Source organism: Rhinolophus sinicus, linkage group LG01 (genome assembly GCF_036562045.2).
Source record: "Rhinolophus sinicus isolate RSC01 linkage group LG01, ASM3656204v1, whole genome shotgun sequence".
NCBI lineage: Eukaryota > Metazoa > Chordata > Mammalia > Chiroptera > Rhinolophidae > Rhinolophus > Rhinolophus sinicus.
The window spans coordinates 110,891,548-111,179,905 of NC_133751.1; the positions used below are offsets into that span (position 1 = coordinate 110,891,548).

Sequence of the window (288,358 nt, forward strand, 5' to 3'; positions counted from 1 at the left end):
ATCGACAAAATAAAGAGGCAACCAACTGAATGGGAGAAGATATTTGTAAACAACCCCTCCGATAAAGGGCTAATATTCAAAATATATGAGGAACTCATACAACTCACCAACAAAAAACAAACAATCCAATTTAAAAATGGACAGAGACCTGAATAGACATTTCTCCAAAGAGGATATACAGATGGCCAATAGACATATGAAAAGATGCTCAACATCACTAATCATCAGAGAAATACAAATAAAATCCACAATGAGATATCACCTTACAATGATTAGAATGGCTTTCATCAACAAGACAAATAGCAACAAGTGTTGGAAAGATTGTGGAGAAAAAGGAACCCTCATACACTGTTGGTGGGAATGCAGACTGATGCAGCTGCTATGGAAGGCAGTGTGGAGGTTCCTCAAAAAATTAGGAATAGAATTACCACATGACCCAGCAATCCCTGGGTATCTACCTAAAAAATCTGAAAACATTTATCTGTAAAGAAATATGTGCTCCGATGTTCATTACAACTTTACGGTGGCCAAGACATGGAAATAACCAAGATGTCCTTTGATAGATGATTGGATAAAGAAAATGAAAAATATTTTCAAAACTGTATTTGATAAGGGGCTAATATCCAAAATACATAAAGAAAAGATAGAACTCATTAGGTAAAACCCCAAACAATCTCATTTAAAAATGGGCAGATGACCTGAAAAGAAAATTTTCCAAAGAAGACATACAGATGGCTAACAGGTACATGGAAAGTTACTCAACATCACTAATCATCAGGGAAATTCCATTTCTGGATATTTATCTGAAGTAAATTAAATTACAATTGCAAAAAGATATATGCACCACCATGGTCATTGCAACATTATTTACAATAGCCAAGAAATAGAGACAACCTGAATGCCCATCAATGGATGAATGGATAAAAAAAATGTTAAACACACACACACACACACACACACACACACAGAGAAATATTATTCAGTCATAAAAAGAACAAATTTCTGCCATTTACAACAACATGGATGAACTTTGAGAAGATTATGTTAAATGAAATGTCAGACACAAGAAGACAAATAAGTGTATGATCTCACTTATATGTGGAATCTAAAAACAAAAACAAACACAACTGAATTCATAGCTACAGAGAAGAGATTGGTGGTTGCTGAAGGCCCAGGGTGGGGTCAGTTGGGGTAGGGTAGGGCGGGTGAAAGGAATAGGTAAAGATGACCAAAGGTACAATATTCTAGTAATAAAATACACAAGTTCTGGGAATGTGATGTACAGCATGATGACAGTAGTTAACAATACTATGTTGTATATTTGAAAGTTACTAATAAAGAAGATTTTAAAAGTTCTCATAAGAAAAACAATTTGGCACTATTTCATCTTTTCTTATGGCAGTGTTCCATTGTGTATATATACCACATCTTCTTTATCTAATCATCTATCGAAGGACACTTTGGTTTTTTCCATGTCTTGCCACTGTAAATAAAGCTAAAATGAACATTAGAGCATATATATCTTTATGGATAAATGTTTTCATGTTTTTTGGGTAGATACCCAGGAGAGGGATTGCTGGGTCATATGGTAATTCTATTCCTAATTAAAAAAATAATAATACTAATTGGGGAAGGGGAACAGGATTTTATTGGGGAATAGTGTGTATTTCCAGGACTTTTTCCAAGTCCAGTTGTTGTTCTTTCAATCTTAGTTGTGGAGGGTGCAGCTCAGCTCCAGGTCCAGTTCCCATTGTTAGTTGCAGGGGGTGCAACCCATCACCCTTTGCGGGAGTCGATCGGACAACCTTGTGGTTGAGAGGCCACTGGCCCATGTGGGAATCGAACCAGCAGGCAGCCCTTGGTGTTAGGAGCATGGAGCTCCAACTACCTGAGTCACCGGTCCGGCCCCTATTCCTAATTTTTTGAGGAACCTTCACACTGCCTTCTGTAGTGGCAGCACCAGTCTGCATTCCCACCAACAGTGGATGAGGGTTCTTTTTCTCCACAGCCTCTCCAACACTTATTATTAGTCTTGTTGATGATAGCCATTCTAACCAGTGTGAGGTGATTTGCAACAACATGGATGGATCTTGAGATTATAATGCTAAACAAAATAAGTCAGACAGAAAAAGTCAAGAACCATGGGATTTCACTGATATGTGGGATATAAAACTGAAAGCAACAAAGGAACAACACAAACAAACAAAGAAACAAAAACTCAGGCAATAGTTCAGAATATATGGTGATAGAAGGAGAACTGACTCTTGGTGGTGAACACATAATGTGGTATATAGATGATGTATTACAGAGTTGTACACTTGAAATCCACGTAATTTTACTAACCATTGTCACCCCAATAATTTTTGAAAATTAAAATTTGTTGGGGTAATAATGGTTAGCTAAGTTACATAGGTTTCAGGTGTACTAGTTTTAGGTGTACAACTAAGTATAAATGAGCATACAAGAATGGAATGCGTTTCTATTTATCAACTGAAAACAATTAGAAAATGAAAATTTAAAAAAATGCTGTATGCATTTAGCAACACAAAACAAAATAATTAAGTATTAAAATGTACAAGAAATATGCAAACTGTAGAACAAGAAAATTACGAAATTATGAAACATAAGTTCATGTCATTTATGAGAACCTAAACAAACAGACATTACGTGTCTAGATAGAAAACTCAATATTTAAAGCTGTTATCTTTCTTCCCATTAATGTGCAGAACATAACAATATCTCTGCCTATTTTTTGTGGAAATTCAAATGGAAGAAAAAGTACACAATAATCAAGGGAATGTTTTACATAGAAGATTAACAAATAATACAAGGTCTACTATTAATCTAATAAATTATTGAAACCTTATAATACATGCACAAGGCTCATCCAACAGATTAATTGAACAGAATAATGTTTTACAATAGATTCAAAGATTCTGAATCTATACTTGTATCTGTAATTAAAGTAGCATCTTGAATCATATGGCATTTTTATAAACACTGTTGAAACACTGTTGAAAAAATTGACTACACATTGGAAAAACAAAATAAGGCATCTAACTCATACCATTTAAAAAAAAAATCAGCTATACTAAAGAACCCTTAAAAAATACAAGTATTAGGCAAAAAAAATTATGTATATGTTAGGAAGTGCAAATAATCTAGACAACTTTTATAAAATATTTATAGAGATTTTAATAAAAAACTAAACATAACTTCTAAAAGAGAAAAAACTCATTAATAAATTAAATGACAAATGGGAAACTTCTGGAAAATAATATTTAGCAGGTTAGGGATTACTATTTATAAATATATGAAGAGCTTCTATAAATCAATAAAGAAAATGTAAATAATTGAAAAGAAAAATGAGCAAAGGATATTAACAGGAAACTCACAGATTGAGAACAACATATGAAAAGATGTTCAACTTCAAGGAGATTGTTAATTTAAGCCTTAATACTATATGTATTTTTTGTTTTTGTGGTTTGCAAAATTTTAAATGACTGATAATATTCACTGTTGTCAAGAATATGGAAAAACAGGCATGCTTGTATGCAGCGGGTGAAAGAGTAAGTTGGTGAAGTATATCAGGAATGAAGTTGCCAATCTGTTCAAATGTAAAATTGAATAGGAAATTTCACCTCTAAGAATTTAGCAAAACAAACAAACAAACAAACAAACAAAATCCTTTTATATGTGTGCATAAAGGTATATGCACAAGGATGCTTATTCCAGAATTTTTATAAAGGGAAAACTTGAAGCAATATAGCATTTACTCTGGAATTTGATGCAACCATTAAATAGAATGATGTAGACTTGTGTGGACTGATGAAGGTTTCCAAAATATTAACCAAGGAAGAGAAAACTGTATAATGTAGTTCTGTTGTTTAAATTTTTTAAAATGACATTTAAAATGATAAGTATACATACAAATAGGTGTAAGTGAGCATAGAAAAGGGTCTGGGAGTTGCATCCTGTCTAGCTGACAGTGGTGAGCCCAGAGGTTGGGGGAGGGGCAGTAAAACATTCTACACCCAATTTCGACATGGGGATTGTTGTGGGTTTTCTTCCCCCACCACAAAGCAATTCTCAGACAACTGTTAGGTTTCCTACAATTCAACTCAATTCCACTTAGAAATAGCATCGGATTCCATAGGTTCAGGGCTCAGTCCTACAAGATGGCCCCCTCAACACACACACACACAAACACACACACACACAAACACACACACAATTCAGATGCTAACCACAAGGCTGGGTTGTTATGTGCTTCTGACTCACTGGCTATAAATTAGAGTATCCCAAGACCTCTCTCTGGGTTTTGTTAACTTGCTAGAGCACCTCACAAAACTCAGGAAACACATTTACTCGCTAGATTACTAGTTATTATGTGGACCCTGAAAAGAAACGTACATCTAATATGAATTCTGAGAAGGAATTTATCTGCCAAGATGGACACCCTTTTGTCAACCAAGGGCCCACATTTTACAAATAATAAGAGCCTAGTGGCCATTTGCTGACAGGGGCTCCTCCCATACTTTACACCAGGTAGAAGCTCAGACTGAACCTGGGCTTCCCACACTATGCCCTGCTTGTTTATGCCGCCTGGCCAACCACTGCAGGGAAACCCTGGTTTCATCTTTCTATCAACGGACTGAGACCTGTCCCCTCCAATCAGAACTGCACAACGTGATGCCTCATTTACATGAGACAGACCTAATTGGGAACCTGGGTGGGAACTTTCACTATAAAAGGCGGCCTCCCCTTTGTCTCTGGGGAACACAATTTAGGCTGCTACCTGAATCTGTGTCTCCTCGGCTGCAGCTTTTTTTGCTCAAATAAATGCTTTGTATTCTTTATTACAGTCTAAAATTAATTTTGGTTTACAAAGGTATAGAACCAATCATAGAGCACATTATTATTGCAGAAGACAAGTTCTGTTTGAGTTTGAGGGTGAAGCTCAATGCTCATTATTAAGCCACACTCTTCAATTCATTAACCTTGAGCTCTATCAAATACATTATTTGAAAAACCTGTAAATTATTTCTACCCAGCAGCTAGAGGCCCAGGTCCAGGAATGGAGGCTGTGGGGTATAGAGTACTCGACCCCCATCAGTGTAGCTCTGAGCTCAGGTATCACAAGTTGATTCATGCTGACATTGGAACGTCACTTTCGCTGGGAAATCGCCTGGAGGGTGGGAAATTAAGATATTGTGGATTTTCCAGCCCTGTCACCTTTAGTAGGGCAGATTATTAATGTGTAAACTGTTCAACCATGTTGTATTAATTGTGTCTCCAGCCAGTGCCCAATGTGACAAGATTAACAGAGAGCACAAGTTATTCACCAGTGAGTTGTCATAGTTTAATTGTCCTTTACATGCTTCAGAATACAGCAGAGGTTAAAGAAGGCAGGACAGATCCCCTTAGCTTTTCTGAGAAGCAGCACATGTAGACATTGAGAAAATTAGGTACAGTTTCAAGCAAATAGTGAATCTCAAATGAGGGTGTATTCTTATGCATTGCCCTTCCGGTTTTTATCATGTCCTTCCTCTTACCCCTGACACCTACTTATTAATGATCACAGCAGTTTCCATCAGTTGAAAGCTAACAATATGCTGGACAGTTTAGAAACCACATCTCTTTTGAATTTTGAAATAATCCTGTTTAGTGTTTATTGTGTTACTGTGTAATGCCCATTTTACTGATGATGAAATTAAACTTCATAAAAATTAGACCGAGATCCTGTGGCAGATAAATATGAAAACTAGGAACAAAACAGTTCAAAACTGTGTGTGTGTGTGTGTGTGTGTGTGTGTGTGTGTGTGTAGGAGTATGCTGAAATATTCCCCCATGTCTGAAATTCTCTCCATCTTCTTGGACCTAATTTAAGTGTGGCTGTCGGACATGTCAGAACACTTTAGAGAAGCTAGCCCTTGTATCTGTATCCTAAAGGGGTTACTTTTATTATCTAAAATCCCAGTTTAGTAGAATTCACTCTTGTACTCAGCCTCCCATCTGTTTGCTGACACATGGGTTCAAAGCAGCCACCAAGTTATTCAAGGACAGAAAGCTCTGTTGTCCCCTCAAAATGGCAATCCTACCTGGAGACCTGTCCCTACTTCACCCTAAGCTTTCTGAGGTATGCTGCCTTCACAACCAGCCATTAGGAGAACCTTGCCCCCTTACCTGCATTAGGGTGTGCCCCAGCTTTCTTTATTTGAAGCCAAAATGTTTTTCTTGGTATATTTTGATTGCTCTTCTTTGTCCTAGCCTGGGGTCACTGCTTTGGGAATGCATCTCTATCTATTTTCCTGAACTAAAGAAATTGGTAGCTTCTTAAACTTTCTTAAGTAAAAATCTCTGCACTTTCCTTTCTTGAGTAAATATATTATGGAAGCATTGGGACTCCCTCTCAATTATAAAAGGTTTTACAAAAAGAGATGTGTAGTGATTGAAACTGACTGACTTGGGGAATTCAATGGCCAAAGTAAACAGAAATAGCTTACCAAACCATATTATGCTGGAACCAACTCCTCTCCCCTTTAGACATAAATTTTATTATGAGGCCTTTGCAGTTCCCACCAACTAAACAGGCCGAGTCTATTTCTCCACCATGACTGAATTTAACCTTGTTGGCCTCTTTTGGTCTGTGGGATATTATCAGATTGTTGCAAGTAGAGGCATGAAAAAGCACTCGTGTGATTAGGCTTTGTTATTCTGGCACTGTTAGCTATGTCGTGAACACATGCCTGAGCTGGGGCCCCTGAAGGTCGTGGGACACATGAAGCAGAGCCTCCCCAGTCACCCAGCCAGGCCACCCTCAGTGAGCTGACAGCCAGACCTGGGTCCTAAGCATGTGAACCAATTCCCACCAGACCACTTCAGATGCAGGAGAAGTAAGCGTTTCCTTTATCCATCAGGACAGTGGTAAACCTTTCCTGGGCAAAGTCTGGAAATCTATCTATCTATCTATCTATCTATCTATCTATCTATCTATCTATCTATCTATCTATCTATCTATCATCTATCTATCTATCTATCTATCTATCTATCTATCTATCTATCTATCTATCTATCTATCTATCTATCTATCTATCTATCATCTATCTATCTATCTATCTATCTAATAGGAAATTGTATCTTAATTTTTAAGCTTTGTATTTATTTTTTCAAATTGTATTAATTTGGTAAAAATGAAGCCTATTCATTATAAAGAATGGAAATAATACAGAAAAAGAAAGTTTTAAAACTGCCCCAGATCCAGCTGTTCTGCAATAGCCATCTTAGCCTCCAGCAGCCCTCACCTCAGATGCCTCTTTACCCATATGAACTATACTTTGTGCAAGTATAAATAAACAAAGAACTATTTGCGGGATTGGTGACACCTACTAGTTTCAATATGAAAGTATTTTATTAAATTTTACTTCAATTTAAGAGAAGAAAATAGGGGGATATTTAAATAAAGGAAACTGTGAATTTTCAAATAAATGTTGCCTTGCTACAGAAGATATCTGGAAAAAGAGCCATCTAAGACCAGGAACAAGACTATGAAAAAACATTAAGAGATTGGAGCCTTTATGTGTTTTACTTTGTTTCAATTTCAGAAAATTTTAATCACACTCTATCGAAAAAAGATGAGGAAATCAGCATTGTTATACTTTCTTCTACCACCTCTCTTGATTTTTGTTGGTGTTATTTGCAAGGTTAATAGCATTTGCATTCTATTATGTAACAATTATCCCAACTGTTATTTAGCATTTTTCTATATTTAAGTGGAGTTGATACTTACAAGTCCTTTCTATAATAGCTTTTACTCTCTTGACTGGGTTTTTATTTTGCTTCATTTGCTTGCTTGGCTGGGTTTTTATCATTAAGCAGTTTTCCCCGCCCCTCTCCTCTACCAAGTCCTCATAGATGCTGGATTCTTAAATTCCTGCCAGTCCAAGATTTCTGCGACCTTCATAATCAAAGAGAAACTTGGCTAGTTAAACAACTTTTTCTTTTCCTTAAAACTTTCAATCCTTTGTTTTTCCTTTCCTGACTTTTTTTTATATATATAATGTAAACTTTACCATTTTAACCATTTATCCACTTGTCCTCTGGTTTTAAGTGTGGCCCAGACCTATATGTCCCTTCTCTGTTCATGCTAATGGGCTGACATTTTTTTTTTTTTTCAATCTCATGAAAACAGTCTGTTTTTGCTGTTTACCTATGACTGTTATTCCTGGTGGCCAGCATGACCAGGTATTGTCGACAGAAGGAATCTAAAAAGGACATACAGATGGCAAACAAACATATGAAGAAATGCTCAACCTCACTAACCATCAGAGAAATGCAAATAAAAACCACAATGAGATACCACCTCACCCCAGTCAAAATGGCTATCATCAATAAATCAACAAACAACAAGTGCTGATGCGGATGTGGAGAACAGGGAACCTTTGTGCACTGTTGGTGGGATTGTAGATTGGTGCAGCCACTATGGAAAACAGTATTGAGGTATCTCAAAAATCTGAAAATAGAACTACCTTGTGATCCAGCAATCCCACTCCTAGGTATCTATCTGGAGAAATCCAAAACTCAAATTCAAAAATCTTTATACACTCCTATGTTTATTGCAGCACCATACACAATATCCAAGACATGGAAACAACCGAAATGCCCATCGGTAGACGACTGGATTAAGAAATTGTGGTACATTTATATAATGGAGTACTATGCAGCCATAAAGAAGAAAGAAATCTTACCATTTGCAACAACATGGATGGACCTAGAGAACATTATGTTAAGTGAAATAAGTCAGACAGAGAAAGACAAATACCATATGATCTCACTTATATGCGGAATCTAAAGAAAAGAATAAGTGAATGAACTAATCAGAAACAGTTTTGGAGACATAGAGGAAAAACTGAAGGTTGCTAGATGGGGGGGTGGGGATAAGGGGGAAGGTGAGGGGATTAGAAAACAGTCGGTAACCACAAGATGGCCACGGGGTTTTGAAAATTAATTTGGGGAACGTAATCAATAATGTAAAGATTTTGTAGGGTATCTGATGGACACTTGTCTCATTAGGGAGACCACCTCAGGGATGATGTAGATGCCTGATCTCTGCACTGTACACCTGAAGCTGAACAATAATGAATGCCAACTATAATTTTATATATATATATATATGTATATATACATATACATATATATATATACATATATATGTATATATATATATACATATATATGTATATATATATGTATATGTATATATACATATATATAACTATATGTAACTATATATATAACTATATATATGTATATATGTAACTATATATATATATATATATATATAGTTACAAGAAGTGGAGTACAGCATTAGGAATAGAGACAGTGGAAATGTAATGGCTGTGTGTGATGTCAGAGGGATAGTGGATAGGGGGAGGGGGGTTCACACAGTGTGAGGGATATAAATGATAAACGTCTAAGTATTGCTTTGTCTTGTGCACCTGAAACTAATTAAAAAAAAGAATTAAATAAATTAGGATACAAAAGAAAAAAAAAGGAATTCTAAAACTAAAGAAAGACTTAAAGAGTTTATTTTGAACCAAGGCTTAGGGGCTAGTCCCTGAAGTAAAACCTCAAAGGATTGAGAAAATGCTCCAAGGAATAACAGTTTTACAGTTTATTTTATACACTTAGAATCAAAGAAGACATAAGGGAGGTGACATGAAATTCATTGGTAGCAGATTAAGGAGGTGGGAAAAAGTAAAGTGGGGAAATCTCTAGGATTGACTAAAAAGTGAAATGGAGATATGCATACTTCTTTTATACTGGTGGGTGCAGGATGGTTGACATTTAACATACATAGTTTCCAGAAGTATGTGGGTATAAGATAACAATAAGGAATATTGAGTTATCTCAGCCTGAACTGGGGTATTTATCTTTGGAAGTCTGGAGAAGAGATCATTCTGACATTTTAAGTGGGTTACTGCAGATACACAAAAAGAATAGAGAGGGCTTGCTCAAGGTAAAGATTAATCTATCAGATAGGCTTGAGGACGTGACTTCCCATTATAACTTACTGAGTTAGGAATTATTTTTATGATCAAAACAGCCCATGTGGTTACTTTCAGTTCTTGAGCTTGTCAGGCTTGCCAAGGAGCCCCTTTTGTTCATTACAATATTCTTGGGTAATATTTTGTTGCTTTCAGAATTTTCTCTAAATGCTCTTTTCTTCTAACACTGAAGGCTGCTGTGCAGCTGTCTGAGTCCTATTTGATGATCTGGCCTCTGTCGCTGGTTCTCTCTCTTCCTTGCTTTATATGCCTGAATGCTTAAAACAAGAGTTGTCCTTAACGTTTACTTCAATGGTATTTGCTTTGTATCAATGTTTCCTGGAATATGGTTCACCTTTCAGATAGGTTTCAGTCCATGTTCCTTTGTTCATGAAAATTTTCCTCTATTTTTTTTTTAAATTAAAGTTTATTGGGGTGATATATTACTGACTTGAAACTTATTTTTTTAATTAACATTTATTGGGGTGACATTGGTTAGTAGGTTTCAAGTGTACAATTCTGTAATACATCATATATATATATAAATCAAATTGTGTGTTCATCACCTAGAGTCAGTTCTTCCATCACCACATATTTATTCTATTTTATTTTTTAGAAGATACTCTGTCCTGTTTCATGGGTTTTCCACTTCGGAGAACCACTTAGCCATCTCCCCATTTCTATTGTCTTTTCCATGATTGTTTTAATCTCTAGTTCTTTTCTTTTGCATTCATAGCTGTTACCTAAAACCTGTCTTCCTCTATGGCAGTAACTGATTGTTTATCCTGTTCCTTGCTGTTTTTGTTAATTTATTAGTTCTGTTAATAATGTTGGTGTGACACTCAACTTTTTAAAGTTCTATTTTAAACCTATTCTCTGCATTTTTAATCTCACCTTTTAACTCATTTATATTTTTATATAGTGTTTCTCTGGTGTGAAGGACTCCCAGGAATATCATTTTATCAGGTTATATTTTTACTTAGACTACATTCTTCATCAGCCCTTTGAATGTTATGACTTTCCTCCTTTTTCACCATTTTCTTTGAAATATGTTTGTTTAGTCACTAGGTCATTTCTGTCTATATGCTTCACCCTTAACTCCATTTGCTTATCGCTGGGCAAATTTTCCTTGACAGACCTCCTGTCTTCTCTGATATTAATTGCCTTTTTCTGAGTCTCAATTTCAGTGCTGGAATACTGTGTTTTATACACTTTTGTCCCTTTACCCTATTCCCGTAGGGAATATTCTTGGGGTATTTTGTGAAGCCCTCAATAACAAGAACCTCAGAGTTCTTCTGTCCCTCTAAGAATAAGAGGAAGCCAGGTAGGCTTCCTTCCCCTCTTTAGAATTGATCTTTATATTTTCCATGTTGGATATTTATGCCATAATCACCTTCTCTCTGCATTTGAGGGCATTGGGAAAACTCTTCGAATATTTCTTTTTAACTTTATTGTTCAGTTTGGCCTCTGCTTGTGGAGCAGAGGATGTGCCTTGCTGAGCTAGAATACTCTCATTTTAACTTGTCTTCCCTTTTTCAAGCTATATATCTATTTTCTTGTTTGGAAGCAGTTGGTAACGATTTTGCTGATTTTTGACCTTCTGTTGGAGAGAAGAAGATCTGTGATCTGGCTTCATTCTCCCATCATTATTCCACTTTCCTTGACATAAAATCCTGCAGCAGTCAGACCTGGGCCACACGCAGTGTATATTCAGAAGCACCTGACAGCCTCCTAAGGACTGCATCCTCCTGCATGGACATAGCAGTCAGAGTCACACTCCCCACACAGGGCAGAAACTGGGGTGTTGTTTATTTTTTGCAAGGTCAGAGATACAGCATCTTCATTTTGTACTATATATAATCACAGTTAAGAAAGTAAATTTGACGAGGAACGATAATGCGGCTGCTTTTGATCACATGAAAATGCAGCAGATGTTCAAAATGAGAGACAGCTAAAAGGAGGGGGACTGGACTCACACCTCATTCAGGGCAAGTCCTGAACCAGCAGCAGCCACAGGTTTACGCCTGACCCTAGTCGTCCAGGGAGAGATGGGTTATCAGGCCCCAAACAGAACCAAAGCCCTGTGTGTGCTGAGTGGTGAAGGAGACTGTCTGCTTATAAGAATGGGCTTTTTGTCATCAGTGTAAGCTGCTACATTAAAGAAAACTGACTGTGGTGGTGAAGCATAAATTCACTGTAAGTATTCATTGCTAGTGTTCATTGCCTTTATACTAACTCTATGCCCCACCTTTCTTCCAGACACGTGCCTAGGGAGGTACAGGATACTGCAGAATGTCCAAAGGAAGAGCTCAGCCCCTCCTCTGGTTGGAAGTGTACCTGCACAGAAGGCAAGTCCACAGGTAGCAAGTAAAGATGGTCCCCAACTTAAAATGGTTCAACTTAAAAAATTTTGACTTTATGATAGTGTGAAAGTGATACACATTCAGTAGAAACTGTACTTTGAATTTTGATCCTTCCCTGGGCTACTCATATGCCATATGATGCTCTCATCATGCTGAGTGCTGCACCGAGCTGCAGCTTCCTGTCAGCCATGCAATCACGAGGGTACACAATCTATCCTCTACCATATACTGTATCCCCAGCATTTTGGGATATTCTGTTCTAACCATATTTAAGGTAGGCTAGGCTAAGGTATGATATTCAGTAGGTTAGGTGTACTAAACGCATTTTCAACTTACAATATTTTTAACTGACCATCGATTTATCAGGACATAACCTCATCCTAAGTTGAGGAGCATATGCATTAGCAACATCAACAATGACACCATGTTACCCACATCAATTATTGGTTGTCCACTAGGAGTCAGGAACCATTTTATGTATTTTACAGACATTATTTCATATGAATTGACCCCGTTATACAGATAAGGATATGGGGGAAAATGTTAGGCTACTTATACAAAATCATATAAAAAATGCCTAAGTCTGTCTCTGAAATCTAACATATATTAACTTTTCTTTCATTCAATCTGACCCCCAAAAGATATGAAAAGGAACTAGAACTTTTTGAGAGCCACCAAATCAACCTCCAGTACCAGATAAACATAGAGCCCCCAAGGCCCTCTGAGATTGAATAAATAGATAAATTCACTTGAAATAGGAAAAGACCTCCCATCATTCAAAATACAAGTTTCAATTTAAAGAGTTCAGGAAAATGTTCTTCTAAGATGCCAAGGCACTGTTTCCTCCCCAAAACAAAAGAATAAGCAGGAGAACATGTTAGAAATCCCAAGTGGAGAACACTGCACTATGAAAATACAACAACTTTTAGGTGAAAATTCATGAGGTACTCCAGTTGGGTGAGGCAAGGTCTCAGAGAGTTGCCATGGTAGAAAAAGTGATGTTCACCATGTTAATGTAGAGTCTGGTTTGATGCCAGTGCTGAGTTTGGAGCTACTCAGCAAAAGCCTCAGAGCACATGAAGGCCAGCTGCTTTCTGCCTGGAGCTGGCAAGCCCCTAAGAGTTGTCTAAGAAAGAGTGCAATGAGGATAGAACCGGTTGCTCACTGAGAAATTGCTACCAGGATTTCATGAGTTGGGTGGGGCAGGATCCTTGGCAGTCATCAAGGTGGAAGGAGTGGAGTCCACTAGTTCACTGCAGATTCAGATTTGGCCATTTGGGGGACAGCCCAACACAGGAAAGATGGCACTTGCCTGCCAGTTGCATAGGAGAAGGACTATACACAGGGAAAATGGCAACTGTCCCTCCAGTCCTCGTCCTGAACCACACAACCCAGTCTCTCCTTGTATGTCTCTGATGCCTTCTGAGTCATTGTCCTTCTGCTGGAGACCAGGGTGAGTGTGTATGAGTGGTAAGTCTGCCTTTTAAGAGAATGTCTGTGTTTTCTGCAGCCTTCTGTCCCACTCAGATGGTTGAAATCCCCACTCATTTTCACAGTCAGATGTTGTGGGGCTCCTCTTCCTTGCACCAGTACTCCAGGCTGGGATGCCCAGAGCGGGTTTGGGGTCCTTTGCTGCTCCAGGGGGTCCTCTGTGGACAAGGTATTTCTCTTGAGTCTCAACTGCCACACACAGGTGTGGGGCTGGCCGTTCTGCATCTCTGCTCTTCTCACCAGTCTCAATGTGACTTCTTCTTTATATCCTTAGTTATAAAACTTCTGTTCAGCTAGACTTCAGATGGCTCTCCATGTTGATTGTTTTATAATTTAGTTGTAATTTTAATGTGATCACAGGAAGAGGCAAGCCAGGATTTATCTGCTCTGCCATCTTGAATCTCCCCTCATGTTTGGGTATTTTTTAAAGGTGGCTATAAATTTCCTTTTGAGCACTGCTTTAGCTGTATCCCATACATTTTGGTATGTGTATTTCTATTTTAATTCATATCAAATTATTTTTAATTCCATTTGTGATTTCTTCTTCGATTCACCAACTATGAAGAGTTTGTTTAATTTTCATGTACTTATTTCCCAAATTTCCTTTTCTTATTAATCTCTAATTTAATTCCATTGTGGTTGGACAACACATTTGGTAGATTTTAATTTTTTTAAATTTGTTGAGATTTGTTCTATGGTTTAACATATGGTCTCTCTTGGAAAATGTTCCATGTGCATCTGAAAAGAAAGTGTGTTCTCGTGTTGTTGAGTGGAATGTTTTATAAATGTCTCTTAGGTCTGCTTGGTAAATAGTATTATTCAAGGTTTTTATTTCTTTGCTGATCTATTGCTTAGTTGTTGTATCTGTTGTTAAAAGTGGGATATAAACGATTTCTGAATTACTTTTCCCTTTACTCTGTCAGTTTTGCTTCATATGTTTTGGGGCTCTGATGGATATTGGGGCATGTTATCACTTTGATGATTTACAACTTTGCCTTACTCTGCACAGCCTGCTTATGCCAGTGCGCAAGTGTAGCCAGAGGTGACAGATTAGGGAATTTTCAATTTTTTCTCCAGTATGCATATTTTCCTGTATATGTGGCTGCCTTTCCAAAGCCCCCATACACATCTTATTTCCACGATCATACTTTTAAGTTTTCAGCCAGACTCTTAATTGCCTCAACAGTTGTCACTGCCTTAGTGATAATGTTAAACAAATGCCACTAATTGTTTTCAACAAATGCCCTGGAGTTAGAGCTCTTTGCACAGAGTGAGCTCTGAGTCAGGTCAAATAATGATAGGCCCTGTGAATGAGTCTTCTCCAAGGAGCTAATGAATAGGTCATGGTGATAATTCTCTACAGGTAGGGCTTTTTGAGGCTCCTTAAACCCTGTCTGTCCCACTCTTTAATTGCTAACAAAATGTTGATTTTTACAGATTGTTATTGCAGGACTGCTAGTTTTCCAGATGAATGTGTAGCTGGAGACAAGTGGATGGGAGTAGGACAAGTTAAAACATCACAAAGTTTGTTGTTCTTACTGAGATTCAAACATTTTTCTTGATTAAGCACTTCTTGGATTGTTGTAAGCCTTTGGTTAATTTTCAGAGTTCTAAAAAAGTTGACATTGTCAGTATTCTTATTGCTCATAAGCAGCGAATTTTGTGGTGCCCTTCTCTGCAATTCTGGAAGTTCCCTATACCATTTTTTAATAAATAGTCTTAGGCATCAAGACTTATTGTAGGAAATTATTTCAGATATCTGAATTTAAACATCTACTCCTGCTGAAGAAAGTTCAGGCTTCCATCTCTTTCTGCTCCAAGAGTCAGATGATTGGTTGCCTAAACATAGGGGTCTTAACTATTCAAATTGAACCCTCCCTCAAGGATCTTTACACCCAAATCCTTTAGTGGAAGGTAATTTTTCATTTTGAAGTCCTGGATAGACTTTCTGACTTTCAGATTTACTGTTAAAGGCAAAGTAGTAGGGTAAGGAAGAGAGGATCTGGACTTAAAGAAAAAAAGTAGAACAACTAGGAAGAAAAGGAGGAGAAGGGGTAAGTGGAGGAAGAGAAAAAGGAAAAAAACAAAAACCCTCATGTACCTGTATTCAATTCTGGAAATTATTTATGGATGGTTAGTTATGGAAGAATTAGATAACATGAAATGAAAAAATGAGTCTTGAAATCATTGTGTCCTGTATAAGTAAAATGACTTATATTATTGTTATGGTGAGACTTAATAAAAAGTCCAGGACTCCTTAGTCAAGAATTTGTGGGGACTCTGGAGGAGGAAGTCATCCTGAACAAGCCCTCCTGAAAATTATTCTCTACCTAGAGAGAGTTTTAGGAGAAATTAAGTAGGAATAATTATCAAAGTAACAGACTTAGAATACATATCCATGTGACAAAGAAAGCCTGTAGCATCTTTAGGTCTCACGTTTGTTTGATTTTTAAAATTTATTTAGAAGCTTCTAGACTCCATGATACCTGATGATCAGAGTCGGAAGCAGGCATACTAAAGTAGGCCCAACAAAGATGTGGTCATCAAAACTATAGTGTGGGCAGGATCAGAGCAGAAGAGTGCACTAGGGGAGTGTGGGCAGGGTGCTGGGTCTGAGGTAGGGAACATGCTACAGAGAAGCTTTGTAGTAAAACATGAAGGCTGGGCAGTAGCTCCTGAGATGGAGCTGGGTGGAGTGGGGAGAGATGATGGTGAGCACACTGAAACCAGGGTGCAGTGTTTTCTTGGACTGTCTGAGACATGCAAAGTCTGCAGAGTGCCTGGGCATAGGCTTAGATGATGTTTCTGGAAGACACACTGCAAAGACACAGGGTGCCATGCTGGGGAGTCTGGGCAGAGGAGCACCACAGCCAGTGTGCATTTACGGATTGTCATTCCAGAGTCAGTGCAAAGTAAAGATTGGAGGGGTGTAGATGAGAGCAAAGGCATCCTGGGAGGATGTCATTATAATAGTCTAGGTGATCAATGACACAGTTTTGGCCCAGGTAGTGTTTGTGGGATGGTGAGAGTGTGTTGAAAGGTTGGTGTTAAAGAAGGGATCAGGGGACAATGGCAGCAAAGGGAGGAATGTATCTTGATGTCTAGAATTATAGCTTGGATGTCTGGGTGGCCGTGGTACCAATTATTAAGACCAGGAATGAGAGGTGATGTGTGTGAGGCCTTTAGGTGTGCTCTGTTTTCTGCCTCCACATCATCCCTCTGCACACATTTCCCACTCACGATAGCCTTGGATACCCTTTAACACCCAGTGCGAGAAGCTCAGCTTCCAGGGGGACAAGGGGCTCCTCTTTCAGGCCTCATTACAAGAATGCAGAACCTTCCTCCTTCTCATGCCATAGCTGTCTGTCTACTTCAGGAGGCCTGAAGAGATCATGACCTATCTGCTGGCAGGGCCGTCTAGGGCTGGGCCTGTCTAGTAGGTGACCGGGGAATGTGTGAGTTGGGCATTTGCCACCTACAGCATTTGAAACACATAAGCTGTCAAACACACTTTTCCTTTCTTTCACAACTCCATTGCAGAATTCATTCTAAATGAATGGATGCAAGTTATATTTTCAATAAAGTGATGAAGAGAGTGAGAAGGGACACTTGTGGAGTACCTACCATGATGTAGGCATTGTTTTTGGTACTTGTCTTAATGGCTTCATCCAGGACCCGCTACATGATTTGCAGGGCCCAGTGAAAAATGACCAGCAGTCTCTTGCTCAGAAATTATCAATAATTTCAAAATGGAGACAGCAAAGCATTAAACCACTTGAGGGCCCTTCTTAGCATCAGGCCTGTGTGAAAGCACAGGTTGCAGGCCCATAAAGCTGGTTCTAGTTTAATTCTACAGCAACCCTAAAACAGAACATAGGTATCTTTTCTTTTTTCTTTATTTTTAGTTTCTGGTGTACAAAACAATGTAATTGTTAGACATTTACACCCCTCACAAAGTGATAACCCCCCAATCTACTATCCCTCTCTGACATTGATTATAGCTGTTACAATACTATTGACTATATTACCTATGTTGTACTCCACATCCCATGGAGGGGAAATATATATATTTAAACATAGTTGACATTCAATATTATTCAGCTGCAGGTGTACAGTGCACTGGTCAGACATCTACACAGTCTATGGAGTATTCTCCCTAGTAGGTCAAGTGCCCATCTGGTACCTTACATAATCTTTGCAACATTATTTATTATATTCCCCAAACTGTATTTCATATACCCATGGCTATATTGTGACTACTAATTTGTACTTTCTAATCACCTTACATTCTCAACCTTCCCCACATCCTTCCCATCTAGAAAACATCAGTGTTTTTTTTCCTATGTCTCTGAGTCTATTTCTGTTTTGTTCATTTATTCTGTTCTTTAGATTCCACATATGTGTGAGATCATATGGTATTGTCTTTTTCCGTCTGACTTATTTCACTTATCATAATATATTCAAATTAGTGTTTTGGAATGCTTTGGATGATACCGAGGAGTGGAATTGCTGGGTCGTAAGATAGTCCATTTTAAATTTTTTGAGATACCTTCATATTGTTTCCATAGTGGCTGCACCAATCTGCAATCCCACCAGCAGTGCACAAGGATTCCCTCTTCTCCACATCCTCGCCAGCACTTGTTGTTTGTTGATTTATTGATGATAGCCACTGTGACCGGAATAAGGTAATATCTCATTGTGGTTTTTATTTGCATTTCTCTAATGATTAGTGATGTTGAGCATTTTTTCATAGGCCTGTTGGCCATCTGTATATCCTCTTTAGAGAAATGTCTCTTCTTGTCTTCTGCCCATTTTTTAATTGTTTTTTGTGTGTGTTGAGTTATATGAGTTTTTTAAATAAATTTTGGATATTAACCCCTTATCGGTTGTATCATGGGCAAATATCTTATCCCATTCAGTAGGATGCCTTTTTGTTTTATTGATGGTTTCCTTTGCTGTGAAAAATACTTTTTAGTTTAATGTAATCCCACATGTTAATTTTTTCTTTTGTTTCCCTTGCCCAAGAGGATATATCAGTAAAAACATTACTGAAGGTAATGTGTGCAACTTACTTCCTAAAGTTTCTTCTAGGAATTTTATGGTTTTGGGTCTTACATTTAAGTCTTTAATGCATTTTGAATTTATTCTTGTATATGACATAAGAAGGTGGTCCAGCTTTATTTTATTTGTGTGTGCCTGTCCAATTTTCCCAGCACCATTTATTAAATGGATTGTCTTTACCCTAATGTAAATTCTTGTTTCCATTGTCATACATTAAATGACCATATAGGCATGGATTTATTCCTGGGCTCTCTATTCTGTTCCATTGATCTGTGTGTCTGTTTTCATGCCAGTACCATGCTTTGATTACTGTAGCCTTGTAGTATAATTTGATGTCAGGTAGTATACTTCCCACTTTGCTCTTATTCCTCAAGAAAGTCATGGCTATTTGGGGTATTTTATGGTTCCATATAAATTTTTAGGATTATATTTTCTAGTTCTGTGAAAAATGTCATTGGTAATTTGATAGGGATTGTGTTGAAACTATATATTGCCTTACGCAGTATGGACATTTTAACTATATTTAATTTTTCCCATCCATGACCATGGTATATGTTTCCATTTATTTGTATCTTCTTTAATGTTTTATATTTTTGTGAGTACAGTTTTTTTACTTCCTTGGTTAAATTTATTCCTGAGTATTTTATTCTTTTTGAAGCAATTGTAAATGGGATTGTTTTCTTAATTTCTTCTTCTGATAGTTTATTATTGGTGTATACAAATGCAACTGATTTCTGAATATTAATTTTGTATGCTGCTAGTTTACCAAATTCATTTATCAGTTCTAATACTTTTTTGGTGGAGTCTTTGAGATTCTATCTATATAGTATCATATCATCTGCACACAAGCTCAGACAATTAAGTTCACAAACTCATCCTAGGAAAAGTGCTACATACTTAATTGCTGAATATCACTACGGTCACCTTCAAATACTCCCCTTGGGAAGCTATGCCCTGATGCCAGTGCCTAGTTTGCCTTTCAAAGCAATTTTGGACTCTTTTTCTGGAATGACCATCAGAGCTCTCTTCATATTAACCTTGATGTCTTGAATGTCATCAAAATGTCTTACTTTCAATATTTCCTTTATCTTAAGGTAAAAAATGAAGTCACTGGGGGGCAGATCCGGTGAGTAAGAAGGGTATTCCAAATATCCAATATAGTTATTTGTGTACTGGCTAAGAACGCCCTCACAGACAGTGCCATGTGAGCTGGTATATTGTTTTGATGCAAGAGCCATGAATTGTTGGCAAAAAGTTCAGGTCGTTTTTGTCTTTTTTACGCAGCTTTTTCAGGACTTCCAAATAGTAAATTTGGTTAACTGTTTGTCCAGTTGGTACAAATTCATAATGAATAATCCCTCTGATATCAAAAAAGGTTAGCAATATTGTTGCAACAAAGTTCGCGAACTTAATTGTCAGACTTCATACAATGACAATATTACTTCCTCGTTTCCAATTTGGATGCCCTTTATTTGTTGTTCTTGTCTGACTGCTGTGGCTAGAACTTCCAGAACTATGTAGAATTAAAGTGGTGAAAGTGCGCAACCTTGTCTTGTTCCTGATCTTGGGCAGAATGCTTTTAGCTTTTCACCATCGAGTACAATGCTAGCTGTGGGTTTATCATATATGGCTTTTATTATGTTGAGATATGATCCCTCTATTCCCATTTAGCTAAGAGTTTGTATCATAAATGGGTGCTGTATTTTGTCAAATGCTTTTTCTGCATCTATTGATATGACTATATGATTTTTATTTTTCATTTTGTTAATGTGGTGTATCATGTTAATTGATTTGCAGATATAGAACCAACTTTGCATACCATGAATGAATACCACTTGGTTTTGGTGTATGATATTTTTAATGTAATACTGAATTCGGTTTGCTAATATTTGTTGAGGATTTTGCACCTATGTTCATTAGGGATTTCAGCCTATAATTTCCCTTTTTTGTAATTTGTTTGTCTGGTTTTGGGATCAAGGTGATAGTGGACTCATAAGATGAATTTGGGAGACTTCCCTCCTTCTGGATTTTTGGGAATAGTTTGAGGAGAATAGATGATAATTCTTTTTTCAATGTTTGATAAAATTCACTTGTGAAGCCATCCGGTCCAGGGCTTTTGTTCATTGGGAGGTTGCTGATTATTGATTCAATTTCATTGGTGATAATTGGTCTGTTCAGATTTTCTGTTTCTTCTTGATTCAGCTTTGTAAGAGTGTATGCTTCCAGAAATTTATCCATTTCTTCCAGATTGTCTAATTTGTTGGTGTATAGTTGCTCGTAGTAATTTCTTAAAATGTTTTGTATTCCTGTGGTGTCTGTTGTCACTTCTCCTCTTTCATTTCTGATTTTAGTAATTTGGGTCCTCTTTTTTTCTTGATCAGTCTGGCTAAAGGTTTGTCAATTTTGTTTATCTTTTCGCACAACCAGTTCTTGGTTTCATTGATCATTTGCATTGTTCTTTTTTTTTTTTTGTCTCTGTTTCATTTATTTTCACGCTGCTCTTTATCAGTTCCTTCCCTGTACTCCCTTGGGCTTATTTTGCTGGTGTTTTTCCAGTCCTCTTAGATATAAAGATACGAGGTTTGACAATTAAGTTAGTGAACCTGTTGCAATGCTGTTGCTACTTTTTTTTTTATTTCAAAGGGATTATTCATAATGAATTTGTACCAACTGGGCAAACAGTTAACCAAGTTTGCTATTTGGAAGGACTGAAAAGGTTGCATGAAAAAGTTAGACAACCGAACTTTTCACCAACAGTTCATAGCTCTTGCATCACGACAAAGCACCAGCTCACACAGCACTGTCTATGAGGGAGTTTTATAGCCAGTAAACAAATAAATGTATTGGAACACCCTCCCTACTCACCTAATCTGGCCCGCAATGACTTCTTTCTTTACCTTAAGATAAAGGAAATATTGAAAGTAAGACATTTTGATGACATCAGGACATCAAGTTTAATATGACTAGATCTCTGAAGGCAAGTCCAGAAAAAGAACACCAAATAACTTTGAAGGGTGGACTAAATGTGGGCATCAGTACATAGATTCCCAAGGGGAGTACTTCAAAGATGACTGTAATGATATTCAGCAATGAGGTATGTAGCAAACACTTTTTTAGGATGAGTTCTTGAACTTTATTGTCTGACCTTCGTAGACTGCTGATTTGATGTTCTTCTTTGTTGAGGTAGGACTACATTGCTATGAATTTCCCTCTTAGCACTGGCTTCACTGCATCCCATAAATTTGAGCTTTGTGTTTTCATTTTCGTTTGTCTCAAGGTATCTTCTGATTTCTTCCTTGATCTCATTGTTGACCCATTTATTATTTAGTAACATGTTATTCAGCCTCCATGTGTTTATGTGTTTTCTGGTTTTCTTCTTGTAATTGATTTCTAGTTTCATAGCACTGTGGTCAGAGGAGACGTTTTATATGATTTCAATCTTCTTAAATTTCTTGAGACTTGTTTTGTGGCCTACCATGTGATCTATCTTGGAAAGTGTTCCATGAGCACTAGAGAAGAATGTATACTCTGCTGCTTAGGGATGAAGTGATAAAAAATGTCAATTAAATCCAACTGGTCTAATGTGTCATTTAAGGCCATTGTTTCTGTATTGATTTTCTGTCTGGAGGATCTGTTCCTTGGTGTCAGTGGTGTGTTGAAGTCCCCTACTATGATAGTGTTACTGTTGATCTCTGTCTTTATATCAATCAATGTCTGTTTTATATATTTAGGTGCTCCAATATTGGGTGCATAGATGTTTACTAGGATTATGTCAGCTTATTGGATTGATCCTTTTATTATTATGTAATGTCCTTCTTTGTCTCTTCTTATAGTCTTCATTTTAAAGTCCATTTTGTCAGATATAAGTATTGCTACTACAGCTTTTTTCTCATTTCCATTTGCATGAAATATCTTACTCCAACCCTTTACTTTCAGCCTGTGTATGCCATGTAATGTCATGTTTCTGTCATGTGATGTCACTTTCAACCTGTGTATGTCATGTTTCTCTTGTAAACAGCATATGCATGGGTCTTGTTTTCTTATCCATTCAGCTACCCTATGTCTTTTGATTGGAGCATTTAATCCATTTACATTAAAAGTGATTATTGGTAGGTACATTGTTATTGCCTTTTCATTATTCATATTTCTGGTCTTAGTTTATTTTCACCTTTCTTCTGCTTAAAGAAGTCCTTTTAACATTCCTTCAATACTGGCTTGGTGGTAATGAATTCCTTTAACTTTTTCTTGTCTGGAAAGTTGTTTAGTTCTCCTTCAATTTCAAATGATAGCTTTGCTGGGTAGAGCAATGTTGGTTGTTGGGCTTTGTTTTTCATCCCTTGGAATATTTCCTGCTACTTCCTTCTGGCTAGCAAGTTTCTGTAAAAAAATCAGCCAATAGTCTTATGGGAGTTCCCTTGTAAGTAACTAGCTGTCTTTCTCTTGCTGCTTTTAGGATTCTCTGTTTGTCTTTAACCTTTGCCATTTTAATTATGATGTGTCTTGTTGTGGGCCTGTTTGGATTCATCTTGTTTGGAACTTTCTGCACTCCCTGGCCTTGTATGTCATTTTCCTTCACTAGGTTAGGGAAGTTTTTGGTCATTATTTCTTCAAATAGGTTCTTGATCTGTTGCTCCCTCTCTTTTCCTTCTGGTGCACCTATGATGTGAATGTTGTCATGCTTGGTGTTATACCACAGGTCTCTTTAATTATTTTAATTGTTTTTTATTCATTTTTCTTTTTGTTGTTCTGATTGGGTGAATTCCCTGACTTTGTTTTCTAAATTGCTGATTCAATCCTCTGCTTCATTAATCTGCTGGTGATTCCATCTAGTGTATTCTTCACTTCAGTTATTATATTATTTATTTCTGACTGGTTATTTTTTATGGTTTCTATATCCTTCTTTATGCTTGCTATCTCTTTGTTGAAATCCTCACTAAGTTCCTTCATCATTCTTATCATCAGTCTTTTAAACTCTGTATCTGTTAGGTTGACTCCCTCTGTTTCATTTTGTTCCACTTCTGAAGATTTCTTCTGTTCTTTTATTTGGGACATGTTTCTTTGTTTCTTCATTCTGGCTTTGTGTTTGCTTCTGTGTTTGCCTCACTCTGTGGTTGCTCCTACGTATTAGGCAGATCACCTATGTGTCTCAGTCTTTACTGGGTGACCTTATATAATATGTGTCCTGTGTAGTAAAATTGCTCAGTCTCCCTAATCTCCTGTGCGTGTGTTCCAGGAGTGTTCCATGTGCTGTGAGTGTTCTCCTGTTGTACTTGAGCTTCTATTGCTTTTGGCATTTAGGTTCGTGGGATTGACTACCAGGCTGACTAAGTATGAGGACTGGCAATGCCCACAGTGTATGAGCTGCTGGGTGAGGGCGGACCACTCGGTGGAGGCTTTGCCCCTGCAGCCTATTGTGCCTGTAGAGAATTACCTTGAGGTGTGCCATTTGTAGGTCAAACCAGGGAGTGCTCTAGTTTGGTCTGAAGCTGGCCTCTGGGTGTATTGTTTCTGGTGTTTCTTGGGTGGGTTTCTCATGCAGGGAAGTTTCAGCCCTGCCTTTACCAGCCTATGGCTATATGGTAGGTGGCTCAAAGCTGTATCCAGTTGGCTGCTGCCTCTGCTGGACCTGGAAGCATGTGGAGGTGGCCTCTCTCTGAACTGACCCTGGCTGCCATAAATGTTAATCCTACAGCAGCTTAGCAAAAGGCCCAGGGCCCCCTGTGACTGCTGCCACCAGTCAGTTGCCCATAAGACCCAACTGTTGAAAGAGTCTCCTTAGGAGTGTGGGTCTGGCTGGTTGACCTGATGTTGAGTGTTCTCAGCGATGCAGCACTAGATGGGCAGGGTGGAGATCAAAGGAATCATGAAATGTGACTGGTGGTTTTTATACAATATTAATGCAGATTCAGATCTTACGCCTGTGACCACCTTGCATTGCACCCCAAGTATACTGCAGCAGTCTCCTCCACCAAAGGCTTGCAAATCCTGAGAGCAGCTCCCAAGTGGATGCAGTGCAGTTTTTGTGTCACTGTTCACCACCAAAATCTCACCAGGCCATTGTGGAATTTTTGCTGCTGTAGAACACCTTTTCTGTGGTTTTGTAGGGGAGGGACTGGTCAACCAGGCACCCACAGTGTCCCTGGCAACACAGCTATTGGTGGAAAGGATGGGGTTACAGTGAGCTAAAGGCTGTGTTCAGTGGTTTCTACAAATTCAGTGTAGTTTCAGCTCCTTGACTGGCACAGGGCCTGCAACCAACCCCAAAACAATACAAACCAACAACAAAAAAACAAATACACATACACTCAAAAACCACACGCAACGAGCAATCAAAACAAACAAAAATACATTAAAAAAACAATGAAACAAAACAAGAAAGCAAAAAGAAAACAAACATTGACGTCATCAAAATGGCACCGTGAGCCTCTGTAAAGCTCCCCTGGATTTTACAACTAGTTGAACAACAATAACTCCACAAAGGACTCCCTGCACAGCAGACAGGTAAGACGAAGAAGCCCACTACTGAATTCACCTAAAGGTGGGCGAATCGTGCAAGCAGGGGAGGAGGGAAAGGAAAAGTGCGGTGATGGAGCCGCACGGGTGCAGGACGCAGACCTAGATCAGTGCTCCAAGCTCACTGCATCCCGGAACTACCGCAGCTGCGGGAGAGGGAAGAACTTGGACTGCTAAGGCTCCGCTTATGGCCCACAGGGCTGAGGGGGCAGCATATAACATGGCTCAACCCAATGCTCACGGCAGAGATCTCGGAGAAAAGTCTGAGGGAAGAAGCCTGAAAACGGTGGTTTAAACCCTCACTGCCGAGCAGAGAAAGGAAGCCTTAGGCACTGAGAATAGCCACCTCTCTCTCCCCTCCCAGAGCTCACCCTGCCCCCACCAGCTGGGTACTAGAGCAGAACAGTAGCATTGTCAGATCAAAAGAACACAATATTTGCTGTTCTGAGAACTGTGGACTGCAGACATAGATTCGCAGTCCAGCTAGTACTGGCAAAGGGGAGGGAGCTGTGGAAGCAGGACCAGTTGTGGTGGTGGTCGCCACCATTGCTCTGGGACACCTCTCACAAATCACCCCGCCCCTGGCTCCACCTATCTGGGCAGATCACTGCAGGAGTAAACAGAACTGCTGAAATATGCAGGCTCTGAATCTGGTGCAGGAAGAGCTTTGGAACTTCAAAAGCTCTCCGCGTATCCACACGGACACTGCGCCCTGTGACTCAGGTGAACTAATAACAGAGAAGAAGCCCATTTCCCAGGGAATCCCCCCATATGTGAGAAGCTGGAATAGTGCAGAGAAAACATAGCACTACCATGTGATAGAGAGAAAATAAAACATTCTATCGACAAGGACTGGAAAAAAAAGAAAGATCTCTTCCTATTAACCTGTTGCAGAAGCCACTCCTGTAGATGTCTAGGAAGAGAAAAAATAAACCAGTAAATGCCATGAATAACCAAGGAAACAAGACAGCTCAGAAAGAAAGTGAAAAGTCTCCAGAAAAGGAACTTAAAAATATGGAAATATGTGACTTAAATGACAGAGAATTCAAGATTGCAGTTCTGAAAAAACTCAACGAGATGAAAGAAAACACAGAAAGGCAGTTTAATGAACTCAGAAACACAATCAAAGAACAACATGAGCATTTTACGAAAGAGATAGAAATTTTAAAAAAGAACCAAATAGAATTTCTGGAGATTAAGAACTCAATAGAAGAAATTAAGAATAAAATAACCAGCTTAGGTAGTAGAGTTGACCACATGGAGGAAAGAATCAGTGACATCGAAGATAGAAACCTGGAAATTACACAGATGGAAGAAGAAAGAGACTTGAAACTTAAAAGAAATGAGAGAACTCTACAAGAACTTGCTGACTCCATCAGAAAGAGCAATATAAGAATAATGGGCATACCAGAAAGAGAAGAAAGAGAGAAGGGAACAGAGAATACATTCAAACAAATTGTTGATGAGAACTCCCCAAACTTGTGGACAGAACTGGATCTTCGAATCCAAGAAGCAAATAGAACACCTAATTACCTCAATCCCAATGGGCCTTCTCCAAGGCACATTGTATTGAAGCTGTCTAAAATCAACGACAGAGAAAGAATCCTCAAGGCAGCCAGGGAAAAGTGATGGTAACCTACATAGGAAAGCCCATGAGATTATCATCAGATTTTACAACAGAAACTCTACAAGCCAGGAGAGAGTGGAAGCAAATATACAAACCATTGAAAGAGAGAAATTTTGAGCCAAGAATAATATATCCAGCAAAGATATCCTTTAGATATGAAGGAGGAATAAAGACCTTTCCAGACATACAGAAGCTGAGGGAATTTTCTAATACACGATGTGCACTACAAGAAATACTAAAGGAGGCTATTCGACCACCATCGACAGGGACAATTTGTGGCAACCAAAACATAAAAAGGGGGAGAGTAAAGGCCTGAACAGGAATATGGGAATGGAGAAAGTAAGTGTGCTGAAGAAAATGGAATACTCTAAATATCAAACTCTCATTTACGTAAACTTAAAGGTAACCACTCAAAAAAAATCCAGAACTGAAATATATACTGTAATAAAAGAAGAAACAGAGGGAAACATCATAGAATACCACCACACAGAAATAAATGACAACAACAAGATGGCAAAGAAACAATGGAGACACAGCCTTACCAGAAAACTAAAGATAGAATGACAGGAAATCCTCACATATCAATAATCACCCTAAATGTAAATGGACTGAACTCACCAATAAAAAGGCACAGAGTGGCAGATTGGATCAAAAAACTAAACCCACCATATGCTGTCTCCAAGAGACACATCTCAGCTACAAGGACAAGCATAGACTCAAAGTGAAAGGGTGGAAATTGACACTCCAAGCAAATGGTACCCAGAGAAAATCAGGTGTAGCCATAATGATATTAGATGAAAGAGACTTCAGGGTGAAAAAAATAACAAGAGACAAAGGTGGACATTTCATAATGGTAGAGAGGACTATACAACAAGAAGACATAATAGTCATCAATATTTATGCCCCCAATCAGGGAGCACCAATATATACCAAGAAACTACTAACAGAACTAAAGGGAGACATTGACCAAAACACAATTATACTAGGGGACTTAAATACATCATTGACAGCTATGGATAGATCATCCAAACAGAAAATAAATAACAAAACAGCAGTCCTAAATGACACATTAGATGAAATGAACATAGTTTACATGTATAGAGCACTTCATCCTAAAACTACACACTACACATTATTTTCTAGTGTACATGGAACATTCTCAAGGATAGACCATATATTGGGACATAAAATCAGCCTCAGCAAATTTAAGAAGATTGAAATCATACCAAGCATATTCTCTGATCACAGGGCTTTGAAATTGGATATCAACTGCAAAAAGAAAGCAGGAAAAGCACAAATACATGGAGATTAAACAACATACACTTACAGAATGACTGGGTCAAAGAGGAAATTAGAGGAGAGATCAAAAGATACATAGAAACAAATGACAATGAAAGTACATCCTACCAAAATTTTTGGAATGCAGCAAAAGCAGTTTTAAGAGGGAAATTTATACATTACAGGCCTATCTCAAGAAACAAATAAAAAGAAGCCAAATAAATAACCTCATGTTACACCTTAAAGAACTAGAGAAAGAAGAACAAGTGAAACCCAAGGTCAGCAGAAGAAACGAAATAACAAAAATCAGAGCAGAACTAAATGAAATAGAGAATAAAAAGAGAATAGAAAAAATTAATGTGACAAAGAGCTGGTTCTATGAAAAGATAAACAAAATTGACAAACCTTTGGCTAGACTTACTAAGATAAAAAGAGAGAAGACACTAATTAACAAAATCAGAAATGAAAAAGGGGAAGTTATCACGGATGCCACAGAAATACAAAGGATCATCCAAGAATACTATGAAGGACTATATGCCACCAAATTCAATAACCTAGAAGAAATGGACAAGTTCTTAGAAACATATAGCCTTCCAAGGCTGAACCATGAAGAACTGGAAAATCTAAACAGACCGATCACCAGTAACGAAATTGAATCAGTCATCCAAAACCTTCCCAAAAGCAAAAGTCCGGGACCAGATGGCTTCACTAGTGAATTCTACCAAACCTTCAAAGAGGATCTAATACCAATCCTGCTCAAACTCTTCCAAAAAATTGAAGAAGAGACAGTACTCCCTAACTCATTTTATGAGGCCAACATTACCCTGATACCAAAACCTGGTAAGGACAACACAAAAAAAAGAAAACTACAGACCAATATCTCTGATGAATACAGATGCAAAAATCCTAAACAAAATTCTAGCAAATCGAATACAACAATGCATTAAAAAGATTATTCATCACGACCAAGTGGGGTTCATCCCAGGGGCACAAGGATGGTTCAACATACGCAAATCCATCAATGTGATACATCACATAAACAAAATAAAGGACAAAAATCATATGATTATATCAATTGATGCAGAAAAAGCATTTGACAAGATACAACATCCATTTATGATTAAAACACTTAATAAAATAGGTATAGAAGGAAAATACCTTAACATAATAAAGGCCATATATGACAAGCCCTCAGCTAATCTCATAATTAATGGTGAAAAACTGAAGCCCTTTGCTCTACGTTCAGGAACATGACAGGGCTGTCCCCTATCACCTCTGCTTTTCAACATAGTGTTGGAAGTCCTTGCCAGAGCAATCAGGCAAGAGAAAGAAATAAAAGGCATCCAAATTGGGAATGAAGAAGTTAAATTATCACTCTTTGCAGATGACATGATGCTATATATAAAGACTCTACCAAAAAGCTATTAGAAACAATCAACAAATACATTAAAGTTGCTGACTACAAAATCAACATACAAAAGTCCATTGCCTTCCTATATACTAACAATGAAATCTCAGAAAAAGAAATGCAAAAAACAATTCCTTTTGCAATTGCAGCAAATAGAATAAAATACCTAGGAATAAACTTAACCAAGGATGTGATGGACCTATATGCTGAAAACTATAAGACATTTTTGAAAGAAATTGAAGAAGACACAAAGAAATGGAAAGACATTCTGTGCTCATGGATTGGAAGAATCAACATAGTTAAAATGGCCATATTACCCAAAGCAATATACAGATTTAATGCAATCCCCATCAAAATCCCAATGGCATTTTTTAAAGAAATAGAACAAAAATCATCAGATTTGTTTGGAACCACAAAAGACCCTGAATAACCAAAGCAATCTTAAGAAAAAAGAACAATACTGGAGGTATCACACTCCCGACTTTAGTTTGTACTACAGGGCTACAGTCATCAAAACAGCATGGTATTGGCAGAAAAAGAGACACATAGACAAATGGAATAGAATTGAGAACCCAGAAATAAAACCACATAAATATGGACAGATAATTTTTGACAAAGAAGCAAAAAACATACGATGGAGAACAGACAGCCTCTGCAATAAATTGTGCTGGGAGAATTGGATAGTCATGTGCAAAAGAATGAAACTGGACTGCTATCTGTCACCATGTACCAAAATTAATTCAAAATGGGTCAAAGACTTAAGCATAAGACCTGACACAATAAAGTGCATAGAAGAAAACATAGGTACTGAACTTATGGACCTTGGGTTCAAAGAACATTTTATGAATTTGACTCCAAAGGCAAGGGAAGTGAAAGCTAAAATAAACGAAGGAGACTATATGAAACTTAAAAGCTTCTGAACAGCAAAAGAAAACATCGACAAAATAAAGAGGCAACCAACTGAATGGGAGATTTTTTTCAACAGCGCCTCCGATAAGGGGCTAATATCCAAAATATACAAGGAACTCATGAAACTGAACAACACAAAAACAAACAACCCAATTGAAAAATGGGCAGAGGACCTGAAGAGACATTTCTCCAAAGAGGACATACAAATGGCAAATAGACATATGAAAAAATGCTCAACATCACTAATCATCAGAGAAATGCAAATCAAAACCACAATGAGATATCACCTCACCCCAGTCAGAATGGCTATCGTCAACAAGACAAATAGTAACAAGTGCTGGAGAGGCTGTGAAGAAAAAGGAACCCTCATACACTGTTGGTGGGAATGCAGACTGGTGCAGCCACTATGGAAGGCAGTGTGGAGGTTCCTCAAAGAATTACGAATAGAATTGCCATATGACCCAGCAATCCCTCTCCTAGGTATCTACCAAAAAAAAAATCTGAAAACATTTATCCCTAAAGACGCGTGTGCTCCAGTGTTCATTGCAGCTTTGTTTACGGTGGCCAAGACATGGAAACAACCAAAATGTCCTTCGAAAGATGAATGGATAAAGAAGTTGTGGTATATATACACCATGGAATACTATTCGGCGGTAAGAAAAGATGATATAGGAACATTTGTGACAACATGGATGGATCTCGAGATTATAATGCTAAGCGAAATAAGTCAGACATAAAAAGCAGAGAACCATATGATTTCACTGATATGTGGTATATAAACCAAAAACAACAAAAGAACAAGACAAACAAATGAGATACAAAAACTCATAGACACAGACAATAGTTTAGTGGTACCAGAGGGTAAGGGGGAGCGGGGTGGGAGATGAGGGTAAGGGGGATCAAATACATGGTGATGGAAGGAGAACTGACTCTGGGTGATGAACACACAATGGGATTTATAGATGATGTAATACAGAATTGTACACCTGAAATCGATGTAATTTTACTAACAATTTTCACCCCAATAAATTAAAAATAAATAAATAAATAAATAAATAAATAAATAAAACAAGCAAGCGAAAAACAGAAAAAACTGAAAAACACCAAAAAACAAAAGAAAAACAGAACAGCAAAAAGAAGAGAAAATAATGAGCAAAAAGAAAGAAAAGAAGAGAAAATAAAGAAAGCAAAGAAAAAGAGAGAGCTAGAACAAAAGAGAGAGAAAGAAAAAGAAAAAACAATCACGCTATGTCCAACAACTGCCAGTGTATGTTGCCTAGCAGGTCTTAGCGAACACCCTCTAGCAGTCTCTCCAGGCCGTTGAGGTTGTCCCAGGCCTTTGTGGATTGTCCTCTGGTGTATAAAAACCTCCTCCGTGCAGCTCGCAAAGCTGGGGCCGGCCACCAGGTGCCCAGAGTGTCCCTGGCAATGCAGCTTTATGTGGCGGTGGACAGGCTTCCAGTCTGCTATGGGGTGTGGTCAGTTGTTTCTATACAGTCAATGCAGTTTCTGCGTCAGCCCACAAAAACACACTGAGAACACCACTGAGAACACCAAGGCCAGAGCTTCTGAAATCCCAAAGCTTCCCTTGCAGCCTGATGCTGAGCCTGTGTGTCTCTGCTGCTCTGATTATCCCACAGGAATCTGCCCAGAAAGATGGGGGTGGGGTGGGATGTGGAAAGGTGGCTGGAGCTGGTGACTGCGACCAGCCTAGAGTTGTCTCGCCCCCCCCCCCAAACCAGCTCTTTCCCTGTTACCACAGTGCGGTTCTCAGAGTTGTAGATATTTTGTTCTTTAATCTGACACTGCTACCTGTTTCTTCCGGAGGCCACTTCTAATGATGGGAGGGTGAGGGTGGAGTAAGCTCTGGGAGGGTGGGGGACAGGCAGCCTGGCTCTCTGCTTTTGTTTTCTGATTCCTGCCTGGCTGTGCAGGCTTAAACCACCGATGTCACCTGAGGTCTCCACCTCAACACTGGTCAGCTTCCTTGCATGCTGACCCCTCAGGCAGAACTGGAAGTCACAAGGGTTGTGTCCGGAGCCTGTGTTTCCCCCTCCCAAGGCTGTGGCTCTGGTCTGTGCTGGGGCCCTGAAGCCTGCCCCTCAGGCCGCATCTTTGCGTTTCCCTCTGCCCTCCTCCCCTGCTGGCTCAATTTGCCCACCTTCAGTTGATTATCAGTGCAATTCTCTCAGGTGTACTTGTGCAGGGACTCCTTTGTTGAATTATAGCTGTTCAATTTGTTGTAACCTCCAGAAGAGATTTCAAGAAGCTCTCCTCATGCCATTATTTCTATGATGTCATCCCCATAGTTACCTTTTTTGTAGAGAACAGAACATAGTAATTTATTTTATAGATTCATAGAAAGTGAGTAATTTGACATAGCTGCTCAGCAAATGAAATACGTAGGTAGGAATCAATCCTAGGAATTCTAACTCCAAAGCCCTCTATTTTCCCAAAACTCTGTATGATGAATATTTTTTAAAATTGTATTAGTTAGCACCACGTGAAATTGCCATTTTTAGGATTACAAGTTGTGGATTATTAGTGATTTCTTATGTCCGATCTCAGGCATTCCCATTACTGGCACTCATCTTTATCCAGGTTAGTTATTTAACATGAAGCCCAAAGGTCACCAGCCTGACCTGTCTGTGGACTCTTCTTGTTCCAGTACATGACTGGTGGCAGTCTCTCAGCCATGGGTTGTGATCCTGGAATTAAGCGTGAATGTTGTGGGTACAGGAGACGGTGCCCCTATCACTGTCACATCCTCAAAGATGTCCAGGGTGGGTTGTGCTAATTTGTCCCACCTGGGCTCAGCTAAAGGCTCAACAGGGACCAGAACTGCTGCTTCTGGGAAGAATATGGTTCCAACAAAGGGTCTGGCATTTATTAAGTGCTCAAAAAATGTTTGCTGAACATTTCTGATCAGTGAATTAAAAGCCCTAGAGAAAGAATCAGGTGAAATGTCCCTTTTATATACTGGTGAGATACCTTTAAATTGGCAATATGAAAATTATAGAAAACAATCTGGCAATATATACTCATGGCCTTAAAATATTAAGCTTCTACCTGTTGACCCCAAGAAGAATATACCTGCCAAAAGGACTCCTCACTGTGAATTGGGCCCAAAGTCATAACCAGAGTCTAACAGGCATTGTTTACTGAGCTCTCTCACACATGCTGAATTTCAAGGAAAAGACAGACTGGTCTGTTAAGCATCCTGCACTGTGCTCCGGCTGTGGTAGTTGACCCTTATAAGAGAGCTTCTAGGATTGAAATTCAACAAATAGAACCGAGACTTTCTCTCTCCAACTGGAGCTGTGCAGCTATATCCTCATTTGCATATTCACTGACCAATCAGTACAGTTACATTCTGACCAATCAAGACAGTGCTTTTTGGACCAATCAAACTGTGAGGATTTGGAGTTTTTATTTGTGTAGAAATGGAGAAATCAGGAACCTTGGATGGGAACTTCTCTATATAAGTCAGCCTCCCCTCTTTCTGGGTGGAGTGCACTTTCAGTTTCCACAGAAGACTGTGTTTCCCTGGCTAGAGCTGCAGTATCAGCTGAGCTGCACCACCAGAGTGGAGCTGTCTCACTGGACTGGATCTGTAACACTAGAGCTGTAACATCAGAGCCATAACACTGGGGCTGCCTCCCTTGGGCCACCTCACAGTCATGCTATTCCACAGCTGTGCTGTATCATTATTGAGCTGTAGCACTGTTGAGCTGTCTCGTAGCTGTGCTGTTCCACAGCCAAGCTGTTTCACAATGGAGCTGTTTGCCTGAATACATTCTCTCTCCTCTCAGTGCACCCCAATTGAGAATTCCTGTTAGCCTTGAATTGGTGATGGTGACCTTAAGTTGACATACCCATTCATCAATTCTGAGAAGTTAATATGAAATAAGGGCAAAGTCTTAAGAATATTTGTGTGTCTTGGGATGCTATTTGTTCCCTACCGAAGAAACAAACCAGATGTACATTAACAGGTGATTAGTCAAGGGAATAAGGGCACATCATTTTGATGGCACATTTTGCAACCTACATTGTATGGCTACTACTAGCTATTTGATAAGATGGAAAAATGCTTATGCAATATTTTAAGAAAAAAGCTGAATGGAATAGTATGTGAAGAATTAACATTATTATAAGGTAAAATGAAATGTTAAAATTTTTGAGAGGTAGACAAAATAGGATTTATTAAAGATACACAGTACTAGTGACTTGGCATTGGGATTGTGGGTAATGTCCTACTTTCAGATTTTCTGATTTTCTAAATCACTACACAGAGGCAAAAATTCCATGTACTGGGGAAGGACATGGGCTGTTGGTCCTCCTCTCCTGAGCCTCCTCTGGTCCCACATACACCTCCCTTGGCTGACCCTCTGCTTGCCTGACCCTGAATCTTGAGGCCTAGACAGTGGTCTTGGAGTCTCCCTGGTCCTGAGCCCCATATGCCCAGCTGAGGACATGGCCTGGCATCCTTACCTAGGTGCTGGTTCTGACTTGCACATCTGGCTCCGACCCATAGCTGCACTGATTCCAGACCCTGGTCATCTATGTCCAGAGATTTCCTGGGATCTGGCCAACTTTTGAAAACTACCATGCTCCAAGTCTTCACTCCATAATCCTGCCAAATTCCAGTCAACCTGATTCCACAGCTCTGTCCTGCATTTGTGGGGATGGATGCAGCAGGAGTGCACTGCTGGAGAGAAGACATTAAGAGGAACCTGCTGATTTAAGGAGAAAACAAATGAGTTCAGATGAAAAATGTTGAGTTTGGCATGGTTTTGAAAAGAAAAAAAAGTTCTATCATCAGATTTTGATGATGAAAATAGAATGCAACCATACAGAGTAATGTAGAAAGCATGGACTTGCCAGCTATGTGACCTCAGGAGAATTACTGAACTCCTGTAAGACCCCGTTTCCTCACTTTTAAATAGTGGTAATCATTTCTAATGTGTAGTTTCTGTAATGAATAGAAAATAGTAGTGATGAGACACAAGCCAGTGGTCTTCTGGATGAACTAGTGGTTGTCCCTTAGGTAGGTTCCTAGGACCTCAATGACTCCTGTGCCAATACCTAAGTCCTGGAGGTCACGGGAACCTGGGAACAGGACATTTCTGTAACTCCACTGCCAGGCTCAGAGTCTTTCAAATCAGTTAGATGATCCCTGCTTCCTCCTGGTTTACCTGTCTCATTCTAAAAGTGTTCCCACTTGGACAATAAAGAATATGGTCACCCTGCCTCTAATTATGTGAGACAGCAGAGATCAGGGTCCCCTTCTGAAGCACAGCTGATGAATCCAGCCACACCTGCAACAAGCAACCATCGCTCTGGATTGGAGAGAGTGTGTGTGTATCCTGGGAGCCTGCCTCCATGCTTCCACTCTGATAGCACGCTGTGTGTCTCACCTTGCCCTTTGAATAATTGGTACCATGAGCAGGATTGAGGCTACCTTGGAAGGGGAGAACCATTCTGGGTGTTGCGGTTGAGTGGGGATTGTGGGAGGCATGATCTTCAGTGGTTATATTCACAGTCAGCTGTTGTTTTATCAGCAGGTCTGCCATGAAAGGAAATATGGGCTTAGCAGGCTGCTTACAGCCCTGGTGACCTATGCAGCATGGGGCCTCCCTGGTGGTCCTGTGAGACTGGAGCATGTCCTGTCAATGGAGGGAGAGTCACAGGGGGCTCAAGTCTCCATTCCAGATAGGAGGACAGAATCTATCTTTCTAGACACCTTGATAAGGTTCCTTAGGCAGGACCATTTATAGTTGTTAGAAAATGAGCTGGAAGAAATTGAGAGGCTGCTCAATCCTAAGTCATAGAAAAGATGTAGGGAAGGTGTTGGACTCACAAAACCAGAGACCTGTGGAGGGTGCAGAGAAAGGACCAATTTGGGAGCTAGTGAAGCTGCCACAGGTAGAGTGGCTGTGGGAATAAAGGTCAGTGGAAGACTGGCATAAAGGGCCTTGTGGAGGACATTTCTGTAGAGAGCTTGTGCTTTGGCCCCTGCTTTGCCCCTCACATAAGGACCAAAGGGACAGAGCCAAAGAGCATATGGACGCATCAGGGAAATGCTAAAATGGACTCTGTGTGAGAATTGCACAGCCCTTGGCAAACTCTGTGGGGGTGCCAGGGCATCCCTACATCCCGACCTGAGTACTTTTGAACGCAAGAAATGGGGGCTGTGTCCCCATTATATTTGTCCACACCGGGGACTTTGCAATCCATACGCTGTGGTGCGCGTGTGCTGAAAGTAGGGGGAGCTCTGTGGTTACCCCTGAAAGGGGCACCTGAACATTTCTGTGCTGCCAGGTCTTGTTGGAAACCTGAAAGAGGACCTATAATTAATGAGATGCTGCCAATGAGGGATCAGCCACCACTGACTGAGTTTGGTTCAGGAGATTTCCCAGTGAGGCGGGCACTACAGTTGAAAATCTTAACTTCTCCTGCATTGTGGGTGATGCTCACCCTTCCCTGTTGGAGACTGGGTGCCCCTCTTGGGGCACAGCTCACAGTGGTGTGTTGAGGAATGATGTCCCCTGCCAGGCTCATGTGGAGAGTCTATGCCTCTGCATGCATCCTATGTCACCTGGTTTATCCTCACCCTTGCCTGACATATGTGCTAAGCCTGGTGGGTGCACAGATAGAGCTCAGTTATGGTTCTAGGTTTATGGAGCGGTGAGCCATCGGAAAAGGAGAAAATCGATGGGAGTAAATATGGAGATAAATGTCCTCTTCTTCTCCTCACAAGAAGTACCATCCTCATCATGCTCTTACCTAAAAGAAGGTGATTTCCAGCTTAGGCCAGAGCGTGTGAGGGCCGGACTTGCCCCAGGGTCATGCTTCCTCTGACATGGCAGGGGGTCTCAAATGCACTGTGTCTGCTCAGGAACATGGCATCGCTAAGCCAATTAGAAGGTTGTGGTTTGACAACCCACCTCCCTCAGATCTGGGCCTCCTCCTGAGTTCCAGGCAGCTGAGCCATAACTGGAAGCACCCCTCCTTTCTGCACCCAATCTATCTGACCATGTCCCATCGTCCCCGTGCAAACATCAGCCTGCCGTGTCCACATCTCAGCCAGTGCTGCCGGTGGGCGTCCTCCGCATCCAGCACCGCCCGCTCCTACGGACACTTCTACCCTCATCCTCTCTATACATGGTTTCCAGAATGATCTTTACAAAACCTAAATCTGACCATGTTGCCACCCAGTTGAAGACCTTGGCAGGGCTCTCGTCTGGCTTGAGGGCGCAGCTACCAGTCTTCAGGGTGGGGCCCAGGCACCCACTCTGCACCCTAGCATCTGGCCCAGTGTTGGAGTCTGCATGGGGAGGCCCTGCAGATGTTTGCTGTGTGCACCACTGGGTGAGTTGGGTGGTTCTCTGTCGTGTCTGCAGGCACCCATAAATATACATCTATTCATACAAACACTCACTCCCTTTATGTTACTTCCATGCCAGCGTCTCTCCCAGTTAGCTTAATTGAGATGGCACCTTTGTGGCTGCTGACAGGTCTCAATTCTGCAGGGCTGGTTCCTGTGGGGCCATAGGGAGCCCCTGCTCTGAAGATGGTGGGAAAGCTTCCTAACAGGCTCTGGAAGAAAACATAGCACATCCTGGGGCTGCTTTGAAATTGCCCATGTGCCTGCTGAGCTGGCATCATGAAGACAGTGTCTCTTTAAGCTGAGCCGACAGGCAGCCAGGGCCAGTCCTCAAGGCTCATGTGCTCAGGCCCTCCTGGCCCTCCTCTGTGCTAAGTGCTTCCGGTATAGACACTTCCCCACCTCATCCTCAGGCCTGATGCTATGAATGCCTCATCTCTCTAACCTACAAATCCATCCTTCTTATATATCCAGCTAGGGCTTCATATCCTCTTGGAAGCCCCTCTCCTTCCTCTGAGATCCCATAGTTCATCTGATCTGTGTGTTTTGTTTTGTTTTAGCACCAGCCTTGGCTTTGATCTTCCCTACCTCCCTGTGTTTCCTCCTCCCTCCTCCATTTTGGCAAACTGAGCACTTACTCTGTGTTAGACACTGAAAACACAGATGTGAAGAAGGGCCCCTATGAAGCTATAGGGCGCTCCCTTCTCTGCAGACATGGGGGGGTGGTGAGGCGCCACACTTGCTTACAGTCTGTGGGAAGAAAGCACAGCGAAGTCCTGGGGTCACTTTGGGGTGGCCTATGTGCCCATTGTGTTGGAATCTGAAAATACAGATGTGAAGAAGGTATACCCACACTCCCACCCCTGCTAACTGAGAGCTATGGGAACACACAGGTGGGGTCCTCACCTGGGCCTACAACACGAGAATCCCTGGGTAGGCTTTGTGGAGGAGGAGAGGTTTGAGTGTCACACCTTGAAGGAAGAAGGGCACTGAGTAATCAAGAAAGGGAGTATATAGAAGAGCTTTGCTGTCAGTGGGCAAGATGAGCTCTGAAGTGCCACCTGCTCAGTGGGGTGGGGCCACGCTGACTGCTGCAGCTGAGGGAAAAGTTTCTGGTAGCACCGATGTCCGAACTCAGTGCTGTCACTGAAATGCCCTGATGAGCATCCATGTGTCACACACAGACGTTTCTCGGGGCACCATGCACATCACAGGTGTGCAGTGAAAAGTGCTGGAGGGACAGGAAGTCATGTTCTGGCAGTAGGGCTGATCCACACTTCCCTGAGGATGAACCATGTAGTTATGTGGCAACTTTTATGTTGCTTAAAATAATTTGTTTATTAAACCAGTCATATTTCACATTATAGGAAGTCTGAAAATACAGACGATAAGAGAAAATAAAAGAGGCCTAGCATATACAACTCCAAAATTGCTGATTTAGAAAGTATGTATGAATTTGTGGTGAAAAAATATCAATTGATTGTTGCTTTAATTAGCATTCCCTTGACTATTAGGGAGTTTAAGTTTTTTGTTCTTTTCCATTGCACATTTAAATTTGCTCTTTTATAAACTAAGAACTTGCTTCTTGTCTTTTTTTATTGATTTGTAAAAACTATACTCATTGAAAGATAGTAACAAATGAGAAACAAAAACTCATAGACACAGACAATAGTTTAGTGGTTACCAGAGGGTAAGGGGGAAAGGGGGTGGGAAATGAGGGTAAAGGGGGATCAAATATATGGTGATGGAAGGAGAACTGACTCTGGGTGGTGAACACACAATGGGATTTATAGAGGATGTAATACAGAATTGTACACCTGAAATCTATGTAATTTTACTAACAATTGTTACCCTAATAAACTTTAATTATAAAAAAATAGAAAGATGGTAACAATCTGATGAATATAGCCAATATTTCCCTAAATGATGTTTGTCTTTTTTTAAAAATAATTTGGTGTTTTCACTACTCAGAAATGTTTACTATCAATAAAGTTGAATCTATCATTTTCTTCTTTATGGTTTTGTCTTTTTTATCATGTTTAAAAATGTATCCCTCACTCCAATATTATATACATAGTTATCTATATGTGTGTATCAAGTAGTTCTATAGTTTCCCTTTTACATCTAATTATTTAGTTCCTCTGTAATTTGTTCAATGTGCGGCACAAGGGTGAGAGCTAACCTAATTTATCTTCTCAGATGATCAGTACCTAATTTATTTGAATGTCAACATTCTCATGAATTAATTAGTCTTATATATACTTGAGTTATTTTCATAATTTCTATTCTGTTCTAATGAGTTGATGATTTCCCCTCCATCAACACCAAAATGCTTTAATTATTTCAGTTTCTAGCTATGTTTGTTATCTGGCAGGACTTGTTCCCTCTGAATATTCTACTTTTTGTTATTTTCCCCATTCTTTGTTGATAGATAAAATTTAGAATTATTTTGTTGAGTTCTAAAACTCCTTATTGCTAGTTGCCTATCTAATTTCTATTATTTTCTCCTATGTAACTATTCTTACCAATGAGATATGAGTAATATTTTTCCTGCTGGTGGAGGTCCCAGACAAAAAAACCTTTTTTTTCCTGATTAAAAGGGACTCCCTCATCTGATATGCATCATTTCCCCTTTTATCCTGCCTGGACTGTGGCTGAGGTGTCTGGAGCTGCAATAGCTACATTGTGCCAATTGTACAGTTGACATAACAGAAACGATAGAAAACAACAAGAAGATAAAGAAGCACGGGGCTCCTTTTGCCATCATGCAGCTGCCCTGAAGATTTCTACTTAGCTTTCTTTTCTTTCTGTCTGAGACCTAGGTGACCTGCGTCCTGGTTGTGCTTCTGACTCCAATTGACCTTGTGAACTTTGACAACCAACCAGAACTTTCTGAAGCTCAGCGCAGCTCATAAAATGATGTTCTGGGTTGTTTAATGACCATGGACTCCAAGTACAGCAGCAACAACAAAGGCATCTCTCTCTACACAAATATACGAGGACGTAATTGTTGCAAGAAGCTGGAGTTGCCATTCCCAAAGGACATGTGGCTAAGTCACTAGATGAAGCTTACACAATTGCCAAAAAATTAGATTTAAAAGATGTGATAAAGGCACAGATTTTAGCTGGTGGTAAAGGAAAGGAGACTTTGAAAGGAGGAATGAAGATAGTTTTCTCTCCAGAAGAAGCAAAAGCTGTTTTCCTCACAAATGATTGGGAAAGACTTGTTTACCAAGAAAACAGCAGAAAAGGGCAGAATTTGCAATCAATTGGTTTGTGAATGAAGACATCCCAGGAGAGAATACTACTTTGCAACAACAATGGAGATCTCATTTCAAGGTCCTGTGTTAACAGGAAGTTCTCAAGGTGGTGCCAACACTGAAGCTGTTACTGAGGAGACTCCTGAGGCCTCAGTTGAAGAATCTATTGATACTGCAGAATGCATGGAAAAGGAACATGCTGTCTGGCTTGCACAGAAGATGGGTTTTCCATCTAATGTGGAAAAGCTTTACCACCTTTTTCTGAAACATGATGCAACCATGGTAGAAATAAATCCAATGATAGGGGATTCAGATGGAGCTGTGCTGTGTATGGATGCAAAAATCAGTTTTGATTCTAATTCAGCTTATTTGTATCACCAGAAGAAAATCTTTGACCTGCAGGACTGGACCCAGGAAGATGAGCAGGATGGATGCAGCTAAGACAGAACTCAACTACACTGGCCTCGATGGGAGTACAGGCTGCCTAGTGAATGGTGCTGTTCAGCTATGGCCACAGTGGGTATAAACAGAACTTCTCGGAGAGACTCCGGCCAGCTTTGTTGATATTGGTGGTGGTGTCACAGGCCATCCATTAACAGCAGCATTTAAGCAAGGGGTGTCCAAACTTTTTTCAACATTTTTTACCAAGGGCCATATGTGGTAAAATACACAAACAACCGGGCCACTCACTCAAGGTGAAGTACATATTGCCTCACCTGGTTTATTTAAATAAACTAAATATATTTTTCGAATTTGCTGTGGGCCAATTAACAATGGAATCTGGACTGCAGTTGGCCCGCAGGCTGCAGTTTTGACACCTCTGATTTAAGCTTATCACTTCAGATAAAAAGTACTGGGCATTCTGGTCAATGATTTTGGAGGAATCATGGAGTGTGACATTAATGCATAGGGTATAGTCAAGGCAGTAAGCAAAGAATTTGGAAATTAAAATACATGCTATGGTACAGTTATGAGTTGATGATGCTAAGGTACTGATAATGGACAGTGGACTTAAACAGTTTGCTTGTGATGAGTTGGATGAAGCTGCTAAAATGGTTGTAAAACTCGCTAAAATGGTGACCTCAGCCAAGCAAGCCCAGGTGGATGTGAAATTTCAGTTGCCAATTCTGATCTGAGAATCCAGAGGATGGCTGAAGACATTAAATGTGCTGTAATCATTAAAAAATACTGTATTCTGTATTATCATTATTCCTTTTCTCTTTGGTGTGCGCAGATTGTAATTACCATCCAGGCATAAAAACTTCTAAAAGCATTTGGTCTGCATTTAATTTTAATGTTGAGAGTAGGCTGTTTGTGCTAATATAGTTATCTAGTTTCTTTTGTTGCAGCCTTATTTTTCACTTCTACAGAATGTCACTTGCAACATGATAGTTTATTATTGTTGGGTACAGCACTCTTCATTGATATGTCCTATGAATAAACAAATGTGAAGATAAAGCTTTATTCTTTTTAGTATTAAAAATATAGCTAGGGTCGGCCTGGTGGCAGAGTACAGAAAGGTGGGCCTGGGGCTGGGAGTCAGTTGGGTGCAGAACATTGGAACACCGCCAGTGTCTGTCTATCTTGTAGCTATGTCCTCCAGCAGCATCCTGTCCACCTTCCCATCTTTCATCTCCTAGTTACATTCCAGAAGAGTGAAACTGTCCTGATTTCTACTTCTGGGAACCCAGAAAATTTGCTGACCATCCCTGGCCCAGAATAAACCATATGTGTGGACATGGGACATGACACAGTGGGGTCTATTCTGAGACAGAGCTGGCCAACCATTCCAAGGTCAAGACTGCTTTACTACAGGTCACAGAGTGTACAAGAAGGGAGTACATCACTTTTTTAGTAGTTTCTAGGTCAGAAAGGACACTGCAGGGCTGGGGCAAGGACACAGAGCTGAGGTGAGTGCCCCCTCCCCGCCACCCCCCCCCCCACTCAGTCCCTGCCTCTTGCTGCCATTTCTCTACAGGTGTGATGGAAAAATATGATGAATGTTTAAATGAAAAAAATTTGTTACAATAAGAGACACACTGCCATTAATCCCCCTCAAAATACTCTCCCTCATTTCAAACACACTTATCCCATCGTTCTTGCTACTTTCTGAAGCAGTTCTGGAAGTCCTCTTTCGTGAGTGTCTTTACTTCATCCTCCCATCATGACAATGCTCCATGTCACACATCGCTTCTGGCACGGAAATTTCTGTCAAATAAAGACATCAAGGTGTGGCCTCATCCACCTCATTCATGGGATCTGGTACCATGCAACTTCTGGCTCTTCACCAAAGTCAAAATGATTCAAGATATTGAAGCAGCCACTATGGCACAACTAAAGACACTCATGAAAGAGGACTTCCAGAACTGCTTCCGAAAGTGGCAAGAACATGGGATACGTGTGTTTGAAGCAAGGGAAGTATTTATTTAGAGGGATTAATGGCAATGTGTCTTTTACTGTAATGATTTTTTTAAAACATTCACCGTATAGTTTGATCACACCTCATACCTCTCTGCAGGTCCCTGGAAAGCAGCTGACCCACTGGATTATAACTGTGCTGAGTGGGAAGGAGTTGCAGGAGCTCTGGTCACTGGTGGCAGCACTGGCGAGAGGCAGACCTGAAGGGTTATAGTCCTCTTTCCTGCCTGCTAGCCATAAAGACATCACATCTGTGCGGGTGCCCCTGAGAAGGTCAGGGGACTTGAAGTGTGCTGGGTATTCTCAATGCACCTCTCCTCGCTGGGCTCCCAAATCCTCCCTCAGCTGCACGCCTTCCGCACAGACCATCACAGTTTCCTGCACAGCACTGTCATCTCTCCTGTCCAGCTTGGCACCAGGACCCTTACTGGGTTGAGAGGGGAAGACTGGAAGACTGCGGTGATGCCTTCCCTCTAACTACTCCAAACCTCCCCATGATGGAGGTCTTTAACTCGAGGACTATGTGCATGGGTGATGCCCGATGAAGATGAAGCCAGCGGCTGGGACATGGGAATTATTAGGCTGGAAACCAAAGCTGCATTAGTGACTTGCAAAATTTTTAAGCACACCCTTAGAAATATGTTTTCATTGTGACCCAGTTATGACCCAGTGCCTGAATATTTGATACACACACACACACACACACACACACACACACACACTCATTCACAGGTTATACAGAAACATGCATGTGTATGTATGTATTCTATTCTCTCATAAAAATCCCACCTGTTATCTACTAAACCACTAAACCACCTTTTAGACTGGATCTGGACATGATTTTGATCTTTAGCTCATGTCAGTGGAAGAAACATAAGTATTGCCAGAGGCAACTAGACTGGGACTCCCCAGCATATTGTGTTTTGTCTTTTAATTGAAATGTTTGAGATAAATCTATATTCACATGCATCTATAAGATATAATACATAGAGATCCCCCTGTACACTTTGCCCCATCTTTCCAATAGTAACATTTTGCAAAACTATAGAAAAATATCAAACCAGAACACCAACACTGATACAATCCTCCTGTCTTATTCAGATTTCCCCAGTTTTACTTCTACTAATTTATGTGCATGCGTGTGTATTAAGCTCTGCAAAATGTTATCACCTGTAGGGGTTTGTATATCCATGACCACAATGAAGAAACAAAATATTCTAACACTGCAAGAATCAACTGTGTTATCTCTTTATAAACACACACACACCCCTTCCCTGCCCCACTTCCTTTAACTACCAGTCTGTCCTCAATTTCTAAAATTTCTCATGTGTTTATTTCCATCTATATATCCTCTTAATATCTGTTTCTATATTTTGCTCATGTTTCAATTGGATTTTTTGTTGTCATTTTTTTTTACAGTTCAATTTTGAGAGTTTGTTATATATTCTAGGTGGTAATCCTTTGTTGAATATCTGGTTTGCAAATTATTTCTCCCATTCTGTTTAGTCTTTTCATCCTTTTAATAGGGCTTAATAGAGCAGAAGTGTTTATTTTTAATTTTAATAATGTACAATTTATTTTTTTCCCTTTTATGAATAGTACTCTTGATATGAAGTCTAAGAATTCTTTGTCTATCCATAAATCCCAAAGATTTTCCCTTATTTTTTTTTCTCAAAAGATTTATAGTTTCACATTTTCCATTTAAGTATTTGGTCTGTCTTGAGTAATATTTAGTAAAAGGTGGGAGATTTAGGTTGAAGATAACTTTTTTCATTCTTATTTTTTCTCCTTCTTTTTTTTTGGTCCTTTTTATTTATTTATTTATTTTGTTGTTTTTACCTATGGATATTCAATTTATCCAGCATTATTTATTGAAAAGGCTATCATTTTTCCATTAAATTGGTTTTGAACCTTTGCCAAAAATCGGTTGAGGATTTTGTGTATGTCTACTTTTGGGTCTTTTAATGTGTTTCATTGATCTATGTGTCTTCCCTTCTGCCAAAACCACACTGTCTTGATTTCTATAGCTATATATTAAAACTTAATATCTGGTAGAGAGATTCCTCCCATTTTATTTATTTTCAAGACTGTTTAAGTTATTTTAGGGACTGTCCATATAAATTTTAGAATAAGAAAGACTACACGTATGCCTACAAAAATTCTTGATGCAAGTTTGATAGAAATTTCCATTAAACTACATATTAATTTGTGCAGAATTGATACATTCACTATGTTGCATCTTCCCATGAGCACTGTATGTCTCCTTATTTATTTGTCTTTGATTTCTTTCTTCAGAGTTGAATAATGTTCGGCATACAGATGCTATACCAGTATTTTACTTCCTTTGGAGTGATTCTAATACTGTGTTTTTAATTTTGATTTGTGTATCTCATTGTTACTGTATAGGAATGTGACTGATTTTTTTTATTAGATTCAGGTGTGCAAAAAAAACATAATTCGACATTTACACACCTCACAAAGTGATAACCCAAACAAGTCTACTATCCATCTGACACTGTACATAGCTATTACAATAACATTGACTATATTTCCTATGCTGTACTTTACATGCCATGACATTTCATTTTTTTGCACGTGTCTGTCCATGTTTTTCCAGCACCATTTATTAAATAGATTGTCCTTACCCCAACGTAAATTCTTGCTTCCATTGTCGTAGATTAAATGAGCATACAGGCATGGATTTATTTCTGAGCTCTCTATTCTGTTCCATTGATCTATGTGTCTGGTTTGATGCCAATACCATGCTGTTTGATTACTATAGCCTTATAGTATAATTTGCTATCAGGTAGCATGATACCTCTATCTTTGTTCTTCATTCTCAGGATGTCCATGGCTATTCGGGGTCTTTTATGGTTCCATATAAATTTTAGGATTAATTGTTCTAGTTTTGTGAAAAATGCATTGGTATTTGGATAGGGATTGCACTGAATTTGTAGATTGCTTTGGGGAGTATGAACATTTTAACTATATAAATTCTTCCTATCCATGAGCATGGTATATGTTTCCATTTATTTGTATCTTCTTGAATTTCTGTTTTCAATGTCTTATAATTTTCTGAGTCTTTCACAGGTCTTTCACTACTTTAGTTAAATTTATCCCTAAGTGTTTTTTGATGCAATTGTAAATGGGATTTCTTCTTAATTTATTTATCTGATAGTGCATTAATGGTGTATAAAAATGCAACTGACTTCTGAATATTAATTTTGTGTCCTGCTATTTTACTAAATACATTTATCAGTTTTAATAATTTTTTGGTGGAAACTTAGGTTCTCTATATATAGCATCATGACATTTGCAAATAATGAAAATTTTACTTCTTCCTTTCCCGTTTGGATGCCTTTTATTTGTCTGATTGCTGTGGCTACGACTTCCAATAGTATGTTGAATAAAAGTGGTGAATGTGGGCATTCTGTCTTTTTCCTGATCTTAAGGGGAATGCTTTTAGCTTTTCCCCATTGAGTATGATATTAGCTGTGGGTTTGTCATATATGACCTTTGTTATGTTGAGGTATGTTCCCTCTATTCCCACTTTGAAAGTTTTTATCATAAAGGGATACTGGATTTGTCAAATGCTTTTTCTACATCTGTTGATATGACCACATTATTTTTCATTTTGTTTATGTTGTGTATCATGTTAATTGATTTGCAGATTTTGGGCCCACCTTGCATACCAGGAATGAATCCCACTTGATCCTGCCTGGTGTAGGATCTTTTTTAATATATTGCTGAATTCAGTTTGCTAATATTTTGTTGAGGATTTTTGCTTCTATGTTCATTAGGGATATCGGCCTATAGTTTTGGGTTTTTTTTATAATGTCTTTGCCTGGTTTCAAAATCAGGGTAATGGTGAACTTGTAAAATGATCTTGGAGCATTCCCTTGTCTTGGATTTTTTCAAATAGTTTGAAGAGAATAGGTGTTTATTCTTTTTTGAATGTTTGGTGAAATTCACCTGTGAAGCCACCTTGTCCAGGACTTTTGTCTTGGGGAGCTTGTTGATTACTGATTCAATTATCAGAAAGCAGCACTGACTAGTTATTAAAAGCATCATTGGTTTTCCATTGTCAGGATGGGTCATTTGCAGTATGTTTTCCCATTGTTGGTCCCACGTCACCAGACAAGCTTGTTTCTGGTATGTCACCACCCACGTAGAAGGACAAGTGGTTTTCTTAGGAGACATAGGCCATATTTGAGCAACAACAGTGTTAGAACAGAAGACGTCTTTACCATCATGTTTCTTTAAAGACAAATATCATCTGTAGTTTTTTGAAGTTTCTCATATGATGTATTATAGGTTTTAGTGATCATCTCAAAATATTGAACAACCATTATCAGAGTGGTGTCTTTATAATATTGAGCTATAAAAATAAATAAACATTTATAACAGCAAAATTTTCTATAATAAAAAATAAAATTCTAAACTCACTTTGAAGAATGTGTCTAAACCAGGAGACAATACCTAAGGGCAGTCAGCTGAAGATATTAAAGAAGCATGAGATGTCAGTGGGCACTTTATTTAATTATTTAGTTCGTGCCCAGATTTTATCTAGTTCTATTTCTGTTTTACCAGAGGTGCTTTATCCAAGTACACCAAGATGTATTAACAACAACCCCACCTTGCTTAATTAAGATATGGTCAAGAGCAATCCTATTTTCTAATATAACTCATGTAAGGGAATTTAAAGATTTTTCCTGTTTGGCTATTGCAATAACTACCAAAGGAAAATGTATTCTTCCAAATCTGGTCCCTTTATTAGGGCTGACATTGTCAGGCATTAAACATCATTGACTATGTATGTAACACGTTGTATATTTTGACCTGTGAAGTAGGTTTACATATGATGTCTAATATTAAATATTCTTCCCAGACAGAAATTAAGGGGAAAAGGAAACAATAATTATTATAGTGAGGTCTTGGACTCAGATTTTTTTGTGAGATAGGAATGAACTAAAGTAAGGAAAGATAGGAAAAAACAAAGGTGTAGATTATACAGCTCTGATCCAAAATCTTGGGGTAGTTATCCACAACAGATGTTGTCTGCTTTATTCCTTACTAATTTTAAAATTCCAAATTTTCTGTTTGTTGAATAGTCCAGTTAGGTAGAAGAGCTTTCTTTAAATTAGCAAACATGATTTCAAGAGTCAATACCTTTAAATTCAGTCATGCAAGGATTAGTTATGAAAATCTGAATTTTGAAGGGACAAAGGAGAAAGGAAAAGATAAATGTTTTAATTTTGTGCACAAAGGTATAATTTACCAAATTGCTATAGGTCATAAGTGGCTCAGGAGAAAAATTGTTCTTGTACCTGAAAAAGCAAGGATCAAAACCCAGTAATATTTTATATAAAAAGTTATAAAAATTAAAATCATCCTTATTAGTTTATTTAGTCCCATGTTATTAATTCTTGATCGTGATCTTTTTATTAGCAGTTTTTTTAATCCAATTTTTCCTTTGAGTTCTGTAAATCTTTATCCAGTTCAGTGTTATGTATAGAATTATAATCTCTTCAAAGATGAACACTTATTTTTTTGTTCTTATTTCATTTTTAAGAGATTTTTATTAAAAATATAACTAACAGACAATATTATATTAGTTTCAGGGGTGCACCGTATTTGTTCAACATTCATATACCTAAAGAAGTGGATACCATGATAAGTGCAGCAACCATTTATACCACACCACGCTATCACAATATTATTGACTATATTCCCTATGCTGTATATTACATCCCATGACTTATTTGTTTTATGCCTGGAAATTTGGACATCTTATTACCCTTCCCCTTTCCCCCCTTTTATTTTATTTTAATTTTAAGTTTCTATTAGTTTCAGGTGTACAAAACCATGTAATAGTTATACATTTACACCCCTCACAAAGTGATAAACCCCCTCCCCAATCTACTACCCATCTGACATCATATATAGCTGTTACAATTCTATTGACTCTATTCCCTATGCTGTGCTCCATATCCCGTGACTATATATATATATATATATATATATATATTACACTCAATATTGTTCAGCTTCAGCATCACGTGTACAGCACAGTGGTCAGGCATCTACATCAACTGTGAAGTGGTCTCCCTAATAAGACAAGTGCCCATCTGACACCCTACACAATCTTCACAATGTCATTAAATATACACATCCCTATGTTTATTGCAGCACTACTCACAGTAGCCAAGACATGGAAACAACTGAAATGCCCATCGATAGGTGACTGGATTAAGAAACTGTGGTACATTTATACAATGGAGTATTAAAGAAGAATGAAATAAAGAAGAATGAAATCTTACCATTTGCAATGATATGGATGGACCTAGAGAACATTATGCTAAGTGAAATAAGTCAGACAGAGGAAGACAAATACCGTATGATCTCACTTACGTGTGGTGATCTCACTTACAGAATAAACAAGGAAACTAAACAGAAATAGTCTGAGATATAGAGAAAAAACTGATGATTGCTAGATGGGAGGGGAGGTGGAGATGAGGGAGAAGATGGGGGGATTAGAAAGCACAGATTTGTAGCCACAATATTGACACGGGGATATGAAACACAGTTTGGGGAATATAATCAATAACTTCCACCCTTTGAAATTTATCAATTACAGTTGACATTCAATATTATTTTATATTAATTTCAAGTGTACAGCATAGTGGTTAGACATTTGTATAATTTAAGAAGTATAACCCCTGACTAGTCTAGTACCCATCTAGTACTATATATAGTTATTACGATATCATTGACTATATTCCCTATGATTTACTTTACGTCCAATTAACTATTTTGTAATTACCAATTTGTACTTTTTAATCCCTTCACTTTTTTCACTGTGCCTCCAACCACCCCCCATCTATCACCCCAACAAATCTAGTATCCCTCTGACACCATACGTAATTATTACAATATTATTAACTATATTCCTTATGCTATACCCTGCATCCCCATAACTGTTTTGTAACAACCAATTTGTTCTTCTTAATCCCTTCCCCTAGTTTCACTCACACATCCAACACCCCTCCTACCTGGCAACCATCCAAATTTCTTTCTGTATCTATGAGTTTGTTTCTGTTTTGTTTAATTTTGTTCTTATTCCACAATAAGTGAAATCACACTGCATCTGTCTTTCTCTGCCTGATATACTCCGCTCAACACCACACCCATTGATGCTGCCACAGATGGTGAGAGCCCATTCCCTTCCCTGGCCAAGCAGTATTTCATTGCATGTATGTACCACCTCCTCTTTATTCATTCTTCCATCGACAGATACCCAGGCTGTCTCCACATTTTGGCCATTGGAAACAGTGCTGCAATGACCATATGGATGCACATGTGCCCTTGAAATAACGTTTTGGGTTTCTTCAGATAAATACCCTGAAGTGGGATTACCGAGTCCTTCATTATCTCTTCTTATAGCCTTTGTTTTAAAGTTTATTTTGTCTGGTGTAAGTATTGTTACTCCAGCTTTTTTGTTTGTTTGTTTCATTTCTGTTTTCATGAAATATCTTTTTCTATCCCTTTATTTTCTGTCTGTGTGTGTCTTTCAATCTGAAGTGATTCTCTTGTATGCAGCATATGTAAGGGTTTTGTTTTCTTATCCATTCAGCCCCCCTATGTTTTTTGATTGGAGCATTTAATGCATTTATATTGAAAGTGTTGATAGATATGTAGCTATTACCATTTTATTATTCATAATTTTGATCTTTATTCCATGTGAAAAAGTCCCTCTAACAGTCCTTGTAATACTGGTTTGGTGGCGATGAACCCCTTTTGCTTTTTCTTGTCTGGGAAGCTCTTTATCGGTCCTTCAATTTTAATATATAATCTTGGTCCTTGCTTTTTATCACTTTGAATTTTTCCTTCCAATCCCTTTTGGACCGCAAAATTTCTGTTGAGAAATCAGACAGTCTTATGCAAGCTCCCTTATAAGTTACTAGTTGCCTTTCTCTTGCCGCTTTTGGGATTCTTTTTTTGTCTTTAACCTTTTCCATTTAATTATAACGTGTCTAGGTATGGGCCTCTTTGGGTTCATCATGTTTGGGATTCTCTGCACTTTCTGGGCTTGTATGTCTATTTCCTTTGCCAGGTTAGGGAAGTTTTCCATCATTATTTCTTCAAATAGATTCTCAGTCCCTTGCTCTCTCTCTTCTCCTCCTGGTATCCCCATGATGCGAATGTTGTTATGCTTGATATTGTTCCAGAAGTCTCTTAAACTATCTTCATTCTTTTAAATTTTTTTTTCTTTTTGCTGTTCCTATTGGTTTTTCTTTTTTGCTAGTTTGTCTTCCACATTGCTGATTTGATCCTGTGCTTCAAGTTGTTTGCTGTTTATTCCTTCTAGTTTATTCTTCATTGCAGTTATTATATTCTTCACTTCTGACTGGTTTCTTTTATGGTTTATGTGTCCTTTTTCATACTTGCAATCTCTTTGTTGAAGTTCTCTCTAAGTACCTTGAGCATCCTTATAACCATTGTTTTGAACTCTATCTCTGGTAGGTTGCTTGCCTCTATTTCATTAAGTTATTTTTCTGGAGTTTTCTCCTATTCTTGCATTTGGAACACATTTCTTTGTTTCCTCATTTTGTTTGTCTCTCTTTGTTTCTATGTATTAAATAGGGCTGCTATGTCACCCAGTCTTGGCGGGTGGCCTTATGTAGTAGATGTTTTGTGGGGCCCAGTGGCAAAATCTCCCTGGTCATCTAAGCCAGGTGCTCCAGGAGTGTCCCTTGTGGTTCAGCCGCTGATAAAGCCTCATTCAGTATGCATGTTGGGTGAGGCAGGGTCTCCGGGAGTCACTAGAGTGGGAAGAGTTATGGTCACCAGGTTAATGTAGACTCTGGTTTGATGCCAGTGCTGAGCCTGGAGCTACTCAGCAAAAGTCTCAGAGCACACTGAGGCCAGTCACCACCTGCCTGGGACCTTCCAGACTTCAATTTTTTTCCAAGAGTACAATGAAGTATGGGCTGGCTGATCTCAGAGAGAGTGCCTCCAGAGGTATGTGAGTTGGGTGGGGCAAGGTCCCAGCTGAGTCAATAGGGCAGAGCAGCAGAGCCACCAGACCAATCAGATTCAAATTTGGCCTGTGGGAACAGGCTCAAATAGGAAAGATGGCGCCCACTTGCCAACTGCATGGGAAGAGGGTCCCTCAACCAAGAAAATGCTGACTGTCCTTCAGCCCATCTTCTGAAGCCACAATCCTCAATCTGGCCCCCATATGTCTCTGAGGCCCCCCGAGTCACTGTACCTCAGCTGGAGCCCAAGGTGATTGCCTGGGACTGAGTGAGTCTGTGTATGGGCCATTTAAGAGGACATCTGGGTTTCCTGCAGCCTTCTGTCCCACCTAAATGGTTGGAATCCCCTGATGTTGTGGTGGCTCCTCTTCCCAGCACCAGGCTGAGGTTCTTCATTACTCCTGGGGGAACCTCTGTAGCCAATGTATTCCTTCTGATTCTCAACTGCCACAGGGAAGTCTGAGGCTCATTCTGTATCTCCACCCCTCCTACCAGTCTCAATGTGGCTTCTTCTTCTAGTTTTAGTTATGGGACTTCTGTTTGGCTAGACTTCAGATGGTTCTCCAGGTTAATTGTTCTATAATTTAGTTGTAGTTTTAATGTCTTCATGGAAGGATGCAGGCACAGTGTTTATCTATGCTGCCATATTGGATCTCTCCCAAATTGCTCAAAGAACACTTTTAAAAGCATCAGAGTAAAACAATAATTGCCAGTAAATGATCAAAGACTTAAGAGGCCATGGTTAAAGAGCTGGTGAGTTTACACACATACATACATATAAATGCATGCATATAAATAATATATAATAACTGACTTAGTTATCTATACCAATTTTATTTAGTTTGACCATATAAAATCGTTTCTCAAGATCCCTCCTCCACGAACTTTCTGCAATATACACACATATTCTGCAACATAAACAAACTGTCTGCAACTTAATTATACCTTTCAGTTTTTATACTACCCTTTTCTTTAAACAATCATTTATTTTAGGACAAAATTACTTTCCTTTTTCTTTCTTTATCCAAAAGCCTCATGTCCTTTATATCCTTTATTTTCCAAAAACCATATTCTTTTTTCTTTTCCCTGAACAAAAGAGCATCTCCATGCCTCATAACTTTCACCACCAAAAACATACATTCTATTTTCTATGTACAGTCATTTTATTTTGTCCTTATTATTTTCTATAGTTTTTTAGAAAGAAAATAACTCTTACAAATCAATTTTATCAAGGAAACTTCTATAAAAATTTGTATTTTAAAAAGGCTACTTTTTTCCTTTTATCTCTGTGGGCATTTGTTTTATTAGTTCCTGGGTGTTTACATTTTAAAGACATGATAGGAGTCATAACTTTCAGAGACAAAAAAAGACTGTAAATTTGGGGCACTATATACTTGACAAAGTTTCCATTATAATTTAACACTAAATAGGCCTGATTAGTTTAATTTCCACCTTATATAAAAATAAAGCATAAATCTTTGATGTGTTTCAGGAATCCTTCTCAAAACCTCCGAAGTTCTTAAAAATTTCATTGGTCAAGGAAAAGACTCAATTCAATTTTTGAATCTTGGGAAGCTTGTCAAACATATTAAAAGTTTTCAAACATTTGGTCAAATAAAATTATATATCAGTGTGGAACAATACTTAAATTATTTATATAACAAAAGTGACAAAGACTTTGCAGACAAACACAAAAAGTTAACAGGTTGTAAGCAGAATTTTGCTCTTTTAATATTAAGAAGACTCAGTTTACTTAATCAATTAAAGACCTGTTGATAAAGAGCACAGGAAATAATTTTAATAAAACATAATATCTTTGCTTTCTCTTTATAATTTATTAAAAGCATACCAATAATAGAGGAAAAGTTCTGTTCTTTTAGCAGAGAAATAACATTAAATTTTAGCTCTGTATAAGCACACCATTGATATTCAAGCTTAATTTAAAAAATTATAATAATTTAACTTTAGTCAGTTTAATTACATAAGGTAAAATTCTGAAATAACTAGGACAAAATCATTTTCATTTTTCTTAGTGAAAACATATGTCTATACTTTATACTTTTTTAAAATCAAGTTTATTGGGGTGATACTTTATTATACTATCTTTAATTGCAAACTTATATTGATTTCTTCCATATTAATTAGCATTTTTAACCCTTAGAATCATTAGTTTTAGTGACAAAAGAAAGCAATTAGCATTCTTTAATACTGGCACATTTATGAATATATTTTATAACCTCTAGAAATACATATTCTTTGACTGGAAATATATTTCATAATTTTTATCTTTTAACTTAGTAAAAGTCTAAGGTTTTAAGTTCCTAAAAGATTTTGGAAAATTACTTTAAGTACATATAACATAAAATAACTACTGCTGAAAAATTTCTACAAAATTCATACACACACAGACACACACACATGCACACACACACACACACACACAGAGGGTGACAAAAATATATACACATTTTGAGAAAGGAAAAAACTATTAAAATTGTAATAGTCAATATGTACTGGTAACAAAAGATGGATACAAGTCATGTATATACTTTTTTTGGCACCCCTGGTATATAGATATAGATGTAGATATACTCATAGATAGATGATAGATAGATAGATAGATAGATAGATAGATAGATAGATAATAAAATGTCACCCCAATAAATTTTTAAAAATAAAAAAAGCTTTTAGTTGTGGGCTTTGTTTACATTTCTGGTTATCTGTGAGATCTTGAAAGTTACTGAAGCTTAGAAAAATCCTAATAGACTTCCAATTTTGCCAAATTTCTGAACATAGAATTATTAAATTTTTTGAAATTTCTTGTCAGGTTTCAGCAAGAGCGAACAGTAAGAAATTTTAAAGTACCTGCTCAGATTCTTTAGAAATTTTTAGGATTCTTTAGAAATCATTTTGTCTTTTAGAAACTTCTGTTTATCAATTAAATAATGCATTTTACAGGGATATAATTAAATGAGTACTTACCCATCAGGAAATGGCCTTCTGTCTCTCCTGATGCATCCCACAACATTCTGGTACCTGGAACAACCATCCTTTTTGAGGGAAAAAATCCTCCCTGAGGGAAAAGAGAAACCCTCCTGATCTCAGATAAAGACCTTTAACCTTTACCAAACAAGAAAGAAGGTCCCTGAACATAAGAGGGCTTCACAGTCAAGGAGACAGCAGTCCATGGAAGTGGTGAGCACAAAGGAGGCTCTGGAGGTACCATAACAAGTTCCAGACGATGCTGCACCATGAAAGACCATATTAGTTTCACATGTACAACATATGATTTATAGTCACCATTATGTTAACCTAAAAATACGAAGGCCTTTCAAAGTGAGAGGCAACAAGCGTTTATTGAGATCAATAAGAATAGCTACTGGGGACTTACTGATTCAGTCAGAAGCCCAATTAATGTACCAATTAGGAGTTAAAGGCAATGGGTATTTATGAGAAAGGGAAGGGGAATAGTTACATCAATAGAAGAAGTCATTTCTATTTCTATTGCTGCAGATACCATAACACAGTGATGTTAGTTCTAAACTATGTCTTTAACTTTCAGTCCAGTTGTCATCAGTCCAGTAGTCATGATAACTGCTTTCTTGTCATCTTTGCAAGGCCCAGTCCGGTTTATTTTGTCTTATTTTTAACGTTCCAAGGTTTGAGGTATAAGACATGCAAGGCAGTTCCTCTGGCATGGCAGCTCTGGCTCCATTTTAAAGTAGATCAGTTTATACATCACATAAACAAAATAAAGGACAAAAATCATATGATTATATCAATTGATGCAGAAAAAGCATTTGACAAGATACAACATCCATTTATGATTAAAACACTTAATAAAATGGGTATAGAAGGAAAATACCTTAACATAATAAAGGCCATATATGACAAGCCCTCTGCTAATCTCATAATTAATGGAGAAAAGCTGAAGCCCTTTGCTCTACGTTCAGGAACACGACAGGGATGTCCCCTATCACCTCTGCTTTTCAACATAGTGTTGGAAGTCCTTGCCAGAGCAATCAGGCAAGAGAAAGAAATAAAAGGCATCCAAATTGGGAATGAAGAAGTTAAATTATCACTCTTTGCAGATGACATGATGCTATATATAGAAAACCCTAAAGACTCCACCAAAAAGCTACTAGAAACAATCAACGAATACAGTAAAGTTGCGGCTACAAAATCAACGCACAAAAGTCCATTGCCTTCCTATATACTAACAATGAAATCTCAGAAAAGAAATACAAAAAACAATTCCTTTTGCAATTGCAGCAAAAGAATAAAATACCTAGGAATAAACTTAACCAAGGATGTGAAAGACCTATATGCTGAAAACTATAAGACATTTTTGAAAGAAATTGAAGAAGACACAAAGAAATGGAAAGACATTCCATGCTCATGGATTGGAAGAATCAACATAGTTAAAATGGCCATATTACCCAAAGCAATATACAGATTCAATGCAATCCCCATCAAAATCCCAATGGCATATTTTAAAGAAATAGAACAAAAATCATCAGATTTGTTTGGAACCACAAAAGACCCCGAATAGCCAAAGCAATCTTAAGAAAAAAGAACTATAATGGAGGTATCACACTTCCTGACTTTGGCCTGTACTACAGGGCCACAATAATCAAAACAGCATGGTATTGGCAGAAAAACAGACACATAGACCAATGGAATAGAATTGAGAACCCAGAAATAAAACCACATAAATATGGACAGACAATTTTTGACAAAGAAGCTAAAAACATACAATGGAGCAAAGACAGCCTCTTCAATAAATGGTGCTGGGAGAATTGGATAGCCACGTGCAAAAGAATGAAACTGGACTGCTATTTGTCACCATGTACCAAAGTTAATTCAAAATGGATCAAAGACTTAAGCATAAGACCTGACACAATAAACTGCATAGAAGAAAACATAGGTACTAAACTTATGGACCTTGGGTTCAAAGAGCATTTTATGAACTTGACTGCAAAGGCAATGGAAGTAAAAGCTAAAATAAACAAATGGGACTATATGAAACTTAAAAGCTTCTGCACAGCAAAAGAAACCATTGACAAAATAAAGAGGCCACCAACTGAATGGGAGAAGATTTTTGCAAACAGTGCCTCCGATAAGGGGCTAGTATCCAGAATATACAAGGAACTCATGCAACTCAACAACAAAAAAACAAACAACCCAATTGAAAAATGGGCAGAGGACTTGAAGAGACATTTCTCCAAAGAGGACATACAAATGGCAAATAAACATATGAAAAAATGCTCAACATCACTAATCATCAGAGAAATGCAAATCAAAACCACAATGAGATATCACCTCACCCCAGTCAGAATGGCTATCATCAACAAGACAAATAGTAACAAATGTTGGAGAGGTTGTGGAGAAAAGGAACCCTCATACACTGTTGGTGGGAATGCAGACTGGTGCAGCCGTTATGGAAGGCAGTGTGGAGGTTCCTCAAAGAATTACGAATAGAATTGCCATATGACCCAGCAATCCCTCTCCTGGGTATCTACCCAAAAAATCTGAAAACATTTAGAGATAAAGACACGTGTGCTCAATGTTCATTGCAGCTTTGTTTACGGTGGCCAAGACATGGAAACAACCAAAATGTCCTTCGATAGATGAATGGATAAAGAAGTTGTGGTACATATACACAATGGAATACTATTTGGCAGTGAGAAAAGATGATATAGGAACATTTGTGACAACATGGATGGATCTTGAGAGAGTAATGCTGAGCGAAACAAGTCAGACAGAAAAAGCAGAGAACCATGTGATTTCACTGATATGTGGTATATAAACCAAAAACAACAAAAGAACAAGACAAACAAATGAGAAACAGAAACTCATAGACACGGACAATAGTTTAGTGGTTGCCAGAGGGTAAGGGGGGCGGGGGGTGGGGGGGGAGGTGAGGGTAAGGGGGATCGAATATATGGTGATGGAAGAACTGACTCTGGGTGATGAACATACAATGGGATTTATAGATGATGTAATACAGAATTGTACACCTGAAATCTATGTAATTTTACTAACAATTGTCACCCCAATAAATTTAATTAAAAAAAAAAAAAAGTAGATCAGTTTATATTACTTTTTACAATAATCATTTTCCAATAAAAACCTGGGGCAAGTAATCTTTAGTGAGCTTCTCTGGTTTTCAACAGTTCACACATATTGTCACATCTAATTGTTGGAAAAATTAAAATCATCTTGTGTGACTCCACTAGGAGAGGACTCTTGGAAGCTTGCCCTGGTCTCCCTAGAACTTTGCTTATATGCCTTTTCTTTTTGCTGATTATTGCTTTATATTCTTTCACTGGAGAAATCTTAGGGGTGAATAAGACTATGCTGAATATTTCTAGTTGATCATGGAGCCTGGGGGTGATTTAGGGAACTGCCAATATATTTTTCTGTTTTCCTTTTCATTCATTTCTGCTGTCATTTGTTTATTTGTTTTTATGATTGTCTTCCATTCATTTTGTTCTTCTACTAGTTTTTTTAGATAGGAACTTAGGATATTAATTTCAAACCTTTGCTTCTTTCTAATGTCAGCATTATATGTATATAAATGTCATACATTTCTCTGTCCTCATTACTTTATCTGCACCCCAAATTTTGATATATTATTTCCTTTGAGACTTCCTACTTGATCCATGTATTATTTAGAATTGTGTTGTTTAATTTCCACAAGTAGAGATTTTTCTGTTATCATTTTGTTATTGCTTTCCAGTTTGTTTCCCTTGTGATCAGAACATATTCTGTATGATTATCAATTATTTTAGTTTTAAATTTATTTTTATTTTTTTCCCTAGAGGAGTAACCTTATGATTTATTTTATGTATTTTTCAAAAAATTAAAAATTTCATTACAATTGATTGACAATATTATATTAGTTTCACATGTACAACATATGATTAGACATTTATTAGTATATAACTTTGAAGTGATCAACCTGATAAGACTAGTAACCATCTAACACTATACATAGTTATTAAAATATTATTGACTATATTCCTTATGCTGTACTTTAACATCCTCATGACTGTAATTGGCAATTTGCACATCTCAATCCTTTCCCCTTTCTCATCCATTTCCCTACCCTCCTCCCATCTGGCAACAATCCAAATGTAAACTGTTTCTGTGAGTTTGTTTCTGTTTTGTTTGTTCATTTATTTTGTTTTTTAGATTCCACATATAAGTGAGATTATATGATATTTGTCTTCTCAGTCTGACTTATTGTACTTAGCATAATACCCTCGAGGTCCATCTATGTAGCTGTAAATGGCAAGATTTCATTCTTTTATAATGGCTGAGTATAGTCCATTGTATGTGTGTGCAACCTCTTTATGCATTCATTTAACAATGGACACCTACATTGCTTCCATAATGACTATTGTAAATAATGCAACAAAGGACATAGGGAATATATGTTTTTGAATTAATGTTTTGGATTTCTTTGGATAAATACCCAGAAGTGGAATTGCTGGGTCATATGGTAATTCTTTTTGTAATTTTCTGAGGACTGTCCATACTGTTTTCCACGGTGGCTGCAACAATTCACAATATGACTAACAGTGCATGAGTGTTTGGTTTTCTTTACATCCTCGCCAACACTGGCTGTTTGTTGATTTATTGATGCTAGCCATTCTGACAGTTGTGAGGTGATATTTCATTGTGATTTAAACTTGTATTTCTTTGATGATTAAGTTATATTGAGCATCTTTTCATATATCTGTTGTCCATCTGTATGTCCCTTTGGAGAAATTGTTATTCACATCTTCTGCTTTATTTGAATATGGCATTCTTTTTGGTGTTAAGTTGTATGAGTTCTTTATATATTTTGGATATTAATCTCTTATTGGATGTATCATTGGTGAATATATTCTTCCATTCATAGGTTGTCTTTTCGTTTTGTTGATTGTTTCCTTCACTGTGAAAAACTCTTTAGTTTGATGTAGTCCCATTTGTTCATTTTTTTCGTTTGTTTCCGTTACCCAACTAGACATAACCAAATATGTACATATATATATTACTAAGAACAACGTCAAAGAGTTTGCTGTTCATGTTTTCTCTAGTACTCTGTTTCCCAGAAAATAAGATCTAGCCAGACCATCAGCTCTAATGCGTCTTTTGGAGCAAAAATTAATGTAAGACCCAGTCTTATATTAAAAATATTAATGTAAGACCCGGACTTATATTAAAAATATTATATTATATTAAAATAAGACTGGGTCTTACATTAATTTTTGCTGTAAAAGACGCATTAGAGCTGATGTCTGGCTAGGTCTTATTTTCGGGGAAACACAGTAGTTTCATGATTTGGGGCCTTACATTTAAGTTTTTAACCTATTTTGAGTTTATTTTTGCATATGGTGTAAGAAAGTGATCCAGTTTCATTCTTTTATATTTGTCCAGTTTTCCCAACAACATTTACTGAAGAGACTTTCTTTACCCCGTTGTACATTCTTGCCTTCTTTGTGATAGATTAATTGACAACATGGGTGTGAATTTTTTTCTGGGTTCTCTATTCTGTTCCATTGATCCATTTGTTTGTTTTCATACCATTGCCATGCTGTTTTGATTGCTATAGGCTTGTAGTATAATATGATATCAGGTAATGTGATATGTCCAACTTAGCTCTTCTTTCTCAAGATTGTGGTGGCTCTTTGGGATATTTTGTAGTTCCATATACATTTTAGGATATTTGTTCTAGTTCTATGAAAAATGTCATTTATATTTTGATAGGTACTGCATTAGACCTATAGATTGCTTTAGGTAGTATGGAAATTCTAACAATTCTTCCCATCCTTGAGAATGGTATATACTTTCATTTATTTTTAACTTCTTCAGTTACTTCCTTTAATGTTTTATAGTTCTCTGAGTACACGTCCTTTACCTACTTCGTTAAACTTATTTTAAGGTATTTAATTTTTTGATGCAATTGTAAATGAGACTGTTTTTCAAATTTTTCTTTCGTGTTTTTTTCTAATTAAAGTTTATTGTGGTGACAATTGTTAGTAAAGTTACATAGATTTCAGGTGTACATTTCTGTATACATCACCTATAAATCACATTTTGTGCTCACCACCCAGAGTCAGTTCTCTTTCCATCACCATATATTTGATCCCCTTTACCCTCATCTACCACCCCCACCCCTTACCATCTGATAACCACTAAACTATTATCCGTGTCTATGAGTTTTTCTTTCTTCATTTGTTTGTCTTATTCTTTTGTTGTTTTCAGTTTTATATCCCACATATTAGTTAAATCATATGGTTCTCTGCTTTTTCTGTCTGACTTATTTCGCTTAGCTGTATAATCTCAAGATCCATCCATGTTGTGACAAATGGTCCTATTTCATCTTTTCTTACTGCTGAATAGTATTCCGTTGTGTATATATACCACAACTTCTTTATCCATTCATCTAGCAAAGGAAATTTTGGTTGTTTCCATGTCTTGACCACCGTAAATAAAACTGCAATGAACATTGGAGTACACTTGTCTTTACGTATAAATATTTTCAGATTTTCTGGGTAGATACCCGGGAGAGGGGTTGCTGGGTCATATGGTAATTCTGTTCATAATTTTTTGAGGAATCTCCACACTGCCTTCCATAGTGGCTGCACAAATCTGCATTCCCACCAACAGTGTATGAGGGTTCCTTTTTCTCCACAGCCTTTCCAACACTTGTTACTATTTGTCTTGTTGATGATAGCCGTTCTAACTGGGTTGAGGTACTATCTTATTGTGATTTTTATTTGCGTTTCTCTGTTGATTAGTGATGTTGAGCATTTTTTCATATGTCTATTTGCCATTTGTATGTCCTCTTTGGAGAAATGTCTCTTCAGGTCCTCTGCCCATTTTTCAATTGGGTTGTTTGTTTTTTTGTTGTTGAGTTGCATGAGTTCCTGGTATATTTTGGATATTAGCCCCTTATCGGAGGTGTTGTTTGGAAAAATCTTCTCCCATTCGATTGATAGCCTCTTTAATTTGTCGATGGTTTCTTTTGCTGTGCAGAAGCTTTTAAGTTTGATATAGTCCCATTCATTTATTTTAGCTTTTACTTCCCGTGCCTTTGGAGTCAAATTCATAAAATGCTCTTTGAACCCAAGGTCCATAGGTTTAGTACCTATGTTTTCTTCTATGCAGTTTATTGTGTCAGGTCTTATGCTTAAGTTTTTGATCCATTTTGAATTAATTTTGGTGCATGGTGACAGATAGCAATCCAGTTTCATTCTTTTGCACGTGGCTTTCCAATTCTGCCAGCACAATTTATTTAAGAGGCTGTCTGTTCTCCATCGTATGTTTTTTGCTTCTTTGTCAATAATTGTCTGTGCATATTTCTGTGGGTTTATTTCTGGGTTCTCAATTCTATTATTTTGTCTATGTATCTGCTTTTCTGCCAATACCATGTTGTTTTGATTATTGTTCCCTGTAGTACAAGCTAAAGTCAGGGAGTGTGATACCTCCAGCATTGTTCTTTTTTCTTGAGACTGCTTTGGCTATTCAGGATTTTTTGTGGTTCCACACAAATCTGATCTTTTGTTCTATTTCTTTAAAAAAATGCCATTGGGATTTTGATGGGGATTGCATTATTATCTGTATATTGCTTTGGGTAATATGGCCATTTTAACTATGTTGATTCTATCAATCGATGAGCACGGAATGTCTTTCCATTTCTTTGTGTCTTCTTCAATTTCTTTCAAAAATGTCTTATACTTTTTAGCATATAGGTCTTTCACATCCTTTGTTAAGTTTATTCCTAGGTATTTTATTCTTTTTGCTACAATTGCAAAACGAATTGTTCTTTTAACTTCTTTTTCTGGGATTTCATTGTTAGTATATAGGAATGCAATGGATTTTTGTACGTTGACTTTCTATCCAGCAACTTCATTGTATTCTTTGATTGTTTCTAATAGCTTTTTGGAGGAGTCTTTAAGGTTTTCTATATATAGCATCATGTCATCTGCAAAGAATGACAATTTAACCTCTTCATTCTGAATTTGGATGCCATTTATTTCTGACTCTTGCCTGATTGCTCTGGCGAGGATTTCCAACACTATGTTGAAAAGCAGAGGTGATACTGGACAGCTCTGTCGTGTTCCTAAATGTAGAGCAAAGGGCTTCAGTTTTTCACCGTTAATTATGAGATTAGCAGAGGGCTTGTCATATATGGCCTTTATTATGTTAAAGTATTTGCCTTCTGTACCAATTTTATTAAGTGTTTTAATTATAAATGGATGTTGTATCTTGTCAAATGCTTTTTCTGCATCAATTGATACAATCTTATGATTTTTGTCCTTTGTTATGTTTCTGTGATGTATCACATTGATGGATTTGCGTATGTTGAACCATCCTTGTGCCCCGGGGATGAACCCCACTTGGTCGTGATGAATAATCTTTTTAATGTATCGTTGCATTAGATTTGCTAGAATTTTACTTAGGATTTTTGCACCTGTACTCATCAGAGATATTGGTCTATAATTTTCTTTTTTTGTGTTATCCTTATCAGGTTTTGGTATCAAGATAATGTTGGCCTCATAAAGTGAGTTAGGGAGTACTGTCTCTTCTTCAATTTTTTGAAACAGTTTGAGAAGGACTGGTATTAGATCCTCTTTGAAGGTTTGGTACAATTCGCTAGTGAAGCCATCTGGTCCCGGACTTTTGCTTTTGGGAAGGTTTTGGATGACAGATTCAATTTTGTCACTGGTAATCAGTCTACTTAGATTTTCCAGTTTTTCATGGTTCAGCTAGGAAGGCTATGTGTTTCTAAGAACTTGTCCATTTCTTCTAGGTTATTGAATTTGGTGGCATATAGTCCTTCATAGTATTCTTAGATGATCCTTTGTATTTCTGTGGCATCCATGATAACTTCCCCTCTTTCATTTCTGGTTTTGTTTATTAGTGTCTTTTCTCTTTTGATCTTAGTGAGTTTAGCGAAGGGTTTGTCAATTTTGTTAATTGTTTTAAAGAACCAGCTCTTTGTCACATTAATTTTTTCTAATGTCTTTTTGTTCTCTATTTCATTTAGTTCTGCTCTGATTTTTGTTATTTCCTTTCTTCTGCTCACCTAGGGTTTCATTTGTTCTTCTTTTTCTCAAGGTGTAACATGAGGTTATTTCTTTGGGATTTTTCTTGTTTCTTGATATAGACCTGCAATGATATAAATTTCCCTCTTAAAACTGCTTTTGCTGCATCCCAAAAATTTTGGTAGGATGTATTTTCATTCTCATTTGTTTCTATGTATCTTTTGATCTCTCCTCTAATTTCTACTTTGACCCAGTCGTTCTTTAAAAGTGTTTTGTTTAATCTCCATGTATTTGTGGTCTTCCCTACTTTCTTTTTGCAGTTGATGTCCGATTTCCAAGCCTTGTGATCAGAGAATATGCTTGGTATGATTTCAATCTTCTTAAATTTGGTGAGGCTAGTTTTATGTCCCAATATATGGTCTATCCTTGAGAATGTTCTATGTACACTAGAAAAAAATGTATAGTCTGATGTTTTAGGATGAAGTGCTCTATAAATGTCAATTACGTCCATTTCATCTAATGTGTCATTTAGGGCTGCTATTTCTTTCTTTATTTTCTGTTAGGATGATCTATCCATAGCTGTCAATGATGTATTTAAGTCCCCTAGTATAATTGTGTTTTTGTCAATTTCTCCCTTTAGTTCTGTTAGTTGCTTGGTATATTTCGGTTCTCCCTAATTGGGGGAATAAATATTGATGACTGTTATGTGTTCTTGTTGTACACTCCCCTTTACCATTATGAAATGTCCATCTTTGTCTCATGTTACCTTTTATACCCTGAAGTCTGTTTCGTCTGATATCAGTACGGCTAAATCTGATTTTCTCTGAATACCATATGCTTGAAGTGTCAATTTCCACAGTTTTACTTTGAGTCTATATTTGTCTTTGTAGCTGTGGTGTGTCTCTTGGAGACAGCATATGGTTGACTTTAGTTTTTTGATCCAATCTGCCACTCTGTGCCTTTTTATTGGTGAGTTCAATCCATTGACCTTTAGGGTGATTATTGATATGTGAGGATTTCCTATCATTCTATCTTTAGTTTTCTGGTAAGACTGTGTTTCCATTGCTTCTTTGCCTTTTTTGTTTCTGTTATTTCTGTGTGGTGGTATTCTATAATTTTTTTCTTCCTTTTCTTTTTATTACAGTATATATTTCAATTATGGATTTTTTTGAGTGGTTACCATTTAGTTTATGTAAAAGAAAATTTGATATTTAGAGTATTCCATTTTCTTCTACATGCATACTTTCTCCATTCCCATATTCCCGTTCAGGCCTTTACTCTCCCCCTTTTTATGTTTTGATTGCCACAAATTGTCCCTGTTGATGGTGGTTGAATAGCCTCCTTTAGTATTTCTTGTAGTGAACGTTGTATGTTAGAAAATTCCCTCAGCTTCTGTATGTCAGGAAAGGTCTTTATTCCTCCTTCACATCTAAAGGATATCTTTGCTGGGTATATTATTCTTGGCTCATAATTTCTCTCTTTCAGTAGTTTGAATATTTGGTTCCACTCCCTCCTGGCTTGTAGAGTTTCTGCTGAAAAATCTGACGATATTCTAATGGGCTTTCCTTTATAGGTCACTGTTTTCTTTTCCCTGGCTGCCTTGAGGATTCTTTCTTTGTCATTGATTTTTGACAGCTTCAATACAATGAGCCTTGGAGAAGGCCTGTTCGGGTTGTGGTAATTAGATGTTCTATTTGCTTCTTGGATTTGAGGATCCAGTTCTTTCCACAAGTTTGGAAAGTTCTCATCAACTATTCATTTGAATATACTCTCTGTTCCTTTCTTTTTTTCTTCTCCTTCTGGTATGCCATGATTCTTATATTGCTCTTTTTGAAGGAGTCAGAACGTTCTTGTAGAGTCCTTTCATTTCTTTTAAATCTCAAGTCTCTTTCTTCTTCCAGCCGTGTCATTTCCAAGTTTCTATCTTTGATGTCACTGATTCTTTCCTCCGTCTGGTCAAGTCTAATACCTAAGTTGGCTATTTAATTCTTTATTTCTGCTGTTGAGTCCTTAATCTCCAGAAATTCTGTGTTGTTGTTTTTTTTAAATTTCAATCTCTTTGCTAAAATGTTCATTTTGTTCTTTGATTGTGTTTCTGAGTTCATCAAACTGCCTTTCTGTGTTTTCTTGCATCTTGTTGATTTTTTCAGATCTGCAATCTTGAATTCTTTGTCATTTAAGTCACATATTTCCATATCTTTAAGTTCATTTTTTTGAGACTTTTCAGTTTCTATCTGAGGTGTCTTGTTACATTGGTTATTCATGGTAATTAATGATTTATTATTTCTCTTCATAGACATCTACTGGAGTGGTTTCTGCAACAGTTTAATAGGAAGAGGTCTTTCTTTTGTTTTCCAGTAGGTGTTGGTAGAATGTTTTATTTTCCCTTCGACTGCGGCCTTTTATTCTCTCTCACTCTGTAGTGTTATGTTTTCTCTGCACTATTTCAGCTTCTCACACAAGGAGGATATTCCATTGAAGGCGGGCCTCTCTTTTGTGAACAGTTCGCCTGGGTCATAGGGCGCCGTGTCCCTGTGGGGATACAGAGAGCTTTTGAAGTTCCAAAGCTCTTTCTGTACCAGATCAGAGCCCATGTGTTTCAGCAGTTCTGTTAACTCCTGCAGGGATCTGCCCAGATAGGAGGGGGCAGCAGGAGCAAGGTTGGTTGTGAGAGGTGGCCCAGAGCAATGCCGGTGACCACCACCTCTGCTAGTCCTCCTTCCAATGCTCCCTCCCCTTTGCCATAACTAGTTGGACTGCGGATCTGTGTCTGCAGACCACATTTCTCAAAACTGCAAATATTGTGTTCTTTTGATCTGACCCTGCTACTGTTCCGCTTCTAGCACTGGGCAACTGGAGGCGGGGTGAGCTCTCGGAGGGTAGAGAGGGGGAAGCTAGTCTCAGTGCCTAAGGCTTCCGTTCTTTGTGGCAGTGAGGGCTTAAAGCACCGTTTTTAGCCTTCTTCCTTCAGTCTTTGCTCCACGGTCTCTGCTGTGAGCGTTGGGTTCAGCCATCTTCTATGCTTTCCCCTCAGCCCTGTGGGCCATAAACGGAGCCCTAGCAGTCTGATTTCTTCCCTTTCACTCAGCTGCGGTAGTTTTGGGATGCAGGGAGCTCAGACCACTGAGCTAGCTCTGCATCCTGCGCCCACATGGCCTCCTCTCCACACTTCTCCCTTCCCTCCCCCCCACTCGCACAATTTGCTCATTTTTAGGTTATTTCGGTAGTGAGCCTCTTCATCTTGCCTGTCTGCTGTGCAGGAAGTCCTTTGTGGATTTATAGTTGTTTCATTTGTTGTAAATTCTATGGGAGATTTCAAGAGGCTCACCTCATACCGTCATTTTTATAACGTCACTCTAATTTTTCTTTCTGATAGTTCATTATTGGTGTATAAAACTGCAAACTATTTCTGAATATTAATTATATATCCTCTTAATTTACTGAATTCACTTATTAGTTATCATAGTTTTTGTTGGATTCTTTAGGGTTCTCTCTATATAGTATATCCTCCACAAATGATGAGTTTTATTTCTTCCTTTCTAACTTGGAAACTTTTTATTTATTTTTCTTGTCTGATTGCTGTGGCTAGGATTTCCAATACTATGTTTAATAAAAGTGGTGAAAGTGGAAATTCTTTCCTTTTTCCTTGTCTAAGGAAAATGTTTTTAGCTTTTCCTCATTGAGTACAATGCTAGCTGTGGATTTGTCATACATGGCTTCTATTATGTTGAGGTATGTTCCCTCTATTCCTTCTTTGCTGAGAGCTCTTGTTATAAGTGCTTTTCCTTAATCTATTAATATAACCATATATTTTTTATTCTGCATTTTATTTTTGTGTGTTTATATTAATTGAACCAACCTTGCATCCCAGGAATAAATCCCTCTTGATCCTGATGTATGATATTTTTAAAATTCAGTTTGCTAACATATTGTTGAGGATTTTGAATCTATGATGTTTATCAGGAATATTGGCCTATAATTGTCTTTTTTTCTAGCGTCTTTGTCTGTTTTTAAAATCAGGATAATGTTGGCCTCGTAAAATGAATTTGGGAGACTGCTCTCCTCTTCAATATCTTTTGGAATAGTTTGAGAAAGATAGGTGTTCATTCTTATTTTAATATGTGGTAAAATACAACTGTGAAGCCATCTGTTCCAGGGATGTTTGTTGAGAGGTTTTTGTTTTTTGTTTATTATGATTCAATTTAGTTATTAGTATTAGTCTGTTTAGTTTTTCTGTTTCTTATTCAATCAATCTTGGAAGATTCTATATTTCTAAGAATTTATCTATTTCTTCTAGGTTGTCCAATTTGTTGGCACATAATTGTTCATAGTATTTTTTTTTTAATCCTATGTATTACTGTGGAGTCAATTGCCACTTCTGCTCTTTCATTTCTGATTTTATTTAGATGGATCCTCTTTTGTTTTTTTGTTGTTATATCTGGCTAAATGTTTATCAATCTCATTTATCTTTTTAAAGAATCAACTAGTGATTTCATTGATGGTTTCTATTGTTTTTTAGACTCTCATTTATCTTCACTTTTATCTTTATCATTTCCATCCTTCTACTTACTTTGTTTGTTCTTCTCTTTCTACTTCATTTAGGTGTAAGGTGAGAATGTTCATTTGAGAATTTTTTGTTTTTGAGGTAAGCCTGTATGAAATTCCCTCTTAGAAGTGCTTTGGCTGTGTCCTACAGATTTGTTTGTGTCATTATTATTATTTATCTCAGGATAGCTTTTGATTTCTTCCTTGATCTCACCGTTAATCCGTTCATTGATAGGCAGAATGTTATTTACCTCAATGTGGTTGTGTGCTTTCAGTTTTCTTTTTGTAATTGATTTCTAGTTTCATATCACTATCATCAGAGAAGATGCTTGTATGATTTCAATCTTTTTAAATTTATTGAGACTTGTTTGTGGCCTAACATGCGATCTAGCCTGGAAAATCTAGCATTGCCTTTGAAGATAATGTATGTTCAGCTTCTTTAGGGTGAAATGTTCTAAAAGTACCAATTAAATCCATGTGGTCTAATCTGTCATTTAAGACTGCTGTTTTTTTGTTGATTTTCTTTCTGGATGATCTATCCATTGGTGTCAATGGGGTGTTAAACTTCCCTACTATCACATTATTACTGTTGATCTTTCCATTTATGTTTATTAATATTTGTTTTATATATTAGGAGCTCCTTCATTGGGTTTGTAAATGTTCACAAGGGTCATATTCTCTTGTTGGATTCATCCCTTTATCATTATGAAGTGTCTTTCATGTTTCTTAGTATAGTTATGGTTGTAATGTGTATTGTGTCTGATTACTACCCCAGCTTTTTGTTTTGTTTGCATTTGCATGAAAAGCCTTTTCTATAGTTTTACTCTCAGTATTGATATTTCTTTCAATCTGAAGTGGGTTGAAACTTTGTAGACAGCATATGTATGAGTCTTTTTTTTTAATCCATTCAGCCTCCCTATGTCTTTTTATTGGAGCATTTTACATATTTATATTTAATTACTGATAGGTATGTAGTTATTGTCATTTTGTTATTATTTTTCATTTTTTTTTCCTCTTCTTAAAGTAAACACTTTAACATTTTTTATAATACTATGTATGGTGGAGATGATGCCTTTAACTTTTACTTGTCTGTGAAGCTCTTTATCTGTCCTTCAATTTTAAATTATAGTCTTGCTGGGTAGAATAATCTTGGTTGTAGGCCCTTGCTTTTCATCACTGAGTATTTCCTGCCATTCCCTTCTAGCCTACAAAGTCCCTGTTGAGAAATCTGCAGTCTTATGTGAGCTCCTTGTAGGTAACTAACTGCTTTTCTCTTGCTGCTTTTAAGATTCTCACTTTATCTTTAAACTTTGGCATTTTAATTATGATGTGTCTTGGAGTGAGCCTCTTTGGGTTCATCTTGTTTGGGACTCTCTGCACCTCCTGTACTTGTATATCTATGTTCTTCACCAGGTTAAGGAAGTTTTCCATTATTATTTTCTTAAACAAGTTTTCATCCCTGGGTGTTTTTCTTCTCCTTGTGGTACCCCAGTGTTGTGAATGTTGGTACACTTGATGTTATCCCAGAGGTCCCTAAAACTATCCTCATTTAATTTTTAAAATTTTTCTGCTGTTCTGCTTTGACATTTTCTGCTACCTTGTCTTTCAAATAGCTGATCCAGTCTTCTCCTTCTAATTTACTCTAGATTTCTTCATGTCAGTTTTTGTATTCTTCATTTCCAGCTGGTTCTTTTTTATGTTTTCTGGTTCCATTTTTATGTTTCTTATCTCTTTGTTGAAAATCTCTCTGAGTTTATCTTCTCTTTCTCTAAGTTCATTGAGCTTTCTTATAACCTCAAACCATTCAAAACAATGTTTTGAATTCTGCATCTGGTAAATTGTTTGTCTCCATATCATTTAGTTGTTTTTTTCTTTTTTTTTTTCCTGGAGTTTTTTCTTGTTCTTTCATTTTGGGATATATTTCTTTGTCTCCTTATTTTGGTTGCCTCCCTGTGTTTGTTTTTATGTACTAGATACATATGCTATACCTCCCATTCTTGGCACAGTGGCCTTATGTAGTAGGTTTTTTGCAGGACCGAGTGGCAGTCTTCCTGATCATCTGAGCTGGGTGCTTCAGGGGTGTCCCTTTTGTGGATTGTGTGTGCTTTTTGTTGTAGTTGAGCCTTTATTGATGTTGTGATTTCAGTGGGAGTGATTGACCCTCAGGTTGACTTGCTGTGACTATAGTGGATCAGCTGTTTTGCAGGGACTGACCCCATGGAGCCAGATTCATTTTAGCTGAGTTTTGTTGGCTGCCAGGTGTATCCTTTGGATGTATCATTTGTGGAGATTTTTGGGCAGTGGTATGGTGTGGTCTGTGTTGGTTCTGGAGCCTCTTGGGAAGGGGCTGTGGTGCAGGCCGATATCAGTTTGTGGGTGTGCCCAGAGAGGGGCCACCTGGTAAGAGCTACAAAGGAATCTTCAGATTGTTGTCATTTCTGTTGGTCTTGGAGGTTCCTTGGAGAGGCTAAGCTGTGACCCAAGACTAGCTGCCAATAGTGCGGGGCTTAGGGTTGCTTATCAAGAGGTATGGGACACACTGATGCCAGAGGTTTCTTGTTTAGGTTTTGGGAACTTTGAGATATTTTAGGAAATTCTACAACGTGAGCTGTGGTCAGCTGTTTGTGTGGAACCACTGATAAAAAAAGGTTTCCTGCCTTTTGGAATTTGGTGGGGCAAGGTCTCAGGGAATCACCTATGCAGTGCAAGTCATATTAGCCAAGTTGTAGAGCATTTAGATTTAACACCCACCTGTGCCTGCCAGCTGGGTAGGGAAAGGACCACCACTTCAGTCTGGAACAGAGCTGTCCCTCCAGCCCTCACAGTGAAGCTAGCAGATCCTCCTTGTATGACCCCAGCAGTTTTTGAGCTGCTGTCCCTCAGTAAGTGAGTTTGTGAGTGAGTGAGCCTGTGCACAGTCCCCATAAGATCTGCAGTGCCTAAGTCTCTAGCAGTCTACCATCTCACTTAGCCACAATTCCCACTGTGTTTCACAGCCAGGTGTTATAGGGACATCTCTTTTTATCACTGGAGCCCTGGGCTGGGGAACTTATGTAGGGCTGGGATCCCTTACTTCTCAGAGGGGACCTCTGCAGCAGAGATATCTCTCCTATTTCTAACCCATCACACCATGGGTGTGGGACCTGCCTGTTCAGAGTCTCTGCCTCTCCTCCTAGTCTTGAAGTGGCTTCTTCTTTATATCTTTAGCTATGGGAATTTTGTTCAGCTAGTCTTCAGGTAGTTCTCAATGAGGGTTGTTCTGTAACTTCGTTGTAATTTTGATGTTGTCATGGGAGGAGGTGTGCATAGCATTTACCTACTCCTCCATTTTAACTGGAAGAAGACAATATCAATTATTTTAAATTTGTTGATGTTTGTTTTATGTTTAAGGCTTGGTTTTTCTTGGTGAATGTTTCATGAGTACTTGAAAAAAAGAAATGTGTTTTCTGCTTTTCTTCGGTGTAATGCTCTATGTCAGTGGTATCTCTTTGCTTTTGATTTTGTTGTTCAGGTATTCTGTCTTTGATGATTTTCTGTCTAGCAGTTCTAGCAGTTGCTGAAAAGTGTTAAATTCTCCAAGTCTAGTAATATATTTGTATATTTCTCGTTTTATCTCTATCCATCAAACTATTTTGTGCTCTATACTAGTTTGCTCAGATTTAGGATTGTTATGTCTTCCTGGTAGACTGACCCTTTTATTACTATATATGGCTCCTCTTTGTTTCTAGAAAAAAAAACCAACAACTTTTTTTTGCTTTGAATTTGGCTTTAACCGATTAACATCATTATTTTTGCTCTGCTTTATTTTGATTAATTTTTCATGGCATATCATTTTCCATCGTTTTACTTTCAACTTACCTTTGTCATTGATGGTGAGTTTCTTTTTAGAAATATACTATTGGGTCATGTTTATCATCTATTCTGAAAATCTGTGTTTTTTTTGTTTTGTTTTGTTGTTGTTTTTTTTGGGTGTATTTAGAGTATTTACATTTAAGTTAATTATTAAGATGTTATAATTTACATCTCCCATTTTATTATTTGTTTTTTATTTGCCTCTTGTTTTCATTATTATTTCACTTTTCTAGCTTTACGGAGGGTTACTTGAAAATATTTTTAGGATTACATCTTGATTTATTTATAGTGTTTTTAAGAATACTTTTTTGTTCAATTTTCTTAGTGGCTTATTATTATAATTTACATATGACTTATAATGGTTTACTGGTATCAACATTTTACTATTTGGTGTAAAGTCCAAAAATCTCATTTCAATTTAGGTCTGCTTTCCTTCCTCAATTTTAAATGTAATTATCTTTTGTATCAGATATTGTTATAATTTTTGTTTGATCACCAAATTTTGTAAAACTTAGGAGAAAGTTTTGTAAAACTTAGGAGAAAATACAGTATATTATTTGTACAAATTGGTATGCTCTTTCTATTATTCCCTCTGCCTTTTTGATGCTCCAAATTCCTTCTTGTATAATTATCTTTCTGTTTGAAGAGTTAATTTTCGTCATTCTTTAAAGGTAGGTCTACTAGTAGTAAATTCTTTCAGTTTGCTTTCATCTGAGAATGTTTGTATTTCCTTCTCATTCCTGAAAGATGATTTCACCAGATACAGAATTTGTTGTTGAGAGATCTTTTGTTTCAGTACTCGAAAAATATTGTGCCATTTCTTTATGGCCTCCATGGTTTCAGATAAAAAATGTGCTGTCATTCAAATTGGTGTTCTCCCATATGTAATGCCTCATTTCTCTCTGACTGCTTTCAAGGTTTTTTCTTTCTCTTTAGGTTTCAAAAGTTGAATTATGATTTGTCTTGGCATGGATTTCTTTGTTTGTATATTATTTGGAGTTTGCTGCATTTATTAGGTCTCTAGGTTTGTGTTTTTCACCAAATTTAGAATGTTGTCGACTATAGGATTATATCTTAAAACATTTTCTCAGGACTTATCCTTCTCCTTCTCCTTCTCCTTCTCCTCCTCCTCCTCCTTCTCCTCCTCCTTCTCCTTCTTCTTCATGCTGCTGTGCTGTTCCTTTACTCCTAGGCCTTAAACCAGCTTGGCTTCCTCTTTCACCTTTTAGAGTTTGGCTTTAGTTGTTTTCTCTATAACTTCCATGGTTTATAGTTGTGATTGGTATGGAGGGGCAAGGAGAAACAGTCTATTCAGAGCCCTGTGTAGTGCCAACTATGCTTTTATGATACTGTATTACCCATGACCCCACCCCTGTCCCTATTCCATGCATGATTCTGTAACCTGGAGCCATGGGACCTGCAATCAAGAAACATAGATGCCTGGAGACTTCCCAAAGAGAGGCACACTCTCCAGTGTCCAGTTCCGTTGAGCCATGGAGAAGAGCAGATGAGGCAGACACTCCCAGAGAGTAGAACTGGGACCTAGGGACAGGGGGTCAACACTAATCCCCTGGCCAGCTAAGATATGTGCTATGCCACTGTGCATCACCCAGTTTCCCTTTCATCAATGAGGAGTTTTTACTTTAGTACCTTCTACTTTACTTTAGTATCTTCTACACCAATGCCTATTGGGTAGACATGAAGTCTTTTAGCTTGAGTTACCTGGACTAGGAGTCACAGCTAAACCTGATAAAGAGGAGTGCGTAAATCCCAATGACCTAAACTTTGAGCTGCATGCAGAAGCCAGATGGGCTTTGAGGACTCTTCATTTGGCAGTAAAGCACACAAATGGGAGAAGGAGAATGATGGTAGTCCATGTGGTGGAAGTACCTATTTGTTACCTGATGAAGAAGCTAGTCCTTTCTTAGTACCTGCCAGTAGAAACCAAATTCTCTCATGTGTCCATGTGCTCAGCCCAAAGGAATGATTTGAGACTGATCTAAGCCAATCACAGCAACCTTATTCCACTTTGTGAGTGGTGTTTGCCTACTCCACTATCTTGACTGAAAATCCAAACTTCTCTGCATAATTTTACTTTTGTACTTAACATTCTTCACTGGGCTGCTAGCCATGGAAGTGTGCTACTCAAATCTCCTTCAAGAGCACCTGTTTGAGGAGGTGCCATTAGCTGACAGCTTCCAGTTTTGGTACTTCCATTGCTGCCTCAGCTTGCTGGCTGGTGACTAAGAACCATGTGCTTCTGTTGTTCACCACTTCTGGCCAGAGCAGGATTCCTGTTTGGACTATCTTTATACTGTCCCTTTGAACTGGCCAGGATTTTCTCAGCGCTGCACTTCTGTGAGGGTCTTCTTTCCAGGTATCAGAATCACATCCTGTTGTGAAATGTTTCCCTGTCTACTCTTGCTTTCTTTCCCTTATAATCCAGGGGTATTATACCCAATAAATGGTTTACACATCTAACTCTGTCTAGTGCCTGCTTCCTAGAGCACACTGAGCAAACAAATCCCTCTTGATTGGTTTAGGATGTGCTTGTAGACCATCCGCCTAATATCTAGAAGGCTATGGTCTCATCCCTGAACTTCTCCATCTTCTGAGAGCCCTGTTTGTTTCTCTTTACCTCTGTAAACTTCTCTGCACTATGAACCTTCTTTTGGTCCTCAGAATTTAAGCCTTTATATTGGTCATTTCCTTCTGGGAAGCTCTGCCTATTTTCTAAACAACTGCACTGACTTTTCAATATTATCTCAAGTGTCACTTCTCAGATACCTTTTTCCTGACCTGATTAGATCAGATCAGATCAGGCTGTCTGCTTCTTATTACGCTGGCCCCTGTTTGTCTGTGTAATTACTTGATAATTGTCTGACTCTCCCATTGCACCAAAAGCCAAAACATTGCCTTAGCTGTTTTGTTAATGGTTGAATCCCCAGCAATCATCCCAGTGCTGATACATGGTTAGAACTTGGTGGAATTTTCAAATGGGTGGACAAACTGGGTTAACTGGAAGGGGAAGACACTGTTTTCTTTATCTGTACATTCTTAATTTCATAAATAATTTCAGGCAAGTTCTTTTATTTATAGAACTCAGGTGAACAAATATGGCATTGATAACTTTGCATTTTGTGTACTTATACATTTGTAAGGGTGTCTGTGCTATAAAAGTAGTCAACTCCAAAATACTTGAAGCACCTCTATAGTCCCTGGGGACCACTTACTATAATATTTTAAGTAAGAATATGATTTGCTAATCAAAGAGTTCACATCTTTTTCTAACCCCCTCATAAAATCAAAAGGGAAAGAAGGCCATTCCAACAACCTGGGTTCTCATCCTTAATAAACAATACTCATAAAATGCTAATTAAGTGATATATCTAGTGGACAATCTGTAAATGGCTGAGTTGTATTTTTTAAGTTAACAAGAGTTTGTAGTTACCTATACTGCAAGGGTCATCATGAATTCTCTGGTGTAATGTTTGACTGGTGGGTCCATAAACCTCATGACTCTGAGAGAGGTCATCGCTCAAACTCCATGAAACTAAATGTAGGGTTGGAGTCTCCATGAAGTGTTTTATTTTTTGAGGCTTCCAGGAACTAAAACTTGTGGAAGGTAATTAAAGACAAATAACACAGGCATGTAAAGGATAACATTGGGAAATATAGTCAATCATGTTGTAATAACTATGTACTAGATTTATCGAGTGATCACTTTGTAAATTATATAAATGTCTAACCACTCTGCTGTACACCTGAAACTAATGTAAAATATTATTGAATGTCAACTGTAATTGAAAAATAAAAAAACAAATAATACCTCATGAATACGTACACAAGCAAATTATACTATTAGTGTTTATGCAAAACAGAGGTCTAATGCATTCCAATGAATTCTAATCAATATTAATGAACATTAATTGAAATATTAGAATCTCAGTTTCATGTGTGAGAAAATCATAAGCATAACTGCATGACTTCCTGAGCCCCTCCATGGACCAGTGCGGTGGTGGTGCTTGCTCTCAGCTACTCCTCAGATTTTCCCTTTTGTTAGGCACTATATTTGATAGACAAGGATACAGAGGCTCTGCAAGGCTCCCGAACTTGTTCATAATTGCAACACAGTTAAACAGCAAAGATAGAAATCGTACACTGTTCTCTGGTACCACAGTTCAAACCTTTTCCAGGAGACCTACCCAGTCTACATAAACTTTCCTTTCTAGGTCTTGCCATCTTAGGTCCTTTTTCTTGCTGATCCTTCTGTCTGGAGCACCTCTTCCACCTGGTCCATCCCAGGGGCACTTGCCCTGTGTCCTCAGGAGCTCAATCAAAAGCCATGTCTGCTTGAAACATTTCCTCAGTCACCAGGCAACACAGCTGCCTCTGGACTCTATACCCATAATGGGACTTACCCTCTTTGGCGCCCACATGAGCTGTGAGCCCTCATCTCTGAACTCTATGGGCCATCATTGAGTAGATTCCCTGAGATCTTTATGACCCCCTCCACCTTCCAAGCCCACCTCTGTTCACTTTTCTCTCTCTGACATTCCCAGCATTGCCCTGAGCATGTGGCCACTTGAATGCTTCATCACTATTGAAGAGACTAGTAGTCTCTGGATTGTCCTATATTTGTGGTTTCACACTTTTTTCCCCAAAGAACTTGCTCTTCAAAATCAGTATTGCAGGGACCATTAAGTAAGTAGCTAAAAGTGGAGCTGCTCTGTTGGGCAGTGCAGACCTCTGGTTGTTTGTTCTCTCCATGCCAGTTTCGAGCCCCTAAAGGAGCAGCATATAATCCCCAAAGCTCCCACTGAGCAAAGAGTGAAACATTCCAGGACCAAGTGATTGTTTAGATTCCTTAAGTCTTCATTATTCTAAATATCCAAGAGTTTGGATGTTGTAGGATTTCCAGAGTTCTGAGATCATAAGTCTATTACTTATTTGTCTAGAGGGACTTTCTCCATCCTTTCAAATGCAATTCAGCAAAACTGGGGACCACTAGGAAAAGATAACTCAGACATTCAGAGTTCAGTGACAACTGTAATTGGGATCCACCCAGATCAGAAGTTTTCTGGAGTTTGCTCATACCTCAGGCTCATATTTGAAAATAGATATTAATAGAGATAAAAAGTAAAAGGTTCAAAAGGATACAAAACTGAGTAGTTATGTGAAGAGGGAGGGTAGGTGACAAATCCTACCTCTTGACAATCCTTCCTTGTAGAGTAAAATGACTACAGCCTCTTCCTTCTTGGTAGTCAAGATAGAAGAACACACTTAAATAATTTTTGAAAAGCTGGACATTCCGGATTTAAAATCTATCAGAGTTTTCAAAGCATTCAGAAGAAAATAAGCATCCAAAAACATGTAACCAGGAGGGAAGTAAGTTATCGGGAATGTTTCATCAGCCCATGAAGGATGTTCTCGTAAGGAACATGTGTGTCTCATGGTGAGGCCAATTAAGAAAATTTCCCAGGTATTATTTACACTAGGAAAACAAAGGACAAAGCATATCACCTGAAAAAGAACAGAGTAAATTAATTTCAATTTTTCAATGTTGGCTTGTTTTGGGATTTCAGGAATATGTCAATTATAATGATGCATGTTCTCTTTCCAGTAGCTTCTCTAGCCAAGCACCCATGCCTGGCTGGAACTGCTGCCATAGCTGCAGGTAGGCCCAGCAGAGAATCCCAGAGCAGGGAATCAACTGGTTCCTTCTGGCATCTTTGAAACATTTCTCCTCTCTGCCCTAATTTCTATGAGGGGAAAGTAAAGTAATTTTATCTTAAATATCTTTTTCTCTAAAAAATAAAAAATTTGGTTCACTTACAGAAAGTAAATTTATAGCCCCCAAAAGAGTGCTTGGCAGTAGTGGACAACCTGTAGCCTCTGGTTCACCCCCAGGCCAGACAGACATTGGCCTCTATGGTGGAGTCAAGATTGGTGCAAAATCTGTGCTGCTTCCCCCATGGAGGGACAGTGTCTTCCCCTGCATCTGAGCTGGGCTGAGATGATTTTCCTGACCCGTAGATTGCAGAAAAAGTGAAGTTTTGTGACTATCAAAGATACATCATTTGAAGCCTTCAAACTTCTATCTCAGGCTCTTAGAATGGTCTTTGGGAGCCTCGAGTCACTGTGTAAGGAGACTGACTATCATGAAACCATCATCTGAGAAGGGCACATATCTGCTTCTTGGTCTTCAGTCTCAATTGGGTCCATCCAGCCCACAGCTATCTCCACCAAAGCCCAAGACATAAGCAAGAATAAAGCTATCTTGGACCCTCCAGACCATCTCATCCACGACCTAAATATCACCAGTTACCTCTGTGGATGCCTCATCAAGGAGCAGAACATTCACTAGCCAGGCCCCACCTGAAAGTCTGACACATAAATCATGAGCAATAATAAAGTGGTGGTTGTTTCAAGCCACTAAGTTTTGAGGAAGTTTGTTACACAGACATAGATAACCAAATTACCTGAATAAGACAGTTAAATATAATTTCTTTGTAGGGTTGTCTGAAGAATGAGGAAAAATAAAATAAATCTTTCATGATAAATGATGAATAAAAGTGACTAACATTATTTTTGTTGCTTAAAGTGGTAATCATATCTGTGCCTTACAGAATTGCAATAGCTTTATCAAACAAGACAGTAATTATGAAAGCCCAGTATTTGGGGATGGGAGGGACTCATGGTGATAGGACAAAGGGCATGAGGCAAGTCCATTCCTATCAGTTCCATTTTCAGACCCCTATACTTTGAACTAAATTGAAATGTCTTCAAACTGTCTCCATCTTTAGTCATACTTTCATTAAGAAACATGCATCTGTACCTGCTCTGTGCCAGACACTGGACATTGGCCTGAGAATATAAGTGGAGCAGAGATGGTCCTTCCAATGATTTGGTTGGTGAGATGGTTGAATTAGGAGGAGAAGATAGTAATTCTCCAAAATGATTGCAGTTGACAAAAAAAAGAACACACCATGTTGAAAAAGCCAGGCCAATAAAAGTATGTAACCATGATTTAATTTATTGAAATGGGCCAGAGAAAACAAGCAGGAGACAGAAGACAGAGACTCATCTCTCAATGCATGGGGAAAAAAGCAAAGATCATGCTATCTGAAGAGCGACAGGAACCGCAGGCAAGTCTGAGGCATGGGAATAATGTGACCAGCTTAGGATGTGCATTAGAGGAGACCAGGAAGGGCATAGAAGGTCAGCAGAGCAGTATAGCCACCTGCAAGGATTCTGTCCCCTGCACAGTCAGGTCTCACAATAGTGAGTGGAGTATCTCTGCTCCTCCAGCCAGAACCGCTTCTGGGCCTTGCCAGGGATGCCTTTGTTTCATTAGGCACCTCTCAACATACACGCAAAGTAGCTTTAAAAACAGGTTGTTAGGTTCTTCCTACTAAGGGTGGATTGTGTTATGGTGGTGGCGGAAGGGCTGATGACAGTATGCACACCTTTTTGCTGTATTCAAATCCATCTCACACCTTTGTGGAAGGGGAGAAAACATTCATTGTTTTTTCCTTTTACTCCCATTTCTGTCAGGATGAACTTCCCATGATGCTACTAGGTGTCTCATGCAAATAGACATCTGAATAGCTCATCCACTTGGCCCCAGAGACATACTGGGCACATGTGAGCCCACTTTCTAATAATATATATTCACTCTCAGGATAGGCACATTTCATCAGGGTATAGAGCTTTAAATTAAAATGTATGCTCCAAGTACATTAGACTTGATATTATGGACTGTTCTCTCCTTATAACACATGTATGAATTATAATGAACAAAATTTTAAGCACTTTGCTTAGCTTCCAAGAATGCAAGGGAAGGCCCTAAAATACTTAACTTAAAAAGTGATTTGAAAATAGAGGGGAAAGAGAACTAAAGCTAAACTGCATGGAATACAATTTCTTATGCAAACTTTAAGCTCTGAGGAGTAATTGCCTGATCAGAGGAACTGAACACTGTTACTTGGGACCAATTATAGTGGGAGAGCTGAAGCCAAGACCTTTCTAGAAAGATGGGACACCTATATGGCTAAATCTTCAGTTAGAGAAGGAATCTCTGCCTACCGGCAAAGGCAACCATGAAGAAACAACTGGCTCCTGGTGGAAAAAAAATTGATAAAATAGTAATTGCCACCACCACCACCACCACAATCATCATCATCACCGTCATCATCATCATCACCGTCATCATCATCATATCCCTAAGCAGTATGTACCAGTAGGTCTGTCCTTTTTCAGTTTGAGTTTCAAATTTACTATATTCATGCAATAAGTCAATCTCAAAGCTGAGAACTTTAAGTGATCCTCAGTTGCCTATCTCCTGGAATTCTGCAGAAGCAAACACAAATCCTCACTTGAGAAAATACACCTTAATTCAGGCCCTTTTGTATTTCCAAATGTGAAGTTCAATTAAATGTTAGCTCATAAAAATTACCACAATTAGAGTAAACAAATCATCGCATGTGGAATTTAGCATCAAAATAACATCAATAATAAAATTGATTTAGACCAAAAGGATTCAGATATAGTTAAGGAATATTTTAACTGAATATGAAATACATATCTTAAATATAATATATTTGGTATTTTAAAATAACCACCAAAAAATGATGTCTAGCTTGTGGGGTGAAAAAAATGAGTTAAAACTAAATAACAGGCCAAAACCAACATTAAGACAGGAGAGGGTTGACAGGTTACAATTTTTTTAGGTGTTTGTATTATTAAGCAGGGAGATTAAAATATTTAGTAATTTTTTAAATGGTGAAGTATACATAACATAAAATCCTTGTTCATAAGTCCAAAGACTCAGTATTGTTAAGATGTCAACTCTCCTGAAAATGAAATCTCAGCAAGGCTTTCTTGTAGAAATTGAAAAGCTAAATCAAAATTTCACGTGGAAATTTTAAAGAACTAGACTAGCCAAACAATTCTGGAAAAAAAGTAATGAAGTTGAAGAATTTACTACCTGATTTCAAGAATTTTTATAAAATTAAAGTAATCAAAATAGCATAATATTGGCATAAAGATAAGACATATAGATTAATGGAAAAGAGTCCCAGAAATAAACCCATATATCATAATATCATATATATATATATATATATATATATATATATATATATATATATATATATATATATATATAGAGAGAGAGAGAGAGAGAGAGAGAGAGAGAGAGAGAGAGAGAGAGAGCCAAAGAATATATACAAACTTTAAGAAAAGAAAAAACTGTATTAAATTTGTAATAATATATACTGATAACAAAACATGGATACAAGTCACAGCTGACTTCTACAATTACAAGAGGTGCTCAAAGTGGTTATCATCAGCATAATTTTAATACATTTTTTCCTTTCATAAATGAGTATACATTTTTTTGGCACACTCTGTATATAAAACTGATTTTTGAGAAAGATTGAAAAGCAATGTAGTAGAGAAAGACAGCCCTTTAAACAAATTGTGATGAAGTAATTGCATATCCATGTACAAGGTATGACAATTAAGTTCATGAACTTGCCACCGTGCACTTACATTGGCAGCACTGTACAAACAGCTCGATAAAGTTTCATAACCTTGGTCTATCAGTGTCTCACAGCTGTGTTCATGTCGACATGTGGCAGTGTCTTGCTGAGTAGCGTTCATTATTGTTGTTGGTGTTTTTGTGTACTGTCGTGAGAATGTCTGAGCTTAAGTAGAGCAATGAACAAACATTAAATTTCTTGTTAAACTTGGCAAGAGTGGAAGTGAAACCAGGGACAATGTTAGTCCAAGTTTATGAGGATAATGCCATGAAGAAAACGGCAGTGTACAAATGGATTAAACGTTTTTCTGAGGGGAAAGAATGCGTCACTGATGAAGAGAGGTCAGGGTGGCCAGTAACGAGCAGAATTGATGAAAACACTGCAAAAATTCATTGAGTTGTGCATCAAAATCATGAGGTGACTGTGAGAAGGATAGCAGACCAAGTAAACATCGATAGAGAAACAGTTAGGAAAATCTTAACTGAAAATCTTGGCGTGAGAAAGGTGTGTGCAAAAACGGTACCAAAGGAGCTATTGCATCACAATGCACCAGCTCACATGGCACTGTCTGTGAGGGAGATTCTAGCCAGTAAACAAATAACTGTATTGGAACGCTTCCACCCCTCACCATTCACCTGATATGGCCTCCAATGACTTCTTTCTTTACCCAAAGATGAAGAAAATATTGAAAGGAAAACATTTTGATGACTTTCAAGACATCAAGGGACTATGATGACAACTCTGATGACCATTCCAGGAAAAGAATTCAAAATGCTTTGAAGTGTGGACTAGGCACTGGTGTCAGTGCATAGCTTCCCAAGGGGAGTACTTCGAAGGTGACCACTGTGATGTTCAGCAATTTTTCTAGAATAAGTTCATAAGCTTAATTTTCAGACCTCATAGACGAAAATGAATTTGGATCCATACCTTGCAATATATACAAAAATTAACTTAAAATGGATCATAGATATAAATGTAAAACCTAAAACTATAAAATTTCTAGAAACAAATAAAAAAAATCTCTGGATTTTGGATTATACCAGAGGTCAGCAAACTTTTTCTATAAAGGACCAGATAGTAAACATTTTAAGGTTTGGATGAAGAGGAAAAAATTGAGGATATTATATCGGTATTTACATAACTAGAAAAAAAACCCAAATAACATATATAACATAAAATTTACCATCTTGATCATTAAGTGTAAAGTTCAGTAGTCTTAAGTATGATCACATTTTGTACACCCAATCTACAGAACTCTTTTCATCTTATGAAATTGAAATTGTACACTTATTAAACAGCAGATCCCATTCTCCTTACCCTCAGGTCCTGCCAACACCTTATCTATGTTCTGTCTCCATCAGTTTGAGTACTCCAGGTACGTTATATAAATGGAATCATAGTTTGTGTATTTGTCTTTTTGTGACTGGCTTATTTTACTTATCTCATGTCCTCAGTGTTCATCTAAGTTACAGCATGTGTCAGAATTTCCTTCCATTTTAAGGCTGAATAATATTCCATTATATGTATATACCAGATTTTGTTTATACATTGTTCTGGCAATGGGCACGTGGATTGCTTTACTTCTTAGCTATTGTGAATAATACTGCTATGAACATGGGTGTACGATTATCTTGTCAAGATCCTGATTTCAATTCTTATGGATATATCATATAATAATTCTAAGTTTTTAAAGAACTGCCATATTGTTTTTTATAGTTGCAGCACCATTTTACATTCCCACCAACAGTTGCAAGGATTCCAATTTCTTTATGTTCTTACCAGCAGTTGTTATTATTTTAATTGCTACCCTAATGTTTCTGAGATTTCATATCATTGTGGTTTTGATTTGCATTTTTTTAATGATTAGTGATGTTGAGCATCTTTTCATGTAACTATTGACCATTTTGATATATTTTGGGGGAAGTGTCTATTTAAGTCTTTTGCCCATTTTTAAATTGAGGTTTTTGCTGTTGTAGAGTTGTATAAATTTTTTACGTATTCTGAATAGTTAGTAATTATCAGATATATAATTTGTAAATATTTTTTCCCATTCCAGAAGTTGTCTCTTGCCTTTGTTGATTGTGTCCTTGAATGCACAAAAGTTTAAGTTTTGATGTAGTACAATCTATTTTTTTCTTTTATTGACTGTACTTTTGGTGTTATATCCAACAAATTATTGCCAAGTTCAATATAATGAAGCTTTCCTTCTATATTTTTTGTTCCAATAATTTTATTGTTTTAGCTCTTACGTTTGGATCTTTGATTCACTTTGAGTTGCTTTTTGTACATGGTACAAGGTAAGGTTGTAATTTCATTATTTTATATATGGATATCCAGTTTCCCCAACATCACTTTGTGAAGCCTGTTCTTTCCCCACTGAGCAGTCTTGGAACTTTTGTAGAATATCATGTATAAAATATCACTTGACCACATACGTGAGAGTTTATTTCTGAGCTCTCTATTCTTTCACATAAGTCTATCTGTTTTTATACCAATACCAAGCTGTTTTGATTACTGTAGCTTTGTAATAAGTTTTGAAATCAAGAAATGTAAGACCATCAAATTTGTCCTACTTTTTCAAGATTGTTTTTACTATTCAAGGTATCTTCATATGCAACATGAATTCTAGAATGTACTTTTTTTATTATTTCTGCAAAAAAACCATTAAGATTTTGATAAAGATTGCATTAAATATGTACATAGCAGATGGTGTATTGGTAGTATTTGGTAGTATTGACAGCTTAACAATATTCTCTTCCAATTTGTGAACACAAGATGTTTTTCCATTTATGTGTGTATTGTTTAATTATTTTCAGCAACATTTTATTGTTTTTAGTGTATATCTTTAAATTCCTTGGTTAAGTTAATTACCTAAGTATTTTAGTCTTTTTGATTTTACTACAAATCAATTTTTTCTTAACTTGTTTTTTTAGATAGTTTATTGTTACTGTATAGAAATGCAATTGCTTTATGTGTGTTGATTTTGTATATTTCAATTTTGCTGAATTTGTTCATTAGTTATAATAGTTTTCTTAATATTTAACACACATACACAAACACATACGAGGTCTGACAATTAAGTTTGAGAACTCATCCTAGAAAACGTGCTATATACCTCATTGCTGAATATCACTATGGTCACTTTTGAAGTACTTCCCTTGAGAAGCTATGCACCCATGCCAGTGCCTAGTTCACCCTTCAAAGCAATTTTGGAATTCTTTTTCTGGAATGGCCAACACTGTCATCTTATTACCCTTGATGTCCTGAATGTCATTAAAATGTCTTCCTTTATCTTTGGGTAAAGAAAGAAGTCATTGGGGGCCAGATCACGTGAGTAGGAAGGGTGTTCCAATACAGTTATTTGTTTACTGGATAAAAACTCCCTCACAGACAGTGCCATGTGAGCTGGTGCATTGTCGTGATGCAAGAGCCATGAATTGTTGGTGAAAAGTTCAGGTCGTCTAACTTTTTCACACATCCTTTTCAGCACTTCCAAATAGAAAAATTTGGTTAACTGTTTGTCCAGTTGTTACAAATTCATAATGAACAATTTCTCTGATATCAGAAAAGGTTAGCAACATCGTTGCAACAAGTTTGCGAACTTAATTGTCATGCCTCATAAAAATATTGTAATTAAGATATTGTAATATTGTCATAAAAATATATGTATAAGTCAATAGCACAGTACAGATTCTAGAACTAAGTCCACTCATATATAGACAACTTATTTTCAGTAAAGCACCACAGCAATTCAGTAGAAAAAGTGTGGTCATTTCAATAAATACCATTGAAAAATTCTATATCCACATGCAAAAAAACAAAAATGAGCTTTGGTTCTTCCCGTGTACCATATACAAATTAACTCTTCCCATGTACCATATAAAATGAATCACAAACCTAAATGCACAACCTAAACTGTAAATCTTTAAAAGAAAATGTAAGAGAAAAACCCTATATTTTAGGCAACAATTGCTTAGGTATGACACTAAAAGTACTATCCATAAAATAACAAATGGATAAATAGGATTTCAGCAAAATGAAAAACATCTGCTTGTGAAAAGACACTATTGAGACAATAAAAAATTGAAGACACAAGCTGGGAAAACTATTTTGAAAGCTTATATCTAATAAGCAACATATATTCAGATTTATAAAGAACTCTCAAAACTCCATAAAAAAAGGTAACCTTAAAAAAAGATTGGCAAAAGACTTGAACAGAAATTGTAGTGAAGAAGGTATATGGATGGCACATAGGCAAATAAAACATCATTAGTCATTAGAGAAAGCCAAGTGAATCCACTTTAAATATCACCTAATATGCTGAGCGGTGGGATTTTTCTGAAGGCTTCCAGGTTCCATGCAAAAGTTTATGATAAATTGCAAGTAATTTCAGTCAATTTCAGCTTTAATGCAGTGTGGCTATCCATCTCTTACCCCACACCCCAAACGAGGCAGTCGTGGCCTCATTTGAGGAGCAGCTTGGGTTGATTTGCTGTAGCAAGCATGAGCAATAAGGACCTTTTTGTTCAAATATTGGTTATCTATGTACTGATCACTGATTACTGCTTCTGATTTTGGAGGTCCAGATACATAAGTGAGCTGCCACTGTTGCAACCCCTACTGGCTGGCTATTTAAATTGTCAGAACCTTCTTTTACCCATTTGTGCTTTTTTTTCCTTTTTGCTTTTTGGAAACCAGATATTTCAAGACTCTGACATTCAGAGGGAATTTCATGTATAGTGGAATTTAGAAAGTCATTTTACTTGAAGAGGGGAAAAAGCACATGATCAGAAAAGACCTCATAAAAATTGAAGTTTACATCTCAGGCTAATCCTTGGCATATAGACACTCTACAACACTTAAAAAACAAAACAACAATAGCAACAACAAAACAGAAAATGTAAAAAGGGGAGTATCTCATTTCAAAAGCCACCATATTATAAGATCCAAATATCCAGTTTTCAAAAAAATTACAAGATATACAAAGTAACAGAAAAATATCGTCCATTTAAAGGGAAAAAAGTCATAGATAAGGTATTACAGAATTTTACACCAGAAATCTATGTAACTTTACTAACAATTGTTACCCCAATAAACTTTAGTTAAAAAAAAAAAGAAAGAAAAATGTCAATAGAAATGTCCTTGAGAAAGACCAGGTGGTGGACTTACTAGACAAAGACTTTAAAACTATTGTCTTAATGATGCTCAAAGAGCTAATAGAAGATGTAGAGAAAGCCAAGAAAACAATTTATGAACAAAACGGAAACATCAATAAAGGGATAGAAAACACAAAAAGGAACCAAAAATAAATTCTGGAGATGAGAAGTACAGCAATTGAAATAAAAACGTCACTAGAGGTGCAGATCTCACCCACTATCCAAAATTAGAGCATTTCTATAAAGCCTTTCATGAGCCAAAATGATGTAAAATGAAGAAGCAATTACCATTAACTTAAAAGCAAAAATCCTGGGCCAGCCCGGTGGCTCAGGTGGTTGGAGCTCCGTGCTCCTAACTCCAAAGGCTGCCAGTTTGATTCCACATGGTCCAGTAGGCTCTCAACCACAAGGTTGTTGGTTCGACTCCTCGACTCCTGCAAGGGATGGTGGGCTCCATCCCTTTCAACTAAGATTGAACACGGAACCTTGAGCTGAGCTGCCGCTGAGATTCTGGATGGCTCAGTTTGTTGGAGCACGTCCTCTCAACAACAAAGTTGCTGGTTTGATTTCTGCAAGAGATTGTGGGCTGCACCCCCTGCAACTAACAACAGCAACTGGATCTGGAGCTGAACGGCACCCTCCAAAACTAAGATTGAAAAGACTTGGAAACAGTCCTGGAAGTGCACACTGTTCCCCAATAAAGTCCTGTTTGCATTTCCCAATAAAATCTTAAAAAAAAAAAAAAAAAAAAAAAGCCAAAATCCTTTTTTTATTTCTTTTGGTTAGAAGAAACAGGTACTAATGTAGGTCTTTCATTAAAATCAAAGTACGAGGTGTGATCAAACAATACAGTGAATATTTAAATAAAAAAATTTATTACAGTAAAAGACACATTGCCATTAATTCCCCTCAAAATAGTCCTACTTGCTTCGAACACACTTTTCCCATCATTCTTGCCAATTTCTGAAGCAGTCCTCTTTCGTGAGTTACTTTAGTTGTGCTTTTGTGGCTGCCTCAATGTCCTGAATGGATTCCAAACATTTACCTTTCATGATCCTTTTGACTTTGGGGAAGAGCCAGATGTTGCACAGTGCCAGATCCAGTGAATAAGTGGATGAGGACACACTATAATGTTTTTATTTGACAGAAATTGCTGTACCAGAAGCAATGTGTGCCTTTCCATTATGATTGAATAATATACTGAATGCTCCTGCTGAGTGCCATCCAATGGAAAGGCAGGATTTTCAATATGGGAAGCGGTGCATTGAACCTTAGTGACAGTATGTGACAAGTTTCAACTTGTTCAGTTCAATCAGTTGGGTGTGAGCTACAGTTGAGAGAAGGTGTGTTTTAAAGTGTGCCATAAATCATCCTCAATCATGACAATGCTGTGCCATACATCCCTTCTGGTACAGTAATTTCTTTCAAATAAAAACATTATGGTGTGTCCTCATCTCCCTTATTCACCCAATCTGGCACCACACAACTTCTGATTCTTCCCCAAAGTCAAAAGGACCATGAAAGGTAAACATTTTGAATCCATTCAGGACATCGAGGCAGCCACAACAGCACAACTAAAGACACTCATGAAACTCAGGACTTCCAGAACTGCTTCAGAAATTGGCAAGAATGATGGAAAAAGTGTGTTTGATTCATGGGAGAGTATTTTGAGAGGGATTAATGGCAATGTGTCTTTTACTGTAATAAATGTTTTTATTTAAACATTCACCATACTTTTGATCATACCTTGTACATATGTCAAGATTTATTCAATTGTACAACTTAATTATGTGTATTTTATTAAATGCCCATTATACTTCAATAACACAGATTGGAAAAGAACCATGATGAGGTATGAATATATACCTATGAGTACAGCTAAAATGTGGTCAATTAAACCCACTGAGTATTGCAGAGACTGTGAAGGAACTGCAACTCTCATGTACTGCTGGTGGACATGTAAAAGAATTTCACCACTCTGGAAAACTGTTTGGAAGGTTGTTAAAAATTTAAACATATGTCTATCATGTGATCCAGCCATTCAACTTTTAAAAATCTTTGAAGACAAATGAAGGAATATGTCCATAAAATCACTTGCAGACAAGTATTCATAGTAAATCTCCAGCAATAGGTGAAGGAAAAACACATTGTGAAATACTCATGCCATGGAATATTACTCAGCAACAAAAAGAATGAACCAAGACTAATCTGACAAAAACTGTAATCTCATTATAGAGGAAACTAAAATTTTTCAGACATCACAGTAAACACATATAAATGGGTAGATATACCACTTCTTCTAAATTTTATCCTTAGTTATTGAGGAACTGGATGAGCTGGCTGTAAAATGTATCAGAATGAAGAAGAGCCCTGTAATATCTAAGATACTCTCAAAGAAGAACAAGATAAGGAAACTTGCTGTATTAGATGCAAGACTCTTTAGTGAAGCTATACTTATTAAGGAAGCATAGTACTCTATCAGGGATAGAGTTTTAAGACAGAAACAGACCCACATATATACACAGACCTGATATGACATATCTGCCTCTCAGATGATGAGGAAAGTATACATTATTCAATTGGTGGTTATCTTGATGAAAAAACTGAAATTGTCTATATAGATAAAATTTAATTACAGTTGGTTTAAAGACTTCAATTAAAATGCAAACATTTTTAGGAGTGATGTCATAGGAATGGTGGCAGCAAGGTGAGTTCTCATCTAAAACTTAACCACAAATTGAATATCTATAACCCATCAAAGAACTCTCTGCTCATCACAGAGAACAGCTAAAAGACTCAAATGAGGATTACTTGAAGGTGGGCAAACAGGGTGAGCCGGGGAAGAGGGAAGGGAGCAGTGCAGAGATGCGGCCCGCATCTGTAGCTGCAGGGACACGGGGGCCTCAGGACGCAGACCAGAGATCACAAGAGCCATGAGGTGGGCTCTTTCCCTACGTCCAGGACTGATCTCTCCTGCCGAGAGAGCAGTGTTTCCAGCATTTGAGGCAGTAACCTCAACTGAGATTTCCAGTTGGGCCCTAGGTCAGACAAAAAGCAAACTCCATACCTGGGCCCCTCCCCCCACTGTCCCACAGCTCTCCCACCCCAGCCCTTCCAGAGTCTCAAGTTGCTCCTTGAACTGAAGAGTAGTGTCAGATTACAGAGGAGCCATAGAGCTCAGGATCAGGAAAAGCCAGTTTGTAGCTGTGACCTAGGGAAGAAGCTGGGCTGAGAGACAGAAGACTCCTCCTTCCCGAGCCCCCACCTTTTCTGACCTGCTTGCTGTAGGGAAATTTCAGGTGGAGACACACCCAGGGGTCAGCAACAGGTGGCAGAGGCAGCTCTGGGCTGTCAGCAGCTCAGAAATCTCGCATCCTCCACAACCCCCAATGGAAGAAATGCCCCAGGACTCAGGAAACCTGGGCACAGGGAATAAGCCCACCTCCCAGTGGCTGGATGTTGTGCTCTCAGCGTGTTTGTGCAGGCAAGACCAGAAACTGCACTGACTTTGTAAAAACTACCAACCACACCCCATAGCCCCGCTCCTCTAGAACTGCAGTCCCAGGGTCACTCTGGACGCCAGGTGGTGGCTCTCCTTCCACAAGATGCAGAGGAGTCTGTACAGCAGAGGACAAACTGGAGGCAGTTTGGTGGGCTCAAGCAAAGACTGGCACTGCTTTTGTTTAATCTTCCTTCATTTTTTGTTTTTTAAGTATTATCATTTTTAGTATATATGTGTATATATATATTCCCCATTCTCTCTCTCATCTTTCTTCTTTTTCTTGCCCTACTTTTCCTCCCTCTTTCCATTTTTCTGTGTTGATTTTTTTTTTTTTTTGTCTGTGTTGAGTGTTGGTTGTTGGTTGTTTTTACATGTCAGTATATTTGAGGATTTGTTGTTGTTGTTGTTGTTGTTGTTGTTGTGCTTGTTGATTTGTTTTGCTCTGAAATTGCCCTACACCAGGGCCCATACCATGAGGCAAAAGATTCAGCACACACAGAGGACAACTCCAGACAAAACCAGAGTATTACCCGGTTTGACCTACAAGTGACACACCCAGAGGGAATTCTCTACAGGCACAAGAGCCTATCAGGGCAAGCCTCATCTGAGAGGGTCAACCCTCACACAGCAGCTCATCCACTGTGGGCATAGACAATTCTCACAACTAGTCAACCTAGGAGTCAATCCCACCTACTGACAAGCCAAAAACAATTAAAGCTCAACTTTAACGGGAGAACACACAGAACACAAGGGTCACCTCTAGAGCACATGCACAGGAGAAGAGGGAAGCAGTGCAATTCAAATATAAAGGACACATACTACATAAGATAACCCAGCAAGAACTAAGAACTCTAGGGGATCTACCTAATACATCAAGCAAACACAGAGAGTCAGCCAGAATGGGGAAACAAATAAAAGAACAGAAGAAAACTCCAGAATTGGAACCAAATGAAATAGAGGTAACTAATCTACCAGAGACAGAGTTTACAACACTGATGATAAGAATCTTTAAGGAGCTTAGTGACGACATAAGGAAGGATGGAGAAATCATAAAGAACAACCAGTTAGAACTAAAGAACACCATAACTGAAATAAAGAACACACTTAAAGGAATTACTGGCAGGTTAGATGAGGCAGAGGATTGAATCAGTGACTTAGAACACAAGTGAGCAGAGATCACCCAAATGGAAAACAAAAAGAATAAAAGAATGAAAAATAATGAAAATTATTTAAGAGACCAATCGGATAACATCAAGTGCAACAACATGCGCATCATAGGAATACCAGAAGGTGAAGAGAGGGAGCAAGGGTTCGAGAACATACTTGAAGTAATAATGACCAAAAACTTCCTTAACCTGGTAAAGAAAATCAACATACAAGCCCAGGAAGTGCAGAGAGTTCCAACCAAGATGAACCCGAACAGGTCCACACTAAGACACATTATAGTTAAAATGGCAAATGTTAAAGACAAAGAGAGAATCCTAAAAGCAGCAAGAGAAATACAGCGGGTTACATACAAGGGAACTCCAGTAATGACTTTTCTACAGAAACTTTGCAGGCCAGAAGGGAGTGGCAGGATGTATTCAAAGTGATGAAAAACAAAGGCCTGCAACCTAGATTGCTTTATCTAGCAAGGCTATTATTTAAAATTGAAGGAGAGATAAAGAGCTTCCCAGAAAAGAATAAGCTAAAGGAATTCATTGCCACCAAGCCAGCAATACAGGAAATGTTAAAAGGGCTTCTGTAAACAGAAGAAAGATGAAAACAATCTAACTAATGAAGACCAAAAATACAAATAACAAAATGGCAATAACTGTGTACCTATCAATAATCACTTTAAATGTAAATGGATTAAATGCTCCAATTAAAAGACCTAGGGTGGCTGAGTGGATAAGAAAACAAGACCCTTGCATATACTGTATACGAGAAGCTCCCCTCAGATCAAAAGACACACACAGGCTGAAAGTGAAGGGTTGGAGTAAGATATTTCAGGCAAATGCAAATGAGAAAAAAGCTGGAGTTGCAATACTTATATCTGACAAAATAGGCTTTAAAATGAAGAATATATTAAAAGACAAAGATGGGCACTACATAATAATAAAAGGATCGATCCAACAAGAAGACATAATTCTAGTAAACATTATGCTTCCAAAATATATAAAACAGATATTGACTGACATAAAAACAGAGATCAGCAGTAACACTATCATAGTAGGGGACTTCAACACACCACTGACAACAAGGGACAGGTCCTCTGGGCAGAAAAATCAATATGGAAACAGCAGCCTTAAATGACACATTAGACCAGTTTGATTTAATCGATATTTTCAGAGCCTTTAACACCAAAGCTGCAGAATATACATTCTTTTCAAATGCACATAGAACAATTTCCAAGATAGACCACATGTTAGCCCACAAAACAAGTCTCAATAAATTTAACAAAATTGAGATAATATCTAGTGCCTTCTCTAACCAGAGAGCTATGAAATAGGAAATCAATTACAAGAAAAAAACTGGAAGACACACAAATAGGAGACTGAATAACATGTTGCTAAACAATGAATGGGTCAACAATGAGATCAAGGAAGAAATCAAAAGATATATCGAGACAAACAAAAATGAAAACAATGACCCAAAATCTATGAGATGCAGCAAAAGCAGTCCTAAGAGGGAAACTCATAGCAATGCAGGCCTACTTAAAGAAACAAGAAAAATCACAAACCAACAGTTTAACCTTACACTTAAAGGATCTGGAAAAAGAACAACAACATAAGCCCAAAGGGAGTACAAGGAAGGAGATAATAAAGATCAGAGCCAAAATAAGTAAAACAGAGAAAAAAAAAAAAGCAAAAGATCAATGAAAGCAAGAGCTGGTTTTTCAAGAAGATAAATACTTTAACTAGACTCAGCAAGAAAAAGAGAGAGGGACCCTAATTAATAAAATCAGAAATGGAAGAGGAGAAGTAATAACAGACACCACAGAAATAAAAAATAATTTAAGAAATTACTATGAGCAACTATACACCAACAAATTAGGTAATCTGGAAGAAATGGATAAATTTCTAGAAGCATACAACCTTCCAAGGCTAACTCGAAGAAACAAAAAACCTGAATAGACTGATTACTACTAGGGATATTGAATCAGTAATCAATAAGTTTCCAACAAGCAAAAGCCCTGGGTCAAATGTCTATACAGGTGAATTTTACAAAACATTCAAAAAAGAATTATCACCTATTCTCCTCAAACTATTCCAAAAAATTGAGAGGAAAGGAAGGCTCCCAACATATTTTACGAGGCGACTATCACCCTGATGCCCAAATCAGACAAAGACATTACAAAAAAAGAAACTGCAGGCCAATATCCCTAATAAAACATAGATGCAAAAATCCTCAACAAAATATTAGCAAACAGAATTCAACAATACATTAAAAAGATCATACACCATGATCAAGTGGGATTCATTCCTGGTATGCAAGGGTGGCTCAACATTCGAAAATCAATTAATGTGATACACCACATTAACAAAATGAAAAAAAAAATCATATGATCATATCAACAGATGCAGAAAAAGCATTTGACAAATCCAGCATTGATTTATGACAAAAACTCTTAAGAAAATGGGAATAGACTTCCGGAAAAATGGCGGCGTGAGGTGAGCCTCTGTAAAGCTCCTCTGGAATTTACAAAGAATCGAACAACAAAAACTCCATAAAGGACTCCCTGCACAGCAGACAGGCAACACGAAGAGGCCCACTACCGACTGAAATCACCTACAGGTGGGAGATTTGCGCAAGTGGAGGGAGGAGGAAAGGGAGAAGTGCGTGGAGACGGAGCCGCGAGGGCGCAGGACGCAGACCTAGCTCAGTGTGCCAAGCTCGCTTCTTCCCGAAACTACCGCAGCTGCGGGAGAGGTAAGAACTCGGACTGCTAGGGCTCTGCTTAGGGCCCACAGGGCTGAGGGGGCCGCATATAACACGGCTGAACCCAACGCTCACGGCAGAGACCTCGGAGAAAAGACTGAGGGAAAAAGGCTGAAAACGGTGGTTTAAGCCCACACTGCCGAGCAGAGAACGGAGCCTTAGGCACTGAGACTAGCCGCCCCCTCCCTCCCCTCCCAGAGCTCGCCCCGCCCCCACCTGCCTGGTGCTAGAAGCGAAACAGTAGCAGTGTCAGATCAAAACAACAAAATTTGCTGTTTTGAGAACTGCGGACAGCAAACACAAATTCACAGCCCAACTAGTTCCAGCAAAGGGGAGAGACCTGTGGAAGCAGGACCGGCTGCAGTGGTGGTCGCCGCCATTGCTCTGGGCCACCTCTCACAGCTCACCCCACCCCTGGCCCCTCCAATCTGGGCGGATCCCTGCAGGAGTAAACAGAAAAACTGAAATATACGGGCTCTGAATCAGGAGCTGGAAGAGCTTTGGAACATCAAAAGCTCTCCGCATACCCACCGGGACACTGCGCCCTGTGACCTAGACGAACTATTAACAGAGGAGAAGCCCGTCTCCCAGGGAATCCCCCCATTGTGTGACAAGTTGGAATAGTACAGAGAAAACATAGCACTACCGTGTGGGAGAAGAAAAATAAGTTGCAGTTGGAGAAATAATAAAACATTCTACCAACAAGTACTGGCAAACAAAAGAAAGACCACTTTCTATCAACCTGTTGCAGAAGTCACTCCTGTAGATGTCTAGGAAGAGAAATAGTAAACCAGTAATCGCCATGAATAACCAAGGCAACAAGATAGCTCAGAAAGAAAGTGAAAAATCTCCAGAGAAGGCACTTAAAGATACAGAAATATGTGACTTAAATGACAGAGAATTCAAGATTGCAGTTCTGAAAAAACTCAAAAAGATGCAAGAAAACAAAGGTAGGCAGTTAAATGAACTCTGAAACACAATCAAAGAACAGCATGAGCATTTTACGAAAGAGATTGAAATCTTAAAAAAGAATCAAATAGAATTTCTGGAGATTAAGAACTCAATAGAAGAAATTAAGAATGAAATAACCAGATTAAGCAGTAGAGTTGACCAGATGGAGGAAAGAATCAGTGACATCGAGGATAGAAAACTGAAAATGACACAGAAAGAAGAAGAAAGAGACTTGAGACTTAAAAGAAATGAAAGAACTCTACAAGAACTTTCTGACTCCATCAGAAAGAGCAATATAAGAATAATGGGCATACAAGAAGGAGAAGAAAGAGAGAAGGGAACAGAGAATATATTCAAACAAATTGTCGATGAGAACTTCCGAAATTTGTGGACAGAACTGGACCCTCGAATCCAAGAAGCAAATAGAACACCTAGTTACCTCAATCCCAACAGGCCTTCTCCAAGGCACATTGTATTGAAGCTGTCTAAAATCAACGACAAAGAAAGAATCCTCAAGCAGCCAGGGAAAAGAAGACGGTAACTTACAAAGGAAAGCCCATTAGATTATCATCAGATTTTTCAGCAGAAACTCTACAAGCCAGGAGGGAGTGGAACCAAATATTCAAAATACTGAAAGAGAGAAACCATGAGCCAAGAATAATATATCCAGCAAAGATATACTTTAGATATGAAGGAGGAATAAAGACCTTTCCAGACATACAGAAGCTGAGGGAATTTTCTAATACACGACCTGCACTACAAGAAAAACTAAAGGAGGCTATTCGACCACCATCAACAGGGACAATTTGTGGCAACCAAAACTCAAAAAGGGGAGAGTAAAGGCCTGAACCGAATATGGGAATGGAGAAAGTAAGCGTGCTGAAGAAAATGGAATACTCTAAATATCAAACTTTCTTTTACATAAACTTAAGGGTAACCACTCAAAATAAATCCAGAATTGAAATATATACTGAAATAAAAGAAGAAACAGAGGGAAACATCATAGAATACCACCACACAGAAATAATAGACAACAACAAAAGGCAAAGAAACAATGGAGACACAGCCTTACCAGAAAACTAAAGATAGAATGACAGGAAATCCTCACATATCAATAATCACCCTAAATGTAAATGGACTGAACTCACCAATAAAAAGGCACAGAGTAGCAGATTGGATCAAAAACTAAACCCAACCATATGCTGTCTCCAAGAGACACATCTCAGCTACAAGGACAAGCATAGACTCAAAGTGAAAGGGTGGAAATTGACACTCCAAGCAAATGGTACCCAGAGAAAATCAGGTGTAGCCATAATGATATCAGATGAAACAGACTTCAAGGTGAAAAAGATAACAAGAGACAAAGATGGACATTTCATAATGGTGAAGGGACTGTACAACAAGAAGACATAACAGTCATCAATATTTATGCCCCCAATCAGGGAGCACCGAAATACACCAAGCAACTACTAACAGAACTAAAGGGAGAAATTGACCAAAACACAATTATACTAGGGGACTTAAATACATCATTGACAGCTATGGATAGATCATCCAAACAGAAAATAAATAATGAAATAGTAGCCCTAAATGACACATTAGATGAAATGGACATAATTGACATTTATAGAGCACTTCATCCTAAAACATCAGACTATACATTCTTTTCTAGTGTACATGGAACATTCTCAAGGATAGACCATATATTGGGACATAAAATCAGTCTCAACAAATTTAAGAAGATTGAAATCATACCATGCATATTCTCTGATCACAAGGCTTTGAAATTGGATATCAACTGTAAAAAGAAAGCAGGAAAAAACACAAATACATGGAGATTAAATAACATACTTTTAAAGAAGGACTGGGTCAAAGAAGAAATTAGAGGAGAGATCAAAAGATACATAGAAACAAATGACAATGAAAATACATCCTACCAAAATTTTTGGGATGCAGCGAAAGCAGTTTTAAGAGGGAAATTTATCTCATTACAGGCCTATCTCAAGAAACAAGAAAACTCCCAAATAAATAACCTCATGTTACACCTTAAAGAACTAGAAAAAGAACAAGTAAAACCCAAGGTCAGCAGAAGAAAGGAAATAACAAAAATTAGAGCAGAACTAAATGAAATAGAGAACAAAAAGACAATAGAAAAAATTAATGTGACAAAGAGCTGGTTCTTTGAGAAGATTAACAAAATTGACAATCCCTTGGCTAGACTTACTAAGATAAAAAGAGAGAAGACACTGATTAACAAAATCAGAAACGTAAAAGGTGAAGTTATCACGGACACCACAGTAATACAAAGGATCATCCAAGAATACTATGAAGGACTATATGCCACCAAATTCAACAACCTAGAAGAAATGGACAAGTTCTTAGAAACATATAGCCTTCGAAGGCTGTACCATGAAGAACTGGAAAATCTAAACAGACCGATCACCAGTAACAAAATTGAATCAGTCATCCAAAACCTTCCCAAAAGCAAAAGTCCGGGACCAGATGGCTTCACTAGTGAATTCTACCAAACCTTCAAAGAGGATCTAATACAATTTTGCACAAACTCTTCCAAAAAATTGAAGAAGTGACAGTACTCCCTAACTTATTTAAGAGGCCAACATTACCCTGATACCAAAAACTGGTAAGGACAACACAAAAAAAAACACTACAGACCAATATCTCTAATGAATACCGATGCAAAAATCCTAAATAAAATGCTAGCAAATCAAATACAACAATGCATTAAAAAGATTATTCATCACGACCAAGTGGGGTTCATCCCCGGGGCACAAGGATGGTTCAACATACACAAATCCATCAATGTGATACATCACATAAACAAAATAAAGGACAAAAATCATATGATTATATCAATTGATGCAGAAAAAGCATTTGACAAGATACAACATCCATTTATGATTAAAACACTTAATAAAATGGGTATAGAAGGAAAATACCTTAACATAATAAAGGCCATATATGACAAGCCCTCTGCTAATCTCATAATTAATGGAGAAAAACTGAAGCCCTTTGCTCTACGTTCAGGAACACGACAGGGATGTCCCCTATCACCTCTGCTTTTCAACATAGTGTTGGAAGTCCTTGCCAGAGCAATCAGGCAAGAGAAAGAAATAAAAGGCATCCAAATTGGGAATGAAGAAGTTAAATTATCACTCTTTGCAGATGACATGATGCTATATATAGAAAACCCTAAAGACTCCACCAAAAAGCTATTAGAAACAATCAACGAATACAGTAAAGTTGCTGGCTACAAAATCAACGCACAAAAGTCCATTGCCTTCCTATATACTAACAATGAAATCTCAGAAAAGAAATACAAAAAACAATTCCTTTTGCAATTGCAGCAAAAAGAATAAAATACCTAGGAATAAACTTAACCAAGGATGTGAAAGACCTATATGCTGAAAACTATAAGACATTTTTGAAAGAAATTGAAGAAGACACAAAGAAATGGAAAGACATTCCGTGCTCATGGATTGGAAGAATCAACATAGTTAAAATGGCCATATTACCCAAAGCAATATACAGATTCAATGCAATCCCCATCAAAATCCCAATGGCATATTTTAAAGAAATAGAACAAAAATCATCAGATTTGTTTGGAACCACAAAAGACCCTGAATAGCCAAAGCAATCTTAAGAAAAAGAACAATAATGGAGGTATCACACTTCCTGACTTTGGCTTGTACTACAGGGCTACAATAATCAAAACAGCATGGTATTGGCAGAAAAACAGACACATAGACCAATGGAATAGAATTGAGAACCCAGAAATAAAACCACATAAATATGGACAGATAATTTTTGACAAAGAAGCTAAAACATACAATGGAGCAAAGACAGCCTCTTCAATAAATGGTGCTGGGAGAATTGGATAGCCACGTGCAAAAGAATGAAACTGGACTGCTATTTGTCACCATGTACCAAAGTTAATTCAAAATGGATCAAAGACTTAAGCATAAGACCTGACACAATAAACTGCATAGAAGAAAACATAGGTACTAAACTTATGGACCTTGGGTTCAAAGAGCATTTTATGAACTTGACTCCAAAGGCAATGGAAGTAAAAGCTAAAATAAACGAATGGGACTATATGAAACTTAAAAGCTTCTGCACAGCAAAAGAAACCATTGACAAAATAAAGAGGCCACCAACTGAATGGGAGAAGATTTTTGCAAACAGTGCCTCCGATAAGGGCTAGTATCCAGAATATACAAGGAACTCATGCAACTCAACAACAAAAAACAAACAACCCAATTGAAAAATGGGCAGAGGACTTGAAGAGACATTTCTCCAAAGAGGACATACAAATGGCAAATAGACATATGAAAAATGCTCAACATCACTAATCATCAGAGAAATGCAAATCAAAACCACAATGAGATATCACCTCACCCCAGTCAGAATGGCTATCATCAACAAGACAAATAATAACAAATGTTGGAGAGGCTGTGGAGAAAATGGAACCCTCATACACTGTTGGTGGGAATGCAGACTGGTGCAGCCGTTATGGAAGGCAGTGTGGAGGTTCCTCAAAGAATTACGAATAGAATTGCCATATGACCCAGCAATCCCTCTCCTGGGTATCTACCCAAAAATCTGAAAACATTTAGAGATAAAGACACGTGTGCTCCATTGTTCATTGCAGCTTTGTTTACGGTGGCCAAGACATGGAAACAACCAAAATGTCCTTCGATAGATGAATGGATAAAGAAGTTGTGGTATATATACACAATGGAATACTATTCGGCAGTAAGAAAAGATGATATAGGAACATTTGTGACAACATGGATGGATCTTGAGAGAGTAACGCTGAGCGAAACAAGTCAGACAGAAAAAGCAGAGAACCATGTGATTTCACTGATATGTGGTATATAAACCAAAAACAACAAAAGAACAAGACAAACAAATGAGAAACAGAAACTCATAGACACAGACAATAGTTTAGTGGTTGCCAGAGGGTAAGGGGGGCGGGGGTTGGGTGTGGGAGATGAGGGTAAGGGGGATCGAATATATGGTGATGGAAGGAGAACTGACTCTGGGTGATGAACACACAATGGGATTTATAGATGATGTAATACAGAATTGTACACCTGAAATCTATGTAATTTTACTAACAATTGTCACCCCAATAAATTTAATAAAATAAAATTTTAAAAAAAAAGAAGAAAAAAAAAGAAAATGGGAATAGAGGAACCATATCTCAACATAACAAAGTCACATATGATAAACCCACAGCTAACATCACACTGAATGGGGAAAAGCTAAAACCATTCCCCTTAAGATCAGGAACAAGGCTGTCCACTTTCTCCACTTCTATTCAACATAGTGCTGGAAGTTCTAGCCACAGCAATCAGACAAGAAAAAGAAGTAAAAGGCATCCAAACTGGTAAGGAGGAAGTAAAAGTGTAACTGTGTGTAGATGACATGATAGTACAGATAGAGAACCTCAAAAACTCCACCAAACAACTATTAGAACTGGTAAAGGAATTTAGTAAAGTAGCAGGACTCAATATTAATATTAGAAATCAGTTGCATTTGTATATACCAATAATAAACTATCAGAAGGAGAAATTTAAAAACAATCCCATTTACAGTTGCTTCAAAGACTATAAAATACCTGGGAATAAATTTAATTAAAGAAGTAAAAGATCTGTACTCAGAAAATTATAAGACACTGAAGAGAGAAATGAAAGAAGATACAAATAGATGGAACCACATACCATGTTCATGGATAGGAAGAATTAATAATAGTTAAAAGGTCCATACTCCCTAAGGCAATGTACAGATTCAATGCAATTCCTATCAAACCACCAAGGACATTTTTCAGAGATAGAACATATAATCCTAAAATTTATATGGAACCATAAAAAAAAAAAAAAAAAAAAAAGGAAAACCCTGCAAGCCTTGGCAACCTTGAGAAACAAGAACAAAGTGGAAGGTATAACGATACCTGACATCAAATTATACTACAAGGCTATAGTAATAGAAACAGCATGTTACTGCCATAAAAACAGACATTGATTAATGGAACAGAATAGAGAGCCCAGAAATAAATCCATACCTATATGGTCATTTAATCTATGACAGTGGAAGCAAGAGTTTACATTGGGGTACAGATACTGTATTCAATAAATGGTTCTGGGAAACCTGGATAGACACATACAAAAAAATGAAGCTGGACCACTTCCTTACACCATATACAAGAATAAATTCAAAATTGATTAAAGACTTAAATGTAAGATCTGAAACCATAAAACTCCTAGAAGAAAATATAGAGTATAGTTTGCAGACATTACCCTTAATAATATTTTCACTGATATATCTGCTCAGGCAAGGTAAGTAAGAGAAAAAATAAACATGGGATTACGTCAAACTGAAAAGTTTTTTCACAGCAAAGGAAACCATCAATAAAACAAAAAGGGATCCTACTGAATAGGAGAAGATATTTGTCAATGATATATCTGATAAGGGGTTAATATCCAAAATTCATTAAAAAACTCATTCAACTCAACACCAAAAAAACAAACAACTCAATTAAAAAATAGATTGAGGATATGAAGAGACATTTTTCTAAAGAGGACATACAGATGGCAAACAGACATATGAAAAAATACTCAACCTCACTAATTATTATGCACAGCCAGAGTAATGAGTCGCGGGAGAACAAAATTGGTCTAATAGAATTTATTTGGTGTGTTTGAGCTGCGGGAAGTCAGGCTAGAAAAGACCATAACCTCCCCAAGCAAACAGGGGTGTGGAGTTTTATAGGAGGGGATTACGAGGCTGTTCCGCCTTCAACGCTTCAGGGGGTTTTCATTGGAAAAGAGTTTCACGGCATGACAAAGCCCTGCAGCTCCACAATCTGGCCCCAGGTCTCTGTCCAGACCGCCCAGACCTCTCCAGGCCTGCTGATTACAGCTCCCTAGGAGATAGAGCAAGACACGATCAAGACAAGATTGCTTTTAAGATGAGGTTTGTGCTCCTGGCCTAAATATGGCTTAACACTAATCAATATACAAATGCAAATAAAATCCACAATGAGATACCACCTCACTCCAGTCAGAATGGTTATCATCAATAAATCAACAAACAACAAGTGCTGGCGAGGATGTGGAGAAAAGGGAACCCTTGTGCACTGTTGGTGGGATTGCAGATTGGTGCAGTCACTATGGAAATCAGTGTGGAGGTATCTCAAAAAACTGGAAATGGAACTACCTTTTGACCTAGCAATTCCACTCCTAGGTATCTATCCAAAGAAATCCAAAACACGCGTTCAAAAAAATGTATGCTCCGATATGTTTATTGCAGCGCTATTCACAGTAGCCAAGACATGGAAACAACCGAAATGCCCATCAGTAGATGACTGGATTAAGAAACTGTGGTACATTTATACAATGGAATATTACTCAGCCATAAATAAGAATGAAATCTTACCATTTGCAACAATATAGATGGACCTAGAGAACATTATGTTAAGTGAAATAAGTCAGACAGAGAAAGACAAATACCATATGATCTCACTTATATGTGGAATCCAAAGAATAGAATAAATGAACAGGCTAATCAGACATAGTCTCAGAGATATAGAAAAAACTGAGGAACTGAGGGCTGCTAGATGGGGGTGGAGAGGAGGGAGAGGGTGAGGGGGTTAGAAAGCCCAGTCAGTAACCACAAAATTGCCACGGGGTTACGAAAGACAGTTTGGGGAATGTAATCAGTAATGTTGTTAAGATTTTGTAGGGTATCAGATGGACACTTGTCTTATTAGGAAGAACACTTCAGTGATGGTGTAGATCCCTGATCATTGTGCTGTACACCTGAAGCTGAAGCTGAATAATAATGATTGTCAACTACAATTTTATATATATATATATATATATATATATATATATATATATATATATATATACACACACACACATATATATGTATATATATATGTGTATTATATATATATATATATATATATATATATATATATATATATATATATATAGTATAAATTATATATATAGTCACAAGAAGCGGAGTACAGCATTAGGAATAGAGACAGTGGAAATGTAATGGCTGCATGTGATGTCAGAGAGGTAGTAGATTGGGGGAGGGAGGTTATCACTTTGTGAGGAGTATAAATGTCTAACTATTACATTGTTTTGTACACCTGAAACCAATAATTAAAAAAATCAATTAATATTATCCAATATATTAACAGAATAAATAAAAAATTATCATCTCAATAGATGCAAAGTTTTGATAAAATACACCAACAATCCATAATGAAAATATAAACTCATAAGAAATAAAGGGAAATTTCCTAATTTATAAAGGCATGTTTAACAATCAAAAAAAGAAAAGCAAACATTTTTTAAAAATAAGAAAATCTGGAAAAGTTGTTATGGCTTTGAGGTAGAAAGAGTTTTCTCCAAAACCATTTAAGCAAAAACCATAATGAAAAAGACTGATACTCTTAAACACATTAAAATTAAAACAAAAACAAACCTCTGTTCACTAAAAACTAATGTTCACCACAAAAAAGAGGGAAAAAAAAGCAGCAAACTGAGAGAAGACATTTATATTAATAATATATAAAAGAGTAGCAATCTAGAATATATTAAAAACTAAATGTTTTTTAAGGACAGTCCTAACAGTACCATAGATATGATGGACAAAACACCCAAGTAGGCATTTCCTAGAGGAAACATGAAAGATCGAGGCATATATAAATGTGCTCAACCTTATTAGTAATCATGGAGATACAAATTAAAACAAGATCATGTAGCGTTTAGCATTAGATTGGCCAAAAATAGGACAACACTAAATTTTAGTGAAAATATGAAGCAAAAGACGCCCTTATCTGTTGCTGGTAGAAATGGGCACAATTCTCTTGGAAAACAAATGACACTATCTTGGAACATTGAACACATGCATCTCATTTTGAAGCAATTCTGTGCCTACCAGAAAACTCTGTCCTATAGAACATCCGACACATAAGCAGCAGGAACAGGCACAAAAGATTTATAGCATAAAGGTTTTTATAGCAAAACCTGGAAATGAGGCAAATGTCCATCCAAAGGCTATGCTTGTGCAGTGGAATACTCTGGAGCAGAGAAAAGGAAGGGACTGCTGCTACATACAGCAGCATGAACAGATCTCCAGAACTTACTGGTGGGTGAAAAGGCAGGTTAGAGGGCTAGACAAAATGGTGCTTAATTTACACAAAATTGTGAAGCGCTTGATATTTAACAATATATTATCTAGGGATACTTATATATGTTGCCCAGCTTAATGAAAAGAGAGGGAATGACAAACATTAACTTTAGCAAAGGGACAGGGATATATAATTGGGACTAGGCATCAAAAGAGCCTGGTGGTAAATACACAGGTGTTAATTTTATTTTTTATAACTGAAAGATGTTATATTCTTTTATAGATAGAAAATATTTCATCAATACCATCATCAGTGTCAAAATGAATGTTACTATTATTGTTATGAAAGGGTCTAGATCAAGGTACAAACTTCTAGCATTAGTCAGAGATAATACTAATATTTCCTTGAGTAACTGCTCCCTTTCAGACACCATGTTCAACACCACATTTTAAGGGTGAGTGGTAAGTCAAACTGACTTTTCAATAGCACTAGAACTTTCTTTTGTAGTTCGCTGGCCCCTTATGTTAGCCCTGGTAGGCACTCCTAAAGCTGAGGATTCTGAGTAAGGAGCTGCTCCACCAGAAATGTGGTGTCCATTAACTAGTCTCAAGTGTGTACTTAGAAAATGTCTCTTTCCAGGATCAGTATTTTTAATTGATTGGGTTAAGAAAAAACATGAACTGGGGGGAGCAGGGAGGAGGTGGTGGCCTTTTCAACCCTCTGCATGTACATGCATGTACTTGGGCACCTGAGTGTAGAATGACCTCATTCTCACTATTTATTTGGTATTGAGTGTCATAGGTGCTGCATAATTAAGAGGAGAGAAAGCATCTGTAAGGCTACAGCTGCTAAAGAAAGAGCCATACATTTACATCATTAAAAACCTCTTTGGTTAGTTTTCAACAACATCTGGAATGTGTGCAGTGGAGTTAGATCAGTGCTGCTCCTGTTGCAGCTGGGTGAGCAAGCTGAGAAAGGGACCCTGAGATTATACCTTCCCCATTTTCAGAAAAAGTGCACAGATGCAGTTTTTCCCATTGGAGGTTAATTTTCAATAATGTTTCTTAAGTTTTGGCTTATCTCCCTTTCTTTGGCTCGTCCATACTAGTATCTAGGGTAAGTTTCTATCTGGAGAAGTTAAAGTTGGCTATTTGGTTTTCAGTAGTTTCTAGATTTCCGGAAATAAGGGAAAACAGAAAGGACACAGCAGTGTCCACAGCCCATACTTATAAAGTCTGCCCACAAACAAGAGCATAGAGGGGTTCCCTTAGCACAGAGTACAGGACTGACCACCAGGCAGACTCAGGGACATTCCTCGATAGGAGCACGATGTATGAAGGCAGAGGCTATGCACATTTGTCTTCACATTCCCTGCTGATAGAACAGGGCCTGTGCCCATGGCGGTACCAGCAGCTGTCTCTCACAGCGAATTATAAATGGATCAATAAGCACAATGCTAAAAGAGGGCACTGAACCTGAGTGTGGACACCACTGTGCTGGTGGCAAGTTCAGAGAGGCTTGAGTGTGTTCTGCAGTCCATGCTGCTAGAACCAGTGAGCAGCCGAGGGCTCCTCTCATAGGAGGGCATTTCCTAGTGTGAAGTTCTTTCCTTGGGTTTTTTATTTAATTCTCTCAAGTACGTATTTTTATATTCAATTTATAGAGGAGAATATTGAGGCATAGTGACATGAAATGTCTCTCAGCCAGTTCATGGTGGAGCTGCATTTGGGGCAGGTTCATCCAATGCTAAAGCCTGCGATTTTTCAATTAAACCATACGGAACCATTTTCAGGCTGGCTGCTGTGTCTTTTGGATTTGGTCAACAGAGAACATATGGATGATTCTGGCTTTAAAATTTATTTGTCAGTAATAGCAGTTGGCTTTTTTTTTTTCTATTGCAGATCAGGTGGATAATGACCTTACTTTTCCAATCCATTTTGCTCTAAATATAAATAATAGCAGATAAGATTCAGACAGAGGAAGTGAAGCGCGTGTACACACACACACACAAACACACACACACACCTTTCCCCCTTGCGTTGGTTCTACATACTCTAAATGCTATAACTTGGACTTTGTCAGTATGTCCTGGCATTGGGCTTTTGTGGGGCGTGGGGATGGAGTGGGGTAAGGGGGTTGGGCTCTGACGTGCTGAATTTCCTTGATTCAGCATGTTAAATACGTCCACGCTAATGAAACATCCTGGGTTCAAAGAGCCCACAATTTTAGTCATATTTTTACTTTACCAGATTAAGGCAGAGGTATAACTCAGCAGTAGAGTGAAAGCTTGATTTACAGTATTAATACATAAAAAATACTATCATGTTTTATCAGTCCAATAGTTGAGTTGAGGCTGTATTGCCAATAATAGCCCTTCTCGCCTTAGTAACCTAACTGGCAATGGCACATGGGTTATATAAATGGGTTGGCATGGAACCAAATGTCTCTGGAAGTTTTGGACAGGACTAAATGCAAGGTATGACAATTAAGTTTGTGAACTCATCCTAGAAAAAGTACTACATGTCTCATGGCTGAATATCACTACGGTCACCTTTGAAGTGTTCCCCTTGGGAAGCTATGCACTGATGCCAGCGCCTAGTCCACCCTTCAAAGCAATTTTGGAACTCTTTTTCTGGAATGGCCATCACAGCTGTAGTCACATTACCCTTGATGTCCTGAATGTCATCAAAATGTCTTCCTTTCAATATTTCCTTTATCTTTGGGTAAAGAACGAAGTCATTGGGGGCCAGATAGGTGAGTAGGGAGGGTGTTCCAATGCAGTTATTTGTTTCCTGGCTAAAAACTCCCTCACACGCAGTGCCATGTAAGCTGGTGCATTGTCGTGATGCAAAGCCATGAACTGTTGGCAAAAAATTCAAGTAGTCTAACTTTTTCACCAGCCTTTTCAGCACTTCAGATAGAAAACTTGGTTAACTGTTTGTCTAGTTGGTACAAATTCATAATGAATAATCTCTCTGATATCAAAAAACGTTAGCAACAAGTTTGCGAACTTAATTGTCAGACCTTGGTATGTAGGATCTTTTGACGTGAACCAGATGTCTCCATGGATGTTCAGGACAGGCCAAATGTCCTGCCAGGGCAGACAGTTGTCCATCAGCTTCTTGGAAACCCTGAATGGTAGATATTCACCCGACATGCATCCTGGCCAGGCCTGAGATCCTCCTCCTTAGGTCGTAGAAGCAGTCTCACTTGTGGTGCCTCCTCAGGAATCCCAGAAACTTTGCCTTCAGTGGAAATTAAAGGTGAATCGAAAGAAAGCACACTGTGCACTGGGAATCTCTAAGGGCATGGGGAGAAGCTGTGCTGGGTGACAGGTTCATCCAGAAGGTTTAGGAAATGCAGAGGAGGCTACAGGAAGAGGCTGCTAGGCCGTGACAAGGGCAGAAGCAGGACTCGGGGCTTCATGGGGGCTGTGTGAGATTGCAGGAGGCATGGCTCTGAACTTGGGTGATAGACCTGAAAGACATTGGATTTTGTTTTAACCCTATATTTGTATATCATTCCACTTCATGCTTTTGTGTTTCCCAAAGTAAAAGTAATGAATATTCATTAGTTTTATAGTAAAAAATACTAAACAAGAGCATGATTGTATAGAGAGGACAAGGCAAAATTTCTAGGCACACATATGATTTGTAACAAAACAATGTGAATTTATTGATTGATTGAAAGTGTGAGGTGATTAATCTTGAAGGGTGCTTAGCAAGTAAAGTGCTGCAAATGCACTGCAGGGCCTCATGCAAATGTAAAGTGTGTGTGCTGCCCCTGATAGCCCATTGTAGGAAATTTCAGGAACCAGACCCAGCAGTGCAAACTGTGGAAACTCCTCTTAGGTCCTGGAGTCCCCTGGAGAAGGGAGGTCACAGTCTTCAGAGTTGATGGACAATTGGGACAAACCTGTGTCCTGAGGACACTTGAATCCAGATGACAAAACACTAAGCTGTAAGAAACCCGTGGTAGGATTTAAAGTAGAATAAGAGGCAGAGGAAAGTCTTTGTCTAGATTCACTAATTTTAGTGCCACTGAAATTGTTGAGAACCTGAAATCTATGTAACTATACTTACAATTGTCACCCCAATAAACTTTAATTAAAACAAAAAAAGAATCCTTTTTTCTTTTATGTCTTAAGTTTAAATGTTCTTAGGAATCCTGATTCACTTCAGTAAATGGGGAAAATCCACTTGTCATTGCTGAGCTGACATTGAATTTATTTCTCTTCCTTTCTCCATTATCCCAATCCATGGTCAGAAGTAGTTTCCCTCTGAGGTACAGAACTGACATGTAAAGCCCCACAGCTGAAGTGCACAGATGCCTACCCGGTGCCATCACTGCACCATCACCTCCTTCCTGGAGAATATTTCCAGTCTCAGACTCCCCACAGCTTAAGTGCTGCTATTTGGGGACAGAGTTGGCACCATCTCCCCAGACGATGGCCCAGTCAGCCTGGGAGCAGACATGCCTGTGGGTGAGGCAACTGGACACACAATCCTGGGAACTTTCGTTGACCTCGTGTGTGTCCTGTCAGTCTGGATCACTGTTCCTCTGCCACGATCGCTTGTGAGCTCCTGAGCACATCCTGGTGTCACACCTGATTCTGGGGACTTACCAGCTGCTTTGTTCCTCAGATACACTTTCTCCCACCGGATCTCATTTGTGAAATACATCTTGTTTCTCCTTCACAGCTCAGCTCGCAGTTGGCACCTCCCACTGGCTCAGATGGCTCTCCTGTCTACTCCCATGGGCCTTGAGCTCCTGTCTTAATCGTGGGTCCCTGTCTATTTGTCCTTTCTGCCACCCTCACCTTGCTGCACTGTCTGGGCATCCTTCCTGAATGTGCATCCTCTGAGCCTTTGGATAACAAAATCATGAAGTGCTGGCTTACATATTCTGGCCCATTGCTGTTGATGCCCTTGACCTTGAGTGCAGATAGCCTAGGTCAGAGCTAGACACCTTCTTCTAGGATGCACTTCTGCCAGCATTGACTCACTCAGGAATGGCAGCACCCAAGCTGAAGGCCTGAGCATGGGTTTGGCTTTTTCATTCCCCATTTTCTCCACATGCCATGACCAAGAGGCACATTTCCATCCTGCCTCCAGACCTATCTGGAATCTATGCCTACTTCTCTCCCTTACAGCCCACTCTGGTTCTGGTTACCTTCATCTCTCTCTGGATTAATGGAACAGGCCTCAGTGCTGTCCCTGCCCCTTCCATTCCTTCTCCACACTGGAGCCAGGTCCAGCAAATTAGATCTCTAAGTCTTCAGAGCCCCCTGTGTCTGCATCACAACTCTGCCCCTGGCAGGGCAGGGAGCCAAAGACCTCTGCCCAACAGATGAGCATGGCTCCTGAGGAAAAGGCAGAGTGTCATATGGTGGTATGTGGGCATGGCAGGGATGGCTCCACCATGGTGCCCTGGTGACCTACCACTGCCCTCATAAGTCATGTAGCCAAAAACTTGAACTCCAACTTCTCAGAATCTTGGCAGGAGACCTTGTGATCCTCTTGGAACAGAAGAGGATGGAGGGCTGTGAGGATGTGCTCAGAGGCCCTCTCCTACTTGTCCCGATGGGAGGCTGTCATGGCACTGTTTTTCATCACCTCCAGTTCTGATAACACAGGGGGCTTTTTGCTTGCCACCTCAAGGTATAGCTGCAGCCTATGAAAGCCCTTAGCTGGAGTCCAGACAGGCTGCTCAGGAACGGGTGCCCACTCACTCAGGCACCCAGCCCCTCCTGTTACGGTGTGAGAGAAGACATGAGAGCTGACACTTTGGCCACTCTTCCCTGTGCTGTGCATATCAGTAATAAACTGAATCTAAAAGCGTTTTGTTGTACCTTCACTGGCTGGATCAGCCGGCCTTGGTCTGTGTGCACACAGCAGGCCTCCCACTGTAGGGAAGTGGCACATCCATTTACCCACATGGGTGATGCTCAGGTGCAGGAGGGACTGGGGGAGGCCACTCCAGGCATATTTTCTTCCCTACACTGCGATAGCCAACTTACAGAGTCAGCTTGTTCAAAACACAGACTCTTCACAAGTTTCTGGATAGCCTGCATGAGCAGCAAGGCATTAGGGACACTGAGAAAAGGCCCCCCAAGATTAGAAAGAGAAGGAGGCCTACCCCTTGTCAGAATGCTAAGGGTTGGAGAGGAGCTGCTGGGCATCGGGAGGCATTGGTTTTTCCCCAAATTACTGCAGGCCTTGAGATCATGTGGGGGGAACTTCGAGTGGTCTTATATTTTAACTGTTGGGTAATATGAACTTTAACCAGACTTCATAGAATACTTTTTTGGTTACTTCTACCATACAGGAAGGAGGGAATTGGATACTTGTAGGTGTAGAAATATTTGGTATAAGCCTAAACAGATCCATGAACATACTTTGGTCCTGGCTGGTGGGCAGTGCCTTGGGATGGTGGTGTGACAATATCTATAGGGCCAGCAGTGCTCCCTGTCAGAGGTGGTAGTGAGCCCGCAGAGTATGGCCACTGCTGCATCACTGAGCACTTGTATATACCATGGACATTGTGAGCAGGCACAGACAGGAGCCAGGCTTCTCTGATGTGGAGGGTGGTGATAATACATTAAGCCAACCTTCAATCACATCCTAGCAAGGAGAGTTGCAATCCTCTGGGCATATGTATAAAATATTGATGCCTAAGTCCCATTACCAGAAATGTTGATTCAACTTGTCTACAATATGGTCTGTGAACCATGACTTTTAAAGTCCCCGCCACCCCGAGGTGATTCTACTGGCAGCCAAGGCTGAAAAAGATTGCTTCCAGAGTCATCAGCCTTGGGGATTGCCCCCCAACACTCCCTCATCTTAGTAACTTTTAGTTCCATTTGGGAGCTAGAAACCAGGGGTCATTTCCTCACATGCTGAGATGGAATGCCTGTACACGTCATTGATTTTCTCCTCCATCACTTCTAGTAAACTCTGACTCATCTTCTAAGACACACTCGCCAAAAAATCTTTTGACCAATCCAACCTTTTTGGTCATTTTGTTGTTGATGGGGCTGGTGTTTTCGGTAAAGTAGCCCACTGTGTCTGACATAGACCTTTTAGTACAGGACAGGAGACCAGAAATGAATGCATGAAAGTTAATGATTTGGCTAGAACTTGTGCTAAGTCTTATGCTGGAATATACTAAAACATCACCAACATTTCTAGAATATTAACACTCTTGTATTGAATTTTGTCTTCCATTTTCTTCACAAATGTTTATACACCTTTCCTATGACTAAAGGGTATAGTTTGCCACCATATTTTTGTTTCTAATTAAAAGTCAGCAGATGTCTTATGACAATAAGTAAAATACACATTTGTTTAGGAATATTCTTGTGTGTGTGTGTGTGTGTGTGTGTGTGTGTTACATTAAATTCTACAGTTCAGTTGACTCTGGGTGGTGAACACACAATGTGATAGATAGATGATGTATTACAGAATTGTACACTTGAAACATATGTAACTTTACTAACAGTTGTCACTCCAATAAACTTTAATTAAAAAATATTTGAAGAAAAATTCTACAGTTCAGCCACTGGAATAGCAGAAGGATTCTTCTGTCTTTATCTTGTTTTCATGGCATTCATGTTTTTTTTTACTATTTCAACATTATTATTAATAATTATTATCACTTACCAAAAGGCAAGCAGTGTGTATTTGCTTTTCCTTTAAGTTCAAAATATAAGGAAGAAATTGTTGCTTCCATTTTACAAATGAAAACTCGCAGGCTCAAAAAGTTAACCAAACATTACTCAGGATTGCAGGGGCAAGTCTGAAGTTCGAATACAGATATAGCTGGTTCCAAAGCCTTTTCTCTTTCTGCCAATTTATTTTGCCCTTGGATTTTTATTAATATTGATAATAACTAACCTTTATTGTGAGATACATACCACCATGTTAGATTCTAAAGACCACATGAGAAAAAAACCAAACCGTGCTTTGGAGTTTGTGTGAGGAATTGGTTGCACTAACACATCCCCAACAATTAGAAAACAGGCCAGAAAACATACAACAGAATATTAACAGTAATTATTTCTGAGTGACAGGGTTAGAGTGACTTTTATTTTCTTTTTTTACCTGTTTTTCTAAGTTCAAAAATATGTAATATGACTATATTGATTTAGTCTCAGAAACAAATATAATTCATTACAAAAATCTAATTAGAGACAAAATGGATATGAAATAGTTAAAAATGGCTGATATGGCAGGATAGAGTTGTCACTGCATGTGGTGTGTACCATAAACGTTATGAGAGGTCAAAGGGGAGACTGTGGAGCTGGAAAAGCCAGATGTAGTCAGAAGGTTGGGATTGACTTTGAAAAACTGATGGGCTTTTCGGACGCAACAGGGGTGGATGAAGAGAGCAACTGGAAAAAAACTGGGAAGTCTGTGAACAGACTATTTGAGGCCATTGGGGGGGGGTCCATCTGCCTGTGATGGCCATGGGAAAAGCCTCCTTTTGGGCAGCATCTTATCTAAATTTGCCATGTGTGTTCTTGCTGGACTTGGGTCGTCTCAAGTCATCATGGGCAGAGATATGCCCAGGTTTCCTCAGTTGGTGGGGTTAATCAAAAGAAGGGAGCCCAGAGACAGGAAGAAACACAAGAAGAGCCAGATTCTAGCTTGTTATTTGATACACTAGCTTTCAACAGATTTTTCTGGCATTACTACTTGCTTGGTTTACTTAATTTCATTGTCAACATTAGCATAGTCTTCTCTTGCCTTTATAATGAAACTTTGATTACCAGCTCTTTCCAGAATAAATATTTCTGTGTGTTGGCAGCAGACTTTCTGTTAGACGATAATAAAGTACTGGGTTTTGGTCAAGATGGTGGAATAGGTAAATGCTACGCTCATCTCTTCTTAAAACCACATCAATTACAACTAAACTACAGAAAAACTATTCTTGAGAATCTCCTGAAGTCTAGCTGAACTGAAGCCCTACAACTACAGACATACAGAAGTCACCTCAAGACTGGTAGGAGGGGTGGAGACTGGGAACGATCTTGTCCCACACCCATGTGTGACCATTAAAAATCAGGAGGCATATATTTTGGCTGCGGAGGAGCGAGGGGTCCCAGCCCCATACCAGCCTCCCCATACCAGGGTTCCAGTGCCAGGAAGAGAAGTAATTATAACTTCTAGCTGTGAAAGTCAGTAGACATTGTGGCAAAGTGAGCCAGAGGGTGGCTGTAGTCCCAGGTACTCCTCTTAAAGGGACCACTCACACGGAATTACTCACTGAAGGACTCACTCTGAGCTTCAGCACAGGGAGAGCTGCAGGAATGTCACCAGGGACATACGGGGAGGAACTAAACCATCTGGCCTCAGGGTGAGTACTGGAGGGGCAGCTTTCTGCCAGGGGAGAACTGGAAGAAGCCATTGTTTCTTTGTTGGGCCATCCTCATCCCTGCATGCAGACACAGGAAGATGCCATATCTGAGTCATCATCAAACTGCTATCACCTTTTGTCTATTCTGCCTTAGTGATTTCCTGAGACCTTGCTCCACCCAACTTTCAGGCACACCCAAACCTCTTCCAGTGGCTTTTCTGTACAGTCTCACTTAACTGATACATGGGCTTTCCTAAAATCTCTCAAAGGTTCACTGAACCCAAACAAGCATAATCTGGCTTCAGTATGTCCCAGGCACTGGCTGAGCAGCCCTACGCCTGGCACTAGTGACAGCTAGCCTCAGTTCACAGAATGGCTACTTCAGGCATCTCCAAGCCCACCATGGACAGTGGCCATCTGTATATTGCTTTGTGGATCATACCATGTGATCCACAGGCAGAGCAGAGGTGACTAAATTTGACCTGCAGTGGATCGCCTCCCAGGAGGTCCTAGGACTGACATGACTGGTGGCCAGTTTTGGAGCATCACTGAATTTCCTACAAGGAGAAAACACCCAAAGGGCACATTGGGCAAGTACCAGAACCCTGCTAAAATGAACCCTGTTCTGTAGGGTGAGTCCTTGCATCACAACTCTTCCACTGGAGTCACAGGCAATCTTCACAACCAATCAGTCTGAGGGTCAATCCCTCCCATTATGTGCAAACAGAAATCAAAACTCAGTTACAGTAGGAAGGAACAAACAACCCACACAAGGGACACACCTGGAAGACCCTGGAGGCATACCAGCCCTACCTAATACATAGAACAAACACAGGGAGACAGCCAAAATGGGGAAACAAACATGTCCAAAATAAAAGAACAGAATTAAGCTCCAGAAAATGAACTAAACAAAATGGAGACAAGCAATCTACCAGATGCAGAGTTCATAACATTAGTTATAAGGATGCTCAATGGTCTCAAGGAGAAATTCAACAAAGACATAGGAAATATAAAAATGGAGAAGGATAAAAGCAGCTTTATTTATGGTGGCCAAGACATGGAAACAAACAAAATATCCTTTGATAGATGATTGGATAAAGAAGATGTGGTATGTATACACAATGGAAATCTACTCTCCCATAAGAAAAGATGAAATACTGCCATTCACGACAAAATGGATTGATCTTGAGATTATTATGCTAAGTGAAATAAGTCACACAGAAAAAGTCGAAAATCATATGATTTCACTGATATGTGGTATACAAAACTGAAAGCAACAAAGGGGCAAGACAAACAAAAGAAGAAGAAAAAACAATAGGCACAGACAATTGTTTAGTGGTTACCAGAGGGTAAGCAGGGAGGAGGGTATATAGGGGAAATGGGATCAAATATATGGTGATGGAAGAAGAATTAACTCTGGGTAGTAAACACACAATGTGATATATAGATGATGTGTTACAGAATTGTACACTTGAAACCTATGTAATTTTACTAACCATTGTCACCCCAGTGAATGTTAATTAAAAAAAGAAAAGAAAGAAAGGGAATCAATAGTTGCTAAACAGGAAAACAAAAAAATGGCAATGGAAAACATAAAAGAACCAATCAGAAATAAAGAATAAAATAACTGAAATGAAGAATACATTAGAGGAAATCAACAATAGATTAGATGAAGCCAAGGATCAAGTCAGTGATTTAGAAGATAAGGTAATAGAAAACACCCAAGCAAAACAGCAAAACAATAAAGAATAAAACAAAAAAATAAGGGGAGTCTAAGGGGCCTCTGGGACAACATCAGTGTACCCACATTTGCATCATAGGGCTACCAGAAGAAGAAGAGAGACAGCAAGGAACTGAAAACCTATTTGATGAAATAATGACAGAAAACTTTCCTAACCTGGTGAAGGAAATAAATATGCAAGCGTAGGAAGCAAAGAGTCTCAAAGAAGATGACTCAAAAAGGCCCACACCAAGTCACATCACAATTAAAATGCCAAAGGTTAAAGACAAAGAGAACCTTAAAAGCAGCAAGAGAAAAGCAATTAGTTACCTACAAGGGAGCTCCCATAAAACTGTCAACTCATTTTTCAACAGAAACTTTGCAGGCCAAGGGATTGGCAGAAAATATTCAAGGTGATGAAAATGAAGGACTTACAACCAGGATTACTCTACCTAACAAAGCTATTATTTAGAATTGAAAAACAGATAAAGAGCTTCCCAGATAAGTGAAAGCTAAAGGAGTTCATCAACACCAAACCAGTATTACAAGGAATCTTAGAGGGACTTCTTTAAGATTAAGAGAATAAAAAAGATAAAAAATATGAATAATAAAATGGCAATAATTACATACCTATCAACAATTACTTTAAATGTAAACGAATTAAATGCTCCAGTCAAAAGATAGAGAGGCTGAATGGGTAAGAAAACGAGACCCTTACATATGCTGCCTGCAAGAGACTCACTTCAGATCAAAAGGCACACTTGAAATAAAGGGATGGGTAAAAGATATTACATGAAAATGGAAAAAATAGAAAAGTTGTGGAAACAATACTTATACCAGATACAAAGGCTATAACAAGAGACAAATAAGAATCCAGTAATCCCACCTCTGGATATTTATCCAAAGAAACCCAAATACTACTTTGAGGGGACGTGTGCATCCATATGTTCATTACAGCATTGTTTACAATGGCCAAGACATGGAGGCAGCCTGGGTGTCTGCAATAGAATGGATAATGAATAGGTGGTACATATATACAATGGAATATTGCTCAGCCATAGCAATATTCTTGGAATATGGAAATGGGTTCTTGCCACCTGCGGCAGCATGGATGGACCTTGAGGGTATTGTGCTGAGTGGAGTATGTTAGACAGAGAAAGAGAGATACAATGTAATTCAGCTTATATATGAAATTTAAGGAATAAAATAAATTAAACAAAAACGAATTCATAGATACAGAGAACATTTTGATGGCTGGCAGATGGGAGCTGGGTTGAGGGTTGGGTGAAAAAGGGAGGGATTAAGAAGTTGAGTAACTAATGGGTAATTAATGTGAAACAAATTGGTTGTTTCACATTAATTACTCATAGGAGGATGCAGGACATATAAGGAATATATCAATAACATTGTAATAACAATGTATGGTGTCAGATTAGTACTAGATTTATCGGGGTGATAGATGGGAGGGAGTTTGGGGGGCAGGGTAAAAAGGTGACGGCATTAAGAAGTACAAATTGATAGTTACACAACAGCTGTGGGGATGGAAAGTACAGCATAGAGAATACAGTCAATAATATGGTAATGACTATGTACAGTGCCAGGTGAGTTCTAGACTAGTCAGTGGGATCACTTCTTAAATTATATAAATGTCTAACCACTATGCTGCACACCTGAAATTAGTATAAAATAACATTGAATGTCAAAATAAATAAATAAAATGGAAAACGAGAGAGAGTGAATAAAGTACAAAATGGATCTCTTTTAACAAATGAGGAAAGTGAACCAAGGTGTTAAGTAGCTACCTGGTCCAAATTTGCATAATAATCAACACTTGGAATAAGGTCTGGCTGACTCCAGAGTCCTTGATTCTTTCATTGTATCACTCAACCTCTTGAGAAAGAGATCTGAAGCAAAACCTCTAATTTCCCAGACTCTTAAGAAAAGGAATCCCGTAACAGTGACTTAGCCAGGTATAAGGGCTTCCTGTGGGCCTCTAACCCCTTCATGGCTACATGGTGCCTGAGACGAAACTCACTCACTCTCATCAGGTAGTATGAAAGAGAATGGGCAGAATTCAAGACTCTTCTCTTTGATGAGAGATTCTAAGACCTTCTTGCTTGTCTAATGGGCAGTTTGGTTACTAGGCTCTGCCCCTTCCTCACTAAGCTGATTCTTTGGTACTTTGAGGTTCTTCTTTAGTCTGAACAACTTCTTTGGACTTAATAATTTTCTGGTCCTGACATCATGAGCCTACTTTCTCCTTCTTACTTATAGCAGACTACTGTTCTTGGGGCCTTTGGAGTAATGCTGATTGATTACTCTTCATGCCTCTGGATATCTTCAGAAAGAGCAGATTTACAGAGGAGCCAGGTTAGCAGTGAGGGAGTGGTGCTTTATGCTAGCTTTTAATGTGGTTATGGATATGGTAGGTAGAGAAAGGAGTCAGTGGTGGGGCTGCACAGAGCTTTTGCTCACTGGCTATCTCAGAGCTCTGGGCTTGGGAGTATTCTACCACTGAGCTTAACATTTTCAAATACTGATAATTAGTTATATTCTGAGAAGATAGGAAAGGACAGGGCCAACCTTCCAGTTCCTGATTCATTTATATACACCATTTCATTTTCATATCTTCCATAATTCCAGCAAGAAGCAATATCTATAGTGCATGGAAAGAAAGTAGGGCTGACACATCACAAGTGATGGGAAGACTCCACAGGAATAGCCCTGAGTGCTTACTTTTGGAAGTAGGCCTTGTAGGGGAGGAGGCCTTCTGGGGGATGGCAGCTAGCATCCATATTGTGCATTGTCAACGTTATTCTGTAGCTAAGTGATTATCCACTGATGAAGGAGTCAATAAATAAGACAAAGATGAAGTTACAAATTTAGATAGGAAACTGATTCAGTGGCATGACTCAGTGGAAATGAGAAGGCAGCTTTATGAGGACTTCTTCACATTATTATTATTTTTATTTTTTTTTTTAAATTAAATTTATTGGGGTGACAATTGTTAGTAAAATTACATAGATTTCAGGTGTACAATTCTGTATTACATCATCTATAAATCCCATTGTGTGTTCACCACCCAGAGTCAGTTCTCTTTCCATCACCATATATTCGATCCCCTTACCCTCATCTCCCCCCCCCCCACCCCCTTACCCTCTGGCAACCACTAAACTATTGTCTGTGTCTATGAGTTTCTGTTTCTCATTTGTTTGTCTTGTTCTTTTGTTGTTTTGGTTTATATACCACATATCAGTGAAATCACATGGTTCTCTGCTTTTTCTGTCTGACTTGTTTCGCTCAGCATTACTCTCTCAAGATCCATCCATGTTGTCACAAATGTTCCTATATCATCTTTTCTTACTGCCGAATAGTATTCCATTGTGTATATATACCACAACTTCTTTATCCATTCATCTATCGAAGGACATTTTGGTTGTTTCCATGTCTTGGCCACCGTAAACAAAGCTGCAATGAACATTGGAGCACACGTGTCTTTATCTCTAAATGTTTTCAGATTTTTTGGGTAGATACCCAGGAGAGAGATTGCTGGGTCATATGGTAATTTATTCGTAATTTTTTGAGGAACCTCCACACTGCCTTATATAACAGCTGCACCAGTCTGCATTCCCACCAACAGTGTATGAGGGTTCCTTTTTCTCCACAGCCTCTCCAACATTTGTTACTATTTGTCTTGTTGATGATAGCCATTCTGACTGGGGTGAGGTGATATCTAATTGTGGTTTTGATTTGCATTTCTCTGATGATTACTGATGTTGAGCATTTTTCACATGTCTATTTCCCATTTGTATGTCCTCTTTGGAGAAATGACGCTTCAAGTCCTCTGCCCATTTTTCAATTGGGTTGTTTGTATTCCTGTTGTTGATTTGCATGAGTTCCTTGTATATTCTGAATATTAGCCCCTTATCGGAGGCACTGTTTGCCAAATTCTTCTCCCATTCAGTTGGTGGCCTCTTTATTTTGTCGATGGTTTCTTCTGCTGTGCTGAAGCTTTTAAGTTTCATATAGTCCCATTCGTTTATTTTAGCTTCTACTTCCATTGCCTTTGGAATCAAATTCATAAAATGATCTTTGAACCCAAGGTCCATGAGTTTAGTACCTATGTTTTCTTCTATGCAGTTTATTGTGTCAGGTCTTATGCTTAAGTCTTTGATCCATTTTGAATTAACTTTGGTACATGGTGACAAATAGCAGTCCAGTTTCATTCTTTTGCACGTGGCTATCCAATTCTCCCAGCACCATTTATTGAAGAGGCTGTCTTTGCTCCATTGTATGTTTTTAGCTTCTTTGTCAAAAATTATCTGTCCATATTTATGTGGTTTTATTTCTGGGTTCTCAATTCTATTCCATTGGTCTATGTGTCTGTTTTTCTGCCAATACCATGCTGTTTTGATTATTGTAGCCCTGTAGTACAAGCCAAAGTCAGGAAGTGTGATACCTCCATTATTGTTCGTTTTTCTTAAGATTGCTTTGGCTATTCGGGGTCTTTTGTGGTTCCAAACAAATCTGATGATGTTTTGTTCTATTTCTTTAAAATATGCCATTGGGATTTTGATGGGGATTGCATTGAATCTGTATATTGCTTTGGGTAATATGGCCATTTTAACTATGTTGATTCTTCCAATCCATGAGCACGGAATGTCTTTCCATTTCTTTGTGTCTTCTTCAATTTCTTTCAAAAATGTCTTATAGTTTTCAGCATATAGGTCTTTCACATCCTTGGTTAAGTTTATTCCTATGTATTTTATTCTTTTTGCTGCAATTGCAAAAGGAATTGTTTTTTGTATTTCTTTTTCTGAGATTTCATTGTTAGTATATAGGAAGGCAATGGACTTTTTTGCGTTGATTTTGTAGCCAGCAACTTTACTGTATTCGTTGAGTGTTTCTAATAGCTTTTTGGTGGAGTCTTTAGGATTTTCTATATATAGCATCATGTCATCTGCAAAGAGTGATAATTTAACTTCCTCATTCCCAATTTGGATGCCTTTTATTTCTTTTTCTTGCCTGATTGCTCTGGCAAGGACTTCCAACACTATGTTGAAAAGCAGAGGTGATAGGGGACATCCCTGTCGTGTTCCTGAACGTAGAGCAAAGGGCTTCAGTTTTTCTCCATTAATTATGAGATTAGCAGAGGGCTTGTCATATATGGCCTTTATTATGTTAAGGTATTTTCCTTCTATACCCATTTTATTAAGTGTTTTAATCATAAATGGATGTTGTATCTTGTCAAATGCTTTTTCTGCATCAATTGATATAATCATATGATTTTTGTCCTTTATTTTGTTTATGTGATGTATCACATTGATGGATTTATGTTGAACCATCCTTGTGCCCCGGGATGAACCCCACTTGGTCGTGATGAATAATCTTTTAATGCATTGTTGTATTCGATTTGCTAGAATTTTATTTAGGATTTTTGCATCGGTATTCATTAGAGATATTGGTCTGTAGTTTTTTTTTTGTGCTGTCCTTACCAGGTTTTGGTATCAGGGTAATGTTGGCCTCATAAAATGAGTTAGGGAGTACTGTCTCTTCTTCAATTTTTGGAAGAGTTTGTGCAGAATTGGTATTAGATCCTCTTTGAAGGTTTGGTAGAATTCACTAGTGAAGCCATCTGGTCCCGGACTTTTGCTTTTGGGAAGGTTTTGGATGACTGATTCAATTTCACTGGTGATCGGTCTGTTTAGATTTTCCAGTTCTTCATGGTTCAGCCTTGAAGGCTATATGTTTCTAAGAACTTGTCCATTTCTTCTAGGTTGTTGAATTTGGTGGCATATAGTCCTTCATAGTATTCTTGGATGATCCTTTGTATTTCTGTGGTGTCCGTGATAACTTCCCTTTTACGCTTTCTGATTTTGTTAATCAGTGTCTTCTCTTTTATCTTAGTAAGTCTAGCCAAGGGTTTGTCAATTTTGTTAATCTTTTCAAAGAACCAGCTCTTTGTCACATTAATTTTTTCTATTGTCTTTTTGTTCTCTATTTCATTTAGTTCTGCTCTAATTTTTGTTATTTCCTTTCTTCTGCTGACCTTGGGTTTTACTTGTTCTTCTTTTTCTAGTTCTTTAAGGTGTAACATGAGGTTATTTATTTGGGAGTTTTCTTGTTTCTTGAGATAGGCCTGTAATGAGATAAATTTCCTCTTAAAACTGCTTTCGCTGCATCCCAAAAATTTTGGTAGGATGTATTTTCATTGTCATTTGTTTCTATGTATCTTTTGATCTCTCCTCTAATTTCTTCTTTGACCCAGTCCTTCTTTAAAAGTATGTTGTTTAATCTCCATGTATTTGTGTTTTTCCTGCTTTCTTTTTACAGTTGATATCCAATTTCAAAGCCTTGTGATCAGAGAATATGCATGGTATGATTTCAATCTTCTTAAATTTGTTGAGACTGATTTTATGTCCCAATATATGGTCTATCCTTGAGAATGTTCCATGTACACTAGAAAAGAATGTATAGTCTGATGTTTTAGGATGAAGTGCTCTATAAATGTCAATTATGTCCATTTCATCTAATGTGTCATTTAGGGCTACTATTTCGTTATTTATTTTCTGTTTGGATGATCTATCCATAGCTGTCAATGATGTATTTAAGTCCCCTAGTATAATTGTGTTTTGGTCAATTTCTCCCTTTAGTTCTGTTAGTAGTTGCTTGGTGTATTTCGGTGCTCCCTGATTGGGGGCATAAATATTGATGACTGTTATGTCTTCTTGTTGTACAGTCCCTTCACCATTATGAAATGTCCATCTTTGTCTCTTGTTATCTTTTTCACCTTGAAGTCTGTTTCATCTGATATCATTATGGCTACACCTGATTTTCTCTGGGTACCATTTGCTTGGAGTGTCAATTTCCACCCTTTCACTTTGAGTCTATGCTTGTCCTTGTAGCTGAGATGTGTCTCTTGGAGACAGCATATGGTTGGGTTTAGTTTTTTGATCCAATCTGCTACTCTGTGCCTTTTTATTGGTGAGTTCAGTCCATTTACATTTAGGGTGATTATTGATATGTGAGGATTTCCTGTCATTCTATCTTTAGTTTTCTGGTAAGGTTGTGTCTCCATTGTTTCTTTGCCTTTTTGTTGTCTATTATTTCTGTGTGGTGGTATTCTATGATGTTTACCTCTGTTTCTTTTTGTATTTCAGTATATATTTCAATTCTGGATTTATTTTGAGTGGTTACCCTTAAGTTTATGTAAAAGAAAGTTTGATATTTAGAGTATTCCATTTTCTTCAGCACGCTTACTTTCTCCATTCCCATATTCCGTTCAGGCCTTTACTCTCCCCTTTTTGAGTTTTGTTTGCCACAAATTGTCCCTGTTGATGGTGGTCGAATAGCCTCCTTTAGTATTTCTTGTAGTGCAGGTCGTGTATTAGAAAATTCCCTCAGCTTCTGTATGTCTGGAAAGGTCTTTATTCCTCCTTCATATCTAAAGGATATCTTTGCTGGATATATTATTCTTGGCTCATGGTTTCTCTCTTTCAATAGTTTGAATATTTGGTTCCACTCGCTCCTGGCTTGTAGAGTTTCTGCTGAAAAATCTGATGATAATCTAATGGGCTTTCCTTTGTAAGTTACCATCCTCTTTTCCCTGGCTGCCTTGAGGATTCTTTCTTTGTCATTGATTTTAGACAGCTTCAATACAATGTGCCATGGAGAAGGTCTGTTGGGATTGAGGTAACTAGGTGTTCTATTTGCTTCTTGGATTCGAGGGTCCAGTTCTGTCCACAAATTTGGGAAGTTCTCATCGACAATTTGTTTGAATATATTTTCTGTTCCCTTCTCTCTTTCTTCTCCTTCTGGTATGCCCATTATTCTTATATTGCTCTTTCTGATGGAGTCAGAAAGTTCTTGTAGAGTTCTTTCATTTCTTTTAAGTCTCAAGTCTCGTTCTTCTTCTATTTGTGTCATTTCCAGGTTTCTATCTTCGATGTCACTGATTCTTTGCTCCATCTGGTCAACTCTACTACCTAAGCTGGTTATTTCATTCTTAATTTCTTCTATTGAGTTCTTAATGTCCAGAAATTCTATTTGGTTCTTATTTAAGATTTCAATCTCTTTCGTAAAATGCTCATGCTGTTCTTTGATTGAGTTTCTGAGTTCCTTTAACTGCCTATCTGTGTTTTCTTGTATCTCGTTGAGTTTTTTCAGAACTGCAATCTTGAATTCTCTGTCATTTAAGTCACATATTTCTGTATCTTTAAGTGCCTTCTCTGGAGATTTTTCACTTTCTTTCTGAGCTATCTTGTTGCCTTGGTTATTCATGGCGATTACTGGTTTACTATTTCTCTTCCTAGACATCTACAGGAGTGACTTCTGCAACAGGTTGATAGAAAGCGGTCTTTCTTTTGTTTGCCAGTACTTGTTGGTAGAATGTTTTATTATTTCTCCAACTGCAACTTATTTTTCTTCTCCCACACAGTAGTGCTATGTTTTCTCTGCACTATTCCAACTTCTCACGCAATGGGGGGATTCCCTGGGAGACGGGCTTCTCCTCTGTTAATAGTTCGTCTAGGTCACAGGGTGCAGTGTCCCGGTGGGTATGCGGAGAGCTTTTGATGTTCGAAAGCTCTTCCAGCTGCTGATTCATTGCCCGTATATTTCAGCAGTTCTGTTTACTCCTGCAGGGATCCGCCCAGATAGGTGGAGTCAGGGGCGGGGTGAGTTGTGAGAGGTGGCCCAGAGCAATGGCGGCGACCACCACCACAACCGGTCCTGCTTCCACTGCTCTCTCCCCTTTGCTGGAACTAGTTGGGCTGTGAATTTGTATTTCGGTCCACAGATCTCAAAACAGCAAATTTTCTGTTGTTTTGATCTGACACTGCTACTGTTTCGCTTCTAGCACCGGGCAGGTGGGGCGGGCGAGCTCTGGGAGGGGAGGAGGCGGCTAGTCTCAGTGCCTAAGGCTCCGTTCTCTGCTCGGCAGTGCGGGCTTAAACCACTGTTTTCAGCCTTTTTCCTCAGTCTTTTCTCCGAGGTCTCTGCCGTGAGCGTTGGGTTCAGCCGTGTTATATGCTGCCCCCTCAGCCCTGTGGACCACAAGCGGAGCCCTAGCAGTCCGAGTTCTTCCCTCTCCCGCAGCTGCGGTAGTTCCGGGAAGCAGGGAGCTTGGCGCACTGAGCTAGGTCTGCGTCCTGCGCCCTCGCGGTTCCGTCTCCGCGCGCTTCTCCCTTTCCTCCTCCCTCCACTCGCACGAATCTCCCACCTGTAGGTGATTTCAGTCGGTAGTGGGCCTCTTCGTGTTGCTTGTCTGCTGTGCAGGGAGTCCTTTGTGGAGTTTTTGTTGTTCGATTCTTTGTAAATTCCAGGGGAGCTTTACAGAGGCTCACCTCACTCCGCCATTTTTCCGGAAGTTCTCCCTTCACATTATTATTATTTTCATTATTATCATCCTCATCACAACTAACAATTCATAATCCTTTGCTGTTTCTCAAGGGCTTTTCCTCACTTTTGGTGTCATTATGAGATGGTGGAAATAGCATGGTTTGGGGGTCCAGTGGGCTGTGTACATTACCACTCTGAACCTCAGCTTTCTTAATGGCAAAAAGAGATTAAGTGTGTGAAGTGCTTTGCAGAAGGTTTGGTGCATGTAAGTGCTCCATAAATACTAAATTTTAGACACCATTTCTTCATTCTGAAAATCTAGTTTTGTTTGCATTTTAGTACCCTTCCCCAGTAAGCCTTTTTGGGGATAAGTTTGCATTTAACCTTGAGGAACGTAGGAGACTATCCGCTCTAAAACCTTGGGTTAAAATTTTGGTTACTAGTTTTTTTTAACCAATTTTGGGGTGAAAATATACTTTTATATCAATAATATGGCCCAATCTGTTAGGGAAAAATCCAAAAACATCATTTGTAACTTGCACAGTCTTTTGTTTGCAAAGTTCTCATAAAATGTTAAATCTATTTAAAAAGACAACATTAAAATTTAAACATAAATCTATCCTATTAGAATGAAGAATGAGCAAGGGATTTAGAGTTGAATTTGATTCCATTCATTCAGTGTTCACTGAACTCTTACAGAAAAACAGTGTCAAAGAAAAGCAAACATGAGGTCTCACCCTCTGAAAGCTTCTGGTCAAGTTGGGGTATGAGGGGGCGTTTGAGGCAATACTTGGAGTTAATTCCAACCACTGCTGTAATTAATGGCACTGTCACTTTTCAGACCCCACATTTTTCAAAATATCACATGACGTGATTATCCTCATGATGCTGGCATAAAAGTATTATAATTTGGGAGATAACTAAATTACCCTATTTTCTAAATTACCCTCAACAGTCTCTGGGTCAATGACTAGTGTCTCCATACAGATTTTAATCAGCAAGAGTACCCACTCTTTGATATTCTGAGTGGATAGAGGAAATATGGGAAGCAAGGCATGTGTGATGTTCACTGAGACATCTCTTATTCAATGATCATTTATTGAATATGTACATTTTTTCCAGGCACTAGGAAATACAGTAGTGGACAAAACAAATCATTGCCTTCACAGAGTTTAGAGTTTACTAGGAAAGACACATAATAAATGAGTAAAATACATTATATTTTAGATAGTTGAAAATGCCAAAGGAAAACAGTAAAAATTCTAGCAGATATAGGAAGATATAATGTTTGAAGGGTATTAAGATTCTGGATAGGGTGCACAAGGACGCATAGGAGGCTGCATAATGCATCCCCCCAAAAAAAAACATAAAAGATGTCCACATCTTAATGCATGGAACCTGGGGATATGCTGCTTTCTTTGGCAAAGAGGACTCTGCAGACCTTGACATGGGGGAGATCATCCTTGATTACCTGAGTGGGCAATAAATGCAATCAAAAAGGTCCTTTTATAAGAGGGAGGTAAGAGGACGAATGGAGGAGAAGGTGGCAATGTGATGATGGGAGCAGAAAATGAAGACATGTATCCAGGGTCAAAGAACACTGAGAGCCTCTAGAAGCTGGAAGAGTCAAGGAGCAGATTCTCCCCTGGAGCCTCCAGAAGTAACCAGCACTGCTAACACCTTGACTTTATTTAGCCCCTTAAACTCATTTTGGATTTCTGACCTCCAGAACTGTAGAAGAATAAGTTTGTGATGTTTTTAAGCCACTAAGTGATTTTTTACAACATGAACAGGAAACATAGGAGGGCTCAAGGAGGAAGTAAAATATGAGTAAATGCCTGAAGGAAGCAAACATGTGAGTCATGTAGATGCAAAGGGCCTGAAGCAAAACTGTTCATGGTGAGTTGGAAAAATAGTATGAAGACTCGTGTGAAAGAGAAAGATGAACATGCCTCTGATAGCATTTTAACAGGTATGTGTGGGTATAATTGACGTGCAATAATCTGAACATACGTAAACTGTACAATTGGATTTCTTTTGACCAGTGCACACACTAAAAACACCACCTCACCATCAAGAGAATAAAGGTATTTATTACCTCCCAAAGTTTCCTGTTTTTCATGGTAAACTGTGTATCCCTCCATGCATCCTCTTCTCCAGACAACAACTTATCTGTTTTGTCACTATTCATTAACTTTACTTTCCATGTTTTTATATAAAAGGACTATTATTATATACATTCTCTTTTAGTCTGTCTTCTTTCACTTAGAATAATTATTTTGAGATTCATTCATGTTGTCGTATCATTATTTCATTCCTTTTTATTGCCAAGTAATATTGCACCATATGAAAATATCTCAATTTGCTTAACTAGTCACCTGTTTATGGGTTTTTGGATTATTTCGAATTTTTGGCTATTAAAAATAAAGCTGCTGTGAATATTTGTTTATAAAGATATATGCTGTTTTTTTTTAGGGGGGGAATGTAATAGCTGGATCAAATGGTAGATGTGTGGTTAGTTATTTTTAAAACTGTCAAACTATTTCCCAAAGTAGTAGTAACTATAAAATTGTGGAAGAATTCCAGTTGCTTCACTCCTTTTCTTTTTTTTTATTGTGGTAAAATATACATAACAAAATTTACCATTTTTACCATTTTTAAGTGTGCTGTTCAGTGTTCTATTAGTTTGTTTGGGATACTATAACTGAATGCCATAGACTAGGTAATTTAAACAACTGGAATTAATTTTTCACAGTTCTGGACACTGGAAAGTCCAACATCAAGGTGCCAGACACTTCAGTCCCTCAGGGAGAGAGCTCTTTCTGGCTTGCAGCCAGCTTCATGCTGTGTCCACACTTGTAGGGGTGGGAGGAGAGAGTGCTCTGGTATTTTTCTTTTACTTTTCTTATAAGGACACTACTTCCGTCATGGGAACTCAACCCTCATGACCTCATTTAAACCTAATTAACAGATTACCTACCGTCACATTGGGGATTAGAGTTTCAAGATATGAATTTGGGGAGGACACAATTTAGTCCATAGTGAGTGGTATTAAGTACATTCATTTTGTTGAACAACTAGAACCACTATCCATCTTCACAGTTTTCATATTCCCAAACTGAAATCTGTACTCACTAAACACTAACTTTTCATTTCCCTTGCCTTCAGCCCCTGGCAATCACTGTTCTAGTTTTGGTTACTAAGAATTAGACTACTCTAGATAACTTGTATAAGTGGAGTTATATTGTATGTGTATTGTCTTCTTGTGACTGGTTTATTTCACTTACCTTAATGTCTTGAAGACTTATCCATGTTATAACGTGTGTCAGAATCTCCTTCCTTTTAAGTCTGAATAATATTCTATTATATATATATATATATATACATACTACATTTTGTTTATCCAATCATCTGTATATGAACTTTTGAGGTGTTTCCAACTTGTGAGTATTGTGAATAATGCTGCTCTGATCACTGGTGTATAAATATCAGTTCAAGACATTGTTTTCCATTCTTTTTAAAAAAACTTACTACATTTATTGGGTTGGCATTAGTTAATAAAATTGTATAGGTTTCAAGTGTACAATTCTATAATATATCATCTATATATTACATTGTGTGTTCATCACCCAAAGTCTCCTTCCATCACCATATATTTGACAACTTTTAAACTTTTCTACTTCTCCCCACCCCACTTTCTATCTGATAAGCCCCATTCTGCTGTCTGTGTCTATGAGTTTTTGTTTATTTTCTTGTTTGTTCCTTCTTGCTTTCAGTTCTCTTATCCCACATGAGTTACTTTTTCTGTCTGACTTACTATGTTTAGCATGATATTCTCAAGATCCATTCACGCTGTTGCAAATGGCAGTATTTCACCTTTTCTTATGGAAGAGTAATATTCCATTGTATGTGTGTACCACATCTTCTTTGTCCATCATCTATCAAAGGATACTTTGGTTGTTTCCATGTCTTGGCCACCGTGAATAATGCTGCAATGAACATAGGGATACATATACATTTATGAATAAATTTTTCAAATTTTGGGGGTAGATACCCAGAAGGGGGATTGTTGAGTCATATGCTAAGTCTATTCTTAATATTTTGAGGAACTTTCATACAGTTTTCCATAGTGGCTGCACCAATTTACATTCCTACCAGCAGTGTATGAGAGTTCCTTTTTCTCTACAGTCTCTCAGACTTGTTATTACTTGTCTTGTTGATAATAGCCATTCTAACAGGTGTGAGGTGGTATCTAATTGTGGTTTTTATCTGCATTCCCCTAATAGCTAGTGAAGTTGAGCATCTTTTCATATATCTGTTGGATATTTGTTATGCCATTCTTTGAAAAGATTAATAAAATAGACAACCTCTGACTAGACTAAAAAAAGCAAAAAAGAGGAAAGATTCAAATAACAAAATCAGAAATGAAGTAAGAGAGGTTACAATGGACAATATGAAAGACTATATGCCATGAAATTCAATAACCTAGAAAAAATGGACAAGTTCTTAGAAATAAATAACCTTCCTAGACTGAATTGCAAAGAACTGAAAAATCTAAATAAACTAATCAACAGTAAGGAAATTGAAACAATTATCAAAAACTTCCCTGAAAGTAAAAGTCCAGGATCAGTTGACCTTACTAGTGAATTCTGCCAAACATTCAAATAAGATTTAAGATTTAATACCTATCATTCCCAAGTTCTTCCAAAAATTGAAGAAGAGGCAACACTTTCTAACTTATTTATGAGGCCAACATTACTCTGATACCAAAACCTGGCAAAGACAACAAACACAAAAAAGAAAACTACTAATCAATATCTCTGATGAATACAGATATAAAAATCCTAAACAAAATACTAACTAATTGAATACAACAACGCATTAAAAGGATAATACATCACAATCAAGTGGTGTTCATTCCAGGGATGCAAGGATGGTTTAACATACACAAATCAATCATTGTAATACACCACATTAATAAAGAAAACTATAAAAATCATGTGATCATACCAATAAATGCAGGAAAAGCATTCAAGAAAATACAACATCCATTTGTGATTATAACCCTCAATAAAACAGGTATACAACAAAAGAAACCTCAATATAAAAGTCATATATGACAAACCCTCAACTAATATACTCAATGGTGAACAACTCAAAGCTTTTTTTTCAAGATCAGCAATAGGACAAGGGTGTCCACTATCACTGCTGCTATTTAGCATAATACTGGAAGTCTTACAGAGCAGTCAGGCAAGAGAAAGATATAAAAGTCATCCGAATTGGGAATGAAGAAGTCAAATTATCACTTTTTTCAGATGACATGATTCTTTATATAGAAAACCCAGAAGACTCCACCAAAAAACTATTAGAAACAATAAACAAATACAATGAAGTTGCAGGATACAAAATCAATATACAACAATCCATTGTGTTCCTATAAACTAACAATGAAATTTCAGAAAAAGAAATGAAAAACATTCATTTTGCAATTATAATGGAAAGAATAAAACACTTAGGAATAAACTTAACCAAGGATGTGAAGGACCTAAACACTGAAAACTACAAGACATCATTAAAAGAAATTGAAGACAAAGATATTTTCCATTTTTATGAGTATATACTTACAAGTGCAGTTGCTGGGTCATATGGTAATTCTAACTTTTTGAAGAACTTCCAAACTGCCTTTCATAGTGGTTGCACTATTTCAGATTTCCTCCAGCAATGCACAAGGGTTTTCATTTCTCCACATCCTCACCAATACGTTATTGTTATTATTATTATTATTATTATATTAATTTCCATCTTAATTGGTATGAAGTGGTATGTTACTGCAGTTTGGATTTGCATTACCCTAATGACTGTTGAAGTTGAGCATCTTTTCATGTTCTTGTTGACCATTTGTATATCTTATTTGGAGAAAATTCTATTCAAGTCTTTGTCCATTTTTGAATAGTTTTGTTTTGTTATTGAATTTTTAAAGTTATTTATATATTCTGGGTAGTAATCCATTATCAGATATATGGTTTGTAAATATGTTCTCTTATACTGTGAGTTGCTTTTTCATTTTGTTGATAGTGTCCTTTAATGCACAAAAATTATCCATTTTGATGAAATACTATTTTTATATTTTGTTGTTGTTGTTGCCTGTGTTTTGGTGTCATATCCAAGAAGTCATTGATAAATCCAACGTCACAAATCTTCTCCCTCTGTTTCCTTTTTGAGTGAATTTTAATATAGGATGTGAGGTAAAAATGTAGTATTTTTTTTCCCACATGTAGATATCCAATTTTCCCACCATTTGTTGAAAGACTTCTTTCCCTAGTGAATGGTTTTGGATACTTGTCACCCTATGGTAAAGGATCAGTTGACTGTATGTATATGTGTGAATTTATTTGTGGACTCTCTATTCTATTCCATTTGTTTGTCTTTATTCTAGTACCACATGGTTTTAATTACTGTAGCTTTGTAGTCAGTTTTGAAACCAAGAAGCATGAGATATCTAACATTTTTCTTTTTCAAGATTGTTTTTTGTTATTCAGAATGCTTGATACGCCATATGAATTTTTGATTGTTTCTGTTTCTAAAAAAAAAAAAAATGTAATTGGAATTTTGATAGGGATTTCATTGAATGTGTAAATACTATCACTTTCCATAGTATTGAGCTGAACAATTTTAAGTCTTTTAATAGATGAATATAGGATCTTTCCATTATTTATGTCTTCTTTAATTTCTTTCAGCAATATTGTATAATATTTAGTATATAAGTTATTTACCTCCTTGGTCAAGTTTATTCCTAAGCATTTTATTCTTTTTGATTCTATTTTAAATGGAACTGTTTCTTAATTTTCTTTTCAGACTATTCATTGTTAGTGTATAGAAACATCACTGATCTTGTAGCCTGTAACTTTGCCATATTTATTTATTGTGTTTTACTGTGTGTGTGTGTGTGTGTGTGTGTGTGTGTGTGTATGATCTTTATGTGTTTTTCTTTCTTTCTTTCTCTCTCTCTTTCTTTCTTTTTTTTCATAAAAGGCCATGTCATCTGCAAATCAACATAGTTTATTTCTTCCTTTCTAATTTGGATGCATTTTATTTCTGTTCTTTTTTTCCTAATTGCTCCATCCTGAACTTCCAACACTGTATTAAATAGAAGTGGCAAAAGTGGACATCTTTGACTTATTCCTGATTTTAGGGGGAAAGCTTCCAGTCTTTACCATTGAGTATCATGGTAGCTGTGGGACATATATCCTTTAATATTTTTTGTAAATGTCCTTCTATTACAATTTTGTTACTTTTTATAATCATGAATGGTGTTAAATATACTCAAGTGCTTTTCTGTATCAATTGAGATAATCATGTGAGTTCTACCCCCTTCACTCTGTTAAAGTGTTGTACTATGTAAATTGATTTTCATATCTTGAACTATCCTTGCATTCCAGGAATAAATATCACTTGGCTATGACACAAAATCCTTTAATATGTCTTACAGCCTTTTAAATTTTTAACTACAATAGTAAATGTGTAGTGGTTTGCATTGTACTTTTAATTTGTATTTTCCTAATGACTTTTAAGGTGAACATGTTTTCTCATGTTTTTGGCCATCTGTGTTATGTTCTTGGTGAGCCATCTGTTAAGTTTTTTTGCCTATTTGAAACATTGAGTTTTATTGTCTCTTTATTATTGAACATTGTGTTCTTTATATTTTCTGGACACATGTTTTTTATTAGCTATATGCTTTGAAAACATGCACTCTACTCTTTGACTTATTTTTTTAAATTTTTAACAATATATTTAAGAGAGCGAGAGTTTCTAATTTTGATGACATGCAATTTATCAATTTGTGTTTTTTTATGGAATATTCTTTTGGTTTCATATCTAGAAATTATTTGCTTAACCCAAATTCATAAAACTGTTTCTCTTATGTTTATTTCTGGATGCTTTAGTTTTAGATTTTGAATTTAGTTCTGTAACTCCTCTTGAGTTAACTAGTAGATAGGGAGTGCCATAAATCAAAGCTTTATAGTTTATTAATTTATTAAATTTTTTATTTTGCATATGGATGTTCCGTTGTTCCAACAGCATTTTTTGAAGTCTATCATTATACTATATTTCCTTTGCACCTTTGTCAAATATAAGTTGTAGACATATGTGTGGTACTATTTCTGGATTATACTATTTTTTCCATTGATTTATTTGTGTATTTTTATGCCAATAGTACACTATGTTGATTATAATTACTGTAGCTCTGTATTAAATCTTTGTATCTGATAGTGTCACTTCTCCAACATTTTTCTTCTTCAGAGAAGTCTTGGCATTTCAAGACATGATACTTTTCCAAATGAACTTTAGAAGCAGTTTGTCCAGATTACATCACATAAATGGTGGCATGAGTCTCTTAAAATCTCCACTGGAATTTACAACAATAATTCTCCAAAAACCTCCCTGCACAGCAGACAGGCAAGACTAAGAGATATGCTGGAAATCATCTCAGTGTGGGAAAACTGGGTGGGGGGGAGGAATGGGGGAAGGGCAGAGACATGGGCTGCGTGGGGGCTATTGCAGGAGACAGACTGGAGCTCAGAGCTCCCTGAATGCCGGAACTACCACAGTCATGAGTGAGGGAAACTCTTGGACTGCTAGCACTCCTTTTATGGTGCACAGTCCCACCTGAGGAATAAGCATATAACACAGCTGAACCCAATGCTCACAGTAGAAACCTCAGAGCAAAAGCTGAAGGAAGAAGGATGAAAATGATGGTTTAAGCCCTCACTGCCAAGCAGAGGACAGAAGACATAGGCACAGAGCCTAGGTGACTCCACTGCAGCCTCCCAGAGCTCTCCCCAACTCACCCTCCCAATGCTAGAAGTGGAAGAGTAGCAGGTCACATCAAAAGAACATAATATTTGCAGTTCTGAGAACTGCAGCCCTGCAGCCATGGACTCTCAACCCAACTAGTACCAGTGAAGGGGAGGGAGTCCTGAGTGCAGGACAGGCTGTGCTGCTGGTCGCTGCCATTGCTCAGAGCCACCACTCACAACCCTACTTGATCCTGTTCCACCTATTTGGGCAGATCCCTGCAAGGGTAAACAGAGCTGTTGAAACACACAGGCTCTGAAACTGGTGCAGGAAGAGCTTTGAGACTTCAGAAGCTCTTCACATTCCCCCCACGCACCCATGGAGGTAGTGCCCTGTGATCCAGGTGACCTGCTCGCAGAAGAGAAGCCCACCTTATAGGGAACCCCCTCCCCCACTGTGTGAGAAGCCAGAACAGTGCAGAGAAAATATAACACTACAATGTGAGAGAGGACAAAAGACTGCAGTCAGAGAAAAAATAAAACATTCTACCAACACCTACTGGAAAACAAAAGAAAAACCTCTTCCTATCAAATTGTTGTGGAATCCACTCCTGTAGATGTCTAGGAAGAGAAATAATAATTCATTAATTACCATGAATAACCAAGGTGAGCAGCTCAGAACAAAAAAGCTCAGAAAGAAAATAAAGTCTCAAGAAAGTGAAATTAAAGACATGGAAATACGTGACTTAAATGACAGAGAATTCAAGATTGCATTTTTGAAACAACTCAACTAGATGAAAAAAAAAAGTGCAGACAAGCAGTATAATGAACTCAGAAACACAGTCAAAGAACAAAATGAGGGATGTCATCAAAATGGCAGTGTGAGGTGAGCCTCTGTAAATCTCCCCTGGAATTTGCAACTGGTCGAATGACAATAACTCCAAAAAGGACTCCCTGCACAGCAGACAGGCAAGAAGAAGAGGCCCATTACTGAATTCACCTAAAGGTGGGCAAATCGCATGAGCTGGGGAGAAGGGAAGGGAGAAGTGTGGAGACAGAGCCGCGCCAGTGCAGGATACATACCTAACTCAGTGCTCCGAGCTCACTGCATCCTGGAGCAGCTGCAACTATGGGAGAGGGAAGAACTAAGACTGCTGGGGCTCTGCTTATGGCCCACAGGGCTGAGGGGGAAGCATATAACATGGCTGAACCCAATGCTCATGGCAGAGACCTCGGGGAAAAGACTGAGGGAAGAAGGCTGAAAACAGTAGTTTAAGCCCTCACTGCCTATAAGAGAATGGAAGCCTTAGGTACTGAGACTAGCCGCCCCCTCCCTACCCTCCCGGAGCTGGCCCTGCCCCCACCTGCCCAGTGCTGGAGGTGGAGCAGTGGCAGTGTCGGATCTAAAGAACAGAATATTTGCTGTTCTGAGAACAGTGGACCACAAACACAGATTCACAGCCCAACTAATTCCGGCAAAAGGGAGGGAGCTGTGAAAGCAGGACTGGCTGTGGTGGTGGTCGTTGCCATTGCTCTGGGCCACCTCTCACAGCTCACCCCGCCCCTGACCCCACCTATCTGGGCAGATCCCTGCAGGAGTAAACAGAATGTCTGAAACATACGGGCTCTGAATCTTGTACAGGAAGAGCTTTGGAACATCAAAAGCTCTCTGCATACCCACACGGACACTGCGTCCTGTTACCCAGGCAAACTATTAACAGAGGAGAAGCCCGTCTCCCAGGGATCCCCCCATTGTGTGAGAAGCTGGAATAGTGCAGAGAAAACATAGCACTACAGTGTGAGAGAGAAAAAAAGGCTGCAGTCGGAGAGAAAATAAAGCATTCTACCAGCAAATACTAGAAAACAAAAGAAAGACCTGTTGCTATCAACCAGTTGCGAAAGCCACTCCAGTTGATGTCTAGGAAGAGAAATGATAAATCAGTAATTGCAATGAATAACCAAGGCAACAAGACAGCTAAGAAAGAAAGTGAAAATTCTCCAGAAAAGGAACTTAAATATATGGATATATGTGACTTAAATGACAGAGAATTCAAGATTGCTGTTCTGAAAAAACTCAACAAGATGCAAGAAAACACAGAAAGACAGTTTAATGAACTCAGAAACACAATCAAAGAACAACATGAGCATTTTACAAAAGAGATTGAAATTTTAAAAAAGAACCAAATAGAATTTCTGGAGATTAAGAACTCAATAGAAGAAATTAAAAATGAAATAACCAGCTTAGGTAGTAGAGTTGACCAGATGGAGGAAAGAATCAGTGACATCGAAGATAGAAACCTGGAAATTACACAGATGGAAGAAGAAAGAGACTTGAGACTTAAAAGAAATGAAAGAACTCTACAAGAACTTTCTGACTCCATCAGAAAGAGCAATATAAGAATAATGGGCATACCAGAAGGAGAAGAAAGAGAGAAGGGAACAGAGAATATATTCAAACAAATTGTCGATGAGAACTTCCCAAACTTGTGGACAGAACTGGATCCTTGAATCCAAGAAGCAAATAGAACACCTAATTACCTCAATCCCAACAGGCCTTCTCCAAGGCACATTGTATTGAAGCTGTCTAAAATCAACGACAAAGAAAGAATCCTCAAGGCAGCCAGGGAAAAGAAGACGGTAACTTACAAAGGAAAGCCCATTAGATTATCATCAGATTTTTCAGCAGAAACTCTACAAGCTAGGAGAGAGAGGAATCAAATATTCAAACTTTGAAAGAGAGAAATTTTGAGCCAAGAATAATATATCCAGCAAAGATATCCTTTAGATATGAAGGAGGAATAAGACCTTTCCAGACATACAGAAACTGAGAGAATTTTCTAATACACGACCTGCACTATAAGAAATACTAAAGAAGTCTATTTGAGCACCATCAACAGGGACAATTGGTGGCAACCAAACATAAAGAGGGAGAGAGGAAAGGCCTGAGCCGGAATATGGGAATGGAGAAAGTAAGCATGCTAAAAAAAAAAAATGGAATACTCTAAATATTGAACTTTCTTTTACATAATCTTAAGGGTAACCACTCAAAAAAAAAAAAAAAAAAATCCAGAACTGAAATATATACTGTAATAAAAGAAGAAACAGAGGGAAACATCATAGAATACCACCCCACAGAAATAATAGAAAACAACAACAAAAAGGCAAAGAAACAATGGAGATACAGCCTTACCAGAAAACTAAAGATAGAATGACAGGAAATCCTCACATATCAATAATCACCGTAAATGTAAATGGACTGAACTCACCAACAAACAGGCACAGAGTAGCAGATTGGATCAAAAAATTAAACCCAACCATATGCTGTCTCCAAGAGACACATCTCAGCTACAAGGACAAGCATAGACTCAAAGTGAAAGGGTGGAAATTGACACTCCAAGCAAATGGTACCCAGAGAAAATCAGGTGTAGCCATAATGATATCAGATGAAACAGACTTCAGGGTGAAAAAGATAACAAGAGACAAAGATGGACATTTCATAATGGTAAAGGGGACTATACAACAAGAAGACATAACAGTCATCAATATTTATGCCCCCAATCAGGGAGCACCGAAATATACCAAGCAACTACTAACAGAACTAAAGGGAGAAATTGACCAAAACACAATTATACTAGGGGACTTAAATACATCATTGACAGTTATGGATAGATCATCCAAGCAGAAAATAAATAACGAAATAGCAGCCTTAAATGACACATTAGATGAAATGGACATAATTGACATATGTAAGAGCACTTCACCCTAAATCATCAGACTGCATTCTTTTCCAGGGTACATGGAACATTCTCAAGGATAGACCATATATTGGGACAAAAAATCACCTCAGCAAATTTAAGAAGAAATAAATCATACCAAGCATATTCTCTGATCACAAGACTTTGAAATTGGATACCAACTGCAAAGAGAAAACAGGAAAAAACACAAATACACGGAGATTAAACAACATACTTTTAAATAACGACTGGGTCAAAGAAGAAATTAGAGGAGAGATCAAACGATACATAGAAACAAATGACAATGAAAATATATCCTACCAAAATTTTTGGGATGCAGCAAAAACACTCTTAAGAGGGAAATTTATACCATTGCAGGCCTATCTCAAGAAACAAGAAAAATCCCAAATAAATAACCACATATCACACCTTAAAGAACTAGAAGAAGAAGAACAAGTAAAACCCAAGGTCAGCAGAAGAAAGGAAATAACAAAAATCAGAGCAGAACTAACTGAAATAGAGAATAAAAAGAGGATAGAAAACATTAATGTGACAAAGAGCTGGTTCTTTGAAAATATTAACGAAATTGATAAACCCTTGGCTAGACTCACTAAGATAAAAAGAGAGAAGACACTAATTCACAAAATCAGAAATGAAAACCTGGAAGTTATCACGGACACCACAGTAATACAAAGGATCATCCAAAAATATTATGAAGGACTATATGCCACCAAATTCAATAACCTAGAAGAAATGGATAAGTTCTTAGAAATATATAGCCTTCAAAGGCTGAACCATGAAGAACTGCAAAATCGAAACAGACTGATCACCAGTAACGAAATTGAATCAGTCATCCAAAACCTTCCCAAAAGCAAACGTCCAGGACAGATGGCTTCACTAGTGAATTCCACCAAACCTCTAAAAAGGATCTAATACAAATTCTGCTATAACTCTTCCAAAAAATTGAAGATGAGACTGTACTCCCCAACTCATTTTATGAGGCCAACATTACCCTGATACCAAAACCTGGTTAGGACAACACAAAAACAGAAAGCTACAGACCAATATCTCTGATGAATACCGATGCAAAAATCCTAAATAACATTCTAACAAATCGAATGAAACAATGCATTAAAAAGATTATTCATCATGACCAAGTGGGGTTCATCCCCGGGGCACAAGGATGGTTCAACATATGCAAATCCATTAATGTGATATATCACATAAACAAAATAAAGGACAAGAATCATATGATTATATCAATTGATGCAGAAAAAGCATTTGACAAGATACAACATCCATTTATGATTAAAACACTTAATAAAATAGGTATAGAAGGAAAATACCTTAACATAATAAAGGCCATATATGACAAGCCCTCAGCTAAGCTCATAATTAATGGTGAAAAACTGAAGCCCTTTACTCTATGTTCAGGAACATGACAGAGCTGTCCCCTATCACCTCTGCTTTTCAACATAGTGTTGGAAGTCCTTGACAGAGCAATCAGGCAAGAGAAAGAAATAAAAGGCATCCAAATTGGGAATGAAGAAGTTAAATTATCATTCTTTGCAGATATAGAAAACCCTAAAGACTCCACCAAAAAGCTATTAGAAACAATAAACGAATATAGTAAAGTTGCTGGCTACAAAATCAACATACAAAAGTCCATTACTTTCCTAAATACTAACAATGAAATCTCAGAACAAGAAATGCAAAAAACAATTCCTTTTGCAATTGCAGCAAAAAGAATAAAATACCTAGGAATAAACTTAACCAAGGATTTGAAAGACATATGCTGAAAACTATAAGACATTTTTGAAAGAAATTGAAGAAGACACAAAGAAATGGAATGACATTCCATGATCATGGATTGGAAGAATCAACATAGTAAAAATGGCCGTATTACCCAAAGCAATATACAGATTTAATGCAATCCCCATCAAAATCCCAATGGCATTTTTTAAAGAAATAGAACAAAAAATCATCAGATTTGTTTGGAACCACAAAAGACCCCGAATAGCCAAAGCAATCTTAAGAAAAAAGAACAATACTGGAGGTATCACACTCCCTGACTTTAGCATGTACTACAGGGCTACAATCATCAAAACAGCATGGTATTGGCAGAAAAACAGACACATAGACCAATGGAATAGAATTGAGAACCTAGAAATAAAACCACATAAATATGGACAAATAATTTTTGACAAGGAAGCAAAAAACATACAATGGAGAAAGACAGCCTCTTCAATAAATGGTGCTGGGAGAATTGCATAGCCACGTGCAAAAGAATGAAACTGGACTGCTATCTGTCACAATGTACCAGAACTAATTCAAAATGGATTAAAGACTTAAGAATAAGACCTGACACAATAAGCTGCATAGAAGAAAACATAGGTACTGAACTTATGGACCTTTGGTTCAAAGAACATTTTATGAATTTGACTCCAAAGGCAATGGAAGTAAAAGCTAAAATAAACGAATGGGGCTATATGAAAATTAAAAGATTCTGCACAGCAAAAGACACCATGGACAAAATAAAGAGGCCATCAACTGAATGGGAGAAGATTTTTGCAAATAGTGCCTCCAATAAGGGGCTAATATCCAAAATATACAAGGAACTCTTGAAACTCAACAACAAAAAACAAAAAACCCAATTGAAAAATGGGCAGAGGACCTGAAGAGACATTTCTCCAAAGAGGACATACAAATGGCAAATAGACATATGAATAAATGCTCAACATCACTAATCATCAGAGAAATGCAAATCAAAACCACAATGAGATATCACCTCACCCCAGTCAGAATGGCTATCATCAACAAGACAAATAGTAACAAGTTTTGGAGAGGCTGTGGAGAAATAGGGACCCTCATACACTGTTGGTGGGAATGCAGACTGGTGCAGCCATTATGGAAGGCAGTGTGAAGGTTTCTCAAAAAATTACGAATAGAATTAACATATGACCCAGCAAACCCTCTCCTGTGTATGTACCCAAGAAATCTGAAAACATTTATACATAAAGACACGTGTGTTCCAATGTTCATTGTAGCTTTGTTTACAGTGACCAAGACATGGAAACAATCAAAATGTCCTTCGAAAGATGAATGGATAAAGAAGTTGTGGTATATATACACCATGGAATACTATTTGGTGGTAAGAAAAGATGATATAGGAACATTTGTGACAACATGGATGGATCTTGAGAGTGTAATGCTGAGCGAAATAAGTCAGACAGAAAAAGCAGAGAACCATATGATTTCACTGATATGTGGTATATAAACCAAAAACAACAACAAAAAACAAGAGAAACAAATGAGAAACAAAAACTCATAGACACAGACAATAGTTTAGTGGTTACCAGAGGGTAAGGGGTGTGGGGGGTGGGAGATGAGGGTAAATGGTATCAAATATATGGTGATGGAAGGAGAACTGACTCTGAGTGGTGAACACACAATGTGATTTATAGATGATGTAATAAAGAATTGTACATCTGAAATCTATGTAATGTTAGTAACAATTGTCAACCCAATAAATTAAAAAAAGAAAAAAATGAACATTTTACCAGAGAAATGAAATTTTTAAAAAGAACCAAGTAGAATTTCTGGAGAGTAAGAACTCAATAAAAGAAATGAAGAATGAACTTTTGAGATTGGTAAACAGAGCTGACTAGATGGAGGAAAGAATAAGTGACATCGAAGATAGAAATCTGGAAATAACACAGATGGAAGAAGAGAGAAGAGGGACCTGAGAATTAAAAGAAATAAAGGAACTCTAGAAGAACTTTCCCACTCCATCAGAAAGGGCAATATAAGAATAATGGGCATATCAGAAGGAGAAGAAAGGGAGAAGGGAAGAGAGAGTATATTCAAACAAATGCAGAGTTGATGAGAACTTCCCGAATTTGTGGAAAGAACTGGATCCTCGAATCCAAGAAGTAAAATAGAACATCTAATTACCTCAATCCCAACAGGCTTTCTCCAAGGCACATTGTATTGAAGCTGTCAAAAATTAACAACAAAGAAAGAATCCTCAAAGCAACCAGGGAAAAGAAGATGGTATCCTACAAAGGAAAGCCCATGAGATTATCATCAGATTTTCCAACAGATATTCTACAAGCCAGGAAGGAGTGAAATCAAATATTCAAACTATTGAAAGACAGAAGTTATGAGCCAAAGATAATATATCCAGCAAAGATATCCTTTAGATATGAAGGAGGAATAAAGGCCTTTCCAGACATATAGAAGCTGAGGGAATTTTCTAACACACTGCACTACAAGAAATACTGAATGAGGCTATTCAACCTGAAACAAAAAAGCAAAAGAATACAAAACCATGAGCAGTATTACGAACAGTCAGATAGAAGCAGGAAATGGCAACCCCCACATCATGTAGAACACTATATACTTTGTATCTTGCTAATTTACTGAATTCATTTATCAGTTCTAATTATTTATTGATGGAATCTTTAGTATTCTTTGTATATAGTATCATGTTATCTGAAAATAATGATTGTTTTACTTCTTGCTTTCCAATTTGGAAGTTTTTTATTTATTTTTCTTGTCTGATTGCTGTGGCTAGGACTTCCAGTACTGTGCTGAATGAAACTGATGAAGTGAACATTCTTGTCTTAAGGAAAACATACTTATTCCATCATTCTTGCCACTTTCTGAAGCAGATCTGGAAGTCCTCTTTTGTGAGTGTCTTTAGTTAAGCTGTCAATGCTGCCTCGATGTCCTGAATCAATTCAAAACGTTTACCTTTCATGGTCGTTTTTACTTTGGGGAAGAGCCAGAAGTCACACGGTGCCAGATCTGGTGAATAAGGTAGATGAGGACACACTGTAATGTTTTTATTTGACAGAAATGGCCATACCAGAAGCAATGTGTGACACAGAGCATTGCCATGATGGAGGATGAGGTAAAGACACTCAAGAAAGAGGTGAGTTTTGAATTACATTTTGCTGATAATTAGTGATGTTGAGCACCTTTCATTTATCTATTGGTCTATTATATGTCTTTCTTGGAAACAAGTTTATTCGAGTTCTTTGCCCATGTAACTTTTTAAAAAGTTTGTAATTAAGTTGTAAGAGTCCCTTATATTTTTTAATATGCATAGTTTGCAAATATTTTCTCCCATTCCATATACACAACAAAGAAAACAATCAACAAAATAAAAATGTTGTCTTTTTATTTTGTTGATCGTTTTCTTTGTTGTGCATAAGATTTTTGGTTTGACATAATCCCATTTGTCTATTTTTGCTTTAGTTGCCTGTATTTTGGATGTCATATCTAAAAATTTATTGCTAAGGCCAATGTCTAGAAGTGTTTTCCCTATGTTTTCTTCTAGGTCTTTTATTGTTTCACATTTCACAATTAGTTCTTCACTCCATTTTGAGTTGATTTTATTTATGGTATAATGTCAGGGTCCAATTTCATTCTTTTGCAGGTGTATATACATTTTTTCCCCAACACCACTTTTGAAGAGACTGTTTTTCTCAATTTTCTATTCTTGGAACCCTTGTCAAATATCAGTTGACCATGTATGTGTGAGTTTATTTTGGGGCTCTCTATTCTGTTCCATTGCTTTGTGTGTGCTGAACTGTATTTTTGCAATGTATTTTTATAGGAAGAGTGATGCCTCTAGCTTTGTTCTTCTTGCTCAAGTCGCTTTGGCTATTTGGTGTCTTTTGTGATCTCATATGAATTTTAGAGTACTTTTTTTCTATTTCTGTGGAAAAATCCCATTGAAATTTTGATATTACATTGATTCTGTAGATCACTTTGAATATGATGAACATTTTAACAATATTAATTCTTCCAATACATGAACATGGGCTGTCTTTCCAATCCTTTGTGCCTACTTTAATTTTATTAGTGTACAAATCTTTCATTTCCTTGGTTAAGTTTATTGCTAAGTATTTTCTTCCTTTTGGTGCTATCATAAATGGAATTGTTATCTTAATTACCGGTTTGGATTTGTTGTTAGTGTATAAAAATGCTACTGATTTTTGTAGGCTGATTTTGTATGTTGCAACTTTGCTGAATTCATTTGCAGGCTTTAACAGTTTTGGTGGACTTCAACTTTGTCTAATCTTAAAATTCTAGAAAACTGCCATTCTTAGAGCATGCACTGGACTTAAAATGAAATCTACTTTGAGGCTAAAGATTGTATGGTATGATGAGGGAAAATGAGGAATCTAAACTATCTCTCATGTTACCTGTTGATGAATAAGGATATAATAGACCTCAACAGTGAGGGAGAAATTACTGTTCATAGGACAATTCACACACCCACTCTTTTCTTTAGCAGCAGCAATCTTGTTGAGGTTATCAGGAAAGCATAGAAGATATTCACCTTTATTTACAACTGTTAATGGTGGGAAAATATGAGGAATGAAGGAAGGAGACATGGAAGAAATAGTTAAAGTGATAGGAGGAGAAGCAGGCGAAGATGGAGTCACACAAACCAATAGAAAAGATAGTTTCAAGCAAAATAATTACCAGTTGTGCCTGGCAGCATAGGGGCTTGCCAAAGATGTCCACATCCTAATCTCCAGAAACACTATAATGTGTTACCCTCTACCATGTAATGAGCTACTTTACAGAGTAAAGGGGACTTTGCTGATGTGATTAAATTAAGGGCTTTGATATACAGTGATTACCTGAATTATTCAGGTGGGTCTAGTGTAATCACAAGGTTCCTTAAAAGTGGGAGAAAGAGACAGAAGAGGGGGTCAAAATGATCTGAAAATATTGGTGGTGACAAAAATAACTCATACAACTGACTTGTAGTTATCTTTTGTTAGCGGTATATATCGAGTATTAAAATTTTAATATACTTTTTTTCTTTCTTAAAATGTGTATGCATTTTTTTGGCACCTCTGTAGAGTCATGATCAAGGAATGCAGACACCCTGTAGAATCTAGAAAAATCAAGGAAATGAATTCTTCCATTGCATTTCTATAAGGACTGCAGCTCTGATGACATTGATTTTATCCCAGTAAGAACCATGACAGACTTCTGACCTTTAGAACTGTGAGATAGTAAATTTCTGTTGTTTTAAGCCACTAAGTTATGGTAATTTGTTACAGCAACAAAAGAGAATAAATATACCAGTGGTCTCCAAGAAGGAAAAATTTGAAAAAAGTACTCTTTGGGGTGATGTCATGGGAATGGCAGCAGTGAGGTGGTCTTCTTGAGTTCTCCTCCAGAACTTACCACAAATTGAACATCTATAACCCATCAAAGGACTCTCTGCTCATCACACAGAACAGCTAAGAGATTCAGATGTGGATTACTTGAAGGTGGGCAAACTAGGCGAACAGTGGAAGAAGGAAGGGAGTGGAGTGGAGATGCGACCCGCACCCAGGGCTGCGGAGATGCAGGGGGCCCCAGGAAAGAACACAGACCACAAGAGCCAAGAGGTGGGCTCTTTCCCTGCATCCCACAGCTGATCTCTCCTTTGAGGCATCCCTGTTTTCACAAATGTTCCTTTGAGGCAGTAACCTCAGCTGAGACCTCCAGCTGGGCGCTAGGTTGGACAAAGGACATAAACACCATACCTGAGCCCCTCCCCAAACTCTCCCAATCCTACTCCCACCCTTCCAGAGACTCAAGAAAGCCCCTGAATTGAGGAGTAATGTCAGATTACAGAGGAGCAGTAGCCTCAGGCTCTGGGAGGACCTGGTTTGCAGCTGTGACCCAAGCAAGAAGCTGGGAAGAGTGTGACATGGCTGGGCTGGGAGAGAGAATACTCTTCCATCCCCAATCCCCACCCTTTCTGGCCAACCTAGGACAGGGCAATGAGAACTGCAGAGACACACCCAGGGGTCAACAGCAGGTAGCAGACACAGCTCGGGGCTTTCAGCAGCTCAGAAATCTCACGCCCTCCACACACACACACAAAAAAAAAACACACACACACACACAAAAACACACACACACGGAAGAAGTGCCCTAAGACTCAGGAGACCTGGTCACAGGGCTGGCTGTGTTACTCTCAGTGCGCATATGTACAGGCAAGAGCAGAAACTGCACTGACTTTGTAAAAACTACCATCCAGTTCCCATAGCCCCACTTATCTAGAACTCCAGTCCCAGGGTAATTCTGGGCACCAAGTGACCGGCTCTGCCTGCACAATACGCAGAGAACTCTATAATACAGCATAGGACAACCTGGTACTTACTTGCTGGGCTTAAGCCAAGACTGGTACTGCTTTTATTGTTTTGTTTTGTTTTTGTGTTTTTGATATTTTTGCCTGTGTTGAGTGGGGGTTGTCGGTTGTTTTTACGTGTGAGTGTATTTGTTTTTTCCTGTTGTTGTTGTTGTTGTGCTTGGTGATTTGCTTTGTTCTGAAATTACCCAACACCAGGGCCCAGCCCAAGAGGCACAAGATTCAATACACCCAGAGCCAAACTCCAGACCAAACCAGAGTATTATGGGGTCTGACCTATCAGTGACACACCCAGAGGGAATTCTTTGCAGGCACAAAACTCCATAAGGGCCAAGCCTCATTTGAGCGGTCAACCCTCACGCAACAGATCATCCACTGTGGGCAGAGCCAAGTCTCACACCCAGTCAGCCTAGGAGTCAATTCCACCTACTGACAAGCCAAAAGCAATTAAAGATCAACTTTAACAGGACAATATACACAACACAAGAGTCACCTTTGGAGCACAAGCACAGGAGAAGAAGGAAGTGGTGCAAGTCAAATACAAGGGACACATACTACATAGGATAACCTAGCAAAAACCAAGAACCCTAAGTGATCTACCTAATACATCGAAGCAAACACAGAGAGTCAGCCAAAATGGGGAAACAAAGAAACATGTTCCAAATAAAAGAACAGAAGAAACCTCCAGAATTGGAACCAAATGAAGTAGAGGTAACCAACCCATCAGATACAGAGTTAAGAATACCGATAATAAGTATGTTTAAGGAGCTTAGTGACGACATAAAGAAGGACAGAGAAATCATAATGAACAACCAGGTAGAACTAAAGAATACAATAACTGAAATAAAGAACACACTTGAAGGAATTACCAGAAGGTTAGATGAAGAAGAGGATCGAATCAGCAACTTAGAAGACAAGTTAGCAGAGATCACCCAAACAGAACAACAAATAGAAAAAAGAATAAAAACAATGAAGTTGGTTTAAGAGACCTCTGGGATCACATCAAGTGCAACAACATGCGCACCATAGGAATACCAGAAGGCGAAGAGAGGGAGCAAGGGATCGAGAACATATTTGAAGGAATAATGTCTAAAAACTTTCCTAACCTGGTGAAGGAAACCGACATACAAACCCAGGAAGTGCAGAGAGTTCCAACCAAGATAAAGTCAAACAGGTCCACACCAAGACACACTATAGTTAAAATGGCAAAGGTTAAAGACAAAGAGAGAATCCTAAAAGGAGCAAGAGAAACACGGTGGGTTACATACAAGGGAACTCCTATAAGACTATCAAACAAGTTTTTTACAGAAACATTGCTGGCCTGGAGAGAGTGGCAGGAGATACTCAAAGTGATGGAAAACAAAGGCCTACAACCTAAATTTCTTTATCCAACAAGGCTATCATTTAAAATTGAAGGAGAGATGAAGAGCTTCCCAGAAAAGAATAAGACAAAGGAATTTATTACTACCAAGCCAGCATTGCAGGAAATATTAAAAGCCCTTCTGTAAACAGAAGAAAGATAAAAACAATCTAACTACACATTTTAAAAATGGCAATAACTATGTACCTATTAATAATCACTTTAAATGTAAATGGATTAAATCCTCCAATCAAAAGACATGGGGTGGCTGAGTGGATAAGAAAGCAAGACCCTTCTATATGCTGTATACAAGAGATTCACCTCAGATCAAAAGACACACACAGGCAGAAAGCAAAGGTTGGAGTAAGATATTCCATGCAAATGGAAATGAGAAAAAAGCTGGAGTTGCAATACTTATATCTTGCAAAACAGACTTTAAAATGAAGACTACATTAAAAGAAAAAGATGGGCACTACATAATAATAAAGGCATCGATCTTACAAGAAGACATAACCCTAGTAAACATCTATGCATGCAAAATAGGTGCACCTAATTATATAAAACAGATGTTGACTGTCATAAAGATGGAGATCAACAGTAACACCATCATAGTAGGGGACTCCAACACACCTCTCTGACAACAAGGGACAGGTCTTCCAGACAGAAAATCAATATGGAAATAATGGCTTTAAATGACATATTGGAACAGTTGAATTTAATCAATAGTTTCAGAACATTTCACACCAAAGCAGCAGAATACACACATTCTTCTCAAGTGCACATGGAACATTTTCCAAAGTAGACCACATGTTAGGCCAGTAAACAAGTCTTGATAAATTTAAGAAAATTGAAATCATACCAATTGTCTTCTCTGACCACAGTGCTATGAAATTAGAAATGAACTACAAGAAAAAAAAACTGCAACACACACAAATACATGGAGGCTGAATACCATGTTACTAAATAATGAATAGGTCAACCATGAAATCAAGGAAGAAATCAAAAGATATCTTGACACAAATGAAAATGAAAATGTGATGACACAAAATCTATGGGATGCAGTGAAAGCAGTCTTAAGAGGGAAATTCACAGCAATGTAGACCTACCTAAAGAAACAAGAAAAATCACTAATCAACACTTTACCTTCACACTTAAAGGATCTGGAAAAAGAAAAACAAAACAAGCCCAAAGGGAGTGCAAGGAAGGAGCTAGTACAGATCAGAGCGGAAATAAATGCAATAAAGATAAAAAGAAAATTACAAAATACCAATGAATCCTAGAGCTGGTTTTCAGAGAAGATAAACAAAATTGACAAACCTTTAGCCAGATTCATCAAAAAGAGAGAGAGAGAGGATCCAAAATAATGAAATCAGAAATGAAAGTGGAGAAGTGACAACAGACATCACAGAAATACAAAAAAATTTAAGCAATTAGTATGAGAAACTATATGCCAACAAATTAGACAATCTGGAAGAAATGGACAATTTTCTAGAAGCATACAAACTTCCAATGCTAACTAAAGAAGAAACAGAAAACCTGAATAGACTGATTACCACCAGGGAAATTGAATCAGTAATCGATAAGCTCCCAACAAACAAAAGCCCTAGACCAGATGGCTTCACAGGTGAATTTTACAAAACATTCAAAAAAGAATTATCACCTGTTATCCTCAAACTATTCCAAATAATCCAGAAGGAGAAAAGGCTCCCAAACACTTCTTATGAGTCCACTATCACCCTGATTCAAAAATCAGACATTACTAAAAAAGACAACTAGAGGCCGATATCCCTAATGAAAATCGATGCAAAAACCCTCAACAAAATATTAGCGAATAGAATTCAGCAATACATTAAAAAGAACATACACCATGATCAAGTGGGATTCATTCCAGGCATGCGAGGGTGGCTCAACATCCGCAAATCAATGAATGTGATATACCACATTAACAAAATGAAAAATAAAAATCATATGATCGTATCAATAGATGCAGAAAAAGCATTTGACAAAATCCAGCATCGATTTATGACAAAAACTCTTAAGAAAGTGGGAATAGAGGGACCATATCTCAACATAATAAAGGTCACGTATGATAAACCCACAGCTAACATCAAACTCAATGGGGAAAAGATAAAACCATTCCCATTAAGATCAGGAACAAGGCAAGGTTGCCCACTTTCTCCACTTCTATTCAACATAGTGCTGGAAGTTCTAGCCACAGCAATCAGACAAGAAAAAGAAATAAAAGGCATCCAAACTGGTAAGGAGGAAGTAAAAGTGTAACTGTGTGCAGATGACATGATAGTACAGATAGAGAACCTCAAAGACTCCACTAAACAAATATTAGAACTGGTAAATGAATTTAGTAAAGTAGCAGGATACAAAATTAATATTCAGAAATCAGTTGCATTTATATATACCAATAATAAACAATCAGAAGGAGAGATAAAGAAAACAATCCCATTTACAATTGCTTCAAAAACTCTAAAATACCTGGGAATAAATTTAACCAAAATAGTAAAAGCTCCATACTCAGAAAATTATAAGACACTGAAGAGAGAAATTAAAAAGATACAAATAGATGAAAACACATGCCATGCTCATGGATACGAAAAATTAATATAGTTAAAAGGTCCATACTCCCTAAGGCAATATACAGATTCAATGCAATTCCTATCAAGCTACCAAGGACATTTTTCACAGAACTAGAACGTATAAACCTAAACTTATATGGACTCATACAAGACCCGATAGCCTTGGCAATCTTGAGAAACAAGAACAAAGTGGGAGGTATGTGATACCTGACATCAAATTATACTACAAGGCTACAGTAACCAAACAGCATGGTACTGGCATAAAAAACAGACACATAGATCAATGGAACAGAATAGAGAGCCCAGAAATAAATCCATGCCTATATGGTCATTTAATCAACCACAATGGAAGCAAGACTTCACGGTGGGTAAAGATAATTTATTCAATAAATGGTGCTGAGAAATCTTGCCAGACACATGCAAAAAATATGAAGATGGACCACCTGCTTACACCATATACAAGAATAAATTCAAAATGGATTAAGGACTTAAATATAAGATTTATAACTATAAAACTCCTAGAAGAAAATATAGGAAGAAACTTTACAGACTTTACCCAGAGTAAGATTTTTACTGATATATCCCCTCCGGTAAAGAAATAAGAGAAACAATAAACATGGGGGATTACATAAAACTAAAAAGTTTTTTCGCAGCAAAGGAAACCATCAATAAAACAAAAAGGGATCCTACTGAATGGGAGAAAATATTTGCCAATGATGTATCCGATAAGGGGTTAATATCCCAAATGTATAAAGTACTCTCTCAACTCAACTCCACAAAAACAAACAACCCAATTAAAAAATGGACACAGGACATGAAGGGACATTTTTCTTTCCTTTTTTTTTTTAAATTTATGGGGTGACAATTGTTAGTGAAATTACACAGATTTCAGGTGTACAATTCTGTATTACATCATCTATAAATCCCATTGTGTGTTCACCACCCAGAGTCAGTTCTCCTTCCATCACCATATATTTGATCCCTTTACCCTCATTTCCCACCCCCAACCCCCTTACCCTCTGGTAACCACTAAACTATTGTCTGTGTCTATGAGTTTTTGTTTCTCATTTGTTGGTCTTGTTCTATTGTTGTTTTTGGTTTACATACCATATATCAGTGAAATCATGTGGTTGTCTGCTTTTTCTGTCTGACTTATTTCGCTCAGCATTACTCTCTCAAGATCCATCCATGTTGTCACAAATGTTCCTATATCATCTTCTCTTACCACCGAATAGTATTCCATGGAGTATATATACAACTTCTTTATCCATTCATCTATCGAAGGACATTTTGGTTGTTTCCATGTCTTGGCCACCGTAAACAAAGCTGCAATGAACACTGGAGCACACGTGTCTTTATGCATAAATGTTTTCAGATTTTTTGGGTAGATACCCAGGAGAGGAATTGCTGGGTCATATGTTAATTCTATTCGTAATTTTTTGGGAACCTCCACACTGCCTTCCATAATGGCTGCACCAGTCTGCATTCCCACCAACAGTATATGAGGGCTACTTCTTCTCCACAGCATCTTCAAACTTGTTACTATTTGTCTTGTTGATGACAGCCATTCTAACTGGGGTGAGGTGATATCTCATTGTGGTTTTGATTTGCATTTTTCTGATGATTAGTGATGTTGAGCATTTATTCATATGTCTATTTGCCATTTGTATGTCCTCTTTGGAGAAATGTCTCTTCAGGTCCTCTGCCCATTTTTCAATTGGGTTGTTTGTTTTTTCGTTGTTGAGTTTCAAGAGTTCCTTGTATATTTTGGATATTAGCCCCTTATCGGAGGCACTGTTTGCAAAAATCTTCTCCCATTCTGTTGGTGGCCTCTTTATTTTGCCAATGGTTTCTTTTGCTGTGCAGAAGCTTTTAAGTTTCATATAGTCCCATTCATTTATTTTAGCTTTTACTTCCATTGCCTTTGGAGTCAAATTCATAAAATGCTCTTTGAACCCAAGGTCCATAAGTTTAGTACCTATGTTTTCTTCTATGCAGTTTATTGTGTCAGGTCTTATGCTTAAGTCTTTGATCCATTTTGAATTAATTTTGGTACATGGTGACAGATAGCAGTCCAGTTTCATTCTTTTGCACGTGGCTATCCAATTCTCCCAGCACCATTTATTGAAGAGGCTGTCTTTGCTCCATTGTATGTTTTTAGCTTCTTTGTCAAAAATTATCTGTCCATATTTATGTGGTTTTATTTCTGGGTTCTCAATTCTATTCCATTGGTCTATGTGTCTGATTTTCTGCCAATACCATGCTGTTTTGATGATTGTAGCCCTGTAGTACAAGCTAAAGTCAGGAAGTGTGATACCTCCAGTATTGTTCTTTTTTCTTAAGATTGCTTTGGCTATTCAGGGTCTTTTGTGGTTCCAAACAAATCCGATGATTTTTTGTTCTATTTCTTTAAAAAATGCCATTGGGATTTTGATGGGGATTGCATTAAATCTGTATACTGCTTTGGGTAATATGGCCATTTTTACTATGTTGATTCTTCCAATCCATGAGCATGGAATGTCTTTCCATTTCTTTGTGTCTTCTTCAATTTCTTTCAAAAATGTCATAGTTTTCAGCATATAAGTCTTTCACATCCTTGGTTAAGTTTATTCCTAGGTATTTTATTCTTTTTGCTGCAATTGCAAAAGGAATTGTTTTTTGTATTTCTTTTTCTGAGATTTCATTGTTAGTTATAGGAATGCAATGGACTTTTGTATGTTGATTTTGTAGCTGGCAACTTTACTGTCTTCGTTGATTGTTTCTAATAGCTTTTTGGTGGAGTCTTTAGGGTTTTCTATATATAGCATCATGTCATCTGCAAAGAGTGATAGATAATTTAACTTCTTCATTCCCAATTTGGATACCGTTTATTTCTTTCTCTTGACTGATTGCTCTGGCAAGGACTTCCAACACTATGTTGAAAAGCAGAGGTTATATGGGACATCCCTGTCATGTTCCTGAATGTAGAGCAAAGGGCTTCAGTTTTTCACCATTAATTATGAGCTTAGCTGGGGACTTATCATATATGGCCTTTATTATGTTTAGGTATTTTCCTTCTGTACTTATTTTATTAAGTGTTTTAATCATAAATGGATGCTGTATCTTGTCAAATGTTGTTTCTGCATCAATTGATATAATCATATGATTTTTGTCCTTTATTTTGTTTATGTGATGTATCCCATTGATGGATTTGCGGATGTTGAACCATCCTTGTGCCCCGGGGATGAACCCCACTGGTCATGATGAATAATCTTTTTAATGCATTGTTGTATACGATTTGCTAGAATTTTATTTAGGATTTTTGCATCTGTATTCATCAGAGATATTGGTCTGTAGTGTTCTTTTTTGTGTTGTCCTTACCAGGTTTTGGTATCAGGGTAATGTTGGCCTCATAAAATGAGTTAGGGAGTACTGTCTCTTCTTCAATTGTTTGGGAGAGTTTGAGCAGGATAGGTATTAGATTCTCTTTGAAGGTTTGGTAGAATTCACTAGTGAAGCCATCTGGTCCCGGACTTTTGCTTTTGGGAAGGTTTTGGAAGACTGATTCAATTTCGTTACTGGTGATCAGTCTGTTTAGATTTTCCAGTTCTTCATGGTTCAGCCTTGGATGGCTGTATATGTCTAAGAACTTGTCCATTTCTTCTAGGTTATTGAATTTGGGGGCATATAGTCCTTCATAGTATTCTTGGATGATCCTTTGTATTTCTGTGGCGTCTGTGATAACTTCCCCTTTTTCATTTCTGATTTTGTTAATTAGTGTCTTCTCTCTTTTTATCTCAGTGAGTCTAGCCAAAGGATTGTCAATTTTGTTAATGTTTTCAAAGAATCAGCTCTTTGTCACATTAATTTTTTCTATCCTCTTTTATTCTCTATTTCATTTAGTTCTGCTCTGATTTTTGTTATTTCCTTTCTTCTGCTGACCTTGGGTTTCACTTGTTCTTCTTTTTCTAGTTCTTTTAGGTGTAACATGCGGTTATTTATTTGGGATTTTTCTTGTTTCTTGATACAGGTCTGTAATGATATGAATTTCCCTCTTAAAACTGTTTTCGCTGCATCCCCCAAATTTTGGTAGGATGTATTTTCATTGTCTTTTGTTCCTATGTGTCTTTTGATCTCTCCTCTAATTTCTTTTTTGACTGAGTCGTTCTTTAAAAGTATTTTATTTAATCTCCATGTATTTGTGTTTTTTCCTGCTTTCTTTTTGCAGTTGCTATCCAATTTCAAAGCCTTGTGATCAGAGAATATGCTTGGTATGATTTCAATCTTCTTAAATTTGCTGAGGCTGATTTTATGTCCCAATATATGGTCTATCCTTGAGAATGTTCCATGTACACTAGAAAAGAATGTATAATCTGAAGTTTTAGGATGAAGTGATCTATACATGTCCATTATGTCCATTTCATCTAACGTGTCATTTAGGGCTGCTGTTTCATTATTTATTTTCTGTTTGGATGATCTATCCATAGTTGTCAATGATGTATTTAAGTCCCTTAGCATAATTGTGTTTTGGTCAATATCTCCCTTTAGTTCTGTTAGTAGTTGCTTGGTATGTTTCGGTGCTCCCTGATTGGGGGCATAAATATTGATGTCTGTTATTTCTACTTGTTGTATAGTCCCCTTTAACTTTATGAAATGTTCATCTTTGTCTCTTGTTATCTTTTTCACCCTGAGGTCTGTCATCTGATATTATTATAGCCACACCCGATTTTCTCTGGGTACCATTTGCTTGGAGTGTCAATTTCCACCCTTTCACTTTGAGTCTATGCTTGTCTTTGCATCTGAGATTTGTTTCTTGGAGACAGCATATGGTTGGGTTTTGTTTTTTAATCCAATCTGCTACTCTGTGCCTTTTTATTGGTGAGTTCAGTCCATTTACATTTAGGGTGATTATTGATATGTGAGGATTTTCTGTCATTCTATCTTTAGTTTTCTGGGAAGGCTGTGTTTCCTTCCATTGTTTCTTTGCCTTTTTATTGTTGTCTATTATTTTTGTGTGGTGGTATTCTATGATGTTTCCCTCTGTTTCTTCTTTTATTACAGTATATATTTCCATTCTGGATTTTTTTTGAGTGGTTACCCTTAAGTTTATGTAAGAGAAAGTTTGATATTTAGAGTATTCCATTTTCTTCAGCATGCTTACTTTCTCCATTCCCATATTCCAGTTAAGGCCTTTTCTCTCCCCCTTTTTATGTTTTGGTTGCCACAAATTGTCCCTGTTGATGGTGGTCGAATAGCCTCCTTTAGTATTTCTTGTAGTGCAGGTCGTGTATTAGAAAATTCCCTCATCTTCTGTATGTCTGGAAAGGTCTTTATTCCTCCTTCATATCTAAAGGATATCTTTGCTGGATATATTATTCTTGGCTCAAAATTTCTCTCTTTCAAAGTTTGAATATTTGGTTCCTCTCTCTCCTAGCTTGTAGAGTTTCTGCTGAAAAATCTGACAATAATCTAATGGGCTTTCCTTTGTAGGTTACCGTCTTCTTTTCCCTGGCTGCCTTGAGGATTCTTTCTTTGTCCTTGATTTTAGACAGCTTCAATACAATGCACCTTGGAGAAGGCCTGTTGGGATTGAGGTAACTAGGTGTTCTATTTGCTTCTTGGATTCGAGGATCCAGTTCTGTCCACAAGTTTGGGAAGTTCTCATCAACAATTTTTTGTGAATATATTCTCTGTTCTCTTCTCTCTTTCTTCTCCTTCTGGTATGCCCATTATTCTTATATTGCTCTTTCTGATGGAGTCAGAAAGTTCTTGTAGAGTTCTTTCATTTCTTTTAAGTCTCAAGTCTCTTTCTTCTTCTATCTGTGTCATTTCCAGGTTTCTATCTTCGATGTCACTGATTCTTTCCTCCATGTGGTCAACTCTACTACCTAAGCTGGTTATTTCATTCTTAATTTCTTCTATTGAGTTCTTAATCTCCAGAAATTCTATTTGGTTCTTTTTTTAAATTTCGATCTCTTTCGTAAAATGCTCATGTTGTTCTTTGGTTGTGTTTCTGAGTTTATTATACTGCTTTTCTGTGTTTTCTTGCATCTTGCTGAGTTATTTCAGCACTGCAATCTTAATCTCTGTCATTTAAGTCACACATTTCCATATCTTTAAGTTCCTTTTCTGGAGACTTTTCACTTTCTTTCTGAGCTGTCTTGTTGCCTTGGTTATTCATGGCAGTTACTGATTTATTATTTCTCTTCCTAGACATCTACAGGAGTGGCTTCTGCAATAGGTTGAAAGGAAGAGGTCTTTCTTTTGTTTTCTAGTACTTGTTGGTAGAATGTTTTATTTTCTCTCCGACTGCAGCCTTTTTTTTCTCTCAGACTGTAGTGCTATATTTTCTCTGCACTATTCCAGCTTCTCACACAATGGGGGTTTTCTTGGGAGATGGGCTTCTCTTCTGTTAATGGTTCACCTGGGTCACAGGGCACAGTGTCCCTGTGAGTATGTGGAGAGTTTTGAAGTTCCAAAGCTCTTCCTGCACCAGATTCATAGCCCATATGTTTCAGCAGTTCTCTTTACTCCTGTAGGGATCCACCCAGATAGGTGGGGCCAAGGCAGGGTGAGCTGTGAGAGGTGGCCCATAGCAATGGTGGCGACCAAAACCACAGCTGGTCCCGCCTTCACAGCTCCCTCCCCCCTGCCGGAACCATCTGGTCTGCGAATCTGTGTCTGTTGTCCACAGTTCTCAGAACAGTAAATATTCTGTTATTTTGATCTGACACTACTACTGTTCCGCCCCCAGTACCGGGCGTGTGGGGGCAGGACGAGCCCTGGGATGGTAGGGAGGGGGTGGCTAGTTTCAGTGCCCAAGGCTTCCATTCTGTGCTCAGCAGTTAGGGCTCAAACCACCATTTTCAGCCTTCTTCCCTAAGTCTTTGCTCCGATGTCTCTGCCGTGAGCGTTGGGTTCAGCCGTGCTACATGCTGCCCCCTCAGCCCCGTGGGCAATAAGCGGAGCCCTAGCAGTCCGAGTTCTTCCCTCTCCCACAGCTGCGGTAGTTCTGAGTTTCAGTGAGCTCGGAGCACCGAGCTAGGTCTTTGTCATGTGCCCGCGCGGCTCCGTCTCTGCACTTCTCTCTTCCCTCCTTCCCTGCTTGCACGATTCGCCCACCTCTAGGTGAATTCAGTCATGGGCCTCCTCGTCCTGCCTGTCTGCTGTGCAGGGAGTCCTTTGTGGAGCTATTGCTGTTCAATTAGTTGTAAATTCCAGGGGAGCTTTACAGAGGCTCTCCTCATGCCGCCATTTTGTGACGTAAAAATCGAAGTGACATTTTTCTAAAGAGGACATACAGATGGAAACAGACATATGAAAAAATGCTCAACCTCACTAATCATTAGAGAAATGTAAATAAAACCACAGTGAGATACCACCTCACCCCAGTCAAAAGGGCTATCATCAATAAATCAACAAACAACAACCGCTGGCGAGGATGTGGAGAAAAGCGAACCCTCATGCACTGTTGGTGGGATTGCAGATTGGTGCAGCTTCTATGGAAAACAGTATGGAATTATCTCAATAATCTGAAAATGGATCTACCTTATGACTCAGCAATTCACCCCTAGGTATCTATCCAGAGAAATCCAAATCTCTAATTTGAAAAAATTTATGCACCCCTATGTTTACTGCAGCACTATACACAATAACCAAGACATGGAAACAACTGAAATGCCCATCGGTAGATGACTGAATTAAGAAACTGTGGTATATTTATACAATGGAGTATTACACAGCCTTAAAGAAGAATGAAATCTTACCATTTGCAACAATATAGATGGGCCTAGAGAACATTATGCTAAGTGAAATAAGTCAGACAAATACCATATGATCTCACTTATATGTGGAATCTAAAGCAAAGAATAAATGAATGAACTAATCATAAACAGTCTCAAAGACATAGAGGAAAAACTGAGGGTTGCTAGATGGGAGGGGATGTGGGGATAAGGAGGAAGGTGAGGGGATTAGAAAGCACAATTAGTAACCACAAGATTGCCACGGGGATATGAAAGTCAATTTGTGGAATATAATCAATAATGTTGTAAAGATTTTGTACAGTATCCAATGGGCACTTGTCTCATTAGGGAGACCATCTCAGAGATGATGTAGATGCCTGATCACTGCACTGTACACCTGAAGCTGAAGCTGAACAATAAGGAATGTCAACTACAATTGTATATATATATATATATATATATATATATATATATATATATATATATATGTACAAGAAGTGGAGTACAGCATTAGGAATAGAGACAGTGGAAATGTAATGGCTGTATGTGATGTCAGAGTAGTAGTAGATGCAGGGATGGGGTTATCACTGTGTGAGGGATATAAATGATAATTGTCTAACTATTACCTTGTTTTGTACACCTGAAACTAATTTAAAAAAGAAAGAAAAACTTACTCTTTGTATTTTAACAGTAAGTATTAAATGGTGACCTTAATTAGAAGAATGTTATTAAAATGTTGGAGAAAGAAGCTGTATTTGTGGAACTTTAATATGGTCAGGAAGTAGAGAAATGCATGCGGGAAATGTTTGGATTAGAAAGGGAGGGAAGAGATTGAGGATTGGGCAGTAGTTAGAAGGAGACTCCAGGTCAAGGATAAAGAAATCTTAACAAATTACAAAAATAACACAAGAGTAGTCTCATTTTTACATACTTTGTGAATTTATGCAAGTCTGGAGTAAAAGAAACCTGTAATATAGTATCAGATGTTGAGAGCTAAAGTACTTCAATTAAATTAGAAAAGAGAGTAAGAAAAAAGTGGAATAACTAAAACTGTACCACTAGAACAGCTGCCAAGCATAAATTCCTCTGAGAACCTGTCCTGACTCTGCAGCTTAGTAGAGACCTTCCCAATATGTTCCAGATTCAACCTTATTACCACATTTGCTTCACAACTGTAGAATTAATTACCTGCTTATGGTTTTGGTTTCCCCCACTGGCCTGCACATTCTGGAGAATTAGGTTAAGCAGTGCTCACTGGTGTGTTCTTGCTAACGTAATGCCTGGCACACTGTACAAGCATTCCACATATCAATTTTTATAAAAATTTGTTCTATCAGTTACCATATAGATAAACGCCTATCATTTTGCTTCTTCTAGCATCTTCCCTCTCTTCTCTACCAGCTCTGATCTTGCCTGTGCTCTCAGCCTAACTTATGTGCCTGCTGCCAAAAATTATTTTCGGTAAAGTCCACTTCAGGTAGGCAAGGACCTATGTACTGATGGTCAGGTTTCTATGTATGTGTAGGCAAGTATACGTTCATCTTCACAGCTCACGCTGGCAAGTACAGGCATGCCATGCGCTGCCGCCTGAGGGGGTGAAAGGCACTCTGACATCAGCTGGACACTCTCAGAACCTCAGCTCTGCCTTCTATCAGCTGGATGGCTTAGACAGATTATGTGACCACAGGGAAGCTCTTTTTTCTCAGTAGATTTGATGCTTTGATCCAGGTCTGAGGGCTATAATAAAGATCAGAAATAATATATGTAAAGATTCCAGAATTACACCTGGCAGACAATAGGTACTCAATAAGTTAGGAATTTTTTACGCATAGATGGGATGTCCAGTAGTTTAAGGCCTTGGAGGTCATATAGAGTTCATTCAAATCTTGTCACGTATGGTCTATGACCTTAGTGTTTCACTTAATCTCACTGTGTCTCAGTTTCCTTAAATGCAAAGAAGGTTAATAAAATCTCTCCTGGAATATGTAATTTGTGAATTTACTATGCAATTCTGGAGTAAGAAAAAAAAGCCCTGCGATATAATGTTTTGCAGAGAAACTGGCTTCTGATAATTCCTTTCTCTTTTCCTTTTTTTCTCTTTTCTCTGAGGCAGGATCTGGACAGATATCTTTACCCTTTAGAGCTTGTCATCAACACAGCACATGTACACTTGGACTTCCTTGGTGCATGATGATGTGAACGCCGCCTCCTGGTTCATCCCGGACGTGCTCAACCATGGCCTGTGTGGCTCAGATGTATTTAGGGCCTTATTGAATTTAGCAAGTTAATTGTTCATTAAGAGATAGGGACATTGACAGAGATGGCCCAACATCCTGATAAAATACCAAATGACTTTCAGTGTTTGATTTATGGGTACAGCCTTGGCTCCTTGCTTGCTCATGTCGGGATGGGCTGGAATGATAAGCACACATTTCTCTTTGGGCTTTGATGAATGGCAGGGAATCTTGTGCCATAAAGGCAACCAAACCACCCTGTGGGAAGAGGACGGTCACAGAGTGCATTAGGAAAGCCCAATCAGCCTCCCATGGGAGGACAATTAGCAGAATTAACAGTTAGAATTTTAGTTGTCGTACAAATTAGAAGGAAATTAATCAGCTCATATTTTATCACTTGTCTTGGTGTGGAGCACTGCCGGTTAAGTTTTACGACAAATCTTTGATTAATTGAGACACAGAATGAAGATATATAATCCAGCCACATGTTAATGTTCTCCTTTCATCCTGTGCTGCCCCAAGGTTAAAAACTGGGTTGAAAGAGACGCGGATGCTGCTTGGGGACACAGGCCACATGTGCAAACGGAGGCTTGCCATTTGACTCTCCATAAGATGTTGGTCGGTTCACACTTTCTCAGTGTGGACAAGAATCTCCCACCCCACCCCCATTTTTTTCATTTGGTGTCCTTCAACTTCTGTTCTATAGGTGGGAGATTCCTGAGCACATCCCAGGACTGGAGGTCACTGCAGAGTCATCAGTCAGAACTCCATGTCCCCAAGTTGATCCTCCCATACTTTCCCAGGGCCTGGGACCAAATTAATATTTGACAACTGAAGGGTGGTTTTCCTGGGTTCACCCACTGAGTCTATGGTTCCATGCCTATCAAGGGCCAGGTCACTCAAGACAGAGCAAAGGGCTTCAGAGACAGAAATGGACAGCTGACCAGTAACAAAATGAGGTGTGTCACTTTGTTGCTCCAAACACACAGAGAAGTTAGTAGTTTGCAAGCAACTATTCCAGGTAGGGAACATGTGGAAAAGCTGAGAGGAAGCAGTATGAAGTCAAAAGTAAGTCTCAGATTGAATACATCCACTCACTAAATGCCTAATAACCATGTATAATGTAACATGTCTGGTTTTTGAGCTACTTATCTACCCTACCCCCACACTCCACCCCAAACCTGCCCCTCTCAGTCTTCTTCATTTTGGTGAATAGCAATTCAGTCTTTTCAGTCACTCAAGAAAATTTGGAGTCATCGAATCTTTCAGCAAATCTTGTAGGTTTTATTATAATAATGTGAAAGAACTACTTGCATTTAGACACACTGTGCTACCCACTGTTCCATCACCTGGGCCACCGGGTTACTGCACTAACTTCCTCCTAGCCCTGCATCTCCTATCCTCATCCACTTTGGTCTATTTCTACTTTGGTTCAATCTGCCAGAATGAACCTATTAAAATGTAAATTGAACCATGTTACCATACTGCTCAAAATCCTGATCCCTGCATCTCACTTAGAGAGAAAGTCAAAGTCCTTACCTGATCTGCAGGTAATGAAATCTGACTGGATGGCTTCTCTGGCCTCGTGACCCACTGTTGTCCCCTTTTACTCCAGCTGTCCTGGTGCCTTTTGCACTTTCTATGCCGTCTGCCAAAAATACTCTTCCCTATGATAGCTGTGTGGCTCAGCTCCCTGACTCACTTTAGCTTTTGCTCAAATGCTCCCTTCTCAGTGAGACTTTCTTTAGCTATTTTGTCTAACAGACGAGCGCTCCCTGCTCGGAGCTCACTGCAGTCCATGGTGCCTGGGTATTCTGATAAATGTTCAACAGCTGGCTTTTTGTCGGGGGACACAGAGGACCAATCACTCTGTAGTTCTCGGTGATGTTCATGATGCAAATACTTTCACAATGGCCAATTTTAAGCTACCAAAGTTATGAGAACTCCCTTGTAAAATTCCGGAAAATATAACAATTTGCTTTTGTAAGCCAGTATAGCTAGCTCTTGTGTACCCTGTTTAGAGTTCTTTTCTGTTCTGTCTTGTTGGTGTTGTTGTTAGTATTAATTCTTGAATATACATATTTCTAATTTATATATAATTCAAATTAACTGTCTCTTCCATTAAAATATAATTTTCATATAGGCAATATTTTTTGACTGCTTTGTTCAGTGCTGTGTTTCCTAGCTTCCAGTATAGTTCCTATCACATAGTAGGTACTCAAAAAAATTTCTGAATGACAGTATATTTTTTTTAATCTTGTAATTCTTTTTTCTTTTAGTTTCAGGTGTACAAAACAATGTAATAGATAAATATTTACACCTGTCACAAAATGATAACGCCCCCTCCCCAATCTACTATCCCTCTGACATCATTTATAGCTGTTACAATTCTACTGACTATTCCCTATGCTGTACTCCACATCCTGTGAAAATGTATGCATAAAATTATAGTTGACATTCAGTATTGCTTCAGCTTCATGTGTACACTGCAGTGGTCAGACATCTACACCATCCATGAAGTTATCACCCTAATAAGACAAGTGTCCATTGGATACCCTACAAAATCTTTAAAACATTATTGATTATATTACCCAAACTGTCTTCCAATTCCCCATGGCCATCTTGTGGTTACTAAAATTTATGCTTTCTGATCCCCTCACCTTCCCCCTTACCCTACACCATTCCCATCTAGCAACCATCAGTTTTTTCTCTATGTCTCTGAGACTGTTTCTGATTAGCTTGTCCATTTATTCTATTCTTTAGATTTCACATATAAGTGAGATTGTGTGGTATTTGTCTTTCTCCATCTGACTTATTTCACCAAGCATAATGTTCTCTAGGTCCATCCATATCATTGCTAATGGTAAGATTTCATTCTTCTCTATAGCTGAGTAATACTCCATTGTATAAATGTACCACAATTTCTTAATCCAGTCATCTACTGATGGGCATTTAGGTTGTTTCCATGTCTTAGCTACTGTGAATAGCACTGCAATAAACAGGTGCATACATTTTTTCAAATTATGGTTTTGGATTTCTTTGGATAGATTCCTAAGAATTGAATTGCTGGGTCATAAGGTAGTTCTATTTCCAGTTTTTTGAGATACCTCCATACTGTTTTCCGTAGAGGCTGCACCAATCTGCAGCCCCACCAACAGTGCACGAGCGATCCCTTTTCTCCACATCCACACCAGCACTTGTTGTTTGTTGATTTATTGATGATAGCCATTTTGACTGAGGTGAGGTGGTAGCTCTTTGTGGTTTTTATGTGCGTTTCTCTAATGATTCATGAGATTGAGCATTTTTTTCATATGTCTGTTTGCCATCGGTATGTCCTCTCTAGAAAAATGTCCCTTCATGTCCTCTGCCCATTTTTTAATTGGGTTGTTTGTTTTTTTGGTGTTGAGTTGAATGAGATTTTTATAAATTTTGGATATTAACCCCTGATCAGATGCATCATTGACAAATATCTTCTCCCATTCACTAGGATCACTTTTTGTTTTATTGATGATTTCCTTTGCTGTGAAAAAAAATTTTTAGTTTGATGTAATCCCATATGTTTATTTTTTCTCTTACTTCTCTTGCCTGAGGGGATATATCAGTAAAAATATTACTAAGGATAATGTCTGCAAATTTACTTTCTGTATTTTCTTCTAGGAGTTTTATGATTTCAGATCTTACATTTTGTCTTTAATCCATTTTGAGTTTATTCTTGTATATGGCATAAGGTTGTGGTCCAGTTTCATTTTTTTTTTTGCATGTGTCTGCCCAGATATCCCAACACTATTTATTGAATAGCGTGTCTTTACTCCAATGTAAATTTTCACTTTCATTGTCATAGATTAAATGACCATATAGGCGTGGATTTATTTCTGGGCTCTCTATTCTGTTCCATTGATCTACATGTCTGTTTTTATGCCAGTACCTGCTTTGATTGCTATAGACTTGTAGTGTGATTTGATGTAGGGTATCATGATACCTTCCACTTTATTCTTATTTGTCAAGGTTGCTGTGGCTACTCGGGGTCTTTTATGGTTCCATATAAATTTTAGGATTACATGTTCTATTTCCATGAAAAATGTCCTTGGTAGTTGATAGGAATTCCACTGAATCTATATATTGCCTTAGATAGAATGGATATTTTAACTATATTAATTCTTCCTATCCATGAGCATAGTATGTGTTTTCACTTATTTGTATCTTCTTTAATTTCTCTCTTCAATGTCTTATAATTTTCTGAGTATAGGTCTTTTACTTCCTTGCTTAAATTTATGCCTAAGTATTTCTTTTCTTTTCTTTTTTTGTTTGATGCAATTATAAATGGAATTGTTGTCTTAATTTATTTTTCTGATAGTTAGTCATTGATGTATAAAAATGCAACTGATATCTGAATATTAATTTTGTATCCTGCTACTTCACTAAATTTATTTATCAGTTCTAATAGTTTTTTGGTGGAATCTTTTGAGTTCTCTCTATATGGTATTATGTCATCTGCAAATAATGACAATTTTACTTTTTACTTGCCCATTTGGATGCCTTTTCTTTTTATTGTCTGGTTGCTGTGGCTAGGGCTTCCACAACTATGTTGAATAAAAGTGGTGAAAGTGGGCATCTTTGTCTTGTTCCTGATCTTAAGGAAAATGCTTTTCACTTCTCCCTGTTGAGTTTGTTGTGACTTTGTCATATATGGCCTTTATTATGTTGAGATATGTTCCCTCTATTTCCATTTTGCTAGAGTTTTTATTATAAATGGATGCTGGATTTTGTCAAATGCTTTTTCTGCATCTATTGATATGACGATACAATTTTTATTTTTCATTTTGTTTACGTGGTGTATCATGTTCATTGAATTGTAGGTATTGAACCAACCTTGTATACCAAAAATTAATTTCACTTGATTGTGGTGTATGATCTTTTTAATGTATTGCTGCATTCAGTTTGCTAATATTTTGTTGAGGATTTTTGCATCTATTTCATTAGGACTATCAGCCTATTGTTTTCTCTTTTTTTGTAATGTCTTTGGTTTTTGAATCAGGGTAAAGGTGACCTCATAAAATGAGCTTAGAAACCTTCCCTCCTTTTGGAATTTTTGGAATAGTTTGAGGAGAATAGGTGTAAATTCTTGTTTTGAATGTTTGATAAAATTCACCTGTGAAGCCATCTGGTCCAGGACTTTTATTTCTTGGAGGCTGTTGATTACTAATTTAATTTTATATTCTGCAGCTTTGGGATGAAATGCTCTAAAAATATTGATTAAATCCAACTGGTCTAATGTGTCATTTAAGGCCGATGCTTCCATATTGATTTTAGGAGAATCTGTCCCTTGTTGTCAGTGGCTTGAATGACAGTATTAATGAAAGAATGAGGACCTACTACTTAACAGACACTGATACATGTTGAAATACATGAATGAATAAGACAGGGTCCTTGACTTCTGTCTAGTGGTAAAGACAAGTCTTTGCAGTATAATGAAATGGGGACAAAAATAGGTTGTTCCTGGTAGGGATAATAACAAGACAATCATCAAAATCAGATTCAAATATCAGAGTTGATTGAATCTGATGTAAATGGGGATGTAATTTTCTAACTACTCATAATATTTGACCATAGGCCTCTGGAACATCTAACTCCTAATAGTCTTTCTTCATCAAATTCTAGGTACATATGCATGACATGATCGTGATTTAGTAATTTGTGGAGTGCCTCTAATCCTCATGATTGATATTAACTAGAATGAAGCACATAGCTTATGTCAAGTCCTACAGTGTCCAATTTTACCACCCAGCCAACTCAAGAGCCAGAAATAATAATAATAATAATAATAATAATAATAATAATAAGAAGAAGAAGAAGAAGAAGAAGAAGAAGAAGAAGCTTTAATGCTCCAGAATGAAGTAAAGTAAAAACAACTATCTTGTGCCTGCCTAGGCCATCCCCTGGCGCTCCGCTCAGTGGGGTGACAGAGACCTTCACACCCACTCCGTTCCTTTTAAAACAGAATCCTATTTGTTAGCAAATGTGGCCCCAAAACAACATGACTTCATTAGGTCAATGTTTCTTTCATTTTAAGGAAGAGTGAGGAGAGAATGAGGAGAATGGTGATGTCTTTTTTCTTCCCTCTATGGATTGTTAGTGATTTAAGTGCAATTTATCCCAGTGACAAATATGTTTTAAAGTATGATAGGATGAATGACAATGCCAAATTATTCTGTCAGACATTCTACATGGACATACATATATAGACCCAGAGATTTGTTGACATAATTCCTGAATTTCTTTAATATGTGCTCGTAGCCTATGTGGTAATTTAGACCAGAGCATAGCAATTCCTTGGATGAGAGATTTCAGCATTTTTTAAGCATTTGTGTGTGCTGATTACCTTATACTTGTCCCTCCAAATATACCTCCCTCTACTTTCCACCCTGATTAGTACCCTGAGAACTTGACCTAAATGGACTAAATAGATAGGTTCGCCATGGTTGGGCTTCTGATTGGATTGGGCTAGTGTAAAGCTTAAAAAATAAGAAAGATCAGAAGGAGGAGGATGAGACAGTCAGTGTATCCACTCTTCCAGCTCCCTCTGCAGAAACATTGATGCACCTGTCCACCATGTGTCAGACTGCTTCAGGTGGCCAACTTTATTGATGTGGAAAATGCTTCTCAATGCTTGATGTTGGTTTGTCTTGAAAAGTTTTGTAGAGATTTCCTGAAGACAAAGATATATGTGCCCCCTTTCAAAGAGTACTGTATTTGCTATTTCCAAATATGTGAGCATCACAGTTGGGGACAACCTCAGAACAAACATGCAGCCTGAAGCTTCTTGGCAGACTCAAGTCATGTTCTCCCAGAGTGAAAATGTGGAAATGCCAGAACATCTCAAGGACTTTTACTTTTCTTTTCTTTTTTTCTTCACATTTTCTTTTACTTTTTCTGCTCTGTTCTTCCCAAGGCAGTCTTTTCCATACTTCCCTGGGATAAAAGGGAGTGGGACGTGGGGAAGATTTGTTTTACAATTACCATGAAGGTTAAGCCAGTAGGTTTAAAATGTCATCTACCAGTATTTTCCAGCTTGAGTGAGTCCTGGGCCATAACTTCTGCGCTGATTTAAAGCCACTAAATATTAGCCCAAGTGTTTCAATATTGGCATGTTCCCACCGAATTTTAGAATTCCAGTTTTTGGCTTACTTATTTGGTTAAAGGCTTTATTTCTAAAATTATCTGGGCTTTTCTCCCATTTCAACTTTTTTAAAATTAAAATTTATTGGGTAAAAGGGATCAAATATATGGTGATGGAAGGAGAACTGACTCTGGGTGGTGAATGTACAATGTGATATATAGATGATGTAATACAGAATTGTACACCTGAAATCTATGTAACTTTACTAATAATTGTCATCCCAATAAACTTTAATAAAAAATTGTAACCTTGGATTAGGCAGTTATTTCTTAGATATAACAACAAAAATGCAACCAACGAAAGAAAAGAAAAATACACTACACATCATCAAAATAAAAACATTTGTACCTCAGAGGACAACATCAAAAAGATAAAAGACAACCCACAAAACAGTAGAAAATGTTTTCAAGTCATATACCTGAAATGAGACTTGTCCGCAGATCATACAAATAACTATTACAATTCAAAACTAAAGAGGAAAAATACAAATTTTAGGTTTTTTTAAAAGGGGAAATTTAGTTTTTTTATTTGTTTGTTTGTTTGTTTTTTAATGGACAGTTCTGCAAAGAAGATAAACAAATAGCCAATAAGCAGTAAAAAGATGCTCAACATCATTAGCCATTAGTGGAAAGCAAATCAAAAGCAAAATAAGATACCACTTCACACTCATTAGAATGGCTATAATCAAAAGCACAGAGAATTAACAAGTGTTTGTGAAGGTGTGGAGAAATTGGAACCTTCATAAATTGCTGGTGGGAATGTAAAATTGTGCAGATGCATTGGAAAATGGTCTGGCAGTTCGTCAATTAAACATAGAGTTACCATATGATCCAACAATACCACTCTTAGATATATAACCAAGAAAAATAAAAACATATGCACACATACACAAACACACAAATTATACACAAATGTTCATAGTAGCATTACTGATAATAGCCAAAAGTGTAAATAATCCACATGTCCATGACTTGATGAATAGATAAATAAAATGTAGCATATTCTTACAATGGAATATTATTTGTCAATAAAAATATACGAAGTACTGAGACATGTGACAACATGAATGAACCCTGAAAAAATGCTAACTGAAAGAAGTCAATCACAGAAGACTACATTTCTATGATTCAATTTATATAAGATGTCCAGAACAGGCAAATCTATAGAGACAGAAAGTGAGTAGTGGTTGCCTAGGGTTGGAAATGATGGGAAGTTGGAGAAGTAACAGCTAAAGGGAGTCGGGTTTCTTTTTGGGGTAATAAAAGAGGTGTATAATTTACTTTGATAATGTTTGCACAACTCTGTGAATGTAAACAAATCCACTGAATTGTAGTAAATGAATAAAAGTTATGGTATGTAAATTATATCTCATTAAATCGGTTAAAAAGAATAACATTTCTAGTCACATTATAACCAAACTTCTGAAAAATCAGAAATCTTTATGCATTTAGAAAAGTACCAAAATATTACTGTTGGGGAACAACAATTTTTATGAATGCAAATTTCTCATCAGAAACAATGGAAGCCAGAAGGCACTGTAACAGCATTTTCAAAGTACTAAAATAATAAAATTGCTAGCCCGGAATTCTATATCCAGTGAAATTACTCTTCAGAAATGAATGTAAAATAAAATCATTCTTAGATGAAAAGAAACTAAAAAAAAATTATCACAAGCAGACCTACTCTAAAATTAATGCTATAAGAAGTTCTTCAGGAAAAAGGAAAATCATACCAAGGGTCACTTGGACCTTTCACTGGGTTGAGACAGCTAAATGGAATTTAAACAGAAATGAAGGAGATCATAAATAGCAAATACTTGGTTAAGTGTAACAGACTATATTTCTGGGATGAATTATTTCATTTAGTATGTTTTCAAGATCCATTCATGCCATGGCATGTGCCAGTATGTATTTCTATTGCTAAATAAAAATTAATTATGTGAGTATACATTATATATTGTTTATTCACTTCTAATTTGATGGACACCAGAGTTGTTTTCTCTTTTTGGCTATTATGAATTATGCTGCTTTAAACATTAGTGTACATGTTTTTTATGGGAGTATGCTTTCATTTATCTTGAATTCAAGTATGTACAAAGTTACAGGTTTGCTGGGTAATATAGTAACAATATCTACATGTTTACATGTACTTATTTGGTATTTGCACATTTTCTCTGGATGAATGTACATTGAATTTCATTGCCTATTTAAAATATTGGGTTCTTTGTGTTTTTCATATTGAGTTGAAAAGAAATTGGATTTAAATCCCTTATTAGATATATTATAGAATTTGGAAATATATTTTCTATGCTGTACTTTGTTTTTCTTCCCTTTCTTGCTGGTATTATTTTCAGCACAAAAGTTTTTAAATTTTAGTGTACTCAAATATATATATATATATATATATATATATATATATATATATATATTTTTTTTTTTTTTTTTTTTTCTTTTTTTTTTCTGTTGTGCTTTCAGTGTCACATCTACAAAAAATTGCCTGAACCAAGATGGTAAATTTTACTCCTAAATTTTCTTCTTAGAATTTTATAATTTTAGAGCAAACATTTAGCTCTGTTACTTATTTTACGTCAATTTTTGTGTATAGTGCAAGTAATAGGCCTAATTAATTATTTTACAAATAGAAATCAAGTTGCTCTAGTATCATTCATGGAAAAGATTATTCTTTACTCAATTTACTTGTTTTGTCCACCTTGAGAAAAATTCAGTTGATCCTATATATATATATGAATTTAGTTCTGAAACCTCAATTGTATTCTGCTGATTGATATGTCTCTTCTTATGCTAGTACCACACCATCTTGATTAGTATAGTTTTATAACAAGTCTGAAATTAAAAAAATATGAATCTTTCATCTTTATTTATCCTATTTAATATTGTTGGCTATTTTTGGTCCCTTGTGTTTCCTTATGAATTTAAGGACCACATTGCAAATATAGCCCAAAAAAAGGCAGTATGGGTTTGTGAAGGCATTTTATTTAATCTGTACATCAATTTTGGAAGTATTTCCATTTTGATATTAATAGTTTTGACACGTGAACATGAGACTACTTTCCACTTATTTAGATCTTCTTACTTTCTTTCAAATATGCTTTGTAACTTTCAGCAAAGAGGCAACATATCTCAACATAAAAAAAGCCACATATGATAAACTGACAGCTAACATAATACTCAATGGGGAAAAGCTAAAAGCATTTCCCTTAAGGTCAAGAAACAGACAAAGATATCCACTTTCAGCACCTTTATTCAACGGAGTATTGGAAGTCCTAGCCACAGCTGTCAGACAAGGAAAAGAAATACAAGGCATCTAAATTGGAAAGGAAGAAGTAAAACTGTCATTATTTATAGATGACATGATACTATGTATAGAGAACCCCAAAGATACCTCCAGAAAATGATTAAAATTTATAAATAAATTTAGTAAAGTAGCAGGATACAAAATTAATATTCAGAAATCAGTCACATTTTGTACACCAATAACAAACAATAGGAGAAGGAAATTAAGAAAACAATTCCATTTACAATTGCATAAAAAAATCTACGAATGTTTTTCTCTTGCCTGATTGCTCTGGCTAGAACTTCCAATACTATGTTGAAAAGAAGTGGTGATGGGGGCAGTCCTGTCTTGTTCCTGAACATAGAGCAAAGGGCTTCAGTTTTTCACTGTTAATTATGATTTTAGCTGAGGGTTTGTCATATATGGCCTTTATTATTTAAGGTATTTTCCTTCTATCCTCTTTTTATTAAGTGTTGTAATCATAAATGGATGTTGTACTTTGTCAAAGGCTTTTTCTGCATCTATTGATATAGTCATATGATTTTTGTCCTTTATTTTGTTTATGTGGTATATCACATTGATCGATTTGCCTATGTTGAAATATCCTTGTGCCTCTGGGATGAACCCCACTTGGTCATAATTACAATGTTTTTAATGAATTATTGTATTTGATTTGCTAGGATTTTGTTTAGGAGTTTTTCTTCTGTATTCATCAGACATATTTATTTGTAATTTATTTTTTGTATGTTATCCTTACCAGAATTTAGTATCAGTGTAATGTTGACCTCACACAATGAGTTAGGGAGGTTTGCCTCTTCTTCAATTTTTTGGAAGAGATTGAGTAAGACGAGTATTACATCCTCTTTGAATGCTCAATAGAATTCACTAGTAAAGCCATCTAGTTCTGGACTTTTGCTTTTGGGAAAGTTTCAGATGATTAATTCAATTTCCTACCTGTTGATTAGTCCATTTAGATTTTCCAGTGAATTATGAAATTCAGCCTAGGAAGATTATATGTTTCTAAGAACTTGTCAATTTATTCTAGGACAGAGGACCTGAATAGACATTTCTCCAAGAGGACATACAGGTGACAAATAGATATATGAAAAGATGCTCAACATCACTAATCACCAGAGAAATGCAAATAAAAACCACAATGATAATCACATCAAACCAGTCAGAATGGCTATCACCAACAAGACAAATAATAACAAGTGTTGGAGAGGCTGTGGAGAAAAAGGAACCCTCATACACTGTTGGTGGGAATGCCAATTGCTGCAGCTGCTATGGAAGGCAGTATAGAGGTTTTTCAAAAAATTAAGAATAGAATTACCATATGACCCAGCAATCCCTCTCCTGGGCATCTACCCCAAAAATCTGAAAACATTTATCTGTAAAGATATATATGTGCTCTGATATTCATTGCAGCTTTATTTACAGTGACCAAGACATGGAAACAACCAAGTGTTTTTCGATAGCTGATTAGATAGAGAATATTTGGTATATACGCAAAATGGAATATTATTCTGCCATTAAAAAGATGAAATAGTGCCATTTGCAACAACATGGATGGATCTTGAGATTATTAGGCTAAGCAAAATGACTCAGACAAAAAAAGTCAAGAACCATATGATTTCACTGATATGTGGGATATAAAACTGAAAACAAGAAAGGAATGAGACAGACAAGTAAAGAAACAAAAATTCATAGATACAGACAATAGTTTAATGGTTACCAGAGGGTAGGGGGTGGTAGATCAGTGTAAATGGGATCAAACATATGGTGATGGGAGAAGAACTGACTCTGGGTGTTGAACACACAATGTGAAATATAGATGATATATTATAGAATTGTATAGAATTGTACACTTGAAACCTATGTAACTTTACTAACCATTGTCACCCCAATAAACTTTAATTGTAAAAAAAGGAAACTACAAATAAATTTAACCAAGGAAGTAAAAGACCTGTAGCCAGAAAATTATAAGACATTGAAGAGAGAAATTAAAGAAGATACAAATAAAGCATATACCATGCTTGTGGATAGGAAGAATTGATATAGTTAAAATGTCCATACTACCCAAAGCAGCATATCAATTCAATGCAATCCCTATCAAAATACCAATGGCATTTTCACAAAACAAGAACAAATAATCCTAACATTTATATGGAACCATAAAAGATCCCAAATAACCATGGCAATCTTAAGAAAGAAGAACAAAGCTGGAGGTATCATGCTATATAATATCAAACTATACTACAAAACCATAGTGATCAAAACAACATGATATTGGCATAAAAACAGACACATAGATCAATGGAATAGAATAGAGAAACCAGGAATAAATCCATGCCTATATGGTCATTTAATTTATGACAAAGGAAGCAAGAATATACATTTGGGTAAAGACAGTCTATTCAATAGACGGTGCTGGGAAAACTGGACAGACACATACAAAAAATGAAACCGGATCACCTTCTTACTCCATATACAAGAATAAACTCAAAATGTATTAAAGACTTAAATGTAAGACCCAAAATCATATAACTCCTGGAAGAAAACATAGACAGCAAACTCTCAGATATTACCCTTAGTAATATTTTTCTGATATATGTCCTCAGTCAAGGGAAACAAAAGAAAAAATAAATGAATGGGACTACATCAAATTAAAATGTTTTTGCACAGCAAAGGAAACCAACAAAATGAAAAGACATCCTACTGAAAGGGAGGCAATATTTGCCAGTGATATATCTGATAAGGGGTTAACATCCAGTATATGTATAAAAACTCATACAGCTCAATACCAAAAAAATACAAAAAATCCAATTAAAAAAATGGACAGAGGACCTGAATAGACATTTCTCCAAAGAGGACATACACATGGCCAATAGACATATGAAATGGTCCTCAATATTACTAATCATCAGAGAAATGCAAATTAAAACCACAATAAGCTATCACCTCACACCTGTCAGAATGGCCATCATCAATAAATGAACAATTATTGGCAAGTTTTTGGAGAAAAAGAACACTTGTGCACTGTTGGCTGGATTGCAAATTGGTGCAGCCACTATGGAAAACAGCATTCAGTTTCCTCAAAAAACTGAAAATAGAGCTACCTTATGACCCAGCAATTCTACTCCTGGGTACTTATCCAAAGAAATCCAAAACAGTAATTTGAAATGATATATACACCCCTATATTCACTACAGCACTATTTACAGTAGCCAAAACATGGAAACAATGAAAATGGTGATCAATAGATGATTGGATAAAGATCATGTAACAAATACATACAATGGAATATTACTCTGCATTAAAAAGAGTGAAATCTTACCCTTTGCAACAACATGGATGGACCTAGAGGGTATTATGCTTAGTGAAATAAATCAGACTGAGGAAGACAAATACTGTATTTTGCTGTGTATAATGCACTTTTTTGCCCAAATTGTGAGGGAAAACTAAGGATATACATTATACATGGGTAGTACTAATTCCATATCTATATAAATGTTTTTAATTGTTTTATTTATGCTTATGAGTTAAAAGTATAACTCTAGAAATCAGTAATGAAATCTGATATCCATATGGAAAATAATACCCTGGAATACGATAATCAGTTTTGTTGAATTTAGGATGAACTTGCAACGATCAAGAGTTCTTGGTCTTCTATGATGTGTAAATATCGTAAATTTTTTACTGGTACATAAAATTTTTTGTACCTTGTATCTGCTCTTGTGTTTGTAATTATTTGTTACATAAAACTTCTTGTACCGTAATATGTTAAAAAATAAATGCTAAAATTCCTTTATAATACAAAAAACAAATACCTAAATGTAAACAAATAAAAATTTGAATTAAAAAATTAAAACAAAGAATTTTTCCTTGAAAGTTTGGGCCAAAAATGTGGGTGCACATTACACATGGTAGTGCATTATACACAGCAAACTACGGTACTATGTGATCTCACTTATATGTGGAAATCTAAAGAACAAAATCAATGAACAAACAAAACAGAAACAGACCTATAGATACAGAGAACAAACTGATGGTTATTAGATTTATTAGATGGGAGGGGTCTGGGGGTTGGGTATGAAAGTTGAAGATGTTAAGAAGTACTAATTGACAGTTACAGGAGAGTCATGGGGCTGTAAAATACAGTACAGGGAATGGAGTCAATAGTATTGCAAAAACTACTATGTGTGAGTGGTCAGATGGGTGGTAGACTTATTGGGGGAATCACTTCATAAATTATGTAAATGTCTAACCACTATGCTGTACACATGAAGCTAATATAAAATAATATTGAATGTCAACTATAAATTTTTAAAAAATATAGTTAAAGGACAGGAATATAGTCAATAATGTTCTAATAACTATGTACAATGTCGGGTGGGTAGTAGACTTGCTGGGGTTATCACTTTGTGAGGGGTGTAAATCACTACCATTTCCCCCCAAAATAGATTGGGTCTTATATTAATTTTTGCTCCAAAAGACACATTAGGGCTTATGTTTAGGGGATGTCATCCTGAAAAAAATCATGCTAGGGCTTATTTTACAATTAGGTCTTATTTTCGGGGAAACAGTATGTTGTTCTGTATGTCTAAAACTAATAATAATAAGAAATAAAATATGTTCAGATAAAAGAAAACTGAATTTTTTGCAAGTGTAACTGTAGAACAAGAAATGTTAACGTCTTTTAGTGAAGAGAAATTATATCAGATGATGACTTGGATATTAAGGAAAGAAGAGTGTCAAATGTTAAATATGTAGATAAATGTGAAATAGATTCAGAAATGTTATAGGATAGTGACGTCATTACAAAAAACTAACCAGACACGCTGGAAATTAAAATTTTCATCTTAAAAAAACCAATCAAACAAACAAACAAAACTGAGTTAGCAGAATGTTCACAAGCAAAGGCTGAATTGATTACCTAAGAAAGTGAGCCAAGGATTTCTTCCAATATGAAGCACAAAAGTCTCAGAGTGTTAAAAGTTTTACAAAGAAGGAGGAGATAAACAGAATACTAAATACTGAAAGAAATAATTCAAAAATAATTTCCAGAACTAATGAAATGCTGAAATCCTTAGAAGCCAGATTAAAAACAGAAATTTGAGGATTGAAATGATATATATATTTTTCGGATTCTACACTTGGACCCATGATGATGTAATTTGAATACATTAAAAAAATAGGTACAGAAAAGAATCATAAACTTTCCAGAGTATAAATTTCTTAGAATGCAAACCCGATTGCCATCAGACTTCTTTTAAACAACACTGAATAAGGAAGATAATGAAACAATATGCTCAAAATACATAGAAACATTGTAGATTTCTACGCCCAGATAAGCCATTGTTTCAGTTTGATGTGAAATAAAGATATTTAGACATAAACAAACAAACAAACAGAACAAATATGCTTTTTACTTTTCAGCATACATCTTACATTTGTTTTGTAAATATTTTATTACTAAATATTTTATTCCCAAATGTTTTATTCTTTTTATGCTATTATAAATGGAATTTTTCTTAATTTCATTTTAAAATTATTTATTGTTTGTATATAGAAATACAAATGATTTTTGTATATAAATTTGTATGCTACAACATTGCTGAACCCAATTATTATTTCCATTAGTTTTTTCATAGATTCCTTAGTATTTCCTATAAATAAGATCATGCAGATGATATTTGCTTCTTTTTCTTATTTTATTGCCCTGATTAAAACATCCAGTGCAATAATGAATAGAAATGGTGAGAATAGGCATCCTTCCCAGCCCTTAAACTACAGAAAAAGTATTGAGTCTTTCACTATCAAATGTGATGCTAGCTGTGGGGCTTTTGTAGATGTCCTTTACCAGGTCCAAGAGTTCACTTCTCTTCCTACTTATTGAGTGTTTTTTTCATGTTTGATTGTTTAATCATGAAAGACTATGGATTTTAGCAAATGTTCTGTGTTCATTGAGATGATCTTATTTCTGTCTTTTATATTTTTAATTGATTTTCTTTTTTTTCTTTTTTTTTAAATTTATTGGGGTGACAATTGTTAGTAAAATTACATAGATTTCAGGTGTACAATTCTGTATTACATCATCTATAAATCCCATTGTGTGTTCATCACCCAGAGTCAGTTCTCCTTTCATCACCATATATTCGATCCCCCTTACCCTCATCTCCCACCCCCCATAAGCTAATCCACCTGCTCATGGTATATAATTATATGTGTTGCTCAATTTCATTGTCTAGTATACTGTAGAGAATTTTGTACCTATATTTCTAAGGGACATTGTTCTCTAGCTTATTTTTCTTATGATGTCTTTGCTTTTTATATTAGAATAATGGTTTCATAGAATGAGTTTGGAGGTATTCCCTCACCTTCTTCCTTTTTTAAAAGAGATTGTGAAGGATTAGTATTAATTATTCTTCAAATGTTTAGTAAAAACGACTATTGAAATCATCTGGGACTTGATTTTTCTTTGTGGGACATTTTAAAATTACTAATTAAATATCTTACAGGTTTTAGGGCTACTCAAATTTTTCATTTCTTCTTGAGACAGTTTTGGTAGTTTGTGTTTCTCTATGAATTAATTTATTTCATCTAAATTATCAAAATTGTTACTTTATGGTTATTCACAGTATTCAATTATTTTGGTAAAGTCAGTAGTTATATAGTCTCATTCTTGATTTTGGAAGGTTAGTTTCCTGTCTTTTTCTTTCTTTCTTTTTTTTTTTTTTTTTTTGTTATCATGTAGCCAAGTGTTTATCAATTGTGTTGATCTTAAAAACAAAACAGAGTGACGTTATAGGAATGGCGGCAGTGAGGTAGACTTCTTGAGTTCTCCTCTGGAACTTACCACAAATATAACATCCATAGCCCATCCAAGAACTCTCTGCTCATCACACAGAACAGCTAAGAGACTCATGGGAGGATTACTTGAAGGTGGGAAAGTTGGGCGAGCAGGGGAAGAGGGAAGGGAGCGGAGTGGAGATGCGGCCCTCATTCACGGTTGCGGAGATGCAGAGGGTCCCAGGAAAGAACATACCACAAAAGCCAGGAGGTGGGCTCTTTCCCTGTGTCCCACAGCTGATCTTTCCTGCCGAGAGAGCAGCATATCCAGTCTTTGAGGCAGTAACCTCAACTGAGACCTCCAGCTGGGCCCTAGGTCAGACAAAGGAGGAAAACTCCATACCTGGGCCCCTCCTCCCACTCTCCCAATCCTACACTCACCTTTCCAGAGACTCAAGCTGGACCATGAACTGAGGAGTAGTGTCAGATTACAGAGGAGCCATAGCACTCAGGATCTGGGAGACCTGGCTTGCAGCTCTGACCCAGGAAAGAGGCTGGGAAGAGTGTGACACTGCTGGGCTGGGAGAGAAAACACTCCTCCATCCGCAGCCCCCACTTTTTTGGCCAAACTAGGAAAGGGAAATTACAACCCTGGAGACACTCCCAGGGTTCAGCAGTAGGTTGCACAAGCAGCTCAGAAATCTTCCGCCCTCCACACACACACACACACACACACACACACACACACTCACACACACACACAAACACACACATGGAAGAAGTGCCCTAAGACTCAGGAGACCTGGGCACAAGGCTGGTTGTGTTACTCTCAGTGTGCATATGTGCAGGCAAGAGCAGAAACTGCACTGACTTTGTAAAATCTACCATCCAGACCCCATAGCCCCACTCATCCAAAACTGCAGTCCCAGGGTCACTCTGGGCACAACGTGACCAGCTCTGCCTGCACAATATGCAGAGGACTCTTTGGTACAGCAGAGGACAACCTGGAGATTACTTGGTGGGCTTAATCCAAGACTGGCACTGCTTTTTTTGTTTTGTTTTGTTTTTGTATTTTTGATATTTTTGCCAGTGTTGAGTGAGGGTTATCAGTTGTTTTTACATGTGAGTGTATTTGGTTTTCTTTGCTGTTGTTGTTGTGCTTGGTGATTTGCTTTGTTCTGAAATTTCCGTACACCAGGGCCCAGCACAAGAGGCACAGGATTCAATAAACCCAGAGACCAACTCCAGACCAAACCAGACTACTACCAGGTTTGACCTACAAGTGACACACCCAGAGGGAATTATCTACAGACACAAGAGCCCATAGTGTCCAAGCCTCATTTAAGTGGTCAACCCTCCCACAGCAGAACATCCATTGTGGGCAGAGCCAAGTCTCACACCCAGTCAGCCTGGGAGTCAATCCCACCTACTCACAAGCCAAAAGCAATTAAAGATCAACTTTAACAGGACAATATACACAACACAAGAGTCACCTTTGGAGCACAAGCACAGGAGAAGAAGGAAGTGGTGCAAGTCAAATATAAAGGACACATACTACATAAGATAACCTAGCAAAAATCAAGAACCCTAGGGGATCTACCTAATACATCGAAGCAAACACAGAGAGTCAGCCAGAATGGGGAAACAAAGAAACATGTCCCAAATGAAAGAACAGAAGAAACCTCCAGAATTGGAAAAAAATGAAGTAGAGGTAACCAAACTATCAGAGACAGAGTTCAGAATACTGACGATAAGAATGTTTAAGGAGCTTAGTGACGACATAAAGAAGGACAGAGAAATCATAATGAACAACCAGGTAGAACTAAAGAATACAATAACTGAAATAAAGAACACACTTGAAGGAATTACCATCAGGTTAGATGAAGCAGAGGATCGAATCAGCAACTTAGAAGACAAGTTAGCAGAGATCACCCAAACAGAACAACAAAAAGAAAAAAAGAATAAAAAAACAATGAAGATGGTTTAAGAGACCTCTGGGATCACATCAAGTGCAACAACATGTGCATCATAGGAAAACCAGAAGGTGAAGAGAGGAAGCAAGGGATCGAGAACATATTTGAAGTAATAATGTCTGAAAACTTCCCTAACCTGGTGAAGGAAACCGACATACAAACCCAGGAAGTGCAGAGAGTTCCAAACAGGATAAAGTCAAACAGGTCCACACCAAGACACACTATAGTTAAAATGGCAAAGGTTAAAGACAAAGAAGGAATCCTAAAAGCAGCAAGAGAAACACAGTGGGTTACATACAAGGGAACTCCTATAAGACTATCAAACAAGTTTTTTACAGAAACATTGCTGGCCCGGAGAGAGTGGCAGGAGATACTCAAAGTGATGGAAAACAAAGGCCTAAAACCTAAATTTCTTTATCCAACAAGGCTATCATTTAAAATTGAAGGAGAGATGAATAGCTTCCCAGAAAAGAATAAGACAAAGGAATTTATTACTACCAAGCCAGCATTGCAGGAAATATTAAAAGCCCTTCTGTAAACAGAAGAAAGATAAAAACAATCTAACTACACATTTTAAAAATGGCAATAACTATGTACCTATTAATAATCACTTTAAATGTAAATGGATTAAATCCTCCAATCAAAAGACATGGGGTGGCTGAGTGGATAAGAAAGCAAGACCCTTCTATATGCTGTATACAAGAGATTCACCTCAGATCAAAAGACACACACAGGCAGAAAGCAAAGGGTTGGAGTAAGATATTCCATGCAAATGGAAATGAGAAAAAAGCTGGAGTTGCAATACTTATATCTGACAAAATAGACTTTAAAATGAAGAATATAATAAGAGACAAAGATGGGCACCACAAAATAATAAAGGAATAGATCAGACAAGAGGACATAACCCTAGTAAACATCTATGCACCCAACATAGGAGCACCTAAATATATAAAACAGATATTGACTGACATAAAGACAGAGATCAACAGTAACTCTATCATAGTAGGGGACTTCAATACCCCTCTGATACAAGGGACAGGTCTTCCAGACAGAAAATCAATATGGAAACAATGGCCTTAAATGACTCATTGGACCACTTGGATTTAATCGATATTTTCAGAGCATTTCACCCCAAAGCTGCAGAATACACATTCTTCTGAAGCACACATGGAACATTTCCAAGGTAGACCACATGTTAAGCCACTAAACAAGTCTTGATAAATTTAAGAAAATTGAAATCATACCAATTGTCTTCTCTGACCACAGTGCTATGAATATAGAAATTAACTACAGGAAAAAAAATGAAAGACACACCAATTCATGGAGGCTGAATAATATGTTACTAAAAAATGAATAGATCAACCATGTGATCAAGGAAGAAATCAAAAGATATCTTGAGATTAATGAAAATGAAAACACGACGACCCAAAATCTATGGGATGCAGCAAAAGCAGTCCTAAGAGGGAAATTCATAGCATTGTAGGCCTACCTAAAGAAACAAGAAAAATCAATAATCAACAGTTTATCTTCACACTTAAGGGATCTGGAAAAAGAACAGCAAAATAAGCTGAAAGGGAGAACAAGGAAGGAGATAATAAAGACCAGAGAGGAAAAAAAATGGAATAGAAACCAGAAAAGCAATACAAAAGATCAATGAATCCAAGAGTTGGTTTTTAGAGAGATAACCAAAACTGAAAAACCTTTAGCTAGACTCATCAAAAAAAAAAAAAAAAAAAAAAAGGAGAGAGGACACAAATTAATAAAATCAGAAATGAAAGAGGAGAAATGACAACAGACACCACAGAAATACAAAAAAAAAAAGAAATTAAAATGAGCAATTGTATGCCAACAAATTAGACAATCTGGAAGAAATGGACATTTTCCAGAAATATACAACCTTCTAAGTCTAACTCAAGAAGAAACAGAAAACCTGAATAGACTGATTACCACCAGGGAAATTGAATCAGTAATCAACAAGCTCCCAACAAACAAATGCCCTGGAGCAGATGGCTTCACAGGTGAATTTTAAAAAACATTCAAAACAGAATTATCACCTTTCTCCTCAAGCTATTCCAAAAAATCCAGAAGGAGGGAAGGGTCCCAAACACATTTTATGAGGCCACTATCACCCTGATCCCAAAATCAGACAAAGACACTACAAAAAAAGAAAACTATAGGTTGATTACCACCAGGGAAATTGAATCAGTAATCAACAAGCTCCCAACAAACAAAAGCCCTGGACCAGATGGCTTCACAGGTGAATTTTACAAAGCATTAGAAAAGAATTATCACCTATTCTCCTCAAGCTATTCCAAAACATCCAGAAGGAGGGAAGATTCCCAGACACTTTTTACGAGGCCACTATCACCCGGATCCCAAAATCAGACAAAGACACTACAAAGAAAGAAAACTATAGGATAATATCTCTAATGAACATAGATGCAAAAATCCTCAACAAAATATTAGTGAACAGAATTCAGCAATACATTAAAAAGATAATACACCATGATCAAGTGGGATTCATCCCTGGTATGCAAGGGTGGCTCAACATCCGCAAATCAATGAATGTGATACACCACATTAACAAAATGAAAAATAAAAATCATATGATCATATCAATAGATGCAGAAAAAGCATTGGACAAAATCCAGCATCCAGTTATGATAAAAACCTTTAAGAAAGTGGGAATACAGGGAGCATATCTCAACATAATAAAGGCCATATATGATAAACCCACAGCTAATGTCATACTCAGTGGGAAAAGCTAAAGCCATTCCCCTTAAGATCAGGAACAAGGCAATGTTGTCCACTTTCTCGACTTTTATTCAACATAGTGCTGGAAGTTCTAGCCACAGCAATCAAACAGGAAAAATAAATAAAAGGCATCCAAATTAGTAAGGAGGAAATAAATTTTTCACTATAAGCAGATGACATGATACTATATAGAGAGAACCCTACAGACTCCACCAAAAAACTATTAGAACTGATAAATGAATTTAGTAAAGTAGCAGGATACAAAATTAATATTCAGAAATCAGTTGCATTTGTATATACCAATAACAAAATATCAGAAGGAGAAATTAAGAAAACAATCCCATTTCCAATTGCTTCAAAGACTATAAAATACCTGGAAATAAATTTAACCAAGGTAGTAAAAGATCTGTACTCAGAAAATTACAAGACACTGAAGAGAGAAATTAAAAAGATACAAATAGATGGAAACACATACCATGTTCATGGATAGGAAGAGTTAATATAGTTAAAATGTCCATACTGCCTAAGGCAATATACAGATTCAACGCAATTCCTATCAAACTACCAAGGACATTTTTCACAGAAACAGAACGTGTAATCCTAAAATTTATATGGAAACATAAAAGACCCCTATGGTTCTTTAAAGATTCTTAAAAGATTCTTAAAAGATTTTGCTGCTATTAAGATTCTGCTGCTATTAAGATTCTTTCTTTGTCTTGGCATGCTTGAGAAATAAGAACAAAGTGGGAGGTATAATGATACCTGACATCAAATTATACTACAAGTCTATGGTAATCAAAACAGCATGTTACTGGCATAAAAACAGACACACAGATCAATGGAACAGAATAGAGAGCCCAGATATATATCCATGCCTATGTGGTCATTTAATCTACAACAATGGAAGCGAGACTTTACGGTGGGGTAAAGACAGTCTATTCAGTAAATTGTGCGGGGGAAACCTGGACAGACACATGCAGAAAAAATGAAGCTGGACCACCTCCTTACACCATATACAAGAATAAAATCAAAATGGATTAGACTTAAATGTAAGATCTGAAACCACAAAACTCTTAGAAGAAAATATGGGAAAAGAGTTTACAGACATTATCCGGGAAAGGTTTTTACTGATATATGCCCTCGGGCATGGAAGTAAGATGAAAACTAAACATGTAGGATTACATCAAACTAAAATGTTTTTTCACAGCAAAGGAAACCATCAATAAAACAAAAAAGGATCCTACTGAATGGGAGAAGATATTTGCCAATGATATATCAGATAAGGGGTTAATATCCCAAATTTATAAAAACTCACACAACTCCAAAAAACAAACAACCCAATTGAAAAATGGGCAGAGGACATGAAGAGACATTTTTCTAAAGAGGACATACAGATGGCAAACAGACATATGAAAAAATGCTCAACCTCATGAATCATTAGAGAAACGCGAATAAAAACCACAATGAGCTACCACCTCACCTCAGTCAAAATGGCTATCATCAATAAATCAACAAACAACAAATGCTGGCGAGGATGTGGAGAAAAGGGAACCCTTGTGCACTGTTGGTGGGATTGCAGATTGGTGCAGCCTCTATAGAAAACAGTATGGAGATATCTCCAAAATCTGAAAATGGAACTAACTTATGATCCAGCAATTCCACTCCTAGGTATCTATCTGGAGAAATCCAAAACTCTAATTCGAAAAAAATTTATGCACCCCTATGTTTATTGCAGCATTATACTCAATAGCCAAGACCTGGAAACAACCGAAATGCCCATCGGTAGATGACTGGATTAAGAAACTGTGGTACATTTATACAATGGAGTATTACGCAGCCATAAAGAAGAAAGAAATTTTACCATTTGCAATAACATGGATGGACCTAGAGAACATTATGTTAAGTGAAATAAATCAGACAGAGAAAGACAAATACCATATGATCTCACTTATATGTGGAATCTAAAGAAAAGAATAAATGAATGAACTAACCAGAAATAGTCTCAGAGGCATAGAGGAAAAATTGAGGTTTGCTAGATGGGAGAAGGGGTGGGAATAAGGGAGAAGGTGAGAGGATTAGAAAGCACAGTCAGTAACCACAAGATTACCATGGGGTTACAAAAGTCAATTTGCGGAATGTAATCAATAATGTTGTAAAGACTTTGTAGGGTATCCGATGGATACTTGTCTCCTTAGGGAGACCACTTCAGGGATGGTGTAGTTGCTTGATCACTGCACTGTACACCTGAAGCTGAAGGTGGACAATAATGAATGTCAACTTCAATTATATATATGGTTACAAGAAGTGGAGTACAGCATTAGGAATAGAGACAGTGGAAATGTAACGGCTGTGTGCCATGTCAGAGGGGTAGTAGATGGGGGGACGGGGGTTATCACTGTGTGAGGGATATAAATGATAAATATCTAGCTATTACATTGTTTTGTGCACGTGAAACTAATAAAAAATGTTATAAAAAAGAAAAACGAGATATTAGAAATAAAAACAAAGAAAACAAAAACAGAAACTGTGTAACTTTACTAACAATTGTCACCCCGATTTAAAAAATATAAAAGCTTTTTAAAAAAGTTTTCCTTATTGTTTTTCTATTCTTTGTTTTATTTATTTTACTATAATGTTTATTATTTTCTTTGATCTGCTTGTTTAGGGCTTAGATTGCTGTTCTTTTCTAGTTTCTTAAGATGGAAGTTTAAGTCATTGATTTGAGATCTTTCTTCCTTTTTAATTTAAGCATTTACAGGTAGCTGCACCCCATACATGTTAATATGTCGTGTTTTCATTTTTATTCATCTCAAAATATATCCTAATTTCCACTGTGCATTCCTTGCAATTCATTGGTTATTTTTTTTTTTTTTAATTAGTTTCAGGTGCACAAGACAAAGCAAAACTTAGACATTTATCATTTATATCCCTCACACTGTGTGAACCCCCCTCCCCCCATCCACTATCCCTCTGTACGTTCCCAAAACCTCTCACCTTCCCCTTATCCCCACCCCCCCGCCCCTCTAGCAACCCTCTGTTTTTCCTCCATGTTTCCAAAACTGTTTCTGATTAGTTCATTCACTGATTATTTTCTTTAGATTCCGCATATAAGTGAGATCATATGGTATTTGTCTTTCTCTTTCTGACTTATTTCACTTAACATAATGTTCTCTAGGTCCATCCATGTTGTTGCAAATGGTAAGATTTCTTTCTTCTTTATGGCTGCGTAATACTCCATTGTATAAATGTACCACAGTTTCTTAATCCAGTCATCTACTGATGGGCATTTCGGTTGTTTCCAGGTCTTGGCTATTGTATATAGTGCTGCAATAAACATAGGAGTGCATAAAGATTTTTGAATTGGAGTTTTGGATTTCTCCGGATAGATACCTAGGAGTGGGATTGCTGGATCATAAGGTAGTTCCATTTTCAGATTTTTGAGATATCTCCAAACTGTTTTCCATAGTGGCTGCACCAATCTGCATTCCCACCAACAGTGCACCAGCGTTCCCTTTTCTCCGCATCCACGCCAGCACTTGTTGTTTGTTGATTTATTGATGATAGCCATCCTGACTGGGGTGAGGTGGTATCTCATTGTGGTTTTTATTTGCATTTCTCTAATGGTTAGTGAGGTTGAACATTTCTTCATATGTCTGTTTGCCATCTGTATGTCCTTTTTAGAAAAATGTCTCTTCATGTCCTCTGCCCATTTTTTAATTGGGTTGTTTGTTTTTTTGGAGTTGAGTTGAGTGAGTTTTTTATAAAATTGTGATATTAACCCCTTATCAGATATATCATTGGCAAATATCTTTTCCCAATCAGTAGGATCCCTTTTTGTTTTATTGATGGTTTCCTTTGCTGTGAAAAAGCTTTTTAGTTTGATGTAATCCCACATGTTTATTTTTTCTCTTACTTCCCTCGCGCGAGGGGATATATCAGTAAAAATCTTACTCCGGGTAATGTCTGTGAAGTTTCTTCCTATATTTTCTTCTAGGAATTTTATGGTTTCAGATCTTACATTTAAATCTTTAAGCCATTTTGAATTTATTTTTGTATGTGGTGTAAGGAGGTGATCCAGCTTCATCTTGCATGTGTCTGTCCAAGTTTCCCAGCACCATTTATTGAATAGACTGTCTTTACCCCACCGTACATTCTTGCTTCCATTGTCATAGATTAAATGGCCATATAGGCATGGATTTATTTCTGGACTCTCTATTCTGTTCCATTGATCTATGGGTCTGTTTTTATGCCAGTACCATGCTGTTTTGATTACTGTAGCCTTGTAGTATAATTTGAAGTCAGGTATTGTTATACCTCCCACTTTGTTCTTATTTCTCAAGATTGTTGAAGATATCCGGGGTCTTTTGTTATCCCATATAAATTTTAGGATTATATGTTCTATTTCTGTGAAAAATGTCGTTGGTAGTTTGATAGGAATTGCGTTGAATATATATATTGCCTTAGGCAGTATGGACATTTTAACTATATTAATTCTTCCTATCCATGAACATGGTATGTGTTTCCATCTATTTGTATCTTCTTTCATTTCTTTCTTCAGTGTCTTATAATTTTCTGAGTACAGATCTTTTACTTCTTTGGTTAAATTTATTCCCAGGTATTTTATAGTCTTTGGAGCAATTGTAAATGGAATTGCTTTTTTAATTTCTCCTTCTGATGTTTTATTATTGGTATATACAAATGCAACTGATTTCTGAATATTAATTTTGTATCCTGCTACTTTACTAAATTCATCTATCAGCTCTAATAGTTTCTTGGTGGAGTCTTTAGGGTTCTCTAAATATAGTATCATATCATCTGCATATAATGACAGTTTTACTTCCTCCTTACCGATTTGGATGCCTTTTATTTCTTTTTCTTGTCTGATTGCTGTGGCTAGAACTTCCAGCACTATGTTGAATAGAAGTGGAGAAAGTGGGCAGCCTTGCCTTGTTCCTGATTTTAAGGGAATGGTTTTAGTTTTTCCCCATTGAGTATGATGTTAGCTGTGGGTCTATCATATATGGCCTTTATTATGTTGAGATATGATCCTCTATTCCCACTTTCTTAAGGGTTTTTATCATGAATGGCTGCTGAATTTTATCAAATGCTTTTTCCAATTGATATGATCATATGATTTTTATTTTTCATTTTGTTAATGTGGTGTATCACATTAATTGATTTATGTTGAACCACCCTTGCATACCAGGGATGAATCCCACTTGATCATGGTGTATAATCTTTTTAATATATTGCTGAATTCTGTTTGCTAGTATTTTGTTGAGGATTTTTGCATCTATGTTCATTAGCGATATCGGCCTGTAGTTTTCTTTTTTGTGGTGTCTTTGTCTGATTTTGGGATCAGGGTGATAGTGGCTTCAAAAGTGTTTGGGAGTCTTCCTCCTCTGGATTTTTGGAAGAGTTTGAGGAGAATAGGTGACAATTCTTTTTGAACGCTCTGTAAAATTCACCTGTAAAGCCATCTGGTCCAGGGCTTTTGTTTGTTGGGAGATTGTTGATTACTGATTCAATTTCCTTGGTGGTAATCAGTCTATTCAGGTTTTCTGTCTCCTCTTGAGTTAGCCTTGGGAGGTTGTATGCATCTAGGAAATTGTCCATTTCTTCCAGGTTGTCAAATTTGTTGGCATACAGTTGCTCATAGAAATTTCTTAGGATTTTTGTATCTCGTGTCTGTTGTCACTTCTCCTCTTTCATTACTGATTTTATTAATTTGGGTCCTCTCTCTTTTTTTAATGAGTCTGGCTAAAGGTTTGTCAATTTTGTTTATCTTCTCTAAGAACCAACTCTTGGATTCATTGATCTTTTGTATTGTTTTTCTGGTTTCTATTTCATTTATTTCCGCTCTGATCTTTATTATCTCCTTCCTTGTACTCCCTTTGGGCTTATTTTGTTGTTCTTTTTCCAGATCCCTTAAGTGTGAAGATAAACTGTTGATTAGTGATGTTTCTTGTTTCTTTAGGTAGGCCTGCAGTGCTATGAACTTCCCTCTTAGGACTGCTTTCGCTGCATCCCATAGATTTTGGGTCGTTGTATTTTCATTTTCGTTTGTCTCGAGATATCTTTTGATTTCTTCCTTGATCTCCTGTTTGACCCATTCATTGTTTAGTAACATATTATTCAGCCTCCATGAATTTGTGTGTCTTCCAGTCTTTTTCCTGTAGTTCATTTCTAATTTCATAGCACTGTGGTCAGAGAAGACAATTGGTATGATTTCAATTTTCTTAAATTTATCCAGACTTGCTTTGTGGCCTAACATATGGTCTATCTTGGAGATATGCGCTTGAGAAGAACGTGTATTCTGCAGCATTGGGGTGGAATGCTCTGAAAATATCGGTTAAATCCAAGTGGTCCAATGTGTCATTTAAGGCTGTTGTTTCCGTATTGATTTTCTGTCTGGAAGACCTGTCCCTTGTTGTCAGAGGTGTGTTGAAGTCCCCTACTATGATAGTGTTACTGTTGATCTCCATCTTTATGTCAGTCAATATCTGTTTTATATATTTAGGTGCTCCTATGTTGGGTGCATAGATGTTTACTAGAGTTATATCCTCTTGTCGAATTGATCCCTTTATTATTATATAGTGTCCATCTTTGTCTTTTAATATTTTCTTCATTTTAAAGTCTATTTTGTCAGAGATAAGTATTGCAACTCCAGCTTTTTTCTCATTTCCATTTGCATGGAATATCTTACTCCAACCCTTCACTTTTAGCCTGTGTGTGTCTTTTGATCTGAGGTGAGTCTCTTGTATACAGCATATACAAGGGTCTTGCTTTCTTATCCATTCAGCCACCCTATGTCTCTTGATTGGAGCATTTAAACCATTTACATTTAAAGTGATTATTGATAAGTACATAGTTATTGCCATTTTTAAATTTGTGGATAAATTGTTTTCATCTTTCTTCTATTTACAGAAGTCCTTTTAGTATTTCTTGCAATGCTGGCTTGGTGGTAATGAATTCCTTTAGCTTATTCTTTTCTGGGAAGCTCTTTATCTCCCTGTCAATTTTAAATGATAGCCTTGCTGGATAAAGCAACCTAGGTTGTAGGCCTTTGTTTTCCATCACTTTGAGTATCTCCTGCCACTCCCTCCTGGCCTTCAATGTTTCTGCAGAAAAGTCATTTGATAGTCTTATGGGAGTTCCCTTGTATGTAACCCTCTGTCTTTCTCTTGCTGCTTTTAGGATTCTCTCTTTGTCTTTAATCTTTGCCATTTTAGCTATAATGTGTCTTGGAGTGGACCTGTTTGGGTTTATCCTGGTTGGAACTCTCTGCACTTCCTGGACTTGTATGTTGGTTTCCTTCATCAGGTTAGGGAAATTTTCAGACATTATTACTTCAAATATGTTCTCAATCCCTTGTTTCTTCTCTTCACCTTCTGGTATTCCTATGATATGTTGTTGCGCTTGATGTTATCCCATAGGTCTCTTAAACCATCTTCATTGTTTTTATTCTTTTTCTTTCTGTTGTTCTGTTTGGGTGATCTCTGCTAACTTGTCTTCTAAGTCGCTGATTCGATCCTCTGCTTCATCTAACCTGCTGTTAATTCCTTCAAGTGAGTTCTTTATTTCGGTAACTGTGTTCTTTAGTTCTAACTGGTTGTTCGTTATGATTTCTACATCCTTCTTGATGTCCTCTCTAAGTTCCTTAAACATTCTTATCATCAGTATTCTGAACTCTGTCTCTGACAGTTTGGTTACCTCTGCTTCATTTAGTTCCATTTCTGAAGGTTTCTTCTGTTCTTTTATTTGGGATATGTTTCTTTGTTTCCTCATTCTGGCTGACTCTCTGTGTTTGCTTGATGTATTAGATAGGTGCCCTGGAGTTCTTAGTTCTTGCTGGATTAGTATATAATAAATGTCCTTTATATTTGACTTGCTCCTCTAAAAGTGACTCTTGTGTTGTGTATATTGTCCTGTTAAAGAAGATCCTTAATTGCTTTTCGCTTGTGAGTAGGTGGAGTTAACTCCTAGGCTGACTAGTTGTGAGACTTGGCTTTGCCCACGCAGGGTATTCTGCTGCGTGAGGATTGACCGCTTAGATGTGGTTTGCCCTTTGGCCTCTATGTGCCTGTAAAGAATAAAAGTCAAATACATTCACATGTAAAAAACAATCGACAAGACACAGGCAAAGATGTCAAAATATAAAGACAAATCAACACAGAACAAACAAACAAACAAACGTTGTTCTCTGCTGTAGCACAGAATCCCGAAAAAGAAAAAAAAAAAAAAAAAAAAAAAGACAGCGCCAGTTGTGGCTTAAGCCCACCAAGTAATCCCCTGCGTATTGTGCAGGTAGAGCCGATCACCTGGTGCCCAGAGTGACGCTGAGGCTGCAGCTTTAGATCCGTGGGGCTACAGTAGGTTTTACAAAGTCAGTGCAGTTTCTGCCCTTGCCGGCACATATGCACACCGAGAATAGCACCACCAGCCCTGTGTCCAGCTCTCCTGAGTCTTAGGGCACCTCTTCCCTGTGTGTGTGTGTGGCCGGCAGGGAATTCCTCAGCTGCTGAAAGCTGAGTGCTGTATCTGCCACTTACTGCTGATCCCTGGGAGTGCCTCCGCCGATGTAATTGCCACGCCCTAGGCAGGCCAGAAAGGGTGGGGGCTGGGGATGGAAAGATTTCCCAGCCCAGCTGTGTCACACCCCACCCACAGGCCAGAAACGGTGGTATCTGGGGGTGGATGAGTCTTCTGTCTCCTAGTCCAGGGCAAACCACACTCTTCTCAGCCTCTTCCCTGGACCAAAGCCAGCGGCCAGTCTTCCCTTAGCCCAAACCTCTGTAATCTGACACTGCTCTTCAGATCAGGAGCCAGTTTAAGTCTCTGGAAGGGTGGGGTAGGATTGGAAGAGCGGGGAGGGGCCCAGGTATGGAGTTTAATAGTCTCAAATGGGAGAGGTCTGCTGTGGGACGCAAAGTAGAGTCCTTTGTCCTGGGAACCCCTGCGTCTCTGCAGCTGGGGATGTGTTTGCTCTAGGCTGGCTAGAAAGGGTGGGGGCTGGGGATGGAAGGAGGGGCGGAAGATTCCCAGCTCCTAGCCTCCTCCCTGGGCCCGCCTGTCTTGGGCTCCAAGGCGCCTCTGTAATCTGCCGCTGCTCCTTAGTGCAGGGGCTAGATCAAGTCTCTAGAAAGGCAATGCTGGATACCTGGGATATCCGCCCAATTTTTCCCCACCTGCAAGAAATCCCTGCGCGAGTCTCTTCGCTGTTCTGCGTGATGAGCAGAGAGTCCTTTGATGGGTTATAAGCTTCCCGTTTCTGATAAGATCCGACGGAGAACTCAAAAAGTGCGCCCCGCTGCCGCCATTGCTATCATTGGTTATTTTTAAGTGTTGTGGTTAATTTCTTTTTCTTGTTTTCTAATTTTATGCTTTGGTGATTGAAGAATAACTTTGTATGATTTCAGTTTTTTAATATTTTTTGAGACTTGTTTTATAACCTATCTGGGGTATCCTTGAGTGTGCAGACTCTCATATTTCTGCTAAAATTTATTACTTCTATTTTCATTATCTTTTACTTTGGTTATGTAGGGGCTTCCCCTTGGTCAGTCTGCCTCTTTTGGTCAGTGGTTGTGTTAAAGCCCCCTTGGTAGATTGATATTTTCATTTTATCATGGGATATACATATGATTTGCAGACTGCTATTACAGTTCCTTGAATTTATGCTTTTGCTCCATGTTCAGCAGGGACTAACAGGTTGGATTTTCTCTCCTGATTATTCCTGAGAGAGTCCAGCCTTGTGCATGCACACACAGTCTTCCAGACTGCAAGTGTGACTTTACTTTTTTTACTTTTTTACTTTTTTACTTTTTTAATTAAAGTTTATTGGGGTGATGATTGTTAGTTAAATTACATAGGTTTCAAGTGTACAATTTTGTAATACATCAGCTATAAATCACATTGTGTGTTCACCACCCAGAGTCAGTTCTTCTCCCATCTCCTCATAGACACAGACAATGGTTTACTGGTAACCAGCAGGTGAAGGGGGAGGAGGGTGGTAGATGAGGGTAAAAGCGATCAAATATATGGTGACTTTACTTTTATGGTTGGTATCTTAGGCATTACTTTTGGGTGAGAGTAGTTCACTGTTCAGTGTTTAGTCCGAAGTTGTGCCTAAGCCCCTAGTGCCTGTGAGAAGTACACCATTTGTTAATGCGTCTGTGTGCAGCTTAAGGAATGTTTTCAAGTCTGCCTCACACCTACTCTGATTGAAGTCTCGTACTTGCACACAGGAATCCTGAATGGCAAGTTTGAATGTGACTCTAGAAGAGCTCTTCCTGGCTTTCTTTTTTCTTTTTCTCTGTTTCTTTATGCTGAACTTCTGGTTGCACTGGTGGGGGTCATTTTTGTTTTGTTTCTTTGTATTTTGCTCTCCCCTCACCACTAGTATCTGGGAGCTATGTGTTCCCTGCCCTCTTAATTGGTCATCCAGGTTTCCATTTTAAGAATAACATCCTTAGGCTTTCTAAATGTTCTGTGGAAAGGCAAGCAAAAATAAATGAATGGGAGTATATCAAACTAAAAGGCTTCTGCACAGCAAAAGAAACCAACAAAACGAAGAGGCAGCCAACTGAATGGGAGAAAATATTTGCAAACACCTCTGATAAGGAACTCACATCCAAAATATATAAGGAACTCATAGAACTCAACAATATGAAAACAAACAATCTAATTAAAAATTGGGCAGAGGACCTGAAGAGACACTTCTCCCAAGAAGACATACAAATAAATGGTCAACAGATATTGAAAGATGATCAACTTCTCTAGCTATTAGGGAAATGCAAATAAAAACCACAATGAGATACCACCTCACACCAGTTAGAATGGCTATTATCAACAAGACAAGTAATAGCAAGTGTTGGAGCGGCTGTGGAGAAAAAGGAGCCCTCATACACTGTTGCTGGGATTGTAAATTGGTACAGCCGCTATGGACAACAGTACGGAGGCTACTCAAAACACTAAGAATAGAATATCCATGTGACCCAGCAATCCCTCTTCTAGGTGTCTACCCCAAAAATCTGAAAACATTAGCCAAAGAGATATATGTACCCCTATGTTCATTGCAGCATTATTCATGGTGGTCAAGACATGGTAACAACCAAAGTGTCCTTCAATAGATGACTGGGTAAAGAAGTTGTGGTACATATATACAATGGAATATTACTTGGCCATAAGAGAAGATGAAATACTACCATTTGCAACAACATGGATGGGTCTTGAGATGATTGTGCTAAGTGAAATAAGTCAGACAGAAGTAGTCAAGAACCATATGACTTCACTCATGTAGGATGTGAAACTGAAAGCAACAGCAACAAATGAACAAGAGAAACAAATAAGCAAAACCTCATAGACACAGACAACAGTTTAGTGGTTACCAGAGGGTAAGGGGGTGGTAGTAGAGGGTAAAGGGAGTCAAATATATGGTGATGGATGGAGAACTGACTCTGGGTGGTGAGCAGACTAAGTGATATACAGATGATGTATTATAGAAATGTACACTTGGGGTGGCCATATGGCTCAGTTAGTTAGAGCGCGGTGCTCATAACATCAACGTCACTGGTTCGATTCCCACATGGGCCAGTGAGCTGCTTTGTGGCTACATTTGTTGGTAAATTTAACTTTGCTTATAACAAATGCTGATTTTTAAATTATTTTATATTATTCTCTCTTTTTAAGCACATAACTTTTTTGTACTAATAATTAAATGAAATGGGTCATCCTGTGTCACTTATTAGTAGAGGAACCATAATGTTGGAGTATTTGAGGTCACTTTCCCCATTTCTCAACTTAAGTTCTGTCTGGAATTCTTCTTTTTTCTTTTTTTTTTTTTTTTTGTATGTAGCTGTCGCCTTAATTTTCCTGCACTTCTGTTATTATCTCAACTATTCCTTTTCTTTTGTTCTGCTCTATTGGTTCTCTAATATATCGTCATCATTTCCACACTGGGTAATATCTAACTGGAAGTGAACGTTAGCTGGTATTTTCTGGATACTGCCTTTTTGCATGTGTATTGTGGTAAATTACACATACTGGCCAGGGATGTGTAAGTTTACTTCCAGACTCTTGATTCCATTTAATTGGCCTATATCTATCTTTGTGCTAGTATCATACTTTATTGATTATTATAGCTTTTCAATAAGATTAAAATTGAGAAGTGTGAGTCATGCAACTTTGTTCTACTTTTTCTAAATTATTTTGTCTACTTGGAGTCCCTTGCAATTTCATATGAATTTTTAGTGTCAGCCTTTTCATTTATTCATAAAAGGCCATTTGAATTTTGACAAGGATTGCATTGGATCAGTAGGTTGCTTTGGGGAGTTTTCTATCTAAACACTATAAATTTATTTGATTTATGAACACAAAGTCTTTCCATTTATTTAGGTCTTTATTTTCTTTCAATAATGTTTGCAGTTTAAAGTCTTAGTCTTTTTGGTTAAATTTATTCCTAAGTATTTTATTCTTTTAAATGCTATTGTACATAATTTGTTTTCTTAATTTCCTTATTTAAGATTTTTTTTTACTGTTAGTTTGTAGAAATACAACTGATTTTCCCATGTTGATCTATTCTGACACTTTGCTGAATTTATTTATTAGTTCCAAAAGGTATTTTTGGTGTATTCTTTGGGATTTTCTATATAGAAGATTAGGTTATCTGCATATAAAGTTAGTTTTACTTCTTACTTTCCAGTTCAAATGCTAATTATTTCTTTTTCCTACCTGATTGCTCTGGCTAGATTTTCTTGGAAAGAAGCAGCCAAAGGAAATGTCCTTGTCATAATCCCAATTTTAAGACCAATCTTTAAGTCTTTCACTATTGAGTATTATGTTAGCTGTGAGTTTTTAATATATGCCCTTTTCATGTTGAGAAATTCTCTTCTTTCACTAGTTGGTTGAGTGTTTTTATTGTGAAAGCGTGTTGAATTTCTCCAATGCTCTTCCTGCATTAATTGAGATTATTATGTAGCTTTTGTCCTTCATTCTATTAATGTTGTGTATTACATTGGTTGATTTCCATATATTAGATCATCCTTGCATTCCTAAAATAACCCACTTTGTCGTTGTGTATAATGGTTTTAATGTTCTACTGTATTCATTTTACTAGCATTTCATCAAAGATATTGCATCTATTTTCATAGCAATGTAAGCCTGCAGTTTTCATGTGATATTTTTGTTTGTCTTTGGTATCAGGTTATGCTGACCTTATAGAATGAGTTAAGAAAGGTTATTTCCTCTTCTATATTTTAGAAAAGAAGTACTCACATTGTCTTATTTCTTTCTTTCTTTATTTATGATTATAATTTTATTTTTAAATAATATTTTATTTTTCAATTACAGTTGACATACAATATTAGTTTCAAGTGTACAACACAGTAATTAGACAGTGATATAACTTATGAGGTGATTACCCTGATAAATCTAGTACCCATTTGACACCATACATAGTTATTACATATTATTGACTATATTTTCTATGCTGTACTTTACATCCCTGTGACGGTTTTTATCATGGGCAATTTACACATCTTATCCCTTCTTTTTCACCCATTGCCCCAGGCCTTCTCTCATCTGGCAATGATCAGTTCTCTGTATCCATGAGTTTGTTTCTGCTTTGCTTGTTCATTTAATTTGTTCTTTAGATTCCACATATAAGTGAAATCATACGGTATTTGCCTTTCTCTGTGTGACCTATTTCACCTAGCATAATACCATCTAGGTTCATTCATGTTGTTGCAATTGGCAAGATTACACTCTTTTAGTAGCTGAGTAATATTCCACTGTATGTATGTATTACTTCATTATCCACTCATCTATTGATGGACACTTAGGTTACTTCCATATCTTGAATATTGTAAATGATGTTGTGGTGAACATAGGGATGCATAAGACTTTTCAAATTAGTGTTTTGGGCTACTTCAGATAAATACTGAGAGGTGGATTGGCTTGGCCCAATTTGTCTTTTGACATACACTTTGTTTTAAAATCTATTTTGTCCAATATAAATACTGCTACCTCAGCTTTTTTTTTTTTTTTTCATTTCCATTTGCATGAAACATCCCTTTCCAATCTATTTACTTTCAGTCAGTGTGTGTCTTTTAATCTGAAGAGGGGCTCTTGTAGGCAGCATGTGTATAGGTCTTATTTTCTTATCCATTCAGCCACCCTATGTTTTTGATTGGAACACTTAATTTATTTACATTTAAAGTAATTAATGGTATGTACTTATTGTCATTTTATTATTCATATTTTTGATCTTTTGGTTTTTCCATCTTAAAGAATTCTCTCTAAGATTCCTTGTAATACTGGTTTGGTGGTAATGAACTCTTTTAACATTCTTGTCTGGCAAGCTCTTTGTAGGTCATTTATTCTAAATGTTCCCCTGCTGAACAGAGTAATCTTGGTTGTAAGTCCTTGTTTTTCATTACTTTGAATACTTCGTGCCAATCACTTCTGGCCTATATAGATTTTGTTGAGAAATCAGCTAACAGTCTTATAGGAGCTCCCTTGTATGTAACTAACAGCTTTTCTCTTGTTGCTTTTAAGATTCTTTCTTTGTCTTTATCCTTTGCCATTTTACTTATGATGTGTCTTGGTGTGGGCCTCTTTGGGATTATCTTGTTTGGGACTCTCTGCTCTTCTGGGGCTTGTATGCCTATTTCCTTCACCAGCTTAGGGAACTTTTCAGTCATTGTTTCTTCAAATAGGTTCTCAATCCCCTGTTCTCTCTCTTCTCCTTCTGGTACCCATATGATGTGAATGTTGGTACACTTGATGTTGTCCCAGAGGTGTCCTCATTTTTTTAAATTCTTTTTTTCTTTTTGCTGCTCTGATTGGTTGTTTTCTGCTGTCTTGTCTTATGAGTGACTGATTTGATCCTCTGCTTCATCTAATCTATTGTTGATTTCCTCTAGTGTATTCTTCATTTCAGTTATTGTAGTCTTCATTTCTGACATGTTCTATTTTATGTTATCTATCTCCATTTTTATGCAAATTTTTGTGTAAGTTTTCACTGAGTTTCAATATAATTCATCTATTCCTCCCTTAAGTTTATTGAGTATAGTTATAACCAATGTTTTGAACTCTGCATCTGGTAGATTACTTGTCTCCATTTTGCTTAGCTATTTTATCTGGAGTTTCCCCCTGTTCTTTCATTTGGAACTTGTTTCTTCATCTCCTAATTTTGGCTGACTCCCTGTTTTTGTTTTTTTGTATTAGGTCGATCTTCATAGTGTGGACTTCGGTAGTGGGTGTTTTGTGTGACCTAGTGGTGCAGGCTCCATGGTCACCCATGCCAAGTGTTCCAGAGCTGACCCTCATGTGGGTTCTGTGTGCCCTCCTGTTGTAGTTTAAACTTGATGGCTGGTGCAACATCAGTGGGTGGAATTGACACTCAGGTTGATTGGCTGTGAGGAATGTCCATGACTCCAGCAGAGGAGCTCTTGTGTAGGGGCTAACCTCACAGAGCAGCATTTGCTTTAACATGTCTCTGGTGCATGCCAAGTCAATCTTTTGGGTTTGTTGTTTGTGGAGGTGATAGGTTGGTGTGCTGGTATTGTCTACAGCCAGCAACCATGTGTGTTGTTTCTGGAGCATCTTGGGAAAGGCTCTGGTGCAGGCCAGGTTCAGCTGTTGCCTGTGCCTGGCCTGGGTCCACCTGGTTTGAGGTGCAAAGTGATCTGAGGATGGTCACCACTTGTGCTGGGCTTGGAGAGGCTAAGCTATAAAGTGAGGCTGGCTGCTACTAGTGCTGGGCTTGGGGCTGATTAGCAAGTGGAATGGGGCACACTGAGGCCAGATGCTGTTGTTTAGGATTTGTGAACCTTGGGGAGGTTTTAGGAAATTTTACAGCATAAGCAGAGACAGGCCTTTTATATGGAAAAACCACAGGAAAAGGTTGGATGGGCCAACAAGTTGGGTGGGATGGGGTCTTAGTGTGGGGAAAATGGTGTTAGCCAGGTTGATGGATACTCAGACTAGGGGCCTGCCTGTAGGCTGGAGGGGTGAGGGAACACTCAACGAAGGAACAGTGGCACCTGCCAGGTCTTTCACCTTAGTCTGCCAGCTGTGTAGTGAAGGAGGGCTCAGCAAAGGAACAGTGACACCCTCCTGTAGGCTGTGTAGGGCAAGGCCTCAAAAAAGAAACAATGGCATCTGCCAGCACTTCATTTTGAGAGAAAGCTGCCCCTCCAGCCCTCGCTCTGAAACCAGACGATACAATTAGTTCTTCTTTGTATGTTGCTGTCACTTTTCAAGGTGCTGCCCCAGCACTGGCGCTCAACGCTAGCAAATCCATCAGGGAATAAATCCATGCACAGTCCCCTTAAGGAAAAGTCTGGGACTCCAGCAGCCCTCTGTCTCACTCAACAATATGCCCAAGGGTATTCACAGCCAGTATTTATGGGGACTTCTTTTCCCAGTATGAGAACCGTTGGCTGGATAGCTGAGGATAGGACTTGGGTCCCTAGCTCCTCATGGAGGGGGGGGTGTGGAACTTTACAGCCAAGATATCCCTCCTGTTTCTTACTTGCCACAGTGTGGGTGTGGGGCTTGTCCATTCCAACTCTGCCCCTACTCCCAATCTCAACATGGCTTCTTCTGTATGTCCTGAGTTACAGGATTTCTATTCAGCTCAACTTCAGTTTGTTTTCAATGATGGTTATTCTATAGTTTAGTTGTAATTTTGATGTGGCTGTGAGAGGAGGTGAGCACAGGACGTGACCAACTTGAGAAGAAATCATATTAAGTCATATTTAAATGTTTGGTAGAACTCACCAGTGCCTTCATCTGTTCCTAGCCTTTCATTTATTATAAAGTTTTTGATTACTGATTTAATCTGTTTACTTCTTATATGTCTATTCAGATATTCTCTGTTATCTTTAGTCAGTTTGAGTAGTTTTTTTAAGTAGCAAATAAAAATATTTATCTTTTGGTGACGTCATAGCAATGGCGGCAGCGGGGCGCACTTTTTGAGTTCTCCGTCGGATCTTATCAGAAACGGGAAGCTTATAACCCATCAAAGGACTCTCTGCTCATCACGCAGAACAGCGAAGAGACTCGCGCAGGGATTTCTTGCAGGTGGGGAAAAATTGGGCGAGCAGGGGAAGAAGGAAGGGAGCGGAGCGGAGACACGCCGCACCTGCGGCGGCGGTGGGGACGCGGGTTGGGATTGCGGTCCACACCTGTGGCGGTAGAAATTTGGCCCCCACCCTCGGGTTGTGGAAATCTGCTCCGCACCTGTGCCTGTGAAATTCCAGCCCACACCCACGGCTACAGATACGCAGGATATCCCAGGACGGAGGAGAGCCCGGAAGCCACGAGGTGGGCGTTTTGCCTGCCCCACAGCGGACCTCTCCGCTGCAGGGCAGCATATCCAGCATTAACTTCAGCTAATAACCTCAGTTGGTCCTTGGGCGGACAAGGAACACAGACTCCGTGCCTGGGCACCTTCCCCGCTCTTCTGACCCTACCCCGCCTTTCTAGAGACTTGATCTAGCCCCTGCACTAAGGAGCAGCGGCAGATTACAGAGGCGCCTTGGAGCCCGGCTCCGGGAAGACAGGCGGGCCCAGGGAGGAGGCTAGGAGCTGGGAATCTTCCGCCCCAGCCACCACCTTTTCTGGCCTGCGGGAAGAGTGTTAAGACAGCGGGGCTGGGAAAGAGAAGACCCTCCTTCCATCCCCAGCCCCCACCCTTTCTAGCCAGCCTAGAGCGGGCAAACACATCCCCAGCTGCAGAGACGCAGGGGTTCCCAGGACAAAAGAGAGAACACAAAAGCCAAGTGCGGACTCTACTTTGCGTCCCACAGCAGACCTCTCCCGCAGAGGGAGGATATCTAGCATTTGAGACTATTAAACTCCATACCTGGGCCCCTCCCCGCTCTTCCAATCCTACCCCACCCTTCCAGAGACTTAAACTGGCTCCTGATCTGAAGAGCAGTGTCAGATTACAGAGGAGCCTTGGGGTTTGGGCTAAGGGAAGACTGGCCGCTGGCTTTGGTCCAGGGAAGAGGCTGAGAAGAGTGTGGTTTGCCCTGGACTAGGAGACAGAAGACTCATCCACCCCAGATACCACCGTTTCTGGCCTGTGGGTGGGGTGTGACACAGCTGGGCTGGGAAAGAGAAGACCCCTCTTTCCATCCCCAGCCCCCACCCTTTCTGGCCTGCCTAGGGCGTGGCAATTACATCGGCGGAGGCACTCCCAGGGATCAGCAGTAAGTGGCATATACAGCACTCAGCTTTCAGCAGCTGAGGAATTCCCTGCCGGCCACACACACACACAGGGAAGAGGTGCCCTAAGACTCAGGAGAGTTGGACACAGGGCTGGTGGTGCTATTCTCGGTGTGCATATGTGCCGGCAAGGGCAGAAACTGCACTGACTTTGTAAAACCTACTGTCCAGACCCCTCAGCCCCACGCATCTAAAGCTGCAGCCTCAGAGTCACTCTGGGCATCAGGTGACCGGCTCTACCTGCACAATACGCAGGGGATTACTTGGTGGGCTTAAGCCACAACTGGCGCTGTCTTTTTTTTTTTTTTCTTTTCTTTCTGTTTTGATTTGTCTTTATATTTTTGACATCTTTGCCTGTGTCGAGTGGGGATTCTGTGCTACAGCAGAGAACAACTTGGAGATTACTTGGTGGGCTTAAGCCACAACTGGCGCTGTGTTTTTTGTTTGTTTGTTTGTTTTTTGTTTGTTTGTTTGTTTTTTGTTCTGTGCTGATTTGTCTTTATATTTTTGACATCTTTGCCTGTGTCGAGTGGGGACTCTATGCTATAGCAGAGAACAACCTGGAGATCACTTGGTGGGCTTAAGCCACAACTGGCGCTGTGGTTTTTGTTTGTTTGTTTGTTTGTTTGCTTGTTTTGTTCTGTTTTGATTTGTCTTTATATTTTTGACATCTTTGCCTGTGTCGAGTGGGGACTCTGTGCTATAGCAGAGAACAACCTGGAGATTACTTGGTGGGCTTAAGCCACAACTGGCGCTGTTTTTTTTTTGTTCTGTTTTGATTTGTCTTTATATTTCTGACATCTTTGCCTATGTCGAGTGGGGGTTGTCGATTGTTTTTTTACATGTGAATGTATTTGACTTTTTCCTTGTTGTTATTGTTGTGCTTGGTGATTTGCTTTGTTCTGTAATTGCCCTACCAGTGCCCAGCTTAAGAGGCACAAGATTCAACATACCCAGCAGCCAACTCCAGACCAAGCCAGAGTACTACCGGTTTGACCTACAAGTGACACACTCAGAGGGATTCTTTACAGGCACATAGAGGCCAAAGGGCAAACCACATCTAAGCGGTCAATCCTCACGCAGCAGAATACCCTGCGTGGGCAAAGCCAAGTCTCACAACTAGTCAGCCTAGGAGTTAACTCCACCTACTCACAAGCGAAAAGCAATTAAGGATCTTCTTTAACAGGACAATATACACAACACAAGAGTCACTTTTAGAGCACACGCAGGGGAGAAGAACGAAGTAGTGCAAGTCAAATATAAAGGACATTTATTATATACTAATCCAGCAAGAACTAAGAACTCCAGGGCACCTATCTAATACATCAAGCAAACACAGAGAGTCAGCCAGAATGAGGAAACAAAGAAACATATCCCAAATAAAAGAACAGAAGAAACCTTCAGAAATGGAACTAAATGAAGCAGAGGTAACCAAACTGTCAGAGACAGAGTTCAGAATACTGATGATAAGAATGTTTAAGGAACTTAGAGAGGACATCAAGAAGGATGTAGAAATCATAACGAACAACCAGTTAGAACTAAAGAACACAGTTACCGAAATAAAGAACTCACTTGAAGGAATTAACAGCAGGTTAGATGAAGCAGAGGATCGAATCAGCGACTTAGAAGACAAGTTAGCAGAGATCACCCAAACAGAACAACAGAAAGAAAAAGAATAAAAAACAATGAAGATGGTTTAAGAGACCTATGGGATAACATCAAGCGCAACAACATGCATCATAGGAATACCAGAAGGTGAAGAGAAGAAACAAGGGATTGAGAACATATTTGAAGTAATAATGTCTGAAAATTTCCCTAACCTGATGAAGGAAACCAACATACAAGTCCAGGAAGTGCAGAGAGTTCCAACCAGGATAAACCCAAACAGGTCCACTCCAAGACACATTATAGCTAAAATGGCAAAGATTAAAGACAAAGAGAGAATCCTAAAAGCAGCAAGAGAAAGACAGAGGGTTACATACAAGGAACTCCCATAAGACTATCAAATGACTTTTCTGCAGAAACATTGAAGGCCAGGAGGGAGTGGCAGGAGATACTCAAAGTGATGGAAAACAAAGGCCTACAACCTAGGTTGCTTTATCCAGCAAGGCTATCATTTAAAATTGACGGGAGATAAAGAGCTTCCCAGAAAAGAATAAGCTAAAGGAATTCATTACCACCAAGCCAGCATTGCAAGAAATACTAAAAGGACTTCTGTAAATAGAAGAAAGACGAAAACAATTTATCCACAAATTTAAAAATGGCAATAACTATGTACTTATCAATAATCACTTTAAATGTAAATGGTTTAAATGCTCCAATCAAGAGACATAGGGTGGCTGAATGGATAAGAAAGCAAGACCCTTGTATATGCTGTATACAAGAGACTCACCTCAGATCAAAAGACACACACAGGCTAAAAGTGAAGGGTTGGAGTAAGATATTCCATGCAAATGGAAATGAGAAAAAAGCTGGAGTTGCAATACTTATCTCTGACAAAATAGACTTTAAAATGAAGAAAATATTAAAAGACAAAGATGGACACTATATAATAATAAAGGGATCAATTCGACAAGAGGATATAACTCTAGTAAACATCTATGCACCCAACATAGGAGCACCTAAATATATAAAACAGATATTGACTGACATAAAGATGGAGATCAACAGTAACACTATCATAGTAGGGGACTTCAACACACCTCTGACAACAAGGGACAGGTCTTCCAGACAGAAAATCAATACGGAAACAACAGCCTTAAATGACACATTGGACCACTTGGATTTAACCGATATTTTCAGAGCATTCCACCCCAATGCTGCAGAATACACGTTCTTCTCAAGCGCACATGGAACATTCTCCAAGATAGACCATATGTTAGGCCACAAAGCAAGTCTGGATAAATTTAAGAAAATTGAAATCATACCAATTGTCTTCTCTGACCACAGTGCTATGAAATTAGAAATGAACTACAGGAAAAAGACTGGAAGACACACAAATTCATGGAGGCTGAATAATATGTTACTAAACAATGAATGGGTCAAACAGGAGATCAAGGAAGAAATCAAAAGATATCTCGAGACAAACGAAAATGAAAATACAACGACCCAAAATCTATGGGATGCAGCGAAAGCAGTCCTAAGAGGGAAGTTCATAGCACTGCAGGCCTACCTAAAGAAACAAGAAACATCACTAATCAACAGTTTATCTTCACACTTAAGGGATCTGGAAAAGAACAACAAAATAAGCCCAAAGGGAGTACAAGGAAGGAGATAATAAAGATCAGAGCGGAAATAAATGAAATAGAAACCAGAAAAACAATACAAAAGATCAATGAATCCAAGAGTTGGTTCTTAGAGAAGATAAACAAAATTGACAAACCTTTAGCCAGACTCATTAAAAAAAAGAGAGAGAGGACCCAAATTAATAAAATCAGTAATGAAAGAGGAGAAGTGACAACAGACACCACAGAGATACAAAAAATCCTAAGAAATTTCTATGAGCAACTGTATGCCAACAAATTTGACAACCTGGAAGAAATGGACAATTTCCTAGATGCATACAACCTCCCAAGGCTAACTCAAGAGGAGACAGAAAACCTGAATAGACTGATTACCACCAAGGAAATTGAATCAGTAATCAACAATCTCCCAACAAACAAAAGCCCTGGACCAGATGGCTTTACAGGTGAATTTTACAGAGCGTTCAAAAAGAATTGTCACCTATTCTCCTCAAACTCTTCCAAAAATCCAGAGGAGGAAGACTCCCAAACACTTTTTACGAAGCCACTATCACCCTGATCCCAAAATCAGACAAAGACACCACAAAATAATAAAACTACAGGCCGATATGGCTAATGAACATAGATGCATAAATCCTCAACAAAATACTAGCAAACAGAATTCAGCAATATATTAAAAAGATTATACACCATGATCAAGTGGGATTCATCCCTGGTATGCAAGGGTGGTTCAACATCCATAAATCAATTAATGTGATACACCACATTAACAAAATGAAAAATAAAAATCATATGATCATATCAATTGATGCAGAAAAAGCATTTGATAAAATTCAGCAGCCATTCATGATAAAAACCCTTAAGAAAGTGGGAATAGAGGATCATATCTCAACATAATAAAGGCCATATATGATAGACCCACAGCTAACATCATACTCAATGGGGAAAAACTAAAACCATTCCCCTTAAAATCAGGAACAAGGCAAGGCTGCCCACTTTCTCCACTTCTATTCAACATAGTGCTGGAAGTTCTAGCCACAGCAATCAGACAAGAAAAAGAAATAAAAGGCATCCAAATCGGTAAGGAGGAAGTAAAACTGTCATTATATGCAGATGATATGATACTATATTTAGAGAACCCTAAAGACTCCACCAAGAAACTATTAGAGCTGATAGATGAATTTAGTAAAGTAGCAGGATACAAAATTAATATTCAGAAATCAGTTGCATTTGTATATACCAATAATAAAACATCAGAAGGAGAAATTAAAAAAGCAATTCCGTTTACAATTGCTCCAAAGACTATAAAATACCTGGGAATAAATTTAACCAAAGAAGTAAAAGATCTGTACTCAGAAAATTATAAGACACTGAAGAAAGAAATGAAAGAAGATACAAATAGATGGAAACACATACCATGTTCATGGATAGGAAGAATTAATATAGTTAAAATGTCCATACTGCCTAAGGCAATATATATATTCAACGCAATTCCTATCAAACTACCAACGACATTTTTCACAGAAATAGAACATATAATCCTAAAATTTATATGGGATAACAAAAGACCCCGGATATCTTCAACAATCTTGAGAAATAAGAACAAAGTGGGAGGTATAACAATACCTGACTTCAAATTATACTACAAGGCTACAGTAATCAAAACAGCATGGTACTGGCATAAAAACAGACCCATAGATCAATGGAACAGAATAGAGAGTCCAGAAATAAATCCATGCCTATATGGCCACTTAATCTATGACAATGGAAGCAAGAATGTACGGTGGGGTAAAGACAGTCTATTCAATAAATGGTGCTGGGAAACTTGGACAGACACATGCAAAAAGATGAAGCTGGATCACCTCCTTACACCACATACAAAAATAAATTCAAAATGGCTTAAAGATTTAAATGTAAGATCTGAAACCATAAAATTCCTAGAAGAAAATATAGGAAGAAACTTCACAGACATTACCCGGAGTAAGATTTTTACTGATATATCCCCTCGCGCGCCTGAAGTAAGAGGAAAAATAAACATGTGGGATTACATCAAACTAAAAAGCTTTTTCACAGCAAAGGAAACCATCAATAAAACAAAAGGGGATCCTACTGATTGGGAAAAGATATTTGCCAATGATATATCTGATAAGGGGTTAATATCACAAATTTATAAAAAACTCACTCAACTCAACTCCAAAAAAACAAACAACCCAATTAAAAAATGGGCAGAGGACATGAAGAGACATTTTTCTAAAAAGGACACACAGATGGCAAACAGACATATGAAGAAATGTTCAACCTCACTAACCATTAGAGAAATGCAAATAAAAACCACAATGAGATACCACCTCACCCCAGTCAGGATGGCTATCATCAATAAATCAACAAACAACAAGTGCTGGCGTGGATGTGGAGAAAAGGGAACGCTGGTGCACTGTTGGTGGGAATGCAGATTGGTGCAGCCACTATGGAAAACAGTTTGGAGATATCTCAAAAATCTGAAAATGGAACTACCTTATGATCCAGCAATCCCACTCCTAGGTATCTATCCGGAGAAATCCAAAACTCCAATTCAAAAATCTTTATGCACTCCTATGTTTATTGCAGCACTATATACAATAGCCAAGACCTGGAAACAACCGAAATGCCCATCAGTAGATGACTGGATTAAGAAACTGTGGTACATTTATACAATGGAGTATTACGCAGCCATAAAGAAGAAAGAAATCTTACCATTTGCAACAACATGGATGGACCTAGAGAACATTATGTTAAGTGAAATAAGTCAGAAAGAGAAAGACAAATACCATATGATCTCACTTATATGCGGAATCTAAAGAAAAGAATAAGTGAATGAACTAATCAGAAACAGTTTTGGAAACATGGAGGAAAAACAGAGGGTTGCTAGAGGCGCGGCGGGCTGGGGATAAGGGGAAGGTGAGAGGTTTTGGGAACGTACAGAGGGATAGTGGATGGGGGGAGGGGGGTTCACACAGTGTGAGGGATATAAATGATAAATGTCTAAGTTTTGCTTTGTCTTGTGCACCTGAAACTAATTAAAAACAAAACAAAACAAAAAAAACCAAATATTTATCTTTTATAAAAAATTGTGGTAAACAACAATTCTATAAGGATACGATGGCCTTTGAAACATGATACATTTTTAAATTTAATTTTCTTGTTAGTTTCAGGTGTACAAAACAACATAATGATTAGACATTTAAACCCCTCACAAAGTGATAAACCCACCAAGTCTACGACTACTCCTCTGGCATTGTATATACCTATCCTAATACCATTGACTATATTCCCTATGCTGTGGAGTGCAAACAAAAAATAATGTGTATAAGTGGATACATTGCTCAAGCAGTATTCGCCAAAATCATAAGTGTCTGGATGCTGATCGTAACCACTATGTGCATCTCTTATAATTGCAGAAGTCAAACGTGACTTGTATTCATCTTTTGTTATTTGTATATATTGAGTATTAAAATTTTAATAGTTTTTTTTTCTTTCTTAAAATGTGTATACTTTTTTTGGCTCTCTCTCTCTCTGTCATATATATATGACAATTTAGAATGACAATTAAGTCCACGAACTCATCCTAGAAAAAAGTGCTACATACCTCATTGTTGAATATCACTACAGTCACCTTCAAAGTACTCCCCTTAGGAAGTTATGCACTGAAACCAGCACCTAGTCCAGTCTTCAAATCAATTTTGGAACTCCTTTTCTAGAATGGTCATCAGCGCTGTCATCTTATTACACTTGATGTCCTGAATGTCATCAAAATGTTTTCCTTTCAATATATCCTTTATATTTGGGTAAAGAAAGAAGTCATTGGGGGCCAGATCAGGTGAGCAGGGAGGGTGTTCCAATACAGTTATTTGTTTACTGGCTAAAAACTCCCTCACAGACAGTGTCGTGTAAGCTGGTGTATTGTCATGATGCAAGAGCCATGTATTGTTGGAGAAAAGTTCAGGTCATTTTTGTCTAACTTTTTATGCAGCCTTTAAAGAACTTCCAAATAATAAACTTGGTTAACTGTTTGCCCAGTTGGTACAAATTCATAATGAATAATCCTTCTGATATCAAAAAAAGGTTAGCAACATTGTTTTGACTCTTGATTTGGACTGGCGGAACATATTTAGTCATGGAGATTTGGCTGATTTCCACTGGGCTCTTTGACGCTTTTCTTCAGGGTCAGATTGATGTTTCATCACTAGTGATAACGTGACCCAAAACATCGTCTTGCCTCTCCAAAAGGTCTTGGCAAACTTTGCTTCATTTTTACTTGTGGTCATTGGTGAGCTCCTTTGGGACCATTTTTGCACACACCTTTCTCATGCCAAGGTTTTCCTAACTGTTTTTCTATCAATGTTTACTTGGTCTGCTATGCTTCTCACAATCAGCCAATGATTTTGACACACAATTCAACAAACTTTTGCAATGTTTTCTTCAGTTCTGCTCGTTCCTGGTCGCCCTGACTTTTTTTCATCAGTGACATGTTCTCTCCTTTCAGAAAAATGTTTAATCCATTTGTACACTGACCTTTTCTTCATGGCATTATCCCCATAAACTTGGACTAACATGTCCCTGATTTCACTTCCACTCTTGACAAGTTTAACAAGAAATGTAATGTTTGTTCATTGTTCTAATTCAAGCTCAGACATTCTCACAATGGCACACAGAAACATGCAACAACAATAATGAATGCCGCTCAGCAAGACACTGCCACACATCGACACGAACACAGCTGTGAGACACTGATATTCCAAGGTTATGAAACCTTATTGAGCTGTTTGTGCAGTGCTGCCAATGCTGCCAATGTAAGAACACAGTGGCAAATTAATTACAGCTGACATCCAGTATTGTTTTATATTAGTTTCAGATGCACAGCACAGTGGTTATGCATTTATATAATCTATGAAGTGTTCTCCTGATAACTCCAGTATCCATCTGACACCCTACAGTCTTTACATTATTGATTGTATTTCCAGTACTGTATTGCACATCCCTGTGACGATTTTGTAACTACCAATTTGTATTTTCTATTCCCTTCACCTTTTCACCTATCCCCCAAACACCCACTCATCTAGTAACCATCAGTTTTTTCCTCTGTATCTATGAGTGTATTTCTGTTTTGTTTGCTCGTTTACTTTATTCTTTAATTCAACATATAAGTGAGATCATATGGTATTTGTCTTTCTCAGTCTGACTTATTTCACTTAACATAATGCCCTCTAGGTCCATCCACATTGTTGGTAAGACCTGTTGGAAATGGTGAGATTGCATGCTTTTTTATGGCAGAGTAATGCTCCCTTGTATAAATGTACCACAATTTCTTTATCCGGTTTGGTAGTTTTGTGTTTCTAGCAATATGTCCTTTTCAACTAGGTTAGCTATTATTTAACCATACAATTGTTCATAGTATTCTCTTAATTTCTTTTATTTCTGTAAGGCATGTCGTAATAAACCTAATTATATTTTGGTTTTAGTAATTTAAGTTCTTCCTTTTTTTATTATCAGTCAAGATTAAGATTTGTCAACTTTGCTAATGTTTTCAAAGAACCACTTTTTTCCCTCTGGTTTTTGTATTCTCTGTTTTGTTATCTTTACTCTCCTTTTTCTCCTGAAAGTTTTGGATTTACTTTGTTCTTCTTCTTTTACTTTTTAAAGTGTAAAGTTAGAATTCTGATGTGATCTTTCTTTTTTTTAAGTGTAGACATTCACAGCAATACAGTTCCTTTATGCACTGCTTTTACTACTTTCCGTTAATTTCATATGTTGTATTTTCATTTTATTTGTCTTGAAGTACTTTATAATTTCCCTTGTGATTTCTTTATAGACCTCTTTGTTAAGAGTGTGTAAATTTTTACATATTTGTGAATTTTCAGTTTTCTTTTGCTATTGATTTCTAGTTCAATTTCATTGTGATTGGAAAGGTATGTTGCATGATTTTAGACTTTTTTAATTTATTAAGTTTTGTTTTGTGGCCTAATAGTATTCTGTCCTGGACAATGTTTCATGTGCATATGAAAGTAATGTATATTTTGTTTCTGTTATACGGAGTGTTCTGTACATGTCTTTAGGTCTAATTGGTTTATAATGTTTTCAAGTTCTCTATTTTCTTACATATTTGCCTAGTTGTTATATTCATTACTGCAAGTAGCGTATTGAAGTCTTCAACTGTCATTTCTGTCAATGTTTCAGATATGTTGAGACTGTTAAGTGTTTATATGTTTATAATAGTTATATTTTCTTCACTGGTTGAATCCATAATCAATATAAAGTCTTTCTCTATTTTCTTTAATTTTTGCATCAAAGTCTATTTTGTCTGATACTGTTGTCGCCACCCTCATTCTCATTTGGTCTCTATTTTCAAGGAATATATTTTTCATTTACTTTATTTTCAACCTATTTGCATTTTTAGATTTAAAGCGAGATTCTTGTAAACAATATTTCGATGAATTCTGTTATTTTATTCATACTGCCTATCTCTGCCTTTGAGTTGAAGGTTTTAATCCATTACATTTATATCTATTTATTTATGTATCTAGTTATTTAGTTAGCTATTTATTTGTTTATTTATTTATTAAAGAAGGGTGCATCTCACAGCAACCCATGTGGGGATCAAACCAGCAAACTTGGTGTTATTAGCACCACACTCTCATACTCTAACCAACTGAACTAGCCAACCACCTTAATCCATTACATTTAAAGTAATTACCGAGGACAAATTAATTTCTGATATTTTGCTATTTTTTTCTATATGTGCTATACATTTTTTATTCTTCTATTCCCCAATTCTGGCTTTCTTTGGTACTTTATTTATTTCTTTATTTTTATTTCTTTATTTATTTATCTATCTAAATTAAAGTTTATTGGGGGTGACAATTGCTAGTAAAGTTACATAGATTCCAGGTGTACAATTCTGTAATACATTATCTATAGCTCATATAATGTGTTCACCACCCAGAGTCAGTTATCTTTCCATCACCATATATTAGACCCTGTTTACCCTCTTCTAGAGCCCCCCACCCCATTTCTCTCTGGTAACCCCTAAACTATTGTCTATGTCTATGAGTTTTTGTTTCTTCATTTGTTTGTCTTGTTTTTTGTTGTTTTTGGTTTATATACCACATATCAGTGAAATCATATGGTTCTCTACTTTTTCTGTCTGACTTATTTCACTTAACATTAGAATCTCAAGATCCATCCATGTTGTCACAAATGTTCCTATATCATCTTTTCTTACTGCCAAATAGTATTCCATTGTGTATATATACCACAAATTCTTTATCCATTCATCTCTCGCAGGACATTTTGGTTGTTGCCATGTCTTGGCCACTGTAAATAAAGCTGCAATGAACATTGGAGCACACATGTCTTTATGGATAAATGTTTTCAGATTTTTTTTTTGGTAGATACCCAGGAGAGGGATTGCTGGGTCATATGGCAATTCTATTCGTAACTTTTTGAGGAACCTCCACACTGCCTTCCATAGTGGTTGCACCAGTCTGCATTCCCACCAACAGTGTATGAGGGTTCCTTTTTCTCCACAGCCTCTCCAACATTTGTTACTGTTTGTCTTGTTGATGATAGCCATTCTAACTGGGGTGAGGTGATATATCATTGTGGTTTTTATTTGCATTTCTCTGATGATTAGTGATGTTGAGCATTTTTTCATATGTCTATTTGCCATTTGTATGTCCTTTTTGGAGAAATGTCTCTTCGGGTCGTCTGCCCACTTTTCAATTGGGTTGTTTGTTTTTTGTTGTAGAGTTGTATGAGTTCCTTGTATATTTTGGATATTAGCCCCTTATTGGAGGCACTGTTTGCAAAAATCTTCTCCCATTCAGCTGGTTACCTCTTTATTTTGTCAATGGTTTCTTTTCCTGTGCAGAAGCTTTTAAGTTTGATACAGTACCATTAATTTATTTTAACTTTTGTTCTTTTGTTGTTTTTGGTTTATATACCACATATCAGTGAAATCACATGGTTCTCTGCTTTTTCTGTCTGACTTGTTTCGCTCAGCATTACTCTCTCAAGATCCATCCATGTTGTCACAAATGTTCCTATATCATCTTTTCTTACTGCCGAATAGTATTCCATTGTGTATATATACCACAACTTCTTTATCCATTCATCTATCGAAGGACATTTTGGTTGTTTCCATGTCTTGGCCACCATAAACAAAGCTGCAATGAACATTGGAGCACACGTGTCTTTATCTCTAAATGTTTTCAGATTTTTTGGGTAGTCACCTCACCCCAGTCAGAATGGCTATCATCAACAAGACAAACAATAACAAATGTTGGAGAGGCTGTGGAGAAAAAGGAACCCTCATACACTGTTGGTGGGAATGCAGACTGGTGCAGCCGTTATGGAAGGCAGTGTGGAGGTTTCTCAAAGAATTACGAATAGAATTGCCATATGACCCAGCAATCCCTCTTCTGGGTATCTACCCAAAATTTATTTTAACTTTTACTTCCCTTGCCTCTGGAGTCAAAGTCATAAAATGCTTTCTGAACCCAAGGTCCATAAGTTTAGTACCTATGTTTTCTTTTATGCAGTTTATTGTTTCAGGTCTTATGCTTAAGTCTTTGATCCATTTTGAATTAATTTTGTTACATGGTGACAAATAGCAGTCTAGTCTCATTCTTGTGCCTGTGGCTTTCCAATTCTCCCAGCACCATTTATTGAAGAGGCTGTCTTTTCTTTTCTCCATTGTATGTTTTTTGCTTCTTTGTCAAAAATTATCTGTCCATATTTATGTGGGTTTATTTCTAGGTTTTGAATTCTATTCCATTGGTCTATGTGTCTGTTTTTCTGCCAATACCATGCTGTTTTGATTATTGTAGCCCTGTAGTACAAGCTAAAGTCAGGGAGTGTGATACCTCCAGCATTGTTCATTTTTCTTTGGATTGCTTTGTCTAATTGGGGTCTTTTGTGGTTCCAAACAAATCTGATGATTTTTTTGTTCTATTTCTTTAAAAAATGCAATTGTGATTTTGATGGGCATTGCATTAATTCTGTATATTGCTTTGGTAATATGGCCATTTTAATTATGTTGATTCTTCCAATGCATGAGCACAGAATGTCTTTCCATTTCTTTGTGTCTTCTTCAATTTCTTTTAAAAATATCTTATAGTTTTCAGCATATAGGTCTTTCACATCCTAGATTAAGTTTATTCCTAGGTATTTTATTCTTTTTGTTGCAATTGTGAAATAAATTGATTTTTTGTTTTATTTCTTTTTCTGAGATTTCATTGTTAGTATATAGGAATGCAATGGACATTTGTTGTAGCCGGCAACTTTACTGTATTCTTTTATTGATTCTAGCAGCTTTTTGGTGGAGTCTTTAGGTTTTTCTATATACAGCATCATGTCATCTGCAACAAGTCACAATTTAACTTCTTCATTCCCAATTTGGATGCCTTTTATTTATTTCTCTTTCCTGATTGCTCTGGCAAGTACTTCCAACACTATGTTGAAGAGCTGAGGTGATAGGGGACAGCCCTGCCATGTCCTGAACATAGAGCATCAGGCTTCAGTTTTTACTGTTAATTATGATATTAGCTGAGGGTTTGTCATATATGACCTTTATTATGTTAAGGTATTTTCCTTCTATACCTACTTTATTAAGTGTTTTAATCATAAATGGATGTTGTACCTTGTCAAATGCTTTTTCTGCATCAATTGATCTAATCATAAGATTTTTGTCCTTTATTTTGTTTATGTGATGTATCACATTGATGGATTTGTGTATGTTGAACCATCCTTGGGCCCCAGGGATGAACCCCACTTGATCGTGATGAATAATCTTTTTACTGCATTGCTGCATTCAATTTGCTAGAATTTTGTTTAGGATTTTTACATCTGTATTCTTCAGAAATGTTGGTCTGCAATTTTCTTTTTTGTGTTATCCTTACCAGGTTTGGTATCAGGGTAATGTTGGCCTCATAAAATGAGTTAGGGAGTATTGTCTCTTCTTCAATTTTTGGGAAGAGTTTGAGTAGGACAGGTGTTAGATCCTCTTTGAATGTTTAGTAGAATTCACTAGTGAAGCCATATGGTCCTGGACTTTTGCTTTTGGGCATGATTTAAGTGATTGTTTCAATTTCCTTAATGTTGATTTATCTATTTAGATTTTCTGGTTCTTTGTGATTCAATCTAGGAAGGCTATGTATTTCTAAGAACTTGTCCATTTCTTCTAGGTTATTGAATTTAGTGGCATGTAGTCCTGCATAGCGTTTCTGTATGATATTTTGTATTTCTGTGGTATCCACTGTAACTTCTCCTGTTTCATTTCTGCTTTTGTTTATTTGTGGGGTTTTTTTTTCTCAGTGAGTCTAGCCAAGGGTTTGTTAATTTTATTAATCTTTTCAAAGAACCAGCTTTTTGTTGCATTAGTTTTCTTCTATTGTCTCTTTGTTCTCTATTTCATGTAGTTTTGCTCTTGTTTTTATTATTTCCTTACTTCTGGTGACTTTGAGTTTTATTTGTCCATCTTTTTTCTACTTCTTTAAGATGTAATGTTAGTTTGTTTATTTGGGATTTATGTTATTTGTTGAGAGGTCGTGTAATGATATAAATTTTCCTCTTAATATCACTTTTTCTGTATCCCAATGACTTTTTTTTAGTTAATTTTTTTAAAATTAAAGTTTAAGTCAGTTGTTAGTAAAGTTACATAGATTTCAGGTGTACAATTCTGCATTACATCATCTATAAATCCCATTGTGTGTTCACCACCCAGAGTCAGTTCTTCTTCCATCACCATATATTTGATCCCCTTTACCCTCATCTACCACCCCCTCCCCCCTTACCCTCTGGTAACCACTAAACTATTGTCTGTGTCTATGAGTTTTTGTTTCTCATTTGTTTGTCCTGTTCTTTTGTTGTTTTTGGTTCATATACCACATATCAGTGAAATCACATGGTTCTCTGCTTTTTCTGTCTGACTTATTTTGCTTGGCATTATAATCTCAAGATCCATTCATGTTGACACAAATGGTCCTATTTCATCTTTTCCTACTGCCGAATAGTATTTCATTGTGTATATATACCACATCTTCTTTTTCCACTATCAAAGGCCATTTTGGTTGTTTCCATGTCTTGGCTACTGTAATAAAGCTGCAATGAACATTGGAGCACACGTGTCTTTATGTATAAATATTTTCAGATAATTTGGGTAGATACCCAGGAGAGGGATTGCTGGGTCATATGGTAATTCTATTTGTAATTTTTTGAGGAACCTTCACACTGCCTTCCATAGTGGCTGCACCAGTCTGCATTCCCACCAGCAGTGTATGAGACCTTGGGTTCAAAGAGCATTTTATGAATTTGACTCCAAAGGCAAGGGAAGTAAAAGCTAAAATAAACGAATGGGACTATATGAAACTTAAAAGCTTCTGCACAGCAAAGAAACCATCGACAAAATAAAGAGGCAACCAACTGAATGGGAGAAGATTTTTGCAAACAGTGCCTCCGATAAGGGGCTAATATCCAAAATATATAAAGAACTCATGCAACCAATGTTAATGGCAAGGGGGATACCTTTGTAGATCAATTCTGTTTCCAAGAATATCTGTCTACCAAGCATAGAAATGATATTTGTTGGAATGTAAGCAGACACATCACCAGCTTGTGTTTCTATGACTGGTAAAGCAGTCAATGAGCCACCACCAAAAGAATCGTTCATTTTGGCTGCTCTCTCTAGCAGATCGGCATGTAGGTAGAACACATCACCAGCATAGGCCTCACGACCAGGGCTTCAGTGGAGCAGCAGAGACATTTGACAATAAGCAACAGCCTGTTTGTATAAGTTGTCAAAGATGATCAAAGCACGTTTGCCATTATCCCTAAAATATTCTGCCATAGAACAGCCAGAATAAGGAGCCAGGTACTGAAGTGGGGCAGCATCAGAAGCAGTAGCTGAAACCACATGGTTACTTCATGGCATCTGCATTTGTAAGTCTCTTCACCAACTGAACAACAGTGGATCTCTTCTGACCAATAGTGACATAGATACAGTACGGCTTCTTCTTTTCATCAGTTCCTTCATTGAAACGTTTCTGGTTAATGATTGTGTCAATAGAAATTGATGCTTTGACAGTGTGCCAGTCACCAATAATTAGCTCACGCTGAACATGACAATTGGCACCAAGCTATCCACAGCCTTGATGCCAGTCTGCATTGGTTCCCGCACAGAGATTCGAGAAATGATCCAAGGTGCTTTCAGTCCGGCTCGCCCACGTGTCTTGGAACCAATTGGACCGTTTCCATCAATGACATTTCCAAAGTCATCTACTACACGACCCGACAGTTCCTGTCAATTCTGGAAAGTCCACAATGGCAACTGTTCGCTTCACAATATCTCCTTCCTTAATTGGTTTATCGTTTACAAACACGACAACACCAACATTGTCGGGTTCCAAGTTTAGGGACATACCCTTTATGCCTGAAGAAAACTCTACCATTTCTTCTGCTTGAACATTCCTCAGCCCATGTACTGGGGCAATACCGTCACCAAAACTTAAGACGCGCTCAGTCTCTTCAAGGTCAACAGAGGTATCAGCTCCAAGAATGCGCTCCTCAAGAATAGAGGACGTCTTGGCAGTGCCAGTCCTCTGAAGACGAGTGTTGTTGGCTTGGAGGTTCCTTGCAGCAATGAAAGATGATTCCAAAACATTTTTGGAGACCAGCCCGGCTCGCTGAGATATGGTGCGGGCCACAGCGGCGGCGAAACGCACGGACAGCATCTTTGCAGCTTCTCTTAGGGTGATTCCTCTGCAGCGGCAGCCTCCCACTAAGTGGGACCGAAAGTTGTTTTTCAATTGTAGTTCCAGTCCATAAAAATGGCTTCCTTATTATTTAATCTCTGTGTGTGTGTGTGTGTGTGTGTTTTTAATCAATCTGACGTTTTCTGTCTTTTCTATGTGCCTGGAGCAGAGAAGCAGAGGGAATGATTAAAGTGTGAACTCACCATCCTGTATGACTAGGTTTGATTTGATTTTATGATTACTTTCTATTTATTATATTATTCCTTGGCTCCTTTAATTTATTTCTCCTCTTTCTTTTTCCATTGGTCATTATTTTTTTCATCAGAATTTTAAAAATCTTTACCCAATTTTGAACTCATGTCTACCTTTCCTATCTTCTGACCTGACTGCTTTTCTGCTTTATTGCCTTCCGTAGCAACTGCTGTGTTTTTAACATTCACATTTAACCTAAGAAATTCTATCATTAATTAATAATCTCCACAATTTCCTGAATAAAACAAGGACTTACCTGCAATACTTATTATCCTCTCCTGCCGTACATACATGTTTAGTATATTATTTTCATCTCTTTTATATCTCTAAAATTAGGAATTATTGTCGTTATTATTTATTCATAAATAATTAGTTGGATATCTAATTATTTGCCAATATTTTTACTCATCATTCTTTTTCCCATTACATTCTTTCTTTTGAGATAATTTTTTCCCCTAAATTTAGTTATTCTATAATTCTTTTGACTAGAGTTTATGAGTAGTAAACTCTCAAAAACTGTTTAAAGATGTCTTGATTTTGTCTATACGCTTGAATAATAGTTTAGGGGTATATGACTGCACATTAACCATTATGTTTTCTCTGTGCATTAAAGAAAGTAATCATGCTCTTTCAGATTTTGTTGCTATTGATGGCATGTCTGATGTCAATTTAATTATGATTCCATTGCTAATAATATTTTTTTTATTTGACAACTTTTAGGATCTCAGTGCCTTTGGTATTTTTAAATTTTACTATAATGTACCTATATATCATCTTCTTTTTATTAAGTTGACTTGTAAGCATTGCATTTCTTGAATATGAGAAAACGTGTTTTTAATCAACTTTGAGAAATTTAAGCGGTTTTCTCTTCAAATATTGCTACTCTTTTATTCTATATTTAAAGAATTCATATAAGAAATAAATTGGACCTTGTGTCTTCTAAGTCTCTTAACTTCTCTCTATACCTGTATATCTCTGCAATTGTTTAAATTTCTTTTTTTTTTAATTTCTGAAAGTAATTTTTATTATTGTTTTGTTCTTATGGTTTTGATTCATTGCATATGTTTAATCATTTTAAATATACTAATTTTATACTCTTGTATTATCTGAAATTCTGAGGGAGTCTTAATATTCTATTTATTTTGATCCTCACTGAAGACCATGTATGGTTATTTTTTCACGGACTTCATTACTTTGGATTGTGAGCTCATTTTTAAATGGTGCTTCATCTGTGGAAATTATTCATCACCTGCATTGAGGACATTCCTAGCAATGAGCTTTTGAATTGGCTCTGTAAGTCACTCTAGGAACATCACTGGCCTGAGACCAATTTTTATGGTAATATCTTGAGACCATGCATTATTCCAAATCCTCCAAAGAAACAGAACCAATAAGATATCTATCTATCTAGCTATCTATTTATCTATCATCGCCTATCTATCTACCTCTCTATCATCTATAAATAAATTTATTATAAGGAATTGATTAATGGAATTACAAATGCTGTCCAAAATTTGTAGAGCCAATGTTCTAGTTTAAGTCTGCAGCCAGAAGTCACTGTAGAAACAGAAAGAGCTGATATCCCAGTTTGAGTCCAAGCCATGGGGCTATTGTAGAACCAGGAACAGCTGATGTCATAGTTTGAAAGCCATCAGGTAGAAAAAAGCAAATATTCCAGTTTTAAAGTCATCAGGTAAGAGAATTCTTTCTTACTTGGGAGAAGGTCCACCTTTTACTTTATTCAGTCCTATAAATGATTGGATGAGGTCTATCTACATCATGGAAGGGAGTTGCTTCACTCCGTCTATTGATTTAAATGTTAATATTATCCAAAAACATACTCACAAAAATATTCAGAATGATGTTTTACCAAACATCTGGAAACCTGTGGCCCACTCAAATTCACATATAAAATTACCTATCACAGACCATGTTAATAGAGTAAATTAAAATCCCAATGTCAATGAAAAAAACATCCAGACTAAGAGAAAGCTTATGAGTTGATCTGAGCCAAACTGATGACAATTGCCAGGAAGCAAAGTCAACGAATTGAGAAAATGCTCCAGCAAATGGCCGTTTTGCAACTTATTTTATACATTAGAATCAAAGGAGGAGGGTTACATGAAATCCATTGGTTGTAGATTAAGGAATGGGAGAAAGCAAAAGGGGGAAATCTCTGGGATTGGATAAAAGTAAATTGGAGAGACAGATAATTATTTTACATTGGTGGGTACAGGATGGTTAACAGCATTTTACAGCATATAGAGATGGTATTTTGGGAACAAGATAACAATGAGGGATTTTGTAGTTTCCTGCTCTGGTGTGGTGGGTTGTGCCCCCTGGGGGGGGGTCTCCGGAAAAAGGGATTGCTCCGACATTCCAAGGGCATGTTACCTTAGATGCAAAAAGACAACAGATAGAGTCACTTAAGGTAAAGCTTGACCTTTGTCAAGGGAGCTACAGGTCAAGGATGTGACTTCCCACCATGGCCCACCTTAGTTAGGAATTTTATATTCACACCATCCTATGTGGTTATTTTCAGTCTCCTGAGTTTGTCAGGTTTAACATGTGGCCCCTTTTCCGTCCACACCAATCACAAGTGTGAAGAAGTTTATACTATGTATTCTTAGGAGGTAATACTTTTATCTTCTCCACTGAGCTCAAATGAAATGAACTAAGCTTTTTTTCTCTAATTTTATGCTGGTAGGTGAATTATTTCACTTGAAATACAGATACATTTATATAATGAACTTAGCTTATTATTTCCTAACTAATGCTCCTCCTAGATATAGTCTGTTATCTTCAAGAAGGCATTAAATTGCAGTTATTGGGTTGCAAAGACTGTCAACCTATCTTTCCACTAGGGTAGTTTCTGCATAAACTTTTATGTTTATTGGTCTTTGTTTCATTTCTCTTCTCTTGGAACCTGAGGATTTCTCCATTACTCACATTATTTTGTGTAAGCTATGTATGTTTATTAAATAGTTTTCTAGCATTTCGAGATATTTGTAGTAGGAAATTTTAAGTGTATTTAGTGTCTTATTATGCTAATATCCATAAGCAAAATCAATTATTTTTATTTTACAGTTTGGGAAACCAGTATACACAAATATAATGTCATTTTGTAATATTTCTGAATTCTGTTGTTCCAAACTTGAGTTTTTAGCACAGTTTAATTATTTAATTGTAAAATTGCACATGGGTAATTGGGAAAATATATGTTCCCTTCATTTATCTTTATATATAATCATGATTAAAAGAGGAGATAATTTTTCTTTATTTTATTCAAAAATAATATATGTTTAATGTTTTTATAGTATTTACTGGAAAACACAAGCTTTAATAAACTTCCCAGTACATGCTTATGTACAGCAGCCTGTGTTTTAGAAACTAACAGGATATGTGAGTTTTTATTCCCAAGGATAATATATTATTCTCTGTATGGTCACCCTAGACACTAGATGATAAAATACTCATTGCTTCAATTCATGCTGAGTCCCTTGTATGGGAACTTTTAATTAGATTTGGTGTTGGTTTGATTTTCCATGGAGAGAAAAGATTGCTGAATGTGGATATTCATTGCAAAGTTAGAGCTCAAAGCAGCTGGGAGATCCAAGTGGGAAATTGTAGAAATATGGATTCCAACATGGTATTTTCAGGAAAAGCAATTATCCCAGGCCTTAAAGGAATAGTCCAGAGTTACTTGGGATACTTGGGAAATTAAAAATAGGGCTACCATACATTTTTCACTTATAATATATATATATATAATAGATTATGATTTACAGAAAAAGTTGCAAGATATACATAGATTTTTCATATAATATAGATCCATTTTACCGTATTATTAATATTCACATTAGCATGGCAAAATTTCACAATTAATAAACTCTTCCAGATCCCATGAGGATAACACATTACACATAGTCATCAAGTCACTTAAGGTTCCTCTTCACTGTGATAGATTTTTAGACTGTCCTTTTTTTTTTTTTTTTTTTAAACTGTTGGTGGGAATGCAGACTGGTGCAGCCGTTATGGAAGGCAGTGTGGAGGTTCCTCAAAGAATTACGAATAGAATTGCCATATGACCCAGTAATCCCTCTCCTGGGTATCTACCCAAAAAATCTGAAAACATTTAGAGATAAAGACACATATGCTCCAATGTTCATTGCAGCTTTGTTTACAGTGGCCAAGACATGGAAACAACCAAAATGTCCTTCGATAGATGAATGGATAAAGAAGTTGTGGTATATATACACAATGGAATACTATTCGGCAGTAAGAAAAGATGATATAGGAACATTTGTGACAACATGGATGGATCTTGAGAGAGTAATGCTGAGCGAAACAAGTCAGACAGAAAAAGTAGACTGTCCTTCTTTGTGATGACTTGAGAATTATTAGGAGTACTTGCTATGTACCAGTCAATTGGGGTTTTTCAGGTGTTTTTCTCATAATGAAGTGGGAGATATGAAATTCTGAGAGGAAAACTATAGATGTAAAGTGTCATTTTTAACACATCATATCAACAGTATATACTATCAACATGATGTAACTGTTGAAATTAATTTTGATCGCCAGACTGAAGTAGGGTTGTAAAGTAACTATTTTCCCCCTTTCAATACCATACTCTTTGGAAGGAAGTCACTGTTTGTAGTTTGCACATAAAAGGTGGGGCGTTATGCTTTACTTACTTGAAGGCATTGATTGTATCGATGAGTATATAAATTATTTTGAATCCTTCTTCTTGAAAGATTTAGGTATATTCCCCCTTTTATTTATTAAATTATTTAATTATGTCAATATGGACTCATGGATATTTATGTTATGCTTAGGGTTATAATCCAAAACAACCTTATTTTATTTTATTTGCTCAATTTATTCCAGTTTTGACCATTGGGACCACTTCTGTTGGCTACTATGTCCTTTTGAGATATTCCTATCATTGTGGTTTGTTTGTTTGTTTGAGCATTTCCTTATTTTCTGATTTCTTCATACTCATCTTGTATATTTCCTTATCCCGTCCTAGAATCAGACATTTTTCCAAGGATCCTTAGTTCCTTTCAATAGAGAAACTAACATCTGGCGACTAGGTCTGTTCATCGCTTCTGAGGTATCATTGCTTCTGGACTGTTTCAGCTGACAGAGAAAGAAAACATGTGTGCTAACCTATGTGTACATACATATCAATAAATGATCTTTTTAAAAAATCTATATCTACATGACAATAAACATGAGTTCATACTGATGTTTCCAACTCCAGTTCATTATTATATGGGTTGTTCTAGCCTCCTCCCCCTGCTTATCAGTAACCTTCCACTCCAACAGTGAGAAACTTGCCTCTCGCTATCTGTTATATATTTATTTAATTTTTCAATTCCAGTACACAGGTATGGTGGTTACAAATTGTTTAATCCATAGCCATGTGAAGCTACTTTGTCAGTGCAGATCTTTTTATCTTTAGTTTATATACTCCACATTTCAAAAGTTACTTAGGTCAGTAAATTTTCTCATATTCCCTTCAGTAATAAAAGTTGGATTATTTTGTCACATTTTGCATTCCATCCAGGGGTCTGCTGACCTTTTAATTTTTTTAATTTGCATATATAATTATTAATGCTCCAGATATAGAATTTTATGGGGCTTACTGTCGTAGTCATCATTACAGCGCCGTACATAATAGTTTCACCATTCTAATAAAAATCTCCTGTGAATCTCCAATTGAATACTCTTCTCCCTAGAAACTGCTGATCAGTTCATCATCTCTGTAGTTTTATATTTTCCATAATGCCATATAAATAGAGTCATCCGCTATGCAGCCTTCTCAAACTAGCTTCTTTCACTAAGCAATATGCATTTAGATGTATCATGTCTTTGCATGACTCGATAGCTCATTTCTTTTCATTGCTGAATAGTATTCCTTTTTATGGATATACCCCATTTGTCTATGTACTCTCTCACTGAATATTGGGTGTTTCTAGTTATGAATGAGGTTACTATAAACATTAACTTGCGGATTTTGTGTGAGCAGTTTTCAAATCAATTGGGTAAATATGTAGGTGCACAATTACTGGATTCTATTGTGTGGTCAGCTGAATGATGGCCACCAAAGATATCCAGGTCCTAATCCTTACAACTTGTAAATGTTACTATATTTGGGGGGAAAGTGGACTTTTCAGATGTGATTAAGTTAATAATCTTGAATTCAAGAGATTATCCTAGATTATCTGGATGAACCATAAATGTAACTACAAATGTCTTAATAAGAGGCAGACTGAGAAAATTGACTACAGTGCAGATGATGTGAAAAAAGTAGAAAGAGATGAAGATGTTATCCTACTCACTTTGAAAATAGAAGAAGGGATCAAGAGCCAAGGAATGCGAGGACTGCAGATCTGGAAGCTGGAAACGGCAAAGAAATAAAATTTCCTCTAGAACCTCTGAAGGGAAGCCTGCCAACATCTTGACTTTAGCCCAGTTAAATTCATTGAATTTATGGTTTCCAGAAATGTAAGAGAAGAAAGTTGTGTTGTTTTAAGTCAGTAAATAATGAATTTGCATTGTTTTAAGTCACTAAATTTGTTATATCATCTATAATAAACATATGTTAAACCTATGTTTCAAGTTATCAGAATTTGTCAAATCCTCTTCCAACATGACTGTACCATTTTGTATTTCAGCCAGCAATAAATAGGTTTTGTTGTTCCTCATCATAGTCAGCAAATTAGTAATATCAGGTTTCTGTTTTCTTTTTCATTTAAAAAAATATTTAGACATTCTGTTAAGTGTATAGTGATAATTCATTATTGTTTTGCATTTCCATAATGACAAATAATGTTGATGACTTATTCACATGCTTATTTCCAATCTGTGTATCTTCTTTAGTGATGTGTCTGTTGAGATCTTCGGGAAATGTATTAATTATGTCATCTGTTTTCTTTTTTTATTTTATTTTATTTTATTAAATTTATTGGGGTGACAATTGTTAGTAAAATTACATAGATTTCAGGTGTACAATTCTGTATTACATCATCTATAAATCCCATTGTGTGTTCATCACCGAGTCATCTGTTTTCTTATTGGTGACTTTTAAGAGGTTTTTTTTTTTGTATATATTGGTACAAGTTCTTTATGATACGTGGATTTTGCAAATATTTTGTCACAGTTTATAATTTGTATGTTTATTATCTTATTTGAATCTTTCACAGACCAAAAGCTTTGTTTTTAATAAGTTACAACATCAATTTGTTCTTTCATGGACTGTGTTTTTGGTGTTACATCTAAAAAGTTATTATCAAACAAAAGTCACCTAGATTTTCTGGTATTTATTTTTCTATACATCTTATCACAATTAAATTTATTATACATTTTGAGTTAATTTTTGTATAAAGTATAAGATTTGTGCCTAAGATAATTTATATTGCATATTGTGGTAGAAGTCTTTAATTTAAGATTCAATACTATGCGTATGCCATTCAGTACTTTACATTTGATGAAATCAGGAAGGCATTGAATAGCCTAACTGCAAATTCTCGTCTGAATCTGCTCACATGTTTATGGTCCCACAGCCAAAAAAAGTTTCTGATGGGAAACAGGCATATCCCCAAGTAGTGGGCTTCAGTTCACTCCCAGCCAAAGGAATTATACAAATAAACCAATTATATGCTTCAGAGGTCACTAGTGGTTATCTTATACAGAACCTGCCTCCCACAGCCCTGCTTTTTTGAAAACTGCAACTCTTGTGGCACTGCGTAGTTCAGAGTCCTTTACTCCCAGTCTGTTTATATGTAACTAATAAATTGCTGTCAATCTCATCTGTCTAGTGTCAGATACATTGTGTTGGACCATACCAAAAGATGTATGGGAATCCCTCACTCAACAACAGAGTGAGAATGAGGTGATCAAACCCTTATGACATCACATTACTGCAGTACCATTTATTGTAAAAACTATCCTTTCTTCATTGAATTATATACATGCCCTATTAAAACATTAGTTGACTATATTGTTGTGGATCCATTTATAAATAATACTAATTCATTGATCTACATACCAATCTGCTTTCACTAATACCGCACTGTCTTGATTATTGTACCTTTACAACATATCTTGAAATTGTGTAGAGTGAGTTCTTCAGTTTTGTTTTTGGTCCCTCATATTTGTGTTTTTGGTCTTTTTCCTTTCTATATAAATTTTATAATCAGTTTATTAATATCTATAAAGTAACTTGCAAATATTTTGATTTATATTGCATAGAATCTATATGTCAGTTTGGGAAACACTGACATCTTGTAATCCATGAACTTGAAAAGTATCTTCAATTATTTAGATAGTTGATTTCTTCCCTTTGTGTTTGTAGCATTCTGCATTCAGACTCTGCATATTTTGTTAGATTTATAGCTAAATGCTTCATTTTTTTTAATGATATAATTGATACATTTTTAAAATTTCAAATTTCAATTGTTCTTTAATGGTGCATAGGAAAGCAATTGACTTTTAAAAATAATTTCTTGAGCGGAGCGGAGACACGCCGCACCTGCGGCGGTGGTGGGACATGGGTTGGAATCGCGGTCCACACCTGTGGCTGTAGAAATTCGGCCCCCACCCTTGGGTTGTGGAAATCTGCTCCGCACCTGTGCCTGTGAAAATCCAGCCCACACCCATGGCTACAGATACGCAGGATATCCCAGGACGGAGGAGAGGGCGGAAGCCAGGAGGTGGGCGCTTTGCCCTGCATCCCACAGTGGACCTCTCCCGCTGCAGGGGCAGCATATCCAGCATTTGAGGCAATAACTTCAGTTAATAACCTCAGTTGGGCCTTGGGCCGGACAAGGGACACAGACTCCGTGCCTGGGCGCCTCCCCCCGCTCTTCCGACCCTACCCCCTCCTTTCTAGAGACTTGATCTAGCCTCTGCACTAAGGAGCAGCGGCGGATTATGGAGGAGCCTTGGTGCCCGGGCTCCGGGAGGGCGGGCGGGCGGCTCTGGCCCAGGGAGGAGGCTGGGAGCTGGACTGGGAGAGGGGGGAGTCTTCCGTCCCCAGCCACTGCCTTTTCTGGCCTGCAGGAAGAGTGTAAGACAGCGGGGCTGGGAAAGAGAAGACCTCTCCTTCCATCCCCAGCCCCCACCCTTTCTGGCCGGCCTAGGGCGGGGCAACCACATCCCCAGCTGCAGAGACGCGGGGGTTCCCAGGACAAAAGAGAGAACGCAAAAGCCAGGTGGCGGACTCTTTGCTCTGCATCCCACAGCGGACCTCTCCCCCAGTGGAAGCAGCATATCTAGCATTTGAGGCAATTAGCCTCAGCTGATACCCCCAGTTGGGCCTTAGTCTGGACAAAGGACACAAACTCCACACCTGGGCCCCTCCCCCGGCTATTCCAGTCCTACCCCCACCCTTCCAGAGACTTGAACTGGCTCCTGATCTGAAGAGCAGTGTCAGATTACAGAGGAGCCTTGGTGTTTGGGCCCTGGGAAGACTGGCGGGCAGCTCGGGCCCAGGGAAGAGGCTGAGAAGAGTGTGGCTTGCGCTGGCCTAGGAGACGGGAGACTCCTCCATCCCCAGCCACCACCGTTTCTGGCCTGCGGGTGGGGTGTGACACAGCTGGGCTGGGAAAGAGAAGACCCCTCTTTCCATCCCCAGCCCCCACCGTTTCTGGCCTGCCTGGGGTGGGGCAATTACATCGGTGGAGGCACTCCCAGGGATCAGCAGTAAGTGGCACACGCAGCTCTCAGCTTTCAGCAGCTGAGGAATCTCCCTCCCGCCACACACACACACACAGGGAAGAGGTGCCCTAAGACTCAGGAGAACTGGACACAGGGCTGGTGGTGCTACTCTCAGTGTGCATATGTGCAGACAAGGGCAGAAACTGCACTGGCTTTGTAAAAACTACTGTCCAGACTCCTCAGCCCCACGCATCTAAAGCTGCAACCCCAACGTCACTCTGGGCACCAGGTGACCGGCTCTACTTGCACAATACTCAGGGGACTCTGTGCTACAGCAGAAAAAACCTGGAGATTACTTGGTGGGCTTAAGCCACAACTGGTGCTGTTTTTTGTTCTGTTTTGATTTGTCTTTATATCTTTGACATCTTTGCCTGTGTCGAGTGGGGGTTGTCCATTGTTTTTTACATGTGAATGTATTTGATTTTTTCTTTGTTGTTGTTGTTGTGCTTGGTTATTTGCTTTGTTCTGTAATTGCCCTACCAGTGCCCAGCTTAAGAGGCACATGATTCAACATACCCAGAGGCCAACTCCAGACCAAACCAGAGTACTACCGGGCTTGACCTACAAGTGACACACCCAGAGGGGATTCTTTACAGGCACAAGAGCCCATAGAGGCCAAACCACATTTAAGCGGTCAACCCTCACGCAGCAGAACATCCTGCGGTGGGCAGAGCCAAGTCTCACAACTATTCAGCCTAGGAGTTAACCCCACCTACTCACAAGCAAAAAGCAATTAAGGATCTTCTTTAATAGGACAATATACACAACACAAGAGTCACTTTTGGAACACACGCAGGGGAGAAGAACGAAGTAGTGCAAGTGAAATATAAAGGACATTTATTACATACTAATCCAGCAAGAACTAAGAGCTCCAGGGCATCTACCTAATACATCGAAGCAAACACAGAGAGTCAGCCAGAATGAGGAAACAAAGAAACATATCCCAAATAAAAGAACAGAAGAAACCTCCAGAAATGGAACTAAATGAAGCAGAGGTAACCAAACTATCAGAGACAGAGTTCAGAATACTGATGATAAGAATGTTTAAGGAGCTTAGAGAGGACATCAAGAAGGATGTAGAAATCATAACGAACAACCAGTTAGAACTAAAGAACACAGTTACCGAAATAAAGAACTCACTTGAAGGAATTAACAGCAGGTTAGATGAAGCAGAGGATCTAATCAGTGACTTACAAGACAAGTTAGCAGAGATCACCCAAACAGAGCAACAGAAAGAAAAAAGAATAAAAAACAATGAAGATGGTTTAAGAGACCTATGGGATAACATCAAGCGCAACAACATGTGCATCATAGGAATACCAGAAGGTGAAGAGAAGAAACAAGGGATTGAGAACATATTTGAAGTAATAATGTCTGAAAATTTCCCTAACCTGATGAAGGAAACCAACATACAAGCCCAGGAAGTGCAGAGAGTTCCAACCAGGATAAACCCAAACAGGTCCACTCCAAGACACATTATAGTTAAAATGGCAAAGATTAAAGACAAAGAGAGAATCCTAAAAGCAGCAAGAGAAAGACAGAGGGTTACATACAAGGAACTCCCATAAGACTATCAAATGACTTTTCTGCAGAAACATTGAAGGCCAGGAGGGAGTGGCAGGAGATACTCAAAGTGATGGAAAACAAAGGCCTACAACCTAGGTTGCTTTATCCAGCAAGGCTATCATTTAAAATTGACGGAGAGATAAAGAGCTTCCCAGAAAAGAATAAGCTAAAGGAATTCATTACCACCAGGCCAGCATTGCAAGAAATACTAAAAGGACTTCTGTAAATAGAAGAAAGATGAAAACAATCTAACCACAAATTTAAAAATGGCAATAACTATGTACTTATCAATAATCACTTTAAATGTAAATGGTTTAAATGCTCCAATCAAGAGACATAGGGTGGCTGAGTGGATAAGAAAGCAAGACCCTTGTATATGCTGTATACAAGAGACTCACCTCAGATCAAAAGACACACACAGGCTGAAAGTGAAGGGTTGGAGTAAGATATTCCATGCAAATGGAAATGAGAAAAAAGCTGGAGTTGCAATACTTATCTCTGACAAAATAGACTTTAAAATGAAGAAAATATTAAAAGACAAAGATGGGCACTATATAATAATAAAGGGATTGATCCGACAAGAGGACATAACCCTAGTAAACATCTATGCACCCAACATAGGAGCACCTAAATATATAAAACAGATATTGACTGACATAAAGACAGAGATCAACAGTAACACTATCATAGTAGGGGACTTCAACACACCTCTGACAACAAGGGACAGGTCTTCCAGACAGAAAATCAATACGGAAACAACAGCCTTAAATGACACATTGGACCACTTGGATTTAATCGATATTTTCAGAGCATTCCACCCCAATGCTGCAGAATACACGTTCTTCTCAAGTGCACATGGAACATTCTCCAAGATAGACCATATGTTAGGCCACAAATCAAGTCTGGATAAATTTAAGAAAATTGAAATCATACCAATTGTCTTCTCTGACCACAGTGCTATGAAATTAGAAATGAACTACAGGAAAAAAACTGGAAGACACACAAATTCATGGAGGCTGAATAATATGTTACTAAATAATGAATGGGTCAAGCAGGAGATCAAGGAAGAAATCAAAAGATATCTCGAGACAAACGAAAATGAAAATACAACGACCCAAAATCTATGGGATGCCGAAAGCAGTCCTAAGAGGGAAGTTCATAGCACTGCAGGCCTACCTAAAGAAACAAGAAACATCACTAATCAACAGTTTATCTTCACACTTAAGGGATCTGGAAAAAGAACAACAAAATAAGCCCAAAGGGAGTACAAGGAAGGAGATAATAAAGAGCAGAGCGGAAATAAATGAAGTAGAAACCAGAAAAACAATACAAAAGATCAATGAATCCAAGAGTTGGTTCTTAGAGAAGATAAACAAAATTGACAAACCTTTAGCCAGACTCATTAAAAAAAAGAGAGAGAGGACCCAAATTAATAAAATCAGTAATGAAAGAGGAGAAGTGACAACAGACACCACAGAGATACAAAAAATTTTAAGAAATTACTATGAGCAACTGTATGCCAACAAATTTGACAACCTGGAAGAAATGGACAATTTCCTAGATGCATACAACCTTCCAAGGCTAACTCAAGAAGAGACAGAAAACCTGAATAGACTGATTACCACCAAGGAAATTGAATCAGTAATCAACAATCTCCCAACAAACAAAAGCCCTGGACCAGATGGCTTTACAGGCGAATTTTACAGAACGTTCAAAAAAGAATTGTCACCTATTCTCCTCAAACTCTTCCAAAAAATCCAGAGGGAGGGAAGACTCCCAAACACTTTTTACGAAGCCACTATCACCCTGATCCCAAAATCAGACAAAGACACCACAAAAAAAGAAAACTATAGGCCGATATCGCTAATGAACATAGATGCAAAAATCCTCAACAAAATACTAGCGAACAGAATTCAGCAATACATTAAAAAGATCATACACCATGATCAAGTGGGATTCATCCCTGGTATGCAAGGGTGGTTCAACATCCGCAAATCAATTAATGTGATACACCACATTAACAAAATGAAAAATAAAAATCATATGATCATATCAATTGACGCAGGGAAAGCATTTGATAAAATTCAGCAGCCATTCATGATAAAAACCCTTAAGAAAGTGGGAATAGAGGATCATATCTCAACATAATAAAGGCCATATATGATAGACCCACAGCTAACATCATACTCAATGGGGAAAAGCTAAAACCATTCCCTTAAAATCAGGAACAAGGCAAGGTTGCCCACTTTCTCCACTTCTATTCAACATAGTGCTGGAAGTTCTAGCCACAGCAATCAGACAAGAAAAAGAAATAAAAGGCATCCAAATCGGTAAGGAGGAAGTAAAACTGTCATTATATGCAGATGATATGATACTATATTTAGAGAACCCTAAAGACTCCACCAAGAAACTATTAGAGCTGATAGATGAATTTAGTAAAGTAGCAGGATACAAAATTAATATTCAGAAATCAGTTGCATTTGTATATACCAATAATAAAACATCAGAAGGAGAAATTTAAAAAGCAATTCCATTTTCAATTGCTCCAAAGACTATAAAATACCTGGGAATAAATTTAACCAAAGACACTGAAATTATAAGACACTGAAGAAAGAAATGAAAGAAGATACAAATAGATGGAAACACATACCATGTTCATGTATAGGAAGAATTAATATAGTTAAAATGTCCATACTGCCTAAGGCAATATACATATTCAATGCAATTCCTATCAAACTACCAACGACATTTTTCACAGAAATAGAACATATAATCCTAAAATTTATATGGGATAACAAAAGACCCCGGATATCCTCAACAATCTTGAGAAATAAGAACAAAGTGGGAGGTATAACTATACCTGACTTCAAATTATACTACAAGGCTACAGTAATCCAAACAGCATGGTACTGGCATAAAAACAGACCCATAGATCAATGGAACAGAATAGAGAGTCCAGAAATAAACCCATGCTTATATGGCCATTTAATCTATGACAATTGAAGCAAGAATGTATGGTGGGATAAAGACAGTCTATTCAATAAATGGTGCTGGGAAAATTGGACAGACACATGCAAAAAGATGAAGCTGGATCACCTCCTTACACCACATACAAAAATAAATTCAAAATGGCTTAAAGATTTAAATGTAAGATCTGAAACCATAAAATTCCTAGAAGAGACTATAGGAAGAAACTTCACAGACATTACCTGGAGTAAGATTTTTACTGATATATCCCCTCGCGCGAGGGAAGTAAGAGAAAAAATAAACATGTGGGATTACATCAAACTAAAAAGCTTTTTCACAGCAAAGGAAACCATCAATAAAACAAAAAGGGATCCTACTGAATGGGAAAAGATATTTGCCAATGATATATCTGATAAGGGGTTAATATCACAAATTTATAAAAAACTCACTCAACTCAACTCCAAAAAAACAAACAACCCAATTAAAAAATGGGCAGAGGACATGAAGAGACATTTTTCTAAAAGGACATACAGATGGCAAACAGACATATGAAGAAATGTTCAACCTCACTAACCATCAGAGAAATGCAAATAAAAACCACAATGAGATACCACCTCACCCCAGTCAAGATGGCTATCATCAATAAATCAACAAACAACAAGTGCTGGCGTGGATGTGGAGAAAAGGGAACGCTTGTGCACTGTTGGTGGGAATGCAGATTGGTGCAGCCACTATGGAAAACAGTTTGGAGGTATCTCAAAAACCTGAAAATGGAACTACCTTATGATCCAGCAATCCCACTCCTAGGTATCTATCCGGAGAAATCCAAAACTCCAATTCAAAAATCTTTATGCACTCCTATGTTTATTGCAGCACTATACACAATAGCCAAGACCTGGAAACAACCGAAATGCCCATCAGTAGATGACTGGATTAAGAAACTGTGGTACATTTATACAATGGAGTATTACGCAGCCATAAAGAAGAAAGAAATCTTACCATTTGCAACAACATGGATGGACCTAGAGAACATTATGTTAAGTGAAATAAGTCAGAAAGAGAAAGACAAATACTATATGATCTCACTTATATGCGGAATCTAAAGAAAAGAATAAGTGAATGAACTAATCAGAGACAGTTTTGGAAACATGGAGGAAAAACAGAGGGTTGCTAGGGGGGCGGGGGTGGGGGGATAAGGGGAAGGTGAGAGGTTTTGAAAAATAGTCGGTAACCACAAAATGGTCATGGGGGTTTGAAAATTAATTTGGGGAACGTACAGAGGGATAGTGGATGGGGGGAAGGGGGTTCACACAGTGTGAGGGATATAAATGATAAACGTCTAAGTTTTGCTTTGTCTTGTGCACCTGAAACTAATAAAAAAAAAGAAATTTAAAAAAAATTCCTAATCTAAAGGAAATAATAATAATAATAATAATTTCTTTTCAATTACTGTTGGCATACAATGTTATATTAATTTTAGGTGTAAAACATAGTGCTTAGACACTTACAAAACTTATGAAATTATCATCACAATAAATCTTGTACCCATCTGACACAATATAGAGTTGTTACAATATTATTGACTATATTCCTTATGCTACACCTTACATCCCCATGACTATTTTGTAACTACAAATCTGTACTTCTTAATCCTTTCCCCTTTCTCACTCATCCCGAACCCCCCTCACATCTCTCAACCATCAAAATATTCTCTGTATCTATGAGTTTGTTTCTGTTCAGTTTATTTATTTTGTCTTTAGATTCCAAATATAAGTGAAATCATACGGCATTCGTCTTTCTCTGTCTGACCTACTCCACTCAGAACAATACCTTCTAAGGCCATCTTGTTATAGATGGCAAGATTTCATTCTTTCTAATGGCTGAGTAATATTCCATTATATATATGTACCACTTCTTCTTTATCCATTCATTCATTGATGGATACCCAGGCTGCCTCTATATCTTTGCTATTGAACATATGGGTGAACATATGGATGCACATGTCCCTTCAAAGTAGTATTCTGGTTTTCTTCAGATAAGTACCCAGAAGTGGGATTACTGGGTCCTTCTTTGTCTTTCTTTTTATAATCTTTGTTTTAAAGGCTATTTTATCTGGTATAAGTGTATTGCTACCCCAGCTTTTATTTGTTTGTTTCAATTTTCATGAAATATCTTTTTCCATCCCTTTACTTTCAATCTGTGTGTCTTTTGATCTGAAGTTACTCTCTTGTAGGTAGTATATGTAAGGGTCTTTTTTTCTCATCTATTCAGCTGTCCAATGTCTTTGATTGAAGCATTTATTCCATTTACAATGAAAGTAATTGTTTGGTAGATATGCAGTTACTGCCATTTCATTATTCACATTTAAAAAATATTTTTTCTTCTTCTTAAAGAAGTCCTTTTAACATTTCTTGTAATACTGGCTTGGTGGTAATATGTTCCTTTAGCTTTTTCTTGTCTGGGAAGTTCTTTATCTAGCCTTCAATTTTAAATGATAGCCTTTCTGGGTACAGTAGTCTTGGTTGTAGGCCCTTTTTTTTCATCATTTTGAATATTTCCTGACACTACCTTCTGGCCTGTAAAGTTTCTGTTGAGATATCAGCATACAGTCTTACGGGAGCTCCCTTGTAAGTAACTAGTTGTTTTTCTCTTGCTGCTTTGCCATTTTAATTATGATGTGTCTTGGTATGGTCCTGTTTGCACTCATCTTGTTTGGGACTCTCTGTGCTTCCTGGGCTTGTATGTCTATTTCCTTCACCAGGTTAGGGAAGTTTTCAGTCATTATTTCTTCAAATATTATAGATTCTCGATACGTTCCCTCTCTTCGCCTTCTGGTACTCCTATCCTGTGAATGTTTTTATGCTTGATTTTGTCCCAAAAATCCATTAAACTATCTTCAGGGTTTTTATTTTTAATTCTTTTTTTTCTTTTTGCTGTTCTGATTGGGTGGTTTCTACTACCTTGTCTTCTAAATCATCAGTTTGATCCTCTGCTTTATCTAATCTGCTGCTGATTTTTTTTCTAGTGTATTCTTCATTTCCATTATTGTATTCTTTGTTTCTGACTGGTTTTTATTTTATTTATTTTTTATGGTTTCTATGTCCTTCTTTATGTTTACTATCTTTTTGTTGAAATTATCATTTAATTCTTTAAGCATTCTTATAACCAGTGTATTAAACTCTGTCTCTGGTAGGTTGGTTACCTACATTTTGTTCAGTTCTATTTCTGGAGATTCCTTCTGTTCTTTTATTTGGGATATGTTTCTCTGTTTCTTTATTCTGTCTGCTGCTCCATGTTTGCTTCTATGTATTAGGCCAGTCTCCTATGTGTCTCAATTTTTGCTGGGTGCCTTATGTAGCTTGTATCCTGTGTGGTCCAATGCACAATATCCCTGATCACCTGTGTGTGTGTTCTGGGAGTGTCCCTTGTGTGTGTTGTGTATATTCTCCTGTTGTACTTGAGCCTAGATTGCATTTGGCACATCAGTGGGTGGGGTTGACTCACAGGCTGTAAAGATTGTGACTGTGAATGTTGGCTATGCCCACAGTGTATGTGTTGTGCTGTGGGGGTTGACCCTTCTGAGTGGGGTTTGCTCCCACAGGTTCTTATGCCTGTTTAGTCCACTCTTTGGTTGTGCTGCTTGTGGGGCTAACCAGGTAGTGCTCTGGTGTGGTCTGAAGCCAGGCTCTGGGTATGTTGTTTTTCGTGTCTCTTGGGAGGAGCTCCTGTGCAGACCTATTTCAGCTTTGCCTTTGATGGGCTGGGACTACCCAGTAGGAGCTACGTAGTTGGCTCCTGCCTATACTGGACCTATAGGCATGTGTGAGTGGCCTTTCTGTGAATGAAGGCCAGCTACCACCAGTATTAGGCTTGGGGCAGCTTAGCAAAAGGCCTAGGGCCCCCCCCTATGTCTGTCTGTTGATACCTGACAGCTGCCCGTAATGTTCAGCTGTTGAAAGAGTCTCCTTAGGTTCTTGGGGCCAGGCTGTTGGCCAGGTGTTGAGAGGGCCCCTGGCAGTGCAGCTTTAAGTGGGCATAACAGAGTTCCAGGGAGTTATGAGGCATGGGTGGTGGTTTTTACAAAGTTAATGCAGTTTAAGTTCTGGCATTGGTGCTGGGCTCAGGGCCACTTCACAAAAACACCTTGAGAATATCGTTGACATCCACTGCTTCCCTCAGGCTCACAGGTCTTCAAGAGCCACCCAAAAGAGGCTGCGGTGAAGGTTGTGGCTTGCTGCTCACAAACTGAAGTTGCCTGTGTCACTGAGGGCTGTCTGAGGCTCAGGGGGTGTGGCCAGCTGCTCAGTAGCCGAGAGTGCCCCCAGCGACGAAGCACCAGGTGTGTGGGGCTGGGGCCCAGGGTGTCACCAGTACGGTAGGCATGTGCAAATTTTACCAGACCAATGCGGTCTCAAATTTGGCCTTTAGGGGGCAATTCAATGCAGAAAAATGTCTACATGTGAGGCAGGCTCTACACAGGAACAATGGCTGGTCCTCCCACCCCTCGCCCCAAAACCACACAAGTCAGTCTTTCCCTGCATGTCTCTGGTGCCTCTTGAGTTGTTGTCCCTCCATCAGAAACCAGATGAGTGTTTGCAAGTCAGTAAGTCTGCATACAATCCCCTTTAGAGGGCATTTGGGTTTCCAACCATATTCTGTCTCACTGTGAGGGACAGAGTCCTTGCTAATCTTCACTGCAAGTTTTTGTGGGAATTCCACTTCCTGGCATAGGACCCCAGAGCTGGAAAGCCCAGCATGGGGCTGGGACCCTTTTTTCCTTTGGGAGGACCTTTACCAAGGCAGTGTCCCTCCCAGTGTTCAATCACTATATGTAGGTTTGGGGTCAGCCTGTTTCATGTCTCCACCCCTCCTACCAGTCTCGATGTGGCCTTTTTCCCAGATCTCCAGTTGTAGGAGTTCTGTTCAGCTGGGCTTCGGATGATTCTTGAGGTTGATTGCACTATAATTTATTTGTAATTTTGGTGTGATCCTGGGAGGCAATAGCATTTACCTAATCCACTATCTTGGACCTTGTATCTGGTGTATGATCATTTTAATATGCTGCTGAATCCAGTGCTTGAATTTTGCTGTGGATTTTTATATATATGTTCATCAGACATATTGGCCTGTGATTTTTTTTTTTCTCTTGTGGTGTCTTTGTCTGGCTTCACTATTAGATTAATGAGTTAAGTTATTAGGTTAATTATGTTAATGGTTTGTAAAATGAGTGTGAAAGTGTTCCTCCCTCTTCAATTTTCTGGGAGAGTTGGAGAAGGGATGCATTCATTCTTCTTTGACTATTTGGTAAGTATTAAATATTTTTCTTTAAATAGTTCACCCATGAAACTATTTTATCCTAGTGATTTCATTTTGGGGGAATATCGATTACTGATCAATCTTTTACCATTTATAGATCTATTCATTTTCTTCATGATTTAATCTTGGTATATTGTGTGTTTACAGACATTTATCCTTTTTTTTTAGGTTATGCAATTTGTTGGTATACAATTGTTTATAGTGTTTTTTATGATTCATTTATATGCTATGAGTCTTCTCTTTTTTCCCTTTCTTTTATTAAAGGTTTGTCAATTTTGCTTATCTTATATTTTCTTTTCTTTTTTTTTAAATTAAAGTTTATTGGGGTGACAATGGTTAGTAAATTTACATAGGTTTCAAGGATACAATTCTGTTATACAGCATCTATATATCATATAGTGCTCACCACCTAGACTCAGTTCTCCTTCGATCACCATATATTTGATCCCGTTTACCCTCATCTACCACCCCTCCAACCCCCGTTACCCTCTGGTAACCACTAAACTATTGTCTGTGTCTATGAGGTTTATTTCTTTCTTTGCTTGTCTTGTTCCTTTGTTACTTTCAGTTTTATATCCCACATGTCAGTGAAATCATACGGTTCTCGACTTTTTCTGTCTGACTTATTTCGCTTAGCATAATCATCTCAAGATCCATCCATGTTGTCGCAAATGGCACTATTTCGTCTTATGGCAGAATTTTTCTTATCTTTTTATACAAAACAGCTCTTAGTTTCATTGACTTTTCTATTATGTTTCTAGTCTCTATTTCATTTTTTCTGCTCTGATCTTTGTTATTTCCTTCCTTTTGCCAACTTTAGGCTTAGTTGGTTCTTATTTTTTTATTTCCTTGAGGTAAAAAGTTAGGTTATTTATTTTTTCTTAATGTAGGCTTTTACCACTATAAACTTCCCTCTTAACATTCTTCTCTTGCGGCTGACCCGGTGGCTCAGGTGGTTAGAGCTCCATGCTTCTAACTCCAAAGGCTGCTGGTTCGATTCCCACACGGGCCAATGAGCTCTCAACCACAAGGTTGCCAGTTCAATTCCTCGAGTCCCACAAGGGATGGTGAACTGTGCCCCTTGCAACTAGCAATGGCAACTGGACCTGGAGCTGAGCTGCGACCTCCACAACTAAGACTGAAAGGACAACAACTTGACTTGGAAAAAAGTCCTGGAAGTACATACTGTTCCCCAATAAAATCTTTAAAAAAAAATTCTTTTTTTGCATCCCATAAGTTTTGGTATATTTTCATATTCATGTGTCTCAAAATAGTATTTGATCTCCCTTTTGATTCCTTCTTTGACCCATTTGTTGTTCAGAAGTGTGTTAATTTCCACATATTTGTAAATATTCCAGTTTTCCTTCTATTATTGACCTCTAGTTTCATATCATTGTGATCAGCTATAACACAATATGAATCCAAATCTTCTTAAATGTATTAGGACTTGTTTTGTGATCTAATATATAATCCATCCTGGAGAATGTTCTGTGTGCACTAGAGAAAAATGTGTATTCTTTTGCTGTTGTGTTGAATGTTCTTTACATTCCTTATTTGGTCCAATATGTTAAAGCTCCATATTTCCTTACTGGTATTCAGTCTGGATGATCTATTAATTGTTGAAAGTGGGGTATTGATTCCCTGCTTTTATTGTGTTGCTGCCTATTTCTTTCTTTTTTCTTTTTTTTAAGGAGGGCACATCTCACAGTGGCCCATGCGGTGATTGAACCCACAACATTAGTGTTATTAGCACCACACTCTAACCAACTGAGCTAACCGGCCACCCCTATTTCTTTTTTCTCAAAGTGTTAATATTTGCTCAGTATGGTGCAGTGCCCTGATGTTGGGAGCATATATACTTAGATATCCTCTTGATGATTTGATTCCTTTATCATTATATAATAACCTTCTTTGACTTATTACAGTTTTTTACTTACAGTCTATTTTGTCTGACATAGTGATAGCCACCTCTGCTCTTTTGTTTTCCATTTGCATAGCACATCTTTTTTCTATCTGTTCACTTTCAGTCTATGTGTGACCTTTAAAGTTAAAGCTAAAATATCTTGCAGGCAGCATGTACTTGTGTGAGTGTGTGTGTGTGTGTGTGTGTGTGTGTGTGTGTGTGTTTTAATCCATTCATTCACTCTATATTTTGTGACTGGATAATTTAACCTATTTAATTTAAGTAATTATTGATAGGTAAGAACTTACTATTCCATCTTATTGTTTTGTAAATATTTTGTAGTTCCTTTTCTTTTCTTTTTTTGTTTAAAGTTTATTGGGGTGATAATTGTTAGTAAAGTTACATAGATTTCAGAGATTTCAGGTATACAATTCTGTAATACATCATCTATATCTCACATTATGTGTTCACCACTCAGAGCCAGTTCTCGTTCCATCACCATATGTTTGACCGTTTTCCCTTTTCAAGAATCTCCCACCCCCTTACCCTCTGCTAACCAATAAACTATTGTCTGTGTCTATGAGTTTTTGTTTCTTCATTTGTTTGCCTTGTTCTTTTGTTATTTTCAGTTTTATGTACCACATATCAGGGAAATTATATGGTTCTCTACTTTTTCTGTCTGAGTTACTTTGCTTAGCATTATACTCTCAAGATCCACCCTGTTATCACAAAAGGTACTATTTCATCTTTTCTTATGGCAGAATAGTATTCCACTGTGTATGTATACCAAAATTTCTTTATCTATTCATCTATTGAAGGGCACTTTGGATGTTTTCATGTCTTGGCCACCGTAAATAAAGTTGCAATGAACATTGGAGCACACATGTCTTTATGGATAAATGTTTTCAGATTTTTTGGGTAGATACTCAGGAGAGAAATTGCTGGGTCATATGGTAATTCTGTTCTTAATTTTTTGAGGAACCTCCACACTCCCTTCCATAGTGGCTGCACCAGTCTGCATTCCCACCAACAGTGTATGAGTGTTCCTGTTTCTTCACAGCCTCTTCAACACTTGTTACTATTTGTCTTGTTGATGATAGCCATTCTGACTGGGGTGAGGTGACATCTCATTGTGGTTTTTATTTGCATTTCTCTGATTATTAGTGATTTTGAGCATTTTTTTTTTTTTATGTCTATTTGCCATTTGTATGTCCTCTTTGGAGAAATGTCTCTTCAGGTCCTCTGCCTATTTTTTTAATTGGATTGTTTGTTTTGTTGTTGTAGAGTTGTATGAGTTCCTTGTATATTTTGGATATTAGCCCCTTATCAGAGGTGTTGTTTGGAAAAATCTTCTCCCATTCGATTGATAGCCTCTTTAATTTGTCGAAGGTTTCTTTTGCTGTGCAGAAGCTTTTTAGTTTGATATAGTCCTATTCATTTATTTTAACTTTTACTACCTTTGCCTTTGGAGACAAATTCATAAAATGCTCTTTGAACCCAAGGTCCATAAGTTTAGTACCTATGTTTTCTTCTATGCAGTTTATTGTTTCAGATCTTATGTTTAGGTCTTTGATCCATTTTGAATTAATTTTGGTACATGGTGTCAGATAGCAGTCCAGTTTCATTCTTGTGCACGTGACTTTCCAACACTGCCAGCACCATTTATTGAAGAGGCTGTCTTTTCTGCATTTTATGCTTTTGGCTTGTTTGTCAAAAATTATCTGTCCATATTTATGGGGGTTTATTTCTAGGTTCTCAGTTCTATTCCATTGGTCTATGTGTCTGCTTTTCTGCCAATACCATGCTGTTTTGATTATTGTAGCCCTGTAGTACAAGCTAAAGTCAGGGAGTGTGATACCTCCAGCATTGTTCTTTTTTCTTAAGATTGTTTTTGCTCTTCAAGGTCTTTTGTGGTTCCAAACAAATCTGATGATTTTTTGTTCTATTTTTTTTTTAATGCCATTGGGATTTTGATGGGATTACATTAAATCTGTATATTGCTTTGGGTAATATGGCCATTTTAACTATGTTGATTCTTCCAATCCATAAACATGGAATGCCTTTCAATTTCTTTGTGTCTTCTTCAATTTTTTAAAAAAAATATCTTATAGTTTTCAGAATATAGGTCTTTCACATCCTTGGTTAAGTTTATTCCTAGGTATTTTATTCTTTTTGCTGCAGTTGCAAGAGGATTTTTTTTTTTCCTTTTTGATATTTCGTTATAAGTATATAGGAATGCAATGGACGTCCTTTTGTACATTGATTTTGTAGCTGGTAACTTGGCTGTACTTGTTTATTGTTTCTAATAGCTTTTGGGTGGATTCTTTAGGGTTTTCTACATATACCATCATGTTATCTGCAAAAAGTGACAATTTAACTTCTTCATTCCCAATTTGGATGCCCTTTATTTCTTTCTCTTGCCTGATTGCTCTGGCTAGAAATTCCAATACTATGTTGAAAAGCAGAGATGATATGGGACAGCCCTGTCGTATTCCTGAATGTAGAGCAAAGGGCTTCAGTTTTTCACCGTTAATTATGATATTAGCTGAGGGTTTGTCAAATATGGCCTTTATTATTTATGTTAAGGTATTTGCCTTCCATACCTAATTTACTAAGTGTTTTAATCTTAAATGCTTGTTGTATCTTGTCAAATGCTTTTTCTACATCAAATGATATAATCATATGATTTTTGTCCTTTATTTTGTTTATGTGATGTATCACATTGATGGATTTGCATATGTTGAACCATCCTTGTGCCCCTGGGATGAAACCTATTTGGTCATGATGTATAATCTTTTTAATACATTCTTGCATTCAATTTGCTAGAATTTTGTTTAGGATTTTTGTATCTGTATTCATCAGAGATATTGGTCTGTAATTTGCTTTTTTTGTTTTATCCTTATGAGGTTTTATTATCAGGGCAATGTTGGCCTCATAAAATGAGTTAGGGAGTATTCTCTCTTTTCCAATTTTTTAAAAGAGTTTGAGAAGGACAGGTATTAGATCCTCTTTGAATGTTTGGTATAATTCATTAGTGAAGCCATCTGGTCCCGGACTTTTGCTTTTGGGAAGGTTTTGAATGACTGATTCAATTTCCTTACTGGTGATGGAGCTATTTAGATTTTCCAATTCTTCGTGATTCAGCCTAGGAAGGCTATATGTTTGCAAGAACTTGTCCATTTTTTCTAGGTTATTGAATTTGATGTCATATATAGTCCTTTATAATATTCTTGGATGATCCTTTGTATTTCTGTGGCATCCGTGATAACTTCCTCTCTTTCATTTCTGATTTTGTTTATTAGTGTCTTTTCTCTTGTTATATTAGTGAGTCTAGCCAAGGGTTTGTCAATTTTATTAATCTTTTCAAAGAACCAGTTCTTTGTCATATTAATTGTTTCTATTCTCTTTTTGTTCTCTGTTTCATTTAGTTCTACTCTGATTTTTATTATTTCCTTCCTTCTGCTGACTTTGGGTTTTATTTGTTCTTTTTCTAGTTCTTTAAAGTGTAACATGAGTTTTTTGGTTTTTATTAATCTCAGATTTTTCTTGTTTCTTGAGATAGACCTGTAATGATATAAATTTCTCTCTTTTTTTTATTTTTTAAAGATTTTATTGGGGAAGGGGAACAGGACTTTATTGGGGAACAGTGTGTACTTCCAGGCCTTTTTTTTCCAAGTCAAGTTATTGTCCTTTCGATCTTAATTGTGGAGGGTGCTGTTCAGCTTCAAGTTGTTGTCCTTTCAGTCTTAGTTATGGAAGGCGCAGCTCAGTTCCAGATCCTGTTGCCATTGCTAGTTGCAGGGGGCACAGCCCACCATCCATTGCGAGACTCGAACCGGCAATGTTGTGGTTGAGAGGACATACTCCAACCAACTGAGCCATCCGGGAGCTCAGCACCAGCTCAGCTCAAGGTGCCGTGTTCAATCTTAGTTGCAGCAGGTGGAGCCCACTTTCCCTTGCGTGACTCGAGGAATTGAACAGGCAGCTTTGTGGTTGAGAGCCCACTGGCCCATGTGGGAATCGAACTGGCAGCCTTCGGAGTTAGGAGCATGGAGCTCTAACTGCTGAGCCACCAGGCCGGCCCCTAAATTTCTCTCTTAATACTGCTTTCACTGCATCCTAGAAATGTTGGTAGGATGTATTTTCATTGTCGTTTGTTTCTATGTATCTTTTTATCTCTCCCCTTATTTCTTCTTTGACCTAATCATTCTTCAAAAGTATGTTGTTTAATCTCCACATATTTGTGGTTTTTCCTGATTTCTTTTTGCAGTTGATATCCAATTTCAAAGACTTATGATCAGAGAATATACTAGGGATGATTTCACTCTTCTTAAATTTGATTTGAGGCTCGATTTATGTCCCAATATATGGTCTATCCTTGAAAATGTCCATGTACAGTAGAAAAGAATGTATAGTCTGATGTTCTAGGATGAAGTGCTCTATAAATGTCAATATGCCCATTTCATCTAATGTGTCACTTAGGGCTGATATTTATTTATTTTCTGTTTGGATGGTCTATCTATAGCTGTCAATGATGTATTTATGTCCTCTACTACAGTTGTGTCTTGGTCAATTTCTCCCTTTAGTTCTGTTAGTAGTTGCTGGTGTATTTCGGTGCTCCCTGATTGGGGGCATAAATATTGATGACTCTTGTCTTCTTGTTGTACAGTCCCCTTTACAATTATGAAATGTCCATCTTTGTCTCTTGTTACCTTTTTTATCCTGAAGTCTGTTTTTTCTGATATCAATATGGTTATACCTGATTTTCTCCAGATACCATTTGCTTGGAGTATCAATTTCCACCCTTTCACTTTGAGTGTATAAATATACACTTGTACTTGTAGCGGAGACATGTCTCTTTGAGGCAGCATATGGTTGGGTTTATTTTTTATTTTTTATTTATTTTTTGATCCAACCTGCTACTCTGTGCCTTTTTATTGGTGAATTCGGTCCATTTACATTTAGGGTGATTATTCATATACGAGGAATTCCTAACATTTTATCTTTGGTTTTCTGGTTTTCTCCATTGTTTCTTTGCCTTTTTGTTGCTGTCTATTATTTCAGTGTGGTGACGTTCTATGATTTTTCCCTCTGTTTCTTCTTTTATTATGTTATATATTTCAGTTCTGGATTTTTTTTTTTCTTTTGAGTGGTTACCGTTAAGTGTACGTAAAAGAAAGTTTCATATTTAGAGTACTCCATTTTCTTCAGCACGCTTACTTTCTCCATTCCCTTATGCCAGTTCAGGCCTTTACTCCCCCCTCTTTTATGTTTTTGTTGTCACAAATTATCCCTATTTATGCTGGTCGAATAGCCTCCTTCAGTATTTCTTGTAATGCAGGTCATATATTAGAAAATTCCCTCAGCTTCTGTATGTCTGGAAAGGTCTTTATTCCTCCTTCATATCTAAAGGAAATCTTTGCTGGATATATTATTCTTGGCTCATAATTTCTCTCTTTCAGTAGTTTGAATATTTGGTTCCAGTCCCTCATACCTTGTAGTTTCTGCTGAAAAATCTGATGATAATCTAATGGGCTTTCCTTTGTAGGTTACCGTCTTTTCCCTGGCTGCCTTGAGGATTGTTTCTTTGTTGTTAGTTATTGACAGCTTCAATACAATGTGCCTTGGAGAAGGCTAGTTGTGATTGAGGTAATTAGGTGTCCTATTTGCTTCTTGGATTCGAGGGTCCAGTTCTTTCCACAAGTTTGGGAAGTTCTTGTTGACTCTTTGTTTGAATATACTCTCCGTTCCCTTCTCCCGTTCTTTTCCTTCTGGCATGCCCATTATTCTTATATTGCTCTTTCACATGGAGTCAGAAAGTTCTTGTAGAATTCTTTCATTTCTTTTAACTCTCAAGTCTCTCTCTTCTTCCATCTATGTCATTTCCAGATTTCTATCTTCGATGTCACTGATTCTTTCCTTCATCCGATCAACTCTACCACCTAAACTGGTTATTTCATTCTTCATTTCTTTTACTGAGTTCTTAATCTCCAGAAATTCTATTTGGTTCCTTTTTAAAATTGCAATCTCTTTGGTAAAATGCTCATTTTGTTCTTTGATTGAGTTTCTGAGTTCATTAATCTACCTGTCTGTGTTTTCTTGCATCTTGTTGAGTTTTGCGGTCGGCCCAGTGGCTCAGGCGGTTAGAGTTCTATGCTCCTAACTCCGAAGGCTGCCGGTTCGATTCCCACATGGGCCAGTGGGCTCTCAACCACAATGTTGCCAGTTCAATTCCTCGAGTCCTGCAAGGGATGGTGGGCTCTGCCCCCTGCAACTAACATTGAACATAGCACATTGAGCTGAGCTGCCTCCCGGGTGGCTCAGTTGGTTGGAGCATGGGCTCTCAACCACAAGGTTGCCGGTATGATTCCTTGAGTCCCACATGGGATGGTGGGCTGCGGCCCCCTGCAACTAGCAATGGCAACTGGACCTGGAGCTGAGCTGGGCCCTTCACAACTAAGACTGAAAGGATAGCAACTTGAAGCTGAATGGCACCCTCCACAACTAAGATTGAAAGGACAACAACTTGACTTGGGAAAAAGCCCTGGAAGTACACAGTATTCCCCAATAACAATAAAGTCCTGTTCCCCTTCCCCAATAAAATCTTTAAAAAAATAAAATTAAAAAACTGCGTTGTTGAATTCTCTTTCATTTCAGTCACATATTTCCATGTCTTTAAGTTCATTTTCTGGAGACTTTTCATTTTCTTTCTGAGCTGTCTTGTTATCTTGGTTATTCACGGCAATTAATGAATTATTATTTCTCTTCCTAGGCATCTACAGGAGTGGGTTCTGCAACAGGTTGATAAAAAGAGGTCTTTCATTTGTTTTCTTTTTGTTTTGTTGGTAGAATGTTTTATTTTCTCTCTGACTGTAGACTTTTACTCTCTCTCACACTGTAGTGTTATATTTTCTCTGCACTGTTCTGGCTTCTCACACAACAGGGGAATTCCCTGGAAGGTGGTCTTCTCCTCTGTGAACAGTTCACCTGGATCACAGGGTACCACCTCTTTTGGGGGGATGTGGAGAGCTTTTGAAGCTCCCAAGCTCTTCCTGCACTGGAATCAGTGCCTGTGTGTTTCAGCGGCACTGTTTACTTTTGCAGGGATCCTCCCAGATAGGTAGGGACAGGGGCAGGGTGTGTTGTGAGAGGTGGCCCAGAGCAGTGGCGGCGACCACCACCACAGCCGGTCTTGCACCCAAGGCTTCTTCCCCTTTTGCGAGAACTAGTTGGGCTCCGAGTCCACGGCTGTTGGCCACAGTTCTCAGAACTGTGAATATTTTGTTCTTTTGATCTGACACTGCTACTCTTCCGTTTCTAGCACTGGGAGGGTGAGGGTGGGGTGAGCTTGGAGGGTGGGTAGAGAGCAGCTAGGCTCTGTGCCTATGCCTTCTATCCTCTGCTCAGCAGTGAGGGCTTAAACTGACATTTTCACCCTTGTTCCCTCAGTCTTTGCTCCGAGATCTCTGCCATGAGCATTGGGTTAAGCCGTGTTATATGCTGACCCCTCAGGCGGGACTGTGGGCCATAAGCAGGGCACTAGCAGTCCAAGTTCTCTCCTCTCCTGTGGCTGCAGTAGTTATGGAATGCAGGGAACTCAGAATTCCGAGCTAGCTCTGCGTCCTGTGCCTACATGGACCCACACTTCTCGCTTCCGTCCTCCCCTGCTCGCCCAATTTGCCCACCTTTAGATGATTTCAATTGCATGCCTCTTAGTCTTGCCTGTCTGTTGAGCAGGTAGTCCTTTGTGGAATTATAGTTGTTCAATTTGTTGTAAATTCCAGGGGAGATTTCAAGAGGCTTTCTAGTTCCTTTGTTTCTTTCTTCCTCTCTTGCTGTCTTTCTTTGTGATATGATGCTTTCCATAGTGTTATCCTTTGGTTCCTTTTTCTTTATCTTTTTTATATCTACTATAGGTGTTTGCTTTGTGATTACCATTAAGCTTACATAAAATATTTTATAATCATAGCAGTCTGTTTTAAGCTGATAATAAGTTAACTTCAATTATATATGAAAATTGTACCCTTTTACTCCCTACCCTACATTTTATGTTTTTGATGTCACAATTTGCATCTTTTTTATATTGTATATCTATTAAATTATTGTAGTTAGAGTTGTACTTAATAATTTTGTTTTTTCACTTTTATACTACAGTTAAAGTGATTTATATTACCACCATCACAGTATTATGAATTTGACTATGTACATACCTCATCAATGAGTTTTCTACTGTAATAGATGTTCATTTTACTAGCAGCGTCCTTTCATTTCAGCTTGAAGAATTCCCTTTAGCATTTTTGGTAAGGCAGGGTAAGGCAAGTCAAGTGGTGATGAACTCAACTTTTTTCCCTCAACTTTTGTTTGTCTGGGAAAATCTTTATCTATCCATTTCTGAAGTACAACTTTGTCGAGTATAATATTCTTGCTTGGAATCTTATTTTTTCTTTCAGCCCTTTGAATATATCATTCTACTGTCCTTGCCCAAAAGTATTCTGCTGAGAAGTCCACTGACGGCTTCATGGTTTCCCTTGTATGATATTTTCTTTTTCCTCTTGTTGCTTTCAAGATTTCTCTTTGTCTTTGATTTTTGATAGTTTGATTATAATGTGTCTCTGCGAAGTCTTCTTTGAGTTGAATCTGTGTGGGGACCTATAATCTTCATGTATCTGGATGTCCCTAGCTCCTCTCAGATTTGGAAAGTTCAACATTATTTAAATAAACTTTCCACCGCTTTCTCCTTCTCATTGCTACTGGAACTCCCTTTAGTCAAACATTATTTTATTTGACAGTACGTCATAATTTATGTAGAATTTCTTCAATCTTTTTTTTTTCCTGACTGGATAATTTCAAATGTCTTTGAGTTCACAGACTCTTTCTACTGCTTGATCAAGTCTGCTGCCTTTATTCTCATTACATTGTTCATTTCAGTCATTCAGTTCCAGAATCATTTATATATATATATATATATAAAATGAAAACCCCCTGAAGCGTTGAAGGGGGAACAGCCTCGTTTACTCCCTCCTATAAAACTCCATACTCCTCTTTGCTCAGGGAGGTTATGGTCTTTTCTAGCCTGACCTCCTGCAGCTCAAACATGCTAAATAAATTCTAATAGACCAATTTTGGTCTCCCGCTACTTATCCCTCCAGCCTTGCCTAACAGGTTATATGATCCCAATATTGTAAAGGAAACAAAGATATATAACCACATATATGTGAATATATATGTATAGAGAAAAGACTGAGGATAAATAAATAAATATATGTAACATTTGTAAATAGAAATTAATACATTATTATTTTTAAAGTATTTATTATGCAACTTTTAAATGAACCGTATGAAAATTTTATAATTCAATGGAAAAATAATAAGTTAAAAAGTAAGATATGATATAATATGTTTAAAATTATCTGAAGTATATTAAAATGCATGTAGAAAAAAGCTGAATGGAAATCATCTAAATGTTATTACTGAATGATTCTGCATGGTATAATTATCGGTAAATTTCTATTGTCCCCTGAATTTTCTGAAGTTGGGTGATGAATATATATTAGAAATGTTAAGGGAATATTGGTTCTTCTTGTAGACTCAGTGAAGAATCAAAGATCAGTAAGCTGATTAGTATGCAAGCAGGGTTTATTAGTGATATGTCCTCAGGGAAGAGAGCAGGCCTATCTGAAGTTGGAGAGAGGGGTCTAGGCTGCTGGTATTAGTAATACATTCTCTGGAAAGAGAATGGGCCTGGCCAAGGCGGGAGGGAGAAAGAAGATGAGAGCTAGAGGGAGGCAGAAAGAGACAGAGAGAGACAGAAAGAGAGTCAGAGAGAGAGACAGACAGACAGAAACAGGGAAAGACAGAGATAGAGAGACAGAAAGCAAAAAAGAGAGAGAAAGACAATAGCTATTTATGTTTCTTTTTAAGATTTTATAGAGGAAGGGGAATAGGACTTTACTGGGGAACAGTGTGTATTTCCAGGACTTTTATTTAGATTTCTTACTTGAACTCACTTTGTTCATTGTTTTGCTGAATTTGTTGAGTTGCCCATCTGTATTCTCTCATACCTTGCTGAGATTCCTGAAACAATTATTTTGAGTTCTTTGTCTGGTAATTTGTAGTCTCTATTTTTGGGGGGTTGGTTACTGAAAAAATTATTGTGTTCCTTTGATGGTGTTTATTTTTTCTTGACTTTTCATATTTCTTGTAGTCTTGCATTGATGTCTGTGCATATGATGCACCATCCAACTCTTCCAATTTTTATAGACTAGTTTGATAGGAAAAAGTTATCATTTGTGGGTGGGTGCAAGAATAAAGGGTGGGTGGGGCATGTCAGTCACAGTTCCAAAGGAGGCCCAGATGCGTAGTCATGCAGCTTCGTCAGCTGAGGTTAGCCTTTGGCAAAGATTGCAGAGGTTGTCAATGGCCAAGAGTGCAGGTGGTCTACAATGTTGGTGAGGGCTGTTAGTTTCTACAGTGGCAAATGCTCCTGGAAACTACTTGATCTCTTTTTCTTCCATGGGGAATGTTGTGGCTGAGTGAATGCTTGTCACCTCTTCTGGCTTGTGAGTGACCTTATACTGGTGGTGGCATAGGTGTCTAACATGTGGGAGTCAGAGGCATTGGGTGGTCTGTAGCAGTAGTGCCTCCACTGCTTAAATCGTGGGTTTCCAGTGAAGCTATGGAAGCAGGGACTGGGGTGTGAACATTTGTGGAGTGACAGCAGCTCCAAGGTCTGGAGCACAGGATAGTCCATAGCAGTGGTGGCTCTGGTGTGTATGATCATGGTGTGCTTTTAGCAGCCAAGGGCCAAGGGCAAAGGTCCAAAGTGTGGGTGCACATAAAGAGAGAGAGGCTTTGTGGTCTGAGACACTGGTTAGCCCGTAGCAGTGGTACATCTGGTATCTGAGATGCAGATGCTCCTGGAGTAGCCACAGAGCAAGACTCTGGAGTGTGGGCTGTTGTTCCTCAGTGGCAAGAGTGGCTGATATTCACAGTGGAGCAAGCTGTTGGGATACACACTGATGAACACTACTGGGTCCTTTACTGTGAAAGTCATGGAGAATCCATGGCTGTTGCACGGGCTGCTAAGGTCCTCAGTGGCAACTATATGATTACTGATTTTCTGCCTTCATCATCCATCAATTACTTAAGAAAGATGTTGAACTCTCCATAATAGTTGAATTGTCCATTTCTCCTTCAGAATTATTAGTTTTTACCTCACGTATTTTTATACTTAAGAAAAATTTTTTTTAGGTATATACATGTTTAGGATTCTTCCATCTCTTAATGAATTAATCCCATAATTACTTATAATTATGTAATAATTATATCCTTTTTATCCCTGATAATATTCCTTGCTCTGAAGTCTGCTTTGTCAGAAATTAATATAGCTACTCTAGTTTTCTTTTGATTGTTGTTATCATGGTATATTTTCCATCATTCCTTTATATTTACCTTATTTGAGTCTTCATTTTTAAAGTGGATTTTTTTGTAGGAAACTTATAGTTGAGTCTTTTTTTAAAATCAACTCTGACAATTTTTGACTTTTCACTGATGTATTTATACCATTCACATTTTAAATAATTATTAATACAGATGAACTAATTTTGATGTTTGTAACTGTTTTCTATTGATTGCATTTTTCCTTGTCTTATTTTCCTCCTTTTTCTGTCTTCTCTTGTTTTAATTGAGCACTTTTATAAGTTGATTTTATCTTTTCTCTTACCACATCAAGAATTATTTTTAAAAATAATGGTTGCCCTAGAGTTTACAATACACATTTTTAACTAATAAAATTCTACTTTTAAATAACAGCATGACACTTCATATATAGTGAAGGTATCTTATAACAGAGTGCCCTATATTCCTCTCTCTCATCCTTCTGGATATCGCTGCCATGAATTCCAGAGATATATACATGTTATAATTACACAATACATTGTTAGTATTATTGTTTTAACAAGCAGTTACCTTTCAGTACAATTAAGAATTAAAGTAAGATATTATTTATTTATTTATTTATTTATTTATTTATTTATTTATTTTATTTTATTAAATTTATTGGGGTGACATTGGTTAGTAAAACTATATAGGTTTCAAGTATACATGTTTATAACATATCACCTATATATTGCATTCTGTGTTCACCATCCGGAGTCAGTAGTTTTGGAAGTTCTAACCAAAGCAATCAGGTAAGAGAAAGAAATAAAAGCCATTTAAAATGGGAATGAAGAATTTAAATTTTCACGTTTTGCAGATAACATGATTCTTTATATGGAAAACCCTAAAGACTCCACCAAAAACTATTAGAAACAATGAATGAATACAGTGAAGTTGCAGGATACAAAATCAATGTACAAAAATCCATTGCATATCTATATACTAACAATGAAACTTCAGAAAAGAAATGAAAAAAACAATTCCTTTAGAAATTGCAATTTAAAAAGAATGCCATTGGGATTTTGATGAGGATTGCATTAAATCTGTATATTTCTTTGGGTAGTATTGCTACTTTAACTATGTTGATTCTTCCAATTCATGAACATGGAATATCTTTCCATTCTTTGTGTCTTCTTCAATTCCTTCTAAAAATGTCTTATAGTTTTCAGTGTGTAGGTCCTTTACATCCTTTGTTAAGTTTATTCCTAGGTATTTTTTTTTTTAAGAAACAGAACAAAAAAATATCAGATTTGTATGGAATCGCAAAAGGCCCCGAATAGCCAAAGCAATCTTAAGAAAAAAGAACAATAATGGAGGTATCACACTCCCTGACTTCAATTTATACTAAAAAGCAACAATAATCAAAACAACATGGTATTAGCAGAAAAACAGACCAATGGAATAAAATTGAGAACCCAGAAATACACCCACCCCCCCATATATTGGCAGACGATTTTAAACAAAGGAGCCAAAAACATGAAATGCAGAAAAAAGTCTCTTCAATATATGGTGCTGGGAAAATTGGAAAGCCACATGCAAAAAAACTGAAACTAGACTGTTATCTGTCACGTGTACCAAAATTAACCCAAAATTGATCAAAGACCTAAACATAAGACCTGAAATAATAAATTGCATAGAAGAAAGCATAGGCACTAAATTTACAGACCTTGAGTTCAGAGAAGATTTTTATAAATTTTACCTCAAAGGCAAGGTAAGTACAAGCAAAAATAAATGAATGGGACTATATCAAACTAAAAAGCTTCTGCACAGCAAAAGGAACCATCAACAAAAGAAAGAGGCAACCAACTGAATGGGAGAAGATATTTGCCAACAATACCTCTGATACAGAACTGACATACAACATATTTAATGAACTCATAGAACTCAAGAACAAACAATCCAATTCAAAAATGGACAGAGGACCTGAATAGATATTTCTCCCAAGAAGACATACAAATGACCAAGGGGTATTTGAAAAGATGCTCAATTTCACTAGCTATTAGGGTAACACACATCATAACCACAATGAGATACACCTCACACCTGTTACAATGGCTCTCATCAACAAGACAAGTAGTAACAATTGTTGGAGAGGCTGTGGAGAAAAAGGAACTCTCATACACTGTTGGTGGGAATGTAAGTTGGTGCAGCCACTGTGGAAAATAGTATGGATATTCCTAAAAAATTAAGAATAGAATTACCACCCAACGCAACAATCCCTCTTCTGGGTGTCTATCCAAAAAACCTGAAAACATTCATCCAGAATGATACATGTACCCCTATGTTCACTGCAGCATTCATTATTCATGGTGGCTAAAATATAGATACAACCAAAGTGTCTTTCAGTAGATGATTGGATAAAGAAGATGTGGTACATACGACTATACACAGTGGAATATTACTCAGCCATAAGAAAAGATGAAATACTGGCATTTGTAATAACATGGATGGATACTGAAATAAATGAAGGGGTCATTTATTTATTTTATGATGATCTTTCTTACTTTATGTAAATCCTAATGTCTAATTTATACAAATTACAGTATTTTCTACTGAAGAATTTCTTTCAACACTTCTTGCTGGGCAGATTTGCTGTTGAATTTTCTCAGATTTTTCTGTTTGTTTTGGTCTGAGAAAATATTTCTCCTTCACATCTGAACAATATTTTGTTCAATATAGAATTCTAGGCTGGTGGATCTTTTTTCTTTCTGTAATTCAGATATTTTATTCCACTCTCTTATTGCTTATATGGTTTCTCATGAGAAATCCACTGTAATTATTATCCTTGTTCCTCCATATGTAACCCCCTTCATTCCCCACACTTTTGGCTCATTTATTTTTTCTTTGTCTTTAGTTTTCTGCAAATTTAATAATATGTGTGGGTGTATTTGAGAGAAGGACATATTTATTCTGCTTGATGTTTTGTGAGCTTTCTGGATCTATGATGGTTTGGTGTTTATTTTACATTTTGGAAAATTTTAGGCCATGATAATATTAAATATTTCTTCTCCATTCACTCATTTTGGTGAAGTAATTTCTTTTTCTGGTATATTAATTACTCATTTTGATATCATCCTAGATTTCCTGAATGATTTGTTCTGTATTACTGTTATGGATCTTTTTTCTTTATTTATCTTTCCTTTGCACTTTGAGAAGTTTTTGTAGTCCTGTATTCAAGCTCATTGATTCTTTCCTTGGCTGTATCAAGTTTATTGATGAGCCTACGAAGGCATTCTTTATTGTTATTATTGTATTTCTGACTTCGTGTTTGATTTTGATTCTTTCTTAGCACTTTTATTCATTTATATACTTCCATATTGTTTTCGTATTGTCTACATTTCCCATTAGAGCCCTTTACAATTTGATCATAGTTCTTTTATGTTCTCTGATAATTTCAACATCTGTGTCATATCTAAGCCTGGGTTCTTATACTGCTTTTTCTCTTCAAAGTATGTTTTTGTTTGGCTTTGACATGCACTGTAATTTTTTTTTTTTTTTAAATCCAGTCATTCAAACCTGGCAATAGAAACTGAGATAAATAAGCCTTTAGTAGGAGGATTTATTTTACTCTGGTTAGTAGTTGGATTATGTTTAATGTTTGCTGAAGCTATAGGTACCAGGGGCTTCAAATTCCTCTAGTGTCCTTGTTTTTGTTTCCATTTAACTTTAGGGCTTCCCTCAGAGAGAATGTGTGCCTCGTAATGTTTTCAGTTTTATTTTGCTGCTATTGTATTACATTGGGGTATTTTGGGGGTAATTGTAATGTTTGGGTTAGCAATATTATTCAATAATTGTCTCACTAAATCTTATTTTTTTTCTGGGATGTGAACTCCAAAAATATTTCTCCTTTGATACAGCTTTTTCGATCTCTATCCTCTATTCAATCCCCTGACTACAGAATTCACAATTTGTTTTCTTGAAATCCTGGTTATTTTTTCTGTTAGATGAGACATGAAATATAATTATTTGGGGTGGAAGTAATTCCCTCTCCCCACCTGGGATAAATTACTGGCAAAGTGTTTCCCCTGGGAGATTAGGCCTTTGTTATGGGGAAGTTGCCAGGCTTATTTCACAAGGGTTACTCCCCACCTCCCTGTTAAATCCCTGAAGGTACCTTTCTAGATGTTCCCTATGAGGATCTAGAGGGTTTCCTAGAGATGAGGCCCAAAAAATAAGATTGTTATTTTTAGGAGTTTTTCAGTCCTAGACTAGTCCACATTTAGCCTCCAGCAGTTTTTCAAAATTAGCATTTATGTGTTTCCACTAGGTTTTGTTTGCAGCAGCTTCTACTCCAGGTTTGTAGATCTCAGCTGTGTCTTACTCTAAATACTGGTTTCTCCAGATTTTGGATTGGTAGTTTGCCCTGAAACCTCAGTTTTCTGATGGGCCTAAGCAAAGTTGATTTTCAGTCTCCTGCGTTTTCTTATAGTAAGAATCAGAATTATTATCCAAGCTCTTTGCATATTATAACTGAAAATGGAAATTACAAAGTAGATTTTTAAGTTCACTTTGGTGTTTAGGCATGGCTTCTGGACTTCTACTTGAAAGGGATTCCTCTCAAGTGCCTGCGTCTGTTTATAGTTTGTTACCATTTGGTTCACCCTGCATGAGCCTATGGGTTTTTACTATAACCCAAACAGAGGTAAGAAAGAGAGGAAAATGGAGTTGAATGATCAGAAGTAGTGCGAATTTAAGAAATAATTGTAGAAGTTATCATTTAAAAACAAGTGGAAAATATGTTACATACTTAAGAGTTGTGTATATTTTGGTGCCCATATCCCACCTTACTAAATCCCTTATTTACCTCTGAATTCCCAGGCAAGGGTGATATAACAATAGCATTAAACTAGAGGTTTTTATTAATATCTGGGCAAATGTTTATAACCTTAAACCAGGCTCCAGTGAAAGTTAGACTAGAGAAGGTAGTTTTGGCCAACCACCTCCTCCGCACCTGTCAGGTGAGGTTGTTGTTTGAATCAGCTGAATGGATGATGTTGAGTACCCTGAAATATGTTTGGTGACATCCTCCTGAGGTTCTGGAATCCTAAGTGCCTATGGAATGCAGCCAAACCCCTCTTCTCAGCAGACCCATGTACAGCAAATAACTTGGGTGAAATGATGGAAAAAGCGTCAGCTTTGGAGTCAGATAGCCCAGGATTCAGGTGACAGTGTTATTACTCTAGTGGTATGGCAACACTGGCCAGGTCACCCTGCAAAGAGCGTATTCGCTGACAGCCCACAGCTGTTAGAAATTTTGGGATCCAGTCTTAGCATCAGAGCTGAGGCTGCTCTTCCTGGAAAGCTCCAGCCAGTGACTAAGCATGGCTAAACTACCAGAAACTGACCATTCCCATTTAACGCAGGGCTCCTCTCTCAGGCGATCTTTGCTCTGAGCTCCCAGTTGGATTGGCTGAGACTGTCAGATGTCATTGAGATGTGAGGCTCACTTTGACCACTCCTGATGTCTCACCCTCTTTTTTATTCCCAGTTAACATCTGCCTCCCAACCCCTCACATTCCTAACTCTTTCTCAGCTTTTGCTTCTGGAGAACCCTCCTAAAACATTATATGACCTTGGACAAGATGTGGGGAAAGTATTAGTGGATCTCTGTTTCCATTCCTATAACTTTTTTACTTAGATGGAACTTGACAAGCACAGAGCAGCCCCAGAGATATACACACATTGCACACATTGTCTGTACAGTAGGATGAGTGCTCTGGCTGAATTGAAGTGAAAGTGGGAGGTAACAGAGGAGATAATGTGGAAGTGGAAATGGAAGGGGAGGAAAAAAGACAACTTGTTCTGCAGGTTAAATGGACCACTGAATTTTAGTTATTAATGAATATTGACCCGTTTACGTAGGAGGACTATGTTTTTGTCTTGCCTTGTCTTATAAAGTCATCTGATACAATAATTTATTTTACTTTTTTACACAACTCATTGTTAAAAGAGTTGGAAAAGGAAGTGGGTAGGGACCCCAGAATTCAAGATAAACACAAATGAATGAAGTCTGAGGTCTGCAGAAAGTCCTGGGTTTGGAATGATTGAAATCAAGGAGCACATGTGTATCTTAGATACTACAACTACATCTTGTCTCAAAAAGGTCTTTGATATAAATTACTTCTCATACTTATAAGAGTCTTGCAAATTCAATGTTATTTTCTTAATGTTTTTTAAGAGGAAAATAAGGCCAAGCTTCTTTATCAAAGTCACACAAGAGAAAATGATGGGCCAGACTCAAAATGTCAAGTCAACAGCATCTGCATCATCACTTTTATTTGGATGACTTTCCATGAGCAAAAATATTCTCTTCAAGCAGAGCAGACTGTCCAATGTCTGCTTACCAAGTTTCCCCGAAAATAAGACTGCATCTTATATTATTTCTTTTGCTCCAAGATATGCATTAGGGCGTATTTTCAAAGTATGTCTTATTTTTTCATGTACAACAATCTACATTTATTCAAATACAGTCATGTCATCTTCTTCTGGAACATCGTCATAATGTACTAAATGTGTCCGTCTGGCTGACAATTTTAACTGGGGCTTATTTTTAGGGTAGGTCTTATTTTCGGTGAAACAAGGTAGAAACATTCATGTTTACCCAGTGAAGAAAGTATTGATCTCTGAGTTGATTATTTACTAAGTGGAGAAACCACAACTTTCTCCCATTAGAGAACCTGGAAAGTGTATGGAGATAAACTTGGATCTGCCCTGGGCTAGCATCTCAAGAACATTAATCAGTAAACTCTCCCATTTCATATTCAGTGGTGGAGCGGGGGGCTTGCATCTGGGACTCCAGTATCTGTGCACCGTTCCCCTCCTCTAGATGGGGAGTCTCCATATTGATATTTAGTCGTTTAGCCTTCTTCCAAGCAAGAGGTTTTCAAAAGGTAAGTTTACTGCCTAGTTAGTAAAACAATTATATAACAAAGTGAATCCCAGGAACTAGCCCAAATTCTGATATACAGTAAGCACTTAAATGCTTCTCTAAAAAAATAAAATATTTTATGTCAAGAGACTTCTATTTTCCGACATGAAGAGACATTTTTCTAAACAGGCATACAGGTGGCAAATAGACATAGGAAAAAATGCTCAACTACACTAATCATTAGAGAAATGAAAATAAAAACCACAATGAGATACCACCTCACCCCAGTCAAGATGGTTATCATCAGTAAATCAACAAACAACAAATGCTGGTGAGGATACAGAGAAAAGGGAACCCTTGTGCACTGTTGGTGGGATTGCAGATTGGTGCAGCCACTATGGAAAACAGTATGGAGATATCTCAAAAACCTGGAAATGGAGCTACATTATGACCCAGGAATTCCACTCCTAGGTGTCTATCTGGAGAAATCCAAAACTCTAATTCAAAAAAATTTATGCATCTCTATGCTTATTGCAGCACTATACACAACAGCCAAGACATGGAAACAACCAAAATGCCCATCAGTAGATGACTGGATTAAGAAACTGTGGTACATTTATACAATGGAGTATTACGCAGCCATAAAGAAGAATGAAATCTTACCTTTTGCAACAATATGGGTGGACCTAGAGAACTTTATGCTAAGTGAAATAAGACAGAGAAAGACAAATACCATATGATCTCATTTATATGTGGAATCTAAAGAAAAAATAAGTGAATGACCTAATCAGAAACAGTTTTGGAGACATAGAGGAAAAACTGAAGGTTGCTAGATGGGAGGGGGGTGGGAATAAGGGGGAAGGTGAGGGGATTAGAAAGCACAGTCAGTAACTACAAGATGGCCAGGGGGATACGAAAGTCAGGTTGGGGAATATAATCAACAATGTTGTAAAGATTTTGTAGGGTATCTGATGGACACTTGTCTTATTAGGGAGAACACTTCAGGGATGATGTAGATGCCTGATCACTGCACTGTACACCTGAAGCTGAAGCTGAACAATAATGAATGCCACCTATAATTTTATATATATATATGAATGAAGTGGAGTACAGCATTAGGAATAGAGACAGTGGAAATGTAATGGCTGTGTGCGATGTCAGAAAGATAGTAGATGGGGGGAGGGGGGTTATCACTGTGTGAGGGATATAAATGATAAATGTCTAGCTATTACATTGTTTTGTGCACCTGAAACTAATTAAAAAAGAGAGAGACTTCTATTATCCTACGTAGCTTTCTTTAAAAAGGTGAATATTAAAGATAAGATTTTCAATGAATATTAAGCAGAATCATTATTATTTATTAAATACCTACACTGATGCCCTTCAACTTTGTCATTTACACAATCTCATTTAATCTCTACAATCATCTTGAAAGCTGGTTTTGTATTTTTATTATTTAATAAGAAGGGGAAAAGATAAGTAAATTAAATAACATATCCAAGGTGACCTGAAAATAAATGGTACTGAAAGGATTTGAATCCATGACTGGTTGACTTCAAACTCAAAGCATGGACAGTTTTGGAAACATGGAGGAAAAACAGAGGGTTGCTGGAGGGGCGGGGGGGTGGGGATAAGGGGAAGGTGAGAGGTTTTGAAAAATAGTCGGTAACCACAAGATGGTCATGGGGGTTTGAAAATTAATTTGGGGAACGTACAGAGGGATAGTGGATGGGGGGAGGGGGGTTCACACAGTGTGAGGGATATAAATGATAAACGTCTAAGTTTTGCTTTGTCTTGTGCACCTGAAACTAATTAAAAAATAAATAAATAAATTTGAAAAAAAAATAAAAAATAAAAAAATAAAAGCACTACTATTGAAAAAAAAACACAAAACTCAAAGCATGTTTTCCATCATGCCAGTGTCTTCTACGTGTGGTACCTGGACCAACAGTGTCAGTATCACCTGGGAACTTGTTAAACATGAGAATACTTGGGTCCTGACTCAGACGTACTGAATCCTAAACTTTTGGGCTAGAGCCCAACCACCTCCTTTGTGCTGCCTTCTAGGTGGTCCTGATGCCACTCAAGTGTGAGTCATTGTATCTGACTGTGAGCCTTCTCGTTTTCATTTGCTGGCCTTCCGTACCTTTGTTCTTACCCCTGAGTCGCATACTGTTTGCATACATTATGCTGACCAAAAACATTTTCTATCAGCTTCAACAAGTTGTCACAGCATTTCTGCAATGGAAATGTTTTTCTCACATAGAAATTGAAATATGTGGCACAGTTCTTCTGGGGATACTATGTATCTTGGAAAACAACAATTTTTACATAAGGACATTCGTAGCTATAAAAACCATTGTTACTCGCTGTAGTGTTAACACAACTATTAATACACTTTTGTTTTACTTGCCAAGTTATTTCAGTATGGAAAATGATCCTACAATTAAACCTTAAACAATGATGTATTGTGCAACATTTCCTAATGAAGAAAAGAAAGTTCAACGAAGTAAACAAGTCATTGAGGTGTGATTTGTTCACCATCATCAAAAAAGGTTCATTTGCTTATCAGTGTAACCTGGAGGCGACTGCTCTGTGGGCATCATCTATCTTCCCACACCTACAGTGAGGCCAAAGTCAGCACTCTATTGCATCCACATTTGACCACAACTAAAATAGCCCAGCAACAGAAGCCCTGACTCCACCTCCAGCCGTAGTAGCATGCCATGTGGAAGGGTTCTATAAAAGCCAGAGAAAGCATATCCTTGCAGATGCATAGGAATTTATATGCACAGAAAAACTGAATTGTGTTCTTACAACCTGCTATTCCCAGGTTACCTGTCTCTCTAGGATTCTCCATATGCTGTTTCACTGTGCTATCTCCAGCCTCCTCCCTCCCTGATCTTGCCATTGGCAAATTAAATGTTAAATGCCTCTTCTTCCAGGTCCCTCTGCAAACAAAGGAATTTTCCTTGTGATCCATTTTCCCAAACCACAGGGCTAATCATAAATATATTTTTTTCCTATTACACATATTCAAAAAGAAGAAAAATATGTAATCTTCGAAACCACTCTTTTTTTTTATTTTTTATTCTAAGAATTGTTGTGGTCACATCTCCACAACACTGCCATTGTAAAGTTGGAGATATTGTAGAAGCTGTTCGCCAGTGGGGGAGATGGGGTGGGGGAGGGGGGACAATAAAAAGCAGTTGCTACCACCACTAGCTCTGCTGTCTCAACATATCAGCTGACCTGGGCCTGAACAATGCTGCTGGCCCCAGGATATGACAAAGGCCCGCCCTTTAGATGGAACCAGAAGACAATGCACCTTTTTGCACAGGAATTTAGACATCAACTTCTGGTTTCCCATCAGCAGCTCTTTGCTGGTTCCCAGTAATTCTGGGCAGAAATGACCTTGATGACAAAAAAAAAGGACCTCCTCCACCTGTGATTACTTTTTTCTAATTTGCTGCTGATTATTATTGAGTCTGTTCAAGAAGCACGATGTGATCATACATTTTACTGGACCGATTTTTATACTTTCTTCTGTCCTTAAGGAAACAGTCACTACAGCTCTGGGAAAGGAAAACATTCAACAAACAAAAAGAACACTTGAGACAAGATGTGGATCACTGGTCATGGGCACCACAGCACAGAGGTCTCTGAGGGGCAGCTTCATGATGAATGTGGGCAGTTGAGTGGGGCCTGCACCCAGCATGAGCCCGGCCGACTCCCAATACTTCCTTTCTCCTGTCTTGTCTCTGCAACAAGCAGCCTGGCACACTGGTTAGGAGCAGGCATTCTGGAACCAGACAGTTTGGGATTAAAATTCTGGTTCTGCCATTAGTAATTGCATAAATTTGGCGGAGTTAATTTTTTGTATCTCAGTTTCCTTATTGATTAAATGGAGGGCCTAAAAAAATTATTGTGTCATAGGTATTTGGTTGTCTATTATTGCAAAATAAATCACCAGAGTTAGTGGTTTAAAACAGCAGCAATCATGTTTTCTCTCAAGGTGTTTGTGGACTTCAATTCAGGAAGGGTTTTGTTGGACAGATCTGGTTCGGCATCTCTGCTGGAGTCATGGCAGTTATACAGAGGCCGGTGCTGGAGCTGGAGTCTGTGGATAAAGCAGCAGTGGATGGCTAGACATCTCTCTCCTCACACAGCCCAAGGTTCTCCTCATGTGTTCTCTTCAAATGAGCTAGTTTGGGTTTTCTTGCATCCCGCAACCTCGAGGCAGTTGGACTGCTTATAATGTGCTGAAGGCCTCCAGGAGTAATCTAGAAAAGTGGGAGCTACAGCATCTTCTATGAACCAGCCTTCAAAGTTATCTGGTGTCACTTCTGATGTAGGTGATGTTGGATCTGCTAGCAGTTTCTGGGTATGGGCCGGGATTGTGTCTCGTGAAGACAAAGAATGGAAACACGGACCAGGGAGAGGCAAAATGTTTTAAAAAGAGGATAGTTTATTAGAGGCAGGAGAAGAGGTTGCAGCTCCTGAGTGGGAGGGGGTCCCGAATGGGGGTGCCCGTGACTGAGGCAAAAGCTCTTACTTTTATACCTTCCCTTGCCTGCTTGGGGAAGGGGAGCTGTTTGAAGAAGGGAACTGGCGCCTTCTAATGAAATCCGTCTACCAGGTTTGTTCTGCTTGCCCATCCTAAAGGAATTAGCAAAGGAACCCACTCTTATCTATCAGATCTGCTCCATTTGTCAGGCCAAAAGGAATTTTATGATTAACCTCAAGGCCTTGTCACATTATGTCCTGGAGAAAAGAAATGATTTCAAAACCCAAAGTTTTAGGATATGACTGTCTTTGTTTATTCTACCAGGGACCTCCCTGTCTACCTAGGGACATGCTAACTCTGCTGTATCACTTCCACCATATGCTATTGACCAGAACAGTCAAAACAGCTTGACTTTCAAGGAGACACCCATCACCATTGGAGGGCATCAAAGTCTCATGCTACTATTAGCCATAGGATGGTGGCAGTGTTGTGGTCACATCTGCAAAGCATAATCTGCCACATCAGGGGTGTCATGACATGCAAACAAGTTAGCTCACGCAAAGAGCTCAGACTGTGCTAGCCCTGACAAAGCATGGGCCTTAGAGGATGCCCAGCCAAATCACCCAAACAGGGTTTGGCAGCCTTTGAAAAAGCAAGATGAAGCGTCCATTCCCTGCACCAGGGGCCAGACTCTCAGGAGCAGCTACTGCCAACTCAGCAGTAGGGAAGCTGTGCCCATTTATGGACCTTCTACCTGGGGCACCTTCCCCAGGTAGAAGGAGTAGAATAGACAAGGACATCTGCTAAATGGCTAGAAAGTGCTTTTGGGTTGTTTGTGCTTATATAAAAGTTAAAACACGATTTGATTGAGATTCCAGAGTCATGGTGTTAGAAGTTGTGTCAGTCTCAGCACTCTCATGTTTGCTGGGACTAGAACCTGTCCGGAGTTGCTGTGTGCAGCCATACACTTTTGAACTTGCATGGCCTTTGAGTCAGATGAATGGAGTCAGGTGAACACTGCTGCACATAATCATGGGGGAGGAAGCAGACTATGGCCCATCACCACTGGCTGCTCCTGCACAGGTCTCCTTCTCTCACTCTCCCACTTGACCCTGCCTCTTTCAGCCTTGTCTTTAGACTTTGACCACTGCTCCTGGCTGGCCCCACCTAGATGCCTGGGGCCTTTGTGAGCCTTCCATGCATACTCTGTAATGTATCCCCACATCCTCCTGCTTCTACTTCCAAATCTCTGTCACATCCATCTGACCCCTCCCCACTGCTTCTGCCTTGCCTTCCCATTTTCTTCAGTTATCCTTTCCCACATCTCACTTTCATATTGGTCCCTCCGCTCCAGTCTCTGTGCTCTAGCTAGTAATCTTAATATAGGGCTTCAAATATAAGTTTTGTCCCTATAAGAAATCTTATTATAGAACAAACCTTTTTAACAATAAGAAAATAGGTTATAAAATGCTAAGAGGTTGTAATAATTTAAACTGCATGTTTTGATTTTATATAGTTTCAACTTAGCACCTGAAATATAAGGACATTATTGAAATATAAGGACAATATTGCTTCCCCATTCCTCTCAGCTTCCCTCCCTACAGGTCATATTAATCAATTATTATTTTTATATTGGTAATGTTTATAATGTTCACATTTGATTACATAAACACTTTTTTTTTATGATTTTTAGCCTTGTCACAATGTGTAAACTTGTCCAAAGCTTGGTGCCCTGACTGCCCTCTCTTTTGGCTCTCCCATATCTAAGTTCTTCCACTGGCTGCCATTCACTGTTGGTAGGCTTTTGTTTGTTTATTCATTTGTTTCAATTTGTTTTTGTTTTCAAATTGAGCTTAAGGGTCTTATGCTTCTTCAAATCTGTCACCTTTGAGATGATCAGCCTGGAGCTGTAATATCTGAATGTTTAGTACACTATTCTTGAAAATACTTTATTTCCCTTAGAATATTTAGAACTAATTTCATGTCTTTATGGCATCAAATAGTGCCCAAGAAAAATCTGATGCCATCTCCTTCCCCCTCACAAAATGCCATTCTATGCATGATCTACTTGAGGTTAGTTTACCTGATTTTCCTGGAATCTGATATGTACTTTTGAATTTCAGAATTAGGAAGTTTCCTCTTGGGGTAAGTTTTTCCTTGTGTATAAGAATATGTGTTTTGTTACCTTTGCTAAGGTCTCCTTTTCAGGGACCTAGTTATCTTTAGATAACTTTGTCTTTCTTCCATGTCATCTTGTCTCTAATTGCTTTATTTTATTTTTGACACTTTTCCTTACTTTAATATTTTTCTGCTTTTTAAATGAGGTCTCAGTTACAAAATATCAAACTACACTAAAAAATGCCGGCCAATATAGAGAAGCCTACAAGTAAGGACAGACAGCAGCAGCAGGTGATAAGAGGTGGGAAGTGATTTAAGCAGTTCACAAGCAGCTAAAATGTTCACAAGCAGCTAAAACTATCCAACAGGTTGTGCCCTAATATCAGCACACATTAGACTAGTCAGTACTTTGAAGGATGGCCTTGTATTTGGGTTCAGATTCTACATAGCAATACAATTTCTTCCAGTTAAGAGTTCTTGGCTTTCACCAATCATAGGGTGGCCAGAGGGCACCAGACCAGTCTATTAATTTTTCAAAATGCTGTCATAGGCCTGGTAGATGTACTGAGAGACTTCAGGAGCTCTGCACTTCAGCGACAGTGTATAATTGGGGTTTCCGAGCTGGATATGAAGCTCAGCCGAGATCCAAATGCCATTAGTGAACTTCAGGGACTGGTACAGCGTGTCACACCCTTCCACATTCCTCTTGGCAGTAGTATAAATGTTGTTTTACAATTTGCTAGAAACAGTATCCATATTTAAATGACATTCCTTAATCTGGAACTGAAGCTCCTTATCACTGGGAATATCTTTCCATGTTTCAAAGAAGACCTGGTGCTCCATTTTACCATCTTCTACAAAAAGCACATTGAGTGGGATGAAACATCTGAACTAGAAGACATCTGTATTATTTTTCACAACCACCTGCAGTTTATTCAGAGGTTTCGTCTTCATCACTAGGCCCAGGTTCCCTCTGAGCCTAAGGTATTGACAGACAGGGAGACGTCACTTCTCTGGTTTGGCATTGGAGGTGTATGGATGGCCAGAGGAGTGCTGAGGAATGACACCAAAGCTATTCATGCTAAACTGTATTGCAAAGTCTGTCATGTGCTGCAGAGCTTTGTTGGTGAAGTTCATTTTCATATAGATGTGTCCTTGGTAAGGAGTAAATGTCCCGGAAATCTCCAAGCCTCTAGCTTTTACTGCTGTCAGTCATACAGCCTTAGGAGCCACATATCCACCAGGTGCCACACCTATCTGTGCCATTACTTCCTTCCACAAAGGTATTGGGAGGCTTGTGGTACACAGAATCCAAAGAACCAATACGGCACATTAGCTCATCCAGCAGAGTTGGCTCAATAAGATATGTCTCCTCAGAGATGAGTGGTTTCTCAGACAAGACTACTTCTTTGGCTGTGACAGGGTCCATTGAAAGAAGGCACCAATAAATATAGCCCCTATCTTGAAGGTCAGAATTGTCAGCATCCTGTGTTGCGAAACTCAAGACCTGCTGTCCTTGCTCCTGTGTTTCTGATGGCTTCTTGAGAAACAGCTTCACTATGGTAGTAAGCAGAGCAAGTTGCACCAGGGTGCTTTTATCATGAAAACTCTCCAGGAAGCTCTCTAGTCACTCATCTGCACTGTCAATCCTTTCGGCATAGTCTTCCACGATCCAAACCATAGCCGCTGGAGCCTAAGTTCTCACACAGAGTGGTGATGATATTTCACTCTTAGGGGGTCCCTGCGGAAGTGTCCCTAATGACAACCATCACCTCTTGGACCACTGTTGTGAGAGACGCATGACTATCAGAGTAGCAGTCTCACACACGTCTGTGTCTTTCCACAATGTCACACTTTATTAGACTAAAGCCATGGCTCTAGACCTACTGACTCAGTTTACCATGGGCATTAACCAAGGCTCCAGTAAGAGGACAGCCTCCAATGGTCAAGGTAGAGCGGTTTCACACAAGAGGCTCACAAGCAATAGGGTTAGGCAAGGCAAAGAGTCTTAGGAAAGAAGGATGAGAGAAAGAGAGAGTCCAGAGTTCCCCAAGAGTCCACATGGCTCTGGGATTCATAGTGTCGGGCATCGGGCCAGGCTGGTGAGATGGTCAGGAGGCAAAGCTCCCAGCATTCCATCTGGGATGAATGCAGATGTGGCTATCAACTCGTCAGGTGAGGCCTGAGTGATGAGCCGTCAGAGCGCTGATCTTATGCTCAAGACGGTGCAGTGCGCCCATCTGCAGTCCCATGAAGCTCATCTACAATCCAATAAAGCCGTCCAGATAGTCACACTCCACCTGCATCTGGATTTCTCTGGTTAAGGCGTTCACTGGTTACAGCTTTCACGTGGTGCTCTGGCATGACTGTCGCTTGGTGACTGACATAGGTATCAGAATTGTTAGAGTTCATTTTGTGTTCATAATTAATGCTCTATACAGCCACATGATTTGCTTTGGTCTGCATGAGACCATGCAATGCGCTTACACAGCGTCCTGCAGATTGCCCCACCTGATGGCACACCAGAGGTGCATAGCCCGCACTATTTTGCAAACACAGCATCCACCTCTGTGGCACCTGCCTTCAGTTCTGCCGGAACCTGAGCAATAATGACATGGGATGCCAGATGAATCATGATGTCCACTTCTCCAGTTTAACATAGGTGGGATCATTGTACTTCAAAAAGAAGACTTCGATTTCCGCCTTTAAGATTTCAGGCCTTTTCTGGACAGTTAAGTCGATGTTTCTCAGGGTACCTCTGGCTCCCCAGAAGCGAATGACAAGTGGAGGGGCCAGCTTCTTCAGCAGTATGTTGTAGTAGTCAGAATCCTTGGGTAACAACTCTAGACATTTCATTAGGACTTTTACTGCTGAAAGCCCCACTGCTAAGCTGGCATGAGATACCCAGGGAGTCACCCACTCACAGATGCTCTGAACCTCCGGTCATCCTTAGGGTTGTAATTAGATAGGCAGTCCAGGATGAAAATCTGTCCCCATTTAGTGCACTCATTCAGGGCTGTCAGCAGCTTGTTAATGTTCTGTGGGTTCAGATCTGTTTGGGTGAAAGTCACTGATTTTAGATAGTGCTGCTATATCATTAGCCATCACTGTTGGATTTGAATCTGCTCTGAGATCCTACAGAGAGTCCAGAAATCCCTGATCTTCCACCATTTGGGCACTGATGTCATGGAGTTTTACCATGCATAAGGAGCTTCACCCTTCAAGCACTGTATGCAACCCAGCGTTCTGACTGCCAAGGCCCGAATCAGAGGATTGGGATGGTCACAGCCCTTCACAAGGCTGTTGACAGCCATGATGGCCATGCCTGGCTGACTCTTGGCATAGTTCATCAAGGAGAGATACACAAGCTTCTTTAATTCCAGGTTTTTGGTCTGCACACAGTTCACTACATCTGAAAAGAGAGAGCTAACATCCTCCCCCACTGTCATAGCAGCAATTGAAGGAGAATTTTGCCTGTGTGAGCCCCCAAATTATGTAGGGGACTTTGGAGTGAGTGAGTGAGTGAGTGTCAGGATTGTGTTTTGTGAGACCAAAGAATGGAAACATGGACCTAGGAAACACAAAGAGTTTTAAAAAGAAGATAGTTTATTGAAAGCCATGGGTCAGAGCTCCTGAGTGAAAGGGGTCCCAAATGGGAGTTCCCAGTGACTGAGGCAAAAGCTCTTTTATACCTTCCCTCGTCTGTTTGGGGAAGGGGCGCTGTTTGAGGAAGGGAACTGGTACCTTCTAATAAAATTTTTCTACCAGGTTTGTTCTGCTTGCCCATTCTGAAGGAAAATAACCCACTCTTATCTATCAGATCTGCTCCATTTGTCAGGCCAAAAGGAATTTTATGATTAACCTCAAGGCCTTGTTACATTATGTCCTGGAACAAAGGAATGATTTCAAAACCTGAAGTTTCAGGATATGGCTGTCTTTGTTTATTCCACCAGCGACCTCCCTGTCTACCTAGCAACATGCTAACTAACCTGTCTCACAATTACTTCCTTCACGGCCTCCTTCCTCTCTTCTTTCTTTTCATTGTTGACCTCAGCCTTTAATTCAAAGATTCTTCCTTTTTTATTGGTTGTGAAGTGCTTGGAGTCAGTTATGGTGTTGGATCTTGAACATGCACTGGAGGCAAGGGCGGGGGTGGGGCAGCAGACCAAGAGCTCCGCTAGAGTGGTGGTGTGCTGCTTTGCTTATTTTAAATCAAGGCTTTCTGCAGGTAATTCAATTGCCAGTACTGACTATTCAGTTCTTCACTGTTTTTAATATTTCACTGGGTCTGAGTGTTGTTTTGGTCCCCAATTTGTGTCCTTAAATTGTTAGTCTTTCTTTTGGTCTCATTTTGTGTGTGTGTGTGTGTGTGTGTGTGTGTGTGTGTGTTTTACCTTTTCTTAGAGCTTTAAAATTTGTGTTCTTATTAACCTATTCTATGTTGTAAAGGAATATTGATATATTTTCCTGTATTTATCCACTTAGGTTTATTTTCTTCCTATAGTTTTTGCATGTCTTGGGCATGATACACTACATGTCTTTATATTCAATCATTCATTTATTATTATTATTTGTTTTGTGGCAGTGAGTTTTCACAGTTGCCATGTTTTTTCTTTCCCTCCCATTCAGGCTTAGGTAGTGCAGCTACATTTCTGTGGTGGAGTGTGAGTGACTCATTCCCTCTCAGCACGCAGTATCTGGAGCCAGCTGCTGTCCTCTTTCTAGTCATCATCGGAAGACAGGGGTGAGTGCTTTGAACTCTGGTAGGTCTTTGTGGCCTGAGGACATGGTGAGCACCTGGAGGGTCTGGGGTCCCTCTGTCGGCAGCCTTAGTGCGATGACCCATGTACAGCTAGTCCTGTGAGAAGCTTTAATATTCTGCACCAGAATTCCTCCAGCCCCTATACCCCATCACCATCACACTAATACGTAATTCCCTTGCCTGGGACATGAGCACCCTCGGGCTTTGGATATTTCCTTGACTCAATGGGAATAATGAAGCCTCAATGTTAAGATATACAAAACTGCTGTGTACTCTTCTCATTCTCACTTATTTCTCCCAGCTCCAACTATCTCTTTGCTTTAAGAACAACAGGAAAATGTGAAGGTTAACCATTCACTTTGCTTCTCTTCGGTTTTAGGGTTACTAGTTCACATTTTCAGGATTAATGAGGTTCTGGGATGTCAGAACAAAATTTAACATTTGAGTCTGTGCCTACGCAGAATGGTATATTTCCTTCATTAGTCAACAGTTTTATTTTGTTTTGTTTGCATTCATGTTGTAATATTATAATCTCAGTGATCTGTGCTTGCTCTTGGTCAGTTTTACTGCTATGCGGTGATTTCAAACTGCCATCTTAACTTTGAACTTTAACCATCAACTTTGAAATGAAATCTTTCCTGGAATCAATGTCCATGTAGTTCTATCTCAAAGCACTGTTGCATTTGAGTGCAGTTCACCACCAAAATGAAATAATGAAATCATCTTAAAAGTCTGTTCTTCACTTGCACCTGGAGGATGTTAGGTGGTAGGTCGTTCATTCATCCTGCAACACCCCTCACGTCCTCCTTCCTTTCCTCCCTTATACTTTCAACACCTTATACTTTCTTCCGAACTCAGAAACATTTCTCAGTCAATATAGCCTGGCACATCTTTTGTCCTCCTCTTCTCTTTTCTTCTCAATTATATTTCACAGAAGGTAAAACAATCAGTTCAGGAAGAAAGCTACTCCCTTCTTGGAGGGCAAAGAAGGGAATAAGCTGATCCTGCCTCACAGGGAAGAAAACAGAGGCTATAAATTTTCATGATAGTCCTGTGACATATGACAATTAGGAATGTGGTTACTCTAATCAAAGAAATGGCGGATGGAGGGCCTTATCTTCAACTTGTTATTACCTTCCCTGTCTCTCCATTCTCCTCACTTCAAGGAAGTGAATTTAGCTGAAGCCTGAATTTGAAGAGCATGCCAGGTATATGGAGAATGAATGTAAAAATGCAGCATTACAAATTGGCTCTTCAGTTACTGTGTTGGGACAATTGACCTGCTTATGGGAAAATAACATAAAATTAGCTCACAAATAAATAAAATGTATATTCTTGGTGGATTAAAGATTTCAACATGAACAATAAAAACACAAAAGTTTAGAAGAAAATACATTTTTATCACATCATGGTAGGTAAATATTTTTTTAAAAGACAAAACAGCACAGAACATAAAAGATTGATAAATTTGATACATTAGAATAAAATATTTATGATCCAAAATAAGCAAAATTAAAAGAAGACACACTAGGTTGGAGGAGACATTTGCCAAGAAAAACTATAATAGTCACCAGAATACAGAAAGAACTTCTATAAATCAAGACAAAAACAATACAACAAAGTAAATGGGATAGGATATGTGCAGGCAACTCACAGAAAAGAAAACCAGCTGGCCCATCTAGTAAGATGCTTAAACTCCTTAGATTCAGGTACAGTCAATGAAAATGACAAAAGGATGTCATCTCATTCTCATCTATGGGCCGGTCAGCTGGCGCCATCTCAGAGGCCAGTGTCCAAGGCCTGATGAGAATCACATGCCTACAGGTGAAGGTGCTGCAAACAGGGCTGACCTTGTGTTCTCTCATTTGCACTTTCCTCACTTTAAAAACTAGCTTTTATTTATGTTTCTGCTTTAAAGGCTTATGAGAGGCTTACCTCACATCCTCAACAGCCCCTGCCTCCCTTGGCTCCTTGCTTTCAGGGCCTGGATTAATTTTTTCCTGCTCAATGATAGAGAGGAGACTTATTACTTGTGGTTCTCTGCTATTTACCAAGAAGCTTCCATGAGTGCATCATTTAATCTTCTGAGCATCCCTACGAAGTGTGTGGTCATTGTCTCCACTTCACAAATGAGGAAAGAGGTTCACAGAGGCGAACTGAGCCTTGCAATGTTCTGCAGCGGGCCAGAACTCCCCCAGGATGCCGCGCGGCTGCACACAGTGCTCTGCCCCTCCCAACCACCCGTTCACCCCTCCATCCCCCATTCCCCCCTCCCCCGCCGCAGCTCCCTGCCCTCACCGCTCCTCCCCCAGGCAGAGCAGCCGCTCCCTGCTGGTGTGGCTGGGGAATGGAGCGAGCGCAGAACCTACATGTGGATAGCACAGATGTGTTTAAACCAGCCTGGAGGAAACGCAGTTGATGAACAGCCTCGTTCTCCTAGGGCAATCACACACAATGAACAGATTTGCTAATTTCACATTTCTACCTTTCCAATAAATGTGCAATTTCATATGTGGATTTGTTGTTCATTTGTCAATATGAGATTTGCTCCACTTTGAAGCAGAGGTGAAAAAAGCAGTGGGAGGGGCTCAGGGCGTCCTGTGTTCATGTATCACGGGCACAGGGGCAGACCCTGCTGCTCTCCACAAGGCTTTGTCAGTAAGCTGGCAGAATATGATGCAGATGGGATCATTAGCAAAATTACATAGCTAATGAAGGGCAAATTAATGAAATGCTGTAACATTTTGTAAGCCTGTACAAACAGCAAGTTGTCATACATCACTAGAAAATAATTGCCAGACATTTGCTTGAAATGTACTCATTAAGTCTTAATAATACCAACTGGACACTTTATCCCCAAGTGGAGTGACTCATTCAGTGTGTTTCTTTCTCTCTTTACGTCAAGCAGGTTGCAATCCCAGGCAGGCATCTAGCCTCACTTCTCACAGTAAAATGAGCACATTTGGCAAAGTCATCTTAGGATCCAAAGGAGAAGAAGAGAGATGCCCTACTCCCCAGCAAAGGGCACTGCACCATCAAATTGCAAAACGTTGTGTGTGTTCTTATAACATAATTCCTTTTCTGCTATTACTTTCCCATACTTGTTTTTAAAGCAAAAGACAGCAAAGGGAAGATGAACCTGTTTGGACCAGTAAGCACACCTGGCTGCATCTGGACAATTCCCTGCAGCCCATCACACACGTCATGTGGTGATAATGATATAACAGCACAACACAGGCACGGATATATATCCTGAAATCATTAGCATTCTGGCCATTCACTCGCATTAGGCTGGAATGTGACTCGCCTCGATTTGGAATTCCTTTTACAAATATTCATGAGGCCGCGAATTAGGTCTGTTCGTTGTGGGACTGCTAATGCCCACACAATTGCAATCTGTATGCTCGTCTGTGTGGGGCTACCACGGATGGACACGCCTGGCAGAAAGGCCATCTCTTCTAGAGCTAGCCTGTTAAGGACACTGTGGGAAGGTTAGTCATTGTTCTATTTGATGCGCAAGGGTGATGGCAGGACATGGCATTCATGGTTACTGAATTTGGAGGGAGAGGGGGAGGAGAACAAACAAAGCTAGAGGAGGCAATTATGAGAACATCATGGCACCTCATGGGACCTGGGTGATCTTTTCTCCACCAGGGCCTGGGGCTCTATCTCTCACCTGGGGACATCGGGGGAGCACCATGGGGCTCTGACTGGGAGTTGAAGTGGCCTGCACAGTGACAGGTTCTGCACTGCTTTAGGAGCTAATGGTTACATTTATTCCCCATAGGACCAGCAGTAGCAGAGGCTTCCAAGCAGCAAGGTGGGGAACCTGGAGGGACACAGAGGATAGCAGCTTCGGAAGAGAGAACACAGCACGCTCTGCGGAGACTGGAGGGCCTGCTCAAATCCTCCTTCACGAGCTGCCCAAACGCTGACAAACACCGGTCACTCAAAGCCTCAGGTTATTACAAAAGTTGGTGTTATGGGCTGAATTGTGTTGCCCCAAATTCGTCTGTTGAAGTCTTAACCCTCAGTACCTCAGAATATGAATATATTTGGAGATAAGGTCTTTAAAGAAGTAGATAAGTTAAAATGAGGCTATTTAGTAGATACTAACCCAATATATCTTTTGTCCTTCTAAGAAGAGGACATTAGGACAGAGACACACACAGAAGAAAGACCATGTGAACACTAAGGGAGAAGACAGCTAGCTACAAGCAAAGGAGAGAGGACTGAGGAAGAACCATCCCTGACAACATTTTGATCTCACATTTCTAGCTTCCAGAACTGTGAGAAATAAATTGCTGTTGCTTAAGCCCCCCATTCTGCGGTAGTTTGTTTTGACAACCCTCATGAACTAACATAGTTGAGAAAGTAAAATTTACAGGATGGTCTTGACTAAGAATTAATTGGGATAAGACACCAGTAGCCCAGGCTTCCTCCAGACTCCCCAGTGTTGGGCAAACATGGACTTCTGTAATTACCTGAATTCCACTGGCCCTTACACAACAGCCCCCATTCACCCAGCCCCTGCAACCTTCATAAATACTCATGCCATGGCTGCCACAAACCAACCCACAGCCACAGAGGACTCTGCTCTTCCACTCTCTCTGAGGGACCTCATATTGGCCAGACTCTCTGTGGCCACTGCAGCCTGGGGTCATGGAGCCAGAGCTGGGCAGACTGCGATGATCTGCACAACAGGAGGGAAAGTACATTCTTCCACTGCCCGCTTCACAAAAGAGGGGATTAAACACTGATGCTTTTGCCCTAACAGCTTAAAGCATTGGAGGGAAAATGCTTCTTGTATTTTTACTGAGTTTCTTGCCCTTCATACTTGTCCCCATCCTCTCTCCCTTAAGCTTTCCTTTTCTAGGCAGTGCTGGCTTTTAAGAGGGGTTAATATTAATGAAGAATTAATTTCAGCGAGGAAAGGATTATTTCTGCTTTTCAGTGGATGATAAACCAGCGCTTCTCAAACTTGAGAATCACCCAGAGGGCTTACTAAAGCCAGGTTCATGGGCCCCACACCCCGGGTTTCTGATTCGGCAGGTATGGGCTCGGGCCTCAGACTGTGCATCTCTCACAGGCTCCTGTGATGCTGCTGCTTCCTGTGTGAGGAAACGCTTTGGAGTGGACCATACTTTTGAGTGGCACTAGAACCCTTGATGTGACTCACAAAGGAGATGGGCCAAGGGGTCCAGGCCCTGATTAGCCTGTGCTTCTCAAGACACACACTGAAGAGCCATGCTTCCTTTGTGTCATTTGCTGTACAAAACTAGGGAGGAAAAGGTGGTGCTGCAGAGAGGGGGAGCTCTTTGAGTCCAGGGCTTGAGTTCATAACATTCTAAATCCTCCAGACACTGACAAGTATCATAGCCGTTTAGACCTGGACAACATTGAAAGTCAGAGAAGTTATCTTATGTACCCAAAGTTAGACAGCAGGGACGTGGCTGGAGGCTGCCAGCAGAGGGCTCGGCCCTGTGCTGAAGGTCTGTGACAAGCTGGAATTAGGATACAAGCACAGGAGGGATGATGAGGAATTTGAGTCTAGTGCAGTTTGGGGAGGGAGCCAATACTTTTGGCTGCAAGTTCTAGCACCTCACAGACTTTCTGACAGACACACAGCTTTCTGAAATATCCTGATTCTTAATGGAGTTTGAACGAAAAAATGAAGCAGTGGAATTTCTCACCAGCAAAATAATCGTTAAACTGGAGAAATTTATGAAAAAACAATCATGTAAAAGCTGTGGAAATTGTCCTACGGACGTACAGTAAATGGAGAAATATTATTAAACAACATCTACTGTGTCTTGGTGAGAACCCAGTATGTGGCTATTGTGGCAATGCCAGCTCCCTGCACATCCCTTCCAGCCCTCTTATCCGGCTCCACCTTTGTCACTCCACACAGACGATGAGGCCAAGAGGATGGGGTTCCTTCTCCATCTCCCAGTTTGCATAGTCGGGGAGGAGCAGGCTGCTGATGGTTCTCACTTCCTCCAGCCTTTGATTGCCTAAGCTCCAAGCGAACGCTGAGAAGACAGGCTCCCTACCCTACCCGGCTTCTCTGCACAGGACAGAAGCTCTACCGCAGGTGCAACAGCTGAAAGCGCAAGGATTCTGAGCCTTCCAGCCCAGATCACGTGTCACAGGGCAGAGGTTCCATGTCAGGAGAGGCAAACCAAGAAGTCCAGTGGCTATCACTCCTCACCCGCGGTGCCTGCTCATAGGGAAGGGGTACCATCCCACTGTCCCTACCTCAGATCTTGTACAGGGGTACAGAATTTCTGCCCCGAGTGTGTGTGTGGAGGGTGTGTGTGTGGGGGGGAAGCATAAGGACTAAGTGCAACACAGCTCTGTCTTGGAGGACTGACCTTATGTGGAAGGAAGAAGGAGTAGAGAATTGTATCCTTAAAGGTGTTGCGACACACACAAAAGATGGAGGTCTTGATGGAAAGCAGTTAGGAAGACACTCAGCTCCATGATACTAGTAGCAACAGTCTAAATACAGAGAAACCTGAGTTTCATTGAGAGAACCAGGGAAAGAAACAGCCAAGACCAAGAAGAACCCCCTCTGAGGATCCTGGGTGCTTAGAAGCTTGTTGTAAGTGCTAAGCGCCACCCAGTGAGGAGAAATCAGAGAAGAAAAGGGTGACAGGTGAAAAGACCCTCAATGCCAGATGTAGATCAGTCAGCAAGGGTGGACGCCTCATTTGCACCAGGGGCTTAAAGCACAACCTCTGAGAAACACTGAACTTACTAGTAAGCTGCTCGATGCAGGGTGACTCCTAGAAGGCCAGGTTTAAAAAAAACATCATAGTCATGCCTGAGTCCTGGAGACTGTGTATACGTCCCAGGTGGCACTGTCTCTTGAGTGACTAAAGAAAAATAACAATTTTAATTATTAGTTTATGGCTGAATTGTGGGACACACACACACACACACACACACACACACACACACACATACACACTCTCTCTCTCTCCCTGGGCTATAATCTCAGCCTGTATGCCACATACATCCAATGATAAAAGGTAAAAAAAGAGAAAAAAGAAAAAAATATCTATCTCGCCAAAAGGAATTTAGTGCCACTTTTGCCCCCAGAGTGGCTCATGCTGACCAGGAGTGACCCCTCGGTAGCCAGGCTAAGAGATATAATTTTTAACATCTGACACAGACACAGGAGGCTGCACCCTGCAGTGTCAGTTCTGGGAGGTGTCTAGTTCAATGGGCTCAGCCTGTAAGCCAAAGCAGCGCTAACCTTCCTCATCAGCCCCTCTTCAAAGGCATTAAGGGGAGGAAAAGCTGAACACTAGCGATATTTTCCATGCTCCCTTTTTTTAAATTTCTCTAATTGTTGTGCCTTATCCTTTCCAGTGCCTTCCACCCACCAAACCCACCTCCATATAAAATAAAACCATCTCCTTATTGTCTACCCCAGAGCCCCCTGCTTTCTGTCCTCCCCTTCATCCCCAAGCTCCATGCGAGAACACTGACCTCACCTCCTTCAGTGTAGCTTCCTGTCTGGTCATCTCCCTGATGCTGATCTACTCCACCCTCCAAGCCAGTTACACAATAGGTGCTGAACAGCAAGAGTCCTTCACAAGGCAGAGGCAGGGGAAGGAACGGGGGCTTGGCGGGGGGGGGGGGATTTGGACTGGTATTTTTAATGTTTTTACAGGGGCTTGTGGAAGGGGAAAGTCTGTGTGCAGCCCACAGTGGTCATTTCATCCCAACATATGTGCAGTAAGATACCTGTAGTATAGAAAATGTATAAGTAGAGAAGGCAGATATAATACCAGTTACCACCATGTTGGTAACCAACCTTACCAAAATATTTCATGAATATTGAATGAACTGGGAAGTGCCTTGAAGGTCCTCAGCACATCATAGGTGTGCTGATAGACGCCAAGATGGTAGAACCAGAACATACCTGAAAAGGAGGGTAAAGGGAGAGTTGTTCCCTGGGGTCCTTGGGGTCCGTTTCTCATGCTGACTACACTCCACTCACAGACCTATTTGGCTCTGCCCAAAGCCTTGATTTGAGGAGCTTGGGCCTAATGTCCCCATAGTCCCTCTACCCCGCCTATCACCGCAGGTCTGTGTGTGGCATGGCTGGCCTTCCTACATCTGTTTATCTCTGCACTCCATTTCATGTCCAAGTCAGAAAGCACCAGGGTTGTAAGACATCACTCTATCAGATTTGCTCTTAGAAGCGATCCAATGGACTGTAAAGGAATCCTATAAAATGACGGTCCTGGGTGATTCTGAACAGAGCTCTAAAAGACAATGAAAGAGGTGCCATAGAAAGTCACACTTCTCTGCCCGAGTGCCTGAAACAGCTACTGGTTTCCCTGAAGCACACGCAGCCACACAGCTAGTCCCCAGATCACAGCCAAGACAGCCGGCACAGTTGTGAAGATAGTGCATGCACTCGCAGGTCTTTTTTTTCTTTCTGTTTTGTTTGCTCATTTACTCTGTTCTTTAGAGTCCACATTTAAGTGATATCATATGTCATTTGTCTTTTTCAGTTCGACTTATTCACTTAGGATAATATTCTCAAGGTCCATCCATCTGGTTGCAAATGGTAAGATTACATTCCTTTTTATGGCTAAGTAATACTCCATTGCATAAATGTACCACAGTTTCTTTACCCAATCATTTATCAATGGGCATTTTGGTTGTTTCCATATCTTGGCTATTGTGAATAGCACTGCAGGAAACAAAGGGGTGCATATATTTTTTCGAGTTAGTGTTTTGGATTTTTTTTTTTTATATATACCCAAGAGTGGAATTGCTGGGTCATAAAGTAGTTCCATTTTCAATTTTTTGAGGAATCCCCATACTGTTTTCCGTAGTGGCTGCACAAATTTGCAATCCCACCAACAGTGCACGAGAGTTCCCTTTTCTCCACATCTTCACCAACACTTGTTGTTTGTTGATTTATTGATGATCGCGATTCTTAAAGGAGTGAGGTGATATCTCATTGTGATTTTTATTTGCATTTCTCTACTGATTAGTGACATTGAGCATTTTTTTCATATTTCTGTTGGCCATCTATAGATCATCTTTAGAGAAATGTCTCTTCATGTCCTCTGCCCATTTTTTAATAGAGTTGCTTGGCTTTTTTTGGTGTTGAGTTATATGAATTTTTAAACAAGTTTTGGATATTAACCCCTTATCAGATGTATCATTGGCAAATATCTTCTCCCATTCAGAGGGTGCCTTTTTGTTTTATTAATGGTTTCCTTTGGTGTGAAAAAGCTTTTTAGTTTGATGTAGTCCCATATGTTTAATTTTTCTTTTGCCTCCCTTGCCTGAGATATATTAGTAAAAAAAAATGACTAAAGGTAATGCCTGTGAATTTACTTTCCATGTTTTCTTCTAGGAATTTTATGATTTAGGGTCTTACATTTAAGTCTTTAATCCATTTTGAATTTATTCTTGTATATGGTATAAAAAGGTGGTCCAATTTCTTTTTTTTTTTTTTTTTGCGTGTATCTGTCCAGTTTTCCCAGCACCATTTATCACATAGACTGTCTTTACCATGTAAGTTCTTGCTTCCATTGTCGTAGATTAAATGGCCATATAAGCATGGATTCATTTCTGGACTCTCTATTCTGTTCCATTGATCTATGTGTCTGTTTTTTTGCCAATAACATGCTGTTTTGATTACTATAGCCTTGTAGTATAATTTGATGTCAGGTATCATGATACCTCCCACTTTGTTCTTATTTCTCAAGATTGCCGTGGCTATTTGAGGTCTTTTATGGTTCCGTATAAATCTTAGGATTATTTGTTCTAGTTCTTGCACTCAGAGGTCTTGATGCCATTCCGTCCTCATGGAAAGTTTTGTGGAGCACTGCCAGACCATCCACAGGTAATGTCATATTCCAAACCATCCTAGAGACAAAGGAATCCCAGAGAATGAATGAACTATTTCCATACTGAGCATCATGGGTTTGCATCATTTGGGTTGGATTCATAACACACTGAGCAAGATAATGAAGTCTGACAATTAAGTTCACAAACTCATCCTAGGAAAAGTACTACATACCTCATTGCTGAATACCACTATGGTCACCTTCAAAGAACTCCCCTTGGGAGGTTATATACTGATAATAGCACCTAGTCCACCCTTCAAAGCAATTATGGAACTCTTTTTGTGGAATTGCCATCAGAGCAATCATCTTATTACCCTTGATGTCCTGAATGTCATCAAAATGTCTTCGTTTCAATATTTCCTTTATTTTAGGGTAAAGAAAGAAGTCGTTGGAAGCCAGGTCAGGTGAGTAGAGAGGGCGTTCCAATACGGTTATTTGTTTACTGGCTAAAAACTCCCTTACAGACAATGCCATGTGAGGGGTGTATTGTCGTGATGCAAGAGCCATGAACTGTTGGCAAAAAGTTTAGATCGCTTTTGTCTTTTTCAAGCACCCTTTTCAACACTTCCAAATAGTAAAGTTGGTTAACTGTTTTGTCTAGTTGGTACAAATTCATAATGAATCATCCCTCTGATGTCAAAAAAGATTAGCAACATTTTTTTTGACTTTTGATTTGGACTGACAGAATTTTTTTTTGTGGAGAATTGGCTGACTTCCATTGTGCACTTTGACACTTTGTTTCAGGGCCATATTGATACACCCATGTTTCATCACCAGTGATAACATGGCCCAAAACATAATTTGCTTCTCCAAAAGGTCTTGGCAAACTTCGACTCTTCTTTGCTTTCATTCACCAGTGAGCTCCTTCAGGGGACCGTTTTTGCACACCTCTTTCTCATATCAAGATTTTCAGTTAAGATTTTCCTAACTGCTTCTCTATCAGTGTTTACTTGGTCTGCTATGCTTCTCACAGTCAGTTGACAAATTTGATGCACAATTTGACAAATTTTTGCAATGTTTTCATCAGTTCTGCTCATTACTGGCCGTCCTGACCTCTCTTCATCAGTGATACGTTTTCTTCCCACTAAAAAATGTTTAATCCGTTTGTACACTGCCATTTTCTTCATGGCATTATCCTCATGAACTTGGACAACATGTCCCTGATTTCACTTCCAGTTTTGCCAAGTTTAACAAGAAATTTAACGTGTGTTCCTTGCTCTAACTCAACCTCAGACATTCTCGTGACAGCACACAAAAACACGCAACAACAATAATGAACACCACTCAGCAAGACATCACCACATGTTCACATGAACACAGCTGTGAGACACTTATATACCAAGTTTATGAAACCTTACCAAGCTCTTTGTACAGTGCTGCCAATGTAAGCATACAGTGGCAAGGTTGCGAACTTAATCGTCAGTCCTCGTATGCAGAGAAGGTCTACTCCTGTGTTAAGAAGGTCAACAGCTGTCATCCAGGCCTTATGATTTCGTCCTTTGAAAAAAGGGATGCTTGGAAATGTCTCTCTTCTATTTTTTCCTTCTCTATTTATGCTACATGGCTCTTAGCATTGCTGCATATGCATGGAGGCATCTCAAATTGTCCCCAGTCTATTTTTATAGTGACCTAGACATATTTTCATCAATGCCAGAGGAGACAGAAACATGGCATTCAGACCTCAAATTGTCAATCTTTCTTTTTCCTCCATAGAAAACTAGGCAAGCACATACAAGAGAATGACACAATGATATTGGCAACGGGTGTGTGAAGATTGCAATGGTGAATTACTACAATCCTTTATGAAGGATCTCAATAAAGGAGTACTTAATCCTTTATTGAGAGACTGCACCTGCACTCCTCACCAACACCTTGATAAACTGACAAACTTTAAATTAATGTTTCTGTTCGTAAGTCAAGATATTGATGCCCAGTGATATTGAATGACTTTCCAAGAGCATGTGGTCATTAAGAGGCAGGCTCAGTGAACCTGGGTCCACCGAACTCAAATCTGGGATTTTGCTCAGATCCTTCTTTGTATGAATCAATTTGGCACAGACACTACTAAGAACAGCTTATGACACCTGGACATACTTTATAATAGAGTTTAACTAAATAGGCACGTTCACATTACACACCGTGTCTAAATTGTCTCTCTGTCTGTCTGTCATAGGGATAGTTCAAAAACCAAACTACAGCTCCTTTCTGAACTTTTGATTGACAGATACTAGTTTACAATTTTGTTTAACTCTAAGATGGGTATACTTGTCTCTCCAAATACAGTGTGAAAACGAAAAAAATGGGTCCAAAGAAAGAGACTGGAGCTGGCATCTAGCTGAAGTCCAGTCCTTGTCATGAAGGGTAGCTGACCACCTGGCCTGATGTGATTTCTTCTTCTTCTGACCCCTAAAGCACACCCTTTATAACAGAGATCTGGGTCTGTGCAGTTTTCTAGGAGATGTCATCCATATATTTCAAGGCATAACACAGTGCGTTACACATAGTAAGTGGTCAATATCTGCTGATATTAGCATATTATGAGATATAAGGGCTGAGAAGGTATTTTATTTCCACTATTGCTTAAAGAATGATATTGTGTGAAGAATCTCAGTTGAAGAGGAAACTCTATCACAACTCAGAGAAAAACGTATATAAAATTGTGGTGGAGTATTGTCAAATTCAACAGTTTGCCACGAAGTCGCAATTTTAGTGAAACAACAAGACACACTTAAGCAGTGCTGAAAGGCACACTTTGTCTTGCTGGCTTCAAGGTTCTACTCTCAAAAAGATGTCTAGAAAAGACACCAGCAACATGAGCAGACACATAAATTCGGATGTGATTAGTAGTGTGCCTGCGTGGCTATATCTTGTGTTTAACCTGCAAGTTTCGTACTTAATTAATGGGTATACTAACTAGATGTTGTTAGCATATCAGAACCTTAATCGACTGCCCGGAAGCACCAGGGTAACCAAGGAGCACTGGCAGGAAATCTGCTACATGAAGTGCGCAACCCAGAAGGGGCTCTCTTCCCCAGCAGGCAAGGAAACCCACCACCACAAAAACCCAGCCAGGAAAGATGTCATTGTGAGCCTCAGATTCCACTCCCCATACCACAGTACATCACGTGGCCTCTCCTGCAGAAATGCTTCTCTGCCCTCTCAGGCTACTTAGTGGGAGCCTCAACGGTCCCATTTAAACCAGACAGACCAAAATAACATCACAAGCATTCTGATAATTAAATTATCATTGGAGCCACAGCCCACAGAAGTAGTCCAGGACCTTTGTGCTAAACCTCAGCAGGGTGAAGACCTACTAAAGCACATGATTTAAATAGAATCCAGTCTCCTACATAATAGTCAACATGTCTAGGACACAATAGAAAATCTCCCACGATGGCAACATTTGTAGAAAAATCACTGATGCCAACACTCTATGAATCAGATATGAGAATTACCTGATCAAGATTTTAAAAACAGCTATAATGAAAAGACTTTAAAATATATTCTCTTGAAACAAATGAAAGTCTCAGTGAAGAAATAGAAGCTATGAGAAAATTACTAAGTGGAAATGATCACATTGTATACTTTAGACATATAAATTTTATTTCTCAGTTATACTTCAATAAAGCTGGAAAAAATTCAAAAATAAAAAAACAGCTGTTTCAAACAAAACATTCACTAGGCTTAACTGTAGAACGGAAATGAGAGAGTATAGATTCAATGAATTTGAATACCCATCAACAGAATTTTTTCAATTTGAATGACATATAGGAAACAGACTGAAATAAATAAACAGCCTCAGGGAAATGTATAATAATAATAACATCAACAACAACAACAATCTGTTTTTGGTCCTAAAAAGTCCTAGGAAGGGAGAAAGAGTGAAGATAAAGAAAGGTCTGATGTCTGAAACTTCCCAAATTTAGTGAAAGACACAGCCTACACATTTAAGAAGCTGAGCAAACTCTGAAGATAAACTCAAGAAAATAAATGACTATTCAAATGATAATTAAACTCCAAAACTTTAAAGACAAAGGAAAATCTTAAAAGCAGCCAGAGAGAAAGGATACATTGCATTCAGACCAACACAAAGTTGAATGAAAGTGCATATCTAATCTGAAAATGTGGAGGCCCACAAAAAGTGGTAGAACATTTCTTTTTTAATTTTATTTTATTAAATGTATTGGGGTGACAATTGTTAGTAAAATTACATAGATTTCAGGTGTACAATTCTATATTACATCATCTATAAATCCCATTGTGTGTTCATCACCCAGAGTCAGTTCTCCTTCCATCACTATATATTCGATCCCCCTTACCCTCATCTCCCACCCCCCACCCCCCACCCCCCTTACCCTCTGGCAACCACTAAACTATTGTCTGTGTCTATTAGTTTCTGTTTCTCATTTGTTTGTCTTGTTCTTTTGTTGTTTTGGTTTATATACCACATATCAGTGAAATCACATGGTTCTCTGCTTTTTCTGTCTGACTTATTTCGCTCAGCATTACTCTCTCAAGATCCATCCATGTTGTCACAAATGTTCCTATATCATCTTTTCTTACTGCCGAATAGTATTCCATGTGTATATATACCACAACTTCTTTATCCATTCATCTATCGAAGGACATTTTGGTTGTTTCCATGTCTTGGCCACCGTAAACAAAGCTGCAATGAACATTGGAGCACACGTGTCTTTATCTCTAAATGTTTTCAGATTTTTTGGGTAGATACCCAGGAGAGGGATTGCTGGGTCATATGGCAATTCTATTCGTAATTCTTTGAGGAACCTGCACACTGCCTTCCATAATGGCTTCACCAGTCTGCATTCCCACCAACAGTGTATGAGGGTTCCTGTTTCTCCACAGCCTCTCCAACATTTGTTACTATTTGTCTTGTTGATGATAGCCATTCTGACTGGGGTGAGGTGATATCTCATTGTGGTTTTGATTTGCATTTCTCTGATGATTAGTGATGTTGAGCATTTTTTCATATGTCTATTTGCCATTTGTATGTCCTTTTTGGAGAAATGTCTCTTCAAGTCCTCTGCCCATTTTTCAATTGGGTTGTTTGTTTTTTTGTTGTTGAGTTGCATGAGTTCCTTGTATATTCTGGATACTAGCCCCTTATCGGAGGCACTGTTTGCAAAAATCTTCTCCCATTCAGTTGGTGGCCTCTTTATTTTGTCAATGGTTTCTTTTGCTGTGCAGAAGCTTTTAAGTTTCATATAGTCCCATTCGTTTATTTTAGCTTTTACTTCCATTGCCTTTGGAGTCAAGTTCATAAAATGCTCTTTGAACCCAAGGTCCATAAGTTTAGTACCTATGTTTTCTTCTATGCAGTTTATTGTGTCAGGTCTTATGCTTAAGTCTTTGATCCATTTTGAATTAACTTTGGTACATGGTGACAAATAGCAGTCCAGTTTCATTCTTTTGCACGTGGCTATCCAATTCTCCCAGCACCATTTATTGAAGAGGCTGTCTTTGCTCCATTGTATGTTTTAGCTTCTTTGTCAAAAATTATCTGTCCATATTTATGTGGTTTTATTTCTGGGTTCTCAATTCTATTCCATTGGTCTATGTGTCTGTTTTTCTGCCAATACCATGCTGTTTTGATTATTGTAGCCCTGTAGTACAAGCCAAAGTCAGGAAGTGTGATACCTCCATTATTGTTCTTTTTCCTTAAGATTGCTTTGGCTATTCGGGGTCTTTTGTGGTTCCAAACAAATCTGATGATTTTTGTTCTATTTCTTTAAAATATGCCATTGGGATTTTGATGGGGATTGCATTGAATCTGTATATTGCTTTGGGTAATATGGCCATTTTAACTATGTTGATTCTTCCAATCCATGAGCACGGAATGTCTTTCCATTTCTTTGTGTCTTCTTCAATTTCTTTCAAAAATGTCTTATAGTTTTCAGCATATAGGTCTTTCACATCCTTGGTTAAGTTTATTCCTAGGTATTTTATTCTTTTTGCTGCAATTGCAAAAGGAATTGTTTTTTGTATTTCTTTTCTGAGATTTCATTGTTAGTATATAGGAAGGCAATGGACTTTTGTGCGTTGATTTTGTAGCCAGCAACTTTACTGTATTCGTTGATTGTTTCTAATAGCTTTTTGGTGGAGTCTTTAGGGTTTTCTATATATAGCATCATGTCATCTGCAAAGAGTGATAATTTAACTTCTTCATTCCCAATTTGGATGCCTTTTATTTCTTTCTCTTTCCTGATTGCTCTGGCAAGGACTTCCAACACTATGTTGAAAAGCAGAGGTGATAGGGGACATCCCTGTCGTGTTCCTGAACGTAGAGCAAAGGGCTTCAGTTTTTCTCCATTAATTATGAGATTAGCTGAGGGCTTGTCATATATGGCCTTTATTATGTTAAGGTATTTTCCTTCTATACCCATTTGATTAAGTGTTTTAATCATAAATGGATGTTGTATCTTGTCAAATGCTTTTTATGCATCAATTGATATAATCATATGATTTTGTCCTTTATTTTGTTTATGTGATGTATTTGCGTATGTTGAACCATCCTTGTGCCCCGGGGATGAACCCCACTTGGTCGTGATGAATAATCTTTTTAATGCATTGTTGTATTCGATTTGCTAGAATTTTATTTAGGATTTTTGCATCAGTATTCATTAGAGATATTGGTCTGTAGTTTTCTTTTTTTGTGCTGTCCTTACCAGGTTTTGGTATCAGGGTAATGTTGGCCTCATAAAATGAGTTAGGGAGTACTGTCTCTTCTTCAATTTTTTGGAAGAGTTTGTGCAGGATTAGAAGATTTTTAAAGTAAAAACTGATGTTCACATAAAAATCTGTGCATGAATGTCCATGGCAGCTCTACTCATAATAGCAAGAATTGGAAACAACTGAGATGTCCTTCAACAGATGGGTTGGTTAAGCAAACTGTGGTACTACAAGAAGTACAAGGAGAGGAAGGGGAAGGGTGGGGGAGGGAGGAGGAGGAGGAGGAAGAGGAAGAGGACAAGGAGGAAGAGAGAGGAGAAGGAGAAGAAGGAGAAGAAGGAGAAGAAGGAGAAGAAGAAGAAGAAGAAGAAGAAGAAGAAGAAGAAGAAGAAGAAGAAGAAGAAGAAGAAGAAGAAGAAGAAGGAGAAGAAGAAGAAGAAGAAGAAGAAGAAGAAGAAGAAGAAGAAGAAGAAGAAGAAGAAGAAGAAGGAGAAGAAGAAGGAGAAGAAGAAGAGGAAGAAAAGGAAGGGAGGGAGGGAGGGAGGAAGAAAACTATTGATACACATTAACTTGAATATATGAAGGTCAGACAATTGAGTTCCTGAACTTAGTTCATGAACTTACTTGTCCGACTTCGACTTCGTATCTCAAAGGAATGATGCAAAAAAGAAAAAAAAAAAGCCAACTTCAAAAGGTTGCATGGTATATCATTCCATTTATATAACATTTTTAAAATGACTTAATTTTGCCAGGGGCTAGGTATGGACTGGGGAGGGCAGTGGCTCTTATGAAACATGCATGATCCTGCGGTCATGGAACTGTTCTGTATGCTGACTGAGGTGGTGGATAACAAACCTACAGATGTCATAACGTTGTACAGAACTAAATACACAGCACACACGTGCACACACACACAAATGTACTGATAACCTGGGGAAACCTGAATTGGGGGATTGTACCCTGTCAGTGTCCAGGCTGTTATATTGCAGTATGGTTTTGCAAGATGTTGCCATTAGGGATAAAGTGGATAAAGGACACATAGGATCTCTCTGTATTATGTCTTACAAATTCATGTGAATTTATAATCATTGCGATATAATTGTCAATGAATTAAAAGCAAATCCACAGATACTCTGGCCAAGAAATCAGTATTTCCAACACCTCGGATGCCCTCCTCATAACCCATTCTGATCTCAGCCCCCTCCCTGATCTCTGCTTCCTCCTTTTATCCAGGTAACAGCTATCCTGATTTTTAATAAAGTGGGTTAGTTTTAACTTTTGTGGACTTCATACAAACGAAACAATCAAGCCATACTTGTCTCTGGCTTCTTTTTCTCAACATTGCATTAGTGAAATGTCTCAAAATAACAAATTTAGTCATATTTATAATATCTAAGTGCTTGTTTATCCATTCTACTGTTAATGGCTATATGGTAATTTCCAGTTTGGAGCATTTGGGAATAATGCTGCTATGATCATTCTTGACATGTCTGTCAGTAGATATGTGCATTTCAGTGAATGCATACTTAGGAATGAAATCGCTGAGTAATAAAGTACGTGTATATTCAACTTTAATAGATACTGCCAGTTTTACAAAGTGGTACAGATTTATACTCCTTACAGACTTGTTTAAAAGTTCTGGTGGCTCTCCATACTTGCTAATATTTGATGTTATCAGTTTTTTTTTAATTTTAGCCTTTCTAATAGGTTTGTATTGGCATCTCATAATGATTTTAATTTGCTTTTTCTTGAGAATAAATAAGATTGAGCACTTTTCATGTGCATTATAGCTTTTTAGTATTTTCTTTAGAGAAGTTTATTAACCACTAGCATAGATTTACCTGCATTTTCTTCTTGTTTGAATTAAATTTATTGGGGTGACAATACTTAGTAAAATTATACAGATTTCCAGTGTACAATTCTGTAATACATCATCTATATATAACATTGTGTGCTCACCACCCAGAGTCAGTTCTCCTTCCATCATCATATATTTGACCTGCATTTTCTAAATTTTAGGAATTCTTTGTATATTCTGTACACAGGCTGTTTTTGGTTATATATGTTGCAAATGTCTTCTTACATTTTGTGACTTGAGTTTTTACTCTTTTAATGGTTTCTCAAATTAGTTTTAATGAAATCACTTTTATCTGTCTTTTCCATTATAGTTAATACTTTTGAATCTTCCTTAGAAACTCTCTGCTTACCCCAAGGTCATGAAGCTATTTTCCTTTGTATGCTGTTATTTACATTCAGATTTATAATATTTCTGTGTAGAGTATGAGGTAGGAGGATAGATATCCAATTGATCCATCACCATTTACTAAAAAAAAGAAAGAAAGAAAGATAGAAAGGAAGAAAGAAAGAAAAAAAAACCTAGCATTTCTCCAGTGTTCTTTGTTGCCAGGTGTATTATACATCAGTTTTCCATGTGTCAGTTTGTCCTTGATTCTTCATTCTGTTCCATTGGTCTATTAACATGTCTATATATATAATACTGCATTACATATTGTAGCTTTATTGTAAATCTGGCTATTTGGTAGTTTTAATTCTCCAATTTTATTCTTTTTCAAGATTGTCTTAGCTGGACTTGTCATTTTAGGTTCTACATACATTTTAGAATCAACTTGTATTTTTCCAAAAATCCTGCAAGGGTACTGATTAATACTTCATTGGATCTATATTTGAGGAAAATTTATATATATACAGAATTTTCTAATAAATGTATAATGGCTCATTTATTTGGCCCTTTTTGCTAGCTTTATTGGTATATTAACTTGGCTGGGCTATAATCCTCAGTTATTCAATCAAACAGTAATCTAGATGTCACTGTGAAAGAATTTTGCAGATATAATAAAATTCCTAACCAAGTGACAGACAGTAAGGGCCATTATTCTGGATAATCTGGGTACATTTTATTGAGTCTCTTGGACGGCTTTAAAAGCAGGACTGAGACTTCCCCGAAAGAATGAAGAAGTTTAAAATGTGATGAAAGCTTCAGCCCTGCCGTGAACTTCATTTCCTGATTGTCTTCCCTATGGATTTTGGACTTACTTATCCAGCTCCCACGTATGCATAACCTAATTCCTAGTAATATATCTAGTACATCCAGTTCTGTTTTTCTAGTCAAACACTGACTGACATAACCTTTTAATTTTTCTCTCAATAATATTTTCTGATTTTCAGTGTATAGAACTTGCACATATTTTGTTGTAGTTATAGCTATGTATTTAATGCTTTTAATGCTATTTTTATGGTACCATTCTAACATTTCATTTTATACCTTTATTTTTCTGATATAGAGAGATATACTTGCCTTTGTATATTTACATGTGTAAAGATATTTTTATCATAAATGATAAACGTTATCAAATCAAGTGCTGCATCTACTGACAAAGCATATAATTATTTTTCTTTAATTTTGTTGATGTAGTTAATTATACTGATTCGTTTTTGTATGTTGAACCAACTTTGTCTTTGAGAATTTTGCATTTCTAGAATGAAATTAACTTGGTTTTGATTTTTTTTTTTTATGTTTCATTGAACTTGATCCACACATATATTGTGTAGAACTTCTGTACCTGTGTTATTGGACTTGCAATATGAGAGA

At 38.0% G+C, this 288,358-nt stretch overlaps 3 pseudogenes; 1 reads left to right on the forward strand and 2 right to left on the reverse strand.

The window, feature by feature from the left end:
• Positions 1-37,872: 37,872 nt before the first annotated feature.
• Positions 37,873-42,317, forward strand: LOC109460513 (succinate--CoA ligase [ADP-forming] subunit beta, mitochondrial; annotated as a pseudogene).
• A 1,747-nt stretch (positions 42,318-44,064) lies between these two features.
• Positions 44,065-216,735, reverse strand: LOC109460515 (ATP synthase F(1) complex subunit alpha, mitochondrial; annotated as a pseudogene).
• A 47,202-nt stretch (positions 216,736-263,937) lies between these two features.
• Positions 263,938-271,860, reverse strand: LOC109460514 (AP-2 complex subunit beta; annotated as a pseudogene).
• Between the last annotated feature and the right edge of the window lie 16,498 nt (positions 271,861-288,358).